At 37.8% G+C, this 288,358-nt stretch overlaps 1 protein-coding gene across 4 annotated transcripts; it reads left to right on the forward strand.

The window, feature by feature from the left end:
• The first annotated feature begins 68,233 nt into the window (after positions 1-68,233).
• Positions 68,234-183,455, forward strand: DSP (desmoplakin). Of its 4 annotated transcripts, none has more exons than XM_053714718.1 (24): positions 68,234-68,263; positions 124,301-124,397; positions 129,498-129,646; positions 131,512-131,680; positions 134,200-134,328; positions 135,782-135,832; positions 137,757-137,918; positions 139,286-139,390; positions 140,085-140,180; positions 140,481-140,606; positions 144,732-144,884; positions 146,014-146,168; positions 154,596-154,722; positions 154,878-155,121; positions 157,138-157,370; positions 157,469-157,635; positions 159,656-159,794; positions 160,670-160,863; positions 167,575-167,737; positions 169,923-170,006; positions 170,106-170,213; positions 172,923-173,021; positions 174,659-176,953; positions 179,703-183,455. In XM_053714718.1, exons 1-24 carry the CDS (start codon positions 68,253-68,255, stop codon positions 182,895-182,897), a joined length of 8,451 nt encoding a protein of 2,816 aa, XP_053570693.1. In that variant the 5' UTR covers positions 68,234-68,252; the 3' UTR covers positions 182,898-183,455. The 4 variants fall into 4 exon arrangements, with proteins under 4 accessions (XP_053570693.1, XP_053570694.1, XP_053570695.1 ...); XM_053714719.1 differs by lacking the exon at positions 68,234-68,263 and adding an exon at positions 70,536-71,021 and having other exon boundaries at positions 174,659-175,624; XM_053714720.1 differs by lacking the exon at positions 68,234-68,263 and adding an exon at positions 70,538-71,021 and having other exon boundaries at positions 174,659-175,156.
• The last annotated feature ends 104,903 nt before the right edge of the window (positions 183,456-288,358 follow it).

Genomic DNA, 288,358 nt, shown 5'->3' on the forward strand with positions numbered 1-288,358 from the left:
AGCAAATTAAATAATAGAAGTAAATTGAAAAAAAAATTAAAATTGCATTCTCTGGCCTCTAGTTATCAAGCCGTCAACCTCAAATACACTGGAATTCCGCAGCGTATTTGTGGCGAGGCTGATTCGCCTAAGTTATCAAGCCCTACAGACTGGCAAAAGTAGAATATAGTGACTTAAGCTTCGATCCGCCGGACTCAGTCCGACACAGATCAATTCTTATGTCACTCCAGATGTTCCGCACACAAGTTAGGCACAATCTGACTACTTTTGAAAGTTATCAAATGACTAGCAGGTACGCTCGACACTTTTCAGGCCCTGCGTAACTGGTTTTCAATCCGCCGCCCTGGAGGCGGCGGATCCCATAGGAATCAATGGGAGTCTGACCATAGCGAAAGTTCATGTTCGCTGCTAACCGACATCCCATTGATTCCTATGGGAGATGTCTGCACCTATCACCCTAACATGTACCCCGAGTCTAAACACCCCTAATCTGTCCCCCTACACCGCCGCACCTAAATAAATGTATTACCCCTAAACCACCGCTCCCGGAGCCCACCGCCACTCTAATAAACTTATTAACCCCTAAACTGCCGCTCCCGGAGCCCACCGCCACTCTAATAAACGTATTAACCCCTAATAATAAATATGTTAACCCCTAAACCGCCACTCCCGGACCCCGCCGCCACCTACATAATACCTACTAACCCCTATCCTGCCCCCCTGTACTGCCGCCACCTATAATAAATTTATTAACCCCTATCCTGCCCCCCCTATTCCGCCGCCATCTATATTAAACTAATTAACCCCTAAACCTAAGTCTAACACTAACCCTAACACCTCCCTAACTTAAATATTATTTTAATAAATCTAAATAAAATGTACTCTTATTAACTAAATTAATCCTAATTAAAACTAAATACTTACCTGTAAAATAAATCCTAAGATAGCTACAATGGAATTAATAATTACATTGTAGCTATCTTAGGATTTATATTTATTTTACAGGCAACTTTGTATTTATTTTAACTAGGTACAATAGTTATTAAATAGTTATTAACTATTTAATAACCACCTAGCTAAAATAAATCCAAAATTACCTGTAAAATAAATCCTAAAATAAGTTACAATTAAACATAACACTACACTATCATTAAATTAAATAAATTAAATTAATTAACTACAAGTAGCTACAATTAAATACAATTAAATAAACTAACTAAAGTACAAAAAAAAAGAAACACTAAATTACAGAAAATAAAAAAAGATTACAAGAATTTTAAACTAATTACACCTAATCTAAGCCCCCTAATAAAATAAAAAAAAACAAAATAATAAAAGTCCCTACCCTATACTACATTACAAAGTAACCAGCTCTTTTACCAGCCCTTAAAAGGGCTTTTTGCGGGGCATGCCCCAAAGTAATCAGCTCTTTTGCCTGTAAAAAAAAATACAACCCCCCCAACATTAAAACCCACCACCCACATACCCCTACTCTAACCCAAACCCCCCTTAAATAAACCTAACACTACCCCCCTGAAGATCTCCCTACCTTGAGTCGTGTTCACCCAGCCGGGCCTAAGTCATCATCCAAGGGGCGCTGAAGATGTCTTCCATCCGATAGAAGTCTTCATCCAAGGGGCGCTGAAGAGGTCTTCCATCCGATAGAAGTCTTCATCCAGGCAGCGTCTTCAATCTTCATCCATCAGGAGCAGAGCGGAGCCATCTTCAAAGCAGCCGATGCGGAGCCATCCTTCTTCACCGGCGCCTACTCGCCGAATGAATATTCCTTTAAGTGACGTCATCCAAGATGGCGTCCCTCGAATTCCGATTGGCTTATAGGATTCTATCTGCCAATTGGAATTAAGGTAGTAAAAATCTGATTGGCTGATCCAATCAGCCAATCAGATTGAGCTTGCATTCTATTGGCTGTTCCGATCAGCCAATAGAATGCGAGCTCAATCTGATTGGCTGATTGGATCAGCCAATTGTTTTGAACTTCAATCTGATTGGCTGATTGAATCAGCCAATCAGATTTTTCCTACCTTAAAGGGCCACTGTAAGTAAATATTTTCTATGCCTGTTACTAACTAACTACCCCAAATACGCTTTTTATCAATAACATTTCATTAACATATCTCTACCGTATATCAGAAATCTTGTCTGCAAATGTAATTGTTTTCCAAACCCACTCCGTGGGTATCCTTTGCTCTGTACCAATCCGTTTACAATACCTAGGTTTCAAAATGGCGCTTTAAACACAAAGTTATTGGTTTAAGTATTTTGAACATGCAGTGCTGAAAATAGTGGGCAGGATAACGTGACATCATCGGCGAATAAAAGATATAACTTTTAGAACGTTATGAAACTTCGTTTTGGAGAAAATATAGGTCAGTAGGTTTTAATTAATGTTTATTAACTTTAATATGTTAGTTGTTTAGCTTAAAAATTATAACAGAAAGTAATCCTTTAATTCCGATTGGCTAATAGAATCCTATCAGCCAATCGGAATTCGAGGGACGCCATCTTGGATGACGTCACTTAAAGGAATATTCATTCGGCGAGTAGGCGTCAGTGAAGAAGGATGGCTCTACATTGACTGCTTTGAAGATGGCTCCGCTCCGCTCCGGATGGATGAAGATTGAAGACGCCGCCTGGATGAAGACTTCTATCGGATGGAAGACATCTTCAGCGCCCCTTGGATGACGACTTCGGTCCGGCTGGGTGAACACGACTCAAGGTAGGGAGATCTTCAGGGGGGTAGTGTTAGGTTTATTTAAGGGGGGTTTGGGTGGGTTAGAGTAGGGGTATGTGGGTGGTGGGTTTTAATGTTGGAGGGGGGTTGTATTTTTTTTTTACAAGCAAAAGAGCTGATTACTTTGGGGCATGCCCCGCAAAAAGCCCTTTTAAGGGCTGGTAAAAGAGCTGGTTACTTTGTAATGTAGTATAGGGTAGGGACTTTTATTATTTTGAGGGTTTTATATTTTATTAGGGGGCTTAGATTAGGTGTAATTAGTTTAAAATTCTTGTAATCTTTTTTATTTTCTGTAATTTAGTGTTTCTTTTTTTGTACTTTAGTTAGTTTATTTAATTGTATTTAATTGTAGCTACTTGTAGTTAATTAATTTAATTTATTTAATGATAGTGTAGTGTTAGGTTTAATTGTAACTTAGGTTAGGATTTATTTTACAGGTCATTTTGGATTTATTTTAGCTAGGTGGTTATTAAATAGTTAATAACTATTTAATAACTATTGTACCTAGTTAAAATAAATACAAAGTTGCCTGTAAAATAAATATAAATCCTAAGATAGCTACAATGTAATTATTAATTACATTGTAGCTATCTTAGGGTTTATTTTACAGGTAAGTATTTAGTTTTAAATAGGAATAATTTATTTAATGATAGTGTAGTGTTAGGTGTAATTGTAACTTAGGTTAGTTTTTATTTTACAGGTAAATTTGTCTTTATTTTATCTAGGTAGCTATTAAATAGTTATTAACTATTTAATAGCTATTGTACCTAGTTAAAATAAATGTAAATTTGCCTGTAAAATAAAAATAAATCCTTAAATAGCTACAATATAATTATTAGTTATATTGTAGCTATATTAGGGTTTATTTTATAGGTAAGTATTTAGTTTTAAATAGGATTAATTTAGTTAATAAGAGTAATTTTTATTTAGATTTATTAAAATAATATTTAAGTTAGGGGGGTGTTAGGGTTAATGTTAGACTTAGGTTTAGGGGTTAATTAGTTTAATATAGATGGCGGCGGTATAGGGGGGGCAGGAAAGGGGTTAATAAATTTATTATAGGTGGCGACGGTGTAGGGGGGGGCAGATTAGGGGTTAATAAGTTTAATATAGTTGGCGGCGGGGTCCGGGAGCGGCGGTTTAGGGGGTTAAACAATTTATTTAGTTGCGGCGGGGTATGGGATCCGCAGGATAGGGGTTAATCAATTTATTATAGGTGGCGGCGGTATAGGGGGCAGGATAGGGTTTAATAGGTATTATGTAGGTAGCGGCGGGGTCCGGGAGCGGCGGTTTAGGGGTTAATAAGTTTATTAGAGTGGCGGTGGGCTACGGGAGCGGCAGTTTAGGGGTTAACATGTTTAATATAGTTGCGGCGGGGTCTAGGAGCGGTGGTTTAGGGGTTAATAACTTTATTTAGTTGCGGGGGGCTCCGGGGGCGCTGGTATAGGGGGTAGAACAGTATAGTATAGTGTGAGTGCTTAGTGACAGGGGTATCAATAATGCTGTGAAAAAGCCGAAGAGCAGCGAGATCGGATGAGTGATAACTATCACAGTCCACTGCTCATCGCCCCGTACTTGGTACGCGGCTTTTTGATAGCTTTTTTGATAACTTTGGCGAGCGTATTCAGGTCCGCGGCGGCGATGTGAGGCGAGCTTAGGCGGGCGTATTGGGGCCGGCAAAGGCAGGTAGGTATGGAGCTTGATAACTTGAGGCCTCTATCTGAATCATCAAAAGAATTGTGAGCTAACCCAACACCACATTAGACCTAAATCGCGAACTCCTATGCGCGTTACGCATATTTTACATTCCTATGTGCTTCACATAGAAAATAATGTAATTTTTATTATTAAATCTATATTTATATATACATATATATATATATATATATATATATATATATATATATATATATATATATATATATATATATATATATATATCTGATAATGTTAATGTAAAATATATATCTATACAGATATAGGTATATATGTTATATATATATATATATATATATATATATAAACAGTATATATATATATATATATATATATATATATATATATATATATATATATATATATATATATATATATATATATATATATATATATATATATATATATATACAGGGCTCAAAATTTTCACTGGCCCACTAGTCATTGGCGAGAGGAAATTTAACAGTGATAAGTGGATGCTGAATCAATATTCACTCACTGTCCAAAGTCTGGTGGTATGTTGTAAGTAACAAAGTTGTATTTGCAAAATGTACACTTTTATTTCAGCACTGACAACACACACATTTTGGGTTATGTACTAAAAATATTATCTAATGAGATTTTATATATCCATGAAAGGGGAAGGATATATTATTGTTTAGACTGTTACTTCCGGAAGGGTAAACAGGTGCAGAGATAGAGATTGGAGGGTAAAAAGAGAGACTGAATACAGGATATAGTGATAATAATATATTATATTTTTCAATATTATATATAAAAATATATCTGCTATGACCTTCCATGGCTGTCAGCATTCTCTGCATTCTCTCAGTTCAAGAACTTGCATTTTCTATCCACCTGTTGTGTCTTCCCCAGAACTCCTAGTTGATATTGCTAACTGCTATGCTATGCACTTATTTTTGTTCATTTGTTACTGTATGTAGCATTATGTAATTTGTTATGGTATAAAATAAAAACATTATTAAAAATGAATGCACAATAAGGTGTTTCACAATGGCTAAACATATGCATAGAGGGGGTGGATTAGTGTATGTGGGAAAGATCAGAAGTGGCGAGTAACATTTTGGCCTGGCTAGTAGCTTAGGACTTGAAATATATATATATATAATATGTATTTACAATACAAATCACATTATACTGTCAGTGAAGAGCATTAGAATGTTAAATATGTACAGTACATATACAGTAAAACACATAAATACATATGTACATAGCATCTACAGTATATACACTGTGTGCAGAATTATTAGGCAAATGAGTATTTTGACCACATCATCCTCTTTATGCATGTTGTCTTACTCCAAGCTGTATAGGCTCGAAAGCCTACTACCAATTAAGCATATTAGGTGATGTGCATCTCTGTAATGAGAAGGGGTGTGGTCTAATGACATCAACACCCTATATCAGGTGTGCATAATTATTAGGCAACTTCCTTTCCTTTGGCAAAATGGGTCAAAAGAAGGACTTGACAGGCTCAGAAAAGTCAAAAATAGTGAGATATATTGCAGAGGGATGCAGCACTCTTAAAATTGCAAAGCTTCTGAAGCGTGATCATCGAACAATCAAGCGTTTCATTCAAAATAGTCAACAGGGTCGCAAGAAGCGTGTGGAAAAACCAAGGCACAAAATAACTGCCCATGAACTGAGAAAAGTCAAGCGTGCAGCTGCCAAGATGCCACTTGCCACCAGTTTGGCCATATTTCAGAGCTGCAACATCACTGGAGTGCCCAAAAGCACAAGGTGTGCAATACTCAGAGACATGGCCAAGGTAAGAAAGGCTGAAAACGACCACCACTGAACAAAACACACAAGCTGAAACGTCAAGACTGGGCCAAGAAATATCTCAAGACTGATTTTTCTAAGGTTTTATGGACTGATGAAATGAGAGTGAGTCTTGATGGGCCAGATGGGATGGGCCCGTGGCTGGATTGGTAAAGGGCAGAGAGCTCCAGTCCGACTCAGACGCCAGCAAGGTGGAGGTGGAGTACTGGTTTGGGCTGGTATCAAAGATGAGCTTGTGGGGCCTTTTCGGGTTGAGGATGGAGTCAAGCTCAACTCCCAGTCCTACTGCCAGTTTCTGGAAGACACCTTCTTCAAGCAGTGGTACAGGAAGAAGTCTGCATCCTTCAAGAAAAACATGATTTTCATGCAGGACAATGCTCCATCACACGCGTCCAAGTACTCCACAGCGTGGCTGGCAAGAAAGGGTATAAAAGAAGAAAATTTAATGACATGGCCTCCTTGTTCACCTGATCTGAACCCCATTGAGAACCTGTGGTCCATCATCAAATGTGAGATTTACAAGGAGGGAAAACAGTACACCTCTCTGAACAGTGTCTGGGAGGCTGTGGTTGCTGCTGCACGCAATGTTGATGGTGAACAGATCAAAACACTGACAGAATCCATGGATGGCAGGCTTTTGAGTGTCCTTGCAAAGAAAGGTGGCTATATTGGTCACTGATTTGTTTTTGTTTTGTTTTTGAATGTCAGAAATGTATATTTGTGAATGTTGAGATGTTATATTGGTTTCACTGGTAAAAATAAATAATTGAAATGGGTATATATTTGTTTTTTGTTAAGTTGCCTAATAATTATGCACAGTAATAGTCACCTGCACACACAGATATCCCCCTAAAATAGCTATAACTAAAAACAAACTAAAAACTACTTCCAAAACTATTCAGCTTTGATATTAATGAGTTTTTTTGGGTTCATTGAGAACATGGTTGTTGTTCAATAATAAAATTAATCCTCAAAAATACAACTTGCCTAATAATTCTGCACTCCCTGTATATATATATATATATATACATACATGCACACATTTAGACATCTTTGTACATAAATGTTAAGGTTCTTTGCAGCCCTTTTACACCTTATACCATTTATCTTTGAGCCCTTATAAACTTTTAAATCATATTTTAAAAATATTTTTTATCAGATAGTGTTCATATAAGTGTAAGTGTATTATCCTTTACACAAGCTCTCAAGTCACGCTTACCCGACAAGCGTAAATCGCGATTGCGCTGAAACACTCGAAAAAAGTGTACTATTTCCAACACACGCAAAAAGCCGAAAAAAAGCTGATGTTGCTTGCACGCAAACTATAGCGCTCTACTCGTAATCTAACCCATAGTGTATTTATTTATTAAATCATTAATAATACTTTTTAATTAAAAAAAATTTTTTTAGATGCAACAAGGAACAAACACGTCAGTTTGCCTTACCTGTGCTCAAACACACAGGATTTGAGAACACAATATTTTACAGTTAGAGTTGGGCATTTATTGTTCTTCCCTATCAATTAATCATATTCTTTCATGGAAGTAGAAGATACGGTTTTAACTAAATGCAAAATGTTTAATTAAGGCAGAGATAAAGAGAGTTAAATTATAAGCTTGCTGCTATGACAAAAGAAAGAAATGCATGTAATGTTAGAAGCTCTGTGCAAAGTATTAAGAATCCGCCAATTATCTACTGATCCAGTTACCATTCATAACTTTAAGGATTAGAGATCATCTAAGGAGGAGCTCATCTTTAGATTGATACCACTGTTTTGGTGATCCCACTTTCTACAGCCCAAGGGGCATATTTATCAATGTGCGAGTGGACATGATACAAAGTAGCGTATCATGTCCACCGGACATCAATAAATACGCTGTCAGCATTTATCATTGCACTAGCCTTTAGACCGCTGCTTCATAACTTCTGTTTCCGGCGAGCCTTTAACAAGGTGCATCAAGCTCCATACGGAGTTTGAGAAATATGCCCCCTAGTCTGGACCATTGGAAATTTTAGACGGCGGCCTTCTTTTGGATTTCTCAACACCCCCCTCCCGGTGATCCAGATAGAGGAGTACCAGTTAGACTGCTATTTCTGATTTATAATGGATAGGCAGAAATTAGAAGAAATATTGTTAATATTATTTAAAGAACACATTTTCAGAAACTTTACCAGCTGATTGATGGATGTTTCGGCAAAGCTTCCGAATTGCATGGGCAGGAAAGTGTTGCATCCCCTGTTCTCCAACAGAGATTCTGTAGAGTTGCTTATAGAAAGTCCTCTAGTGTTGTGCCGTTTGACCAGGGCAATATACTGTATATGAGGAGACGGAGCTGGATAATGCTCCACTATGGAGAAAGAGTGATACCCTTTCTACAGCATCTATCAGACTGGATGGGAGATCTGTACAACCCTGGAAGATAGATATTGAAGCCACAGCATCGACTGCTGGAATTGAAGCAGACCAGGTGTGTGAGATCACCGGTGAGTGGGACTGTATGCCTGCTAAGTCCTGTTAAGTGTACTGAGATCTGACTGACACAGTAGCCAAAGAATGTGGCCCAGAAAAAAATAAATGGAGGTTATGGACCCTTCTTATGTCTTTCGATCTGAGCCTGGACCTTCAACATCACAAAGATTGGAAGATGCGGCAAGAGATATTTTTTCTCTCACACATATGTACACATCTCTAAATTGGGGCTCAGTTTTCTGATTAAATCAGCAGAAGGAACGGTTTGGTAGTGTGTTGTAATTTGGCACTTTAAGGTATAACGAGCCGCTGCCTATTATGGGATAGATTACGAGTGGTCACTAACTGCTGCACGTGAGTGATAAGGGCTATATTGCAGCTCTTTGCGCGCGTATTGGGGGTTGAGAGTAAACACTTTTGAGCACAATCGAAAATAAAGTGTATTGGGTTAGTGCGACTTCAGACCTCTGCTTAAAGAGACAGTAAAGTCAAAACTATACTTTCATGATTTGGATAGTGAATCCAATTTTAAACAATTTTCCAATGTACTTCTGTTATCAAATTAGCTTTTTACGTTGGTATCTTTTTTTGAAGAGTAAAATGAGCATTATTTTAAATAAATATTATGTTAATTTTGCTTTTTTTTGTGTTATGAGACGTTTTGTTTGCCCTTGTTTAGCATGACAGATTTTTTTATTGCTGGATTCTATTACGTTTTAAAACTAGACATTTTCTTATGAAGCGTGAACAGTTAGAAGTTGATCATTTTAAGTTTTGAACCTAATTAAAATATTAAAATTTATTTTTGAACAGCCAACATTGAACCAGAACAAATCTTGAACTTTAAATTAAGAACACAATTTTAGCCAATGTCACTGTTTAAAAACAAGTCTAGATTGTCTCTGTTATCTATAAACAACAAGACCTGGTGTATAACTTGTGTCCCTAGGCAATAGTAATGACAGAATATACCTGTTTTTCCAGCTTGTGCACAGTGATATCACCACTTGCATTTCTACCAAAAAAATCATTTTATTTACAAGAATCCAGCTCAGTAATAATTGAATAACCATATAATTTGTGTGTGTGAGTGTGTTCATGCTTATGTGTGTGTGTGTCTGTATGTGTTTGTGTGTGTGTATTGTGTATGCCTGTGTGTGTGTATGTATGTGTTTATGTCCATGTGTGTTTTTGTGTGTGTGCATATGTAAATGTGTGTGTGATCACGTTTGTACTGTATATGTGCGTGTGTGTATGTATGTGTGTGTGCTTGCGTATGTACTGTATATGTGTGTGTATTGTCTGTATTCAGATCTGTTAAGAATTTTTTGTTTATATGAAAAAAAGGGAATCTTTTAAATATAGTGTTTATTATCCCCAGATGAGTTCACATTTATATTGTATATCACATTTGAGAGCCATAAAACTAGACCAAACTGCCACCATCAGTGTGTCATTTGCTAAAAATTAATAAAGTTGAGACACTAAGCCCCCCTTTTCCCTAAAAGTGGATCCATTTGGTCTTAGCTTCAAGTGTCAGTAAATAGAATACAGTATTATTATTATTATCGGTTATTTGTAGAGCGCCAACAGATTCCGCAGCGCAGTAGGCCTTCAAAAAAAGCAGCATGTCCATTACTGCCAAATTTCAGCAATGCTATTCAACTTTCCTTAGACACCAATTATACAGAATTAGATATGTTGCTGTTAATTTTCATAAAAAAATACATTCCGAGAACTATATTAGATTACAGTCTCCATGTAACATATCTCAGCCTAATGTCACTATCCCTTTAAGACTTCCTTCCCTGACTGCTGGTTTTGGGCAGTATTTACATTCAGCTTGCCTGCCTGATTAATCATTCATGCACCTGATTCCCTCAGCCTCTTTTTAAGCCTTCTCAGGTATAATGTGCTTTGCATTAACTTTGAAGTTGTGATCCTGAACAACAGAGGTCTGTGACTGTTTCCTGCATGAATTTACCAACTATTTCAAGCTACAGCATTTTCTATTACCAATGCTTAAAATCATCAAATCGCATGTATCCAAATAATTTCATTCTGTTTCCTGGACTCTGCTACTTAACAATCTCTGAACTTTATTATAAATCACAAGTATGCTTTTGGTTATCATCACTCTCTAATTACAACAACAGCATCTTACTCAGAACTTTATAACTATTTCTCTGCTACAAGTTGTCATTGCTGAAATATCCTGCTGCAAATATGTTAACATATTCAGAACTCTGCATCTATGTGTTCAGTTAAAAGCTTTCATGTGATTCTCCAATATATGCACAAACAGTAATTAATGCCTAAACTTGAAGCTTGTTTATCACCTGTGCTTAATACTGACATACAGCTTTATATAATATTATGTACTGTGAACCTGCAACAAACCTTAGTTTGCATCTAAGTGTCAATCTTTTACCAGTTTACTCTGAAGCCTGAACATTCCACATTGCTATATTTTCCACTCATTGAATCCTGCAGCTACTCCTATTAACTAACTATAAGTCACAGTGAAGCCAGATTATTTTGTATACAAATGTTGCACTCTCCATTTATTCTACAATAACTTCTAGCAACTATGAATCACAGAATATCATCTATCCACGTCCAGGATACTCTTCCCTGGGTCAGGGGTCGGTGTCTTCAAATCCCTACCACTGCCCCGAGGGTCTGTGTCCTGAGCGCATGTACACCGGATCATAACACTCCAATACCTTTATTCTGATCCAACACACACAGTATAATCTTAAGTTATTTATTACGAATAAGTAAATGTTTGGTGCTGGAATAACTCATTGTATGATACAATTTCAACTCTGCTGTATAACAGACAATGACATTAACCTCTTACTGCAACTACCCCTTCCCGATTACATAAACCCCTTTACAGCAGCATGTCCCCCATTGGAAAGACCAGTCATATGAGGAATCGTTGGGTGCCACATCACCAGCTACCTCACTTATCCTATTATGCATATACCCACTAATGACACACTTCAGAGTTGCACCTTCCCGTAGTACCTTTGCTTGCCACCCCATCTAAGAACCAACTAATCCCATTTAATACATGGACTCCTTTCTGCAAAGTTTGCCCAACTCAAAGGAACTTAAAACCAAGGCACTCACTGATATAAAGCATACAGCTGGCAAGAAAAATCAGTGAGACCAACTTGTTTAAAATGCTTACAACACTTCACAAGGCTTGTTAGAGAGCTTCAGACATACCCCTGGAACTCCCCTGTTCAGCCCAGGGAATACCCCATCCCCCCCACTTTCTGAAGCTGTGTTTTATTTACAATAGGGAAAGTACCAAGTGCAATGTAATTTGTACAATGATACAGAAATATACAAAGTGTGATCCTAATTTGTTAAAGTAACAAAGAAACTTTCAAAACATAATCAGAATTTGTAAAATCACTACTAGAGCTAAATCTAAATGTATTAAAATAGAAAATAGAAAGTGCAATACAGTGCTATATTGTACTCAGCTTGTTTCTCTTCACATACCAAAATGATAGATCTCTCTCAGTGCTGAAGAGTTCCATCCTTTTTCTTTGAGTTCAGCCCCTGTGAAGTCTGCTGCACTACAATGTTTCTCCAGTTATATGCCTTGTTTGGGGGTGCTACCTTCTGGGAGAATGGAGGACACTTCAAATTCGGTCCCCAATTCCTTCCAGAAGGTAGCACCCCCAAACAAGTAGTATTAAGTAAAATTAAATTAATGTTACTTGTGTTTATTATTTCTAATTAAAGGTCTTCATAACTGCGTACCTGCTATGTAAAAATATAATGTAGTGCTACTGACTACTATAACATAAATATATATTAACATATACTGTATATCTATGTTATCACTAATAAACACAACAAGATAACATAAATACATTTTAATGTATCTGCAATATTTAAACCATTATGCATTATACATGTTGCATATTGAATTTCAATGCAAGGCCTGACTACATTATATCTACAATATTTGAAATAAAATGCATGGTCATGTATAATGCATATTAGTTTAAGTATTGGATATATAAATTAAAATGTAGATATTCTTGCTTGATGCATTTATTATTGTGAATATAAATAGATTTTTAAAATCGATTTTTATGTTATAAAAGACAGTTGCATTTTAATTATAGTATTACATAACTGCATGCCTGTTATGTAATAAAGAAATTGTAATACTAATGCCTTTTGTAACATGAATATACATTTTAAAATATATATTTATGTTTGAAATAAAAAACAAAACAAAAACATTCAATTCATGAACTCCTTTCTGCAAAGTCTGCCCAACTCAAAGGACCTCAAAACCAAGGGACTCACTGCCATGATCTGCATCATCTGCACCTCCCAACAAGACCCTTGGCACCCTAGGTCCATTTGCCTAAAGGATCCACCAATATCCCCAATCCACCCAAGTTGCCCCATGTGAAACATTTCAACTAAGGGAATCCCTCAAAAAAACAACAACAGTAGTGTGTTGATGAGTGAGAGGATGGTATCTTTGTTTTGGGGAGACAGTCAGGGTATATTTCTCATTAAAAAATGTATTTACTTACCAGTGGCTACTTTTTCAATATTTTGAGAGGTAGATTGATTGTTAATGTTTCATATCCAAGGATTTTTTACATCTTGATTTGAGCTCAATAAAATGCTTAGCGGTCTATGCTAGGAAAGATAACAAATAGGACCACATAGGCAGGAAAGATAACAAATTGGACCACATAGGCCCAATGATCCACAAAGTAGCACCAAACAGGCTCTTGATATAATTTGGAATCTAGGTAAAGCTAGAACATTGCCCTGTTCCCTGCTGTGTACATTTTAAACCTTTCTAAAAGCTCTCTCCTTATGTCTAAGATGTATAATTAATGAAAATATAACATAATTGAAATACACACTATATTTATTATTTATTTGCATTCTTTTTGTTGTAAAATGCCTTTGATATTGTGCCTTTTCTACTCACAGACAGCCTGGAGCTCAAATTGTTCATTTACTTTTCTTTTCCACTAACATTTATCACCCCTCCTGTTTCTTCAGGAAATATACTCTAAAGTGAATTGTTAGTGTTGATACTCATGACAGTTAAAGTAATTGTTTGCAATAGCAGAGAGGATACTGGGTGCAGATATTATTATAGAACAGAAATAAATTAAATAACAACATTTACCTTACTATACCTATAGACTGCAAGCTTTTAAAAATAATAATGTGTTCTATAAATGTAAGCATATGAATGCATATATTAATATTTGTATTCAATTATAGTAGTTGATTATAGTAAGAAAAACAATGCTAAACCACATTAAAGGGATACTAAACCCATTTTTTTTATTTAATTATTTAGATAGAGCATGCCTTTTTAAGTAACTTTCTTATTTACTCCTATTATCAATTTTTATTTGTTCTCTTGCTATGTTTATTTGAAAAGCAGGAATGTAAAGCTTAGGAGCCCATTTCTGGTTCAGCACCTGGGTAGCGCTTGCTGATTGATGGATAAATGTAACCACCAATAAGCTAGCGCTATCCAGGGTGCTGAACCAAAAATGGTCCGGCTTCTAAACATTACATTCCTGCTTTTCAAATTAATAAGAGAACAAATAAAAAATGATAATAGGAGTAAATTAGAAAGTTACTTAAAAATGCATGCTCTATCTGAATAATTAATATTTTTTTGTTTTTGTTTAGTACCCCTTTAAGAAGACAAGAGGGGTGGTCTTCCCCATCTCTTTCGCCTACTGCCAAACTGTAAACAGCAATGCACATTCATTTACCAGTTTTATACAGCATCAATCACTTAATGAAATGTATACAAGCACAAAATATTACTAAATTCCAATGATGGGGGGGGGGGGGGAGAGAAAAAACAAAAACACAGATTTGTTTTTAAATGTCCTGTACCTGGATTATTATTGAACAATTTTACTTATCTATGAAGATAGATGGTTGGAGTACAAAGATCAGGAAGTGTCTCCATATGATCAAACTGTGTAAAGGTATAAGTATATAGGGAGTGTCTGAGATAATAGAATCAAATGGCTTGTCTTTCCTGCCTTTACTATGAACATATCTTGTGTAGTGTATAGAGTGATGAGCTGTAACACTATGTATCTTATCTATAGCAGAACCAGTTTAGTGTAGGTTTTAGAATTTAGAAGTGTTTGCTATAAATGCTACTGTTCAGGGATGCACACAACCTCCACTAACCTATTCTCACTTGAGTTTCCTCTCCTTTTCACATTCTTATCTCTGAGGTTTGATTCTACTCTGTCTTCTTGTTGGTCACACGTGAAGTAACAGGTACTCACCTTGTCACAGTAACACTAACCTAGAAATGAAACCACCATATTCAGTGCTGAGACGGTAGAAGCTTGTTCCGTGCAGAAGAAACTACATGGCATCAGTGATCAAATAGAACAAAGAGCTACTGGAAAGTTGGAAACTGCCTTACAGAGATCTACATACTGACTGGGGAGGACACTTAGGAGACTCACTGAGAGCACCAGGGTTCATCATGAGGATTCTTACCACTTAGAACCCACAGCAAGGATTTTCACTATCAGGAAACAAGTTTGGCTTCACTATCACTTTAACACTGGATAATAACAATTGACTTTATTTTTTATTTGATTTTTCACCTATTTTTCACTTAATTTTTTCACCTTTTATATATATATTGTTTGCATTATTGCCATATTTTTTGTGCATTGTTTTTTGGAACGTATTGTTTTTGGAACACATAGGAGTTTGTTTGTGTTTTGGAACACTTAGGAGTCATACTAACGGTTGAATTTGACATTGACTTTTGTATTGGCATATTGATTTATCTCTGAGTTATTATTTTTAGTAGGGTTCCATTACACCTCAAATATGCACACGACCCCATTGTACAAGATGGTCTTAGTATCAGAGAATCACTTTTAAGAGTACCCGCTAATAGCAGCGGGGCATTTAGAGTTGAAGGTCTATTAGTAGCTTGGTAACCTTTACTTTAATCTTACCATTACACTAGTTTTACAAATCGCTTTTAAATTGTACATTGTGGAGACACAATTTTTATTAATCATCTGTATTAATCTTTTGTTATAGATTGTATGAATTTCATAACATGGCCAATCACAGAACACCATTCGTTATTTTCTCAAGCCAGCACTTCATCATTCTAAGTAGATATATACCCATTACCTGAGTGTGGTAAAATGTATAGCAAGATTCTTAGACACCTGGCGCTGATTGAGGCGCTCTGAACACAACCCTCCATTTAAGTTATAAAAGAAAGTTGCATTATAATTATAGTATTACATAACTGCATGTCTGTTATGTAATAAAGCAATTGTAATACTAATGCCTTTTGTAAAATGAATATACATTTTAAAATATATATTTATGTTTAAAATAAAAAAAATACAAGAAAAAATAAATAAATATTAATTTATATAAAATAGTTTAAAAAAATATGCATCATACATAAGTATGCATAATATTTAAAAAATTGTACATAAACGCACTATTAACCCCTAAGCTGCCCTAACCTAATCACCTAATCAATCCCCATACAGGTATGGGGGGGGGGTAGAAGATTAAGGACTAAATCACCACCTCCTAACGCAAACTAGAACTACACTAACACCTAACCCCCCAACCTAGAAAAAAATTACAAAATATTCTAATCTATAGTATCAAAAATAAAAAAAACACCATTATAGCTAACAGTAAACTACATGGCCAATAAAATAAAAAAAACACCCAAAATAAAAAAATTCCTAAATTCTCACACTAAAATTACTTACAATAGCCCTTAGGGCGAGATTACATATGTGGCGTAAGTTTCACCGCAAATGCTGAAACCCACGTCGCCCGTAAGTATACCTCGCAAATCGGGTGAACCAAATAACCTTACCTCCTAACATTACAACCCCCCTAACTAAAAATAAAATCTAATCTACCCATTGCCCCGAAAAGGGCATTTGTATGGGCATTGCCCTTAAAAGGGCATTCAGCTCTTTTTCAGCCCATAAAAAATAAAAAAGTCCTAATCTAAAAAACAAAAACACCCCAAAAAACAAAGTAAAATTAACCCCAAAATCGGTACTCACCATTGACGAAGTCCGGCGAAACATCTTCATCCCAACAGCAAAAGAAGTTCATCCAGACGGTTCCATCTTCATCCATCGCTGGTCTATCATCTATCTTCATGGCGGAGGCGCAGAGGGGGAGCGGTCGGCGGAGGTTATCGGCGACACTGAGGTCCTCCTCATACGATCTTCCACCGCACACTGAAGATTGAATGCAAGGTACCCCTTTTATATATGATTTGAATTTTTCAGTCAATATGATAAGAGGAGCTTACATCCTATTGGCTGATATGATCAAATTCAAATCAGCCAATAGGCTGTAAGTGACTCTCAGATTGCGGAGTGGAGGCGGCGGAAGAGGCAGTGGAAGTCTGCCTCCACCACCACAAAGATAGGCCTACAGCGCCTGAAGCAGGGATGTTGATGAAGATTGCTGAGCAGAGTTGGCAGAACAGGCCACTGAAGTCCCCCACTGCCGCAGCAAAGATGGGCCCCCGGCACCTGGAGCCAGGATAATCAGGGCCCAATGCCAGATCAACAGGGGCCGGATTCCCCATCAACTGTGAGTACCACTTTTTGGGGTTAGTTAGGGTTAGGGTGTTTTTTTATTTATAAGAATAGGGATTTTTATTTTCTATCCTAGGTTTTTTTAGTTAGTTTTTGTTATTTTAGGGGCTTACTTGTAATGTAATTGGGAGGTTTTGTATTTCACTTTTTTTTCTAAAAGAGCTGATCACTTTAGTGCACTGCCCTACAAAAGGCCCTTTTAAGGGCTATTGTAATTTATTTTAGTGTTAAGGTTGTTGTTTTTTGGGGTGGGTTTTTATTTTATGGGGCATGTTAGGTATAATTGTGGGGTTTTTATTTTGGATACTGTAGTTAAAGGACCAGTCAACACACTAGATTTGAATAATCAACAAATGCAAGATAACAAGACAATGCAATAGCACTTAGTCTGAGCTTCAAATATCTATTTCTACTCCCCCTGTACCATGTGACAGCCATCAGCCAATCACAAATGCATACACGTACCATGTGACAGCCATCGGCCAATCACAAATGCATACACGAAATATGCTTGATGTAAATGTTTGTAATTGTCTGTTTTGTTATGGAAAAGTTATCTTTTGTAGAAACAAACGAAGGGCTGGTTGTGCGCCATATTTGTTAAGCAAAACAATTACGAGAGAAGGGAGCCCTGTTCCAAAGATCTTACAATCTACAGCACTACTGTTTTTATGTTCCTAACATCCCTATGTATTGATTTTTCTAGAATCTTATGTACTGTGTTTCTATGAAAAAATAGCTCCATCAAGAAGATTAAGCTGACAATTATGAACCCTTACTCACATACAATATGCCCTAACTAACTAGGAATCATTATATAATAATGACATTTCTGTCAGAGTAACTGTGTTAGTCATTTAATTGTTTCTTATTTAGGAATATCAGTTCAGACTTATTGCAGAAACTAAGAGGTTATAGGTTTTGGCATAAAAAAGGGCTATAGCAGAAGTTTCTGAGACGCTTACGTGTTTCTCTCTGACAATCTGTTGGCTCAGCTGTAGTTTAGTATAACTCTTTTATCACAGACAATGCAAGTGCTGTTCTCTTAAAATAACAAAACATTGAGTCAAAACTGAATCCTAAAAAAAATCCACAAAAAATGTGGGTGTTTTAGTAATGGGAAATGATGCCCAAATAATTAAACGACATTATTATTATTATTATTATTATTATTATTATTATTAATAATGATAATAAATACATTATTACTAATGCAAATAAGGTAAAATTGCAAATTTAAATGTATTAAAAAAATTGAAGATACTGATTCATTTAATGGCAGGGGCAGACTGAGCAGTTGGGCAATAGGACCTGATCCAAGAGCCCAGCATGTAAGGGGGCTCCTAATATGCTGCTTATGTTCACAGTCACAGTTGGTTAAATGAGCTAGTACTGCAGTGACTCTGAGGGAGTGGGCAGCAGCAGGCAGGCAAATTATGGGACCACACACACAGTGAGTGCCTACAGCCGCCTCCCCCAGTTCAACAATTAGCAAGACCAATACAGCGCTGATAGCTGTGCTAGTGGTTGTGAGCTGGGATGGGCAGCAGATAATCAGGAGCTAGTGCAGCGCTAGCAGTAACTAAGCAATTAAGAGTGGGTGACCCATCCCTGGATAGCGGGTCTGTTACTCTGGGAGCCCTATAGTAAGGGTTCTGGAGGGTGGGGGGCTCTTGAAGGAGGGTCAGTGGCTCTGGAAGCCCTGGAGTATTGGGTCCCTGTCCCTTGATGTTAGAGGCCCTGTCCCTGGAGGTTGGGTCCCTGGTAGGGGTGAGGCAGGCAGGAGGTGGGTTGAGGGAGTGGCATAGGATGCAGGGTACGGCATAGAGGGCAGGGTGAGGCTTCCCTAATTTTAGCCCGAAAATCTGCCCCTGTTTACTTGCCTGCTTTCTAAAAATAAAAAAGAGCTGATAAACAGGCGGCCTGGTACACATTGTGATATATCTAAGCATTCTATATAAAATTCTAAGATAACAAGTTAATTACACTTGTTTAAATATAATGCATTTATAAAGAACATTTTTAATGACCAGTTTGGTCTCCCTTAAAACTAACATCATTTGTACACTTTATCCTAATGCTCATTGGTTCATAGAAACATTAGCAAGAATTACAATACAGCTGCATTTAAATTAAAAAAAAATTTGACTTCACATGTCCCTTTAATACAAAGAAGAAATCTGAAAGTCAAGGAGCTGCAACATTAATTAATGTTAGTTTTGTGATCCGGACAGCCAGCATATTCAAGGTCTCCTACAATAACAACTATAGCAGACAATGAAACCAAATATTTTACTAAGTAAACAAAATATCCCGGTGGAAGGCAGTGAATATGTATTCCTGTTTTGTTCCAATGATAATATTATGTTGTTCTGAACTAAAGCATTGAATCCTTTATAGTGCCATTCTCCACTACAGTAAAAATAGCTGTTCAGGATTTGATTAAAGTTATGGTAAACCCAAGCGTATAACAAACACTAGGATTTACCATCACTAAAAATAAAGATTAGCTTCACGCATAATTTCGTAAAAAACTATGTTAAGCTCACCCTATCTGTAAGGAAAGTAGGGGCAATATTACATATAAGGCGTAGGTTTCAGCACAACTGCTGAAACCCATGTCGCCCGTAAGTTCAAATCGCACATCGGGTGAATCACATATATATAGCGCCGACAAATAATATACTGCCGTAAGTCGGATAAACCGGCGAGGTACAGAAATGTGCGGAAATAGACATTTCTGGAGTCGCCAGTGAATTCCGACAGTATATGATCTGCTGGCGCCTAAATAAAAAAGCAAAAAAAAAATAGAATCGCCCGTAAAAGTCTTACCCCCCACTCAAAAATGAAGCTGACATGTCAAAACCCCTATATCTGCCATCCCCCCACATCGCAACTACTAATAAAATGTCTTAACCTCTAAACCGCCATCCCCCCACAACTCAATCTACCCATTTAAACTATTAACCCCTAATCCGATAACCCCCACATCGCAAAGTACCTAATAAATGTATTAACCCCCTAATCTGCCATCCCCCACATCGCAAAGTACCTAATAAATGTATTAACCCCAAATCCGCCATCCCCCACATCACAAACTACCTAATAAATGTATTAACCCCTAATCCACCATTCCCCCACAATGCAATCTACCTATTAACACTAGTAACCGCTAAATCTGCCAACCCCTACAACACAATCTACCTATTAACATTATTAACCTCAAATCCGCCAACCCCCCACAACCCAATCAATCTATTAACACTATTAACCCCTAATGCGTCAACCATCCACAGCGCAATCTATCTTATTAACCTATTAGCCCCTAAACATCAATCCACCCACAACCCATCACTAAGCCCCCTAACCTAACATCCCCTAAATTAACCCCAATTACATAAAATAAAAAAAGACTATCGCCCTAAAAAATGAATTAAAAATTACCAAAATAAAAAAATCCTAACTTAACATTACAATAAAAAATTCTGACATTACATTAAAACAAAAAACTAAGATTAAATTAAAATAAAAAAATCTAATATTACAAAAAATTAAAAAATCTAAGATTACAGAAAAAAAACAGAAATTATCCAAAATAAAGAAATGTAAACCTAATCTAATATCCCTATAAACAAAAAAAGGCACCCCAAAATAAAAACACTAAACTACCAATAGTCCTTAAAAGGGCCTTTTGTATGGCATTGCCCTGAGGAAATCAGCTCTTTTACATAAAAAATACAAACCCCTAACCGTAAAACCCCCCACCCACCCAAAAAAAAAGACCTAACTCTAAAAAAATCTAATCTACCCATTGCCCCTAAAGGGACATTTGTATGGGCATTGCCCTTAAAAGGGCAGTCAGCTCTTTTGCTGCCCATTAAAAAATAAAAAAGCCCTAATCTAAAAAAAAAGCACCCCAAAAAAAAAAAAAAACTAACACTAACCCCAAAAAATTTTCTCACCATTTCTGAAGTCCGGATATCCATCTTCTTCCAGGCAGAGCAAAGTCTTCATCCAGATGGCAAAGATCTTCTTCCAGGGCGGCACCATCTTTCATCCTTATCCCGGTGAGGCGGAGCGGAGCAGGAATGGCGGCTGCACAGACATTCGACATGGAGGTGTCAGGGTTTTTTCCCTGCCTTGTTTGCCATGTGCTGCTGGCAGCCAATTTACTCACCTCTCTTGCTGACTCTGGTGCATACTGTGTGATGCTGCTCATTTCCTGCACTTCCTTTTATAGCCAGACTGGTGTACATCATCCGTGTGAGAAAGGATGCAGTCTCAGAATTGTGATGTCATCAATTATTATTTAAAGGGCCTCTGTTCAGTATGCTTTGCCCTTGCGTTGTCTCAGACCTGTTTGTGAGAGCTCCTGTGTATTACCTGGCTGTCTGACGTCCCTCCTGGTTCCTGATCTCTTGCTTGTTCCTGACTCTGCTGTTCTCCTTGTTCCTGATTCCGGCTCGTCTGACTACTCGCTTTGGCTCCTGACTCGGCTCGTCTGACTACCAGCTCTGGTTTTGATTCCTGGCTTGTTATTTGACTTGTGGACTTTTTTTATTTATTTTTCCTATTAATAAAGGTGCGATTATTTTTGCACTTCTCGTCTCAGTCTGATTCCTGGCACCCTGACATTACGCAAGGGCCATGAATCCTGATGGTGCTAATAATCCACCTTTACCTGCCATAATTTCCAGAAAGGATGAACAGGATCACCGCTTGGATCAATTTTCACTAGCCCTGCAAACCCTGCTGACTCGCACTGCACATTTGGACCAAAGTGTCCCGCGTTATGGCTGCTCCTGTTTCCGCTGCTGCACCTAGTCCTACTAGGAGCATGTCCGGTTCTGCACCTCTACCTCAGTGATATGGAGGCGATCCTAATCAGTGCAGAGGGTTTTTGAACCAGGTGGGCATTTACTTTGAGATGTTACCTCAGGCGTTTCCCTCTGACAGAGCTAAGGTGGGATTTCTCATCTCATTACTCTCTGACACAGCTCTTGCCTGGGCTAATCCCTTGTGGGAGACTAATAAACCTGTGATTTCAAATTACCCTGAATTTGTGGCCTCCTTTCGAAGGGTATTTGATGTTCTGGCTCGCTCCTCCTCTGCTGCTAAACGACTCATGTCCATTCAGCAAGGTACAAGATCTGTGTCATATTCCTGTAGCTTTAAGAACTAAGACCAACCCAGTCCTTCACCTCCCTTTAAAGGTGTGTTCAGTACACCTGTGCTTTGCTTGATAATTGAAGTTTGTAGTTCCCACTCTGCTTCAAGCTCTAAAGCTAAAATCTACAGATCCTGCTTTTATACCTGTTAAAGGAAATCCTTGTTGTCATTTCTCCAGCTTCTAAACCTAAGAAGCATTTCCTGCTGCTTTACACTTCAAGGAACAGTCTTTGGCAGCAACTCTTGCAAGTCTGTGTTAACTCTGCAGTCTGATTTTCCAGCCAGCTCCATTACTGAGTGTTTACCTCTACCAGGAAATAAGAACATCTTCCCTGCTGTGATCCATTTTGACTCAGTGCCAACTTCGCTCTCTGCAGTTCTAAACTCACTCGCAAGTATCATTAATTTTATATACAATTGTCTCTAGCTGTATATATTCTTATCCAAAGTTCTGCTGACATACAAACTGTTAAAGTGCTCACAACTGGTTAAATTTGGCTCTCTCCTTCTCTCTGCATCACACACTCTGCCTGCTGTAACCTGATACCTCTTGATATATGGACACTGCAGACTGCAAATCAGTTTCTCATTTCTAAGCTTAACTATAAAGAGACTTTGCTATAAAATTCTGCTTTTCTCAGACAATACCAATAAGCTGCTTGTTTGCTGCCTTCTATCTTAAAAGAACACAACTCTTTACAACTGTGTAAAATATACAAAGGCTTCATTTCATCTGTTTTATTCACTTTATTTTGATTTTGTAAAGTGTTATAAAAAGAACTTGTACTAAGTAAACCAGCTATCTCCCTTGGTAATAACCTTTTGTATAAGCCTGTTTTACTTAAGGTTCTCTGGGAATAGCCACATTATACAAGCTTATAACAGAATTATCAAGCCATAAAGAAATTTACTAACATATATACATTATAGTTTAAAGCTTGTATATAAAAAAATCATGGATCCTGCCTCAATGGCAATTGAAATAGCTTCCTTAAACCAGAAAGTTGAAATTTTAGCACAAGGTTTGACTGAAGTTAAAGATGAAAACCACACCCTGAAGAGGTTAATGAATGATTTATTTTCAAGGAAAGAGGCTGATCACCCTGAACCACAGGTTAACCCTCCACACATTTTTTTCTGGTGAAAGAACACGCTTTCGTGAATTCAGAAATGCATGCATGCTGATGTTTTCCATGAAGCCCAGGACATATTATACTGACAAGATCAAGGTTTGTACTACCATCTCTTATCTAACTGGAGATCCCCGTTCGTGGGCTGTTAAGTTTTATGAAACTGATGATCCTATTTTGAATTCTATCAGTGAATTTTTTAAGGAGATGGCTGTCTTATATGAGGATTGCAACACCCAGTTAACCGCAGAAACAAAGTTGCGCACCCTGAAGCAAGGCAAACGTCCAGTTGAGGACTATGTGGCAGATTTTCAGCTCTGGGCTACAGATTCACAGTGGAATACTGTAAGTCTAAAAAACCAATTCCGTTTAGGTCTCTCTGAACATCTTAAGGATGAGATCTCTCGCATTGAACCTCCAGACACCATGGAATCCCTCATAAAGATATGCATAGCCATGGACAGACGATACAGAGAGAGGAGAGCTGAAAAACAACACCCAGAAACTTACCTCAAAAGGTTTACACCCTCTCTTTCTGAAAAGACCTCCACAGCCCCTGTGCCCATGGAAATTGGGGCCATCCGAGGACCATTATCCCAAGAAGAGAAACAGAGAAGGAGGATTTCAAACCTCTGTATGTACTGTGGGAATAAAGAACACAGTGTCTCTTCCTGCCCTATTCTGAACCGGCAAAAAAGGGGTAAGATTCTTATAGTTAACCCAAATACTGATAACATTCATGAATCACAATTAACTTTCACATTGTCTTTACAGTGGGACCAGCATCTTCTCAAGACTGAGGCGCTGATAGATTCTGGAGCTTATGGAAGCTTCATTGACAAAACCCTTGTAGATACTAATAAAATACCTTGTGTGCAAAAGCAAACCCCTATCTATGTGAAGGTTATTGATGGCTCTACTTATTTAAAAGGCCCAATCACACACCATACTGTTCCTTTACTTGTCTCTTGTAACATGGGTCATACAGAATACATTACGTTTTATATCATTCCTAGCTCACTACACCCCTTAATATTGGGTTATCCTTGGTTAAGAAAACACAACCCTCAAATAGACTGGAGCAGTAACACAGTAACTTTCTCTTCCCCATACTGTTCTGCTACCTGTTTTCCCTGTGTGGAAATCAAAACTCTACACCCTCATATACCATTGCAGTATTCAGACTTTTCAGATGTATTCGACCTTAAGGAAGCCGAAAATCTACCTCCACACAGACCTTATGATTGCCCCATTGATACTAAACCTGGGTCTATCATACCGTTCGGCCGAATTTTTCCACTCTCTCAAAAAGAATTAAAATTTCTCAGAGAGTACCTAGACGATAATCTAAGGAAAGGTTTTATTTCTACCTCAACCTCTCCTGCAGCAGCGGGCATATTCTTTGTCACAAATAAAGATGGGACCTTACGCCCAATCATTGACTACAGAGCATTAAACTCTATTACGATTAAAAATAGGTATCCACTTCCTTTAATACCTGAATTACTTGAACGGTTAACAGATGCAACCATCTTTACCAAACTAGATTTGAAGGGAGCATACAATTTAATCAGGATAAAAAGCGGTGACGAATGGAAAACAGCATTTAGAACCCGTTATGGTCTCTTTCAATATAATGTTATGCCATTCGGCTTAACTAATGCTCCGGCCACATTTCAATTTTTCATAAACGATATTTTCAAAGACTTAATGGATGTGTGTGTTGTAATATATCTAGACGATATTTTGATATACTCCAAAAATCTAACTGATCATGTAAAACATGTAAGATGGGTTTTGTCTAGATTAAGAGAACATCAGATATACGCCAAGGCTGAGAAATGTGTATTCCATGTAAAGACAATAAAATTTTTGGGTTACATAATTTCCCCTAACGGTGTAAACATGGATCCAGAGAAGGTTACATACATACTCAAATGGCCTGTACCTACCTCTGTGAAATCACTTCAGAGGTTTCTAGGCTTCTCTAATTTTTATAGGAGATTCATCAAAGGATTTTCATCCATTGTCCAACCTCTAACTAAGTTAACCGGTAAGAATCAACTCGTTTGGACTGTAGAAGCCCAACAAGCTTTTGAGCACTTAAAAGAATGTTTTACTTCAGCTCCTATCCTACAGCTTCCTAATCCAGAATTTCAATTTGTGTTAGAGGTTGATGCTTCCACTGTTGGTATTGGTGCTATTCTCTCCCAACAACAAACCGATACTTCAGTCCTACATCCTGTAGCCTTTTACTCTCGACTCCTGTCTATAGCTGAAAGGAATTACTCCGTTGGGGACCTGGAACTTCTAGCTATCAAATGTGCCCTGGAACACTGGAGACACCTACTGGAAGGGACACTCAAACCTTTTACAGTTCTTACAGATCATAAGAATTTACAATATCTTAGAAAAAACAAGACCTTGTCATCAAGACAAGTCCGATGGTCTTTATTCCTGGACCGATTTAACTTTCAGATCACATATAGACCAGGTTCAAGGAACATCCAAGCTGATGCTCTTTCCCGTTCTTTCATTAAACATAATGAAAAGGAAGAACAACAAACAGTTATACCGTCGACCAAGTTTATAGCTGTAACTTCTAGCCTACAAAAAGACATTTTATTAGCTTTACTAAAAGATTCTACCATTCCATCATGCTGCGTAAAGGACACCACTTCAGGTTTATACTTCTACAACAATTTGTTATACGTTCCTCCTTCTGTAAGGAAGGAGATCCTACATCTACATCATACGAACCCTATGTCCGGTCATCCTGGAATCACTAAAACCCAGGATTTATTAACAAGGAATTACTGGTGGCCTGATTTAAGACAAGATATAGTTACCTTTGTGTCAGATTGTCATGTATGTGCAGCTTGCAAAAAAGAACACCACAGACCTTTTGGTTTACTAAAACCATTACCTATACCTGAAGTCCCTTGGACCATGATTGGAATGGACTTCATAGTCGAATTACCACCATCTAATTCATTCACAACCATATTAGTGGTTATAGATCATCTTACTAAACTCTCTCATTTCATACCTCTTAAGAGAATTCCAAACGCTATCACAACAGCTAAAACATTCTTTGATCACATTGTGAAACTCCATGGTTTACCGACCTCTATAGTCACTGATCGAGGGACTCAGTTCACATCCAGGTTTTGGAAGGCACCATGTAAATTGTTAAGAATCTCCTCTAGAATGACAACAGCATTTCATCCCCAATCTAATGGCCTTACTGAAAGACTGAATCAGACTTTGGAGCAATACTTAAGGTGTTATATCTCACAGAACCAGGATGACTGGGTTGAATGGTTACCGCTTGCAGAGTTCGCATACAACAACTCCATCAACTCTTCTACTAAAGTCTCACCCTTCTTTGCCACTTATGGTTACCATCCAACCACTGTACCCAACTTCATCTCCACCTCAAAATCATCTTATGCTCTGGATTATGTCTCTAATTTGAAACAAACTTTGACTTCCCTAAAGATTCACTTAGAGAAATCTAAATGTACCCAAAAGAGTTATTTTGATAAAAAACATCTAACTCCACCTCAATACTCAGTTGGCGATAGAGTTTGGCTCTCAACAAAAAACCTCAAATTAAAGGTACCAAGCAAAAAACTGGCTAACCAGTTCATAGGTCCGTTCAAGATAAAGAGAATGATCAACTCTAATGCAGCGATTCTTGATCTACCTGTATCTTACAGGATACACCCATCCTTCCATGTTTCTCTACTTAAACCCTATCAAGGATCTGATGTTAATATTCCTCAAGTCATCGAGGACTCTCCTCAGCTGATAGAAGATCAAACGGAATTCGAAGTGGAATCAATTCTGGATTTGCGCCGCCGGGGTAGAACAATTGAGTATCTAGTACATTGGAAAGGGTATGGTCATGAGGAGGATTCTTGGATACCCCTTAGGGACTTACATGCTCCCCAATTGCTCACATCCTTCCATCGTCTACATCCTGACAAACCAGGTTTGGAGCCGGGAAGGGGGCGCCCCTGCAAGGGGGGATCTGTCATATTCCTGTAGCTTTAAGAACTAAGACCAACCCACTCCTTCACCTCCCTTTAAAGGTGTGTTCAGTACACCTGTGCTTTGCTTGATAATTGAAGTTTGTAGTTCCCACTCTGCTTCAAGCTCTAAAGCTAAAATCTACAGATCCTGCTTTTATACCTGTTAAAGGAAATCCTTGTTGTCATTTCTCCAGCTTCTAAACCTAAGAAGCATTTCCTGCTGCTTTACACTTCAAGGAACAGTCTTTGGCAGCAACTCTTGCCAAGTCCTGTGTTAACTCTGCAGTCTGATTTTCCAGCCAGCTCCATTACTGAGTGTTTACCTCTACCAGGAAATAAGAACATCTTCCCTGCTGTGATCCATTTTGACTCAGTTGCCAACTTCGCTCTCTGCAGTTCTAAACTCACTCGCAAGTATCATTAATTTTATATACAATTGTCTCTAGCTGTATATATTCTTATCCAAAGTTCTGCTGACATACAAACTGTTAAAGTGCTCACAACTGGTTAAATCTGGCTCTCTCCTTCTCTCTGCATCACACACTCTGCCTGCTGTAACCTGATACCTCTTGATATATGGACACTGCAGACTGCAAATCAGTTTCTCATTTCTAAGCTTAACTATAAAGAGACTTTGCTATAAAATTCTGCTTTTCTCAGACATTACCAATAAGCTGCTTGTTTGCTGCCTTCTATCTTAAAAGAACACAACTCTTTACAACTGTGTAAAATATACAAAGGCTTCATTTCATCTGTTTTATTCACTTTATTTTGATTTTGTAAAGTGTTATAAAAAGAACTTGTACTAAGTAAACCAGCTATCTCCCTTGGTAATAACCTTTTGTATAAGCCTGTTTTACTTAAGGTTCTCTGGGAATAGCCACATTATACAAGCTTATAACAATCTGTTGCTCGGTATGCTATTGAGTTCCGTACACTTGCCGCAGAGGTAGGTTGGAACAATGAAGCCCTTGTTGTCACCTTCTTTCATGGGCTCTCTGATGCGATTAAAGACGAAGTTGCTGCCAGAGATTTACCAGAAGATCTCGAGACATTGGTGTCTTTTTTGATCCTAATTGACATCAGACTAAATGAGAGGTCCTCTTTCAAGGAGCGCTTGTGGAAGCCTCCTGTTCCGTTGTCTCCTACGTGTTCGTTCCCACCCATGCCTCCCTCTCCTCCTATGCCTCCTGGTCCTGAGTTACCAGGTACTGCTGAGCCGATGCAGTTAGGATTCACGTGTCTCTCCGCAGCGGAGAGGGCCTTTAGGAGGAGGGAGAGGTTCTGCCTCTATTATGGGTTACAGGGCCACCTTTTGAAGTATTGTCCTATACGGCTGGGAAACGCTCACACCTAAGGTCCTGTTGGGGGCAGACCTTGGGTGGTTTTTCCCTCGTCCCTGGAACCACTAAAGAAGAAACCTTTGGTCATGGTTGTCCTTTCCTGGGTGGACTCATCCATAGTCACCCAGGCTCTTGTTGACTCAGTGCTGTGGGCTATTTCATTGACAGCGCATTTGTATCAAAGCACTCCATTCCTGTTTTGCCTTGGTCTGTTCCACTTGCTATTGAGGCCATTGATGGCAGGCCCCTTCAGCCAGCACTCGTTACTCATGAAACTGCTCCGTTATCCATGGCTGTTGGGGTTCTCCATTTTGAAACCCTCCAGTTCCAGGTGATAAACTCTTCTCCGCATTTTACAGTTATTCTGGGTTATCCCTGGCTCCAAAAGCACAATCCCAGTCTCAACTGGCACAGGTCCGAAATGTTGTCGTGGTCTCCGCAATGTAGTTCCACTTGTCTTCGGAAACCAGTTACAGTCTTGTGCACTTCTTCGGTATCTCAATTGCCAGAGAAGTACTGAGAGTTCCTAGACGTTTTTGACAAGATACGTGCCGGTAGGTTGCCTCCTCACCGGTCTTACGATTGTGCCATAGACCTGCAACCCAGATCCATTCCTCCTAGGAATGGAGAATTGTGGAGAATTGTGCTATGGAGGAGTATGTTGCCAATGCTCTGTTGCGGGGGATCATCCGCAAATCCTGCTCTCCTGCAGGGGCTGGCTTCTTCTTTGTGAAGAAAAAGGGTGGCGAGTTAAGACCATGGGGCCTAGTTATCAAGCCGTCAACCTCAAATACGCTGGATTTGATTAAAGTTATGGTAAACCCAAGCGTATAACAAACACTAGGATTTACCATCACTAAAAATAAAGATTAGCTTCAGGCATAATTTCGTAAAAAGCTATGTTAAGCTCACCCTATCTGTAAGGAAAGTAGGGGCAATATTACATATATGGCGTAGGTTTCAGCACAACTGCTGAAACCCATGTCGCCCGTAAGTTCAAATCGCACATCGGGTGAATCACATATATACAGCGCCGACAAATAATATACTGCCGTAAGTCGGATAAACCGGCGAGGTACAGAAATGTGCGGAAATAGACATTTCTGGAGTCGCCAGTGAATTTCGACAGTATATGATCTGCTGGCGCCTAAATAAAAAGCAAAAAAAAATAGAATCGCCCGTAAAAGTCTTACCCCCCACTCAAAAATGAAGCTGACATGTCAAAACCCCTATATCTGCCATCCTCCCACATCGCAACTACTAATAAAATGTCTTAACCTCTAAACCGCCATCCCCCCACAACTCAATCTACCCATTTAAACTATTAACCCCTAATCCGATAACCCCCACATCGCAAAGTACCTAATAAATGTATTAACCCCTAATCAGCCATCCCCAACATCGCAAAGTACCTAAAAAATGTATTAACCCCTAATCCGCCATCCCCCACATCACAAACTACCTAATAAATGTATTAACCCCTAATCCACCATTCCCCCACAACACAATCTACCTATTAACACTAGTAACCGCTAAATCTGCCAACCCCCCACAACCAAATCAATCTATTAACACTATTAACCCCTAATGTGTCAACCATCCACAACGCAATCTATCTTATTAACCTATTAGCCCCTAAACATCAATCCACCCACAACCCATCACTAAGCCCCCTAACCTAACATCCCCTAAATTAACCCCAATTACATAAAATAAAAAAAGACTATCGCCCTAAAAAATGAATTAAAAATTACCAAAATAAAAAAATCCTAACTTAACATTACAATAAAAAATTCTGACATTACATTAAAACAAAAAACTAAGATTAAATTAAAATAAAAAAATCTAATATTACAAAAAATTAAAAAATCTAAGATTACAGAAAAAAAAACGAAATTATCCAAAATAAAGAAATGTAAACCTAATCTAATATCCCTATAAACAAAAAAAGGCACCCCAAAATAAAAACACTAAACTACCAATAGTCCTTAAAAGGGCCTTTTGTATGGCATTGCCCTGAGGAAATCAGCTCTTTTACATAAAAAATACAAACCCCTAACCGTAAAACCCCCCACCCACCCAAAAAAAAAAGACCTAACTCTAAAAAAATCTAATCTACCCATTGCCCCTAAAGGGACATTTGTATGGGCATTGCCCTTAAAAGGGCAGTCAGCTCTTTTGCTGCCCATTAAAAAATAAAAAAGCCCTAATCTAAAAAAAAAGCACCCCAAAAAAAAAAAAACTAACACTAACCCCAAAAAATTTTCTCACCATTTCTGAAGTCCGGATATCCATCTTCTTCCAGGCAGAGCAAAGTCTTCATCCAGATGGCAAAGATCTTCTTCCAGGGCGGCACCATCTTTCATCCTTATCCCGGTGAGGCGGAGCGGAGCAGGAATGGCGGCCGCACAGACATTCGACATGGAGGTGTCAGGGTTTTTTCACTGCCTTGTTTGCCATGTGCTGCTGGCAGCCATTTTACTCACCTCTCTTGCTGACTCTGGTGCATACTGTGTGATGCTGCTCATTTCCTGCACTTCCTTTTATAGCCAGACTGGTGTACATCATCCGTGTGAGAAAGGATGCAGTCTCAGAATTGTGATGTCATCAATTATTATTTAAAGGGCCTCTGTTCAGTATGCTTTGCCCTTGCGTTGTCTCAGACCTGTTTGTGAGAGCTCCTGTGTATTACCTGGCTGTCTGACGTCCCTCCTGGTTCCTGATCTCTTGCTTGTTCCTGACTCTGCTGTTCTCCTTGTTCCTGATTCCGGCTCGTCTGACTACTCGCTTTGGCTCCTGACTCGGCTCGTCTGACTACCAGCTCTGGTTTTGATTCCTGGCTTGTTATTTGACTTGTGGACTTTTTATTTATTTTTCCTATTAATAAAGGTGCGATTATTTTTGCACTTCTCGTCTCAGTCTGATTCCTGGCACCCTGACATTACGCAAGGGCCATGAATCCTGATGGTGCTAATAATCCACCTTTACCTGCCATAATTTCCAGAAAGGATGAACAGGATCACCACTTGGATCAATTTTCACTAGCCCTGCAAACCCTGCTGACTCGCACTGCACATTTGGACCAAAGTGTCCCGCAAGTTATGGCTGCTCCTGTTTCCGCTGCTGCACCTAGTCCTACTAGGAGCATGTCCGGTTCTACACCTCTACCTCAGTGATATGGAGGCGATCCTAATCAGTGCAGAGGGTTTTTGAACCAGGTGGGCATTTACTTTGAGATGTTACCTCAGGCGTTTCCCTCTGACAGAGCTAAGGTGGGATTTCTCATCTCATTACTCTCTGACACAGCTCTTGCCTGGGCTAATCCCTTGTGGGAGACTAATAAACCTGTGATTTCAAATTACCCTGAATTTGTGGCCTCCTTTCGAAGGGTATTTGATGTTCCAGCTAGCTCCTCCTCTGCTGCTAAACGACTCATGTCCATTCAGCAAGGTACAAGATCTGTTGCTCGGTATGCTATTGAGTTCCGTACACTTGCCGCAGAGGTAGGTTGGAACAATGAAGCCCTTGTTGTCACCTTCTTTCATGGGCTCTCTGATGCAATTAAAGACAAAGTTGCTGCCAGAGATTTACCAGAAGATCTCGAGACATTGGTGTCTTTTTTGATCCTAATTGACATCAGACTAAATGAGAGGTCCTCTTTCAAGGAGCGCTTGTGGAAGCCTCCTGTTCCGTTGTCTCCTACGTGTTCGTTCGCACCCATGCCTCCCTCTCCTCCTATGCCTCCTGGTCCTGAGTTACCAGGTACTGCTGAGCCGATGCAGTTAGGATTCACGTGTCTCTCCGCAGCGGAGAGGGCCTTTAGGAGGAGGGAGGGGTTCTGCCTCTATTATGGGTTACAGGGCCACCTTTTGAAGTATTGTCCTATACGGCTGGGAAACGCTCACACCTAAGGTCCTGTTGGGGGCAGACCTTGGGTGGTTTTTCCTCGTCCCTGGAACCACTAAAGAAGAAACCTTTGGTCATGGTTGTCCTTTCCTGGGTGGACTCCTCCATAGTCACCCAGGCTCTTGTTGACTCAGTGCTGTGGGCTATTTCATTGACAGCGCATTTGTATCAAAGCACTCCATTCCTGTTTTGCCTTGGTCCGTTCCACTTGCTATTGAGGCCATTGATGGCAGGCCCCTTCAGCCAGCACTCATTACTCATGAATGAATGTATTTCCACTTGTCTTCGGAAACCAGTTACAGTCTTGTGCACTTCTTCGGTATCTCAATTGCCAGAGAAGTACTGAGAGTTCCTAGACGTTTTTGACAAGGTACGTGCCGGTAGGTTGCCTCCTCACCGGTCTTACGATTGTGCCATAGACCTGCAACCCAGATCCATTCCTCCTAGGAATGGAGAATTGTGGAGAATTGTGCTATGGAGGAGTATGTTGCCAATGCTCTGTTGCAGGGGATCATCCGCAAATCCTGCTCTCCTGCAGGGGCTGGCTTCTTCTTTGTGAAGAAAAAGGGTGGCGAGTTAAGACCATGGGGCCTAGTTATCAAGCCGTCAACCTCAAATACGCTGGAATTCCGCAGCGTATTTGTGGCGAGGCTGATTTGCCTTAGTTATCAAAGGCTAGAGACCAGCAAAAGTAGAATTTTGTGACATAAACTTCGATCCGCCGGACTCAGTCCAACACAGATCGATTCTTACGTCACTCCAGATGTTCCACACACAAGTACGGCACAATCTGACTACTTTTGCTAGTTATCAAAAAACTAGCAGGTACGCTCGGCACTTTTCCGGCCCAGTGTACCTGGTTTTCAAACCGCCACCCTGGAGGCGGCGGATCCCATAGGAATCAATGGGAGTCTGACCATAGCGAAAGTACAAGTTCGCTGCTGCCAGACATCCCATTGATTCCTATGGGAGATGTCTACACCTAACACCCTAACATGTACCCCGAGTCTAAACACCCCTAATCTGTCCCCCGCTACACTGCTGCAACAAAATAAATGTATTACCCCCTAAACCGCCGCTCCCAGAGCCCACTGCAAGCTACTCTATACATATTAACCCCTAAACCGCCGCTCCCAGAGCACACCGCAAGCTACTCTATACATATTAACCCCTAAACCGCCGCTCCCGGAGCCCACCGCAACTATAATATATGTATTAACCCCTAAACTGCCGCTCCCGGAGCCCACCGCAAGCTACTCTATACATATTAACCCCTAAACCGCCGCTCCCGGAGCCCACCGCAAGCTACTCTATACATATTAACCCCTAAAATCGCCGCTCCCTGACCCCGCCGCAACTATAATAAATGTATTAACCCCTAAACCGCCGCTCCCGGAGCCCACCACCACCTACATTATACCTAGTAACCCCTATCCTGCCCCCCCTATACCGCCACCCTCTATAATAAAGTTATTAACCCCTATCCTGCCGATCCCGCACCTCACCGCAACTAAATAAATAGTTTAACCCCTAAACTGCCGCTCCCGGACCCTGCCGCAAACTATATTAAATTTATTAACCTCTAATCTGCCCCCCCTACACCGTCACCACCTATAATACATTTATTAACCCCTATCCTGCCCCCCCCACTACACCGCCGCCACTGTAATAAATTTATTAACCCCTAAACCTAAGTCTAACACTAACCCTAACACCCCCCTAACTTAAATATTAATTAAATAAATCTAAATAATATTTCTATTATGAACTAAATTAATCCTATTTAAAACTAAATACTTACCTTTAAAATAAACCCTAATATAGCTACAATATAAATAATAATTATATTGTAGCTATCTTAGGATTTATTTTTATTTTACAGGCAAATTTCAATTTATTTTAACTAGGTACAATAGCTATTAAATAGTTATTAACTATTTAATAGCTTACCAAGCTAAAATAAAGAGAAATTAACCTGTAAAATAAAAACTAACCTAAGTTACAATTACACCTAACACTACACTATACTTAAATAAATTATTCCTATTTAAAACTAAATACTTACCTGTAAAATAAACCCTAAGATAGCTACAATATAATTAATAATTACATTGTAGCTATCTTAGGATTTATATTTATTTTACAGGTAACTTTGTATTTATTTTAGCTAGTTAGAATAGTTATTAAATAGTTATTAACTATTTAATAACTACCTAGCTAAAAGAAATACAAAATTACCTGTAAAATAAATCCTAACCTAAGTTACAATTAAACCTACCACTACACTATCATTAAATTAATTAAATAAATTAACTACAAATAACTACAATTAACTACAAAAAATAAAAAAAATAAGTTACAAACATTTTAAAAATATTACAACAATTTTAAGCTACTTACACCTAATCTAAGCTCTCTAATAAAATAACAAACCCCCCAAAATAAAAAAAATGCCCTACCCTATTCTAAATTAAAAAAGTTCAAAGCTCTTTTACCTTACCAGCCCTTAAAATGGCCTTTTGTGGGGCATGCCCCAAAGAATTCAGCTCTTTTGCCTGTAAAAGAAAAATACAACCCCCCCAACATTAAAACCCACCACCCACATACCCCTAATCTAACCCAAACCCCCTTAAAATAACCTAACACTAATCCCCTGAAGATCATCCTACCTTGAGTCGTCTTCACTCAGCCGAGCAGCGATGGAACCGAAGAGGAGACCCGGAGCGGCAGAAGTTATCCTCCAAGCGGCGCTGAAGAAATCTTCCATCCGATGAAGTGATCCTCCAAGCGGCGCTGAAGAAGTCTTCCATCCGGGCGATGTCATCTTCCAAGAGGCGCTGAAGAAGTCTTCTATCCGGGCGATGTCATCTTCCAAGCGGGGTCTTCAATCTTCAATCTTCATCCCGCCGACGCGGAACATCCTTCTTTACCGACGGACTACCAACGAATAAAGGCTCCTTTAAGGGACGTCATCCAAGATGGCGTCCCTTCAATTCCAATTGGCTGATAGGATTCTATCAGCCAATCGGAATTAAGGTAGGAAAAATCTGATTGGCTGATTGAATCAGCCAATCAGATTCAAGTTCAATCCGATTGGCTGATCCAATCAGCCAATCAGATTGCGCTTGCATTCTATTGGCTGATCGGAACTTGAATCTGATTGGCTGATTCAATCAGCCAATCAGACTTTTCCTACCTTAATTCCGATTGGCTGATAGAATCCTATCAGCCAATCGGAATTGAAGGGACGCCATCTTGGATGACTTCCCTTAAAGGAGCCTTCATTCATCGGTAGTCCGTCGATAAAGAAGGATGTTCCGCGTCGGCGGGATGAAGATTGAAGACCCCGCTTGGAAGATGACATCGCCCGGATAGAAGACTTCTTCAGCGCCTCTTGGAAGATGACATCGCCCGGATGGAATACTTCTTCAGCGCCAACTGGAGGATCACTTCATCGGATGGAAGATTTCTTCAGCGCCCCTTGGATGATCACTTCTGCCGCTCCGGATCTCCTCTTCGGTTCCATCGCTGCTCGGCTGAGTGAAGACGACTAAAGGTAGGATGATCTTCAGGGGATTAGTATTAGGTTATTTTAAGGGGGGTTTGGGTTAGATTAGGGGTATGTGGGTGGTGGGTTTTAATGTTGGGGGGTTGTATTTTTCTTTTACAGGCAAAAGAGCTGAATTCTTTGGGGCATGCCCCCACAAAAGGCCCTTTTAAGGAATGGTAAGGTATAAGAGCATTGAAATTTTTTAATTTAGAATAGGGTAGGGCATTTTTTTATTTTGGGGGGCTTTGTTATTTTATTAGGGGGCTTAGATTAGGTGTAATTAACTTAAAATTGTTGTAATATTTTTAAAATGTTTGTAATTTATTTTTTTTATTTTTTGTAACTTAGCTTTTTTTTTGTACTTTAGTTAGTTTATGTAATTGTATTTAATTGTAGTTATTTGTAGTTAATTTATTTAATTCATTTAATGATAGTGTAGTGTTAGGTGTAATTGTAACATAGGTTAGTTTTTATTTTACAGGTAAATTTCTCTTTATTTTATCTAGGTAAGCTATTAAATAGTTAATAACTATTTAATAGCTATTGTACCTAGTTAAAATAAATTGAAAGATGCCTGTAAAATAAAAATAAATCCTAAGATAGCTACAATATAATTATTATTTATATTGTAGCTATATTAGGGTTTATTTTAAAGGTAAGTATTTAGTTTTAAATAGGATTAATTTAGTTCATAATAGAAATATTATTTAGATTTATTTAATTAATATTTAAGTTAGGGGGGTGTTAGGGTTAGTGTTAGACTTAGGTTTAGGGGTTAATAATTTTATTACAGTGGCGGCGGTGTAGTGGGGGGGCAGGATAGGGGTTAATAAATTTATTATAGGTGGCGACGGTGTAGGGGGAGCAGCGGTTTAGGGGTTAATACATTTATAAGAGTTGCGGCGGGGTCTAGGAGCGGCAGATTAGGGGTTAATACATTTATAAGAGTTGCGGCGGGGTCTAGTAGCGGCGGTTTAGGGGTTAGTAACTTTATTTAGTTGCGGGAGGCTCCGGGGGCGCCGGTATAGGGGGTAGAACAGTATAGTATAGTGTGGGTGCTTAGTGACAGGCTAGCAAGAAAGCTGTAAAAAAGCCGAAGAGCAGCGAGATCGGATGAGTGATAACTCTCACAGTCCACTGCTCATCGCCCCGTACTTGGTGCTCTGATTTTTGACAGCTTTTTTGATAACTTAGGTGAATTTTTGCAGGTCTGCGGCGGCGATGTGAGGCGAGCTTAGGCGGGCGTATTGGGCCGGCGAAGGCAGGAAAAGTAGACACGTTGATAACTACCCCCCCATGCATCGATTATAGGGGTTTTAATTGTCTTACCATTAAGAATGCTTACCCTATTCCGCTCATTGCGGAACTCTTTGACTGCCTCAAGGGAGCTACGGTCTTTACTAAACTTGATTTGAGAGGAGCGTACAATCTTGTTAGGGTCAAGGAGGGCCACGAATGGAAAACAGCATTTAACACCAGGAGCAGGCATTATGAGTATCTTGTAATGCCCTTTGGTCTATGCAATGCTCCTGCTGTTTTCCAGGAATTTATTAATGATGTCCTACGAGATATGTTGCAACAGTGTGTTGTAGTGTACTTAGACGACATCCTCATACACACACCCACACTTCGGGCTCATCGTTCTGATGTTACACGGGTTCTTCAGAGACTACATGAGAATGGCCTGTTTTGTAAACTCGAGAAATGTTCCATCAGACTCAAGTAACCTTCCTAGGTTATGTTATCTCAGTTGCAGGGTTCTCCATGGATCCTGACAAGTTATCTGCAGTTCTGCAGTGGCCTCGTCCAGTTGGTCTTCGGTCTATTCAACATTTTTTGGGGTTCGCCAATTACTATAGAAGGTTTATTAAAAACTTTTCTTCCTTGGTCAAACCTATCACAGACATGACCAGTAAAGAGAATGATTCACTCCATTAGTCAACTACTGCCATTAAGGCCTTTGATAGTCTTAAGACTGCCTTTGCTGCCGCTCCAGTTCTGGCTCATTCTAACCCTGTCCTGCCTTTTGTTCTTGAGGTTGATGCGTCTGAGACTGGAGTAGGTTCCCTCTTGTCTCAACGTCCTACGCCTGACGTTTCCTTTCATCCGTGTGGTTTCTTCTCTAAGAAATTGTCTCCAGCGGAGTGCAATTATGAAATTGGCGACAAGGAATTACTGGCCATAATTTTGGCACTCAAGGAATGGAGGCATCTTTTTGAGGGTACTAGCGTACCAGTGCTCATTCTTACTGACCACAAGAATTTAACTTATCTATCTGAATCAAAACGTTTGTCGCCCCGACAGGCCAGATGGGCGCTATTTTTGTCTCAGTTTAATTATGTGGTCTCCTACCTGCCTGGTAGTAAGAATGTTAGGGCTGGTGCCCTCTCTCGACAATTTTCGCCTCTGTCCAAGGAGGAGTCTGTACCTACTCCAGTTATACCTCCTGACCATATTTTGGCTACCATACATACTAATTTGACTTCTCCCTTGGGGAGGAGATCCTGGCTGCACAAACCAATGCACCTGCTGAGAAACCTAGTGGTAAGTGTTTTGTTCCTGAGAATCTTCGAACTAAACTTTTGCACACTTACCACTATCCTAAAGCCGCAGGTCACCCAGGCAAGAACCAAATGATTTGGTCTGTCACTTGACAATTCTGGTGGCCAGCTCTTCGTTCTGATGTTGCTGCGTATGTTGCCTCCTGCTCAGTTTGTGCACAGAATAAGACACCTTGACGTCTTCCTGTGGGTCTTCTTCAACCTATTGCTAATGGTGAGCGTCCTTGGACACATCTTTCCATGGACTTCATTGTCAAGCTCCCTGTTTCCAATGGCAATACTGTTATCCTTATGGTGGTTGACCGTTTTTCTAAAATGTCACATTGCATTCCCTTGAAGAAGTTGCTTACCGCTCAGGAGCTTGCTTCAATTTTTGCCCAGGAGGTCTTCTGTTTGCATTGGTTACCCAAGGAGATAGTGTCGGACCGGGGTAGCCAGTTTGTCTCCAGATTTTGGCGTTTCTTTTGTGCTCAAATGGGGATCCAGCTTTCCTTCTCCTCAGCATATCACCCTCAATCCAATGGGGCTGCAGAAAGGTCTAATCAAGCTCTGGAACAGTTCCTCCATTGCTATGTCTCAGATCATCACAATAATTGGTCTGAACTGTTACCTTGGGCAGAGTTTGCTTGTAATAGTGCTATTAATGCTTCCTCTTAGGGTCCTCTTCATGCTATCATCGGCCACACACTGAAGATTGAATGCAAGGTACCCGTTTTATATTGGGGTACCTTGCATTCCTATTGGCTATTTTAAATCAGCCAATAGGATGAGAGCTGCTAAAATCCTATTGGCTGATTTAAACATTTATATTTGGTTTGATGCCCCTTTAATTCTAAGAATAAAATTGAGAGTCAGTTGTTCTTTTTTTATGAAACATCAATACGCCAAATAAGTTTAACCCCTTAGTGACCACAGCACTTCCAGAGCTTGAAAACCCAGAGGACGTGTCAGGCATGTCCTTGGTCATTAACTGATACTTTTTGTAGGATGTGTTTGGCACGTCCTTGGTCGTTAAGGGGTTAAAATAATTAAAAAATGATGTTCTATTATTATACAAAATTCAGATATTCCAGAAATAAAGGGTGGGGATTTTTACATGGTGTCTAACATATTATTGGATAGATTTTGTGACACCACATTTAGGGATAGATTACGAATGGAGTGCAAACATTTGCACTCGAGTGATAAGGGGTTTACGCTCATCAGGCTTACCATTTGTATTACGAGTTGAAAGTAAAGGCTATCGCTTGAGTGCAATCATGATTTATGCTAGAATGATTACCGCAAATTCAGAGCTCTGATTAACTGTTTTGCGAAACATAAAAGTTTCACAAAACACATCAAAGATACATTACAAAGTATAGTTACATTCATGATAATACTATCTAATAAAAATTATTCACAAAAAAATATTGCACCCAAAAGTTATAAAGGTTTAAGCATATGAGGTCTGAGGTGTTATGGGAAAAAAAGGCAGCCAAAGGGCTTTAACATTGAGATACATACATGTACATTTCTAAAGATGTATTGGTATATATGTAAATATATATGTCTATAAATGTATACATATGTAATTATGTATTTACATGTACAGTCATGGCCAAAAATATCGGCAGAATTTCTGTCAGATAATGTACCACTTTGCCCATAAAATTGTTGCAATTACAAATGTTTAGGCATTCTCATGTTTATTTATTTTGTTTGTATTGGTATGACACAAAAAAGTGAAGAAAAAAAAAAGGCAAATCGGACAAATTCCACGCAAAACTCCAAATATGGACGACAAAATTATTGGCACCCTCAATTTAATATTTGGTAGCACATTCCTTAGAAAAAAATTACTGAAATCAATCACTTTCTGATGCCGAATTATCAAATGTCTGTCGGACCTGATCCGACAGTGCGGATCAGGTCCGACAGACATCGCTGAATGCGGAGAGCAATACGCTCTCTGTATTCAGCATTGCACCAGCAGCTCACAAGAACTGCTGGTGAAACGCCGCCCCCTGCAGATTCGCGGCCAATGGGCTGCCAACAGGGAGGTGTCAATCAACCCGATCGTACTCGATCGGGTTGAACTGTGGCAATTCCTGTCCGCCTGCTCAGAGCAGGCCGACAGGGTTATGGAGCAGCGGTCTTTAGACCCCTACTTCATAACTGCTGTTTCTGGTGAGTCTGAAGACTCGCCAGAAACACGGGCTCTCAAGCTCCATTCGGAGCTTGATAAATGGGCCTCTCTGTCACCATCAATGAGTTTCTTACACATCTCTACTGGAATTTTGGACCACTGTTCTTTCGCCAACTGCTCCAGGTCTCTCAGATTGGAAGGGTTCCTTTTCCCAACTGCTGTTTTGAGATCTCTCCACAGGTGCTCTATGGGATTGAGATCTGGACTCATTGCCGGACAGTTCAGTACTCTCCTGCACTTTGTCTTAAACCATTTTTGCGTGCTTTTTGACGTGTGCTATGTCCTGCTGTAAGACCCATGACCTCTGACAGAGACCCAACTTTCTGATACTGGGCCCTACATTGCATTGGAAGAGTTCAGATTTTATAATGCCATACACACAGTCAAGACATTCAGTGCATGAAGCAGCAAAGCAACCCCAAAACATCAGTGAACCTCCACCATGTTTGACTGTAGGGAGTTTAGAAATACCCAATGTTTACATGTTCTTTGCATTTTTTGCAAGTTATAGGGCAATAAATACAAGTAGCACTTTGCTATTCCCAAACCACTTTTTTTCAAAATTAGCGCTAGTTACATTAGAACACTGATATCTTTCAGGAATCCCTGAATATCCCTTGACATCTATATATTTTTTTTAGAAGATATCCAAAAGTATTGATCTAGGCCCATTTTGGTATATTTCATGTCACTATTTCACAGCCAAATGCGATCATATAAAAAATCGTTCACTTTTTCAGAAACTTTTTCACAAACTTTAGGTTTCTCACTGAAATTATTTACAAACAGCTTGTGCAATTATGGCACAAATAGTTGTAAATGCTTCTCTGGGATTCCCTTTCTTCAAAAATAGCAGACATATATGGCTTTGGCGTTGATTTTTGGTAATTAGAAGGCCGCTAAATGCCGCTGTGCATCACACGTGTATTATGTCTAGCAGTGAAGGGGTTAATTAGGTAGCTTGTAGGGAGCTTGCAGGGTTAATTGTAGCTTTAGTGTAGGGATCAGCCTCCCACCTGACACATCGAACCCCCTGATCCCTCCCAAACAGCTTTATTCCCTCCCCCACCCCACAATTTATTTTTTATGTTTTTCTAAAAACAAACATAATTCTGCTTTGTTAAAAAGAAAAAGAGAAGAGGCGCCAAATGGTGTGTATCGTTTGAACTACAGAAGGCCAAGCCCCCACATGAATCTTACTTACAAGATTTCCAGCACTTGAGAAGTGCCACATATGCCTTCTGAACTATTTGCAGCCGTCCAGCTAGCTGAATTGAGGCCAATGTTGCTTCAGTATTAAGCTGTGCAAGACAAAATCACAAAAGTGCCACAATAGTGTGTATCAGTGAGAACACTAACAAATGCGCAAATATTGAAATGTATTCACGAGATGTAGGGCACTTGAGAAGTGCCACAAAGACCTTCTGGGCACTTATCAGCTGTCCAGATCACTGTGTTCACAGGTAATCCTCTGGGCTAAAGCGTTAGATTTACAATGGCTCCAAAAAGCAATTTGGAATTCAACCTCCAATCACTTCTAAGCATGCTCTCTAACACCGGATGAACTCTTCCTTGTGTGCAAACACACAGTGTGTTTATGTTTGATTGAAGAGAAAATTGAAAGGTTTCAGTGCTATCCTATGTATGTCCCCTTAGGCTCCACTCTGCAGATCTGCTTCAGACCACAACTCTGTCAGGACACAGGCTTTTTATGTTTCTGTGTCAGCAGTGGGGTCCTCCTGGGTTTCCTACCATAGTGTCCCGATTCATTCAGATGGCGACGTATAAGGCAAGCTGACACATTTGTACCCTGTGCCTGAAGGTCAGCTTGAATTTCGTCTGGAAGTTGATCGTGGTTCTTTATCCACCATTCGAACAATCCTTTGTTGATCAATTTTTCTCTTTCGTCCACGTCCAGGCAGATTAGCTAAAGTGCCATGGGCTGTAAACTTCTTGACAATGTTGTGCACAGTGGACACAGGAGCATAAGGATCTCTGGAAATGGACTTTGAGATTGTACATGCTTCCCACAATTTTTGTTCTCAAAACCTCAGACTATTCTTTGCAGCTCTTTCTCTTCTCCATGCTTAGTGTGACACATGGAGAAACACAACAGAAAAGTTAAGTCAATTTTTCTCTGTGATTTCTATATTGTCAGCACCTGTTAATGGATACAGGTGAGTTTAATTACAAATTACAGGAGCATCACAAACTTGGAATGCAATTATTTCTTACAATTTTAAGAAGGTGTCAATAATTTTGTCCCGTCCATTTTTGGAGTTTTGCGTGGAATGTGTCAGATTTGGCTTTTTTTTCTCCACTTTTTTGTGTCATACCAATACAAACAAAAGAAATAAACACGAGAATGCCTAAACATTTGTAATTGCAACAATTTTCTGGGCGAAGTGGTACATTATCTGACAGAAATGCAGGGGTGCCATTATTTTTGGCCATGACTATATATATATATATATTTACAGACATATATACACATATAAATATATAAATACATATGTACACATATATAGACAGTATATACTGTATATGTGCATTAGAGCCCTTTTCCGTCAAATAGAAATAAACAAATAAAAGCATATTTATGCAATATTCATTTTTAATAAAGGTTTTAATTATGTATTTGCTGTAAATATTTCACATCCCAATGTTCTGCACATAGCAGAATATGTTCTATGTATTTTTAAATAGATATTCCGATAAATATATCTGTAAATATCTATAACTAAATACAATTTCCATGATTTTCATTTATAAATAATTGGGTGTTTAGATCAGAAATTTCATTTTGATCTATCAAATAACTGAAGGGCACAGTAATATTTCAGTAGTGAAATGAGATTTATTGGATTAACAGAAAATGTGCAATATGCAACAAAACAAAATTAGACAGGTGCATAAATTTGGGCACCCCAAAATAAATATTGCATCAATATTTAGTAGAGCCTCCTTTAGCAGAAATAATAGCCTCTAGACACTTCCTATAGCCTGTAATGAGTGTCTGGATTCTGGATGAAGGTATTTTGGACCATTACTCCTTGCAAAACATCTCCAGTTCAGTTAGGTTTGATGGTTGCCGAGCATGGACAGCCAGCTTCAAATCACCCCACAGATTTTCAATGATATATTTAGGTCTGGGGACTGGGATGCCATTCCCGAACACTGCACTTGTAAATGCCAGAGTAGATTTTGAGCAGTGTTTTGGGTCGTTGTCTTGTTGAAATATCCAGCCATGGCGTAACTTTAACTTTGTGACTGATTCCTCAACATTATTCTCAAGTATCTGCTGATATTGAGTGGAATCCATGCGACCCTCAACAAGATTCTCAGTACCGGCACTGCCCCAAAGCATGATGGAACATCCACCAAATTTTAGTGTGGGTAGCAAGTGTTTGTCTTGGAAAGCTGTGTTCTTTTGCCGACATGCATAACGCCCCTTGTTATGACCAAATAACTCAATCTTTGTTTCATCAGTTCACAGCACCTTCTTCCAAAATGAAGCTGGCTTGTCCAAATGTGCGTTTGCATACCTCAAGAGACTCTGTTTGAGGCATATGTGCAGAAAAGGCTTCTTCTGCATCACTTTCCCATACAGCTTCTTTGGAGGCCTTTGCCTCTCAGATATTTGACTTAGTCTGCCACTCTGGATTTAAAAAGAACTGTGCCTGTGGTCTTCCATTTCCTCACTATGTTCCTCACAGTGGACACTGACAGCTTCAATCTCTGCGATAGCTTTTTGTAGCCTTCCCCTAAACCATAATGTTGAACAATTTTTGTTTTCAGGTCATTTTATAGTTGTTTTGAGGCCTCCATGTTGCCACTCTTCAGAGGAGAGTCAAAGAGAACAACAACTTGCAATTGGCCACCTTAAATACCTTTTCTCATGATTGGATGCACCTGTCTATGACGTTCAAGGCTTAATGGGCTCACCAAACCAATTGTGTGTTCCAATTAATCAGTGCTAGGTAGTTACAGGTATTCAAATCAACAAAATGACAAGGGTGCACAAATGTATGCACCTGTCTGTCAGGGTTTTTTCCCTGTTGTGTTTGCCATGTGCTGCTTGCAGCCATTTTACTCACCTCTTTTCCTGACTATGGTGCATTGTGGGGGATGCTGCTCACTTCCTGCACTTCCTTTTATGGCCAGACTGGTGTGCATCATCCATGTGAGACAGGATGCAGTCTCAGAATTGTGATGTCATCACTTATTATTTAAAGGGCCTCTGTTCAGTATGCTTTGCCTTTGCGTTGTCTCAGACCTGTTTGTGAGAGTTCCTGTGTATTACCTGGCTGCCTGACGTCCTTCCTGATTCCTGATCCCTGGCTTGTTCCTGACACTGCTGTTTTCCTTATTCCTGATTCCGGCTCGTCTGACTATTCGCTTTGGCTTCTGACTCGGCTCGTCTGACTACCAGCTCTGGTTTTGACTCCTGGCTTGTTATTTGACTTGTGGACTTTTTATTATTTTTTGTTATTAATAAAGGTGTGATTATTTTTGCACTTCTCGTCTCAGTCTGATTCCTGGCACCCTGACATTACGCAAAGGCCATGAATCCTGATGGTGCTAATAATCCACCTTTACCTGCCATCATTTCCAGGATGGATGAACAGGATCACCGCTTGGATCAATTTGCACTAGCCCTGCAAACCCTGCTGACTCGCACTGCACATTTGGACCAAAGTGTCCCGCAAGTTATGGCTGCTCCTGTTTCCACTGCTGCACCTATGCCTACCAGGAGCATGTCCGGTTCTGCACCTCTACCTCAGCAATATGGAGGCGATACTATTCAGTGCAGAGGGTTTTTGACCCAGGTGGGAATTTACTTTGAGATGTCACCTCAGGCGTTTCCCTCTGACAGAGCTAAGGTGGGATTTCTCATCTTGTTACTCTCTGACACAGCTCTTGCCTGGGCTAATCCCTTGTGGGAGACTAATAAACCTGTGATTTCAAATTACTCTGAATTTGTGGCCTCCTTTCGAAGGGTATTTGATGTTCCGGCTCGCTCCTCCTCTGCTGCTAAACGACTCATGTCCATTCAGCAAGGTACACGATCTGTTGCTCAGTATGCTATTGAGTTCCGTACGCTTGCCGCAGAGGTAGGTTGGAACAATGAAGCCCTTGTTGCCGCCTTCTTTCATGGGCTCTCTGATGCGATTAAAGACGAAGTTGCTGCCAGAGATTTACCAGAGGATCTCGAGGCATTGGTGTCTTTCTTGATCCTAATTGACATCAGACTCAGAGAGAGACCCTCTTTCAAGGAGAGCTTGCAGAAGCCTCCTGTTCCATTGTCTCCTATGTGTTCGTTCCCACCCATGCCTCCCTCTCCTCCCATGCCTCCTGGTCCCAAGTCACCAGGTACTGCTGAGCCGATGCAGCTGGGATTCATGTGTCTCTCCGCAGTGGAGAGTGCCTTTAGGAGGAGGGAGGGGCTCTGCCTCTATTGTGGGTTACAGGGTCACCTTTTGAAGTCTTGATCTACACGGCCGGGAAACGCTCACACCTAAGGTCCTGTCGGGGGCAGACCTTGGGTGGTTTATCCTTGTCCCCGGAACCACTTAAGGAGAAACCTTTGGTCATGGTTGTCCTTTCCTGGGTGGACTCCTCCATAGTCACTCAGGCTCTTGTTGACTCTGGTGCTGCGGGCTATTTCATTGACAGTGCTTTTGTATCAAAGGACTCCATTCCTGTTTTCCCTCGGTCTGTACCGCTTGCTATTGAGTCCATTGATGGCTGGCCCCTTCAGCCTGCACTCGTTACTCACGAAACTGCTCCGTTGTCCATGGCTGTTGGGGGATCTCCATTTTGAAACCCTCCAGTTCCCGGTGATAAACTCTCGGCATTTTCTGGTTGTTCTGGGTTATCCCTGGCTCCAAAAGCACAATCCTAGTCTCGGCTGGCACAGGTCCGAAATGTTGTCGTGGTCCCCGCAATGTATTTCCACTTGTCTTCGGAAACCAGTTAAAGTCTTGTGCACTTCTTCGGTATCTCAATTGCCAGAGGAGTACTGAGAATTCCTAGACATGTTTGACAAGGTGCGTGCCGGTATGTTGCCTCCTCACAGGTCTTACGATTGTGCCATAGAACTGCAACCCGGAGCCATTCCTCCTTGGGGCCGGGTGTACCCTCTGTCTGTTGCAGAGAATTGTGCTATGGAGGAGTATGTTGCCGATGCTCTGTCGCGGGGGATCATCTGCAAATCCTGCTCTCCTGCAGGGGCTGGCTTCTTCTTTGTGAAGAAAAAGGGTGGCGAGTTAAGACCATGTATCGATTACAGGGGTCTTAATCGTCTTACCATTAAGAATGCTTAGCCTATTCCGCTTATTACGGGACTCTTTGACCACCTCAAAGGAGCTACGGTCTTTACTAAACTTGATTTGAGAGGAGCGTACAATCTCGTTAGGATTAAGGAGGGCCACAAATGGAAAACAGCATTTAACACCAGGAGCGGGCATTATGAGTATCTTGTAATGCCCTTTGTCCTATGTAATGCTCCTGCTGTTTTTCAGGAATTTATTAATGATGTCCTACGAGATATGTTGCAACAGTGTGTTGTGGTGTACTTAGACGACATCCTCATACACTCACCCACACTTGAGGCTCATCGTTCTGATGTTACACGGGTTCTTCAGAGACTACGTGAGAACGGCCTGTTTTGTAAACTCGAGAAATGTGAGTTCCACCAGACTCAAGTAACCTTCCTAGGTTATGTTATCTCCATTGCAGGGTTCTCCATGGATCCTGACAAGTTATCTGCAGTTCTGCAGTGGCCTCGCCCAGTTGGTCTTCGGTCTATTCAATGTTTTTTGGGGTTCGCCAATTACTATAGAAAGTTTATTAAAAACTTTTCTTCCTTGGTCAAACCTATCACAGACATGACCCGTAAAGAGAATGATCCACTCCATTGGTCTCCTACTGCCATTAAGGCCTTTGATAGTCTTAAGACTGCCTTTGCTGGCGCTCCAGTTCTGGCTCATCCTAACCCTGTCCTGCCTTTCATTCTTGAGTTTGATGCGTCTGAGACTAGAGTAGGTGCCCTCTTGTCTCAACGTCCCACGCCTGATGGTTCCTTGCATCCGTGTGGTTTCTCCTCTAAGAAATTGTCTCCAGCGGAGTGCAATTATGAAATTGGCAACAGGGAATTACTGGCCATAATTTTGGCACTTAAGGAATTGAGGCATCTTCTCGAGGGTACTAGCATGCCAGTGCTCATTGTTACTGACCACAAGAATTTAACTTATCTATCTGAAGAAAAACGTTTGTCGCCCCGACAGGCCAGATGGGCGCTATTTTTGTCTCAGTTTAATTATATGGTCTCCTATCTGCCTGGTAGTAAGAATGTTAGGGCTGATGCCCTCTCTCGACAATTTTCGCCTCTGTCCAAGAAGGAGTCTGTACCTACTCCTGTTATACCTCTTGACCATATTTTGGCTACCATACGTACTAATTTGACTTCTCCCTTGGGGGAGGAGATCCTGGCTGCACAAACCAATGTACCTCCTGAGAAACCTAGTGGTAAGTGTTTTGTTCCTGAGAATCTTCTAACTAAACTTTTGCACACTTACCACTATCCTAAAGCCGCAGGTCACCCAGGCAAGAACCAAATTATTTGGTCTGTCACTCGACAATTCTGGTGGCCAGGTCTTCGTTCTGATGTTGCTGCGTATGTTGCCTCCTGCTCAGTTTGTGCACAGAATAAGACTCCTCGACGTATTCCTGTGGGTCTTCTTCAACCTATTGCTAATGGTGAGCCTCCTTGGACCCATATTTCCATGGACTTCATTGTCGAGCTCCCTGTTTCCAATGGCAATACTGTTATCCTTATGGTGGTTGACCGTTTCTCTAAAATGTCACATTGCATTCCCTTGATGAAGCTGCCTACCGCTCAGGAGCTTGCTTCAATTTTTGCCCGGGAGGTCTTCGGTTTACATGGGTTACCCAAGGAGATAGTGTCGGACTGGGCTAGCCAGTTTGTCTACAGATTTTGGCGTTCCATTTGTGCTCAAATGGGGATCCAGCTTTCCTTCTCCTCAGCATATCACCCTCAATCCAATGGGGCTGCGGAACGGTCTAATCAAGCTCTGGAACTGTTCCTCCATTGCTATGTCTCAGATCACCACAATAATTGGTCTGAACTATTACCTTGGGCAGAGTTTGCTCGTAATAGTGCTATTAATGCTTCCTCCAAGTTATCCCCTTTCATAGCGAATTATAGGTTTCAACCATCCTTGTTGCCCGATTCATTCATGTCTCAGGGTATTCCGGCTTTGGAGGAGCATCTCCAGCAACTCCGTTCCACGTGGGTGCAGATTCAGGATTGCCTTCATCGTTCTATGCAGTGCTAAAAGTTCCAGGCTGATCGTAGGCGTCTGCCCGCACCTTCCTACCAGGTTGGTGAGAGAGTTTGGCTGTCCTCCCGCAACTTGAACCTTCGTGTGCCTTCCAATAAATTGGCTCCCCGTTATGTTGGTCCTTTTTGAATACTCCGACAGGTTAATCCTGTGGCCTACGCTCTTGACCTTCCTCCTGCTATGCGCATCTCCAATGTTTTTTATGTCTCCCTCTTGAAACCATTGGTTTGTAATTGGTTTACCACTGTGTTGCCTCGTCCCCATCCTATCTTTGTTGACTAACCATGAGGAAGTATGAGGTCAGCAGCATTTATTGACTCTCGTATGTCCAGGGGGCCCGTGTAGCAGTATTTGGTTCACTGGAGGGGCTAGCGGTCCTGAAAGAGCATTCTTGGGTTCCTTCCTCTGATGTTTCATGCTCCCGCTCTCCTCCGTGGCCTTTCATGCCCGTTTCTCCAATAAGCCTTTTGTCTCTCCCGTGGGGGAGGGGTCATTGAGGGGAGGGTACTGTCATGGTTTTTTTCCCTGTTGTGTTTAGCCATGTGCTGCTGGTAGCCATTTTACTCACCTCTTCTTCCTGACTATGGTGCATTGTGTGGGGATGATGCTCACTTCCCCTGCACTTCCTTTTATGCCAGACTGGTGTGCATCATCCATGTGAGACAGGATGCAGTCTCAGAATTGTGATGTCATCACTTATTATTTAAAGGGGCCTCTGTTCAGTATGCTTTGCCTTTGCGTTTGTCTCAGACCTGTTTGTGAGAGTTCCTGTGTATTACCTGGCTGCCTGACGTCCTTCCTGATTCCTGATCCCTGGCTTGTTCCTGACACTGCTGTTTTCCTTATTCCTGATTCCGGCTCGTCTGACTATTCGCTTTGGCTTCTGACTCGGCTCGTCTGACTACCAGCTTTGGTTTTGACTCCTGGCTTGTTATTTGACTTGTGGACTTTTTATTATTTTTTGTTATTAATAAAGGTGTGATTATTTTTGCACTTCTCGTCTCAGTCTGATTCCTGGCACCATGACAGTGTCTAATTTCATTTGGATGCATATTGCACGTTTTCTGTTAATCCAATAAACCTAATTTCACTACTTTAATATTACTGTGTCCTTCACTTATTTGATAGATCAAAATGAAATTGCTGATCCAAACACCCAATTATTTATAAATGAAAATCATGGAAATTGTCAGGGGTGTCTAAACTTTTGCATACAACTGTATATAATCATGTATATATTTAAATAGATATATATTTTACCAAAATACCATCAGATATACATAGAAATATGTATTTATGAATAAATAGAACATATTATGCTATGTGCAGAACATTGGAAAGTGAAATATTCATATTTTTATGTTGGGTTAGCGCAAATGAGAATATGTGATTGTGTTTGCGCCAGAGTGTGGTGTTAATGTTTTTTTCTAGTTTTCTTTTCTCCATTGACTTCTATAGGGGAATAAGTGAATGCACATGCGATATTATGAGTTTTTTTGCGTTAGTCAGGTTAGCGCGAGAGCAAAAACCGTTTACTTTCAACTCGCAAGCGCAACCCGACGAGTGCAAAAATCTTACTTCTAGCTCTGCTCAAGTGGAAGCGTTAATTTTCACTTCACTCATAATCTGGCCCTTAGTAAGAAAACATTTCAAGGTAGTAAAACAGATATAGTGGAAAGTAAAAGACAACTCTTTAATGGATTAAATTCAATTACTATCTGGGGAAAATGAATCCAGATGGTTGGGATTATACTGGCTGTTTTATTTAACTTTCTAGAATATGTCTTAGTCTCCCCCTCTCTACTCAGAGATGCAAAAAGTTAAAATTGAGAAAATTGTACTATCAGCTCCTGCACCTATTTAATTATCCTTAGTATTGCATGCATATAGATGTGTAAATATGTGTATGTATATGCATATATATGTGTATAGATGTATGTGCATATGTGTTTAAGTATTAATGTGCTTTACTGTATATGTACTGTACATATTTAACATTCCAATGTTCTTCACTTACAGAAAAATTGACTTTGTATTTCTTTTTGTATTAAATAGTTTTTATTAAGTTTTTACAACAATAACATATAAAATTTATTCTTGCATCAGGAATAACAAATAACCATTGAATCCAGTGTTTACATATACATCTTAAGATGAAGACAAAGATAGACGTGCGCAGAATTTGAAAAACAACCATGGAAATCTAGACATCTGTGCACCAATCAACTATACTCATTACAATCGTTACATTTTTATGCATACTACAATGAAATGAAAAATGCTTTACCTTTGTTCCCATATGAATAATATATCAGCAATAAAGTCTTGTTTTCCCAAGAAAGTATAATGGATTTTTTCCAGGGCTAGGACATGAGTTACCTCCCTCTCCCACATCATGAAATCAGGTGTTTGGCATTTTTTCCAGAATCTTGGTATCAGGCGTTTAGCGCAATTAAGCATGCACTGTAGAAGCTTTTTCCTATATATACATGGGATGCTTGGAGTGTTATTTAGTAATACCATGGCGGGGGATAGAGTGACTGAGAAGCCCAAGATAGTGGTTATACTTTTAGCTATGCATTCCCAGTAGTTTTGCAAGAGGGGACAGGACCACCAAATGTGGGATAGAGTGCCTCTACCTCCGCAACGCCTCCAACATAGGGGAGAGGAATTGGGAAATATGTTATGCAGACGATGTGGGGTCAAATACCACCTAGAGAGCAGTTTGTAATTCATTTCCACAATAGCTAGTGACAGTGATGACTTTTTAGTCTCAGAGAATATTCGGCTCCACTGAGTGTCTGTTATATTGATGTCCAACTCTTTTTCCCATTTGGCAATAAAAGATGGCCGTTTGGTGGGGAAAGAACCTCTAAGTAATCTGTAAATTATGGAGATATGAGATCTAGATATAGAGGGGGTACCACAAAGCGTCTCAAAGGGGGTGAGTGGTCTGGTGAGTGCAGATTTATGAGGGCTGGAAATGATGGCATGCCGCACCTGGAGATATGGGAACCAGAGGTGGAATGGGGGCCCCAGCAGTTGTGAGATCTCCGCCTGGGGACGAACTAGCCCTTTGCTTAAAATCATGTGTACTGGGACATTAGAAGGGGAGTCAGCTATATGCGGAGTGGGTATGCTACCTGCCTGCAAAAGGACATTGTTATTTAAGAGGGGTGTAAGCGGGGATATTTGGCTTGATAGTCTTTTGTCAACAGTCAAAACTTTATCCCATGTCCGTAGCGTAGCAGCAACAAAGTAATTGACTTTGTATTTCTATATATCTCTATATAACTATACCAATATATCAATTCCTATAGATATATAGGTATAGATATCTATTTTACATTAACATTATCAGATATATATAGAAATATGTATTTAATAATAAAAAGTACAAAAAAATTCTTTGTGAAGAACATAGGAATTTAAAATATGCGTTAAAACGCATCAGGGTTCAAGATTTAGGTCTAATGTGGTAGGGTTAGCGCGCATGAAGAATTGCTAACTTCAATGCATGTTATTGAAATTCTACATATAAAATTAAAAAAAAATAATAGAAATTATTACAAATTATTATACATACTAAAAAAATATAGATACATTATATGGATTATTTAGAATATTTTGTAGATATCATTAGATATTGTACCATTTACCTTTTAATCTTGCTTCAATAATATATTCAGAATAAAGGGTCAAATTTATTCAGAATAAAGGGTCAAAATAAACTTTTATGATTCAGAAAGAGCATGCAGATTTAAGACACTTTCCAATTTACTTCCATTATATATTGCACAGTCTTTTTAAATATCCAATTTCTGGGGAACCACATCCTACAAGACTCACAGGGTATACGTACACTAGTCTGTGATTGGCTGATGTCTGTCACATGATACAGGGGCCATAAAATAGGAGAATAAATACATTTGTCAGAAAAAAATCTACTGCTCATTTGAAATTCAGAGTAGGTGTTAAACCATTGTCTTTCTATTATGAACTTGCTAATTATGCAATTCTACTGTATTGAGTGGTCCTTTCAACGGGTTTCAATATTTCAGTAAATACTGTTTGACTCCCATTTTTCCAACATGAAATAATATTTTTCTTTCTTTTTTCCAAGATTATCAAACATTGTTTAAGAAGGTCGGAAGGGAAGATTTTAAGATTTTTAGAGTTACATTTTTTTGTTCTCTCTGTGACAGTCAGTGGGACAGCCCCTGACTAATCATGTTTGTGGTTTTCTTGACAGTCATTAGAACTGTCCTTAATTGATTATGCACGTGGTTTCATTACCTTTTCTTTTTTTCTAAAGGTAATTTTAAATAAAGGAATAATACTAATTGTTAAGCTTGTAGAGTGTTAGCTCCAGGTGATTCATTTACAAGTACAACTACGGGTAAGAGTTACAAAACAAATTTTTATGCCAATTATCATACTACTGTTTGGGTGGTGTATTTCAAATTTTGTCAGGCCCAGTATGTAGTTTAAACTTCAAGAGAGTTCAGGGGCAGGGCTAGATAGCATCTTAATGATGTGGACAAATTTGCCAGTGGACAAATATTTCGACCTTGTTCAGTGTACCAATTGGCCTGCTTTGAAAGCCCACATCATTGACATTGTCAATAAACCACCAAGAAAAGGCAATAGGCAGAAATTGCTGACCAAGCGTTAGTTTTTTTTGGATATTATAGCTTAGGACAAAAAACCCATGGAGGTGAAATAAGATTAATATATCTCTTATTTTGTGGATAATTAATTAGTTTATCTATATTAAGGTACCCCATATGTGTTTTGTTATATTTGAACAGTACACATGTTTACATATTATAGTATCATTGTTCATATGTTTGTGGATTTGCATAACCAAATTTATATTGGTCATGCATGTAGAACATAATAAGGTTTTTCCAAAATACAACCCAGATTACAAGTTTTGAGGTATGGTGTGGTACGGCTATACCGCTGAAAAATGGCCATTGCGCATGGAATGGCAAGTCTCCTGTATTACAAGTCGCGGCAGTATAGCTATACCTCAAGCGTTTTAGCCTGTAACACAACGATCCATTTCCATAGCGCCGTATTACAGGTTGTGCATTCCGGCTAAAATGCTTGCGTTATGGTCTATACCGCCGCAATCCATTCCGTGATCTGAGACAAGTAGTTATGGATTTTGCGAAACAAGAATGTTTCACAAAACTCATAACTAAAATGTTACAAAGTACACTAACACCCATAAACTACCTATTAACCCCTAAACCACCATCCTCCCACATCACAAATACTATATTAAACTTATTAACTGTCAGGGTGCCAGGAATCAGACTGAGACGAGAAGTGCAAAAATAATCACACCTTTATTAATAGCAAAAAATAATAAAAAGTCCACAAGTCAAATAACAAGCCAGGAGTCAAAACCAGAGCTGGAAGTCAGATGAGCCAAGTCAGGAGCCAAAGTGAATAGTCAGACGAGCCGAATCAGGAGCCAAAGCTAGTAGTCAGACGAACTGGAATCAGGAACAAGGAAAACAGCAGAGTCAGGAACAAGCCAGGGATCAGGAATCAGGAAGGACGACAGACAGCCAGGTAATACACAGGAACTCTCACAAACAGGTCTGAGACAACGCAAAGGCAAAGCATACTGAACAGAGGCCCTTTAAATGATAAGTGATGACATCACAATTCTGAGACTGCATCCTGTCTCACACGGATGATGCACACCGGTCTGGCCATAAAAGGAAGTGCAGGAAATAAGCAGCATCCCCCACAATGCACCATAGTCAGCAAGAGAGGTGAGTAAAATGGCTGCCAGCAGCACATGGCAAACAAAACAGGGAAAAAACAATGACATTAACCCCTAATCCGCCGCCCATCCACATAGCCAACACTATATAAAGCTAATAACCCCTAAACCGCCAGCCCCCACATCTCTACTAATAAATTAAACCTATAAACCCCCAAACCGTCAGCCCCAACATCGCAAATCACTAAATTAAACTATTAACCCCTAAACCTAACACCCCCTAACTTCAAATTTAATTTACAATATTACTATCTTAAAATAAATAAAAACTTACCTGTGAAATAAAAATAAACTAAGATGAAACAATAAATAAACTTAACATAACTATTTTAATAAAATTAAATAAACTACAAATAAAAAAAACTAAATTACAAGATTAAAATAACAACACTACGAAAAAAAAATAACATTTTTTTTAGAAAAACCTAACGCTACTATTGCCCTAAGTTAAAGAGCTCTTATACCTTAAAAAAATTACTAAGTCCCCCCTAAAAGTAAAACAACCAACCACCCAAAATAAAAAACCTAACTCTAAAAAATCTTAAACTACCCATTGCCCCTAAAGTGGCATTTGTATGGACATTGTCCTTAAAAGGGCATTCAGCAATTTTACTGCCCATTAAAATAAAAAAATCCCTAATCTAAAAAAAAAAAACACCCAAAAAAATATCTGAACAAGCAGCAGCGCAATTGTAGATTGTCTCAGATTGTCTCACAAGCCATGTCTGTTTGGCACCAGCAGTTCTCCGTGGTTACCAAGCGACACTTAAAATATGTGTTTAACACCTTTGCTGAGACTTTTAGGGTCATTAGTCCTATATTCACATGTTATTAATTAGTGCATGTCATTTTTTGTACTATAATAGTCCTTTAAAGTACTGACATACGGCTAGATTACGAGTTTTGCGGTAAGAGCGGTTCGGTAATAACTTGCACGTTATTGTCAACGCTCACTTCAATAACAGCGTTGGTATTACAGGTTTTCATAAACTTGGCGTTAACAGGCAAGAAGTGAGCGTAGAACAAAATTGTGCTCCATACCGCACTCCAATACCAGTTCTGCTGAAAGCTGCATTGAGCTGGTTTTATGTGCTCGTGCACGATTTCTCCATAGACATCAATGGGGAGAGCCGGCTAAACACCTGCAAAAAAGCAGTGTTAAGCTCCGTAATGCAGCCCCATTGATTCCTATGGGGAAACTAAATTTATGTTTACACCTAACACCCTAACATGAACCCCGAGTCTAAACACCCCTAATCTTACATTTATTAACCCCTAATCTGCCGCCCCCGACATCGCCGACACCTACATTATACTTATTAACCCCTAATCTGCCGCTCCCGACATCGCCCCCACTATAATAAACATATAAACCCCTAAACCGCCGCACTCCCGCATCGCAAACACTAGTTAAATATTATTAACCCCTAATCTGCCGCCCCTAACATCGCCGCCACCTACCTTCATTTATTAACCCCTAATCTGCCGCCCCAACTTCGCCGCCACTATACTAAATTTATTAACCCCTAAACCTAAGTCTAACCCTAACACCCCTTACTTAAATATAATTAAAATAAATCTAAATAAAAATTGCTATTTTTACTTAAATAATTCCTATTTAAAACTAAATACTTACCTATAAAATAAACCCTAAGATAGCTACAATATAACTAATAGTTACATTGTATCTAGCTTAGGGTTTATTTTTATTTTACAGGCAAGTTTGTATTTATTTTAACTAGGTAGAATAGTTACTAAATAGTTATTAACTATTTACTAACAACCTAGCTAAAATAAATACATATTTACCTGTAAAATAAAACCTAACCTGAGTTACACTAACACCTAACCTTACACTAAAATTTAATAAATTACCTAAATTAAATACAATGACCTAAATTACAAAAAAAACAAAACACTAAATTACACAAAATAAAAAAAGACATTATCAGATATTTAAACTAATTACACCTAATCTAATAGCCCTATCAAAATAAAAAAGCCCCCCCCCAAAAAAAAAAAACCTAGTCTAAACTAAACTACCAATAGCCCCAAAGAAATCAGTTCTTTTACCTGCAAAAAATAATCAATCAGCCAATAGGATTGAGCTCGCATTCTATTGGCTGATTGGAACAGCCAATAGAATGCAAGCTCAATCCTATTGGCTGATTGGATCAGCAAATAGGATTGAAGCTCAATCCTATTGTCTGATTGCATCAGCCAATAGGATTTTTTCACCTTTAATTCTGATTGGCTGATAGAGTTCTATCAGCCAATCGGAATTCAAGGGACGCCATCTTGGATGACGTCACTTAAAGGAACCTTCATTCGGGAAGAAGACTTCGATTGAAGAGGATGCTCCGCTTCGGATGTCTTGAAGATGGACCCGCTCCACGCCGGATGGATTAAGATAGAAGATGCTGTCTGGATGAAGACTTCTGCCCGTCTAGAGGACCACTTCTGCCGGCTTAGATAAAGACTCCTCCCGGCTTCGTTGAGGCCTTCTTGCCGCTTCGCTAAGGACTTCTCCCGGCTTTGTTGAGGATGGATGTCCGGTCTTCAAAACTGTAAGTGGATCTTCAGGGGTATAGTGTTAGTTTTTTTTTAAGGGTTTATTGGGTGGGTTTTAGTTTTAAATTAGGGTTTGGGCAATTGAAAAAGAGCTAAATGCCCTTTTAAGGGCAATGCCCATCCAAATGCCCTTTTCAGGGCAATGGGGAGCTTAGGTTTTTTAGTTAGGATTTTATTTGGGGGGTTGGTTGTGTGGGTGGTGGGTTTTACTGTTGGGGGTGTTTGTATTTTTTTTACAGGTAAAAGAGCTGATTTCTTTGTGGCAATGCCCCGCAAAAGGCCCTTTTAAGGGCTATTGGTAGTTTAGCTTAGGCTAGGTTTTTTTTCTTATTTTGGGGGGGCTTTTTTTATTTTGATAGGGCTATTAGATTAGGTGTAATAAGTTTAAATACCTGATAATGTCTTTTTTTATTTTGTGTAATTTAGTGTTTGTTTTATTTTGTAATTTAGGTAATTGTATTTAATTTAGGTAATTTATTTAATTGTAGTGTAAGGTTAGGTGTTAGTGTAACTCAGGTGAGGTTTTATTTTACAGGTAAATTTGTATTTATTTTAGCTAGGTAGTTAGTAAATAGTTAATAACTATTTAGTAACTATTTTACCTAGTTAAAATAAATACAAACTTGCCTGTAAAATAAAAATAAACCCTAAGCTAGATACAATGTAACTATTAGTTATATTGTAGCTAGCTTAGGTTTTATTTTATAGGTAAGTATTTAGTTTTAAATAGGAATAGACTTAGGTTTAGGGGTTAATAAATTTAGTATAGTGGCGGCGACGCTGGGGGCGGCAGATTATGGGTTAATAAATTAAGGTAGGTGGCGGCGATGTTAGGGGCGGCAGATTAGGGGTTAATAATATTTAACTAGTGTTTGCGATGCGGGAGTGCGGCGGTTTAAGGGTTAATGTGTTTATTATAGTGGTGGCGATGTCGGGAGGGGCAGATTAGGGGTTAATAATTTTATTTAGTGTTTGCAATGCGGGAGGGCCTCGGTTTAGGGGTTATTAGGTAGTTTATGGGTGTAGTGTACTTTTTAACACTTTAGTTATTAGTTTTATGCTACAGCTTTGTAACGTAAAACTCATAACTACTGACTTTAGATTGCATTATGATTCTTGCGAGATAGGCTGTACCGCTCACTTTTTGGCCTCCCAGAAAAAGCTTGTAATACCGGCGCTATGGAAGTCCCATTGAAAAAAAGTCTTTACGCAAATTGCGTAAATTAATTTGCGTTACGGCCAAAAAAGTGTGCGGTGCCCCTAAACCTGCAAGACTCGTAATACCAGAGGTAGTGAAAAGGCAGCGTTATGAGCCTTAACGCTGCTTTTTCACCCATACTGCAAAACTCGTAATCTAGCCGATTGTTTGGAGATCTAAATAATGTAAATGTTACATTTAATTTAAATTAAACACAAAAATCATTCACATTTAACATCTGTTACAACAAATTTGCCCTCTGGGGCCCGTCACATCTTCTTAAAAATATAAAAAAAACATCCAATACTTTCCTAATTCTCAATTAATCTTAGAATCTCCGTTTTTGTTGGTGTGAGTCAGTCTTCACATCTTTGTCCATTAAATGAAACACTTTAGTTAGATTAAGAAAAACAGTCCTCATTTTAGGCCTAAAAAGATGAAGTCAAATAAAAAAATAAAGAGTCAATGAAAATAAAAATGTATCTTTTGTAATTCAGATACAGTATGTACTTTTAAGAGACTTTTCAGTTCACTTAATTTATCAGATTTACTTTGTTATCTTGGTATCCTTTGTTGAAAACAGGTGCAGCAATGCACTACTGGGAGCTAGCTGGTGATTGGTGGCTACACACATATGCCTCTTGCCATTGGCACACCAGATGTGGTCAGCTAGGTTCCAGTAGTACATTGCTGCTCTGGCGCCGACTTTATCTATGTGTTTATAAGCAGGCAATAGTGCAATAATAACATGCTGTAATGCATTAGGACATTTTCTTTCTGCACAAGGTCATAGAATGATGCTTACTTTGTTGGCAACTTGTTGAAGATCTGAACAGCTTTCATTATTTTAAAACAATCTGACTTTTTATTGGTTGACTTTTTGTTTTGTAATTCCAATTTATTGGTACTATTTTACTCCTCCCATATGATACTCCCACTTACATACGCTTAGATGTTAAATCTGAAGCATGAATATCAGGTGTTCCTAGGATGTTGATTGGATATTTTTCATTTGGTTAAAAGATGAATGGTAATTCCCATGGGGAATGGTCCCAAGTGAGCCCAACAGTAAGACAACTTATTTTTTAGTGATGTTCCTTTTTCTTATTGTGCTTTAGGAATTACCTAGTGCTTCTAAGGATTAATCTGGCTCTTCTGTTTATGATCTCTCTTGCCTAGATTTGGAGTTTGGCGTTAGCCGTGAAAACCAGCGTTAGAGGCTCCTAACGCTGGATTTAGGCTACCGCCGGTATTTGGAGTCACTCAAAATAGGGTCTAACGCTCACTTTCCAGCCGCGACTTTTCCATACCGCATATCCCCTTACGTAAATTGCGTATCCTATCTTTTCAATGGGATTTTTCTAACTCCGGTATTTAGAGTTGTTTCTGAAGTGAGCGTTAGACATCTAACGACAAAACTCCAGCCGCAGGAAAAAAGTCAGTAGTTAAGAGCTTTCTGGCTAACGCCGGTTTATAAAGCTCTTAACTACTGTGCTCTAAATACACTAACACCCATAAACTACCTACGTACCCCTAAACCGAGGTCCCCCCACATCGCCGACACTCGAAAAAAATTTTTTAACCCCTAATCTGCCGACCGCCACCTACGTTATCCTTATGTACCCCTAATCTGCTGCCCCTAGCACCGCCGACCCCTATATTATATTTATTAACCCCTAATCTGCCCCCCTCAACGTCGCCTCCACCTGCCTACACTTATTAACCCCTAATCTGCCGACCGCAAAGCGCCGCCACCTACGTTATCCTTATGTACCCCTAATCTGCTGCCCCTAACACCGCCGAACCCTATATTATATTTATTAACCCCTAATCTGCCCCCCTCAACGTCGCCTCCACCTGCCTACACTTATTAACCCCTAATCTGCCGAGCAGACCTGAGCGCTACTATAATAAAGTTATTAACCCCTAATCCGCCTCACTAACCCTATCATAAATAGTATTAACCCCTAATCTGCCCTCCCTAACATCACCGACACCTAACTTCAATTATTAACCCCTAATCTGCCGAACGAATCTCGCCGCTATTCTAATAAATGTATTAACCCCTAAAGCTAAGTCTAACCCTAATACTAACACCCCCTAAGTTAAATATAATTTAAATCTAACGAAATTAATTAACTCTTATTAAATTAATTATTCCTATTTAAAGCTAAATACTTACCTGTAAAATAAATCCTAATATAGCTACAATATAAATTATAATTATATTATAGCTATTTTAGGATTAATATTTATTTTACAGGTAACTTTGTATTTATTTTAACCAGGTACAATAGCTATTAAATAGTTAAGAACTATTTAATAGCTAAAATAGTTAAAATAATTACAAATTTAACTGTAAAAGAAATCCTAACCTAAGTTACAAATAAACCTAACACTAGACTATCAATAAATTAATTAAATAAACTACCTACAATTACCTACAATTAACCTAACACTACACTATCAATAAATTAATTAAATACAATTGCTACAAAGAAATACAATTAAATAAACTAGCTAAAGTACAAAAAATAAAAAAGAACTAAGTTACAAAAAATAAAAAAATATTTACAAACATAAGAAAAATATTACAACAATTTTAAACTAATTACACCTACTCTAAGACCCCTAATAAAATAACAAAGCCCCCCAAAATAAAAAAATGCCCTACCCTATTCTAAATTACTAAAGTCCAAAGCTCTTTTACCTTACCAGCCCTGAACAGGGCCCTTTGCGGGGCATGCCCCAAGAAATACAGCTCTTTTGCCTGTAAAAAAAAAACATACAGTACCCAAGCCCCCCAACATTACAACCCACCACCCACATACCCCTAATCTAACCCAAACCCCCCTTAAATAAACCTAACACTAAGCCCCTGAAGATCATCCTACCTTGTCTTCACCATACCAGGTTCACTGATCGGTCCAGAAGATCTCCTCCGATGTCCTGATCCAAGCCCAAGCGGGGGGCTGAAGAGGTCCATGATCCGGCTGAAGTCTTCATCCAAGCGGGGCAGAAGAGTTCTTCCATCCGATTGAAGTCTTCATCCAAGCGGCATCCATCCGGAGCGAAGCGGCAGCATCCTGAAGACCTCCACCGCGGAACATCCATCCTGGCCGACGACTGAACGACGAATGACGGTTCCTTTAAATGACGTCATCCAAGATGGCGTCCCTCGAATTCTGATTGGCTGATAGGATTCTATCAGCCAATCGGAATTAAGGTAGGAATATTCTGATTGGCTGATGGAATCAGCCAATCAGAATCAAGTTCAATCCGATTGGCTGATCCGATCAGCCAATCAGATTGAGCTCGCATTCTATTGGCTGTTCCGATCAGCCAATAGAATGCAAGCTCAATCTGATTGGCTGATTGGATCAGCCAATCGGATTGAACTTGATTCTGATTGGCTGATTCCATCAGCCAATCAGAATATTCCTACCTTAATTCCGATCAGAATCCTATCAGCCAATCGGAATTCGAGGGACGCCATCTTGGATGACGTCATTTAAAGGAACCGTCATTCGTCGTTCAGTCGTCGGCCAGGATGGATGTTCCGCTGTGGAGGTCTTCAGGATGCTGCCGCTTCGCTCCGGATGGATGCCGCTTGGATGAAGACTTCAATCGGATGGAAGAACTCTTCTGCCCCGCTTGGATGAAGACTTCAGCCGGATCATGGACCTCTTCAGCCCCCCGCTTGGGCTTGGATCAGGACATCGGAGGAGCTCTTCTGGACCGATCGGTGAACCTGGTATGGTGAAGACAAGGTAGGATGATCTTCAGGGGCTTAGTGTTAGGTTTAATTTAAGGGGGGTTTGGGTTAGATTAGGGGTATGTGGGTGGTGGGTTGTAATGTTGGGGGGCTTGGGTATTGTATGTTTTTTTTACAGGCAAAAGAGCTGTATTTCTTGGGGCATGCCCCGCAAAGGGCCCTGTTCAGGGCTGGTAAGGTAAAAGAGCTTTGAACTTTAGTAATTTAGAATAGGGTAGGGCATTTTTTTATTTTGGGGGGCTTTGTTATTTTATTAGGGGGCTTAGAGTAGGTGTAATTAGTTTAAAATTGTTGTAATATTTTTCTTATGTTTGTAAATATTTTTTAATTTTTTTAACTTAGTTCTTTTTTATTTTTTGTACTTTAGCTAGTTTATTTAATTGTATTTATTTGTAGCAATTGTATTTAATTAATTTATTGATAGTGTAGTGTTAGGTTAATTGTAGGTAATTGTAGGTAGTTTATTTAATTAATTTATTGATAGTCTAGTGTTAGGTTTATTTGTAACTTAGGTTAGGATTTCTTTTACAGGTAAATTTGTAATTATTTTAACTATTTTAGCTATTAAATAGTTCTTAACTATTTAATAGCTATTGTACCTGTTTAAAATAAATACAAAGTTACCTGTAAAATAAATATTAATCCTAAAATAGCTATAATATAATTATAATTTATATTGTCTGTAGTGGGGAAACAGGAAGGCGCCAATAGGGTGATAACGTATAGACCCAGACAGGTGAGTATAAGGAGAGAAAAGGTACTCACAAGCAGGGCGGCACTTGAACGTGCCTAACCAAGCGGGCCGGGACCACAGCGTCGCCCGGGAGACTCACAACGGCAACAACACCAATCCTCGAGCCGGACCAAGTTCCGTGTGGCCAATCAGGAACGCTGGATGATGACACACCTCCCTCTTCGTATGCCGATACTGAACACAGGCATAGAGGGTAGGAGACAGGAACAAACTGTGTAAGGCTCTCCCGAATACCGAGAGCTTGATTCACACAAGCCAACAAGCTTAGCGTGAAATTTCCTTTCCTCTATCTATATGAGGTGACCTTTTGTCAGACGCAGCTTATTGTACTCCTGTATTCAGAAGCTCATCTCTGCAGAAGAAAGGTGACTTTGCAGACAGGGTGTGTTAATCGCTTCCTTAGCATTTATAATGTAGCTATATTAGGATTTATTTTACAGGTAAGTATTTAGCTTTAAATAGGAATAATTTATTTAATAAGAGTTAATTAATTTCGTTAGATTTAAATTATATTTAACTTAGGGGGGTGTTAGTGTTAGGGTTAGACTTAGCTTTAGGGGTTAATACATTTATTAGAATAGCGGCGAGATTCGGTCGGCAGATTAGGGGTTAATAATTGAAGTTAGGTGTCGGCGATGTTAGGGAGGGCAGATTAGGGGTTAATACTATTTATGATAGGGTTAGTGAGGCGGATTAGGGGTTAATAACTTTATTATAGTAGCGATCAGGTCCGCTCGGCAGATTAGGGGTTAATAAGTGTAGGCAGGTGGAGGCGACGTTGTGGGGGGCAGATTAGGGGTTAATAAATATAATATAGGGGTCGGCGATGTTAGGGCAGCAGATTAGGGGTACATAGGGATAATGTAAGTAGCGGCGGTTTACGGAGCGGCAGATTAGGGGTTAATAATAATATGCAGGGGTCAGCGATAGCGGGGACGGCAGAATAGGGGTTAATAAGTGTAAGGTTAGGGGTGTTTAGACTTGGGGTACATGTTAGAGTGTTAGGTGCAGACGTAGGAAGTGTTACCGCATAGCAAACAATGGGGCTGCGTTAGGAGCTGAACGCGGCTTTTTTGCAGGTGTTAGTTTTTTTTTCAGCTCAAACAGCTCCATTGTTTCCTATGGGGGAATCGTGCACGAGCACGTTTTTGAGGCTGGCCGCGTCCGTAAGCAACTCTGGTATCGAGAGTTGAAGCTGCGTTAAAAATGCTCTACGCTCCTTTTTTGGAGCCTAACGCAACCTTTATGTGGACTCTCGATACCAGAGTTATTTTTATGGTGCGGCCAGAAAAAAGCCGGCGTTAGTTTTTCGGGTCGTTACCGACAAAACTCCAAATCTAGGCCTCTGTTTTTATGACATTAAACATAGACTTTTTATATTTAGTTTCCTTTATATGTGTAGAGCTTTTTTATTTTCATCTCTAATTGATCTTTGCAGGACAGACTTATCCTAAGCAAGATTCATTCACCTGCCTTTGCTTCTGACTCCTGGTAACAAGGGGTCACACTGTGGAGTCCAGATATCGGATGTCTGATCTATTAAAGTGGTTTAATGAGGATTTAATAACAGCCAGTGGTCATTTGCCAGATCCTGTTCCATAATGAATTAGTATGTCTAAATACACAGTTAAATATGCTGCCCATAATAATTGAGAATAATCATGTTTATAATAAAAAGAAATAAAAGAAAAAATGAATCAATGCTGAATTAATATAATTTACGTACCACTCTGAATACCGAAAACATAGACATTAACCATGTTTAACATAATATATAACAAACCAAATATCCAGCACCTGAAAGTAACAAGGTGTGCAAGCTTCAGGAATACTGCACTGTACTTCACACAATATAAAGTCACAAGGAAGAAGCAGCACCAACCAGTAGTTTCCAACAGATTTATTCGTGCAGTATGCACAGTGTGAACAGCCAGACCAACAAACAGCAATGTTTCGGACTTAGTCCTCATGCATGATTAAGGACTAAGTCCGAAACGTTGCTGTTTGTTGGTCTGGCTGTTCACACTGTGCATACTGCACGAATAAATCTGTTGGAAACTACTGGTTGGTGCTGCTTCTTCCTTGTGACTTAACATAATATATAGTTAGACCCATAAACTGGTAAGTCTGATTATGACAGAGCATAGCATCATCCCTGGACAAAACAACCTAGCATGCAAGTGCCAAACCCCATCTAATAAAACAATCTATTCACCAGCATTATCGCTCTGCTGTTTCTGAAACTTTATAAAGTGACTTGGATAATTGCACTATATAGTGCGTATAAAAGTAGCAAACAGAAGAAGTTTACTTTCGTAAAGGTGGGAACAAATAAAAAATAAGTACATATTAAAGCTCCCCTTTGTGTGGTGACTAATGGGAAACGGTTGTGATAAATAGTATCAGGGACTAAGATAGTTAAACTACAACCTACAGTACAAATGGATGGTTGCAACAGACACTGCTGTCAGCCTGTGTGAAGGTAAAGAATATAACAATATAGCTCTTGTACACAGTGATCATAATTCCACCTTAACAGGAGTGCTTATGGAAATATGCTTCCAACAGTGCTGTGCTTGTGATTGTAACATCCTTTAGTTTAATCTCTCAGTACATTAGTAGTTTGCATAAGTGCAAAGAGATCCACTATAATTATTATTTTGATAACTTTACAGAGAGATACAGGGGTCTTTTTTTGTATTTTGTATTGTTTTTATTTGAGTCAAACAAAGAAGTAATATCACTAATGGCAGTTAAAATATATTGTATAACCATGTGTGAACAATCCAATATGTAGTTATATTTTAATAGCAGAGCTAATGGTGATGCAGCCATGCAGGTGCAGCAGGGCCCAGAGATTAGCGGCCCATATACCTTCATTTGTTGCTTTGTGTCTGGTATTAAATTAGACAGTCAGCTCTTTTATCCAGCTGTCAAAAAAATATCTGGCTTTTCTACATCCTACCCTGTTGCACTGCTTTGAAGGACCAGTGAGTTGGTAACCTGGAGGGCCAAAGGTCTAATGTGGCAGAGAGGGATCTGATGTGGATGAGAACATTTTTGGGATCAAAGGCCTAATGTGGTAGAAAACATTGACAGAGACAGGGTTCTTCTGATGTGGATGAGAAGGTTTTTGGGGTCAGAGGTCTAATGTGGTAGAAAGTGTTGATAGAGAAAGGGGTCTGATGTGGTTTGGAGGATCTACTGGGTATGCGGTTGGATATGGCAAACATGGTATGTAGGGATAAGTGTCTGATGGGACATAGAGGGTCTTCAGTGCATTTGGGAGTCTGATGTGGGTGGTCTGTTCTGAGGCTCTAGTGAGGCTGAGAGGATCTTCAAGACTTAGTTGAGAGGGTTTACAGGGTCTAGGGGTCTGATGTGGCTGAGATGGTCTGCAAGGTCTAGGGGTCTCTTATGACTGATATGGTTTGCAGAGTCTAGGGGTCTGATGTGGCTAAAATGGTCTGCATGGTCTGATGTGGCTGAGATGCTCTGCAGGGTCTAGGGGTCTGATGTGGCTGAGATGGTCTGCAGGGTCTATGGGTCTGATGGGCATGGAGTGTTTTGTTTTCAGGGCCTGGAGTGGTCTGATGTAACTGAGATGATCTGCATGGAGGCTTATGTGGCTGAGAGGATCTTCAGGTCTTATAAGTCTGATGCTACTGAGATGATCTACTAAGCATTGTGGTCTAAATCAGTAAAAAAAAAAAAAAAGGTCAGGGCTCAAGTGGAAATTTATTGTAAAGGATATGATGTAGCTGAAATGGGTTCCAGAGCCATTGGTCTTGGGAGAGACTGCAGGACAATTGTTCTGATCTAAAGTCTGATCATAACCCAATTAGCTATTCACTTCCCTAACTGCTTGTTTCTTTCTTTTTTTGTGTATGACAGCTCTAGAATGACATCAACTATAACAAACTATTCTCTTTTTTATTCTTTAAATAAGAAAATCAGAAGCTAACATATTTTAATTCTGGTTCTTGTCCATTGTTGGGGAATTGTCTTGTAATCAGGCTGACCACATGAACAGCTCTTGTAGTGAAGTATGAGCAGCACCTCTTTCCTCCACAGTTACCTGTTCTGTTAACTGTCTAATGTACAATTTGGTCTCCAGCCTCCCTATTGTAACTTATGTTTCCACATATTACTATTATTTAACATTGAGAATTACATTTTGAGGGAGCAGTTTTTTCTGTGCAAATGTCAATTATTTATTAGTTCTCTCATTGATTATTTTTAGTTAGTATTGTCATAAAAAAACTGAACACGCAGCATAGCTTAGTGCTGTCAATGACTTGCCTTTCTGCAGTTCCTAAATTTACAGCTTAGTTCAAGCAAATTACTAAAATACCTTCTAAAGGTTTTAAAAAAAAAAATAACAAGAAATGGATAAGGGTGATCATGCTGGTATTTACTGGCTTGTAATACGGAAGCTGGACTCATTGTGACAGTAAGAGGAAGAAGATTGGATACAAGGTCCTTCTTAAGCTGATCATGTTCACAAGGTAAGTTTCTCAAAATGGGCAGCATACACCTGACTTTATTCTGCAGAATAAGTATGTGGCTGAATGAAGTTCCATTGAACACAAAAGTTATCACTTCTTTTGTACAAAGCAACTATGTGGTTAATTGGGCAGTGTATTTTCTTATGCCGTACTTGCTAACCATTGAGTTTCCATATTGAAACTGCTCATGAAGGATACTCATGGTTTGTGACAATAGGCTGAACTTCTATGGACTACCAAAATGAAATCTCAATAAATTTAAAGGGACACTAAACTTTTCATTTGGTGCATCTATAAGATAAATGTTTGAAATGAAGGATCAAGTTTTGGGATAAATAAAATCTGTTTGTAAAGTGTTATCATTGTCTACCAGAATAGCTGTGGGAGGTGTCATAATCAACATGCACTTCAGGTTAATTTAAAAGTCAAAATAATTAATTGTATCAGCTTCTTTTGTGCATAAAATATTTCAACATTTTTAAATAGTTTGCTTATCTATAACCTAAATACATGTTTAGTGCTTACTGGTTTAAAAAATATGTAAACTACATGTAATAAAGCATAATGTCATTGTTGCACACTACAAAAAGATCTAAAACAACTTGTCAGTTCTCAATAGCTACAGTAAATAGAAGAAGCTTGCAGACTGGTATGCCACACTGCACAAATTAATTGTGAAAATTTTTTTTGCTCACATGCCTTTGAGATCTTTAACATACCAGTTGCTGGGAAAACACACTACACCAGGGGTGCCCAATAGGTAGACCGGGATCTACCAGTAGATCCCGAAGGTGCTGCTGGTAGATGTGATCAAAATGATGTGGTCAAGTTACGCGATCACAACACTGGGGCATGAGTAGAGTATGGTTGCTAGGGATACTGCTTTATCTACCGCAGTGTGTGAAGGGGCAGGTCATTAAACAGTCTGATGATCAGACATGAAAAGTGCTACAGGATTAGATCTTGAGGGACATCGATTTGAACCAATGAATGTAGATTTTTGAACTACAACACAATTGACCTATCAAAAGTATGCTTGAGTGAGTACTCTCCCAATGGATATGGCAATATAGTATAGTTAGGAAGTTAAGCGTAAATAGATAGAAAAAGTAAAGGTGGAGGCTGCCGTGCTATGCTAAAGGAGCAAGTCTGATTGTCGCCTGGCAAATGATTGTGTTGACCAGGTAAGGAATGGTCTGCATGGCGCGCTATTGACATTTTTTTTTGTGTAAGCCTCACTGGGTCATATCAGGCCAAGCCCGCGACGCAAAGTAAAGGGGGTCAGTGGCAGTAATTTTTAATGCATTGTTTTGTAACATGGCACAAGGGGTTGCTCCTGTTAACCCGAATTAAAGCCAGTGCTACTTTTGTAGTCAGGATTAATCTGTTGTATCTTTATGCTTTTGAACATCCATGCGTTGCTAAATCATGCAACCTTAAAGGAATATGAAACACACATTATTATTTTTTTTTCATGATTCAGATATAGAACATGCAATTTTAGACAACTTTCTATTTTTCTCCTATTATCAATTTTTCTTTATTCTCTTGGTATCTTTATTTGGAAAATCAGGAATGTAAGCTTAGGGGCTGGCCCATTTTTAGTGAGTAGATGGAGATTTGAAAAGTAGATCCCAACACAAAAATAGTGTGGGCACCCCTGCACTACACGTTACTGTCAAACAACTCTTACCCTGACATAAATGGAGCAGAAAGGTAAAATCCAGTACATACCAGCATAAATAAATGCAACAATGAGAGCAGTCAGTTTAATAATTGGTGTGTTTTCTATGCAGATATACTAGAATATTTATAGGACAGTTCAAAGCCCATATCAAATAACCATAGAAAAGGAAAGTGAAAGTATTTAATTATAAGGATTAAGGACTGTATAAAGTACTGTAAATGTGATCAGAATTTCTGGGAATTTGTTTTATTATTTTGGTTTCTAGCTGAGGTATTCTGTCACAAATCATACAATGCAGAGTTTTGCAAGGATTCAGGACTAGGCTGCTGGTATTATACTTCTACATGTATAAAAGTTAAGTATATACTTTTTATGGTAACAGGTTATAATGCACGAAGACCATATACTGCAATGTGTTTGTAACTGGTCTAAAAGACACAACTCCCTGCTCAGAAGCTGAATGAAGCTGTCATTTGTACAAGTCAGAGGGTGGGGCTGGGAGTGAGACACAGCTCAGGGTGTCACCAGCTCATCAGCAATCTGCAGAAAACAAAAACAGTGAAACAAAGGTGTGACTGCCTCTGGCTTCCCTCGGAAAAAGGCTGGATGAGACCTGCCACCTCCTGCTCCTCCCCCAGTCTCTGGCTACAGGCTGTTCCTGCACTCCAGCACTCAGCCCAGCTGCAGAGAGCAGGAGGAAGAAGCGCAGAGTGCCCTGTATAGGGGGCTGCATTCTGATCATCACCCCTAACCGAGTCCTTGGGCTTTTTGTCACACCTGGGAGCACCTTGGACTGGGTTGTCCTGTATAAGCCCCCACTTATTGCACTTACCTGGTGTTGAATGCTCAGCTGCTTGAGCTAAAAACCATGAGTATTAACGGATCCAATTTAAGGCTCAACACACTGGGCAGAATTGCCAGAGCTGATTCTGGCCAGGATCTGAGTGGCAGGTACGAAATGAACAACCACAAGATGGTAATAGGAGGCGGTGGAGCAGGAGGCTTGGTGCAACAACAGAAGACATACTATGTACAGCAGAACTACAGCGACCACACCGGGGACAGCTATGGGTGAGTTACCTGGTACAGGTGGACACAGTGCCACCCTGGGCAGGGAATGTTATCCCACTGCTACTGTAATCTTACTACCTAATATATATATATATATATATATATATATATATATATATATATATATATATATATATATATATATATATATATATATATAATATATGCGGTCTCATTATCACCCACTGACAGAGCTCTATACAAATAACTTGTTTAGCGACCCTTAAAATGATTCTGCAAATGTGATCAGTTTAAATGATACCTATTCCTGACGTAGATAATAATACGGAAGTGAGTTCAGGAAAGTTTTGGAATAACCCCTGTCCTATCTAGTTGATACACTTGATTGACTCTCATAGTTGCTGCTTGTAGTTTACTTACCTTTTTGTTCATTATAATTAAGCAATATACTTTCACAGAAATGAGTGCAGCTTATTTAATTACATTATTATATATGTAATTAGACTGAGGGGCTAGTATCCCCACAGTCACAATCTTTCATAAAGACATTTATCCTTACTTTGTATTATACAGTATGTCCTGAATTCCCAGTAGATGACAACAATAGCACATAGAAACATTTTTTCCTGATATTTTGATTAGAGTGTGATTCAAAATCAACCCCCCCCCTAAATCCTCAAACTTTGTATTTAACCCACTAATTCTTGTAGTGCTGATTTTACTTTCTCAAGTCTCTATCACCTCATCTCCTTCAATGATTTGCATAAACATGCATGCAACTGCCATTTATCAGTCTGCTTACTGAATGAAATTGTGTTAATAAAAACACCCAGAACATGCAGACTATTACTTATTAATTACACATCTTCCTACATTTGCCCCTTGTGATTTAGTCATATTTTTGTACTTTATTAGCATTGTTAGAAAAATAAAGCTATTGCTATCAAATTCCATAATAAACCTCCAGCCCCCATAAGGTAGGTGGAAGTAACAGGTCAGATACCAGGGATCAGCAGCCTTTTGTCTAAAGGGGCAGGCATTGCATTTTTTTCCTGTGAAGATATTGTGTGTAGGGATTTGGCAAGTTTTTGGAATTAACTTGCCTTTTCCTAGGAGATATGAAGCATGGTCTGAGTTAGGTGCCAACAGATATGATTCACTGCTTCTTCTACAAAATACATAAGCTTTTTCATATCTTGTCATCACACACTGTAGGGCTTCTGTAAGCTATTGTGATACAGAACTACCAATATGATAGAAAGTTATGTAGTAGTGAATAACAGCAAATTAACTGTACTGTTAATGCTTTACTGCAACCGTTTCTATAAAACTGCCATTGTTTTGTCTGTGATATGATCCAAGCTTTCATATAATGAATGGTGCATAATACACCTTTGGCTCAGACAAATCAGCTGCAGAAAGTAATAGTTCACAAGAAAGTTTTTCTATGCTTTGTTCACACTGTAAAACATAAAGGTATGTGATTAAAAAGGAACCCTTTGGAATTTGACCGTCCAGTGCTTGGGGGTGGGGTGGGGCAATGAGTCTGTTGTTTATTCCCAAGCACTGCCCTATTCAACTTTTTTTTTGTAATTTTAGTTTACAGTTTGGTACTATACTAAAGGTTAGTTGGTTGACTTTCTGTGCACACACAATCTTCAGTGTTTATTTTTGAATCTAAGGCACACAAGTTCCAATCTAGATTTTTTTTTTTGTGTGTGATTATCTTAGCTTCTAGTTGTTTAACTGCACATTCCAGGACTGCTCCCATTCTTGTCAGAACTTAACAAAAGAATCCGTCTCGGGACACAAATAGTGCACAATAAATCTAAAATATTTGAGTTTTCCCACCCACAGTCGGTTCAGTTTTAGAATGAGTTTCTTGTGAGATGTGTTGCATTATTGTTGTTATATGAATCTTGGTGGTCTCACTCCTTTATATATACATATTTTAACCTGAGTGTGAATTCATTTAGATGCTGTAGGCTATAATGGATTTTAATATAACTTTGTGGTGGTGGTCTGTGCTGTAATTGGATATAAGTCACTTTAGTTGATCAAAATTAAAGGGAAATTATCATAATCCAAAATACTCAAATTACAGGGACATTAGTTTGGAAAAAAATGCAAATATTTCCTTTAACAATAAAATGAGTATCTAAGATAGTGGTGACCACACCCTCATCAGTATTGGTTGATAGGAACAATAATTCATAATGACATTTTTTTTATTTGTATTACACAATTTTTCTTATTTTAATACATTATGCTTTTTTGATGGAACAACAAAAAAAAGAATATACACAATGTGTCTTTAAAAAGCTTTGCATAGAAAGAACGCTCACTTAATGCTTGAAATCCCAGTGTTTTCTTATTTACATAACACACCCACTTGCTGATTCAGATGAGCACAACACATCCACTGTATTTACAGATATCATATACAGCACAATGCAAGTAGAAACAATAGAGATAAAACCAGACAACATGGCTGTATTGTGCATGATTTATTTATTTTATTATCTCAAAAATCATACTGCTTACCAGAACAAATTGACACTGGTATCTGATATAATCTGGGTATGAGCAGTTTTTCCTATTTACATGGTTTCATCAGTTATTATTTAAAGGGACACTGAACCCAAATTTTTTCTTTCGTGATTCAGATAGAGCATGCAATTTTAAGATTTATGCAATTTGTATTGTGTTTGTACCATGTTGGTTTTGCAGCATTTTTGCAGGTATTGCTTGACATTTGCATTATGATGTTCTGTATTGGTAATTACATTTGTTTGCAATGTGACATGTAATGAGTCAGGGAGCCAATTGCACTATAGCCCACCATCTGGGTATGTATATGTCACACGGCCCATGTTGACATGCAGACACAATTCATATGTACATTCTAGTTTTGCAAAACTTTCACAGCATTGCCCAAATACACAGTCTCTTGATTGACACATTCTTTGATATAGAGCATAACAAATCCTGGGAGCGAACCACAGGTCCTAGAATTTTACGATTTTTAAAAAAAATGTACTCTACGTATACCTACAGTGGTCTCCAGAGAAAATGTTACCAGCCCGATGGCATTAGGAAGTAACCGGGTGGGGTAATACTTTGCAATATTATATTTTCTGTCTTTATATATGTTACACAGTACACATATGTGCCTAGTTTAATATATTTTGATTTAATGGTACTTTGTGCAATAAACATTATATTTAGCTTGGCTTCAATTGTAGCCAGTAGGTCAGTAGAATCAGCTGGGTTGTGTGACCATGAGAGCACTAAGATCCCTTGCCAGGATTTTAAAAACATGTGTAGTTGTTTCCTCAGTGTTTTATTGGCGCTATATTTTATTATACAACTATATGTCTTTGTCATTCACTCACGCAGTGTTCAGCTATCTACCAGTAGTGCATTCTTGATTCTTCAACAAAGGATCCTAGGAGAATTAAGAAACTTTGACAATAGAAGTAAATTGGAAAGTTAATTAAAGTTGTATGCTCTGTCTGAATCATGAAGGAAAATTTGGGTGCTATGTCCCTTTAAAAAAGAAAAAAGTAGATTTCTGTAAAAAAAAGGGACATGAAACAATTTTTTTCATTCATGATTCAGACAGAGCATACAATTAAAAAAAAACTTTCCAGTTTAGTTATATTTTCAAATTGGTGTCATTTTCTTGGTCTCCTTTGTTGAAGGAGCACAAATGCACTACTGGGAAAGATCTAGACATATCAGGTGATCCAAATGCAAGATATGTGCAGCCACCAATCAGCAGTTAGCTCCCAATAGTGCAATCCTGCACCTGAGCCTACCTATGTATGCTTTTCAACAAAGGATATCAAGGGAACAAAGCAAATCAGAAAATAGAAGTAAATTGGTCTTTTTTTAAAAAAAAATTGCATTCTCTGTCTGATTCATTAAAGCTTAATTTTGACTTTACTGTCCCTTTAATCATCACAACTTTAGAAGAGAGTGAGATAAAAAGATGCCAGTACAACTACATTGCAATGTAATATGTGCACCAATTAGATCACGTTGGTAATGGTTTTGTAACCTGTTTATCACAACCTACTTTGATTTGGTTTAAGTACAACTGAGTTTTATTTCAGGCTCAGTGATACACTGAATGCATTATATTTTAGATTGGCAGATTGGTATTAGTTGTGGGCTGATTTAAAAATACAGCAGTTGACTTTTTGATAAGGTTTTTTTTTGGCAGATCTGAATATTGTTTTCATCGTGCAGAAATGTGTTTTTGACCACATTGATGAGCAAGTGTTGCTTATTCATCTGGTCAGTCACACACACAATGATGTACGTTGCTGTGCGTTTTTATTCTGTGTCTCTCCTGGTAATCTAATATTATTTTTATAAAGTAGCGTGGTAGGTTAGATGGTGTCTATCTGCTAGCACTCAGATCCCATGCCCCTAATATATAGTAATGTTGTGTATAGTATATTTATAGCTATTCTCTGAAAATGAAAATAATTTGTTTTGTTAAGTGTTTAATAAAGTTTTGTTTCTCCAAATACAAATCTTGAGTTGTTAGGTGCCCTAAAGTTATTCTATAAGTCATAAATAGTGAATCGAGAGGCTTGAAATGCTCCTTCATAAGATTTCTATTGATTTTTATATATTAGTAAACAAATGAAAGACTGGTGCTCGTTCTGTATCCCTCATTTGTTAAAAATTATTTCTGTGCCTATGTTGATCATTTAATTTTATAACCTTGTATGTCTTTTTTAAAAGTGTGTATGTTAAAATAGGACATGGGCCAGGTCTTCCGGTAGACATTTGGAGCTATTTGGTATTGAGGTATTGCTTCTGTTAAGTGATTGATATTTTGGTCAAATTGCTATTTTATCTGGGGTACTATTTTGTGTTGGACAACTTTGTAATTGCATGAGTGCATTATTGCAGAAACTGATAAATACCTTATTGCACATCTTAAAGGGACATAAAAGGGCATATATATATGATTAAATGACCACACATTTGATCATATATATATGTGTAAACTTCCACAAAGAGGTTAAACACACAGTTCAAGTCAGCACTAGACCAGCAATGCACTTCCCATCTTGAGCTAAACACAGCTGGTGATTGGCGGCTATGCACACATGCCTTCTTTATTGGCTAAGTTCCCATGTTAAGCTGTAGATCAGTAGTGCATTGCTGTTGGAGCTGGTTTTATAGGGATATGGAATAAATGGTAAAAATATTTGTGTTAAAACAAAGTAAAAAAGAAAAAAAATGGCAACTTACTTGCAAAATGTAGCCACTGCCCTCAGGAAAATAAGAGAGCTGACGTTGACAATGTAGGAAAGTGTTTAAGCAGAGCGCTGGTTTATAAACAGGATACCACACAACTTACAAGTAAGAAAAGATCCTTCTATCTTTTCAAAAATGTAGTAAGAATTATGGTGATAGTAAGTGCGCTAAAAGAAAGCTAAAGGTATCCAATATTATCCGGTATTAAAAAGATATGTATAAAAGTGGAAAGTGTGATAAATGTGTATAATTCACAGTCAAAAATAAAAAAGGGGGTGTGAGGGGAAAAAAAGGGGTCTATGCAAAAAAAATGACAGTGTCCGCAAAAAATAAGTGATATTGTATCTTGGGAAGAACTAATATAATCTTCTAATCATGATGTGCTAAAAATTCAAAATATGTAACAATAAGTGATGTGTCTATATATTGGTGTAATAATATCAAACTTTAGATAGTGTATGTGGGAAAAAAAACAATACGTTAAATTGTAACGAAAAAACTATAATATCCAAAAAATTATAATATCCAAAAAATTATGCAGCCTAAATCATATATCAAAAATATTTATTTATACACACTCACAAGCAAATAGAAGGGGACGTCTCCCCTAATAAAAAAGTAATAAAAACAGATTTAAGCAAGTAGAAATTCAATTCTAAAAAAGCAGACTTTGCTGAGAAAATGTGTTAAAAAATCCACAATATTGTGCAGAGAGAGACAGTTCCTTATAGCATCCGAACCTTTCGTTGTTGCTTTATAGGTAGATTTTACTGACCAAGTTCAGGATTTAGAAAAAGTGTAGGCTCCTTATAGTACTATACAGTCATTCAACTTTATTGGACTTATTGCTTTAGGATACTTTCTACTTACTTCACCACCCGTGTGGCAACGATATCACCTGTACAGCTCCAAGTATCCAAACTGAGTCAGTGCGCCGCGTGTATCTCGGCGTCTGACGTCATCGGCAAACTTCAGCCGCTGTCACCGTAATAGTTGGCTTTTCTGGATATTATAATCCTAGGTGGTTTTGGAGATAATCACTTCTTGTATTTCCAACAGAGATAGTTCCCTGCACTTAGTGCTAATTGCACGCAGGAAAAAGATGGATGTTGAGAAATGTAAATAGCCCGGGTTAAAGTTGAAAAAATCCTTAAATATAGAATGTCCTCATTCAAGTAGTAATGTCAGATAACACAGCCACTCAGATCAACGCGTTTCGCTCGCCAGGGAGCTTTTTCAAGATAGATGTGACTGGTCTGGTGTGTCCTTATAAAGGTGTCAGAAAACCCTCATTGGTAGTTTTTTCATTGAAATTTAAGGTGGAATCATAGGAATACTATGTATCTGTATATGTCCCATCTGATTAAGGTGGAATAGTCTCTTCATGCTCATTCTCAGCTTAAAAAGGAATTTCTTTTTTTAGCTTAATATCTTGTTTACTGAAAAGGCTACTATATAAGTACTGCTGCAATATTCATATTATTCTAAAAAGAATAACATTCATAAAACGTAATATTCATAAAAAATTTTATATTCATAAAATTTATATTCATAAAATTTATCTGATATTTAAAAATAATAATCAATCTTCATAAAATACATAAAATTCATAAAATATTTTTATAACATATATTAATAAAAATGGCCCTAAAACTTGTGACAGGAGAAATCTATATGTACATCCTACAATACTGAAAATTCCAAAAGGGATTTTATCGATTTGATTATGGCCATAAGACTTAAGCAGTATAAAAGTTACAATTTAAAATCACCATTAGTCCAACAAAAAGGGGGAGAGATCTAATTCTGAGTTTAAACCTCTTGGGTACAGAGTATCGTATTTGTAAATTAGCTCTGCTTCTTTTATCAGTAATTTCTTCTCTATACTGCCACCTCTCCAATGATTGTGTACTTTTTGTACACCCCAATATTTTAAATCTTTAGTGTTACCTTTATGGACTGATTTAAAGTGTTTGTATAGATGAGTATCATCTCTACCATTTTTTATATTGCCAATATGCTCTCTTATTCGGTCCCTAATCATTCTTTTGGTTTCCCCAAAGTAAAAAAGGTTGCAAGTGCACTTAAGAACATAAATTATATTTTTATTGGTACATCTTATGGTATCTTTAATTATGAGGGGTTTCTCTGTATTACTAAATCTAATATTTTTTAATTTGTTACTGTGGCCACATGCCTTACATGAGTAGCATGGAAAAAAACCATTAATACTTTTCCCAGTTAAATCTTTTTGTTTTAGTATATTTTTCTTTTTTGTTTTAAGTTCACTAGGTGCCAAAATTGTTTTAAGGTTCGCTGCCTTTTTGAAAATAAATTTGGGGTTGTCAATGATTTTCGTCCCTAACAGATCATCTTCTTTTATTAAGTGCCAATGTTTTTTTATTATCCTTTTGATGACATTCAGGTCAGCACTATAATCTGTTATAAAAGGGACCATGATCTTATTACTGGTCTCTTTTTGTTTCTCTTTATAGGTCAGAAGGGACTCTCTGTCTGTGTTCTTGGCTCTCTCTATGGCTTTATCTGTAATATCATCTTTATAACCTCTCACCTTGAATCTTTCTAATAGGATTTCAGATTGCTGTTCGAAATCTGTCATCCTAGAGCAGTTCTTTCTAATACGTAAGAATTGTCCTACTGGGATGTTTTTCTTCCATGCATCTAGATGGCAACTTTTTGCATGTATATAATTACTGCAGTCGACCTTCTTAAAATGGGTCTTAGTTTCAATTTTATTTTCTGCTTTAAGTATTTCTAGATCTAAGAACACCACAGAGTCTGTACTGTAATTATATGTAAAGTTCAGTCCCCAGGTATTATTATTCATTTCATCAAACATATTTTTAAGTTCAATTTCAGTACCTTTCCAGACTATTAGAAGGTCATCTATGTACCTTTTGTAGAGCACAAGGTTTGCACCATAGCCGCCAGAGTTGAAGAATTGAGTTTCCCAGGCACCCATAAAAAGATTTTCCAGTTTTCCCAGTATGGAAGACATTTTTGATTTTAGAGATAAAATTTTTCTTGATATGAAGGATGATAATACTCCAATACCTAATATATGTACATCTGACAAAATATCAGATTTGATGCAAAATTTGGAATATAATATGACCAAAGAACTTAAGCAGAAAATGGAACTGGTCTTTTTGAATAGATATACCTCTAAAGATATTATTCCAAGAGGCCTGCGCCTAAATAAAAATTGTACCTTTCCCCTTTCAGATACACTACAGAATGAATGGTCTGAAACCCTAAAAAAAGCATCCAACACTTTGATAGATATCTTAAAGAGATCTAGGAAAGAGACCTTAGTAAATATTGAAAATAATATCTTAGAAATTAAAGAGAAATTAAAAGATAAAAAAAGCAGTAATGAATTCAAAGAAAGACAAAAAGTTATAATGGACAAATTAGCTAATCTTAATAAAGAACTTTTGAGAACAAAATGGGGAAAGATGGAAAGAGATATAAACGATAATACACAAACAAATAGGGGTGAAAACTCAAATAAAAACCCCCCAATTTCTAATGAACATAGAAGGGAAAGTAATCATGAAAATAGATCATTAGGTTATTCACAAACACAACGTAATGAGAATAGGAATCGTAACACATATAATGATAATTACCATTATGAGAGAAATTATAATACCAATTCTAATACCTATTATGACAGACCGAGAGTCCCTAGATACCAAAATAGGGATCACTTTTATTCAGAATTCCAGCATAACTCCTTTAGACGGAACTCAGATAGACAATTTCAGAATAGACAAAATTACTGGGAATATCCCAGAAGAACAAATAGATGGGTAAACAGACAAGATGATCAATGGAGAATCCCTACACAAAATCGGTTCGATACCTTTAGAGATCAAAGGCCTAATGAGGAAACACATAAAAATGATGAACAGGTTTTTTTAGAGAGAAGCCCTCTCAAAGAGGGCCACTCACGAGATATATCAAGACAGGAAAACGAGTCCAGTCTAAGGAGAAAAAGAAACTTAGAGGAAAGAGAGGAAGAGGAGTTTCTAAACGAGGCAAAAAGATGGAGATAATGAGCAGAACTCAGGGCATTTTTAATCTTAGTAGTATAAAATTGAAGGAAGATGAGGAAAGGGTCCTTAGTTTAGGTCTGTCATTTGCACCAACAAAGAGACTAGACAAATTTAACACCCATATTCATATTAAAAAATTTGTACGCAATCTTACTATTAAAAGATTTTTTCTCAAAAACCCTATTGAAAGGCAAATAAGTAACGATATTTCAGATAGTATTCAACATACAGACTTTAAAATAAAATCTAAATTTAACCCCACACATGCTAAGGGTAATTACCTTGACACTTTTGAAAAATTAGTTTGTAAGGATATACAGAAATACAACCCCAAGAAACTTAAAAATTACAATTTAAGCATTAAAGATAAAGAAATTATCGAGAACCTTCAAAAAAACAGTGGGGTGACCATTAAACCTGCCGATAAGGGCGGAGGAATTGTCCTGATGGACACTACTAATTATATCAAAGAAGCAAATAGACTTCTAAATGACACCAAGACTTATAAAAAATTAGATTTTGATCCTACAAAAAAATTCAATAGGATATTAGACAAATTACTTAAGGAAGGCAGTAAATCTGGCATTTTGAATGATAAAGAACTTGAATTTTTGACACCCAAATTTCCTCGTATCCCCATCTTTTATTTCCTGCCGAAGATCCACAAATGTTTGGTCAACCCTCCAGGTAGACCAATCATTTCTGGGATAGAATCTTTATCAGCGAATTTATCTAGATATGTGGACAATTTTCTCCAAAAACATGTTAAAAATCTTAACTCATACCTTAAAGATTCCACACAAGTCTTAAATGAACTTAAATCCATACTTTGGGAGGAAGGGATGATCCTAGCAACGTGTGATGTCACATCTTTATACACGGTAATTGATCATTCCAAGGGAATTAAAGCGGTTGAAATGTTTCTAAAATCTGATCTAAATATGTCAGATCAACATAGGGCTTTTATTTTAAAAAGTATTAAATACATACTTGACAATAACTACTTTTCCTTTAACAACAAATTTTACCTACAGATAGAGGGTACGGCAATGGGCACAAGGTTTGCACCTAGCTACGCCAATCTTTTTATGGGTGCCTGGGAAACTCAATTCTTCAACTCTGGCGGCTATGGTGCAAACCTTGTGCTCTACAAAAGGTACATAGATGACCTTCTAATAGTCTGGAAAGGTACTGAAATTGAACTTAAAAATATGTTTGATGAAATGAATAATAATACCTGGGGACTGAACTTTACATATAATTACAGTACAGACTCTGTGGTGTTCTTAGATCTAGAAATACTTAAAGCAGAAAATAAAATTGAAACTAAGACCCATTTTAAGAAGGTCGACTGCAGTAATTATATACATGCAAAAAGTTGCCATCTAGATGCATGGAAGAAAAACATCCCAGTAGGACAATTCTTACGTATTAGAAAGAACTGCTCTAGGATGACAGATTTCGAACAGCAATCTGAAATCCTATTAGAAAGATTCAAGGTGAGAGGTTATAAAGATGATATTACAGATAAAGCCATAGAGAGAGCCAAGAACACAGACAGAGAGTCCCTTCTGACCTATAAAGAGAAACAAAAAGAGACCAGTAATAAGATCATGGTCCCTTTTATAACAGATTATAGTGCTGACCTGAATGTCATCAAAAGGATAATAAAAAAACATTGGCACTTAATAAAAGAAGATGATCTGTTAGGGACGAAAATCATTGACAACCCCAAATTTATTTTCAAAAAGGCAGCGAACCTTAAAACAATTTTGGCACCTAGTGAACTTAAAACAAAAAAGAAAAATATACTAAAACAAAAAGATTTAACTGGGAAAAGTATTAATGGTTTTTTTCCATGCTACTCATGTAAGGCATGTGGCCACAGTAACAAATTAAAAAATATTAGATTTAGTAATACAGAGAAACCCCTCATAATTAAAGATACCATAAGATGTACCAATAAAAATATAATTTATGTTCTTAAGTGCACTTGCAACCTTTTTTACTTTGGGGAAACCAAAAGAATGATTAGGGACCGAATAAGAGAGCATATTGGCAATATAAAAAATGGTAGAGATGATACTCATCTATACAAACACTTTAAATCAGTCCATAAAGGTAACACTAAAGATTTAAAATATTGGGGTGTACAAAAAGTACACAATCATTGGAGAGGTGGCAGTATAGAGAAGAAATTACTGATAAAAGAAGCAGAGCTAATTTACAAATACGATACTCTGTACCCAAGAGGTTTAAACTCAGAATTAGATCTCTCCCCCTTTTTGTTGGACTAATGGTGATTTTAAATTGTAACTTTTATACTGCTTAAGTCTTATGGCCATAATCAAATCGATAAAATCCCTTTTGGAATTTTCAGTATTGTAGGATGTACATATAGATTTCTCCTGTCACAAGTTTTAGGGCCATTTTTATTAATATATGTTATAAAAATATTTTATGAATTTTATGTATTTTATGAAGATTGATTATTATTTTTAAATATCAGATAAATTTTATGAATATAAATTTTATGAATATAAAATTTTTTATGAATATTACGTTTTATGAATGTTATTCTTTTTAGAATAATATGAATATTGCAGCAGTACTTATATAGTAGCCTTTTCAGTAAACAAGATATTAAGCTAAAAAAAGAAATTCCTTTTTAAGCTGAGAATGAGCATGAAGAGACTATTCCACCTTAATCAGATGGGACATATACAGATACATAGTATTCCTATGATTCCACCTTAAATTTCAATGAAAAAACTACCAATGAGGGTTTTCTGACACCTTTATAAGGACACACCAGACCAGTCACATCTATCTTGAAAAAGCTCCCTGGCGAGCGAAACGCGTTGATCTGAGTGGCTGTGTTATCTGACATTACTACTTGAATGAGGACATTCTATATTTAAGGATTTTTTCAACTTTAACCCGGGCTATTTACATTTCTCAACATCCATCTTTTTCCTGCGTGCAATTAGCACTAAGTGCAGGGAACTATCTCTGTTGGAAATACAAGAAGTGATTATCTCCAAAACCACCTAGGATTATAATATCCAGAAAAGCCAACTATTACGGTGACAGCGGCTGAAGTTTGCCGATGACGTCAGACGCCGAGATACACGCGGCGCACTGACTCAGTTTGGATACTTGGAGCTGTACAGGTGATATCGTTGCCACACGGGTGGTGAAGTAAGTAGAAAGTATCCTAAAGCAATAAGTCCAATAAAGTTGAATGACTGTATAGTACTATAAGGAGCCTACACTTTTTCTAAATCCTGAACTTGGTCAGTAAAATCTACCTATAAAGCAACAACGAAAGGTTCGGATGCTATAAGGAACTGTCTCTCTCTGCACAATATTGTGGATTTTTTAACACATTTTCTCAGCAAAGTCTGCTTTTTTAGAATTGAATTTCTACTTGCTTAAATCTGTTTTTATTACTTTTTTATTAGGGGAGACGTCCCCTTCTATTTGCTTGTGAGTGTGTATAAATAAATATTTTTGATATATGATTTAGGCTGCATAATTTTTTGGATATTATAATTTTTTGGATATTATAGTTTTTTCGTTACAATTTAACGTATTGTTTTTTTTTCCCACATACACTATCTAAAGTTTGATATTATTACACCAATATATAGACACATCACTTATTGTTACATATTTTGAATTTTTAGCACATCATGATTAGAAGATTATATTAGTTCTTCCCAAGATACAATATCACTTATTTTTTGCGGACACTGTCATTTTTTTTGCATAGACCCCTTTTTTTCCCCTCACACCCCCTTTTTTATTTTTGACTGTGAATTATACACATTTATCACACTTTCCACTTTTATACATATCTTTTTAATACCGGATAATATTGGATACCTTTAGCTTTCTTTTAGCGCACTTACTATCACCATAATTCTTACTACATTTTTGAAAAGATAGAAGGATCTTTTCTTACTTGTAAGTTGTGTGGTATCCTGTTTATAAACCAGCGCTCTGCTTAAACACTTTTCTAATATTGTCTTTTTTCCTTCTAAAGCAGTAGCAGCAGGTTTTCCAGTTTTCCCAGTATGGAAGACATTTTTGATTTTAGAGATAAAATTTTTCTTGATATGAAGGATGATAATACTCCAATACCTAATATATGTACATCTGACAAAATATCAGATTTGATGCAAAATTTGGAATATAATATGACCAAAGAACTTAAGCAGAAAATGGAACTGGTCTTTTTGAATAGATATACCTCTAAAGATATTATTCCAAGAGGCCTGCGCCTAAATAAAAATTGTACCTTTCCCCTTTCAGATACACTACAGAATGAATGGTCTGAAACCCTAAAAAAAGCATCCAACACTTTGATAGATATCTTAAAGAGATCTAGGAAAGAGACCTTAGTAAATATTGAAAATAATATCTTAGAAATTAAAGAGAAATTAAAAGATAAAAAAAGCAGTAATGAATTCAAAGAAAGACAAAAAGTTATAATGGACAAATTAGCTAATCTTAATAAAGAACTTTTGAGAACAAAATGGGGAAAGATGGAAAGAGATATAAACGATAATACACAAACAAATAGGGGTGAAAACTCAAATAAAAACCCCCCAATTTCTAATGAACATAGAAGGGAAAGTAATCATGAAAATAGATCATTAGGTTATTCACAAACACAACGTAATGAGAATAGGAATCGTAACACATATAATGATAATTACCATTATGAGAGAAATTATAATACCAATTCTAATACCTATTATGACAGACCGAGAGTCCCTAGATACCAAAATAGGGATCACTTTTATTCAGAATTCCAGCATAACTCCTTTAGACGGAACTCAGATAGACAATTTCAGAATAGACAAAATTACTGGGAATATCCCAGAAGAACAAATAGATGGGTAAACAGACAAGATGATCAATGGAGAATCCCTACACAAAATCGGTTCGATACCTTTAGAGATCAAAGGCCTAATGAGGAAACACATAAAAATGATGAACAGGTTTTTTTAGAGAGAAGCCCTCTCAAAGAGGGCCACTCACGAGATATATCAAGACAGGAAAACGAGTCCAGTCTAAGGAGAAAAAGAAACTTAGAGGAAAGAGAGGAAGAGGAGTTTCTAAACGAGGCAAAAAGATGGAGATAATGAGCAGAACTCAGGGCATTTTTAATCTTAGTAGTATAAAATTGAAGGAAGATGAGGAAAGGGTCCTTAGTTTAGGTCTGTCATTTGCACCAACAAAGAGACTAGACAAATTTAACACCCATATTCATATTAAAAAATTTGTACGCAATCTTACTATTAAAAGATTTTTTCTCAAAAACCCTATTGAAAGGCAAATAAGTAACGATATTTCAGATAGTATTCAACATACAGACTTTAAAATAAAATCTAAATTTAACCCCACACATGCTAAGGGTAATTACCTTGACACTTTTGAAAAATTAGTTTGTAAGGATATACAGAAATACAACCCCAAGAAACTTAAAAATTACAATTTAAGCATTAAAGATAAAGAAATTATCGAGAACCTTCAAAAAAACAGTGGGGTGACCATTAAACCTGCCGATAAGGGCGGAGGAATTGTCCTGATGGACACTACTAATTATATCAAAGAAGCAAATAGACTTCTAAATGACACCAAGACTTATAAAAAATTAGATTTTGATCCTACAAAAAAATTCAATAGGATATTAGACAAATTACTTAAGGAAGGCAGTAAATCTGGCATTTTGAATGATAAAGAACTTGAATTTTTGACACCCAAATTTCCTCGTATCCCCATCTTTTATTTCCTGCCGAAGATCCACAAATGTTTGGTCAACCCTCCAGGTAGACCAATCATTTCTGGGATAGAATCTTTATCAGCGAATTTATCTAGATATGTGGACAATTTTCTCCAAAAACATGTTAAAAATCTTAACTCATACCTTAAAGATTCCACACAAGTCTTAAATGAACTTAAATCCATACTTTGGGAGGAAGGGATGATCCTAGCAACGTGTGATGTCACATCTTTATACACGGTAATTGATCATTCCAAGGGAATTAAAGCGGTTGAAATGTTTCTAAAATCTGATCTAAATATGTCAGATCAACATAGGGCTTTTATTTTAAAAAGTATTAAATACATACTTGACAATAACTACTTTTCCTTTAACAACAAATTTTACCTACAGATAGAGGGTACGGCAATGGGCACAAGGTTTGCACCTAGCTACGCCAATCTTTTTATGGGTGCCTGGGAAACTCAATTCTTCAACTCTGGCGGCTATGGTGCAAACCTTGTGCTCTACAAAAGGTACATAGATGACCTTCTAATAGTCTGGAAAGGTACTGAAATTGAACTTAAAAATATGTTTGATGAAATGAATAATAATACCTGGGGACTGAACTTTACATATAATTACAGTACAGACTCTGTGGTGTTCTTAGATCTAGAAATACTTAAAGCAGAAAATAAAATTGAAACTAAGACCCATTTTAAGAAGGTCGACTGCAGTAATTATATACATGCAAAAAGTTGCCATCTAGATGCATGGAAGAAAAACATCCCAGTAGGACAATTCTTACGTATTAGAAAGAACTGCTCTAGGATGACAGATTTCGAACAGCAATCTGAAATCCTATTAGAAAGATTCAAGGTGAGAGGTTATAAAGATGATATTACAGATAAAGCCATAGAGAGAGCCAAGAACACAGACAGAGAGTCCCTTCTGACCTATAAAGAGAAACAAAAAGAGACCAGTAATAAGATCATGGTCCCTTTTATAACAGATTATAGTGCTGACCTGAATGTCATCAAAAGGATAATAAAAAAACATTGGCACTTAATAAAAGAAGATGATCTGTTAGGGACGAAAATCATTGACAACCCCAAATTTATTTTCAAAAAGGCAGCGAACCTTAAAACAATTTTGGCACCTAGTGAACTTAAAACAAAAAAGAAAAATATACTAAAACAAAAAGATTTAACTGGGAAAAGTATTAATGGTTTTTTTCCATGCTACTCATGTAAGGCATGTGGCCACAGTAACAAATTAAAAAATATTAGATTTAGTAATACAGAGAAACCCCTCATAATTAAAGATACCATAAGATGTACCAATAAAAATATAATTTATGTTCTTAAGTGCACTTGCAACCTTTTTTACTTTGGGGAAACCAAAAGAATGATTAGGGACCGAATAAGAGAGCATATTGGCAATATAAAAAATGGTAGAGATGATACTCATCTATACAAACACTTTAAATCAGTCCATAAAGGTAACACTAAAGATTTAAAATATTGGGGTGTACAAAAAGTACACAATCATTGGAGAGGTGGCAGTATAGAGAAGAAATTACTGATAAAAGAAGCAGAGCTAATTTACAAATACGATACTCTGTACCCAAGAGGTTTAAACTCAGAATTAGATCTCTCCCCCTTTTTGTTGGACTAATGGTGATTTTAAATTGTAACTTTTATACTGCTTAAGTCTTATGGCCATAATCAAATCGATAAAATCCCTTTTGGAATTTTCAGTATTGTAGGATGTACATATAGATTTCTCCTGTCACAAGTTTTAGGGCCATTTTTATTAATATATGTTATAAAAATATTTTATGAATTTTATGTATTTTATGAAGATTGATTATTATTTTTAAATATCAGATAAATTTTATGAATATAAATTTTATGAATATAAAATTTTTTATGAATATTACGTTTTATGAATGTTATTCTTTTTAGAATAATATGAATATTGCAGCAGTACTTATATAGTAGCCTTTTCAGTAAACAAGATATTAAGCTAAAAAAAGAAATTCCTTTTTAAGCTGAGAATGAGCATGAAGAGACTATTCCACCTTAATCAGATGGGACATATACAGATACATAGTATTCCTATGATTCCACCTTAAATTTCAATGAAAAAACTACCAATGAGGGTTTTCTGACACCTTTATAAGGACACACCAGACCAGTCACATCTATCTTGAAAAAGCTCCCTGGCGAGCGAAACGCGTTGATCTGAGTGGCTGTGTTATCTGACATTACTACTTGAATGAGGACATTCTATATTTAAGGATTTTTTCAACTTTAACCCGGGCTATTTACATTTCTCAACATCCATCTTTTTCCTGCGTGCAATTAGCACTAAGTGCAGGGAACTATCTCTGTTGGAAATACAAGAAGTGATTATCTCCAAAACCACCTAGGATTATAATATCCAGAAAAGCCAACTATTACGGTGACAGCGGCTGAAGTTTGCCGATGACGTCAGACGCCGAGATACACGCGGCGCACTGACTCAGTTTGGATACTTGGAGCTGTACAGGTGATATCGTTGCCACACGGGTGGTGAAGTAAGTAGAAAGTATCCTAAAGCAATAAGTCCAATAAAGTTGAATGACTGTATAGTACTATAAGGAGCCTACACTTTTTCTAAATCCTGAACTTGGTCAGTAAAATCTACCTATAAAGCAACAACGAAAGGTTCGGATGCTATAAGGAACTGTCTCTCTCTGCACAATATTGTGGATTTTTTAACACATTTTCTCAGCAAAGTCTGCTTTTTTAGAATTGAATTTCTACTTGCTTAAATCTGTTTTTATTACTTTTTTATTAGGGGAGACGTCCCCTTCTATTTGCTTGTGAGTGTGTATAAATAAATATTTTTGATATATGATTTAGGCTGCATAATTTTTTGGATATTATAATTTTTTGGATATTATAGTTTTTTCGTTACAATTTAACGTATTGTTTTTTTTCCCACATACACTATCTAAAGTTTGATATTATTACACCAATATATAGACACATCACTTATTGTTACATATTTTGAATTTTTAGCACATCATGATTAGAAGATTATATTAGTTCTTCCCAAGATACAATATCACTTATTTTTTGCGGACACTGTCATTTTTTTTGCATAGACCCCTTTTTTTCCCCTCACACCCCCTTTTTTTATTTTTGACTGTGAATTATACACATTTATCACACTTTCCACTTTTATACATATCTTTTTAATACCGGATAATATTGGATACCTTTAGCTTTCTTTTAGCGCACTTACTATCACCATAATTCGTTGACAATGTAGGTTGCATTCTGCCTCTTCTGAGTATGAGCAAATCTGACTCTCTATTAATCTAGTATTCACTGAATAGTAAATCAGCTCATACTACTCTACAAGTTTTATGACACCAAGCAAAATAGCCTACCCATAGAGACCCCAGTCCCCTTATAAGGATGTGACAGAAAGTAATGGACCCTGCACACATGAAGTTTAAAAAATTAAATAAAAGGTAAAATAGTTTTAAAATGTTAAATAATACATATTGCAATGATTTCTGTTAAGTATAACCCACTTCTTAGTTTTTTTTTTATTTTATTACGCCAATGAAACTCACTGTTTTATATCCCGTTAACTGTGTTTTATTAATCCCTTTGTGAGGATTGTTCATACAATAGTGCAATAATAAAATGACCTAGCACATCAGACATTTTAGGAGAAGCTGAAGAGGTGCTGCTGGTATTTGAACCTGCAAAACTAAAGTGGGAACGCTCTTGTAATTGGATGAGCAACCAACATGGAGTCATCTCACTTTATTAGTTTATTATGTAAACTAACATTCTAATCACAACAAAATCAAATGGCTCGATCTAAAAATCAGTAATAAAAGCAACAAACCAATAAACTTTCTCATTTAATATAATCAGATTTGTGCCAACCAGTGTATTCTTGCAAAATGTCTCATGACCAGAATCAGACAGGTGAAGAGTTTGTAACTAATTGTGAAATTGTGTGTAGCAAGAAAAATAATTAAAATGAAAGCAGCATTACACATCAAAAATGTAATTCTCCATAAAATCTTTAATTATGCAAATGGTAATAAAACATCTTTGCTTTGATCACATTTACTATAATTTAAAGGGATACTCAAGTCAGAATTAAACTTCTATGATTCAGATAGAGCATTGTTTTGAAAACGTGGTTCTCACGTACCCCCAACAGGGCTGGTTTTCATTATAGCTGAACTAGTGCATAGGTGAAGTAATCAGCTGATCGGTAACCATGGTTACTAACCTGCTCTCACCCATCAGCTGATTATTTCAGCTATAATGAAAATCAGGCCAGTTGAGGGTACACGAGGACCGCCTTTGGGAAACACTGAGATAGAGCATGCTATTTTAAAGGGACATGAAACCCACATTTTTTCTTTCATGATTTAGAAAGAGAATGCAATTTTAAACATCTTTCTAATTTACTTCTATTATCTAATTTGTTTTATTCTCTTGATATTCTTTGCTGAAAAGCATATCTAGATATGCTCAATAGCTGCTGATTGGTTGCTGCACATAGAAGCCTCGTGTGATTGGCTCACCCATGTGCATTGCTTTTTCTTTATCTAAGGATATCTAAAAAATTAAGCAAAATAAATAATAGAAGTAAATTGTAATGTTGTTTAAATTTGTATTCTCTACCTGAATCATGAAAGAAAGATTTTGGGTTTAGTGGCCCTTTAAACCTCTTTCTAATTTAATTCCGTTAACAAAATGTGCACAGTCTTTTTATATTTACACTTTTTGAGTTGCCAACTCCTACTGAGCATTGGCAAGAATTCGCAGAGTATACAAATATGCATTTGTGATTGGCTGATGGATGTCACATGATATGGGGGAATGGAAATAGACATAAAATTGACATTTGTCAGAAAAAAAATCTACTATTCATTTGAAGTTCAGACTAAGTGGTATTGTATTGTCTTTTAATCATGCATTTGTCGATTATGCAATTCTTTAAACAACTTTTCAATTCACTACCATTATCTAAATCTGCACACTCTTTTTATATTCACATTTTCTAAAGGCAGCAGCTCCTACTTAGCATGTGCAAGAATTCACAGAATATACATATATGCATTTTGTGATTGGTTGATGGCTGTCACATGATGCAGGGGGAGGAAAAACTATCTTTGATATTTGTCAGAAAACAAATCTACTGATTTGAAATTCAAAGTAATGCTTTTGCATTTTTTATGCATTTATTGATTATACAATTCTACTGTGTTTAGCTGTATTTTAAGTCATAGTGGATTATGTGATATACTACACAGTAATTGTGCATTTGTTGATTTATATCTGACCACAGATAAGATAGAAAGATAAATATTTGTACCAGACAATCATGTAGTTTTCATCTTGTGAGCTTGCTTTTTGAATGTGATTTTTGTGAAGTTTGTAATGAACTTAGTATATTAATCCCAATGTTTGGCATTCCTAATGATATAGAATGGAGTTGTCATTGAGGTGCTTTATATTTAGGACTGATGTGTATATTTGTAAAATTGATGCCTGAGGGCATTGTATGACATATACAGTATGTTGTGATGCTAATGTAAATGATTTTACTAGCTGTATTTTCTGTGGGAAGAGTAGGTGTCTATGAGTGTGCAGTATTTGAAAGACAAACTGTACTGTAACATTTGTTTCCCTCTAATAGGTTTTTTCCCTGATCTGTTTGCCATGTGCTGCTGGCAGCCATTTTACTCACCTCTCTTCCTGACTCTGGTGCATACTGTGTGATGCTGCTCATTTCCTGCACTTCCTTTTATGGCCAGACTGGTGTACACATCAGTGTGAGACAGGATGCAGTCTCAGAATTGTGATGTCATTACTTATTATTTAAAGGGCCTCTGTTCAGTATGCTTTGCCCTTGCGTTGTCTCAGACCTGTTTGTGAGAGCTCCTGTGTATTACCTGGCTGTCTGACATCCCTCCTGGTTTCTGATACCTGGATTGTTCCTGACTCTGCTGTTCTCCTTGTTCCTGATTCCGGCTCGTCTGACTATTCGCTTTGGCTCCTGGCTTGTGGACTTTTTATTATTTTTTGCTATTAATAAAGGTGTGATTATTTTTGCACTTCTTGTCTCAGTCTGATTCCTGGCTCCCTGACACCAGCATATTAAAGGCATTAAACTGCTGGGTACAACTATAGTAGCACGGATACTGCTCAGTGCTTACCAGGCTTTTGTTTTTATTCCTGTGTCTGTAGATTTCTTTAAAGTCGCTCTCTTATTTTAACCCATTACAAAATTCAGTTGGTAAAGCTCTGCATCTTTATACTGGGTGCCACCATCTTGTAATTCCGCAGATCAGTGATGTTACCAGATTTTTGACAACTGTACTTTGTACTTTGGGTAACTTGCAATATAGAAAATTGAAGGTATACTTTTTTCCTTTTAACAGTTTAAAAGTTACATAACACATATAAAAAAAATTCCATCAGTAATAATATAGACAATGCAGTCACTGCAAAAACATACAGCTTAGGGAACATCCCTGCCCCTCCCACTTTTTTGCAGCTCTGTTATATTTTACAATAGAGAAAATACAAAGTGCAATGTAATTTGTAAAAGATACACAGAAACATGCAAAGTATGAACCTAAAGAAACACAGAAACTGAAAAATGCAATCAGAATTTGTAAAATCACTGCTGGATTTAAATCTAAATGTATTAAAATATATAACAGAAAGTGCAACGTTTAAATGATAATTCTGAAAGGACACACTCGGAAGTGTAAAGTAATATACAATGCAAAGAACAAAGTGGAAGTGTAACAAAACTCTCATATCATGCAGTGCTATATCACACTGCGCTTCTCTCTCCACATACAGAAATGCAGAGAATACCCCTTATAGAAGTATAGCAAACTTTGCCTGTCTATAATCTTGTGAGAGATCTTGCAGTGCTGGAGAGTTTCCGCACTTTTTTCTTTTACCATTAAGTGAATTTAGCCCTTGTGAAGTCTGCACTACATATAATCAAGCCCCAATAGTGTGGGAAAAAATGTAAACGCCAAGATGGCACCGCCCAGTGTGAAGACGCAGTGCTTTAAGGGACATTATACACTCATTTTTTCTTTGCATAAATGTTTTGTGTATGAACTATTAATATAGCCCATAAAAGTAGTTTTTTTAAAAAAATGTATTAGTTTTGCTTATTTTTAGAAACATTGCTCTGATTTTCAGACTCCTAACCAAGCCCCAAAGTTTTAGAATACCGACAGATACCTATCCAGCTTGCTCCTGTTTGTGTAAGGGTCTTTTCATATGCAAAAGAAGGGGGTGTCTTATTTACCACTTTCAGTGGGCTTTCCAACTGCCTTTTCAACAGAGCTAAACTGAGAGCTTCTAAGTAAGTTTTTACACAGTTTTACTACTGGATTTTTATATCAGTATCTGTGCATCTTATTCTTTATAGTAGTGTCTATTACATGCAGTTATATAAAAATGTGTGTATACTGTCCCGTTAACTAACCAGATAGCTATAAAGGGTTAAATAAAAATACTGTTTTGAATAAGGCTGTTTAGGCTGCAGACACAAGAGGAAAAAAACAAGAGCAGGTTGAGCAGTAACCATGCAACTGTAGTTATACCCAGCAGTTTAATGTATAGGATATTGTTCATTTATGTTTATTTTGTATTTGAGATAGCTGATTTTGCACACTGAAAAAAATCACTCACTGTTTTTTAAAGAAATGCCTTTTTAAATTCGACTAAGCTTACAGGAAGTGATAATTCTTCTCTCTTTCTATTTCTATACACACAAAAGCCAATACATACATACTGCTTTTTCACTATGTGTTGTAGTTTCATTGAGCAAAACCAGCTATTTATATTGTAAGAATAAACCCAAAGGAGCAATTTCTAATATATTAAAATGGACATTGCACTCCAAAATGTTCTCCCCTTTAATCTGTTTCGATGGTCTATAAATAACTGATAATAATAATAGTAATAATAATAATTATAGTCATTTTACAGCTGGAGTGTAATTGTTTGCAAACAGCTACTTTACCTTTATTTGTTATTTGGAAGAGCTACTTTTGCCTGTTGTGTCCCCTTCTACACTGAAAATAAGAATAACAGATGTTTTCTCTGTAGAAAAATCTATGCCAATAAGAAACAATAGCACTCTTATTAAAGGGACATTGAAACCCATGTTTTTTATTTCATGATACAGAATAGAAGATGCAATTTTTAAACACTTTCTACTTTACTTCTTATTATCAAATTTTCTTTGTTCTCTTGGTATATTTTACTGAAAAGCAGTGACATAAGCTCAGGAGCTGTGCACATATATGGAAGTCAGCAGTTTTGAAAAGAGCACTAAAAAGCTAGCACTATATCCTGCCCTATAGTGCGTCCAGTTACAAAGTATTTATGAATTTATCTTATTTGGCAATTGCTTAAGTGTTAATTACCACTGTGTAACCTCTGCCCATTTAATTGAACCCACTATTGACTGTTACCTATATATGATTTAGATCATCCACTATTGCAGATACCTCAAATAGAAAGAAAGCTGAAGCAGTTTCTATACCTATATTCACAGCTTTGTAAACAGATGTTTATCAATTAAAATGAAATGAGATCATCATAAGAGGAATACTCATATTCATGTTAATAGTGCAATAGTGGACTATCTTAACCAGCGGTGATAAACTTTGGCACTGATGCTCAGACACTTTAAGCTGGCTGAGCATCATGGGAAATGTTGTTTCATAACCTCTGGAGTGCCAAAGCTGATCACTGATGCTTAGACACTTTAAGCTGGCTGAGCATCATGGGAAATGTAGTTTCATAACCTCTGGAGTGCCAAAGCTGAGGTATAGGTTATACAGCAATTAAACAGCAGAGGTTACACAGTGGTAATTTGATACTTAAGTAATTGCTAAATAATATAAATTCATAAATACTGCTGCAGATTAAATGTATACTGCAGATAGAATCTCATAACAATCATATAAATACAGCAGTAATACAACATGGATATAGTGTATCCAAGTGATTACCTTTTAATGCTGTGTAAGAATTAAACAATTATAGTATACCTGCTTTCCTATTAAGGGCAGTAAAATATTAATATTAATTAAAATAGCACTGTATAGAAGGTGAAGTACACATGTATTTGCCATTTTGTTTATAGATGACAAAGTTTGCCATAAGTGCTCATTTAGTGAAAGCAGACTTTATGGTGACTACCAGGTAAACGTCCTTTGCATATAAGATATGTGCGATAATACAGTATAACCACTGCAGTTCTTTTAGATTGTTTACCCCATTTTTTACATTTGTTTCCAATAAAGTTTGTTTTTAGTTCTTTAAACTGAAATTGTAAATAATCTACCTAGTGTCTAGATACACAGTACCTCATGCTCAAAACATATAAAAATACTACTAATAGATATTTATATATGCAACAATATGTTTTTGATTATAAAGTATATTATGATTGTAAAGTTGATTATGAAGTATATATAATGAGCTGGTACTTATATGATTTAAAAAGCAGTTGCCTCTGGTTTCAACTTACAGCTTTACTTGGAGACTCAGCCCATTGTTATTGGCACGTCCTAGGTCATGGTTTTAAAGCGAAAAAAATCAACCCTTTTCAGACACAGAAATATATATGAAGGAACAATCTCTATACACTGTAATACTCTGCAGTAGGTATAACAGGTTATATTTAAACATAATGGAGAAAAACATTTTTAAATACATTTTTCCCTTTAGTAATATGCAGCTGGTATAGCTTTGGGAACACTGGTATTACATTTTATCATCAGAGGTTGGTTTTAGCTTTAAAGGGATATTAAACCCATTTTTTTCTTTCATGTTTCAGATAAAGCATGTCATTTTAATAACTTTCCAATTTAGATCTAGTAATCTAATTTGTATCCTTGCTAAAAAGTATAGCTAGGTAGGCCTCAGAAGCTGCTGATTGGTGGCTGCACATATATCCATCTTTTCATTGGCTTTCAGCTAACTCCAAGTAGTGCTTTGCTGCTCCTTAATTAAAGAATAACAAGATAATTAAACAAATTATATAATAGAAGTCAATTGGAAAGTTGTTTAAAATTGCATGATATTTCTGAATCATGAAAGAAAAATGTTGGGTTTCATGCCCCATTAACTTAATTTTTTTTCCACCCAATATATTTCAACTTATTTAATTGCTGTTTTTCATTATGAAAAAAAAAAAAAAGTTTACTGTCTACTGCATTATTATTTTTTTGGGCACAGTAGATTTACTCTACCACACCTTGAAAATATGCCGCACCCTATGTGAGATATGAAGCTCATAAAATAAACTTTATTGCATTGATTAAATGACAAAAGCAACATAACGACTAAAGCAGAAACCGCTGATCAAAATACATAAAGTTTAATAAAACATAGTAAACAGGCAAATATATCTTCCAATATGCACTAATCCTGTAAGTTTATTATGCACTATTCATTTATTGGTTTTGATTCTTGAGCTGTTTCTTTTATTATTACAACTGCATGTGACAGATCAGGTTTTGCCAGGGATATTGCAGTTATTTTTCAGGTAACATTGAAGCCATAATTCCTGTATGAATGGCCTTTGTGATCAGTCTGTAAAGAGGAATTTGATATTTTACGGTTCAGTACCATAAGAAGTCCTGTTCTTTGGCACTTTTCATGTGCTCCTCAGTATGTGCATAGCTCTCCTCCCAATAGTCCTCATAAATAACTATGCACAGCCACATCATATTACTTTAATAACTACAAATTAATTCTGACAACGTTAGCCAGCAGTGCAGAACATTAAGGGTGCGCTGCTAATGTCTCATCTTTAACCATGTCACTGTAAAGACTTTTACCCCTCCCATGCTGAAGCAGCTTCTAGACTAATATTGTTTGCATTTATGTCAATGAGCTTTTCTATGTGTTACCATAAATCAAATATACATATAAAGTGCCTCAGCACAAGTTATAGTAAGAAAAAGACCCTCTTCCTTAAAGGGACAGTCAACACAAAAAAATATTGTTTAAAAGATAGATAAATGCCTTTACTACCCATTCCCCAGCTTTGCACAAAAAACATAGTTATATTAACATACTGTATTACCTTTACACCTCTAAATTTCTGTCTGTTTCTAAGTCCCTAAAGACAGCCCCATGATCACATGCTTTTGTATTTTCTTTTCACATCAGGGGAAGCTAGCTCAAGACTTTGCCAGCCACTTCACTTACAAAATCGACTCCATCAGAAACGAAATCATCTCTCAACATAATTCCATTCTCTCACCCCCTCAAATGCTCTCAATCAACCACAACCCACATAACCTTAAACTTAGCTCATTCTGCCCTGTTACTGAGGAAGAAGTTTCGGCACTTATACTGCGCTCTCACCTCACTACCTGTCCCCTTGACCTTATCCCCTCACAGCTACTCCCCTCCCTCTCTGCTACCATTACCCCTATACTCACACACATTTTCAACCTCTCCTTCAGCACCGGTATATTTCCCTCATCTCTGAAACATGCACTAGTCACACCTATCCTCAAAAAACCTTCCCTTGATCCTACCTCCCCATCCAACTACCGCCCTATTTCCCTCCTCCCTCTTGCCTCAAAGCTTCTTGAAAAACTAGTTTATGCACGCCCATCCCATTTCCTTACATTAAACTCCCCCCTTGACCCACTGCAATCTGGATTTCGTCCCCATCACTCCACAGAGACAGCAATTGTTAAGGTTACCAACGACCTACTTACAGCAAAATCAAAAGGCCACTTTTCTCTGCTTATCCTCCTTGATCTGTCCGCAGCCTTTGACACTGTTGACCACCCTCTTTTGCTCCAAACCCTACAATCCTTCGGCATCTGTGACACAGCCCACTCGTGGCTCTCTTCCTACCTGTCAAACCGTACCTTTAGTGTAGCCTTCTCTGGGGCCTCCTCTGCCCCGTCACTACTTTCTGTCGGAGTACCGCAAGGCTCTGTCCTCGGTTCCCTTCTCAATCTACAGGTCATCACTAGGTTTCCTAATAAAATCCCATGGTTTCCAATATCATTTGTATGCCGACGACACCCAAATCTACTTCTCTTCACCTGACCTATCTCCTTCCTTGCTAACCCGTGTCACTAACTGTCTTTCTCACATCTCTTCCTGGATGTCCTCTCACTACCTCAAGCTAAATCTCTCCAAAACTGAGCTCCTTATTTTCCCCCCTTCTTCCAAAATCTACACCCCGAATCTCTCTATAACTGTCGACAACTCCATCATTACCCCTACCCCACATGCCCGATGTCTTGGGGTCAAATTTGACTCAGATCTTTCTTTCACTCCTCACATTCAGTCCTTGGCTAAAGCCTGCCGCTTCCACCTTAAAAAATCTCTAAAATTAGACACTTTCTTACACAAGACACAACTAAGATTTTAATCCACTCTCTCATCCTTTCCCGCCTCGATTACTGCAACTCTATCCTCTCTGGTCTCCTCACCTGCCACCTAGCTCCTTTAAAATCCATAATGAATGCCTCTGCCAGGCTCATCTTACTTACAGGTCACTCTTCATCTGCTGCACCTCTCTGCCAATCCCTTCACTGGCTTCCTCTTGCCTCCAGGATTAAACACAAAATTCTCACTCTGACATACAAAGCCCTCAACTGCACTGCTCCCCCCTATATCTCAGACCTTGTCTCCAGATACTCTCCTCCCATCCCCTTCGATCTGCTCCGACCTCCTACTCTCCTCCTCTCTTGTTACCTCATCACACTCCTGTTTACAGGACTTCTCCAGACTGGCTCCCCATCTTGTGAAACTCTCTGCCTCGCTCCACAAGACTCTTCCCTAGTTTTGAAGCTTCAAGCGCTCCCTAAAGGACTCTACTGTTCAGGGATGCATACATCCTACGCTAACCTTTCTTTATACCAGTTCCTCTCCTCCATCGCTATCCCCTGAACCCCCTTAGCATGTAAGCCTAAGAGTCCAGCTTTTTACAGATCACTTTCTTAAGAGCTGACTACAACAGTGCAACTCTACCCATTTGATCCATATAATTGTTTTGTTGTACTCTGCATTTGTTTATAGCACTGTGGAATCTGTAGATAACATTGTGCTGACGCCCATGGATTCTAACAACACAGCCCTAATTGGCTCAAAGGGACATTCCAGCCAAAATTGGAATCCACATGGATGTATTACAATTTTTGTAATATACACGTATTCGCAAAAATGCTTCTAATAAAAGCTATAGTTGTTTGAAAAGTGTAAATACAGTATATACAGTAAATACAGTATATTTTTATAATCAACAGGTGCACTATAAAAAGAAAAATGCAATAGCAGTTAGTCTGAACTTCAAATGAGTAGTACATTTTTTTCTGACAAATTTCAAAGTTCTGTCTATTTCCACTCCCACTGCATCATGTGACAGTGATCAGCCAATCACAAGTCAATCTTAAGCACCTCATTTTGTTATTAAAGTTTCACAGTGTCCTCCATATAATTATACAACAGATCCATCGAAGGGATCAAGGTCTTTATGAAACAATTAAGGTCACTTTATGAAAACTAATGAATAGTCAGAAAAACAGCTGTTGTAGAAATAAAGAAACTATTTTGTTTTAGAACGTAATAACCATATACAAATAGAAAAACAGGGTGAACGTTCCTGAATATGCGGTAGTATTTTGTTCAAAGCTTGTAGACATTTTGGTAGGTAGTGCATAAACACAAGAAAATTTACCTAGTTTAGGGTCCGAAGAGCATCCTCGTGGACTGTCAATGGAAAGGGAAAAAAAAAGGGGGGGGGGAAGGGGGCAAGGAAAGCTGAAAGGTGGAGGTAGGCACCCACTATTAGAGAATCTCCCACTCTACCTGGGCTATATATCTGTGTTGTGAATGTTTCAGTCTCTACTGTTGTATTGCGGATCATTTCTCTGGAACTCATCCCATGGGCACCAAACTGAGTTGTAGAAATCAGAGCGGCCCTCAACTCTCAGGTGCACCAGCATTTTAAACAAAGCACTTGCTCAGAGAGCCTAAGGTGCTTGTACCATCTGGTAATAACTCAATTTGTTAATTTCTGACGTGTTACAAGCCCCACTGGTGCTCTCTGCAGCTGCAGCATTTAAAATATTTTTTACTAGAAGCATTTTTGCCAATGCATGCATATTACAAATATGTTCCTATTCAAAGACTTAATTCATTTATGTGCATTTAAATTTTGACCGGAATGTCCCTTTAAATGCAAGTCAATAGATAAAGTCATGTGATCAGGGGCAGTCAAAAGATGCTTAGAAACAAGGTAATCACAGAGGTAAAACGTATTAATATAACCATGTTTTCTGTGCAAAACTGAGGAATGAGTAATAAAGGGATTATCTATCTTTTAAAACAATTTGTTTTTATTAGTTGACTGTCCCTTTAAGTTTAAAAAATAATAAATAAATAAATAAAAATTATACAAACACACGCAAACCATGTCCTTTCAAATGACATATCAAATGGCAAAAGCTGCTACTTTTTATTTTTAAAGAGTAATTTTCTATGTTGTACCATATGTTTTACTGTAAACGTGTTGTAGTGAATCTCTATTTTGTTCTGGTTTACATTAGCAAAACATAAAAAAATTAGATTTCAGTACCTGATTTTTTTCAAATAAAAATGAATGTTTTTTAGTTTGCTAAAATGAAAAAAATAAGAATATTAAAATGATTTTAAACAATGAAAATTCTGTTTTTCAGAAAGAAGGGAAGTGAACCCATTTAGATTGAGTATGCTTGTTCCTCTGGCTACGCTCGCTTAGCACCTTAACCAAATAAAAAAATCAATATGTAAATAAAATATTCACACTAATATATCCTCCTTCAGTAGGTTTTACAGAAATTTAACTTTACATTCACCCATGTTTCTATTTAAAGGGACAGTAACATCAAAACTAAACTTTCATAATTCAGAGCATGCAGTTTTAAACAACTTTCCAATTTACTTCTATTATCAAATTTGCTTCATTCTCTTGGTATCCTTTGTTGAAAGTATACCTAGTTAGGCTCGGAAGAAGCAGTATATTACTGTGCGCAAGCTGTTGATTGGTGGCTGCACATATATGACTTTTGTAATTTGCTTACCTGATATGCTCAGCTAGCTCCCAGTAATGCACTGTTGCTTCTTCACCAAGGGATAGCAAGAAGAATGAAACAAATTTGATAGCATAAGTAAATTGAATAGTTTTTTTTTAAAATGTCCCTTTAAGGATCATAAATTTTGCACTTGCTCAGCCAAGCAACAAAACAACATATGGTTAGCAGTGTCCAAGTACTTGAAACCTTTAATATTATTGTTATTATTATAATAATTATTTTTATTAATACTATTACTACTACTACTACTACTATTATTATTATTACTATTGTTACTATTATTATCATTATTATATCAGCAAATTCTGAAGAGCTATGCAAGGAAAGGAAAAGGAAAGTGATAGTCTGAGACAGACAGGTTACAGAGCTGTTCTCCCTGGAGAGCTTAGACTTTCAGAATAAGCATCCTAAGTAAATATTTATCTGGTTAGGGAGGAATGGGCACATTTACACCCCCTTAGTTTCATAAGGGTCTTGTGTCCCATATTTTGGAGCGAGAGAGTGGCTTTCCCACCCTTATTTGAAATATGTTTTAGCTGATTGCTAATTGCCACAGTGGTCACCTGACAGCTAGCTGTGTCCCTTGCTGCAATTAATTTTTAGCGCAGGACTAGGGGGAATTTCCAGATTGTGTTGTTTTTAATATCACACTGTTTATTTTAGTCTGAACTTCACGTTCATAGTCATGATACACCTTAGCAGCTATTGTTAACAATTTATCGGCTAGATTTAGAGTTCTGCGGCCAAAGGGGTGCGTTAGCTACGCATGCTTTTTTTTCCCCTGCACCTTTTAAATACCGCTGGTATTTAGAGTTCACAGAAGGGCTGCGTTAGGCTCCAAAAAAGGGAGCGTAGAGCATATTTACCGCCACTGCAACTCTAAATACCGGCGTTAGAAAGATCCCATTGAAAAGATAGGATACGCAAATGGCGTAGGGGGGATCTGCGGTATGGAAAAGTCGTGGCTGCAAATGTGAGCGTTAGACCCTTTCCTGACTGACTCCAAATACCAGCGGGCGGTAAAAACCAGCGTTAGGAGCCTCTAACGCTGATTTTGACGCCTACCGCCGAACTCTAAATCTAGGCCTAAGTTTGGCTTGGATTTTTTTTACTTAGCAAACATTTAATGATTTCCCCTAAACAAACAACACTATTTTCTTCAATTATAAAGGTACATAAAAGGGCAAAAAACAAATTGCTCTAATGTGTTAAGAGCATTTCATTACTGCATTATTGCTTGCAGAAAAATATGTGTTTAACCCCTGCAAGGGGAGTGCATTGCTTCTCTTGATTTGACTTTAAAGTGAGTGCAAATTTGAACAAACAAGTGCCTAGTTTTTAACCCTTTGAGTGCTAATGACGCCTCTCTCATCGCAGCGTTTCCCACTCTGGTGCTAACGACGGCTCAGAGCCATCACAAGCACTCTCCCACCTTGAGGGAGATCTGGGGACTCCCACCCGCTCCTACCCTGGCGATCGTGCCTGTATAGTGACAGACATCGCTGGGGCTAACAGTTTTGCGTGGTGACGTCCTGCACAATGACATGATGATGTCACCGTGCAACTTTATTAACAAAATGACAATGTTAAGTATAGGAAAAGGGGCATGCTGCTTAGAAGCCTGTATCTCAGGCATCTAAGCAACTACAGAGCCCCAAGATCCACATTTGGAAAGGTAATCGCCTAACCTTCTCAACAGTGTAAGTCTTAGGGATCTGAAAAAAAAAAGTAAAAAAAAACATTTAAAAAATAAAAAATTAACTTAAAACTGCTTAGCACCCAGGTGGGAAAGTGCTTAGCACTCAAAGGGTTAAAAATACTATTAAAAACAGGGGCACTTTCATTCATTAAAATTTACGTTGAAGCATTTAAAAAAAAAAATTTTTAATTTTTTCTTTAGGAAACCCAGACCGGCGATCCTCCGCCCTCAGCTCCTCTGTACTTAGCACCGCAATGACGACATCTGCTTCATCCAATTGTTTTGAGCACCCCAAGGTGTCCAGCTCGTGAGGCAACACAATGATTGGAGGAAGCCGGTTTCGTCATCGATATGATAAGTACAGCTGAAGCTGCGGGCGGGGGATCGCTGGTCTGGGTTTCTAAAGAAAAAGGTAAGTATTAAAAAAAAACGCTTCAATGTAAATTTTAATGAATTAAAGTGCCCCTGTTTTTAACCGCATTTTTAAAAACTGGGCCCTTATTCATTCAAATTTACATTCACTTTAACTGTTGGGACCTAGCTAACACACCTGATGAGCCAATTACAAGATATATGTGGCATATGTGTGTAGCACCAATCAGCAGCTAGCTCCCAGTAGTACATTGCTGCTCCTGAGCCTACCTAGGTATGCTTTTGAACAAAGGATACCAGAAGAATGAAGTAAAATTGATAATATTAGTAAAATGAAAAGTCTCTTAAAATTGCATGCTCTATCTGGACTATGAAAGTTTAATTTGGACTTTTATGTCCCTTTATGCATATACTCATCAATTCTTCTGTATGTCTTAGTAACTCCCACTATTGCTAGAGCAAGTTCATGTACAGCATGCCAAATATACATACTTATTCAAATGGGCTGATTATTCTCTTGCTTCTCTTGTCTAGAGGAGAATGGTATTATTATAGAGCAGGCATCCTCAAGCTTGGCCCTCTAGAGGTTTTGGTTCCAAAAGATAGCACTTTGAGGATGTCTGTTATAGAGGATCAGATTTTGTTTTCTGTTAATTACACCTCATAAATAACCATCGTTAGCCTCTCAGTATGTGGCAGAGATCAGCAAAAAACGGCATTCCTTTTGTGTTTCCGCCTTTGCCAGAGCTCTGGATCTCTGGAATAATTTAAGCTGACATGTCCCTTTCAACTTGTGTGATGCGTACGGAGGCATTTCTTTTTTCACTATAGTTGTACTTTTCATCCAGTAACTGATGGGCAATATCAGTTGTGCACAAACACGCATGTCCCTTTTCCCTTTATTTAAAAGTGTTTAAGGTTGACTTGATTTAGAATACATATGATCCAATTTCTATTGGTTATATTGAGACCCATTAATGAAAACTGTTCAAGGTTGTTCAACTATTTATCAAGCCTGGCAGTAGGGGTGGGCGAATGTGCTGAAAATGTAATTTGTTTGGTAGAATCTAATGTTATTTCGGTTTTTGAATGTTACTTTCATTTTCAAATGGAATATCCATAATTGAAATTTTAATTTAACAAATACTATTCAGAAGTTCAATAGTTCATCTGGTAGGGAATTTAGCAAACTGATACATAATAGATACAAATATATAAATTTAAATGTTTCTATTTTGGATATTGCATAATTGGAATATTACATTTAGAGAGCATTATACATTAAACAAATGTTAGAACGTTGCACAAACATTTGAAACAAACAAACACATGTTAAAATTTGTTTCATTTTTTCGAATGTTGCAAAACATTTGCCCATCCCTACTGGCAGCTTTGAAAAAAACACTTGATAGCGAACATTCACTTGCATATCTGGTGATGTCACAGAAAGTGACCTCATAGTAACCATAAATTATAATCTGGTTGCTCCCTATTTTATTTTATATTTGAGTTTCAGCGGAACATTACTTTTACTGGGTTATTCTTCTAACACATGTATTGTGGCCTTCTGTGACAGAAACAGTGCACTGTCACAGTGTGAAAATACTTCACTAACCAGCACTACTGAAGTTAAAAAAGAGAGCTACAGGCACAGCAGGAAGAATAAAATAATGCTGAGTGGAAACCCTGCTACTGCATTTGTACCCAGCCGTTTTTAATGTTTCAATACTGTTTTATTAGTAAGTGAACTTAGGTTTACTTATTAATGGGACTAGCGCGGCTGATTCGGCGACCTGCAGTATCCACCAAGGCCAAGCAGTGCTCTGGAGCTCAATCACTCTCTCTAACAAACTAGGGCATGTCACTGTTTTTCACTTTAAAGGGATAGTCTAGTAAAAATTGAACTGTCATGATTCGGATAGAGCAGGCAATTTTAAGCAATTTTCTAATTTACTCCTATTATAATTTTTTCTTTGTTCTCTTGGTATCTTTATTTAAAATAGCAAGAATGTAAGCTTAGGAGCCAGACCATTTTTTTGTTCTGCACCTGGGTAGTGCTTGCTAATTGGTGTTTAAATGTAGCCATCAATCAGCAAGCGCTACCCAGGTGCTGAACCAAAAATAGCCTGCTCCTAAGCTTACATTCCTGCTTTTTTAAATGAAGATACAAAAAGAACAAAGAAAATTGATAATAGGAGTAAATGAGAAAGTTGCTTAAAATCTGAATCATGAAAGTTTAATTTTGACTAGACTATCCCTTTAATGATCCTTTAATTAGATTATTTTTTGTAAGGGTATATTTATTTCATTTACATTTTAGTCTATTTAATGTGACAGAGCCAGATTAGAGATTAGATAAAACAAATGTGTGTTTACCAGGAATAGCAGAATTGCTTGCTCTCTCACTCTTTTTTTCAGTCATGCTCTCTCTTTGTCCTGCCCATTACTACCTAACTCTTTGCCGTGCTGTGTTTTCTGATCACAAATTTGTTAGCTCCTGCAAGCATTACTCAGGGAGGCACTGATCCTGACTGGCTATAGAAAATTAAATTTTGTGCTACCTATAGTTTAGGATAAAATGGATTTATAAGCTTATAAGTTCCTAGGGATATGATTTTATATGTATGTGTTTGTGGGCTTATTTCTCCTTATCGCATAAGAGTACACACCATAAACAGGTAGATGCTGAGGGAATGAATAATAGGGCAGTCACTTCTATAGGTTCCAGTTACAGCATTCATACACAAGATTAAACCACTCTTGATTTTGTATAAATATTGTGCTTGTCCCGCACTCCCTTATAGAGGCCAGAAAGCAAATTCTGTAACCTGCAAGTGCTACAAATGTGAGTGTTCAGGCAGTTTGCACCATTTTGAAAACCTAGGTTACAGGGCGTGGTACAAAGACCTGTGATTCATTTTATTTTATATCTGTATCACTATTCACATAGTAAAAGATTTCTTATTGTGAATTTCTAATAGCTCAGCTTAATTGTTTCTTTCAAATGAAGTTTCCTCACAGGTTGAGACCAAAATGAAGCATCCCTGCCCATGTTGACAAGTTTTGACTCGTTCCTGACAAGCAATGGTTTTGTTGAATTCATAGACATTGTGAGGAATTATTTAACAGGGAACACTGCCCAATGTATTCAGTCAGGTAGAGAATGGAGCTCAGTAATCTTACACTAGATATAAATTACATGAACTGTAATCGTATACCTTTTTTTTGTATAAAAAAACAAATAGAAAAAAAAACTTTCAACTTCAGTGTAATTTTATATTTAGTAAAAAGGGCAATTATTTGATGTAATGAGTCTACTACTCCTATTTTACTTATAATTAATCTTTATATTCTCGGTAATGCTGCCATATCAAATCTATTTGGCTTTGCTTTGAAGCTGACATGCACTCTACCATAAAGCTTCACGGTTTTTACCATACTTGAATGCTGTTATCTGGCAGGATTTCTTCCTAAACTCTGCTTTACAGGCTATCTAGCTGTGATATTGAACCTTGGCGGTTGCAGACCAAACTCTCATGGCCGCAGCGCAAGCCTAGATTTTGTCAGTGCACCACCTGTAATATCCAATCAACTCTCTTGATCTAAGGTAAGGTTATAGATAAAACTTTGGATACCAGAAAAGGCAGCATCGGAGAGATTACTAGAGTATGTTCCTCACCTCACTCCAATGTGGTTTTCAGCATTGTTGCACCGGTAATATTGCTGCAGGCGTATTGTTGTTATTGTGACATAATGGCTGTTGGTGCAACTTTCCTGTTGAAAACTTGGAATCTATAAACTTTACACACAGGCTTCAGATACTAATTATTATTATTAACATTTATTGTTATTCCGTAGCGCTGGGTACAGAGATAGGTGTATACAATGACAAGGGTTTGTGGTAAGATACAAACACATAACAGACTAAATCTAGTACAGAAGAAAGAGGGCCCTGCACCGAAGAGCTTACAGCTTAAAGGGATATGAAACTCACATTTTTTCTTTGGTGGTTACATTTAGCCACCAATCAGCAAGCGCTACCCAGGGTGCTGAACTAAAAATGAGCCAGCTCCTAAGCTTACATTCCTGCCTTTTCAAATAAAGATACCAAGAGAACGAAGACAAATTGATAATAGGAGTGAATTAGAAAGTTGCTTAAAATTGCATTCTCTACATGAATCATGAAAGAAAACATTGGGTTTCATATAACTTTAATTGATTTAGTTAAAGGGACACTGAACCCAAACTTTTTCTTTCATGATTCAGATAGAGCATGCAATTTTAAGCAACTTTCTAATTTACTCCTATTATCAATGTTTCTTTGTTCTCTTGCTATCTTTATATAAAAAAGAAGGCATCTAAGCTTTTTTTCTTGGTTCAGAACTCTGGACAACAGTTTTTGATTGGTGGATGAATTTATCCACCAATCAGCAAGGACAACCTAGGTTGTTCACCAAAAATGGGCCGGCATCTAAACTTACATTCTTGCATTTCAAATAAAGATACCAAGAGAATAAGGAACATTTGATAATAGAAGTAAATTACAAAGTTGATTAAAATTTCATGTTCTATCTGAATCACAAAAGAAAAAAATTGGGTTCAGTGTCCCTTTAATTTTTTTCTCCAAATTAATACATTTGGACTTCCCCATCCAAATTAAACACATTTAGTATGGCTTGATTTTCAAGAGCCTTGTAATATAAATTTGAGTCCATAGTCATAACTTTTGGGGGCTTTCTGTACATAAATGTATAGGTTTTTCCTAAATAATTTATGATAGGTGTACTTTATTTAAGAAAATAATGCTAGCTGAAAAGTGTTCATAAATTTAATTCTGAAATTAAAATAAAAGGTTCATCGAAACCAAGAGAATTTTACCTTGAAGACCACATAGACTATAACATTTTCACTATTTAACAGATTATAGCAAACATGCACACAAGTTTGTCATTTTCAAATGTAACAGTATAGAAAATGGCAAAACAAACTTGATCTGAAATGACTCATTACAGCATATTTACATGATGTTAAGACAATCCAAATGCACAGTTGTCATGAAAACCTCATGATTTTAGAATGTCAGGGGTTAATTTTCTCTCTTTTCTTATTGGGTCTTGTATTTCTATGTCTGCTATTATACAACTATAAGAAAAAAAAGACAAGGTTTTTGGGAAGAATGGTTTGTATTAGGTACATCTGGTTGAACACGATGCAGGGGGCAATTCAGTCTTCTTGCTACAGTGATCTTTATGGGCAAAAATCCCAACACAGAATGAAAGAAGATAGTGTTCTCTATCAAGACAGAGAGCTGAGGTAAATTAGAGTTGAAACTTAAGACATGTTTTCATCACTTTTATGTTACTTAATAACAAAATATGACAGTCATATCATGGTTGCTATCAAAATAATCCTCATGATGTCACAATGGGATTGCTTATAAGTGCATGTCCACTGTATATGCATAACTAAAGTTATAAGGTATCCTATAACTTCAGCCAGAACTTAAAATTTGGTTTATGGCCTGCCATAAAGTAGCGGTGGCTACCTTCCTTGCCCACTCTGGAAGGGGCCTGCTCAGCAAAACGGACCTCAGAAAAATTTTTTTTATGGTGAATTGAATAGAGACTAGTAATGACAACATTGTGCTTTTGTTTTTTTAGATAGATTTTTGTCAAATTGTGTTTTGGGATTTTTAATCTGTTAGTCTGGGCTTTTTTCTTAGGATGTCTGGTATAATAAGTTAAGGTGGCGCAAACAGAGATGATATAGTGTGGCATTAAAGGGGAGTTTTGGTATTTTTCTGGGTCTAGTACAGACATTAGAAAGTTTGTTAAAGGGCCATTATAATCATTTTCTAACACAGGGTTAATAAAAAGTTCAATACAGGCATAACATTTAATCAATATAAACCTATTAAATAAAATGTAAGGGTTTAAAGATATTGTTATTACAAATATTTATTGATTCCTCTGCCAACTGAAGTTGACAATGCCACATCCAATTATACTGTTAGTCTCACGACCGACATGTAGGTCAAAACCTGTGCATTGCAGCATTTAAGCAGCTGCTCTCACTGTATACTATGAAGGGCAGGCTGTAGCAATGTCAATCAAAAGTTGATCTTGCCCCTCTGTGCTCATTCACGAATGAGCCAATCAGAAATGGTTACTATAGCAACCTTTGAAGTGTCCTGAGAGCTGATAATGCTCTGCATAAAAAGAGTTTCACTGAGCTAAAACTTTTAAAGCGTCTTGTTTTTGAGCTTGCAAGAGTCTTTTCATTTTTTGCATTTGCATCTCCATTCACGGATATACTTTTAATTTACATTGTGCTCTACTGGGATTATAGTTTCAGGCTTCATTCTCTTTTTCTTGGTTTTGGATTATTGCAGGCATACATTTCAACACTGTGCTATTGATATTACAGTATTTATAAGAGCAAATATATTGAATCAAATATTTTAAACTAAGACTATAATTTATATTGTTATACCATTCCACTATATATTTTATACTGTTACATATATATTTCCCATCATAAAATAAATGACTCTTTACGTAAATATACGTTTATTTACATATAATAGTTTTCTAGGCTAAAATATTATTATGCATTCTGATGGTATAATATATAAAAATAAACTTTACATGAGGGGGTCATAAATTTGATGTAGTATTTTTATTCATGATAACAATAAGTAACCAGCTATAGCAGATTGCTGAAACTGACACGCTAGCAGAGATGGTGTAAACGTTGCTACGGGCAACCAGTTCCTCTGCTAGTGTGTCAGTCGGTGTTCACTGTGTTCCATAAATAGCGTGCTGTTGCGTGCGCCGCTCCCGTGTCTGATCAGCAAGCCAATGCTGATTGGACTCAGGAAAAGAAGAAAAAATGCCCATTTCTGGTGCGTTTTGGAAAAGCTTGTTGTGGTACTATTTTACTGACTTTGAAGTAAGATTTATTAAGTTAAAAATACTAATTTAACCCCCCTCCCAAAGTAAATGTATTAAAAATAACATCTAATTTAATTATATATAGGGTTGGGTAGTTTATTATGAACCTTTAACCTTTGCACCCACAGAACTAAGCCACAGGCTTGCCTGGAGTGGCTAGACTGTGTCAAACTGGTTAAGGTGGAAATGGTTGGTTAACCATTTCTGTGACACCCTGGTGACTGTTGCAGGGTAAGTTAACCCCTGTACGTCACAACAATCATTAGGACACAAAGAACAGGCAAGCCAAATGTGGCCTTGGAAAGAAAGGAAAAGTTCAGTAGAATCAAATGTCTGTGAAGCTGATTGACTTTTTACAGCGCCTAGACTGCTAAAATGGAGCCTCAGCTAAATCCTACTTGAAATACAGGTGTTTCAACATCATCTGTTTAGAGCAGATTGCCTGAAGCTGAAAAACAATTTCAAATAATATTTAAGAATTATGGACTTGTCCTGGTGAAGGTATGCAGAAAATAGACATTCTGGGCAAGTCTGCCTTCTTTGAAATATCTTGGTCTTAATGCTGCATATTTGTAAGCTACAGCAATGATGAGCACGTGGGTGTCATGGTCTAAGGTTGCTTTGCTGATAACGTAGTTGTGGTCATTAAATTACATTAGGTTTATAGCTAGTTGGGCAGTTATTCATTTGTTAAAGGGACATTGTACACCAGATTTTTCTTTGAATCAATGTTTTGTAGATGATCCATTTATATAGGCTATCTGGTGGTGTTTTTGTAAAAAAAATATAGTTTTGCTTATTTTTAATAACATTGGGATGATTTTCAGACTCACAACCAAGCCCCAAAGTTTTAGATGTATACAGACTCCTGGTTGTGTAATAAGTCATTTCATATGCAGGGGAGGGGGTGCTTTCTTAGCCCCTTTCATTGGGTGTCCCAGTCTAACCTCATAAACAGTGCTAAACTGAGAGCTTCTAAGTAAGTTTTTAAAAGGTTTTATATTGGATTTTTATATCAGTATCTGTGCATATTCTTCTTTACAGTATAGTCTATTACATGCAGTTGTATAAAATGTGGTGTATACTATCACTATCAAATTATGAAGGAACTATCTGCTGAAGAAAGAATGTTAATGTAGTGACTGGACATGCCCAGTGTCTAGACCTCAGTCCCACCACACTTGTATTAGACAAACTGGGCTGAAAGGTAACCTAGAAGTACCCACAAGTGCTCTCTATCTTTGGGAATTATTTGATGGCTGGTTTCCTGCTCAGTGTTCTAACTGATGGCATTATGTTCTTTATTCTGTTAATGGGAAATATGCAACAGTGCATTTTAAACGTGATTAAAAACATTTGGTTTGCATTATACTTGCTTTTTTATTTATTTTTTTCCCCCTTAAAACTTGTCAAAAGTGATAGCTTTGATCTTGCATGTGACATACTGGCAGTACGTGTTAAAGGAGAACGGTGGATTTCAACTTTGAATTATACCCCTTTAAAGCAGCAAAACTATTTTAAGAGCTAGGTATCTGTGTACCCAAAAATGTAGGGGAGCAAGAAGTAAAATTCTAATATATGTGCCTTCCAAGACTTTTTATTTTGAGGAAGCCAAGGTATGGACACAATTTTAATGTTTTAAAAGTGATGGAAACAATATTTTAGATGGACTGTAATTCATCCATTCTAACAACGATGTCATAACTTACTTTTTAATTTAGCCATGAGATTCTATTACCCCATGCTCCATCTACCCACTTCAAAAGTATTTTTTTTTTTATTTGAGACAGAGCTGATGGTTTTGACTGTTTAACAATCGTCTCCCTAGCTACATCGTTGGCTAACAAAAATAATTGATTTTGAAGTGGGTGGCCGGGGCGTGGGGTTATAGAATTTAATTGCTATATTAAAAAGTAAGTTATAGCTTATCTGTATTAGAATGGATGAATTAAAGTCCATCTTAAATATCGTTTCCAGTACGCATCTGATTATACAAATTTAAAATAGTCCAACAGAGTTGGGTCCCGACATCATAGAGGGAGTCACAGATGAAAGTTGGGCTACAGAGATACCTTACACCCGCTGTCCTCTCTAAATGGTACAAATTAAAGGTTCTCTGCCCTAGATGTTCAGCTACAGGAGCTGACCTATACCATTGTTTATGGAGCTGCCCAACGATTCGTCAATACTGGGGGAAAATCATATTTTGGATGATGGTAGTTCTGAAGTTGGACTACAAAATATCTCCGATTGAGATTTTTTTCTTGGTAAAATTCCAGGGTATACCTAAGAATTATAGTCTAATAAACACCATTATATTAGCAGCACGTAACCTTATCTTTAAAGCATGGAAAGCATCCTCTGCACCTACAATGGCCCAATTCAAAAGGGCTTTGACGGATCAATTCATAATAGAACAGATCAATATACCATACCCACAAGATAAATACTTAGCGGTATTTTTTAAAAAGTGGGAAATATTTGTAAGATCTCTGCCCCTAATACACCAAAAAAAAATTAATCAAACCAATCAGAAACTCGGAGTTTATCCAGATGAATATTTGGGCGGGTCACTTCCCAGGTGAATGGCTAGAGGACTCCGAGTGAGGGGTCGGGGGGAGGTGGGGGTTGGGAGGGGGGGATAGGGGTTTTTTTTGTGTTTTTTTTTTTTTGTTTGTCTGTTGTCGTAGTGTTTGTGAAGGGGGGGGGTGAAAAGATAAAAATGCAACTAAGATAAAGATAAGATTAGCTACCTGACAAAAGTCTACACGGTTATACTATGCACTTTTTAGCCGATATATGAATGCTTGCTCTAATAAGTTTGTCAGATTTGTATTTATGCACGGACACTTTAGTCCTCTTACTCTGGTTTACACTGTTTTTATTTAACTATGTACGTATGCTCTATATTTAGTATGGCACTTGTATTTGCTTTTATTTGCTAACCGTCAATGTAACAAATATCTTTGTCTTTGTTATAAATAAAGTTTAAAAAAAAAAAAAAATTGGGAATTTACATTTTGTCTTGTGTTTGCTTTCATTTTCATATATTTATAGAAATGTATACAATGTAAAAAAATATATGAAATAAACCTGTTTTGGTATGAAAATATAAATATACAACAACTAGTGTATTCTTTAGTGTATTGTTACATTTTTTTATTGAACATAAGTTTCAATGTATTCAGTTTACAGGTTATAAAAGATTGTAGTGATTTTCAGACTCAAAAGTAATGTAGACCCAATGTAGTGCACATCACTGAATTTTCCATATTAACATGGGGTTTGTGCTATTACAAACATGGGATAATTTGACACACTATTTGATGTCCATTCTCCAGATAACACTATGAATAAGCACTTTCACATTATAAAATAATAAAATTGTATATGTCACATTGTTGTCATCACAAAATCTCTAAGATCAGCAACAGTTTTACATTTTGTCAGTAAATGATGTTGGTGCTGTGTGTGCAGGCTGCTTGCGACTTTAAAATAATCAAAATGCTGCTGCTGTTTTATTTTCATTCTGAAAACAAAGTATATTGGTGAAATTGGTTTGTCCATAATTTGATGATAACTCTAGCTCAACATTTAAGTAAAGACAACCTGTTTGGGGACATAATCAAATAAGAAAATGTGTGCAAACTATGAAATATTTTTTAAACTGATTACAGATCTATAGTGTAGGAAAATAAAGGAATGCAGAATTCTCTCTCATATCGGCTGTTACTGCTTTATAATTAACTATGTAAATATATCATTTCTATTATGTGTTTTGGAGAGTTATTTGGGCAAAGTCAAAATTATTTGTATTTCTTTATACTCATGAAATTTGTTTTAAAGAGGTAGAAACATGCGGAAAAAAACATGCTATTTTTTTATCAATCTGTTAAGTAATTATTATGTTTGTCTGATCCCCGTTGCATTGATTATTGTTTATTTGTAAAGCACTGTCCTATACGGTAGTTCAGAGTCCATACACAAGCGGGTACACAATACATGACAATTATATACTTATACAAACACACACACACAAAACAAACAGACCCTGCTCAATAGATCTTATAATCTATACGCAGACATAAAATAACAATGACAATGTTAGTATTTTATTATGTGTTTTTCCATTGCATTCAATAGACAGAAACCAATATGAAAAGAAATTGATCAGCCAATTGGCACCACAACACAGACCTGGCAAATCTACAAATTGGAATAACCGGGGGAGGGGTAATGGACACAATTAGCTGTTAGTTAAAACAAATTTAGTTAATATAATTTGCAAAATACTTTGAAAGCACACCACAATATCAGTGTAACTTGTCAGAATGTACAGACAACCAGATGGTTTCTGGAACAAATATTCTTATGTTCAGCATCACCTTCCTTATCTTTTTTAGGTAAATAGTCTGAGAGAGATGATGTAATACATACTAACTCATCTGAAGCACGGCAAAGACTGTGTAATGCTTTGGTCTTGTATGGCAGGCTCTAGAATGACCTAATTTCATGTTATTTGTGATCCAGTTAATGATGGCACCAATAAAGATGGTGTACAAGGAAATGCCTCCAGTTACTAGACAGCACATTACTTGTAGTATAAGACTGAGGTCAGAAATCATATGAAAATAGCAACAGTAAATTATCTGGAGTAGAGCTCACTAAAGAAAATACCCAGGGGGTTGGCTTAAAGGGACACAAAACCCATTCCCCCATGATTCAGATAGAGCATGCAATTTCAAGCAACTTTATAATTTACTCCAATTATAATTTTTTTCTCGGTTGTCTTGCTATCTTTATTGAAAAAGCCACGGGAGCCAGCCCATTTTTAGTTCAGCAAGCGATACCTGGTGATAAACCAAAAATGGTCCGGCTCCTCTGCTTACATTCCTGATTTTTTTTATAAAGATAACAAAGAGAAATGTATAATAGGAGTAAATTAGAAAGTTTCTTAAAATTGCTTGCTCTATCTGAATCATGAAAGAAAAAAACTTGAGTTTTGTTTCCCTTTAATCTGTGAATCAGCGGTTAATTAAGTTACCAATTGTAAACATTATTATATTTAAATACTACTATTTAGCTAAGTGGAATTTAAAATGTCCCTTTTAGTCAGTGGCACTGTAAATGACCATTTAGAGGATTTTCACCATATAAATATCAGATGAAAGTAAATATAGTCTATTTAATAAGGCGGGATCTGTACATCTCCCTGGCTCGCTTTGATTTGGAGGAGTGTCTTAATGACTGTTGAACCAACCCATAATTAGTAAGGGTGGGAAAATATTTACTCTACACACAATGTGTGATGAGGCCAGCACCATTATTTTCATATAAAGAGATATTAAACAAAAAGAAAAGAAAAAAAGGTGTTACATTAAAGATGTTTAATTTAAAATGAACTGGCAGTGCATGTGTTTTAGCTGTCTGTCCCTACAGATGATTTATACACTGACTGATAAGGACAACTCACACAGATCTGTTGAACAGTGCGATAAAACAAAACAACAACAAAACTTTAAAGGGACATTAAACCCAAATTTTTTCTTTCATGATTCAGACAGAGAATACAATTTTAAACGACATTCCAATTTACTTCTATTATTTAATTTGCTTCATTCTTCAGATATCCTTTGTTGAAGAAATAGCAATGATCATGGGTGAACCAATCACACGAGGCATCTATGTGCATCCATCAATCAGCAGCTACTGAGCCTATCTAGATATGCTTTTAAACAAAGGATATCAAGAAAATGAAGCAAATTAGATAATAGAAGTAAAATGGAAAGTTGTTAAAAATCATAAAAGAAAAAAAATTGGGTTTCATGTCTCTTTAAGGACCATTAAATACATTATAATTGCATAATCAAGAAGACAATACAGTAGCACTTACTCTGAATTTTATAGGAGAAGTAAAAAAAATCCTTTCATGATTCAGATAGAGCATTCAATTTTAAACAACTTTCCAATTTACTTCTTTTATCAGATTTTCTTTGTTTTCTTGTTATCCTTTTGTTGAAAAGTATAAATGTAAGCTCAGGAGTGTGCAGCACTATATGGCAGCACTTTTGCAACAATGGTATACATTAGCAAGCGCAGTAGATGGCAGCACTATTTCCTGTCATCATGTACTGCTTCCGGCATGTGCACATGACCTACCTCTCCAACTAAAAATAACATGAGAACAAAGCATATTTGATAATAGAAGTAAATTGGAAACTTTTTTAAAATTGTATTCTCTATCTGAATAATATAAGAAAAATGTTGGGTTTTATGTCCCTTTAAAGGGACACTGAACCCAACTTTTTTTTCTTTCTTGATTCAGATAGAGTATGCAATTTTAAACAACTTTATAATTTACTCCTATTATCAATTTTTCTTCGTTCTTTTGCTTTCTTTTTTGAAAAAGAAGGCATCTAAGCTATTTTTTGGTTCAGACCATGGAAAGCACTTGTTTATTGGTCGGTGAATTTACCTACCAATCAGCAAGAACAACACAGTGTGTTCACCAAAAATGGGCCGGCATCTAAATTTACATTCTTGCATTTCAAATAAAGATACCAAGAGAATGAAAAGAATTTGATAATAGGAGTAAATTAGAAAGTTGCTTAAATTTGCATGCTCTATCTGAATCACAATAGAAAAAATTTGGGTTCAGTGTCCCTTTAAGTTTTAAATAAAAAATAAACAAGGAAAATGACATTAATGTCTATATAAATGTTACTGCTGACTTAATATACAAAGCACATATACTGACAAGTTGTCATCCTCCTATTAAATAGTGCCCGTAATGCTAATCTGCATAAACACTGAACGCTCAGCATTTTAAATAATTACAGTAAACTGCAAACACACAAAATAAAACCATAAACTGTGCATTTACAGTTTCTCGGGAACCCTAGAGCCGTTTAGTACCCTGTTAAAATTTTATGGATTACCAATAAAGTATTTCTTTTTTCCTGCACTACAGCTATTGGTTTATTGAGTCAACGGAACAGGTAATACATTTTGTTTGTGCATCAGCAGTAAATACATATCTGTGCATAGTGATTACAAATACTTTTATTTATGCTGAGTTTTAGTCACTTTGCAACCAGAGATATGTATTTACTGAATTGTCTAATATAAATTACTTTATGTTATGATAACCGCATATTGCAGCACAGGCAGTGCATTACGTGCTTTGCACTTTATGTTTTACTCATTTTAATTTACCTTGAACCAGTCTGGTATGCAGAAGTCAAACCCGGGAAGCTACACAGACACAGTAGGAGTAGGCCCCAGGCAGCTGCATGCAGGGCTGGCATTGGCTGTGGAGACAGATAGCTGAGGTAGAAGACTCTTTGACAGTGGTGACCAGCACTGAATATTCTGCTGTCTGACGCCACCTGTTGCTGCTACAGAACCTCTGCAGCTCCATCTTCCTGATCAGCCCATAGAGAGGCCAGCAGTGCACACTGTGGGTGGGCGAGAAGGACAAATTGGAGAGGGAGGAATAAAGGATTCTGGGACATTGATAAAAGATTCTATTACATTAGTCTTACCTCCCAATTCAGGGGTTATCCTGGTCATTGGGTGGCAACCTTAATCATTCTCCCCTCATACTTACCTTGATTTCATTCCTCACATTATTCCCATTCTTCCATCTCAGTGTTGTTTTGTAACTGCACATCTAATAAAACCTTGCAACTGGACACTGTAGTAAATATATCAATGGAGTCCTACGAAGGGCTGTTGGGACCACACTGAGCTAATGTAAAATTAAAGGGACAGTCAAGTCCAAAAAAAAATAAATAGGGCATGTCATTTTAAACAACTTTCCAATTTACTTTTATCATCAATTTTGCTTTGTTTAGCTAAACCTAGGAAGGCTCATATGATAATTTCTAAGCCCTTGAAGGCCGCCTCTAATCACATGCTTTTGTATTTGCTTTTCACAACAGGGGAGAGGAGAGCTAGTTCATGTAAACCATACAGATAACATTGTGATCACGCCCATGGATTGTGGCAGACACTGCACTAATTGGCTAAAATGAAAGTCAATTGATAATAAATAAAATATCATGTGATCAGGGGGCTGTCAGAAGATGCTTAGATACAAGTTAATCACAGAGCTAAAAAGTATATTAATATAACAGTGTTGGCTGTGCAAAACTGGGGAATGGGTACTAAAGGGATTATCTATCTTAAAACAACAAAAATTCTGGTGTTGACTGTCCCTTTAATATAGTACAGGACTCACAATGGCTTTGAAGCTTAGACTGTCAAGTGGAGAAGTACATGGATTTAAAAAAAAAAAAGTTTAGCATTAAATAATTTTTAAAAATAAATGATTTTTAAGAATAAAAACACTGAATAAATAATTTGAAAATAGTCAGCACCAAAAAGCATTTCACTAGAAATGCTTGTGTAATACTGCCCCCTGCACATTCGCAGCCAATGCGATCGGGCGGATTGCTGTCCGCCGACTCAGAGGTGGCGGACGAGTTAAAGGGATATGAAACCCAAAATTTTGCTTTCATGATTCAGATAGAGCAGGAAATTTTAAGCAACTTTCTAATTTACCCCTATTAACATTTTTCTCCATTCTCTTGGAATGCTTTGTTGAATGAGCAGCAATGCACTTCTGGTTAGTGACTGAACACATGCGTGAGCCAATGACAATCGGTATATATATGCATCCACCAATCAGCAACTGGAACCTAGGTTCTTTGCTGCTCCTGATCTTTCATAGATAAATCTTTCAGGAAAGGATAACAAGAGAAGAAAGCAAATTAAATAATAGAGGTAAATTGGAAAGTTGTTTAAAATTGTATTCTCTATCAGAATAATGAAATAAATTTTTTAGGTTTCATGTCCCTTTAAGGAGCGGTGGTCTTAAGACTGCTGCTTCTTAACTCCTGTTTTCCGCGAGCCTGAAGGCTTGCACGGAAAAAGATGCATTAAGATGCATACGGGGTATGATAAATCGGCCCCTTATTTTGAATTTAATATGAGTAGTCGATTTTTTTTCTGAAAAATTTCCTTCCCCCTTTATCATGTGACAACCATCAGCCAATCACCAAATACATATACGTATACACTGTAAATTCTTGTTTTTTTTTAAGTCATGAAAGTTTAATTTTGACTTTAGTGTTCCTTTAACTTGCAGGTTGACAGACAATATTGTCTTTTTCTTATTTCTGTCACTTTAGTACCTTTCACTTTATTATACTTGTAATTGATCTTTAAGCCTTTTTCTTGTTGTGACATATAATCAATTAAAAAAAAAATTAAATCAATTTGTCATTATTATCCTTTAAATAATTTGAATTTAAGAAAAATTGCTGTATTATAATTAGATATATATTTTTTATATAAAAAGTAGATTAAAATGAATTATTTATACAGAAATAATGTGCCAAACTACCAAGATGGGGGGAGGGGCATTGATATTTTGTACACTACATGGTCTACAATCACTATGACCTAGATTTGGAGTTTGGCGTTAGCCGTGAAAACCAGCGTTAGAGGCTCCTAACGCTGGTTTTAGGCTACCGCCGGTATTTAGAGTCACTCGAAATAGGGTCTAACGCTCACTTTTCAGCCGCGACTTTTCCATACCGCAGATCCCCTTACGTCAATTGCGTATCCTATCTTTTCAATGGGATTTTTCTAACTCCGGTATTTAGAGTCGTTTCTGAAGTGAGCGTTAGACATCTAACGACAAAACTCCAGCCGCAGGAAAAAAGTCAGTAGTTAAGAGTTTTCTGGGCTAACGCCGGTTTCTAAAGCTCTTAACTACTGTACTCTAAAGTACACTAACACCCATAAACTACCTATGTACCCCTAAACCGAGGTCCCCCCACATCGCCGACACTCGAATAAATTTTTTTAACCCCTAATCTGCCGACCGCCACCTACGTTATACTTATGCACCCCTAATCTGCTCCCCCTAACACCGCCGACCCCTGTATTATATTTATTAACCCCTAATCTGCCCCCCTCAACGTCGCCTCTATCTGCCTACACTTATTAACCCCTAATCTGCCGACCGCAAAGCGCCGCCACCTACGTTATCCTTATGTACCCCTAATCTGCTGCCCCTAACACTGCCGACCCCTATATTATATTTATTAACCCCTAACCTGCCCCCCACAACGTCGCCGCCAGCTACCTACAATAATTAACCCCTAATCTGCCGAGCGGACCTGAGCGCTACTATAATAAAGTTTATAACCCCTAATCCGCCTCACTAACCCTATAATAAATAGTATTAACCCCTAATCTGCCCTCCCTAACATCGCCGACACCTAACTTCAATTATTAACCCCTAATCTGCCGACCGGAGCTCACCGCTATTCTAATAAATGTATTAACCCCTAAAGCTAAGTCTAACCCTAACACTAACACCCCCCTAAATTAAATATAATTTTATTCTAACGAAATTAATTAACTCTTATTAAATAAATTATTCCTATTTAAAGCTAAATACTTACCTGTAAAATAAACCCTAATATAGCTACAATATAAATTATAATTACATTGTAGCTATTTTAGGATTAATATTTATTTTACAGGCAACTTTGTATTTATTTTAACCAGGTACAATAGCTATTAAATAGTTAAGAACTATTTAATAGTTACCTAGTTAAAATAATTACAAAATTACCTGTAAAATAAATCCTAACCTAAGTTACAATTAAACCTAACACTATACTATCATTAAATTAATTAAATAAAATACCTACAATTACCTACAATTAAACCTAACACTACACTATCAATACATTAATTAAATACAATACCTACAAAAAAATACATTTAAATAAACTAACTAAAGTACAAAAAATAAAAAAGAACTAAGTTACAAAAAATAAAAAAATATTTACAAACATAAGAAAAATATTACAACAATTTTAAACTAATTACACCTACTCTAAGCCCCCTAATAAAATAACAAAGACCCCCAAAATAAAAAAATGCCCTACCCTATTCTAAATTACTAAAGTTCAAAGCTCTTTTACCTTACCAGCCCTGAACAGGGCCCTTTGCAGGGCATGCCCCAAAAAGTTCAGCTCTGTTTCCTGTAAAAAAAACCATACAATACCCCCCCCCCAACATTACAACCCACCACCCACATACCCCTAATCTAACCCAAACCCCCCTTAAATAAACCTAACACTAAGCCCCTGAAGATCATCCTACCTTGTCTTCACCTCACCAGGTATCACCGATCCGTCCTGGCTCCAAAATCTTCATCCAACCCAAGCGAGGGCTAGACATCCATCATCCGGTGGCTGAAGAGGTCCAGAAGAGGCTCCAAAGTCTTCATCCTATCCGGGAAGAAGAGTAGATCCGGACCGGCAACCATCATCTTCCAAGCGGCATCTTCTATCTTCATCCGATGAGGACCGGCTCCATCCTGAAGACCTCCGACGCGGACCCATCTTCATCCGGCGACGTCCAACTGAAGAATGACGGTTCCTTTAAGGGACGTCATCCAAGATGGCGTCCCTCAAATTCCGATTGGCTGATAGGATTCTGTTCCGATCAGCCAATAGAATGCGAATGCGAGCTCAATCTGATTGGCTGATTGGATCAGCCAATCGGATTGATCTTGATTCTGATTGGCTGATTCCATCAGCCAATCAGAATATTCCTACCTTAATTCCGATTGGCTGATAGAATCCTATCAGCCAATCGGAATTCGAGGGACGCCATCTTGGATGACGTCCCTTAAAGGAACCGTCATTCTTCAGTTGGACGTCGCCGGAAAAAGATGGGTCCGCGGTGGAGGTCTTCAGGATGGAGCCGGTCGTCATCGGATGAAGATTGAAGATGCCGCTTGGTTCAAGATGGTTGCCGGTCCGGATCGCCTCTTCTTCCCGGATAGGATGAAGACTTTGGAGCCTCTTCTGGACCTCTTCAGCCACCGGATGATGGATCGCCAACCCCCGCTTGGGTTGGATGAAGATTTTGGAGCCAGGACGGATCGGTGATACCTGGTGAGGTGAAGACAAGGTAGGATGATCTTCAGGGGCTTAGTGTTAGGTTTATTTAAGGGGGGTTTGGGTTAGATTAGGGGTATGTGGGTGGTGGGTTGTAATGTTGGGGGGGGGGTATTGTATGTTTTTTTTTACAGGCAAAAGAGCTGAACTTATTGGGGCATGCCCCGCAAAGGGCCCTGTTCAGGGCTGGTAAGGTAAAAGAGCTTTTAACTTTAGTAATTTAGAATAGGGTAGGGCATTTTTTATTTTGGGGGTCTTTATTATTTTATTAGGGGGCTTAGAGTAGGTGTAATTAGTTTAAAATTGTTGTAATATTTTTCTTATGTTTGTAAATATTTTTTTATTTTTTGTAACTTAGTTCTTTTTTATTTTTTGTACTTTAGCTAGTTTATTTAATTGTATTTATTTGTAGGAATTGTATTTAATTAATTTATTGATAGTGTAGTGTTAGGTTAATTGTAGGTAGTTTATTTAATTAATTTATTGATAGTGTAGTGTTAGGTTTAATTGTAACTTAGGTTAGTATTTATTTTACAGGTAATTTTGTAATTATTTTAACTATTTTAGCTATTAAATAGTTCTTAACTATTAAATAGCTATTGTACCTGGTTAAAATAAATACAAAGTTGCCTGTAAAATAAATATAAATCCTAAAATAGCTACAATATAATTATTATTTATATTGTAGCTATATTAGGATTTATTTTACAGGTAAGTATTTAGCTTTAAATAGGAATAATTTATTTAATAAGAGTTAATTAATTTCGTTAGATTAAAATTATATTTAACTTAGGGGGGTGTTAGTGTTAGGGTTAGACTTAGCTTTAGGGGTTAATACATTTATTAGAATAGCGGTGAGCTCCGGTCGGCAGATTAGGGGTTAATGTTTGAAGTTAGGTGTCGGCGATGTTAGGGAGGGCAGATTAGGGGTTAATACTATTTAATATAGGGTTAGTGAGGCGGATTAGGGGTTAATAACTTTATTATAGTAGCGCTCAGGTCCGCTCGGCAGATTAGGGGTTAATTATTGTAGGTAGCTGGCTGCGACGTTGTGGGGGGCAGGTTAGGGGTTAATAAATATAATATAGGGGTCGGCGGTGTTAGGGGCAGCAGATTAGGGGTACATAAGGATAATGTAAGTAGCGGCGGTTTACGGAGCGGCAGATTAGGGGTTAAAAATAAAATGCAGGTGTCAGCGATAGCGGGGGCAGCAGATTAGGGGTTAATAAGTGTAAGGTTAGGGTTGTTTAGACTCGGGGTACATGTTAGGGTGTTAAGTGCAGACGTAGGAAGTGTTTCCCCATAGCAAACAATGGGGCTGCGTTAAGAGCTGAACGCGGCTTTTTTGCAGGTGTTAGGTTTTTTTCAGCTCAAACAGCCCCATTGTTTCCTATGGGGGAATCGTGCATGAGCACGTTTTTGAGGCTGGCCGCTTGCGTAAGCAACTCTGGTATTGAGAGTTGAAGCTGCGTTAAAAATGCTCTACGCTCCTTTTTTGGAGCCTAACGCAGCCTTTATGTGGACTCTCAATACCAGAGTTATTTTTATGGTGCGGCCAGAAAAAAGCCGGCGTTAGTTTTTCGGGTTGTTACCGACAAAACTCCAAATCTAGCCGTATGTAAATTAACAAGTCACATATAGGTTAGGAATCTGATTAAATGTTTTGTAGCTCACAATGTAACACAGAGCTAAAATAATAGCTTGTGGGTCTTTACTAAAAGGAATATAAATAAGTGAAATATCCATTTTATTCATAACTATTTATCACCTGTGTCACACTTTGGATTTATATTATTTATTTATCTCCAGTACAACTGACTAAACAAAAACGTATTACTAAATTATTTTTTTCATTTAATTCAAATGTATCTATTAATATAATGCTTTAAAATTGATATAAATGAATCTATATATCTGTTGCAATGCATTCTAAGAATCTAAAAGAAACGACCTGTATAAATGAAAAATGGTTTGTTCTGTATATACAGGCAATCTGGTACAATGTCAAGACGTCCGAATACCGTTCAGGATATGCTCCAGAATATTGGAGAGAACTTGATGCATGCGGAACTCATTGCACAGCCTGTAAGTATCCAATCTTTATTTAAAAATATTAAACAAAAATGATACAATATGACCATAAGGATTATAACATCCAAATTCTTAAAACATAGAAACCTAGATTATCATTTAAATGTGTTTTGCTGATGAGTTCTAAATTCAATTAATATAAAAAAAAATTTAATGCATATAAAAAAAACAGAATGACCATACGTTTTACCTGTCTAAAGTATAAGGAAACTTTATCTCAGGAAATCTTGATTTCATTGGGGTCTATTTAACAAGGGCCAAATGGCCCATGTTCTCCTTGTTTCCGTGCGAGTCTTCAGGAGTTAAGAAGCAGCGGTCTTAAGACCGCTGCTCCTTAACTCATACGCCGCCTCTGAGGCCTCTATAGCGGGCGTATAGCAATCCGCCCGATCATGTACGATTGGGCTGATTGACATCCCCTGCTAGCGGCCGATTAGCCGAGAATCCGCAGGGGGCGGCATTGCACCAGCAGTTCACCAGAACTGCTAGTGCAATGATAGATCATGTCTGTCCGCACAATGATAAATGGACCCCATTGGGTTACTATGTCCCCACCTCAACAAGTAGAAGGATATTGCTATTATAAAACAAACCTTTGTGGGGAGAAATGGATAACAGTATTTAGCATAAAAAGGTGGCTTATAGCAGATAAGACCCAAAAGTCATAGACAAGCCTCTAGAAGCCAGACAAGTAAAAAAAAAAAAAGTTCAGTATTATTCCTCAGAGTAGCTTTTCATATCCCATGTATTTTTATTGTATTGGATTCGATCTATTGTGCTAAATTGCCAACGTATCATTCATTTCCAGTTTAGGGTTGGGATCTGTCCGGGAATAACTCGGACAGTTCGGGTTTCCATTTGTGTGTCCAGGATTTTAAGCAGAGTCTGGCCCACACATGCAAATGTCCGGGTTTGATAGGAAACAGCCACAGCCAAAAAGGTGACCTTGTGCATTTGCAACACACTGCACATGCCTACAGTTATTTCTCTCTTACGTGTTTGTCTTTGTGTGGGAGTGTGTCTGTGTGTAAGTGTCTTTGTGTGAGAGAGTGTATGTGTCTTTGTGTTTGTCAGTGTCTTTCTGTGTGTACAATTCTGTGTGTGAAGGAGTGAGTGTTTTTGTGTGTGGGAGTAATTGTGTGTGTGTGAGAGAGAATGTGTGTGACAGTGTGTGTGTGTTAGTGTGTGAAAGAGAGAGTGTGTAAGAGAGTGCTAGTCTTTGTGTGTGTGAGATAATAAATGTGTGAGAGAGAGATTATGTGTGTGAGTGTGTGTTAGTGTGATATAGTGTGTGTGTGTGTTATTGTGTGAGAGAAAGTGTGTGTTAGTCTTTGTGTGTGTGTGTGTTTGTGAGAGACAATGAGTGTGCGTGTGAGAGAGAGTATGTGTGTGACAGTATGAATATATATCTCACACACACACTCTATGTGCAATTTTGTGTTTATGTGCTATTTATATATAGTGTGTACTCTGTAAAAAAAAAAAAAAAGAGTGCTGTTTGGGTTTGGCTTGAACTAAAAGTGGCAACCCTATTTGGAGTTTACAAACTAATATTTTAAGTCAAGATCAACAAACAAATCTCTCTTTAGGAAAAAAAATTCTTAGCTAATAATTTGCTTCTAAACCTTTTAGGAATAAAAAATAACACACAGCTCATGGGTTAGAAGTTTGTTAGCAAAGTGCTACATTCCTCTTAATCCTATAGATTTCGCCCATTAATTATTTCTAGCTTCAGAAAGGGTGCAGTAAAGAGTGAAGGCAGTGCTGGTTTATTTTTTAGTTGCTATAGAAATATTTAATGATTTACTAACAAGCATTTACAAAGATAAAAGTATATTGCCTTTTTCCTCTGTGTTCATGATTTTTATTACACTAGACTTTACAAAGTGCAGTTACAATCTACAGAAACTTCACAGGGATACTCCTAATATTCACTGACCACTGATTAATTTGTTTCCGTATATATATATATTTGCCCTTAATGGGAAACAAAGGTAGAAATATTGACTTTGCATTTATTATTTTATAACAAGAAACTGTTCATTATAATTCTATTTAAAATGTTGCATTAATATGTTCTAATTTAAAGTTTAACCTAGAGCTCGATAAATCCTAAAAGGAAGGACTCTAAGGTTACTGGAATTTAACCCAGGCTCATCATTTATTTTATTTATTTATTTTACTTATACCTTTATAAAAAGCCTTGACTGCCAGGTAGAAATAACTGTTTTAATTCCCCCCGCCTAGTTTCCAGGTGAGCACTGATTAGTCCTTAAAGGGACAGTCTACACCAGAATTGTTATTGTTTTAAAAGATAGATAATCCCCTGTTTACCCATTCCCTAGTTTTGCATAACCAACACAGTTATATTTATATATATTTTTTACCTCTGTGATTATCTTGTATCTAAGCCTCTGCAGACTGCCCCTTTATTTGTTCTTTTGACAGACTTGCAGTTTAGCCAATCAGTGATGGCTCCCAGATAACTTCACGTGCATGAGCACAGTGTTATCTATATGAAAAACATGAACTAACACCCTCTAGTGGTGAAAAACCTGTTAAAATGCATTCTTAAGAGGCGGCCTTCAAGGTCTAAGAAATTAGCATATGAACCTCCTAAGTTAAGCTTTCAACTAAGAATACCAAGAGAACAAAGAAAAATTGGTGATAAAAGTAAATTGGAAAATTGTTTAAAATTACATGCCCTATCTGAATCATGAAAGTTTTTTTTGGACTAGACTGTCCCTTTAAACCTTCAGTATATAATTCATGCTTGGTATAATTTTTACATCCAGTATTTTAAAGTAAGAAGTTTATATTAGTGCCAAAAAGAATAATTGCGGCTCTCCTTAAATTTAATAAGTGTGGTACTCCATAAATAAATACTATTTTTTTATATATACAAAAGTTTCCTCCCTTAAAGGGACAGTAAGAGATTCAGATAGTGGATACAACAACTTTCCAATTTATTTCTGATATCCAATTTGCCTAATTGCCTTTGGATCCTTTGTGGATATGCATAACTAGGTAGGCTTATGGGCAGCATTGCACTACTGAGAGCTAGCTGCTTACTGGTGGCTGCACATATATGCCTTTTGTTTTTGGCTCAGCAGAGCACTGCTAATCCTCCAACAAAGGATACAAAGAGCTAATTTGATAACAGAAGCTAATTGGAAAGTTCTTCCAAGCTGCATGTTCTGTAGGATTCATAAAATAAAAAACGATGTGTTCCGTGTCCCTTTAACTGTCATAACACTTTCTTTTGCTTTTTAGGTAATATTGACTTACAGCTTATAATGATCTCATAATGATCTAATATTGCAATCCTATTAAAAGCTGCACTTATTTAGAGGGCGTGCAATTTATAATGAGGAAATGTATTAAATAGTAGACTAATATTTTTCTATGCCTTATAAGTAGGCTGGCCATATTGCCACTTTAAGAAGGAACACATATGAAAAATACATATGTGAGGGTTCTTATACAAAACCATTTCTTTAAACAGCCCTGACATATGTATTTTTTATATGTGTCCCTTTTTAAAGCGGCAATATGGTCAGCCGACTTATAAGAATTAAATGGGCCTAGTGGTAAATGAAATAGATTTATTTCTGCCAGGAAACATTCTGATTAAACAGCAAGACAAAACCTAAGGAGGCAGAAGTAAATTGTTAAATAAATATGAAACCCAAAAATGATTTCACTATTCAGATAGAACATTTTAAACAACTTTCTAATTTATGTTCTTCGTTCTCTTGGTATCTTTTCTTAAAAAGCAGAGATGTAAGCTCAGGAGCGTGCATGTGCTGGAGCACTTTATGGCAGCAGGTTTGCATGAATGTTATCCATATGCACGAGCTCTAGATGGCAGCACTATTTCCTGATATGTGGTTGTGGTGCTCCAGACAATTAGTTATTTCTTCAACAAAGAATGCCATGGGCACAAAGAAAATTTGATAACAGAAGTAAATTGGATTTTTTTATTAATTGTGTGATCTGTCTGAATCATAAAATAAAATATTTTGGTTCCATCTTCCTTTTAGTAGACCAAGGTTACTTACCCAGAAGTCTGGGGACAACAGCATTGACCTCAGTTTCTTTACACACTGTGTCCATTTAAGCACTGGCTTTGTGAATCAGAAAAACAAACAGAGGTTTCAACTAGGGGGTTTTCTACAGAGCAGTGTATCTATCTCCTGTTAATTCAGAATATACCCTCATGTCTACAGAAATAAATCACAGACTAATCAGAATCTGATGCGGCCAAACAAGTAAATATAGATAGGATCTGTTAAAGTGAAGGTCAATTTTGATGAATTAGTGCCCGGTTTTTAATAATCCTATTAAAAACAAGGGTACTTTAATTCATCAAAGTGACATTTCACTTCTTTTCTTCAAAAACTTACCTTTTAATCCTGGCAGCCGCTCCAACACTTCCTCTGCCCGTCGCAAGCCGTCTTCTCGGGTCCAAAATGACAAATCCGGCTTCCTCCAATCACGGTGTTGCATCAGGCCAAGATTCCCCCGGGGGGGAAGCCTTAATTGGAGGAAGCCGGGTTCGTCATTTCTGACGTCTGCAGAGGCTGGAGCGACTGCCAGGATTAAAAGGTAAGTTTTTGATGTGTTAGAATATTTTCTTATAGCACTATTGCTTTCATATAGCTATGTGTTTAACCCTTACAAAGGGGCTTTATAGTAGCAATGCACTTCTGCTCCAGAGCTTAACACAACTGGTAATTGCACATATGCCCTCTTCATTGGCTCACTAGATGTGTTCAGCCATGGGCCTTTGTTGTTTTTGGGCTGACTAACTATTTTTTCACCCCCTTTTGCATACATATACCTAATAATGCATTGTCTTATTGCATTTTTATACAATTTTATTGAAAAATAGCTTGTTTTTTTTACTTTTCACTCTATATATACCTCAGAGGTCTAATTAAACCAGTACCTGCACACAAGATCAGATGGCAGATACATTTAATATAATATTATGCATATGCTCATATATTTGGGTGAATTTGTAATGTTTCAACATTCATGTATTACAACTTCAGATACAGTTTTTGTTTTATTATGTTTTTTTCACCCCAGGAGTTAAAATTTGGAGATGGAAGTCAGCTGGTTCGTAACAGGGAATTGGATGAATGTCTTGGAGTGGCCAATGAGCAAATGGAAATGGTTGATGGATTGATCAGGGAGATGAGGAACATGGGTCAGCCATATGAAACCTATCAAAGAAGGTACAGTATGATTTTATGTTCTAAAGCTGACAAATCACAACTGGAAAAACTATGCAAATAAGTTTATTAAAGTTTGTGTAACTATGAACCCATAAATAGTTTGCATTATGCATTTTACATATTTTTATTTGGCCACCCCACAAAAGAGTTAAAACTCACTGAAAACATTGCATGGAAGTTAATGTGTGTTTTTTTAACCATGTTATAAAGATATTCCAATTAATAAGTGCTGCCTTTTACATTAAATATGTTGCTATAACAGCAAAATCTGGTTAAATACAGAAAAAGCAAACAAATCTATAAAAAACAGAAGTATCAAAGGCTTATCAGTAAGTTTCCACAAGAATTTTTAAAGACCTTTTATCTAAAAATGCCAGATATTTTAGTATTGCTGATGATGATAATAACTGCCTAATATATCTGAATACATGTTTTTCTCATAACCAAAACTATTCATTTATTACCTCTGTACAATAAAAATTTCATATAAAATTGATTAATTGTGCAATTAAAAAATGTTAAGCCACTAAGCAGTTAATTGCAGTCATAAATGAACGTTTCAGATTTAAAGTGAGATTTAATTTCCTTCCCCACCTAATTTAAAAAACAAAAAAAAAGTTCTGGCTTATTGTTTATTAGCATGCGGACTGACCATGCGACAGAACTTTAACATGGAAAAAACATTTGAAACCGCCAATAAATGCCACTTGAAACAGGCAAAAGGTGAAGCAGTCCAAGATGTAGAGCACAAAAAACATACTCCAGAAAAGTGTTTTCTGATTGACTAGAATACCAGAATTTAAGTATTTGTTTATTATGAGTGTATTGTGAAGCATACATTTGAAAATTATAAAATAAACATCTTCTCATGTGGTTTTTCAAGCAATTTAGAAGAAATTTGAATGTGAAAACCCTTTGAAAGCTCATGTAATGTACTTTACAAGGGAATATACTTAATAAGGGCTAAAGGAAAATGTTCTAATGTGGTATGGTATTATTATTGTGCATATAACTACTTGTTAACACCTGCAGAGGGTAACATTGCTAAAAATCTGGCCTGTTAGTGGGTCCTGAAGACTGGAGTTGGGAAAGTCCTGTGCTAAAAAGCTAATAAGACGATAAAGTATGGCTATTTTTATCTTATGTTTACTATATCACTTGTGTCTATGAAATAAATCTTTTTATATAATCACTTTGAACATTAAAGCCTAGTGCTGCATTAACCCCATTTCCATAGATTAATATTGTTCCATAATGTAAAATTCATACTCTGATAAAGCCTAGAAGGAAATTGTATGTTTTATATTGTATCTTACAACTCATGTGTTTAAATCTGGATCATTTTAAGATGCACATTGAAGGCACTTTCATAGGTTGTTTTATAGTAATATGTTTGAGGGCACATACACGCTTGATTAAGAATTCAGTTTGCAGGCAATAAATTACAATTGCACATCTGGGCTTGATTTCACTTTAAAATAGACCCTGAAAACTGACCACAGTATACTAAATTGCCATTGGATGTAGATCCTGACTGGCCAAATTAAATAAAATGAATTTGATCAACTTGAGGCAGTGAGCTGCAGGCTGCCTTTGAGGGAATATTACAAGTCAAGTTGCAGATTTTCTCTCTTGTACCACCACCCCAGATGACTTATTGTCATTTTATTTATACAATTGGATAATGGTAATGGGGTTTAAGACTGCATGAGAGAATAAGTGGACAGTTAGACAAAATTATTCTGAAACAGAATGCGTAATGATTCAAAAACATGTTCTCTGTCACTTCCAAAAGTGACAGAATATGACTCACTCCTATGTCTTATTTTTATATTTAACAACATTTATTCTGCTTTTTTCTTAAGATTGCTGCAACTTCAAGACCAGATGCGCGCTTTGTACAAAGCCATACATGGCCCACGCTTGCGCAAAGGTTCCAAAGGAGGCGGATTTTCTTCCCAGAGTGGCTCCGGGTGGGATGAGATGACAAAACGCATCACCACAGAAACTTTGACTCAAATCAGGCAACAGAGGGTAATGTCACGTAACAAATTGGTTTTATACAGTTTTACACATCTGTAGTGTTCAGAAATGTGTTATTTATTTATTTTTCCCAGAATTAAAGGTACATAAGTCTATAATGATTGAGCAGTGAATTTGTTTTTGATCACCTTACAATCTTTTCTAAAAGCTAAGAAAGCCATATTCAATAATTTGTTAAAGGGTTTATTTTAGTTTGTGATGCATATTAGTAATCCTGTCTCCATAATATATATTTTTAACCTTTAAAATCATACTACCATAATCCACCAAAAGTTACTTGATGTGTATTAAAAGCAATACTTCTTTCTGCCACAAGCATTGCCCAAGGGGTTAAATGTTCTGAGAGAAATATCTCTCTTAATAATATTAACCCATGTAAATTATCCAGCATTGGGTAAAGGACAGGTTAAATTTAGAAACTATTTGCATATTCCGGATTTTTGCTATCAATCCTTTTAAACAGAAATAGAGCCTTTGTTTTTTGATTTACCTATGAAAACTGTATATATTTTTAAAGTAGACAACCCAAGGTATTGATCTAGGACCATTTTAGTATATTTGATGTCACTATTTGGCCGCCCCATACGATAAAAAAATAAAAATAATCATTAACTTTTTCGCAAACTTTGGATTTCTCACAGAAATTATTTACACACAACTACTGCAGTCATAAGACACATGCTTGTAAAAGCTTCACTTGGATCCCATTTGTTCAGAAGTAGCAGACATGCCTGGCTTTGCCATTGCTTTTTGGCAATTAGAAGGCTGCTAATTGCATCTGTGCACCACACTTCTGAAATTACAGGCAGGGAAAGGGTCAATCAGGTATCTTCAAAGGTTAATATTTGCTCTGAGCCCCCCTTATTCCTCCCAAACATCTATCCCCCCAACTAGTCTTCTATATTTCTGTAGTGTAGACCCCCCTCCATAATAGTTTTTTTTTCCGTAGTGTGGGGTCCCATCCCTCCCTCTCCCTTCATAATAACGTTTCTGTAGTCTAGGGAACACTTCCCCTCGAAACCAACAAATGTTAGAGAGAGTGACATAGACAGTGTCACTATCTGCAATGATCGGCCATCTGCCTTTATATAGTTAAGGAACTCGATCAGTGCTCCCTTACCATATGAAGGCAGATGCCTTCTGCCCCAGCTGCGGTCTCCGATATCTAAGCTGATAGGGGGGACTGCAGCAAGCGCCTTTGTGTTGGATATAGGTACTACTAGGGTTGCCACCCGTCCCTTAAAATACAGAACACTTATAAGTTACACATGCTGCAGGGTGCTGTCCAGAAACACAATACATGTTCCTCCCTGCACACCCTGCAGCATGTGTAACTCATGTGTCCAGGAAAACATGGCTGAGGTGGCCACCCTAGGTACTACGTCAACACAGTATGCTGGGCAAAGTGCTGTGTAACGTAGAACCTACGTCCATTTGACACAAGGGGTTAATACCCATTTTAATACAGTGCTTTTGATGGGATGGCTGTATTAGAGACAATACATTCCTCCTACCTTTATATGTTGTCTTAAAAGTACCTCTTGCTTTTGTGTAAACTTGTTCCACGCTCCCTAGAAAGGCCACAAAGCAAAATCTGTACCCTAGGTTTTTAAAATGCTGCAAATTTTCTATATCAGCTATTTGATTTTTAGCATTTTCAGGATACAGTATTTTTGGCCTATCTAGGGAGTGGGGACAAACATTCCCCCCCCCCCACAAAATAAATAGGCATTTAATGTCATAGCTCAGCTCTGCTAACACTCTTGCATTCACTAGATCTGAAAAGATAATCTCATCACCCTTTCTTTTTATAAGAAAGTGAACATTTTAATGATCCTGTGTCAGTTCCCATAGTATCTTGAAGCAGTGTTAAAGTATTAGTAGTTTGGCACCTAGCCAAGGTATGTGAGTCAGCGGGACCTGTCTAGTCTGCCTTTTCATGAAGTTTGAAAGATAAAAGTTCTCTGAGGACTTGTGCGTGTTTGTGTAAAATGGTTTCCATTCTTGAAACACTGCCCGTATCCCCCAGGTACAGGTGTGTCTCATGACTGCAGCAATTACACCTCTACATTATACATTGCTGTAAACTAACTCCACCTAAATGATTTGCCACTCTATAAGTTTTTTTCATTCAAACTGTTGCCACCCTGCTTCCCCACCTGAAAACTCCCTGACTGACAAGGGAATCATATAATATGTATTTTATTAAGGTTAAGACATGACAATAATAATAATAAAAAACACTCAGTAAATTCAGACAGTTTAAACTATAAAAGAAGGCAGATAGGCCACTGAGGGATTATATCACTTGTGCAAGTGGCCTGTTAATTCCAAAATGCTTCAGTTACTCCCCATGTAATGCACAATTTGTGCTTCTGATAAATAGTGCAGTGTGGGTTAGAACTTCACAAATTATCTACAAGTAAAATGCTGTCCTTTATGATATTTTTATTTCAAATTATGTAACCCACAGAGATTACATTCTTGCTATATTTTTCATCTTTTTGCAGCGTCAGATTGAGATTGTAGACTGGGGTTTTGATGCTTCCTCAGTAGAACAACAGATTGCCAACCACAGGAAGTTTCACAATGCCATTGCAGACTATCGCTGGGAGCTGGACAAGATAAAAGCAGATCTGGTAATCTGTCATCTGGTGTGAATAAATGTGCATTTATTTGATTAGAGGCTTATGGTAGCCCCTATGTTCACATCAATGTTATATAACTATACCAAAGGCCCTAATTTATGTAAAGATAACCCCTTCTTTTGACTATAGAGGTTAAAAAACACACACACACACAATTGTTTACAACCTTGTTTGTTAAAGGGACAGTCTACACCAGAATTTTTATTGTTTTGAAAGATAGATAATCCCTTTTATCACCCATTCCCTAGTTTTGTATAACCAACACAGTTATATTAATATGATTTTTACTTCTGTGAAAACTTGTATCTATGCCTCTACAGATTGCCCCCTTATTTCAGTTCTTTTGACAGACTTGCATTTTAGCTAATCATTGCTGACTCCTAGGTAACTCCATGTGCATGAGCACAGTATTGTCTATATGACACACATGAACTAACACCCTCTAGTGGGGAAAAACAGTCAAAATGCATTCATAAAAGGGGCGGCCTTCAAGGTGTAAGAAATTTGCATATGAGCCTCCTAGGTTTAGATTTCAACTAAGAATACCAAGAGAACAAAGCAAAATTGGTGATAAAAGTAAATTGGAAAGTTGTTTAAAATTACATGCCCTATTTAAATCATAATTTTTTTTATTTTGGACTAGACAGTCCCTTAAAATGTTTAAAGAAAATATAAATGTATTCACACTTTATCTTGCAGGTTCTAATAGTCATACATTTTATATTTGGCCCTTAAAGGGATAGTCTAGTCAAAATTAAACTTTCATGATTCAGATAAAGCATGCAATTTTAAGCAACTTTCTAATTTACTCCTATTATCAAATTCTCTTTGTTCTCTTGGTATCTTTATTTGAAAAAGCAAGAATGTAAGCTTAGGAGTCGGCCCATTTTGAGCACCTGGGTAGCGCTTGCCGATTGATGTCTAAATGTAGCCACCAATCAGCAAGAGCTACCCAGGTGCTGAACCAAAAATGGGCTATTTCCTGAGCTTATATTTTTGCTTTTTTAAATAATGTTACCAAGAGAACAAAGAAAAATTGACAATAGGAGTAAATTAGAAAGTTGCTTAAAATATCATGCTCTATCTGAATCATGAAAGTTTAATTTTGACTAGACTATCCCTTTAAGACTTTTGCATTATAGACCTGCGACCCCCATGTGTGAGGAAGCTGGTCATCACTGATATCAATCGTATGATGTGGTCTTAATCTCTTTATTTAATACACCACCATCCAAATATATAGATATGTTAGTTATGACCAGACTTATATTTACTGATGCGCTATTGCTGATTGTACCCTAGTTTTTTGTTGTTGTACTACCTATTACATTAGGGAATCCATTATTGAGCTCATATGTACATTTTATATTAGGGTGTACAAAACAGATATTCTTAGTGCCTGTGTCGTACACGTATTAACATTATACCTTGTTTTATATTTTAGAGAGAAAAGGGTGCTATTTATCAACTAGAAGAAGAGTATGACGGTTTATTGGTAAGTTCTCAAAATGCATAATTACATTTATTGCACCATAAATATTCAATCTCTACTTTAAATTTCCAATAATACATAAAGCAGCATTTTGATAAAGCAGGATCCAGCAGCAGGTATATTAGGTACAAGCAGTGCTAGCATTAATACAGAGACAGGACAATGCAAGGGAAAACACAGGTTCAGATGACTCAGGTTTGTAGTTAAAAACAAGCTAAGCTAGGCCCTTACAGGCACAGCACATATTCAGTGATCCAGTTGGATAGCACAGGTAAGGAACCAGTACTTTGCCAAGAACATAGGTTCTAAAAGTCAACAAAAAGAACCACTAACCTAACATTAGGCAGCACGCATTAGGCCCTAGAGATTAGCACACAGTTGAGAGCTTGGCCCAACCCCTACACTGTACTATATGATACTGAGAATTCCTGCACAAAAACATGCTCTTGAGTCATGTGACTTAATACAAACATGCAGTGTCTTTGCAAAGTATTGTCATCTCAAGCAATAATCATCTCAGGGCAATAAGAAATGACAAGAGGATAGTTAGGAAGTGTCATATAAAGTGGTTATTTACTTCCATTGATTTGTATTGTTGGGTTCCTTAGTATGAAAGGATATGGTCATTATTAGGTTAATAGTTTAAGCACCCATAGTAATTGGGATATCTTTTTACTAATCCTTCCTCATCCTGCTAGTTCACAGTGATAACACTACTAGCACGTCCTGTGCCGCCATTATAAACATATCGCTTTTGAGGAAGAGGCTATTAGTGTCACCACATAGCCTCTAATTTGCCAGGCAGCCAAGTTTAGGGCACTAATAATATTAAGCAAAGTAAATTGTAATGTAACAACCAGTATACTTATCTTCTGCCCTTCTACATAAAGATGGCCCTAGGTAGCTGCCTACTTTTTATAATGACAAATCCACTAAAGGCCTCACAGTTATGTCAGGATAGATAGTACATTGAAACAGGAATGATTGAAGAACCAGTTAAGAGCCCCCATAGGTTGTGCATGTGATCACAACCAAAGTAAAGTTGTGTCACAAATCTGTACTTGTGTATGTAATGCAAAAAGTCACTTTTAGCTTTGCTAACTTTTAAACTATTTATATATTTAAAACTAAAATAGATTTACTTACTTTTTGGCACTAGAAGCCATTTAGTTCTATCTTCAGTAATTTTAACTATATATATATATATATATATATATATATATATATATATATATATATATATATATATATATATATATATATATATATATATATATAAGCAAAGATAATGCACTCTCAGACTTTTCACAAATAAGTGTCAAATTTATTAGATGACGTTTCAAATCTACATAAGACCTTTCATCAGATCAAACAGTTTGATCTGATGAAAGGTCTTATGTAGATCTGAAACGTCATCTAATAAATTTGACACTTATTTGTGAAAAGCCTGAGAGTGCATCATCTTTACTTCTATTCATCTCAATGCTGCACCCAGGTGGCTGACCCAGGAGGGAGGATTCATTTTTTTCTACAGTGTATATATATATATATATATATATATATATATATATATATATATATATATATATATATAAAAGGAAGGAATGGAAATAAGCACTCACTGGTCTTCAAACAGCAGTATCAACCAAAATATTTATTGCGTGCTGTTTTTATTGCTGTCCTTAATTTTAACTATATATATATACATACACACACACATATATATATATGTATATATACAGTTAAAACTACTGGATGGAGATATATAGTAATGCTCTTTATAGTTTGTAAATATATAGAAAATTACTAAAATAATGTTATTCCATGTTGTAGTGTCTTTAAAAGTCGAGATATAATCTTATAATCATACATTTGCCACTGTAATAAATGAATGTGTTTTCATATTAAACTGTTCTCCTGTATGTAGAAAGCATCTTTTGAAAGAATGGACCAGTTGCGCCAGCTACAGTCCATCATCCAGGCAACATCCAAAGAAATAATGTGGATCAATGACAGAGAAGAGGAGGAGCTTGTTTATGATTGGAGCGACCGGAATACGGACATCGCTAAAAAGCAGGAGTCTTTCTCTGTAAGTAGTGACTCAATCACTTGTTCATTTATATGTTTTTCACTAGTGACTGCCAAAATACCAAAGCTGGAAATTACAGTGTGTATGTGTTAGGTGTATTATTATTATTATTATTATTATCGGTTATTTGTAGAGCGCCAACAGATTCCGCAGCGCTAATTATTGCTCAATGTGCTGCCATGTAACACGGTCATTCTACAAAGTGTGTTAAGTCAAAGTAAAAGAGAAATGTTATGTGTCCAGACAGTATCCGACTGTCATATACTTTATCTGAATATCAACATACTCCCCAAAATAGATTCAAATCTGAAGATGACTCCCAGACGAAATTATGAGGAATAAAACCTAACTTTTATTGGAAGTCCATATAAAAAGTAATGTAGTCAAAGGTCAGCATAAAGTCAGCAAAGCATAGAAACAGAACCTACGTGTTTCATGCGGCATCATGCACTACGTCAGGGTTAGTGCATGAAAAAAAGTGTTAGGTGTTTGTTTTTTTATTTTCGCCCTCCATTGAATCTATGGGGAGAAGTTAGCGGTTTCGTGATATCCAAAGTCCTGAAGCAAACATTTTACTTTTAACTTGTAATATGTGCACTAGCCTTTACATAAACTGTTTTTCAAGTATGTTTCCTAGGTATTGTAGATATAATTATTATTTTTTTCGCATTGCTAGCGGTTTACATTTGAGACGCAAGATATCATGTGTTGGGCACCTCACACACAACTATAGATATTAAATAGATATGAAACCCCAAATTTGTCTTTCTTAAATCAGACAGAGCATACAATTGTAAACAACTTTCCAAAAAACTTCTATTAGCAAATTTGTTTCATTCTCTTGGGGTTTGTTGAAAGAGCAGTAATGCACTACTGGAGCTGAACACACTGGGTGAGCCAATGACAAGAGACATACATTGTATGTGCAGCCACCAATTAGCAGCTATATCCCAGTAGTATCTTGCTGCTCCTTACCTGGGTATGCTTTTGAACAAAGCATACCCCAAGTATCAGTCAGATGTAAACATGACTAAATGTGCTTCAGTTTATTTTGTTACTGTAGCTATCATTACATACCAATTACTCCTTGCGTTGCTCTTTAGATATGTGAACCCAAACAAACATGAATAACACATATTTTGTGACACCTCCTCTACTCCTGAGTCCTGAGTCCTGACACAGTTTTGGCTAGTTTATTTGTGTAGTTACTATCACCATACTGTAGGTGTCACACTGACTATTTACTTAGCTGAATCCATTTCAGGGTTAATGCTGGAGTGTTGTGTCCTTTGAAGATTGTTTATGCATCAAACTAAAAAATATGGATTTTTTTATACTACTTATGGTACATTTCTCTTTATATCTAGAAACTAATGAGTCAGTTGGAAGTTAAAGAAAAAGAACTTAACAAGGTTAAACAGGAGAGTGACCAGCTGATACTTAATCAACACCCTGCCGCTGACAAAATTGAGGTAGATCTTTTTTTTTTTTTTAAACATGTGGAAAATGATTTTACTGTTAGGAACAAAAGTCAGCACATAAACTACAAATATTTCTTATAGAACATCTATCTGTCTGTCTGTGTTACTATACTATAAAATAAAATCATTTTTTATAAACTGTTATAATAAGGTTTTTAAAAGAACAAAAACACATAAGCAATATGTAAAAGCTATTAAGACGCAACACAAAAATGTCTTTATAAATTCATAATAGAAGTCATCTAGGGTAATGTATACATCTTTAGCCGGTATCCCCTCCAGCATTGGGAAAGCTTGCAAAGGGACAACATGAGAAACCTATCATGCTAGCTAACCCTGGTGTATATTTTTATAATGATACAGTAAAATCCAGAGTTAACATATTTGAAAGTATTCTGTACTGTATTTAGTGTGTAAAATGGGTAGATTTAGGTATATGTAAACAAATGTCAGTCTTCAAAAGAAGACCCTTAAATGCTATTTTTTTGTTAAATTCTACAGATAATAAATATTTTAGGATGAAGCGAGGCATTTGGATACTAATAAGGAATTTGAAATGGTTGACTTAAATAGTTTGTACTGCTTCTCAAGGCTCTTAACCTGACATTTACTTTGGCACTGTTGCTACTGTATTATACCAAGCTGTTGTGTGAAGGCTGAACGCTGTTATTTATGCTTTATACAGGCTTACATGGACACACTACAGACTCAGTGGAGCTGGATTCTGCAGATAACCAAATGCATTGACGTTCATCTGAAAGAAAATGCTGCATACTTCCAAGTGAGTTGTTAAATGTATCACCCTTATGCTACAGAACACTGCCTATCGCCAGTAGATGTTTGTGTTAAATGAAATCATTTCCAGTATACTAAAAGAGAAAATCTTAACTATTTGTGTACCAAAAATAATTTATACTAAAGAGCTATAAGTCTCTGGTACAGTGTTAGGCTTTCATGGTTAAGATAGAGCATACAACTCAATGAGACTTTCCATTTACTATTATCTTATTTTGTTACTTTGTAGCTCTTTCATGCTCCTCCGCTTCGTTGGGCATCTAATCATTTGTTTATTTCTGTTTAGTTCTTTGAAGAGGCTCGAAGCACTGAAAATTATTTAATAGGTCTTCAGGATACTATTAGAAAGAAATACCCATGTGACAAAAGCATGGCACTGCAGCGTATCTTGGACCTGATTAAAGACATTGAGGTAGGTTATTATCATATAGTTGTACTATTCAGCACTATATATGAGTGGAAGAGGGAGCTGTCTCAGAGATCTTATATGCACATATATTGTTGTCAGTCTATACTATAGAATCCAAAGAACACCAGCGAGTCATACAAAAAGCGCTAAAATCAAATGTTTATTCAAAAATCTCACAGGGTAAAATCCAAGTAAAAACAAAAGTACTCAGCTTATCTTTACACGTCTTACGCATTTCGGCCCACAGGCCTTATTCATAGACATAGTAAAACATACTAGCTGCCATCTTTAAATACACTATCACCTAATTGGCTCAAGATAATGCTGAGATGCTATTTTATACAAGCTTAATTACACAGGTTGGATCAACATTGGCTGTTTAACCCTTTACTGACCAGAATATGTCTCTCACTGCTTTCTGCATATTAGATAGGAACAGGTACTAACATTTATGTTATGTGATAATTTGGCTTAGGAAGGCCATGTTATAGTATTGTCTACTGCAGTATAGAGGTGGCCACAAAGATAATAATTATTAAAAATAAAAATTTAAATTGGTGATAATAGCTAATGTTAGTATATACAGTCATGTTAGAGGGGCCCTATGCGTTAATGAATTGGATATACATCCTAACAAATTATAGTTGTTGATATAGTTGTGTGCGTCGCAAGCCATGGGGAGTAAAATCTTTGGAAACAACAATGTCACAACGGATTTTAAACACTGAGCCATGCCCATCAATTTCATTTCCAGAAATTGATCACATCCCCCTCAATGTTCAATCCCAATGGCCTCTTCTTTGCAGCTGGAAAATCCAGAACGCTTCCCTATATAGAAGCCGACTTTTCCTATCACCTCCTCTTTGCTTAGGATGCACAATCTCAATCACTTGCCAACTCAAGGAAGAGACATCTTGCCAAGTCTGAATATTCAATATTGTTTTTTATGTCATTCAAGTGTTCTCTAACACGTGTTCTTGCCTCCCTAGTAGTGCAGCCTGTGTATTGAAGTTCACATACTTCACATTCTATTAGATAAACCACATAGGTATTACGGCAGGTGCTACAACTCTCATGTTGATAAACCCTTTGTGTATTCCTGGATTGAAAAGTAGATCTTACACATGCGTGAGAACAAGCAATACAATTGTCAAAGTTACACTTATAATGACCCTTCACTGTTAGCCAGATGCTCGTGTGTGTTCCCACTTTTCGCAATTGGCTAGGAGACAGAAGGTGTATCTCCTTGTAGATACTAAATTGCATCCATTATATACGTAGTCCTTCAGACTATCCTCAGCCTTTACTATAGGCAAATGTTTCTTGATGATACCACAAATTTCATCAAATTGGGGGCTGAAGGTAATCGAAAAGACTGGTCTAGCAGAATCAAACCTATTCTGCTTACGTACGCCACAATCACCAATTAGGGAGTTTCTGTCCATGCGGGTTACCTCGAGAAAGGCTCGGTTAATATTCTTAGATGGATATCCTCTTTATAACAATGACTGCTTAAATTTTTCACTTTCTGCAAGAAAATCCGAATTGTCTGTGCAGTTGCGTTTAATGCGCATAAACTGCCCTTTTGCCACACCAAACCCAGTATGCCTTGGGTGGCTACTTCTGCCATGTAAAATTGTGTTAGACATATTCGGTTTTCTATACAGAGTGCTTTTAATCATATGTTTAACAGAGTCTCCCTCAGGAACTATATCCAAATATGGAATCTTAGTTGTCTCGAATTGGTAGGTAAACTGTAAACCTACACCATTGGTATTCAGGAAATCAACATATTGGGGCCTATTTATCAAGGGTCTTGCGGACCTGATCCGACAGTGTGGATCAGGTCCGCAAGACCTCGCTGAATGCGGAGAGCAATACGCTCTCCGTATTCAGCATTGCACCAGCAGCTCACAAGAGCTGCTGGTGCAACGCCGCCCCCTGCAGACTCGCCAATGGGCTGCCAGCAGGGGGTGTCAATCAACCCGATAGTACTAGATCGGGTTGAATTCCGGCGATTCCTGTCCGACTGCTCAGAGCAGGTGGACAGGGTTATGGAGGGTTATGGAGCAGCGGTCTTTCATAACTGCTCATAACTGCTGTTTCTGGCGAGTCTGAAGACTCGCCAGAAACACGGGCCCACAAGCTCCGTTCGGAGCTTGATAAATGGGCCCCATTGAATCGCCTCCTCCTCTGTACCTTTCCAGATAAGGAGGAGGTCATCAATATAACGCTTATACATTTTGATCTTACCTCTGTAGGGGCTAGGATCTCCAAAGATCTATACTATAGGGCTAAAATTTGCCTAGCTGTATTTTTTTATTTGCCAGAATCTCTGATAGTGCAGTGTAGGACCATATATTTATAACAAATATAAAAGGAGATATACAGTATACTCTCTGCAGTGCTATTTCTGTTGAAAGAACAAGCTTACACTGTGACAGATGATTAAAGCAACATTAAACACTTTGAGATGGCAATATAAAATGATAAATTGTATATATAAAACAACTCTGCAATATACTTTCATTATTTATTTTGTCCTCTTTGCCTGTAATTCCATTCTGAAATTGTGAGCTTTTCAGTTCCTGTTAGAAATGGAAGTGCAGAACACTGTTAAATCCAGCACAACCATTGGCTGCACACTCTAATGACCTATGTATAACTGTCCCTAATTGGCCACAGCAGAGAAGGTAACACAAGTTACAACATGGCAGCTCCCAGTGTTTTATAGACACTAAAACTTTACACTTATTTTGTCACTTTTTATACAACTAATGAAACTTTAAAAAATACATCTACATGTTAGTCATGGACTAATCTTTTTTTTTAATGCATCATTCTATCTAGCATGCATTTAGTGTTTAATGTCCCTTTAAAGAAACATACAAACAGCCAACAACAAGCACAGGCTGCTGTATCCTTAGTTTAAAATACTGTATGTACTTAATCTCCACAACATTGCTAATCCTTGACATATTTTGGGCAGTGAAGTTGGATGATAAAGATTTTGTCTAAACAGTGACTTCGTACCACAATGCCTGGGCACCCTTTGTCACGGTCCTAGCTGAGTGTGTCACACATAGAATTGGTGCTTAGGGTGAAAAGATTCTATATGGCTCATAATATCATTGTCAGCACAATAGAGACAAATGCAGTCTCTTTTAAAATGTATCTGCTTGATATATCTTTTATGACCCTCACTAATTCCATTTTAAATTGGCTGATATGGAAATTTGGATCTCAGTTTACAAACTTAACATATGTTACAATTGAGTCACTGTTCATAAAGGAATATAAAACCTGTAAAATCACGTATTAAAAAAGATTTTGTACTTGTTAAATACAGTACTAACCCTTGTATAAACAGGTTCTTTGCTATGCTGGTGATTTCTGCTGCCCTCTAAAATGCATAATACATTGTTTTAATGTGTAACTGATTAAATTGTGCACTTAAAGGGACAGTCTAGTCATTATTATTATTCATATAGGGCATGCAATTTTAAACAATTTTCCAATTTTGCTTTGTTCTCTTGGTATTCTTAGTTTAAAGATAAATCTAGGAGGTTCATATGCTAATTTCTAAGCCCTTGAAGGCCGCCTCTTAGCTCATTTTGATAGTTTTTCACCACTAGAGGGTGTTAGTTCATGTGTGTCATATAGATAAAACTGTGCTCACACACGTGGAGTTCCTAGGAGCCAGCACTGATTGGCTAAAATGCAAGTCTGTCAAAAGAACTGAAATAAGGGTCAGTTTGCAGAGGCTTAGATACAAGATAATCACAGAGGTAAAAAGTATATTAATATAACTGTTTTGGTTATGCAAAACTAGGAAATGGGTAATAAAGGGATTATCTATCTTTTAAAACAATAAATATTCTGGTGTAGACTGTCCCTTTAATGTAATACTTTATCTTGAATTTTGTTCAAAACTTAATAGTTTACAGTTTTGAGTATTAGAGTGTTTCATATATATATTTTAAGTTAGGATAATAGTATTATAAAAAAGTACATACCAAACATCAGGAATCAGTGTCCTGACTATATTATTGCATAACAGTGGTAAAATTATTTTCGTGTAACATATATAAAATATGGAATAACATTTTGTGTAATTTTGTTTTGCAGAAAGAAAGAGACAAAATTAATGAATATAAAAGGCAGGTTCAAAACCTGGTAAATAAATCTAAGAAAATAGTACAACTCAAGCCACGTAACCCAGACTACAGGAGAGAAAAACCTATTGTCCTTAAAGCTCTCTGCGATTACAAGCAAGACCAGGTACTCTACACATTGCCCTCATTATTTGGAAATATGAAGCAAGTGTTCCTGTTCTGTGTGTGTGTGTATATATATATATATATATATATATATATACACCTTAAGCATTGTCTTTATTTGTAACTAGCATTGGATTTTAAAGTGGCTCATGCCTGAATTACCTTCCTAAGTACCTAAAGTTTTTACAAGGAATTAAAAGACACATGGAGCCGATTTATTATCTGCCAGACCTCATGCTGTCGGCATTTAACATTGCACAAGCAGTTCTAGTGAACTGCTTGTGCTATGCTGCCCCCAGCAGATTTGCGTCCAATCCACCGCTAGCAGGGTGTGTCAATCAACCCGATCGTATAGGATTGGGTTGATTGCTCAGAGGCGGCGGATCCAGTTAAGGAGCAGTGGTCTTAAGACCTCTGCTTCTTAACTGCTGTTTCTGGTGAGCCTGGAGGCTCGCATGGAAATAGGGGGATCAGGTGCCATTCGGCCCTTGATAATTCGGCCCAATAGTTTGATGTTGGCTGTCTACTGAAATCACAAATCCTATCTCACAGTTTAAGGCATTCTTGTTAACTGTTTGTCATATACATTTTATTCTTCAGTTTTGAGCTACAGCCATTCATACATACATGTACTGTATAATATGAAAAGGAAAAATGTATTGATTCATTCACTTAAAGAATGTTGTTTGTTTCCTGAACAAATGTTTTTAATGAATCAGTCTTCTGAAATAGGATACACTTATTTTAGCTAACATACATAAATAGACATTATTTAAATACTGTACAAGCTCTATAATGTAATTTTTCAAAATTAAAAAGGAATTTAATTGTTCTAGTAGGGACAATAATGTTTTTTTAAAAAACAAATAACATTAATCTATACTAAAAATACTTCAATCACAATAAACTCTCACTGAAACAGGTAAAGTATTTAAATTTTTTTAAAAAATGTAAATGACAAAACCTGCCTTTCAGATGTTATTGAAGGTATGAAGGTTACCTTTAGTTTAGAGCTGATCGTTATTCAGCTGATGCAGATGTGTTCTAAAAACACATCTTTTTTTTTTTCTTCTCGTAGCTTTATTTGGTAAACTTGCAATAAACGCTGGTATTTATACTTCTATTTACAGAAAGTAATACATAAAGGAGATGAATGTATTCTGAAGAACAATTCCCAGCGCAGCAAGTGGAATGTGACTGGTCCTGGTGGTCTGGATATGGTCGTACCTTCCGTCAGCTTGATTATTCCACCACCAAACCCTGGGGCAGTTGAGCTATCTGCTAAGTATGTTTTAGCGATACTATAATTATTAATAATAATATTACATTACAGAGGAAGAATATATTCTGAAACAGTTTTATAGTAAAATATCTATTTAATAATTTTTACTCTGTTGTAATTTCATGTATCCAGGGTATATATCCAGTAAGATTTAAATTTATTCAAATGTTTCACTCTTTCCTTAGATTTATTCAGGGTTTACAATTTTTAATATTATTTAGCCCAATTTGGCCAAAAGAAATATAAAGTTTAACCCCTTAATGACCACAGCACTTTTCCATTTTCTGTCCGTTTGGGACCAAGGCTATTTTTACATTTCTGCGGTGTTTGTGTTTAGCTGTAATTTTCTTCTTACTCATTTACTGTACCCACACATATTATATACCGTTTTTCTCGCCATTAAATGGACTTTCTAAAGATACCATTATTTTCATCATATCTTATAATTTACTATAAAAAAAATGATAAAATATGAGGAAAAATGGAAAAAAACACACTTTTTCTAACTTTGACCCCCAAAATCTGTTACATATCTAAAACCACCAAAAAACACCCATGCTAAATAGTTTCTAAATTTTGTCCTGAGTTTAGAAATACCCAATGTTTACATGTTCTTTGCTTTTTTTGCAAGTTATAGGGCCATAAATACAAGTAGCACTTTGCTATTTCCAAACCACTTTTTTTCCAAAATTAGCGCTAGTTACATTAGAACACTGATATCTGTCAGGAATCCCTGAATAGCCATTGACATGTATATATTTTTTTTTTGTAGACATCCCAAAGTATTGATCTAGGCCCATTTTGGTATATTTCATACCACCATTTCACCGCCAAATGCGATCAAATACAAAAAATTGTTCACTTTTTCACACATTTTTTCACAAACTTTCGATTTCTCACTGAAATTATTTACAAACAACTTGTGCAATTATGGCATAAATGGTTGTAAATTCTTCTCTGGGATCCCCTTTGTTCAGAAATAGCAAACATATATGGCTTTGGCGTTGCTTTTTGGTAATTAGAAGGCCGCTAAATGCCACTGCGCACCACAAGTGTATTATGCCCAGCAGTTAAGGGGTTAATTAGGGAGCTTTTAGGGAGCTTGTAGGGTTAATTTTAGCTTTAGTGTAGTGTAGTAGACAACCCCAAGTATTGATCTCGGCCCATTTTGGTATATTTTATGCCACCATTTCACCGCCAAATGGGATCAAATTAAAAAAAACATAACATTTTTCACAATTTTAGGTTTCTTACTGAAATCATTTACAAACAGCTTGTGCAATTATGGCACAAATCGTTGTAAATGCTTGTCTGGGATCCCCTTTGTTCAGAAATAGCAGACATATATCACTTTGGAGTTGCTTTCTGGTAATTAGAAGGCCGCTAAATCCTGCTGCGCCTCACACGTGTATTATGGCTAGCAGTGAAGGGTTTAATTAGGGAGTTTGTAGGGAGCTTGCAGGGTTAATTTTAGCTTTAGTGTAGAGATCAGACTCCCATCTGACACATCCCACCCCCTGATCCCTCCCAAACAGCTCCCTTCCCTCCCCCACCCCACAATTGTCCCCGCCATCTTAAGTACTGGCAGAAAGTCTGCCAGTACTAAAATAAAAGGGTTTAAAAAAAAAAAAAAAAAAATTGTTAGCATATTTACATATGCTACTGTGTAGGATCCCCCCCTTAGCCCCCAACCTCCCTGATCCCCCCCCAAAACCGCTCTCTAACCCTCCCCTCTGCCTTATTGGGGGCCATCTTGGGTACTGGCAGCTGTCTGCCAGTACCCAGTTTGCAATAAAAAGTGCTTTTTTTTTAATTGTTTTTATTTTTCTGTAGTGTAGCTACCCCCCCCCCCCCCCCCACACAGACAAACCCCCACCACTTTGCTGATCATTTTTTGTGTGACTTTTTTACATTTTTTTTAACATTTTTTATTTTAGCATTTTCTGTAGTGTAGCGGTTCCCACCCGCTCCCTCCCCGTGCACGTGCCCGCCCCCACCCTCCCGTGCACACGCGCGCGCCCGTGCGCGCCCCCAGCCACCCCCGCCCACGATCCCGCCCCCCTTCACATCGTCAGGGCCATCGATGGCAGCCACCCGCCTCCCGGTCCGGCTCCCACCCACCAACGCTGTAAGCCACCGATCTCCGGTGCAGAGAGGGCCACAGAGTGGCTCTCTCTGCACCGGATGGCTTACAAAGGTTATTGCAGGATGCCTCCATATCGAGGCATCACTGCAATAACCGGAAAGCATCTGGAAGCGAGCAGGATCGCTTCCAGCTGCTTTCCACACTGAGGACGTGCAGGGTACGTTCTCAGGCGTTAACTGCCTTTTTTCTGAGGACGTACCCTGCACGTCCTCAGTCGTTAAGGGGTTAAACACACTATGATGCAATTGTGAACTTTTTACGACATTTTGTTTAGCTTTACAAAAATTTCTCCTTTCAACTTTCTCTTCACGTCACTTCTTTTTCCTAAAAATGCATGACTAGATTACAGAAATCTCTTTTGTTTTTGTAGAGCCATTTTAGTTTCATGTTTTAAGAAACATCGTTTTATGCACTTTTCCCATGTCTAAAATTTACATTTTATTAATTTATCATTTTCTTTTAAACTTGCTTTAGATAATTGTTTTTTTTAAAGAAAGCCTTTTATTTCTATCTATAAAAATGTCTTTATTTAAGTACCATCTTTTCAGTAAAATAGCTATTATATTTTAAGGCATGAAGTTTAACTGTTTAAAGGGACACACAAGTCAAAATGAAACTTTCATGATTCAGATAGAGCATGCGATTTTAAAATACTTTCCAATTTACTTCCATTAACAAAATGTGCAGTCTTTTTATATTTACACTTTTTCAGCCATCAGCTCCTACTGAGCATGTGCAAGAATTCACTGAATATATGTATATGCATTTGTGATTGGCTGATGGCTGTCACATGATACGGGGGGTTGGAAATAGAGATACCTTTGAAAGTAGCACTTGAGGTTCAGACTAAGGAGCCGATCTATTAATGTGCGAGCGGACATGATACAATGTAGCGTATCATGTCCACCGCACATCAATAAATGCCGACAGCATACGCTGTCTGCATTTGTCAGTTCACAAGCATTTGTCATTTCAATGCCGCCCCCTGCCGATTCGTGGCCATTCGGGCCGCTAGGGGTGTCAATCAGCCCAATGGTATAGTTTCGGGCAGATTGATGTCCGCAGCCTCAGAGCAGGCAGACCAGTTATGGAGCAGCGGTCTTTAGACTGCTGCTTCATAACTGCTGTTTCCGGCGAGCAATCTTGTGATTGGCTAAATAGATATTTTCAGCTTCCTGTCAGTAGTTCAATGCTGTCCCTTCAGCAATGGATAACAAGAGAATTAAGAAAATTTGATAATATAATTAAATTGGAAAGTTGTTTAAAATTGTATGTTCTATCTGAATCATAAAAGAAAATGTTGGGGTTTACTATCCCTTTAACCCCTTAATGACAACTGACGTACCAGGTACGTCCTGCAAAAACTTGCAGTTAGTGACAATGGACGTACCTGGTACGTCAGTTGTCTTAGAGAGTGCTGGAAGCGATCGCAATCGCTTCCAGCAGCTCTCAGGGTATTGCAGTGATGCCTCGATATTGACGCATCCTGCAATACCCTTTAGAAAGCATCCGATGCAGAGAGAGCCACTCTGTGGCCCTCTCTGCACCGGTAGCGATGCGGCCGTTCATTGGTGGGTGGGAGCTTACAGGGAGGAGGGTGGGCGGCCCATCGCTACCCGGCATCCGGTTCCTTTAAGTGCATTGTGCACGCCGGATGCCGGGAGCGTGCGGGGGGCTGCGTGCACGCGCGCGCGTGCGTGTGTGCGCGCGCGCACAGCAATCACTGGCACTGCCACCAATGAATTTTGGTAAGAGGGAGGGGGGCAGAATTTTTTTAATAAATTATCAGGATCAGGATCTGGATCTGGTGGGTGGGGGGGGGGGGGGTTGGGGCAGCTACACTACAGAAAAAATAAAAATAAAACATGCAAAAACACTTTATTTTTTGGGGAAAACTGGGTCCTGGCAGACACCAAGATGGTGGCAATTAGGTAGGTGGGGAGGGTTAGAGAGGTGTTTGGGGGGGATCAGGGAGGTTGGGGGTTAAGGCAGGGGTCCATCACAGCTGAATAATTAAAAAAAAAAAAACAAACAAAAAAAAACCACCTTTTATTTTAGTACTGGCAGACTTTCTGCCAGTACTTAAGATGGCGGGGACAATTGTGGGTTGGGGGAGGGAAGAGAGCTGTCTGGGAGGGATCAGGGGGTGGGATGTGTCAGGTGGGAGGCTAATCTCTACACTAAAGCTAAAATTAACCCTGCAAGCTCTCTACAAGCTACCTAATTAACCCCTTCACTGCTGGGCTTAATACAAGTGTGGTGCGCAGCAGCATTTAGCGGCCTCCTAATTGCCAAAAAGCAACGCCAAAGCCATATATGTCTGCTATTTATGAACAAAGGAGATCCCAGAGAAGCATTTACAACCATTTGTGCCATAATTGCACAAGCTGTTTGTAAATAATTTAAGTGAGAAACCTAAAATTGTGAAAAATGTCACTTTTTTTTTTATTTGCTCGCATTTGGCGGTGAAATGGTGGCATGAAATATACCAAAATGGGCCTAGATCAATACTTTGGGTTGTCTGCTACACTACACTAAAGCTAAAATTAACCCTTCAAGGTCCCTACAAGATCCCTAATTAACCCCTTCACTGCTGGGCATAATACACTTGTGGTGCGCAGCTGCATTTAGCGGCCTTCTAATTACCAAAAAGCAACGCCAAAGCCATATATGTCTGCTATTTCTGAACAAAGGGGATCCCAGAGAAGCATTTACAACCATTTGTGCCATAATTGCACAAACTGTTTGTAAATAATTTCAGTGAGAAACCTAAAGTTTGTGACAAAATTTGTGAAAAAGTGAACAATTTTTTTTATTTGCTCGCATTTGGCAGTGAAATGGTGGCATGAAATATACCAAAATGGGCATAAATCAATACTTTGGGTTGTCTTCTAAAAAAAAATATATACATGTCAAGGGATATTCAGGGATTCCGGACAGATATCAGTGTTCCAATGTAACTAGCGCTAATTTTGAAAAAAAGTGGTTTGGAAATAGCAAAGTTCTACTTGTACTTATTGCCCTATAACTTGCAAAAAAAAGCAAACAACATGTAACCATTGGGTATTTCTAAACTCAGGACAAAATTTAGAAACTATTTAGCATGGGTGTTTTTTGGTGGTTGTAGATGTGTAACAGATTTTGGAGGTCAAAGTTAGAAAAAGTGTGTTTTTTTCCATTTTTTCCTCATATTTTATATATTTTTTATATTAAATTATAAGATGTGATGAAAAAAATGGTATCTTTAGAAAAGTCCATTTAATGGCGAGAAAAACGGTATATAATATGTGTGGGTACAGTAAATGAGTAAGAGGAAAATTACAGCTAAACACAAACACTGCAGAAATGTAAAAATAGCCATTGTCATTAAGGGTAAGAAAACTGAAAAATGGTCCGGTCATTAAGAGGTTAAAGGGACATAATACTCATATGCTAAATCACTTGAAACTGATGCAGTATAACTGTAAAAAGCTGACAGGAAAATATCACCTGAGCATCTCTATGTAAAAAAGGAAGATATTTTACCTCACAATCTCCTCAGCTCAGCAGAGTAAGTTCTGTGTAAAAAGTTATACTCAGCTGCTGCCCAGCTGAAGGTAAAAAAAATAAATGAAGAAATGAACAACAGCCAATCAGCATCAGCATGAACTCTTTTACTGTGATCACATGAGATTTCATAGTAAACTTCCTTAAACTAAATAGGGAAATAACATGAGAGTGCACAAGGCTCAATCCCTTAGCTGTCCCGGGACAGGCATACTGATTTGCTGTTTAGAAGTCCTTTACAATGGGATGTGGCTACTGAGGAACTTTTGAGGTAAAATATCTTTCTTTTTTACATAGAGATGTTCAGGTGATATTTTCTAGTCAGCTTTTTACAGCTATGCTGCATCTCTTTAAGTGTTTAAACATTTGGGTATCATGGCCCTTTAAGCAAATCTACTGTATTTACTGGTCCTTTAAGAAAATTAGTTTTCATAGCCACTTATTTTTTGCTGGCAATATTTTTAAAAGTTTTACCTTATCTTTTGGTCTTTATTGTTTAAACTTAATTTCACAATAGGGCCTAACAACCCTCAGACCCAGTTTAACTCTATAACTGTTTCATAAAGGTACTTAACTAAAGGTATATAAAACTACACAAAAAGCCTTTATCAATTATAATATTTGGCTATATATTTGCTTAAAAAAAATCAGAATTTCTATTTTTTTCAGAAAGTGTTGATCTTTTTACAGATCCTTAGCAGGTTCTTGAGCATATAGTTGTAGCTAAAAAACAAAAATGGGAAAAAAAGAATTCCCCATATCTTCTGAACATTTAGATAACAAATATATATGTATCTTAACCTCAAGACTACAAAATAAATTAGAAATAATAAGAAGTAATAAACTACAGGTTCTAGCAAACAATGCAAAAGCTTAATCACCCTAAAATCTTAAAGGGATATTAAACAGTGTTCCTTTAGTAAAAACAATTATGTTAAATCAAAGTGAACATGGAAAGAAACAAATTGTGTAAAAAAACAGCAAATAATTTACTTGTTTTCTTGCAGAATTAGCACTTAAATGACCACTCAATGCAGTAGAATTGCATAATTAACATGTGCATAATAAAAAAGACAATGAATTAACAGCTACCCTAAATTTCATATAAGTAGAAGAATTTTTTTCTGACAAATTTATTTTTCTCCCATTTTCCGGCCCCCTGTATCATATGACAGACATCAGCCAATCACAGACTAGTATATGTATACCCTGTGAGCTTGTGCACATGCTCAGTAGGATCTTGTGCCCCAGAAAGTGTGTATATAAAAAGACTGTGCAAATTTTTTTATTGGAAGTAAATTAGAAAGTGTCTTAAAACTGCATGCTCTTTTTTAATCATAAAAGTTTATTTTGACTTGAGTGTCCCTTTAAAAATTCTCAGTGTAGCCACTGCCCTCAGGGAAATACGAGAGCTGACATTTTGGCAACTTAGGTTGCATTTTGCCTTTGTGCATGAGCAAATCTGACTACCTGTTCATCTAGTATTCAGGCTCGCCGGAAACAGCAGTTATGACGCAGCAATCTTAAGACCGCTGCTCCTTAACTGGTCCCCCTGCTCTGAGCGGTCAACCCGATTGGGTTGATTGACACCCCCTGCTAGCGGCCAATAGGCTGTGAATCTGCAGGGGGCGATATTGGACAAGCAGTTCCCCAGAACTGCTTGTGCAATGTTAAATGCTGACAGCGTATGCTGTCAGCATTCAGCGATGTCTGGCGGACATGATCGCTGCAGTGTATCATGTCCGTCCGACAGATGGTAAATCGGCCTCTAAATCAGCTCAAGTTACTCTAGAAGTTTTTTTACATTAAGCTAGATAAGCCTTCCTGTAGAGACCCCCAGCCTCCTTGTAGGGCTGTGACAGGATGTAATAGCCATTGCACAAATAAAGTTTAAAACAAGAAATAAAAGGTCAAATATAATACATATTGCAATGTTTTCTATTTTAAGCCACTGCTTAGTGTTTTTTCTTATTACAACAATAAACCACCAGACTGTTTGCCATACATTTAATTATATTCTTCCAAATTCCAAGAAGTTGTTTATAAGGACAATTTATAGTGGTTGAGGATGAAACCTGTTCAACTTTTTAAAAGTGTTATTTGTAGTCTAATTAGTCAACAGCTAGTTCTAACATTTGGTTGATAAAATGTATTTTGTTAGCTTCTATTATCAATTGTACCTTTTTTTTCCCTTGGTATCTTTTGATGCAACTAAGCATACTGAAGTAGGCTCTGGAGTGTGCAGGTGCCTTGAGCACTAAATGTATAACATTGTTGCAAATACTGAACAAGACACGTGCATTCTCCTAGGCCTACCTCAGTACCCTCTCCTGGAAAGGACCTAACATTTCTAAAACACCAATTCTAATGGTGCTGGATTGGAGAATCCATTCTGTAAAATGGACCCCTTTTCATAATTGATTTTCTTTATAAGAAAATAGCATCATAACTAACATTTTCAGTGCATTCACTGCAGTCTCCCTTTGTATCATATACTATGTATGATCATTGGTCTCATGTACTATTTGCACTGCTATTTACCATTTACAAGTGCGTGCTTAAAAGGTGTTTCTTTTTTCTTTGATACCATTAACTTTGTTTATGCACCAAGCACCCCCACTTGTCTCAATTGGTTTGTATGAATGAGACAATTTGGGTCTGAATTGATACTGATATAGGACTATTTGCTTGCACTCTCTGTATTATATTATGTATAAGTACATTTCATTTCCTTGCAGGATTGAGCAGTACTATGAGGCTATTTTGGCTCTATGGAGTCAGCTATATATCAACATGAAAAGTCTGGTGTCCTGGCACTATTGCATGCTTGACATTGAGAAGATTCGGGCAATGACACTTGCTAAGGTAATTAAAATACTAAAAACGTGCACATGCACACAGTACTTTGCTACCAGATTTAAATATAATTGCTAGCAATATTATTATATATTACAGTTTGTTGGCAATTAGTATTTTACGTTGTAATATACTGAATATCATTTGGTTTGATGTTGTTGCAGCTTAAGACCATGCGCCATGAGGATTATCAGAAAGTTGTCACAGACCTGGAAATGCATTATCAAGAGTTCTTGAGGAACAGTCAAGGATCAGACATGTTTGGCGATGACGACAAAAGAAAAATGCAGTCTCAGTTCTCTGAAGCTCAGAAGCATTACCAAACCTTGGTGGTGCAGCTTCCAAGCCGTCAGACCACAGTCAAAGAGCACACAATTGTGCAGCAAAGGCCTCCTCCGATAATCCATGGTGTGTTTATTATTTGCATTGTCAATTAAAAAAAAGCAAATTCCATGTCTTCCATTATCAGCATAGAATTTGCTTCTTGAAGAGGGAGGGTTCTTCTTTGAAGAGATAAAATGCTCTGGATCTATGGTGGCCTTCAGTCTTAGATTAGAAAAACCTCTGAAAAGATTAGACACCCATCATATATATCTATGTCTGTAGATTTATATGTCCGCTGCTTTACACAGTGCAGGAGCCAGGACCACGCTGCATTAAATTGAACATCTCTATTGAGCGCTCTGTGAGTAAACAGTAAGCCAGTGATGCATTTAAAAAAAAAATAATACTAAAGAGGAACGCTATAAAAAAAACTTTTGGGTGCATAAATCTTTACTTTTACATTATTTTGCACAACCTTGTGTAAATAAAAAAAGATGTTACCTTAATAAATTGGAACAAGATTTCTACAAGTTTAATTGGATTGAGAAAAACAGGAGTATGTACCTATACATCATGGTCGGCCTTTTATTTTACCCGCAAATTCCTGAGCATTGAGAAGAACATATTTACAATTAGTTAAAGAAAGGCCCATATTCATATTTAATAAAATGTTATACTGTGTATTTACTGTAAATAATTCACATTCCAATGTTCTTCACATAGGTGAATATGTTCTATGTATTTTTAAATAGATATTTTTATATATATATATATATATATATATATATATATATATATATATATATCTATCTGTATATATTTATACCTATATGTAATCATCTAAATATATAGGTATAGATATATATTGCACCAAAATACCCTCAGAAATATGTATTTATGAATAAATAGAACAAATTCTGCTATGTGAAGAACATTGGAATGTGAAATATTCATGCCAGGTTAACGAATTTGAGAATATGTGATTGGGTTTACGTGCAATTAAGGTGTTAGGTTTTTTTTTCTCCACTTTTTTTGCTCCATTGACTTCTATAGGGGAGAACTTTAATGCTTTTGTTTTTTTTTCCGTTTGTCGGGTTAGCGAGTAAAAACTTATAACTTTCAACTTGTAATATGAGCACTACCTGGCACACGGATAAAGTTTACTTCTAGCAGAGTTAGCGAACAAAAGGTAGTGTTAAAGGGACATAATACTCATATGCTAAATCACTTGAAACTGATGCAGTATAACTGTAAAAAGCTGACAGGAAAATATCACCTGAGCATCTCTATGTAAAAAAGGAAGATATTTTACCTCACAATCTCCTCAGCTCAGCAGAGTAAGTTCTGTGTAAAAAGTTATACTCAGCTGCTCCCAGCTGCAGGTAAAAAAATAAAAAAAAATGAAGAAATGAACAGCAGCCAATCAGCATCAGCAGTGCTGAGGTCATGAACTTTTACTGTGATCTCATGAGATTTGACTTGACTCTCATGAGATTTCATTGTAAATTTCCTTTACCTGATTGGTGAAATAAGATGAGAGTGCACGATGCTCATCCCTTCAGATGTCCCAGGACAGACACACTAAAATGCTGCTTAGAAATCCTTTACAACGGGAGGTGGCTACTGAGGAACTTTTGAGGTAAAATATCTTTCTTTTTTACATAGAGATGTTCAGGAGATATTTTCTAGTCAGCTTTTTACAGCTATGCTGCATCACTTTCAAGTGTTTAAACATTTGGGTATTATGGCCCTTTAAATACCACTCTACTCGTAACTGACCCTTTGTTTAGTAACTTTCTACTCCAGTATTCCATGACACACTCTCTCTCTCTCAATATAATTTCTATAGTGAATCAGTTAATCCGTTTCCCATTAAAGAAAAAAGGCAGATTAATAGATGGTTCTGAAATATTTTACTTTCGGAAAGATGAAGTGTTTAGTGTAGTATAAAAGAAAAAAACAAATGTTTTGATGTGCAGTACATTCATTTGTCGAATTTCAGTTATTTGACAGCTGGATATTGTGTGTATTTGTGAGTATATATATAATGTATTCTGTTTAAATCAGCTCAGTGTATCTTTGTTTTTTATTTGTTAATAGTTGAGAAGACAGATGTTACTAGTTTGGGTACAACATCCTCGTCTATAGTACAAGTGGATAGCAGCAAAGAAATAGATCGGGAAAGGGAGAAGCAGGAGAGCTGGTTGCTGCTGGAACTCCAGAAGATCCGTCGACAGCTAGAGGGATACGAAACAAGATTGGTGCAAAGAAACATCTATAGTGTTGACCAAGAAACTTTCAGGGATTTTGGAAATCGAATAAATGATGTTGAGGTAGATGACAGATATAAGCCTTTCTTTCAGTATTGGTGTTGTTGTTCTAGACATCACAGTGCATTAAATTGTTTTTGTATGTTCTTTGTTTGGAACAGAGCACAAAAGGAGAGGCGCAATCAATTGCTATGCAGATCAGCAAGATAAAAGAAATGATTTTGAACCTAAAGGGCTCAGATAAGTCTTCGTACTTGCAGTCTGAGCTCAATATGCTCTACAAGAAACTGGAAAGTCTTAATGGTTTCTCCTCTGGCCATTTAGAAAGGTATTGTACAAATTCTAACTATATAGCTAATAATTCAGTATAAGTCATAAGGGTTAAAGGGACAGTCTACTCAAACATTTTTATTGTTTAAATAGTGTTTTGCATAACTAACACTGTTATATTAATACTCTTTTTACCTCTGTTATTACTGTGTATCTAAGCCTCTGCAAACTGCCCACTTATCTCAGTTGTTTTGACAGACTTGTAAATTAGCTAATCAGTACTGGCTCATAAATAACTCCATGGGAGTGAGCACAATGTTATCTTTATGGCAAACATGAACTAGAACTATCTAACTGTGAGAAACTGTCAAAATGCTCTGAGATAGGAGGATGTCTTCATTGGTTCAGAAACCAGTTTGAGCCCTACCTAGGTTTAGCTTTCAACAAAGAATACCAGGAGAACATAGCAAATTTGATGATAAAAGTAAATTGGAATTTTTTAAAAAATTGCATGCGCTATCTTACTCATGAAAGTTTAATTTTGATTTGGCTATCCCTTTAAGAAGTAGCAAAGCCGTGCTGGATGTATCGTTTAATAAAGATGGAAGTTTGCATGCTGCCCACTTTGGTTACAAATATCACCCTATTATTAGATGTTTATATGCTTTTCTTAATCTCTGGGATCTTTGTAGTGAGTGCACTTGAATGTTAGGACATTATTGGACAAAAGTTGGATGAAAGACATTGGGTATCTTAAATTCTTAGTTCTTCTGGGAAAAACTTGTTCGATCCATGTATCACAAGATTGTAACCAAAATGATTAATTATTCTATAAATAATGTTGGGAAAGATATGTTGCTAGGTTAGCTGTGATAAGTCTGCAATGTGCTTTATAGCATCTGAGGCTTAGAAAAGCCTCAATTTTCAGAGTTAAATTACAGGAAAAGGGAGCAAAAAAAAGCTGTTTTGTTATGCAAAACGAAATCTTTTATATTACAATCTCAAGGTGTTTACTGTTCTTTTAATATTGTAATATATGTACATATTTTATTATGCACAGTAAAAATGATGTATACTTTTTCATTTATTGCCTCCCTTTTCTTTTTTTTTTATAATATTTTTTATTGAAAGGTTAATAAAGATACAAAATATTCATGGCATTGTAAAACATAGTACTTTGTTAGATACATTGCTGGGACTTGGCCACGTCACCAGGCTGTTTACAGTGGTTTTTAGAATGTCCAGAACAAAACATCTCAGCCTGGTGTCACATTGAGTCTGTTATACCGTCCCGCTAGCTCAAGAAGTGTGGCAACCGTTAGCAATGAAGCCAAAAGAGAATAGAAAAAAGGAAGAAAAAGTGGTACAAATGGCATAAATTACATACTTATATCTCAGAATATCTATGAAGCGATATATAAGCACAGGTTCGACCTCTCAACCCGATATACAATATCACTCATCAATTAGAATTCTACACTTGCGTGTTATTTCCTCCCTTTTCATGTAATTTAACTCTTTAAATTGAGGATTTTTCCCAAATCTGAGAATTGGAAGTGCACACTGCAGACTTCACATGCATATCTTATTTCAAATCTGCCCCTAATTGGCCTCAGTAAGGGAATTAGATAAGATACTACAAAACAATGCAGGTTTTGCTAACAAAATTTGCTTCCCAAATAAGGGAAGTCGCGGGTGGGGGGTTATCATTGAACAATAATTATAGCAAACAAGCATTCACACTGGGCTGGTATGCTCATTTATTGCATCACTGCCCACCCTTCTGATGACATTCCTATCCCTTTAAGTATAACATAACCCACTTCTCTAGAGTATTTAGCCTTTCCATTCTGCACAAAAATTCTCTGTAATTTCATCTCTCCTTTTTTATTATTATTATTATTTTTTAACCAATTGCTTTACTTAACTGTCTTTTTAATTTGGCACTCAGTATATTTCAGTTTTCACGAATATAATATTTGCAAATGTTGCTATGTTGTCATCTCATCCGTAATGTAGAACAAGTCATAAGGACGGATTTTATTCTCATATTAATTGTGTTCCATTTCTGCCTTAAGGATTCAGTCACTTAGGGCCCTGCTTCAGAGCATCCTTCAAACAGAAGACTTGATCAAAGTGTATGAAGCTCGGCTTACAGAGGAAGAGACCATTTCTCTTGACCCAGCAAAAGTTGAAGCTTACAGAAGTTCTCTAAAAGTAAGGTTATAAAATGCATTTCTTTAATTCCTGTAGGTTTTTATTTAATGCAACAGTATATTGCCTACTACTATTCAATGCTAAGATTGCTAAACCATCTCCATTTAAAGACATAGGGGCCGATTTATCAAAGTGCGGGCGGACATGATCCGCTGTAGCCCCACATCAATAAATGCCGACAGCATACGCTGTCGGCATTTATCATTGCACAAGCATTTCTAGTGAAATGCTTGTGCAATGCCACCCCCTGCAGATTGGCTGGAGGTGGTCTTAAGACCGCTGCTTCTTAACATATGTTTCCGGTGAGACTGGCGGCTCAAGATGAAACTGTTAAATCGGCCCCATTGAGAAGTGATGCACTAAGTCCTTTTAAGGAGCTAGGAAATGATGCGCTATGTTTAATGAATCGTTTCCATTCCACTTAGCTGTGCATAAAACTGCTTGTCTAAAATAAAAATAAATTATTCATACTCCCTTATTGTTTGGGCTGGCTCCCTAATAAAATAGCTTTGACCACCCACTCTGCTTAACAGCATAATGGAGTGCTTTTTGTGAAAAGATATATATATATATATATATATATATATATATATATATATATATATATATATATATATATATATATATATATATATATAAGTTCATTATAAGTGATCATAATGTTGGATTTGCCATTTAATATAAGACTAAGGGTCCATTCTTTAAAACCCAATTTTTTTTTTCTTTCATGATTTTGACAGAGCATGTTATTTTAAACAATTTTCCAATTTACTTCTATTATCTAATTTGCTTCATTCTCTTGATATAATGTGTTGAAAAGCATTCCTAAATAAATTTATATTAAGCTTTCTTTAATTTCTGTTTATAACTTCTAGAAAACGAGAGCAGAGCTAGATCAGAAAAAGTCCCTGCTGAAAACTATGGAAACGGAACTGAAAAATACATTCCAAGTCAATGACCACGTCACCCAAACGTATCCCTTTTGTGAAGTGGACATCTCAAAATTCAGAGATAAATCCAACCAGCTGACGGATCGCTGGCAAAGGCTTGAAAAAGAGACTGATGACAGGTAACCTAGGCTTGGAGATACTGCTGCCATGTTGCTTATTATTTACTGTTCCATATCAAAGAAATATCCAAATATTCATCTTCTAATGCATTTTAGTTATTATTTTAGAGACACTAAAGTCAAAGTAAAATTTTCACAATTCAGATACAGCATGCCATTTTCCAATTTACTTCTATTATCTAAATAGCTTTGTTCTCTTGGTATTCTTTGATGAAAAACATGTATAGGTATGCACTTTTGGGAGCTAGTAGCTGATTGGTGGCTGCACATATTTATCTCATGTTATTGGTTCACCCGATGTGTTCAGCTAGCTCCCAGTAATACAGTGATGCACCTTCAACAAAGGATACCAAGAGAATGAAGCACATGTTATAATAGAAGTAAATTGGAAAGTTGTTTAGAATTGTATGCTCTGTCTCAATCATAAAAAAAAATGAGTAGTCCCTTTAAAGAGGAGTTTTGTTCTATAACATCAAACAAATGATGCATTTTCCTTGTTAAAACAAATTCTTTGGTAAGCAAGAGTTAAATTAGTTTGAAAGATTGGCCCATGCTGCCGATTGAGTTATGCGACTCTATGGTATAGTTATCCGTTCTTGTTACAGAACTTTAGTTTTATCCCCTATTTCTCCTCCCAATACTATTTGTACTTTTTATGTATTTAAATAAAGCTTAGGGCGCAGGAAACACGTAAGTTCAGGTGTCTGTTTTGTCCATGAGTATGACTATGTTCTACTAATAAACTCTGGACTTAACTGCATATATCCTCAGTGTCTGCACTATGCCTTGTTCATGTTGTTGAATTAAACACACAAGTAAAGACTCACTTAGGAGCCACAAGCATTGCAGCTCCTGAGCAGGACATCGCCAGCAAACCAATCAGAAGCAGCAGATGCATTAAGCTACAATGTTTGTGATGCATGAGCGGGCTTTAGCTATGTACTTAATCTTTTTTGTGGACACATAGGGTTAGATTATTAGTGGTGTGCTAACTCTTGCGCACAAGCAAAAAGGAGTATATCGCGGGAGTTGGGAGTAGCGTGCGTATTACAAGTTTAAAGTAAACCCGTTCGCTTGAGCGCAATTGTATTTAAAGAGCAAATTCAGAGCTCTGGTCAATTGTTATGCTTCACAAAATAGTGGGAAAAAACATATAAAAATAATACATTAGAAAGTACAGTTAACCTTAGAATAACATTATCTAATAAAAATATTTTAAAATATTGCATTAAAAAGTCATAAGGGCTCAAAGAAAATGAGGTCTCATGTGTTAGAAGAAAAAGAACTGCAAAGGGCTTTAACAGGGAAATACATACATACACATGTCTAAATATGTACATGTGTGTATACATATATATATATATACACAGGGGGTATATATATATCAGGGACGTGCATTCATAGGAGGCAGGGAAGGCAGTGCCTCCCCTGGCCAATGTGGGAATTACAGCCTTTTTTATAAATAATAAAAAAAAAAAAAAATCGGTTTTTTTTTTCCAATTTTTTTTCCAGCTGAAAAGGTGACCCCCATACCCCCCCACCCCTCCACCAAATTCAGTATTTTATTGAAATGTATTGTTTTTTAAAAAAAAACCGTAATATTAAGTAATACATTCATATTGCGCAAGAAGGTAGAGGCCAGCTATCCTTCCATTGCGCAATATGAATGTAATACTGTGTTGTGTTATGGGCCGCTTTAGAGACTGCCACCCAGTGGGTAGTAAGAGCTAATGCAGCAGTCTCTATTGCGGCCCATAACAGCTCCCACCGGAGGCTTGACTCTTCAAGCCTTGGGAGCCCTCAGTGACAGTCAGCCCTGCATGCCCGCCCCTCAGCCAATCAGACATGACTATGTCTCTCTGGGCTGAGTTGTTGCCGGGCGGGAAATTGTTGCGTCTGGGTGGTCAGGTGACACAAGTGTTGTCAGTGCTGCTGCGGCCGTCAGTATAATCAGAGAGAAAAGAAGTCAAGAAGAAAAGTGCAGTGCAGCCAGTGAGTGTTACTTAGTGCACTGTCTAATCGACGGCGTGACCGACCCGTGTGTGAGACTGTCAGTCTCAGTCAGAGGCAGAGCTCAGTTCCTTGTCAGACAGACTAGTCCATCTCAGCCTCAGTCAGGAGTAAGGACAGGACTCAGGAGCGTACTGTCTACTAGCCTAGCCAGAGGTAGGTGATGCGGTCAGACAGAGGAGTCAGTGCTTTAACTGTTATTATTAGACAATGACATCACAATACACACACTAATGTCTAATACAGTTAGGAATTGTGAATGTTGTCAAACTTGTCAATGTGTCATGTGATGATGATATTATGATCACATTGACAAGTTTGACAACATTCACAATTGCTAACTGTATTAGACATTGCATGGTGTGGGTTGGGTATAATAATAATAATTAATTATACTGCGAATGTGCATGCCTTGTTCAGTGACCTGACCAGTCACCAGTCTCACTGTGGGAATTTGAGAAGATCATCTGCCGCACGCACTGGGCAGCTCTGGGCTCCTCAACTAAGTTTACAGATCGTGCTGCTGCTTCCCTCCTCCCCCCTCTCAGCAGCTGTCAGAAATCCCCCCAAAAAAAGAGTAACGCTTTGACTGCCAGAGAGAGAGCTGATAAGCGTCTGTTCAGGCAGCCAAAGTTAAATCAAACAAACTTAGTTAATGTAATTAGCCTTGTGTAATTTGCTGCAAAGGTCAGGGTTTACCTTTACATTGTCTGCTCTGCTGATGTAAAAGTAAACCCTGACCTTTGCAGCAAATTACACAAGGCTAATTACATTAACTAAGTTTGTTTGATTTAACTTTGGCTGCCTGAACAGACGCTTATCAGCTCTCTCTCTGGCAGTCAAATCGTTACTCTTTTTTTGGGGGGATTTCTGACAGCTGCTGAGAGGGGGGAGGAGGGAATCAGCAGCACGATCTGTAAACTTAGTTGAAGAGCCCAGAGCTGCCCAGTGCGGCAGATGATCTTCTCACAATGTGACAATGAGAAGCAGCAGGTCAGCCAAAGCAGTCTCAAATTCCCAATCACAATAATCCCCCAGCCAGCCTCAATCCACACTTTGTATAGTGTTAAGTGCACTGCTCACAATGCTGCAGATCAAGGTGCTTAACTTTAAATGCTTACAGTGCTCTGCCCCTCCAGCCCCCAATGACCTCACTGCAGCCAGCACACAGGAGAGAAAAGTTAGGGGATAACTGTTCCTCCAAATAAATGTAATGCTGTAATTCCATTGAATAGCAGTATATATGTATATATATATATATATATATATATATATATATACACACACACAGTATATATATAATCTTCTCTTTTACTACTATGCAGATGTGGTTCCTGACCAAGGCATTTATATTTGTACATATATATATATATATATATATATATATATATATATATATATATAGTAAAGCAAGATAGCGTCAGCACTTATTCATACAAAATTCCATTTTATTGAGGCAACAGACAAAGTTAAAAACAGCGACGTTTCGAGTCAACACAGACCCTTAGTCATGCAATGACAATGACTTGCATGACTAAGGGTCTGTGTTGACTCGAAACGTCGCTGTTTTTAACTTTGTCTGTTGCCTCAATAAAATGGAATTTTGTATGAATAAGTGCTGACGCTATCTTGCTTTACTATATTCACATATGTGGGCTGGCAGACCCCACTCAGCGGACGTGCACTACTTTAATCCTGGAAAAGGTTGCTGAAAAAATGCTGAAATAATAGCATTAAGAAAGGTGCTGGACTTACCTGTTAAAGTTGTTTTATATATATATATATATATATATATATATATATATATATATATATATATATATATATATATATACACAGAAAAATGTGATTGTATAACAGGTGAATACATGTTTTTTGAATCCCTTTATCTTTTTCCCATGTCTCCCATCATTTTTGTTCATGTCTCTCTCTTTGCCCTCCATCTGTTTTTCACTATTCAAATCTTTCTCTCTTCTCTCTCATTCCCTTCTTTATCACTTTGACACTTTTCCTGTTTCCCACTTTAATCCTGTCACCTCTTAGTTTTTGATCCCTCAAACTCACCTCAGCCGGATGTGTTTTATGGCTACTGAATGTCTCTTGTGTCGCTATGTGTTTTTTTTATATCAAGATTTGAGAAAAAAGTTTAGGAAACCAGATACTTTTGGTGGAGTATGTGAGTGTGAGTAAGTGAATGAATGTATGTGAGTATGTATGTGTGTATGCATGTATGTGAAGCCCCAAGACAGTAGTAGTAATCATTTTAAAAATATTGAGTTAATATCAGTCTAATTTCAGGTTCTGTATTATCTGTATAAACTAGGATTATTTGTGGTGTCCTGCTATACAGATGCCGGAGGGTTAGTATTTTAATCTTTACTTGCTTATTTTGTTCATGTGCTATAAAGGTATTCTTCCACCAAGGATGTGCTTGAGAAGAGGATAAGGGAGATAAGGAGCTTGATGATTTAACCTACATAAAGAAAATATTATGGCTAAATTATAATACTAGTACTGGTACTTTAACTATGTGTTTACCCCCTTTGTGGGTGGAGCTGAGGGGTGGGGCTTTATTTCAAGGGGTGAGGTCTTGCGCCCCACCATCTTGAAAATTCACCAGCCGCCAATGATTATATATATATATATATATATATATATATATATATATTTACACACTATACTACGTGTGTGTTTCTCTGGAGTATCATAGCCATTGCCTCCCCAGTCTCTGACCTCACCGCACGTCACTGATATATATATATATATATATATATATATATATATATATTATATATATACATATATATATATATGTACAGGGTGTATATATATATCTATACTATAATTGCGTTTGTAACGTGTCCGTCGCCAGTTGCGCACACATCCTCAAAGGAATGTTGACTGCGCGAGGCAGCCAAAAGAATCCCTAATCTTAAAAACAAAAAGAAACCTCAGAAATAAATAAAAATCCAAAGACTAAGCCCCAAATAGGTACTCACCGTTCCTGAAGTCCGACGGAGAAGGTCTTCTCCCAGGCGGGTCCATCATCTTCTATCTTCATCCGGAGCGAAGGTGCGGAGCTGGCTTCCCTGATGCATGGATCCTCATCGGCAGTCTTCAGCGGGAGCGGTCCTCGGCGACCGACTGGAGGCTCCTCTTCATGTGATCATCCGTCACACACTGAAGATTGAATGCAAGGTACCCCATATTTATTGAGGTACCTTGCATTCATTCCGGATGAAGATAGAAGATGATGAGCCGCCTGGAAGAAGACCTTCTCCGCCGTACTTCAGGAACAGTGAGTACCTAGTTGGGGCTTAGTCTTAGGCTTTTTTTATTTTTGTGTGTTTTTTTTTTTTTTTTTTTTTTTTAGATTAGGGTTGTTTTGGCTGGGAAAGAGCTGATTGCCCTTTAAGGGCAGTAAAAGAGCTGAATGTCCTTTTAAGGGCAATGCCCATACAAATACCCTTTAGGGGCAATGGGTAGTTTAGGGTGTTTTTAGTGTTAGGTTTTATTATTTTGGCGGGTTTAATTGTTATTTTTTGTAAGTGAAAGAGCTGTTTAACCTTGAGCAATGCCCTACAAAAGGCCCTTTTAAGGGCTATTGGTGGTTTAGTTTAGATTAGATTAGGGAGTGTTTTTTTTTTTTTTTTTTTTTTTTTTTTTTATAGCAGTATTAGTTTAGGTTTAAATTTTTTATTTTAGATAGCTTTGTTTATTTTTTTTCTGTAATTTTACTTTTTTTTTATTTTTTGTAACTTTAGCTTGGGGGTTTGTATTTTTTAAACATAGACTGCTCTCTGGGCAGGCTTATCGCCTTGTGTGTATGTGTATATATATGTGTGTGTGTATTTATAAACAAATAGAACATATTCTGGTATGTGAAGAACATTGGAATGTGAAATATTCATATTTTCATGTTAGCGCACTGTAGAAAATGCGATCGTGTTTGTGCAAGAGTAAAGGTGTTAGGTTTTTTTCTACTCTTCACACTTCATTGAAGTCTAAGGGGGAATACATTAATGTGGTCACAAAATTCAAACGGGTTAGCTCTTGTGCAAAAACGTTTTACTTTTCCACTTGTAATATGCGTGTTAACTGATGCGCACAAAAAGCCTCCTTCTAGTGGAGTTAATGCGCAAGCTCAATGTACCGCTCCACTCGTTAGGTAGAGCATAGTAAGTTTGTTTCAGTTTAACTTGGACAGGTCATTTTTTTCAGTAGAAAATTACCTTTAATTGTTCATTTAAATACATTTGGATAGTATGTTGTTTTTTTATTTAATGTCCACATGAAAGGGCAATAATAGTGAAGAAATTACATGCTCCCCACAAAGGGGTTAAACACACAGTAGAAGTACTGATCCAATCAGTGGTGCTAGTTACAACTCTGGACCAGCAATGCTCTGCAGATCCTGAGAGGTACTTTTACTGTTTGTTTAATCCCTTTGCTGGTTTAAACACATAGTAGTGCAGGGTCACTAGTCTTAACATTGCATGCTCTAACTAATTTGACCATGTTGTTTTTCCACTGTTGTGGCCCTTAATAAAATCTTTCTCTCTCTGCCTAAAAAATGCAGCTTACAATACAGTTTCTTGTGTCCGAAGCATTAAGAAAAAAAAGTGATCTTTCCATATATGCTGTAGTAATCATTTTCACAAACCTGGCAAGGGAGTCATTTTATTCCTTTATATTTTACAGATCATGGGAACTGGAGAAACAAGGCAAGCAACTGAGAAATTATAGAGACATGTACCAGAATGTGAGCAAGTGGATCAGTGATACCAAACACAAACAAGACATCATTGAATCAGCCAAACTTTCAGACGCAAATACCATTGCAAGATACATAACTGACCAAAAGGTACACATATACATAGTTAGTCTTATGATTTGTATACTTCATGTTAACTGGATTTTATCTGATTTCCAGCAATGTAAAATTCTACCATGGCTATGCTAGTTTTGCAAATCCGCCATATTCTGTCGCTTGTTTACAATGCAGTTACATAATAAAAACACTTGCAATCTTAGACTAAAGGGTTATAGAAGTTTATATTTATTTTCTTTGATGTATTGCCTATGATTCATTTTTATTGGTGTGATATATATTAAGTTGCTTAGAAATAATTTATTTACATTTATTTTGTAATTGAAATAGCTGCTTGTGTTTGTTGGAACTGCACCAATACTGCTTGCTATACAACAACTATTTAAGCAAGAAACAGCAACAGAAATTAAACTCATAGGGGGTGGGAGAGAACCCAGCCCATTTGAAAGGGTGTTCCTGCAACTGCTTAGAATGCAATGACCTGTTTGTCTGAGTAAATTGACCCTTTAAGCATTAGAATGATTTTACTGTTAGGAAATCTGTGCCAAATACAGCACAGAAGAAGATGTGTATATTTATGTGGGTGAGACAAGAACAAGTAAAGATTTAAGAAAAATGTTGGATATTACGGGGTCACATATTTTCTTTGTTAAGAGTTGACATAGGGATAATTAGTCTCCCTGATGCACAGAGACCCGGAGTGACCATGCATTTTGTTTTTAATTGTGCTCATGATTTGGCAAAGCATGTTCACAATTTATTTAACCCCTTTGCTACTGGGACATTTAGAGAAGGACTTGCCCAAAATACTGGAGAATGTTTAGCATTTTTGCTATTTACTACATTTAAACAAAAATAGAGCCTTGTTTTTTTTTATTTACCTGTCAAAACTATATATTTTTTTTAAATAGACAACACAGGGTATTGATCTAGGCCAAATTTTGTATATTTCATGCCACCATTTCACCGCCAAATGTGATCATATAAAAAAATTGCTAACTTTTTCTCAAACTTTCACTAAAATTATTTACATATGGCTTGTGCATTCATGGCACAAATGGTTGTTAAAGCTTCTCTGGTATCTCCTTTGTTCAAAAATAGCAGACATACATGGCTTGCCATTTCTTTTTGGTAATTAGAATGCTGCTAATTGCAAATGCGTATCACTCTTTTCTATTATGTTCAACAGTGAAAGGGGTTAATCAGGTCGATTATAAGGTTAATTTTAGCTTTAATGAAGAAATTACCCTCCCACCTGACTTTTTCCACCCCCTGATCCCTACCTGATCTCTCCCAAACAACTCTCTTCCCTCCCTTACCCCCTCAGGGACTGGCAGACAGTCTTCCAGTATGCAGTTAAGTTTCTTTTTATTTCTTTTTCTTTTTTCTGCAGTGTAGTGATCCTCCTCACCCCTCCCACCTCCCTGATACTCCCAAATAGCTCTCTAACCCTCCCCCTCCCACTACTTGTGGCCATCTATAAAATACCAATATATTATTATTATTATTTTAATTTATTTATTTTCTGTAGTGTAGGGCCATCCCACTGCCTCCCCTTCCCTCCTCCTTCCCCCTCCACTGCTGGACCGTCCACCCCCCTCCCTGATTCCCTCCCGTTGGCAACAGCAGATGATTGTTACAGATGGTGACACACACAGTATCACTGTCTGTAATGATCTGGCTAGTGTCACCGTCTGTAACGATATGGCATCTGCCTTCATATAGAACCGATCACGCTCCTGTTCCATATAAAGACAGATGCCATAAGTTCAGGATCTCCAGCTCTCGGCTGTAACTTAACAGCCGAGACTGGTGAAGCTTCCTGCAGCTCTGATCAATATATACGTCATGCAGTGCGATAAGCAAAGTACCATCTGATGTGTGTGTGTGTATATATATATATTATATATATATATATATGTCATATTGGGTTAAGGGGTTAAGCTTCCCCCTTTTTTTTTCTAAATCGTGCCCATATTTTGTTAAAACGTGGACACAATTTCATTAATAGTCGACTTGATCGTGAGCATAGTTAAATAAAATGTGCTTGTGAACAAATAAAGCTCACACACGCTTTCACAAATTAAACACACAAAGTACTACAATGTGTGCGCGTTAATGAAAGTAACAATAATGCCATGTGCATTCTGAAAGCATTTGTTGGATTGAATGTATGGTAGTTTATTTTGTTATAAAATTGATTTTTTTATTTTTGCAGAATCTGAATTCAGAAATTCAAGGTAAAAGAGACAATGTGGAAGAAGTCCTAAAGACAGCTGACCAATGTGCTTCAGGCATTAAGGTACAATACTTACTACACCATTTATTCTTGGGAATAAACTATGTAGAAAGAGGTAAATATTCTGTACGGTAATTAATGTTTTACTCAATTGTATTTTAGGATTATGAGCTCCAACTGGCTTCTTACAGCTCAGGCCTGGAAACCTTACTGAATATCCCAATAAAAAGGACCATGGTCCAGTCACCTTCAGTAATCATAATGCAAGAGGTAACTTAGCAATAAGGACGTTGAGATGTGTTTGTTTTGTGTGAGTTTTGAGGAAAACCATTAAATGACACCAAGATTATTGATCTTTTGTATTATTTAATATTCAATGACAAAAACAATTTAAATTCTCACTCTAAGGCACACAGGCTGGGATATGCCTGGATTCAATTGTTAAATTGGTGGAAATGTTAAAACTTAACTGTCCCGCTTATCCAACTGATTCAATATTCTTTCAAAATAATGAGACCATTGCTGAAACATTGTAGCCTTATTCTAATTGCCATTGCATGAAGCATCTGCTTGAATTTAGGAATAATAATGTGAGTTAAATGATGTTGCCAAATGTATGACATAGAGTTTAAGCAAGCACTAACTAGGGATGGGCGAATGTGTAAATTTCCGAATTTGAATGTTAGAACGAATGTTATTACCGAAAATCGAATTATAAATCTGAATGTTGATACGAACGAATATTCTTAAAAATTCTATAATCGAATGCTATATACAGTTTTTGAATGTCACTTTCGAATTAGAATGTTTATAATTAGATCGAATGTCCACATTCGAAATTTCAAATTTAACATTTTATTTAACAAATACTATTCAGAAGTTCAATAGTTCATGTGGTAGGCAATCTAGTAAATTGATACATAATAGATACAAATATATCAATTTGAATGTTTCTATTTTGATCGAATATTGCATAAATTCGAATATTACATTTAAAGAAAGCATTAGAAATACTATTACAAACATATAAATTAGAATTTTTCAAATTTTAATATTGCATAATTTGAATATTACATTTAAAGAAAGCATTAGAAATACTATTACAAATATATAAATTTGAATTTTTTGAAACGAATATTTTCGAATATTGTTGTAAAATTCAAAACCGAACATTCGAAAATTGAATGTTAGAATGTAATGTAAACATTTGAAATTCGATTTGAACGAACAAATGTGTTAAAATCGTTTCATTTTTCGAATGTTACGAAACATTCGCCCATCCCTAGCAATAACCCATTTATTTGTTGAATTTGATATTCTCTTTGGCGTTTTAATGTTCATGCAATATTTATTAGAAGCATTTGTTGCAATATTCCTCTTTTAAGTGTGCATGCGGCCCACTTCTGATACATCTGTAGGTCGTATGCACCTGAGTTTCCTGTCTGCACATACAGTGCTATCAGTGATGTCACCTAGAGAATTTTAAAAGCCAGTGTTATGTTCCTTTTTAAATACATGTAACAAATGTTATAAATAGGAGGTCAAGTGGACTTGAACTGAGAACATTGTAAACACAAGTTGGGTACCTTATCTTTGATAGGCTTAGGATATTGCAGTAGGAACAAATACATATAAATGTATTCAATGGGATTTAAAACCTAGATGCTGGCAGTGAAAGTCAAGTGTCTTCTGTGTCTGTACCATAATAATTATTTGTCATTTGTCATTTCTGTATCTCTTTTTCATTTCACTATTAATATAGTTAGGCAATTTATCTTTAGGTTCATTTTAAAGTTTTATATGCAAATGGCATTCAACAGGATTGTTTTGTCCATATTATTAAACCTCCAAAAATAAAATTCCATGTACCCTAATATAAACTAAGTGCAAACATTATATTAGGGTAACATATTTAGTATGTTAATAAAAATTAGGCTAATGTCGATGTGTAAACATTTGCTACTTTAGATATGATCTATTGTGCATAATTGTATTTACAGTGGAGATTTTTCCGCCTCACTTTGAGGTGGCAGTAAACTTGGCACAAAATGATGTTCATATAAGCGTTTTATTTATATTACATAATATCATGAATATGTTATAATATTCAAATAAAACTATTATCTTTTTATGTTACCCCAGTGACCACTAAATAGTTTATTATTTCAGATTTCAGGGTATGATTGACCCCCTGGGAAGATTCCTTTTCCCTGTCTATGATTTGGGCTCATGATATCTACTGCTTGCTTCCCTGTGTGTGTGTGGGGGGGGCGCTGAAGAAATAATATGTGCATGTGTGAGATATCTACTTGGGTAGGCTAGTTTCAGGAGTGCATGTGATATCAGTTCAATGGTGCGGTCAGTCCAATTGACAAAACTGTGGGGCGTGGGAGGAGAGTGTTTTGTAAGGTCATTTCTAGGGTTAATATTTGAGTGAAGCACAGCAGTGATTATTACTGCACGCAATGCTCTAATCTAAACAATCTATGTTTAATGTGTCTTTACTATATATTGATACTATTTTAGAAAAATAAAATAATTTCTCAAGCATATTCTGAGGCGCTCGGTATAAAACAAAAGGGGGTACAAATTAAATAGAACTTCTATGCAGACACTTTAAATGCAGACACTTTAAACGTTACGAGAGACTTGACAGTACAAACTGATTTAGGAGGACTCCTCCTCCAAAGAGCTTGCAGTTTAGAGATATATGTACAAATCCCTTATATAGTAGATATGCAACTAGATGAAGTATATCAAGCGCTACCTACCCGTTTGAGATTGTGTTCTGATATAAATATAAAATCTTTGTATTAAAATTTAATGATCAGATTGTGTTAAAAAGTTTCATTTCACACTGAATTCTCTTTGTAAATGTTCAGCTGTTTCATATGTTTCATATTGCAGTTTATTAAACTAACCCATGACAACCTTGCCATGTTTTATTTGTCTCATTTTAATTCCATTTTCTCTTTATAGTCTGCTGACCTTCAAGCACGTTACATTGAACTTCTTACCAAAGGAACAGATTCTTACAGACTTCTGAATGAATGTTCAAAGAACATTGAAGATATAAAGGTAATGATGCCTTGCATATGATTTTATCTATGCCATACAAGAGAAGTTTTCCATCAAAATATTATGTATAATAAAACAACTTTGCACTATACTTTTATTATTTATTTTGTCCCCTTTTCCTGTAACTAAGTCTGGAATCTGGATTTTCCAGTCTTGAAGACTGAAAGAGCTCAAAGCAGGTTCACAAGCATAACCTTGCCACATATCAGTCTCTAATTTACAGCGTTTAATTCATTTCTGATGAAGCCAAACAATGGAGACTTAGTTAAAGGGACAGTCAACACCAGAATTTTTGTTGTTTTAAAAGATAGATAATGCTTTTATTACCCATTCCCCAGTTTTGCATAACCAACACAGTTATAATAATACACTTTTTACCTCTGTGATTTAACTTGTATCTAAACATCTTCTGACAGCCCCCTGATCACATGACATTTTATTTATTATCTTTTGACTTTGATTTTAGCCAATTAGGGCAGTGTCTGCCACAATCCACGGGCGTGCTCACAATGTTATCTATAGGGTTTACCTGAACTAGCTCTCCCCTGCTGTGAAAAGCAAATACAAAAGCATGTGATTAGAGGCGGCCTTCAAAGGTTTAGAAATTATCATATGAGCCTTCCTAGGTCTAGCTTTCAACTAAGAATACCAAAAGAACAAAGCAAAATTGGTGATAAAAGTAAATTGGAAAGTTGTTTAAAATTACATGCCCTATTTGAAACATGAACGTTTTTTTTTTACTTGACTGTCCCTTTAAAGTTAACACAATACCAATAGCAAGCCCTGTCTTCTCCCGGTGCAATTATTAAAAATAAGAAAAGTTGTGGGTGTAGTTTGACAATTGAAAAAGAATTGCAGCAAACAAGGTGTAAACCTGTTCTAATAACGCACCTTTGATAAGGACTAAAACATTGTTAAACGTTTATAAGGCCTGTCCCCTTTTTAGGCAAGCTGCCTTTATAAATTTACAACCTCCTTTAATTAAGCCCCCGCCCCCAAACTATTCTTAAGTGGTACTGTATATTTGTTTGTAGCCTTAGTTAACATTCCTTATCTGTTAACAAAACTGCTCTTTTATTCTTTGATTGTGTAAATACTGCAATTTTAACAAAGACGGTTTAGTTCAGTGTTCATTATCATTAACATTTGTATCTAAAGCTACTTATGGGGGTCAATTTATTATTGTCGAATTAGGCCAATTCACCCTGTTTCTGTGCAAGCCTTTAAGCTTGCCGGAAACAGGAATTAAGAAGCAGCGGTCTATAGACCACTGCTCCTTAACTCATACGCCACCTCTGAGGCTGCGTATAGCAATCCACCCGATCCTATACGATCGGGCTGATTGACACCCCCTGCTAGCGGCCGATTGGCCGCGAATCTGCAGGGGGCGGTATTGCACAAGCAGTTCACTAGAACTGCTTGTTCAATGCTGAATACGAACAGCGTATGCTGTCCGCATTCAGCGATGTCTGATGGCTGTAGCGTATCATGTCCGCCAGACTTTAATAAATTGACCTCATGAAATCAGGGCACAGATCAGCTGATAATTTGCAAGATAGTATGTTACATGTAAAAGGAAATTAGTTTTTTTTCTCCAGATTTAAAATGTTTATTTGCTTTTTCTTTTTTCTTTGTAGATGAAAAATACTAGAATTGAATTACTGGAGGAAGAACTTCGGCTTTGCAGGGATGCAAATTCTGACAGCTCCCATAAGAATAAATTCCTTGATCAAAACCTACAAAAATATCAGAATGAATGTTCAGAGTATAAAACAAAGCTACTTTTACTAGAAGACTTGAAGAGAAAATCAGAAATGGATGGCAACACTGCTAAACAGAACCTGGAAAAATGTTATAGTCAAATAACAGAGCTTAATGAAAAGATTACAAGGCTCACTTATGAGATAGATGATGAGAAAAGGAGGAGGAAGGCAATAGAGGATAGGTGTGAACTACAAAAGAATGAGTTTGACCAGTTTCATAAAAAGAGGCAGTCTGATCTGGATACTATCAACCGGCAAAAAATAGAAACTGAAAAGATAACCAAGGAGAAGGAGTATGAAATAGAAAAACTGAAGATCCTACTTAAGGACGAGAGCCAGCGGAAACGGGAATATGAAAATGAGCTATCAAAGGTAAGGAAGCAGTATAGTGATGAAATCAGTAGTTTGAGGAGCAAGTATGAATCTGAAATAACCATTACGAAGACCACAATTCAGCAAATAAGTGCTCAAAAAGAAGAGGATACCCATGATCTTAAATCACAACTGGAAAAACTTGCAAGAGAAAACAGAGACTTGACTCAAGAAATTACCAGACTTAATGACAACATTGTAAAGACAAATGAACAAAGGAGAAGAGCAGAAGAAGACGCTCTTCAGCAAAAAGCCTCAGGTTCTGAGCTGTCGCAGAAAAAGCAACATTTAGAAATAGAATTGCAGAAGCTAATACATGTTCATTCTGAAGATACGTCAAGGTACAAGTTGTCACTGGAAGATGCTGCTCGGACCATACAGGAAAGGAACATTGAGATTGACAAGTTAAAGTACCAACTTCAAGAGGAGGCAGCACGTCAGAGACAATACGAAAATGAGCTTGTTAAGGTAAGAAACAGTTATGATGAACAGCTTATAACTTTAAGGAGCAAGTATGAGACAGAAATTAATATCACAAAAACCACCATCCATGAGATAACTGTTAAGAAAGATGATGACATTAATAATATGCATACTCAGTTGGAAAATTTATCAAGAGAAAAGAGAGACTTACTGACTGAAGTCAATAGACTGAAAACCTCAATAACACAAATGACAAATAACCTCAGAAAAACAGAAGATGATGCACACCAGCAGAAATCCTATAGCTCAGAATTATCTCAGAAAAGACAGCAGCTGGAGATTGAACTTAAACAAATAAACATCCTTAGAAATGAAGACGAGCAGAGGCACAAAAAGTCTTTGGAGGATGCTGCTAAAACTATTCAGGACCGTAATAAGGAAATTGAAAGACTAAAAAAACTCATAGATGTTGAAACAGATCAAAGAAAAAAACTTGAAGGTGAGCACGTTAAATTGCAGAGAACCCAGTTTGACCTGCAGAAAGCCAACAGCAGTGCAACAGACACCATAAATAAGTTAAAGATTCAAGAACAAGAATTAATAAGACTTAAAGCAGACTATGAAAAACTATCACTGGAAAAACAAGGGAAAGAGAATGAAATAGGTAGACTACAAACCAGCCTTAAAGACATGCAGAGGGATAAAAATAAGCTTGATGAGGAAATAAACAGACAAAAAAGAATTGCAACAGATGAGCATGCTACTAATAAGAAATTGGAAGAAGAGTTAGAAGCTTTAAGAAGAACCAGCAATGAACAAATGAAAAAGATTACACAACTTACACAACAAATCGAACAAATTACTATAGTAAAAAAACAGAACGAAGATGACTTGAGGCAGCAGAGGGAGTCTTTAGACAATCAACTTAGAGAAAAGCAAAGGAAAGTTGATGAGTTGAATAATCTTGTAGTTGAGGTGGAAAGCTTACGTCGACAGCTGCATGTAGAGCAAGAAAACTTGAGGCAGGCTCATGGCAGAAATGAACATCTGCAGAAGACTATTGAAGAGAGAAACAAGAGCCTTAATGAGAGTAAAATAGAGATAGAAAGGCTTCAGTCCATCACAGAAAACCTGACTAAAGAGCATCTCAGGTTAGAAGAAGAGCTGAGATATTTGAGGCTAGAATACGATGAAGTAAAGAAGAGCAAAGATGAGGTAGATGGTGAAAAAATGGCAACTATAACGGAATTAAAGAACCAGCTGCAAACAAGCAACAAACGATCTCTGGAACTCCAGGGCGTGATTAATGATTTACAGAAAGAGAGGCAAAATTTGAAACTGGAGATTGAAAAATTCCAAAAGCAAGCAATAGAGGTATTCCGTCGTATGTCAAAGTAATTTTACGTTATATACAGGGGACAGTGATAAATATTTGTATATTTAGCTATGTATTAGTTATTGTCTAAATATAATCCTACCAACATTTAGGGGGAGAAGACAAAAAAAAAGTTCAATGTTAATATGATGTGTATTTTATTGCATTTTATATTTTGATATTTACCAATATATTCAATGTTTAAATAGTTTTAATATACAATACGTAATTATACTGTAAATACTCAATACATAGGGCAAGATTACAAGTGGCACGCTATTGTTAGCGCTGGAAGCAATATGCAATATTACTACCGCAATAACTTAAGCATATATTAGTTGAAAGAAAACAAAATGTATGCTCATTAGGTTTAGAGCGAGTGAAGATTTAGTGTAAAGTGTAAGGGTTAAAAAAATGTGCACCAAACACATCAAAATACATTAAAATAAAGTGTTACACTCATAAATACAGTTTTTGATAAAAATGATTCATATAAATATTAATTACAAATGTTAAATGTATATGGTATTTGAAAAGGTTTTTGACTGGAAAGGGCTATAATGTGTGTATGTATGTATATATATATATATATATATATATATATATATATATATATATTCTGGAACAGAAGAGGGAAGGGCGCACAGCAAAGGAGTCCTCTCTGGTGTAGTATGTTAGGTAAACTGAATGTATAATAGAAAACAATGCCAAATGGACACTCATGTTTTTCCACCTCAACTCCTATGAGGTATGGATATGGCACTGGGGTGCATTAAGCCTCTATGGATTGCAGCCTTGTTCTCCTTATTTTCCCAGCAAACATTCTTCTCTCTAGATCCAATCCTCACCTCCCCAACAGAAGCTTAACCGTTTTGGAAGAGAGTCTAAAAATCTATGCAGTGGGTCTGTATACACCCTCAGCCCAGGAATGGAGATATGGGCATAAAACGGCTTGTTCACAGACACAAGTTATTAAGCATAAAAGTGAAACAAATATTAAAAGCCCACATAAAAATACCGTTACCAGTATATACAACAAACGAGCATTTGTTTAAAAACTCTCCACAAGTTAATAAGAGGAGATAGAGATGGGCCGTAGCACTAATACCGTATCTAGGCTACTGAGGGGGCGTGGCTTGATGCATTTTGCGATGCTATTGGTCGCTTCATCAGAGGTAACTCTGTGTTTTATATGTGTGTGTATTTGTGTGTATATATATATATGTATGTATATATATATATATATATATGTGTGTGTGTATATATGTGTGTTTTTATATATACATGAGTATTTATGTGTTTATATGTGTGTATATATGTATATACATATATACACAAATAAACACATATATACACATGTATAGACATATATACAGTATATACACTTTGGAGACCTTTCCAGTCAAATACATCAAAACTTAAAATCATATTAGTCAATTTCAATATTTTATTATTTGTTTTACTGTGTGTTTAATGTAAATGTTTTACATTCCAATGTTCTTTACAAGTAATAAAATGTTCTTAGTATTTTTAAACATATATATATATATATATATATATATATATATATATATATATATATATATATATATATATATATATATATATATATATATATATATATATATATATATATATATGTGTATAGATATATATTTTTAAAAAAATTATCATATATATAGTAATATATATTTAAAAAAAAAAGAACATTTTCTTCTATGTGAAGAACATTAGCATGTAAAATATTCATAACTACCTTTGGGTTTAGCGCTGTAGGTCTTACCTGGTGTCGGGTTAGTGCAAGATCATTAAGAGTTATGGTTTTTATCAGTGCACTTCATTAAAGACTATGGGGAGAAGACATTAGTGCAGTCACGATATGAAAAGTCAGGTTTTGCTATTGGGCTAATTTTTTACTTTACAACGTGCAATACAATCGCTAACCCACCCGTGTTAAAAGTTTACTTTGCGTTCAGTTAGCGAGCAAGCAGAAAAATCCAATAGAGTGCCACTTGTAATCTGGCCCATACATAGGTCATTATAAATGCTACTATTTTTAATAGACATCAGGATAAAAAAGCCATACATTTTAACATACTAAATACTATACTTATTTAGTTTTATCTGATTTATATAAAATATAAAAGTCACCTTACACATTAGTAAAATGTTAAATAACATGTTTTTCACAGTCATGTGTAACTCTAAATTGTTATTCTTTCTAATCTTTCTAATCAACCTCAGTCTATCTACTGGTCGATAACCTGCTTTTGTGTGTTCATGTATAAGTGTTTAATTAAAATAATTTTCATTGTTTTAATCTTGAAAATTCTGTTAAATTGTGTTATGTCTCCGCTCATTTCTGAAATATATCATTAACTTTTTTGTGTAAACCTTTTTATGTAATGTATCTGTTGTCTTTGTACTTACTAGATAACACTAGAATAAATAAAAAACAGTTACATTCAAAGTATTATTTTCTTTTCCATACATCACATTTTCTATTTATGTAATTTTAGAGTGAGGTTACATGTAAATGATCAAAATATTCTCTTTTTTTTTATTAACTAATTGTGTAAAATCAGTCTTTAAGATTAATATATAAAGTATGTAACCATGGTAGCAAAAGATGACACAAATATAATACGCTATCAAATAGAATGATGAAAATTGTAAAAATGTGACCTGGGGTGAGTTTAGTTACTGTTTGTGTTACATTAAACAATGTTCTTTTTTTTTCTAATATAGGCAAATAATAAGATACAAGACGGCAGTAGCAAATGTACCGAAATTATGCAAGAAAGAGAGAGCCTTTTAATGAAAATAAAACTTTTGGAGCAAGATAAAGCAAGGTTGCAGAGATTAGAGGAGGAGCTGAGTCGAGCAAAGGCAGCATTAGAGTCTGAGAGTTTTAAGAAGCAACGCCTGGAAGAAGAGAAACAGCAGATAAGAAATGACTTCACTCAGTGGAAGAGCCAATATACCCGAAAGGAAGAAGATGTAAAGCGATTTGAAATTGATTGGCAGAGATGTGAGAAAGATAATGCTAGTTTAAAGACTGAAATTGAAAGACTTCAATTAGAGATCAGGTCAATTGAAGAAAGGTACAGACGTAAGCTGGAGGAAACAAATAGAACCAACCAATCTGAGTTAGAATCTCAGAGATTAGCACTGCAAAGAGAGCTGGAAAGTCTTAAGAGACGTCCCATAGGCTCCAGCCAGCAAACTCAGACTGATGAAGACCTGTCCATTGATCCTTCTAAATTTATGTTTGATGGACTCAGAAAAAAGATTACAGCACACCAGCTTCTTGAATGCCAAATCATAAGCAAGGCCACTTTTGAAAAACTGATAAAGAGACAAAAATCAATAGATGAAGTTGCTGCAGAAATTGAACCCTATCTGAAAGGTGCTGGGGCAATAGCAGGAGTTTCTGCTACTCCTAAAGAGAAGTATTCTCTTGTAGATGCCAAAAGGAAGAAGCTCATTTCACCAGAAAGTACAGTAATGCTTTTGGAGGCTCAAGCAGCTACAGGAGGAATAATAGACATACAACGTAATGAGAAGTTAACAGTAGACAATGCTATTGCTAGAGACCTCATTGATTTCCAAGACAGAGAGGCAATTTATACAGCAGAGAAAGCAGTTACTGGCTATAAAGATCCATTCTCAGGAAAAATATTTGCTGTGGCAGATGCTATGAATAAAAATTTGATCACTAGAGAAGTTGGAATTCGCCTTCTTGAAGCTCAGTTGGCAGCAGGGGGTATTGTTGACCCAGTAAATAGTATTTTCCTGCCTATAGATGTTGCACTTTCTCGTGGATTAATTGACAGAGACCTGTACAGAATCTTAAATAATCCTAAAGATGATGCCAAGAATTACCTTGACCCAATTAGTAAAAAAAATGTAAGCTATATGCAACTTCGAGAAAAATGTAGAATTGAACCTCACTCTGGTTTGCTTCTGTTGCCAGTAATGAAGAAAAGTCTATCTTTCCAGGGTATTCGACAACAAGTTACTGTAAATGAGCTAGTGGAGTCTGGTATTCTGCGTGCTACTACAGTAGATCAGCTAGAAACAGGGCAGATCTCTGTAGAAGAAGTCAGTGAGCGAATAAAAGATTTTCTGCAAGGATCCAGTTGCATTGCAGGCATATACAATGAGGCCACAAAAGAAAAATTAGGAATCTATGATGCAATGAAGAAAGGCTTGCTAAGGCCTGGGACTACACTTGAGCTACTAGAAGCTCAAGCAGCCACCGGATTTATAGTTGATCCTGTAAATAATCTGAGACTTCCAGTGGATGAAGCATACAGAAGAGGTCTTGTTGGGATTGAGTTCAAGGAAAAAATGCTATCTGCAGAGAAAGCCGTTACCGGGTACAAAGATCCAGAAACAGGAAACATAATTTCATTGTTTCAGGCTATGAATAAGGAGCTTATAGAGAAAGGACATGGTATTCGTTTGCTGGAAGCTCAGATTGCCACTGGCGGAATTATTGACCCCAAAGCAAGTCATCGATTGCCAGTAGACGTAGCTTATAAACGTGGGTTTTTCAACAAAGAGTTAAACGACATTCTTTCTGATCCAAATGACGATACTAAAGGCTTTTTTGATCCAAATACAGAAGAAAACCTAACCTATTTACAGCTAAAGGAAAGGTGCATCGTGGATGAAAAAACTAACCTTTGCTTGTTGCCACTTAGAGAAAAGAAAAAGTTAGTGACTACGTCCCAAAAAAACACTCTTAGAAAGCGCAGAGTAGTCATAGTTGACCCAGACACAAATAGAGAGATGACAGTGCTAGAAGCATATAACAAAGGCCTTATAGATTACAACACCTATATTGACCTTTCTGAGCAGGAATGTGAATGGGAGGAAATTACAATCACAGGATCAGATGGCTCAACAAGAGTGGTTCTTGTTGATCGAAAAACAGGAAACCAGTTTGATGTTCAAGAATCAATAGATGTAGGTGTAATCAGCAAATCTGATTTTGAAAAATATCGTTCTGGTACTCTTAGCCTTACTGAATTTGCAGATATGATATCCAACAAAAATTTAAGTGATGACGTGTTAATTTCTTCAAGACTTGAATCCTCCTCATCCTCATTATCTTCTCCCAGATTTCGAAGCAGCTCATGGTCAAAAAGTGGCTCATTTTCAGACACATTAGAGGAAATAACTCCTATTGCAGCAATATTTGATACTGAAAACTTAGAAAAAATCTCAATCACAGAAGGAATCAAGCGTGGAATTGTTGATACCATTACTGGCCAGCGCTTGCTAGAAGCCCAAGCTTGCACTGGAGGAATCATCAGCCCTACAACAGGGAAAAGAGTCTCACTCCAAGATGCTGTTACCCAAGGCATTATAGATCCTGACATGTCAGCTAGGTTAAAGCAAGCTCAGAAAGCCTATTTTGGTTTTGAAGGAGTAAGAGGAAATAAAAAAATATCAGCAGCTGAGGCAATGAAGGTTAATTGGCTGCCCTATGAAGCTGGGCAACGTTTTCTTGAGTTTCAGTACATAACGGGAGGCCTCATTGATCCAGAAACACAGGCAAGAGTAACTACAGAGGAGGCAATTAGAAAAACCATGATTGATGGTCGTGTAGCACAAAAGCTACGAGACATAAGCAGCTATCCAAAAATTTTAACCTGTCCTAAAACAAAACTAAAAATATCATACAAAGAAGCAATTGACCGTTCAATGATCGAAGACACAACAAGTCTGCGTATGCTTGAAGCTTCTTCAGTTTCGTCAAAAGGCATAAGCAGCCCATACAATGTATCCTCAGCACCTGGATCACGCTCTGGTTCTCGTCCTAGTTCACGGAGTGGATCCAGAAGGGGAAGTTTTGATGCAACATCCAACTCTTCATCCTCAGGATACAGTTATTCTTTCCAAACAATTAGTAGCTCTTCAGTAGGAATCTAGTTGGTAGTGGGTTTGACTTTTCATGTTTTCTTGCAGAAAATACTGAGTTTGGCTTACAAATTAAAGCCTCTAGAAGAAAATACAAGCTTTTATAATTTTCCACTTTTGAAAATATGTAAAATGTACACTGGTGAACAGTTAAACCTTTCAATGATGGGGTTTTATACTGTTCTGCAGGACCTTTCAAATTTGAATTGGTTCTGGATATGAGTTTATGTATTTAGCAGTGTTTAAGGGTTTTCTGTTTTTACTGTAGTTAACATTTGTTTTACCTTTGCTATAAATACCATTCCACTACTTTATTAAAATGTTTTACCTAGCAAATTTCTTTTGTAAAATCTAATTTTTAGACAATAATCACTCAATGCAGATTCTGCAGTTTAACCTGTTTCATGCCATTTATTTACCATGCCACCTATTCATCATATTAACTTTGTAATTTTCATTCAGTCCTATTAGCTTTACATTTTATGGTACATTGGGCGGTTACATATGTTTTTTTATTCATGTGCTTGATTATTTTTGCTATGCTGACAATAAAGTATGAAACATTTCAAATTCTTGTAGTGTGTAAATGTTATTTACATATACAGCTCTTCAAATTGTAAGGCTACATAGAACTTGTGGTAAGCGTTATAAATAGTTTTGCAACTTTAAGATCAAGACAACTTTGGAAAACCTACAAATAATAAACTAAACTAGAGGCTTGTACAAAGATTTTCATTAACTATATCTTTAAAGAATATGAATAATATATTTTATAAATATTTCCTAGTTAAGAATATTGCAGGTATATGAGTCTTTGCAGTAACAGATTATGTAAGGCTGTAGCTGAGCGGTTGTGCACGGTTGGAATCCATTAGCTTCAAATCATTCCAGGTATTTTGAAGCCCTCCATTAAGACGTGATAGATTTAAAAAAAATTTATTTCTGGGTAAACAAAAAATATTATCAAAATACAATCATTCCATTAAACACTAAAATATGCTAAATATTGAGCCTAATTCCAATTCTTCAGAATTCTGTGCGAAAACGTATGACAACCTGAGTGAGTTTGGGCTTCCTTTTAAACCATTCCATTTTACTAGAAGAGTCAACATTTAAATAATTAAAACTGTGTTAATCAGTAAATGAATGAATAGCAAAATGTAAATTCGTGAAAAACAAGCCATAATGCTGGTTCTTCCAGAAGATTTTTGTAAAGATTTCCATAGACCTTCAAGGAAGCAAAATATATTTTGATGATTATAATTTAGTTCTTCACAAGTTTCATAGTTGTAAAAATGTGATTTAAGCAAAATTTTGAACTTTTATTAAAGAATTTTTTTTTTTATCAAAAGAACAGTAAACACTTTGGCCTTGATCATAATCTATTGGTTGTGGCTTTTTTGGGCCCAAAAAGGAAACCACAGTAGTACTTTTTCATTGATTCCCACACTCACAAATGGGTTGTCGGATCTTTGAGAAAAGTTCTTTTTTTTTTTAATGAGGCTGAAAAGTTCTCAGTAATCACAATACATTTCCGAGTCACTTTTTAACACCTTTTTTAGGCTTTTCAAATTCAACACCGCTAGGCACTTGAAAGGGCATTTTGGACATCTTTAACACTATTTCACAGCTATTTGCAAACAGTCTATTATCTTGCTCATGTTTACAACACTCTGAAATGACCACAGGAGACATTCTAGAGGTTTGTCAACTTACCTGGTATCGTTTCATCCCCATTGGCTGTATATATTGGATAGGGCACATATATACATATGTATAGGTACATATAGGTACATATACATACTGTATGTATATGTGTTGACTATGTAATACCCTGTACAGCTAAGGGGATCTACAGGAAAGGTAAATTTAATTTTCATTTTTAATATTTGATTAAGTCACACTCATCTTGATTATCAATAACCGCACTGGCGTTATTAAAATTATTTTTTAATAACTCCATGTATTTTTATTCATGTGTCAGAGCAAACAATTTTAAACAACTGTCCAATTTACTTCTATTATCCAATCAGTTTTGTTCTTTTTGTATCCTTTGTTGAAAAGCTACTTAGGTAGGCTCAGGAGCTGGGAATGACCTTTTGTTTTGTCTCATCAATGTGTTCAGCTAGCTACCAATAGAGCATTGTTGCTCCTGCAATAAGGGATGATACCAATAGAATGAAGCAAAAATGATTATAGAAGTAATTTGGAAAGTTGTTTAAAATTGTATGGTCTATGTGAATCATGGGAAAAAAATGTTGAGTTTCCTTTCCCTTTAATCTAAACTTTTGTAAGAACCTAATGTAATTTGTTTCCATCTGCACCACTTCTAAACCATCTGAATGTATCTTTTGGTTTGACTGTGCACTACTTTTCTGTTGCAATAAGGATGCTTTAAACTTTGACAAGTATTCTTTTTTTTTCTTTTTTTTTTTAAATCAATTTTTTATTGAGGTTATAAGCAATATTACATATAATGTTCATCCCATGACAATAAGAATAAAGCAATGCAATATATATCATTTACCCAGAAATATAGGAAAGTAATAGAAATACAACGACTCTGGGCATGGGTTCTGAACATCTCAAAAGAAGTATGAATACAATAACAATGTAATACACAATTATATCTGGTTTCACACTGACTGTATTGTAGCTAAGGGAATTTACAACATGCATTCAATAGATGCAAGTAACATTGTGAGATAAGCGCGACAAGTAAGTCGGTGATGGATAGTGGAACCTCATTTTTATAGTATTTAGATAGAGAATATAGTTCCCACCTTGTCATAAAGAACGTCATAGAATTATTTGTTCTAGTGAAGTTGGGACAAGTGTGGATTAGAATCTGTCCACTTTTGGGCCAATTTAGCGAGAAGGGGGGAAAGGAAGTTCAGTGGGCAAGAGCCGCTCTAATTGAAGTGGGGGGAGGGAACGAGACCCGAGGGGGGGGGGTGGAGCCAGAATTTTAATAACTCTGTACACATGGTGGCAGGAATATATAGCTTGGTGTGTATCTACTACAGTACAGATATAATCCTTTAACCCTCTGTTTTGAAAGAACAAGCTAATCTCAGTTATTATTAGAACTGTGAGCTAGGAACTAAATCTAATGTAGTCTGTTAGCTCTTTGCAGCAAATACGTAAGCCTATTGCAAAAAAAATCACACAAGCCTTATAATAAGTCTAACATAGCCAATGCAATTATCTGACAATCAGTGTCCTATTGTATATGGTTTTTAAATAAACTAATATATAAGAGGGAGAAGAACCTCACACTATAAATATTGTAAAGCTGGACTATCAATCCAACCTATATTTACAGCTCTAGTGTAGAAGCTAAAGTATAGAGTAGTTGTATGCTAGTAAATCTCACTATACATATGCACATGAAACCTGTAGATGGGCCACAAACCTAAAGCTCAAGTCTATCGCCTTTATGAAAGCTAGTGATAACTGGAAACCGAAATGCATGGTGAAGAAATAGGAATTAGCCTACAAAATGTATGTGTAAGCACTTAAATACCTCTGCATATTAAACAGTAGTACATATATCTATAAGTAAGTGTATACTATAGTTGGTCTATACTAAAGCTAGGAATAGAAGTAGCTGCAGTATAATTATATGAGGAGAAACCTTTGTTGTATTGTATAGATCTTCACTATTTCTTTATATACACCAATATATACTGGCTCTCTGTATCTTCCTGTCTCGGCCGCCGACAGTTCGATGACCCATAGTTCCTCCTCAGCAGACCCTAGCTCTGAAAGTGATCAAATATTACATGTTCCACCTACGTTAAAAGTATAGCATACATACATAATACATAAAAAATAAAGATGAATAGCTGTGAGGTATATAGATCATACATATAGATCTCATACAACATACATACTGCCAGTTACTACATACATACATTGAACCAATATAGTGAATTTATCTTATAACATATAACATAACATATGTCCAGTACCTTGTAACTAAAGCCTACATGTTTATATAAATAAAAAAAAAATTATATGCTAATCTGTGCTTTCCAAGCTGACACAGCCAGCAGCATCTATTAATACATGTATGGAGAAACTGCGGCAGATAGAAAGCATGTCCTTGAAATTAAAACAGGCTTGAACATATAGGGTAATCGCAGGGTATATACTAGAATAATACTGACTTGTATCTGTTAACAAGTTGTACTGGATCTAAGTTAAGGAATATGTCATGGCTTATAGATGCTGGCAGCGTGATAATATACCCTGCCCCTTTAAGGACACACAGACCATCCCTATGTGTTAATAATATATACAGACATGTCACATATGGTATAACAGAGAAAGAATCAGTGTGTAGGTTATTATAAAGTTAACTAACAGAGTGCAAAACTAATAAACATAAAGTAAACTGTATAACCTATATAGGTACGCTTGTGGAGTATATGTGTACATACATAGACACCACTCCATGGAGCCGTACTATACCAATGTGGAGGAGTAAGAGAAAAGTGTACTAGGGGCACACATAGAATGGCTTCTCAGTAATGGCATATATGTACTGAACATGTATACAGGCGTATGGCTACATAAAATATCCAATGAACTTGTGGTATAAATGAACAGCTAGTGACAGTACCAGCCTGCTCCAAAGTATGTCAGGTACAGAGTGTAGCACAATGGTCAGTTCCACAAGATATTCGCTAATGATACCTCTCCAGAATCTCATGTCAAAGCTACCCAACGCCTATTTTTGTAGTGGCCGTAGGTATGTCTCTTAACACTTGTACTTGTCCGCCTGGGTCAAATGGGTCCTCCCTCCGGCCAGAAGGGGCTGCATAAAACATTAGTCGGGTGCTCAGCCACCAGCTCAACCCTTCCATCTCAAGAAAAAGGTCATTGCGTCAGCCCAGCCCCACAGCCGGAGCTGAGTGTGTATAGCTTTGCGGGAATGGCTTCCGGTAGATTTTAGCTGTTGTCAATGGTGCTTGTAGTGCTGCGGGTCCCTGCAGCTTCTCTGGCTCTGTTGAAATGTTTTCGGTGTGTGCGGTAGGTTGCGCCGTATCATCTAAACACATATTTGCTCCTGAGACCTCATGTAGCTCATGTTCTCCCTGCTCCACTTGCTTGTTCCGCCCGACATCCGATGGGCCGTAGGTGAGGCAAAGGTCAGCTGATGGGAGAAGGGGTGAACCAGCAGTAGTTTGCAGAGCGGCCGAACAAGCCATATAGTGCTGGTCTAGGCGGGTGGACATATCCTTCATGATAGAAATGATTAGCCTCAGGGTGCCTGTCTGGCACACTGCGTCGTGGGAGCCCTCCATGTTGTTACAGCAGGCTACGTAATTTATGTTTTTATTTTGCTTCGCTGTACAGGTCACAATTTTTCCGATTCTGTCCGAGCCCATATTAGTGGTAAAGAATCCTGTATTTGCGCTAATTACATAGCAGAGCTTCTAGGGCCTTTCATGTGATTGCGTGTGTCAATAATAGATCCTTTTATCATAGCCTCATACCATAGTCCCATGTGTGAGTGCGCAGAGGATAGATTACGGTACTGTTTTTAAAAATTGCTGCAGAACTGTTTATCTGTTATAAGGTCTGCTCGGAAACAGCATCTCTTTCCTCTGTTGTCCTTTGGCTCAGGATTTACCTGCGTCGCACAGTAGGCCTAGCGAGTCTCCTCACCATCTTTAGCGTAACTTCACCAACTGTGGGTGCAACCACTCAGGAGTTATATCAATATGATCACAGCATATTCCTGTGTCCGGTTCTCGCTATTATGGCTTGATTTGTACCCGGTGTCTATTGATAATGTATTCAAGAAGAGTCTGTAGCTACGGAGCTTCACTATTTCGCGGCCATACTGGATGATGGCTGGCTCCGCCCCCCGACAAGTATTCTTTTTAACACTATTTAGAACTATTGTTTGTTAGAGAGCACTGTTTCCATTTTGGTGTGAACTAAAAACAAAATGGCAACTACAAGTTTAATGCAAATGATTTATATATTTTTTACTGGATATTAACACTTCTTAAACTGTAAATTGTGAACTTGCTGCCTTAAAAGGACATAAAACCCAAAACGTTTCTTTCATGATTCAGATAGAATATACAATTTTAACCAAGTTTTCAATTTACTTTTTTGAAGGAGCAGCAATGCACTACTGGTAGCTAGCTTAAAGGGACACTGAACCCAAAATTTTTCTTTCGTGGTTCAGATAGAGCGTGCAATTTTAAACAACTTTCTAATTTACTCCTATTATCAAAGTTTCTTCTTTCTCTTGCTATCTTTATATGAAAAAGAAGGCATCTAAGCTTTTTTTCTTGGTTCAGCACTCTGGACAGCAGTTTTTGATTGGTGGATGAATTTATCCACCAATCAGCAAGGACTACCTAGGTTGTTCACCAAAAATGGGCCGGCATCTAAACTTACATTCCTGCATTTCAAATAAAGATACCAAGAGAATAAAGAACATTTGATAATAGGAATAAATTAGAAAGTTGCTTAAAATGTCATGCTCTATCTGAATCACAAAAGAAAAAATTTGGGTACATTGTCCCTTTAATGCATCAGGCGAGCCAAAGGCAAGAAGTGCAGCCATCAATCACCAGCTAGCTCACAGTAGTGCATTGCTGCTCCTAAGCCTACCTAGCTATGATTTTTAACAAAGGATACCAAGAGAATGAAGCAAATTACATACTAGAACTAAATTGGCAAGTTGTTTAACATTGCATGCTCTATCTGAATCATGAAAGAAAAATGTTGGGTTCTATATCCCTTTAAGTGACATCCTTTTAAAACACAATTTTAATAATGGCCAGTACTGTTACTGATAATCACAATGTGACTTTAAATTAAATATTAATAATGAAAATTCAAAACACACCATCTGTAGATGTTGGTGTCCTGGAGGGACTATAGAAGTGTGCCCATCATGCCAAGATGCTTATAGCTTTCATATGGTTAATAAGTGTTAAGGATGTATTCTGCTGACAAAAGGTTAATGTGACACATGCAAATGGGTGTTTTCTTTGCAGAGTGAACAAAGGGGGCTACATAAATAGAGTATTACTGTAACCTTAAGAGGTGTAAATGGGTTATTGCATCAGTCGGTTTTGGGTGACCTCCCAGTTTCTATTTTGAAAAGAGGTACTTAAAACACAAAAAGTCATTTTCAAAAGATTTTCGGTTGAAAACTCATTTGCAACGGCAGGGTTTTAACAAATAAAATTATATAGCATTTTGATCACTCAAGAAACTTGCTGACCAATTCGGTCGGAAAGCAAAAATCCTTTTCAGGACCAAATTGCTGATTTTAATTGAGGTCTTAGATGCTTAATTATATGTAGGAGGAAATAATTATAATATCCATTCATATGTATTGTCCCCTTTCCTCTAATTTAAATCTGAAAATTGTGGGCTTTCTAATTCTTAATAAAAGTACAAACTTCACGTTTAACATTGCTACATTCCACACTGTTATTGGTTGCACATGCTGGAACTGTCCCTAATTTTCCCCAGCAGAGAAGGAAACCTTGATTATAACAATGCCAACTGCTTTATGGCCACTAAAACTTTACACTTATTTTTTGTAAAAACAACTAATAGAATTTAAAAATACATCTGCCTATTATTCTACTGCTAATATTTGCTTTGAATGCATTATTCTATTTAGTATTTATTTAGTGTTAAATGTCCCTTTAACATGTGAACTGTGCATGCAAACAAATAATAAGATTGAAATATACCCATGCATACAGAAAAAATGGATTTTCAAGAGGGCAAGGTTGTAGAATTTGAAAAATCCAAAATTCCTGCAAAACATGATCCGATGGATTGGAATACCTTTGTCAAACTGTACCCATTTAATGAAAACATATATTTAATGGATTTGAATGGTCTAAAACTCTGAGAAACCTCTTTGAAGTACACATTATGTTTGATGGCCAATCTATTGGTTTTCCTGGGCTTATCTTTGGGAAGCCAACAAATATTAAACATATCTTCTGCTTTACAATTGTGGTGTCCTAAGTGGGTTTATTTTAATCTCTCAATGAACATATATCTTGCGTCGCATCACAAGAGCAACAAGAACAAATCTTAAAAGCAAAATTTGTGTGCCAACGCTATGGGTCACTTCACAAAACCCTACATATAACTTATTACTAAAAATATTGACAAATAAGAATACTATTTTGGCCTACTTGCCTAAATTTGGTTACCTAGTAAAAATGAAGATGCATTTTATGATCAGCTTTATTATTAATTAATCGAAATTTGCAATATCTCCTCTGACTCTTACCATTATGTGGAATTGACTACACTCAATCTCAATTCCCAGAACTCCCAACCACCCTACATTTTCAAGGAGAGTACAAGATGTTTTGGTTTTTAAATTCTAGAAATTGCTGTATTTTTATAGGTCAGAAAGTTAAATTTATGTAAATTAAACAAATCAACATACTGCACAGAAATGTAGCTAACGTGATATAGAACACGTTTTCTAAAGTAGCTCAGATTACAAGAGTTGCCATTACATATGAACAAGTTAAACATCCATTTTGGGTGGGTGCCCCTAGAATCATCTTTAATAAATAATTAAACTACTTTATTTCTACCAGAAAAAAATGAACCAACCTTCTATTACTATAAAAATGACTTTCATTGGCTATTGTTAACCATAACCCTTTTCTATACTGCATCTGATTAACAAGCCCTTTCACTTATTAGTTATACAACAGTATCAAAAGCCATTCTGTTGTGTCCACAATAATGCACAAATTACCAGTTTTCCCCAAATATCTATCTTTCGCCCATAATCATAGTTATATAAAACATATAGGACAGTCTACACCGAAATTGTTGTTGTTTAAAAAGATAATCACCCATTCCCCCAGATTTGCATAACCAACACTTTTTACCTCTATAATTAAGTTGTATCTAAGCCTCTGCAAACTGCCCCCTTATCTCAGTTCTTTTGACAGAGATGCATTTTAGCCAATCAGTGCTGACTCATAAATAATTCCATGGGAGTGAGCACAATGTTACCTATATGACAAACATGATCTGGCAGTGTCTGTGAAAAAAACTTTCAAAATGCACTGATATAAGAGGCAGCCACTTAGAAATTTGCATATGAGCCTACATAGGTTTAGCTTTCAACAAAGAACATCAAGAAACAAAGCAAATTAGATTATAAAAGTGAATTGGAAAGTTGTTTAAAATTGCATACCCTATCTGAATCATGAAAGTTTAATTTTGACTTGACTGTCCCTTTAACCAAGGCAATGAAGCCTAACCATGCAGGTATAAAGGGCAAAACATGTTGAGCACCAGATCAAAATGAACATGTCTATGTATTATAGAACTACAAGAAAATACATATTTTCTTTCTTTTTTTCATTATCCACTTCTTTCTTTTCCTGCTGTTCAATTATTCTTATTACATTTCTACAAAAAGTTTTAAACCAAATTGCTGAATGAACTGCCTGTGTGAGACCTGCAAGCAGAAGATATGTGATAGCAGCTTTTGCCACTGTAGAGTTTCTGGAGTTAGTAACCTGGTACACTGTGCTTTTAATGCAGTTCCTCCCCAGGTAGTGGCCAAGAGCATGACGTGCAATAAAGACTGCCAGAAGGTATAGTATGGGAAGAGGGAAGGAATCAATAACAGCTGCACTGGTGGATGTAGAGGACTAAGACGTTCCTCCCCTATTGCAGAGACCTAGGGGGCTTGATACACCCTTCTCCATGAATGGTAAGACATTGGTCCCAATCTTGTGCAACAACCAGAAACCTATGATGGAACTTCCACTTTTTAAAGGACTTTGGACACTTTACTTCCACATGCAATGTAGAGGGGTAAAGAGGGTAATTTCATAGGGTTTTGAGAGTCCATGATCCATTACTCCTGGGATTAACTTCCTAACCACTAGGAGGAGGCAAAGATTCCCAAACCTTTCAAGAACACCCCTCCCATCTCACTGGTATGCCAGTCTAAATGTTTGCACTCCAGGAGGTGGGTGAAGAAATTAGGTACTCCTGAATTTCTCTTGAGGCCCAATTTTCCCCCTCAGAGAACTGCTGTTCAGAGTCAGAGGGGAGATTGGAGTATGTGGCAGTGACACAATTATTCTTGGTGTAGGATTTTGTCACAAGCCTCCTATTGGGGTGTTAGTATACTCCTGTGTTATATCCTTTGCTGTAATGTGCTACCCACTGGACACAGTAATTTCTGCAGCTGGAACTAAGTATTTAAAGGGACAGTCTACACTAAAATTGGTATTGTTTAAAAAGAGAGATACTGCCTTTACTAACCATTCTTCAGCTTTAGACAACGAACATTGTTAGATTTATATACTTTATAACTTTTAAACCTCTACATTTCTGCCTGTTTCTAAGCCACTATAGACAGCCTCTTATCACATTCTTTTGTATTTGATTTTCACAAAAGGAGACTGCTAGTTCATGTGGCCACATAGATAACATTGTGTTCACGCACAAGGAGTTATTTAAGATTTAGCACAACACAGTACTAAATGCAAGTCAAAAGATAATAAATTATAAGTCATGTGATCAGGGGGCTGTCAGAAGATGCTTAGATACAAGGTAATCACAGAGGTAAAAAGTATATTACTATAACTGTGTTGGTTATGCAAAACTGGGGAATGGATAATAAAAGGATTATCTATCTTTTAAAACAATAACAATTCTATTGTAGACCATCCCTTTAAGTATAGTTTTCTTGGCACTCTCATAGCCCCCAGGTTATTAGCAGGTACATTTTGTAATGTTCATCATAGCCAAGGGACTTCAATGTAGCACGTTATTATAGTCATTAATGGTTAATGGCTGCCTACAGTTAATACAATTTGTTAGGCATTTGGGACCCTTGTTTGATGCACTCAGCTCTTTGGCTTATGAATAATTTTATTTGTACGCAATGTTTCTTTAGCACAAAACTAGTCAGGGAGTTTGCAAGCTGTGTACTATTTTTTAACTATGTTTAAATAAAGGTCAAATTTTATTTTACCTATCTTAGCCCTTTTTTTACCTTCCTCCTTTACTTAAGTGCTGCTGTACACAATGTTTTTTTTTCAAAGGAAATTCCTTGTATACTTTCTTGGACAGAGAACAATTGTTGTTCAATTTAACCTATTCACATCCCAGGGGTCAGGAATTAGGAAGCAGATTATCTGAGTCATCAATCTCTTCATCCTGGGGAATGGTCTCTACATCAGGAAGTTTTCAATCAGATAATAATAGATTGATGAAGTCTCCCAGAGGTAGACTTAATCACTTCTCATTTGAACAAATCTGAATGCACATGCCTACTACAAACACACTCCTATAAGTCTACCTAAGTTTACTTTTCAACAAAGGATACCAAGAGAATTAAGCAAATTTGATTACATAGATATATAAAGTTTTTTAATTGCATGGTATATATAAGCTATGAAAGTGTTATTTAAACTTAAATGTCCCTTTAAGGAGAAAGATGAGTTCCAAATCTTATATCCCCTACAACTAAACCACAGCACATTTGCCATTTAGAGGGATATAAAACCCAAAACTTTTGTTTGATGGTTTAGGTACAGCATACATATTTAAAGAACATTCTAATTTACTTCAATTATCTAACTTGCTTCATTAGTTTGGTATCCTTTATTGAAAAGCATAACTAGGTAGGCTCTGGAGTTTCGAGCTAGCTGCAGATTGATAGTTGCACATATTTGCCTGTTGTCAATGGTTAACCGATGTGTTCAGCTAGCTCCCAGCAGTTATTCCTTCAATAAACGATACAACGAGAATTAAACAAAATCGATTATAGAAGTAAATTGGAAAGTTGTTTAAAATTGTATGCTCTATCTGAATTATGCAAGAACATTTTTGGGCTTTATGTCTTTATTTTCTTTTGTGATCCTCGCCTCACTTTAAAATAAGTTTCTGAAAAGTAACTATGAAAATTTGCATCATCCCTTTATGTTGCAAATTAGATAAAACATACAGGTCTTCCTTAAAAGCAAGTGTGGTGGTAAATTATTAATTAAAAACATTGGACATGGAAGTAAATGCCTCAGTAAGGCCTAGATTTGGAGTTCGGCGGTAGCCGTCAAAACCAGCGTTAGAGGCTCCTAACGCTGGTTTTGGCCGCACGCTGGTATTTGGAGTCAGTGATTAAAGGGTCTAACGCTCACTTTACAGCCGCGACTTTTCCATACCGCAGATCCCCCTACGCCATTTGCGTAGCCTATCTTTTCAATGGGATCTTTCTAACGCCGGTATTTAGAGTCGTTTCTGAAGTGAGCGTTAGAGCTCTAACGACAAAATTCCAGCCGCCTGAAAATAGCAGGAGTTAAGAGCTTTCTGGCTAACGCCGGTTTATAAAGCTCTTAACTACTGTACCCTAAAGTACACTAACACCCATAAACTACCTATGTACCCCTAAACCGAGGTCCCCCCACACCGCCGCCACTCGATTAAAATTTTTAACCCCTAATCTGCCGACCGCCACCTATGTTATATTTATGTACCCCTAATCTGCTGCCCCTAACCCCGCCGACCCCTGTATTATATTTATTCACCCCTAACCTGCCCCCCACAACGTCGCCGCCAGCTACTTACAATAATTAACCCCTAATCTTCCGACCGCAAATCGCCGCCACCTACGTTATCCCTATGTACCCCTAATCTGCTGCCCCTAACATCGCCGACCCCTATATTATATTTATTAACCCCTAATCTGCCCCCCTCAACGTCGCCGACACCTGCCTACACTTATTAACCCCTAATCTGCCGAGCGGACCTGAGCGCTACTATAATAAAGATATTAACCCCTAACCCGCCTCACTAACCCTATCATAAATAGTATTAACCCCTAATCTGCCCTCCCTAACATCGCCGACACCTACCTTCAATTATTAACCCCTAAACTTCCGATCGGAGCTCACCGCTATTCTAATAAATGGATTAACCCCTAAAGCTAAGTCTAACCCTAACACTAACACCCCCCTAAGTTAAATATAATTTACATCTAACGAAATTAATTAACTCTTATTAAATAACTTATTCCTATTTAAAGCTAAATACTTACCTGTAAAATAAATCCTAATATAGCTACAATATAAATTATAATTATATTATAGCTATTTTAGGATTAATATTTATTTTACAGGCAACTTTGTAATTATTTTAACCAGGTACAATAGCTATTAAATAGTTAAGAACTATTTAATAGTTACCTAGTTAAAATAATAACAAATTTACCTGTAAAATAAATCCTAACCTAAGTTATAATTAAACCTAACACTACCCTATCAATAAAATAATTAAATAAACTACCTACAATTACCTACAATTAACCTAACACTACACTATCAATAAATTAATTAAACACAATTGCTACAAATAAATACAATTAAATAAACTAGCTAAAGTACAAAAAATAAAAAAAGAACTAAGTTACAGAAAATAAAAAAATATTTACAAACATAATAAAAATATTACAACAATTTTAAACTAATTACACCTACTCTAAGCCCCCTAATAAAATAACAAAGCCCCCCAAAATAAAAAATTCCCTACCCTATTCTAAATTAAAAAAGTTACAAGCTCTTTTACCTTACCAGCCCTGAACAGGGCCCTTTGCGGGGCATGCCCCAAGAATTTCAGCTCTTTTGCCTGTAAAAAAAAACATACAATACCCCCCCCCAACATTACAACCCACCACCCACATACCCCTAATCTAACCCAAACCCCCCATAAAAAAACCTAACACAAAGCCCCTGAAGATCTTCCTACCTTGTCTTCACCATCCAGGTATCACCGATCCGTCCTGGCTCCAAGATCTTCATCCAACCCAAGCGGGGGTTGGCGATCCATAATCCGGTGCTCCAAAGTCTTCCTCCTATCCGGCAAGAAGAGGACATCCGGACCGGCAAACATCTTCTCCAAGCGGCATCTTCGATCTTCTTCCATCCGGTGCGGAGCGGGTCCATCTTGAAGCAGGCGACGCGGATCCATCCTCTTCTTCCGATGTCTCCCGACTAATGACGGTTCCTTTAAGGGACGTCATCCAAGATGGCGTCCCTCGAATTCCGATTGGCTGATAGGATTCTATCAGCCAATCGGAATTAAGGTAGGAATTTTCTGATTGGCTGATGGAATCAGCCAATCAGAATCAAGTTCAATCCGATTGGCTGATCCAATCAGCCAATCAGATTGAGCTTGCATTCTATTGGCTGTTCCGATCAGCCAATAGAATGCGAGCTCAATCTGATTGGCTGATGGGATCGGCCAATCGGATTGAACTTGATTCTGATTGGCTGATTCCATCAGCCAATCAGAAAATTCCTACCTTAATTCCGATTGGCTGATAGAATCCTATCAGCCAATCGGAATTCGAGGGACGCCATCTTGGATGACGTCCCTTAAAGGAACCGTCATTAGTCGGGAGACATCGGAAGAAGAGGATGGATCCGCGTCGCCTGCTTCAAGATGGACCCGCTCCGCACCGGATGGAAGAAGATCGAAGATGCCGCTTGGAGAAGATGTTTGCCGGTCCGGATGTCCTCTTCTTACCAGGAAGACTTTGGAGCACCGGATTATGGATCGCCAACCCCCGCTTGGGTTGGATGAAGATCTTGGAGCCAGGACGGATCGGTGATACCTGGATGGTGAAGACAAGGTAGGAAGATCTTCAGGGGCTTAGTGTTAGGTTTATTTAAGGGGGGTTTGGGTTAGATTAGGGGTATGTGGGTGGTGGGTTGTAATGTTGGGGGGGGGGTATTGTATGTTTTTTTTTACAGGCAAAAGAGATGAAATTCTTGGGGCATGCCCCGCAAAGGGCCCTGTTCAGGGCTGGTAAGGTAAAAGAGCTTGTAACTTTTTTAATTTAGAATAGGGTAGGGAATTTTTTATTTTGGGGGGCTTTGTTATTTTATTAGGGGGCTTAGAGTAGGTGTAATTAGTTTAAAATTGTTGTAATATTTTTATTATGTTTGTAAACATTTTTTTATTTTCTGTAACTTAGTTCTTTTTTTATTTTTTGTACTTTAGCTAGTTTATTTAATTGTATTTATTTGTAGCAATTGTGTTTAATTAATTTATTGATAGTGTAGTGTTAGGTTAATTGTAGGTAATTGTAGGTAGTTTATTTAATTATTTTATTGATAGGGTAGTGTTAGGTTTAATTATAACTTAGGTTAGGATTTATTTTACAGGTAAATTTGTTATTATTTTAACTAGGTAACTATTAAATAGTTCTTAACTATTTAATAGCTATTGTACCTGGTTAAAATAAATACAAAGTTGCCTGTAAAATAAATATTAATCCTAAAATAGCTATAATATAATTATAATTTATATTGTAGCTATATTAGGATTTATTTTACAGGTAAGTATTTAGCTTTAAATAGGAATAAGTTATTTAATAAGAGTTAATTTATTTTGTTAGATAAAAATTATATTTAACTTAGGGGGGTGTTAGTGTTAGGGTTAGACTTAGCTTTAGGGGTTAATCCATTTATTAGAATAGCGGTGAGCTCCGATCGGAAGTTTAGGGGTTAATAATTGAAGGTAGGTGTCGGCGATGTTAGGGAGGGCAGATTAGGGGTTAATACTATTTATGATAGGGTTAGTGAGGCGGATTAGGGGTTAATAACTTTATTATAGTAGCGCTCAGGTCCGCTCGGCAGATTAGGGGTTAATAAGTGTAGGCAGGTGTCGGCGACGTTGTGGGGGGCAGATTAGGGGTTAATAAATATAATATAGGGGGCGGCGGTGTTAGGGGTAGCAGATTAGGGGTACATAGGGATAACGTAGGTGGCGGCGTTTTACGGAGCGGCAGATTAGGGGTTAATAATAATATGCAGGGGTCAGCGATAGCGGGGGCGGCAGATTAGGGGTTAATAAGTGTAAGGGTAGGGGTGTTTAGACTCGGGGTACATGTTAGGGTGTTAGGTGCAGACGTAGGAAGTGTTTCCCCTTAGGAAACAATGGGGCTGCGTTAGGAGCTGAACGCTGCTTTTTTGCAGGTGTTAGGTTTTTTTTCAGCTCAAACAGTCCCATTGTTTCCTATGGGAGAATCGTGCACGAGCACGTTTTTGAGGCCGGCCGCGTCCGTAAGCAACTCTGGTATCGAGAGTTGCATTTGCGGTAAAAATGCTCTACGCTCCTTTTTTGGAGCCTAACGCAGCATTTGTTTTAACTCTCGATACCAGAGTTAAATTTATGGTGCGGCCAGAAAAAAGCCCGCGGAGCGTTAACAGCCCTTTTACCGCCGAACTCCAAATCTAGGCCTAAATGTTTCTCCTTCAGTTAAAATAACATCTAGGGGAAAGAACAAACTCAAACAGAAGCAGACCTAGCCCTTCTGCTACTAAAGATGAACATTAAAACATAGAAGAAAAAGCAAATATTCAAAATATGCTTCAGTCACTTATTATCCTTTGATGAAGGAGCAGCAAAGCACTACTGGGAATTAGCTGAAAGCCAATAAAAAGATGCATATGTGTGCAGCCACCAATCAGCAGCTTCTGAACCTACCTAGATATACTTTTCAGCAAAATATACAAACAGACTTAAACAAATTAGATAACAGTATTACATTGGAAAGTTATTTAAAATGACATGCAATTTCAAACAGCTTTCCAATTCTATTATCTAAATTGTTTTGTTCTTTTTGTTTCCTTTGTTAAAAAGTGTACATAAGTAGGCTCAGGAGCAGCATTGCACTTTTCAGAGTTAGGTGGTGATTGGTAGCTGCACTTATCTGCCTCTTGTCATTGGCTCACCCGATGTGTTCAGCTAACTTCCAGTAGTGCATAACTGCTCCGTCAACAAAGGATATCAAGAGAATTAAGCAAATTTGATTTAGAAGAACTTTAATAAAATGCTATTTCAATATGCTCTGTCTGAATCATAAAATAAAATGTGGTTCCATGTATTGTTCAACCCCCCCCCCCCCCATGATGTCTTTATAATTACTTGCTAACTTGTACAAGATGCATAGGCCTCTATTTAACAAGGTCTGGCAGACCTGATCCGACAGTGCGGATCAGGTCTGCAAGACCTCGCTGACTATGGAGAGCAGTACGCTCTCCGTATTCAGCATTGCACCAGCAGCTTACAAGAGTCGCCAGCAGGGGGTGTCAATCAACCAGATCGTACTCGATTGGGTTGATTTCCGGCGGTGTCTGTCCGCCTGCTCAGAGCAGGCGGACAGGTTATGGAGCAGCGGTCTTTGTGACCGCTGCTTCATAACTGCTGTTTCTGGCGAGTCTGAAGACTTGCCAGAAACACGGTCGTCAAGCTCCTTTCGGAGCTTGATAGATAGGCCCTATAGTATTTAGTGTGGGGAAAATGACTAATTTAGGTTTATTCTTGCTATTGAAATATCTGGTTTTGTTAACTCACAACTCCACCTAAGTACTGTCCTTTGTGTATAGAAAGTAAAGTAAGATTAGGAGATCTGCACTTTCTGAAGACTCGGCCCACTTAACTGGACGTGCTCTTGCGAACAGTAGGTTGTGGTTTTAATGAGTAAAACCAGCTACTTCAAATACAAAAAATAAACCAAATGGAGCAATTGCTCATTTGTTTAAAACTTTGCGGCGGGTCATTGTAAACTCATTTACGGAAAGTAATTTTACAGTGTCCTTTTAAACTGCACCTAGATGTGACAATATGTGTATATAAACATAAAGATAGATAAGGTAGATTAAAGGGACAGTAAACACCAGAATTCTTGTTGTTTAAAAAGGTAGATAATCCCTTTATTACCCATTCCCCAATTTTGCATAACCAACACAGTTATAATAATATACTTTTTACCTCTGTGATTACCTTGTATCTATGCCTCTGCAAACTGCCCCCTTATTTCAGTTCTTTTGACAGACTTGCATTTTTAGCCAATCAGTGCTGACTTCTAGGAGATTCACATGCCTGAGCTCAATGTTATCTATATAAAACACATGAACTAACGCACTCTAGTGTCTAGTGTCAAAATTCTTTTAGATTAGAGGCAGTTTTCAAGGTCTAAGAAATTAGCATACAGTATGAACCTCCTAGATTTAGCTTTCATTTAAGAATACCAAGAGAACAAAGCAAAATTGGTAATAAAACTAAATTGGAAAGTTGTTTAAAATTACATGCCCTATTTAAATAATGAAAGTTTTGTTTTACTTTACTGTCCTTTTAAGAATCTAAAAAAAATGGAAATCTGAAAAAAGTAAAGCAGCAAATTTTTACTGAAATTAGCTCAACTACCCACCAAAAAAGAAGAAACTTTAAAAACTATTACTTCAAAATAAGGGGCAAAACATATTTATATAACTGGGGTTTCCATCTAAAGAGGAGGCGAGTCCATGGCTTCATTCATTACTTGTGAGAATTAAGAACCTGGCCACCAGGAGGAGGCAAAGACACCCCAGCCAAAGGCTTAAATACCTCCCCCACTTCCCTCATCCCCCAGTCATTCTTTGTCTTTCGTCACAGGAGGTTGGCAGAGAAGTGTCGGAAGATTCAGAGAAGTCTCTTAGGGAGGGTAGTTCTCTTCGGAATGGGACTGGAGTTTTAAGTAGTCCTGTCAGCCTCTCAGTGAGACCTTGGGTGAAAGTTAGAGTCCGGAGATGCAGGGAGAGTCTTTCTGCAAAACCATCCCGACTCATTTTAACAGCTCCATAAGCAATCAGCGTCCATGTCAGGAGCGATGCTACCACACTGTCACATTTGAGAGGCTGTGTTCAAGTTTCATGGCATAGATTCTGGTAAGATCGTTTAATTTTTTTATACACATAATGATAACACAGAAGACAGGGTCACAGTGTGATACCTTTTATCTTTATAGAATCAAGGGTTAATATTTTTGGTAGGGGGATTATTGAACAGGGGGGTTCTGTACATAATATTGTTTATTGTGTCATTGCTGCGATATGTGTGAGATGAGGCTCTGACAATGGGTGGACTCCGACGTGTTGGAGGGTACTCCCTCTTTAACAAAGTCTCATACCTGTGTTTATTGCAAATTAGGCTCTGGTAGATCCGCCTGCTCAACTATGTTCCACATGCCTTGATAAAGTTACGACATCTAGAAATAATAGGATGTCTAGAACTACTGAGCCGTCCACCTCTGAGGGTTCCCCGATCCGTGAGGTGCATTCCCTACATTCATCTCGACCATTTATCCTATGGGAGAGATCCGTTGGCCACCAGAATTTGCAGATCAACTAAGGTTATTAGTGCCTTACCACGTTCTGCTAAACGCAAGCGTAAGGTAAAATAGGGCGATCCGACCCATGGGGTCATATTCTCCAATGGATATTTTGGAAAGATTATCCACTGACAAGAATGACTCCAACTCTTTGGAGGACGTTCCTTCTGGGTTGGAGTCTATTTCATCTAAGGCTCCGATTGCGGAGGAGCCTGACTTTAGGTTTAGGATGGAAAATTTGCGCTTTTTGCTGAAGCAAGTGCTTGCTACTCTCGAGGTTCCGGAACCAAAACTACCGGAGGAACCTTTGATTCCTAAGCTTGATAATGTATATGAGGACAGGGTAATGCCTCAGACCTTCCCGGTTCCTGTTAAGATGGCTAACATTATCAAGAATGAATGGGAGAGATTAGGTTCTTCCTTTTCCCCCTTCTTTTTCCTTTAAAAAGCTCTTCCCCATCCCGGGCTCTCAGCTCGAGCTATGGGAGGCTGTCCCTAAGGTGGATGGTGCCATCTCTACGCTTGCGAAGCGGACGATGATTCCTCTTGAGGATAGTTTGTCGTTTAAAGAGACCATAGATAAAAAGTTAGAAAACATGCTAAGAAAAATGTTTCAACACACGGGGTTTGTTTTTCAGCTGGCAGCGGTGGTAGCTGCGGTAGCCGGAGCTGCGACATATTGGTGCGAATCTCTGTCAGACTTGGTTGAGAGGAAGATTCCCCCCGACAAGATAGAGGATAGAATTAAGGCCTTGAGGATCACTAATTCTTTTATTTGTGATGCCAATATGCACATCATTCGACTGAATGCTAAGGTATCAGGTTTTTCCGTACTAGCCCGCAGGGCTCTGTGGCTAAAGTCGTGGTCTGCGGACATAACCTCTAAGTCTAAACTGATATCCCATCCCTTTTAGGGAAAGATCTTGTTCGGTCCAGGATTGGACTTGATCATATCCACGGTTAAAGGAGGCAAGGGCGCTTTCCTACCGCAGGATAAGAAGGTTAAGCCTAAGGGATCTACTTTTTGTCCCTTTCATGCGAACAAGGCCCAACGCCAGCAGTCCACCACGAAAGCAAATCAGTCCAAGGGCACTTGGAAGCCAGCTCAGTCTTGAAATAATTCCAAGCAGAACAAGAAGCCCAGCGACACAAAGTCGGCATGAAGGGGCGGCCCCCGACCAGTCACCGGACCAAGTAGGGGGCAGATTATCTCTCTTCTCAGGATGCTCAGGACCCTTGGGTTCTGGAGGTTATCGCCCAGGGATACAGAATAGGGTTCAGATCTCATCTGTCTTCCAGACCAGAAAAGAGAGACGCCTTTCTAGAATGTGTGAGGGATCTCTCTTCTCTCTGAGTTATTGTACCAGTACCCCCATCAGAAAGGGGTTTAGGGTACTATTCAAACCTTTTCGTGGTCACAAAGAAGGAGGGCAGATTCTGCCCAATTCTAGACCTAAAATGTTTAAACAAATTTCTGGATGTTCCATTGTTCAAAATGGAAATGATAAGATCTATTCTGCCCCTAGTACAAGAGTGGCAGTTCATGACGACAATAGAATTGAAGGATGCCTACCTTCATGTGCCAATCCACAGGGATCACTTCAGGTTCTGAGGTTTGCATTTCTGAACCAACATTTCCAGTTTGTGGCCCTGAGAGTCTTCACAAAGGTTCTGGGGGTACTACTTGCAGTAGCCAGATCCAGGGGCATTGCTGTGGTGCTCTATCTGGATGACATCCTAGTCCAGGCGCCGTCATTCAGTCTTGCAGAGGATCACTCAAGGGCCTTCTTCTTTTGCTCCAATCTCATGGTTAAAAGATAAACTCAGGAAAGAGCTCCCTGATTCCCAGCAACAGGGTGGAGTTCCTGGGAACGATAATAGATTCTATATCTGTGAGGATATTTCTCACAGATCCGCGATGCAGGAAAATTGCGTCCACCTGTCTTGCCCTTCAGTCCTCTTCATGTCCCTATGTGGCTCAGAGTATGGAGGTGATTGGGCTCATGGGGTCCAGCATCAATGTTGTTCCGTTCGCCAGGTTCCATCTAAGACCTTTTCAGTTGTGCATGTTGAGACAGTGAAACGGCAATCATACAGACCTATCCCAACAGATATATCTGGACAATCAGATGAGAGACTCTCTCTCTTGGTGGATCCATCCGGAACAACTGTCCAAAAGTAAAGCCTTCCTGAGACCGTCCTGGGAGATTGTGACCACGGACACGAGTCTGGCAGGATGGGGAGCTGTTTGGGGTGCTAGGCTCAGGGAAAGTAGTCTCAAGATGAGTCTCTCCTCTTGATCAATATTCTGGAACTTCTAGCAATCTTCAATGCTCTGAAGGCGTAGCCTCCTCTGGGGTCATTCAGCTCCATCAGGTTCCAGACAGACAACATTACCTGGGTGGCTTACATCAACCATCAGGGGGGAGGAGAAGCTCCCTAGCAATGAGGGAGTTTTCTCAGATATTGGAATGGGCAGAGTCCCACAGCTGTTCGCTCTCAGCAATCCACATCTGGGAAGCGGATTTTCTCAGCAGGCAATCCTTCCATCTGGGGCAATGGTCACTCCATCCTGAGGTGTTTGCAGAGATTTGTCAGAGATGGGGATGCTAGAGATAGATCTCATGTCATCCAGACTCAATTGCAAGCTACCTAGATACGGGTCGCGTTCCAGGGATCACCAGGCAGAGCTGATAGATGCCTTAGCGGTGCCTTGGGGGTTCAACCTAGTTTACATTTTTCCACCGTTGCCCGCATCAAGCAGGAGCAAACTTCAGCTATTCTGATTGCTCTGTCGTGGCTCTGGAGGTTGTGGTTTGCGGATCTGGTGGGGATGTCATCTTCTCCTCCATGGAGGTTACCCTGTTGCAGGGATCTGTTGGTACAGGGTCCCTTTCAACATCAAAATCTAGATTCTCTGAGGCTGACTGCGTGGAGATTGAACGCTTAGTCTTGGCTAAGAGAGGTGTTTCTGAGAGAGTGATTGATACTCTCGTTCAGGCCAGGAAGCCGGTCACTCGTCGCATCTATCATAAGGTGTGGAAGACTTACTTGTCCTGGTGTGAGAAGCATGATATCCTTGGCACAAGGTGAAGGTGTCCAGGATTCTGTCCTTTCTCCAGGATGGACTGGAGAAGGGGCTTGCCACCAGTTTCTTGAAGGGGCAGATTTCGGCATTATCTGTTTTGTTACACAAGAGGCTTGCTAAGCTTCCGGATATTCAGTCTTTTGTTCAGGCCCTGTCTAGAATCAGGCCTGTTTTTAGACAGTCTGCTCCTCCTTGGAGCTTGAACTTGGCTTTGAGGGTGTTGCAGAGGGTTCCATTTGAACCTATGCACTCTATTGACATTGATTCTTTCCTGGAAATTTCTCTTTCTGTTTGCTATTGCATCGGCTCACAGAGTCTCTGAGCTGGCGGCCTTGCAATTTGAGCCTCCTTATTTGGTTTTTCACGCTGATAAGGCTATTCTTCGCACTGGTTTGGGATTTCTTCCCAAAGTTGTGTCTAACCGTAACATCAATCAGGAAATAGTAGTTCCTTCTTTGTGTCCTAATCCTTCTTCTCCTAAGGAGAGGTTACTTCATTATTTCGACATTTTTCGAGCCTTCAAGTTTTAACTTTAGACTACAAAGGTTTCAGACAATCTACATCTCTTTTTGTGGTGTATGCAGGGAAGCGCAAGGGGCAGAAAGCCTCTTCAACTTCTTTGTCCTTTTGGTTGAGGAGCATGATTCGTTTGGCCTATGAGACAGCGGGACATAAACCTCCTCAGAGGATCACGGCTCATTCAACTAGAGCTGTGGCTTCGTCTTGGGCCTTAAGAATGAGGCCTCTATGGAGCAGATTTGTAAGGCGGCTAGCTGGACCTCCTTACATACCTTTACAAAGTTTTACAAATTTGACGTTTTTGCTTCGGTGGAAGCAGTTTTTGGGAGAAAGATTTTACAGTCTATGGTGCCCTCAGATTAGGGTCTGCCTTCTTTTTGCCCTCCCGTTTTTCATTCAGTGTTCTCTAGAGCTTGGGTATTTGCTCCCACAAGTAATGAATGAAGCCGTGGACTCTCCTCCCCTTTAGATGGAAAACATAAATTATGCTTACCTGATAAAAAAATTTTTTATTGAGGAAGATAAAATAAAAACATAACATAATTGCTGCATATGCAGACAGTATAAGACAAATGGTAACAATATAAAAGGTCATTGTAATATATGACATTGTAAGATATTCTGAATGTAATAGAGCACATATAACAGGGTAATGTGGAATCAACCTCATTTTTTATAACTCTAGAGAATAAATTAACCATCCATAAATCCAAAAAAGTACAAAACATAATATAAAATGTAAGATGCAATATATTCAATATATAATACAATAATATAAACTCCCCTAGTAATAAATAGAATCCGCAGTAGAGCCTTCCAACCAATATATCAAGGTACTTACGGCCTCTGTTACAGACTCAGTGGTCCCAAAAAAGGCCCCTGATAGATACTGTAGGAAGAAAGACTTAGTAGGTACTATTTGAGCAGACCTACTGGTCTGAGTAAAATAGATGGATTCCGTATTATGGTGTTATGTGAAATAGAAAGAAATACTAAGGGAGTGATGGAAAGTGCGGTATAGACAAGAGAAACCGCAAATTTAGTTCCCCTAGGTCTAGGGGACTTATTATGGGGGGGGGGGTGGTAGGTGGTAGGTTGAGTACAATGAATAGAATATATAGCATAGGAGGCTTTTAAAATGTAGGGTATCAACTATATGTGGATAAGACAATCCTCAGACATAGAAATATAGTATAATAGTCAGTGAGCTATATGTGTAGGGCTAATAGATGTGACAGATATATTACATATGTTGATATCTAAAAATTTCACTGATTACTATGAGAACACCAATTGAAAGCTAGGATTATACATAGACTGTAAACCTTCTCAATACTCTTAATAAGATAAATAGGATAGAGGATTAATACCTGTAACTGCTAACTTAGTGGAGCTGTACAACGTGACAGAAGATCGCATATTCATAACACATTTTAGGCCCATCAGGGTTTGCGTATATATAGAGACACATCACACACTTTAGATAAATATCAAGGCTAATAGAATGAAGTCAGGTAGGGAAGTTCCAGCAATACACTTGGGGTATTATGTATGTCAGGTCAACTATTCTATAAGTGAACATTTAATACCTTTTGGGCTTAATTATTTGTTTAAAAGTTGCTCAGGGGGATATAATAACCAGATAAACATCAAATGCAAAAGGTATAGAAACCCAATAGAAGAATGTCAGAATGGGTCCAGCCCACTTTAGTAATATAATAAACTCCAACAATAAGTTAGTTATAGTGAATAGGTTAACAAACCCCCTGAAATGTTTATGGCAGAACAGCTGCGTCTGTGAAAACCTGTATGAATCTCTAGCGGTTGCGGGTTAAGTAATATAGTAATAAAGAACATTTTCCAAACATAACCAATATGGGGACCTGAATTATCATAACTAAAAATAAGGTATAAGAGTAGCCTAGAAACAAAAAGGAACTCAAGTATAATACTGTATTGCACTCATACCAGCAGATTGGAAAGAACCAATCTCAGCCTCAGTCATCCTGGTCTTCATGTATAGAGGACATATAGCAGAAATAGTCCAGAACATTTGAAACAGGAACTATACATGTCCCTTATGGCTTAAAACATTTTAAACAGACCGTAGCTATTGCAGTATGTATATAGTTACAACTTCTGCACAATAAGGCTGATTCATCCTATACCTATCTTCTGGTATGCCACTTTAAGCCTGGAACACCACTCCTGCAACCTGCACAAAAATGAGCAAAGGTAAATATGACAAGAGAGCTGTGCCAAAAGTTCCATATTAATCTGCAAGAGAGACCAGCAGCTCTTAGATGCAACCATTGTAGGTTTCAGATGCCCGGACCATAGTCCATTGATGTCCCACAATAGTAAACCACCGGTATCCCAAGTGAGGGTTTGAGTAACGATGCGGGGAAATGCTTGGTGCTGTATAACAGTTGAAGAGGAGTTCAGGATTTGTTTCCGTGTATTACCATCTTTCCATTTGCAATTTCGCAGCTGTAGTAAAGCTGAAGAGGAATTCAAGATTTGCTTCCGCATGTTGCCATCCTTCCATGCATAATTTCGTGTTGGGGTCTCAGTGAGGATATGTTTCACAATCTCCTGTGGCTGTAATAAAACTGAGCTAGTAGTGTTAACTATGCGTGCCTGGGTTAGAGTATTGCATCTTTCCTCATCACATTCTATGCTCTTAGCCAAGGTGTCCTCCAACCGCAGACGCAGACTCCGCTCATCAGGCTTCGTATCCTTCATAAAAAGAAAAGGAATTTGTTATAGATACAAACACTCTACTCTAGGCTATTCCCAAAAGGTAAGTATACCTCCAAACTACAAACCATGGAATATGAAAGGAACAAGAGGGTATGGGAATGCACTAAAAAAGCATAAGAGATGTAGGCAAAACGAGTATGGAATATAAAGAGCTCGCAGATATTGTCTGAGAATATGTAACCTAGTATATAAATAGGGATAATAACACAATATACTTATAATAAAACTAAATATATTTTACAAAATACAGTTGATAGATGCCGGCATCGCAATAACACAATTAAAACATTTTAAAAACATTAGAATAACAATAAAGGTTAAGTACATAACAGAAATATCGCTACTAGTTAGCACATATGTGCCAGTGAAAAATTGATTAAGGCAACTAAGTTGCGTATATTGTTACTGTCCAAGTAAAATGTTACACTTAAATAAGTGTTCACAAACCGTCCAAACACAATCTGGTGTAAAGATCTAAGAACTTAGCTTGTGTGTGAATTCAGGGTCCCTCAACGATAGTTGATGTTTGACAGTAGATGTTGGGACCAAGGTATTATTGATAGCTTTAGTGAACCTCAAGATCCTATTTGTCAGTTCCAGTAAGGAGGTCAAAGTTTTCAAATCTATATGTAAACACTCCGGGTTTAACTGGTAATAACAATAGCTTGTAGTGGATTTTTAGCTGCAATATCTTGTGGTGGATTCAATAACATGCATATAGTAGATCATGGGTGGGAATTACGCATATAGAGACCACATGACAATGTGTAAGTGACTCAATGCACCTCACCTACTACCATATTAGTAAACAGGTTCTGTGAACGCTGAGGTTTCAACTGGCGGCAGCGTTTTACTTTTGATAAAAAATCTGTGTGTCGGGTTCAGCTGGCAGCAGCGTCAGCTAATAATAAGTTCTGTGTAGCATACAAACAAGGTGTAGTAGATCACGGGTGGGAATTACGCATCAAGAGACCACTCTAAATATATAAGTAGCTCTATGCACCTCACCTACTACTGTGATATTTGAGCAAGTCCTGCGTGCGTTGACAGTTCAGCTGATGGCAGCGTTTGTAGTTGTGGTGAAATCTGTATGATGAATTCAGCTGGCGGCAGCGTCGGTGTATGCTGGAAACTTTGTAGCAAACAAATGATAGTAGATCATGGGTGGGAATTACGCATCTGGAGACCACTTAGTTAATGTTAGTGGCTCTATGCACCTCACCTACTACTATAGTGTCGAAAAAGGAATGAGCAAAACTTTTTTTTTTTGCTCATTCCTTTTTCGACACTATAGTAGTAGGTGAGGTGCATAGAGCTACTAACATTAACTAAGTGGTCTCCAGATGCGTAATTCCCACCCATGATCTACTATCATTTGTTTGCTACAAAGTTTCCAGCATACACCGACGCTGCCGCTAGCTGAACTCACCACAACTACAAACGCTGCCGTCAGCTGAACTGTCAGCGCATGCAGGACTTGCTCAAATATCACAGTAGTAGGTGAGGTGCATAGAGCTACTTATATATTTAGAGTGGTCTCTTGATGCGTAATTCTCACCCGTGATCTACTACACCTTGTTTGTATGCTACACAGAACTTATTATTAGCTGACCCTGCTGCCAGCTGAACCCGACACACAGATTTTTCATCAAAAGTAAAACGCTGCCGCCAGTTGAAACCTCAACGTTCACAGAACCTGTTTACTAATATGGTAGTAGGTGAGGTGCATTGAGTCACTTACACATTGTCGAGTGGTCTCTATATGCGTAATTCCCACCCATGATCTACTATATGCATGTTATTGAATCCACCACAAGCTATTGCAGCTAATAAATCCACTACAAGCTATTGTTATTTCCAGTTAAACCCGGAGTGTTTACATATAGATTTGAAAACTTTGACCTCCTTACTGGAACTGACAAATAGGATCTTGAGGTTCACCAAAGCTATCAATAATACCTCGGTCCCAACATCTACTGTCAATTCTGAATTCACACACAAGCTAAGTTCTTAGCTCTTTACACCAGATTATGTTTGGACGGTTTGTGAGCACTTATTTAAGTGTAAAATTTTACTTGGACGGTAACAATATACGCAACTTAGTTGCCTTAATCAATTTTTCACTGGCACATTGGTGATAACTAGTAGCGGTATTTCTGTTATGTACTTAACCTTTATTGTTATCTAATGTTTTTAAAATGTTTTAATTGTGTTATTACAATGCCGGCATCTATCAACTGTATTTTGTAAAATATATTTAGTTTTATTATAAGTATATTGTGTTATTATCCCTATTTATATACTAGGTTACATATTCTCAGACAATATCTGCAAGCTCTTTATATTCCATACTCGTTTTGCCTACATCTTTTATGCTTTGTTAGCACATTCCCATACCCTCTTGTTCCTTTCATATTCCATGGTTCGTATCCTTCATAGCTGTGCCGGAACTTGTTGAGACAGGCAGTGAGCGCCGGGGCCCCAGGACGTCACATGTCCTATACTCCATCTCAACAAGTTCCGGTTGGGTACGGTGGTGGAGAGAGTGATCACTGCTATGTTTGGGAGCCTTATATAACAAATTTTCCAGGGCAGCGTGATGCCTGTCGAGTAGACCCCTCAGAGCCTCCATGAATCCGGAGGAGATTGCTAAAGGAGACATTTTGTAATATTACGCCATAGGTATATGGAGCAAATAGTCCATAGATTTTTCCCCCAAAGGTCTGAGAAAGAACAAAATGTGTGCAGCTAGATCTTCCTTAATCATTAATTGCTTAAGCAGGATGGCCCAGAAGATAGAACTTCAGTGCTTACCGCGTGGCGACAGTTGCTTTACATACATCCTCCAGATAGGCTTTCCTTCGCTCTCATTCTCCCCTATAGATGTATAAGAGGTGATGAAATTTAATAAAGAGAGTCAGGGGTCAGGGCTTGTAAAATTAAAGTATTTCCATCTTTTTAGTCCATTAAGCAGGAGCTCTGCTCATACACGTCTGCTCTCCTCGGCGGTTGGCTCCACCCCCTTACCTGATCATTGTGGGGAGGAGAGTCCATGGCTCCCGCCCGTGGCTCCGGTGGGCAGGCCTAAATTTAGTTTTTGTTCTTCTGGTACCATTTATACCCTGATATTTCTCCTACTATTCCTTGTTCCCTCGGCAAAATGACTGGGGGATGAGGGACTGGGGTGTCTTTGCCTCCTCCAGGTGGCCAGGTTCTTAATTCCCACAAGTAATGAATGAAGTTGTGGACTCTCCTCCCCACGATGGAAATAAAATGATCAGGTAAGCATAATTTATGTTTTTCCTGTGAGAGTGTAAAAAAAGGATGGCAAATTGATTACTATGAAAACACTAGAAAACACATCTAAGTTTTATAAAATAAAATTTTAGCAATAGATATCCTTAGTGATATACAACAATTATTGCTTACTAGTCCTAAAGCCCGTTCACACGGGCCATTTTTTGCAGTACAGCGGTCCCACCATTTACGCTCTCTCCCTCCCCCTCTCTTTTGCTCTCTCCCCCTCTCTTTTTTGTGCTTTCTCCCCCTCTCTTTCTCCCCCTCTCTTTTGTGCTCTCTCTCGCTGCACCTCTCTTTTGCTCTCTCTACCCCCTCTCTTTGACTCTATCGCCCCCCCTCTTTTGCTCTCTCTCCCCTATATTTTTTTCTTCCCCCTCTCTTTTGGCTCCCTCTCTCCCCCTCTCTTTTGCGCTCTCTCTCTCCCCTTCTCTTTTGCACTCTCTCTCCCTCTCTTTTGCACTCTCTCCTTCCCCCTCTGTTTTGTGCTCTCTCTCTCCCCCCCTCTCATTTACACTCTCTCTCTTCCCCCTCCCTTTTGTGCTCTCTCTCTCCCCCCTCTCTTTTGCTCTGTCTCTCTCCCCATCCCTCTCTTTTGCTCTTTCTCCCCCTCTCTTTTGCGCTCTCTCTCCCACCTCTTTTTTGCACTCTCTCTCTCCCCCTCTCTTTTGCCTGCTCTCTCTCTCCCTCTCTTTTGTGCTCTCTCCCCCCTCTCTTTTATGCTCTCTCCCACCTCTCTTTTTGCGTGCTCTCTCTCCCCCTCTCTTTTGCGTTCTCTCTCTCCCCCCTCTCTTTTGTGCTCTCTCTCTCCACCCTCTCTTTTGCTCTCTCTCTCCCCCCTCTCTTTTGCACTCTCTCCCCCCCACTCTTTTGCGCTCTCTCTCTCCCCCTCTCTTTTGCACTCTATCTCACACTTCTCTTTTGCGCTCTCTCTCCCCCCTCTCTTTTGCGCTCTCTCCCCCCCTCTCTTTTGCACTCTCTCCCACCTCTCTTTGGCTCTCTCTCTCATCCCTCTCTTTTGCACTCTCTCTCCCCCCTCTCTTTTGCACTTTCTCCCACCTCTCTTTTGCTCTCTCCATCCTTCTCTTTTGCGCTCTATCTCCCCCCTCTATTCTGCGCTCTCCCTCCCCCTCTCTTTTGCGCTCTCTCTCCCCCCTGTCTTTTGCACTTTCTCCCACCTCTCTTTTGCTCTCTCTCCATCCTTCTCTTTTGCTCTCTCTCCCCCTCTTTTGCTCTCTCTCCCCTCTCTCTTTCCCCCTCTTATTTTCTCTTTTCCCCTCTATTTTGCTCTCTCTGCATCCCTCTCTTTTGCTCTCTCTCCCCCTCTCTTTTGCTCATTCTCTTTCCCCCTCTTATTTTCTCTCTCCCCCTCTCTTTTGCTCTCTCTCTCTTCCCTCTATTTTGCTAATTCCCCTCTATTGTGCTCTCTCTCCCCCCTCTCATGCTCTTTCCCATTTATTTTGTTATCTCCCCCTCTCTTTCTATCTCTCTCCCCTTCTCTTTCTATCTCTCTCACTTCTATCCCTCTCGTGCACGCGACCGGCCACGCCCACTTTTGCCCGCACCGGCTGTTCGGGTAGGGACTCTAAGGCCAGGTGTGTTTGTCCTCGCGCACAGTCTCTACTGCGCATGACAGCTTCGGACAAACACACTTGGCCTTTTATTATATACAATTAGACAAGGATTCTAGGTCAGTCCATTACTACTGTATAATGGACTAAATCATATATTATTGTTGGCAGGCTGGTGCTGTACACAGGGAGAGACAAATAACACAGAAAAAGCAGTGGATAACTGGAAAGTGTGTACTTAAAAAGCACTCAACAACATTTATAGGTAATCTAAACCAATCTAGTTTGTCTTAATGTGTATATCAGGATAGGAGAGTGGGAAGGCAGGGTTAAAACTTAACTTTTATTGATACTAAATATAAAATATATAATGAAACAATAAAAACACAGTGTTGTGTCACTCTTGATACCTGAAGTATATGCTCAGTAATGGTATGCAGTAATGGCTGTGATCACCATGAAGTGTGCTAAATCAACAAAATTGTATAGGTAGCTACTGCAATAGGTAGTAAAAGTGGGGAGTATGGTAATACGCTCCCACAGTATAGGCGGTAGTACTATTATTATAAACATTGAGGCTCCTAGGGTAACTAACTGTGCACCTAGTGGGACAGTAACCCACTAGTTTCCACCTGATACATTGCAACACAAATGAACACTTCTAACACTGTAAGATTAAATGGAATTTACAAAACCAATGGTATTGGGTAAGGTTCTGTAACAGATAAACTTTATTTATGTCAGAAAGGCTAATTAAGTATAGCCTTCTAAGTTGAAAGGCTTACTACTGCAATATTCAGTGAAATAAGGAGTATGAAAAACAGTTAACTCCCACAATATAGTGGTATTGGTATTATAAACTGGGGTGCTCCTAAAGTATAGCAGACAGTGCACTTTAATAAAACAGTAACAGTACACCACCAGTATCCACCGCAATGTATAGTAACATAAATTGATACTTAGTAATATTAAAGACTAAATTACCAATAATGGTGTACCAAATTGTACATAAAGTAATCACCAGTCCTGATATTAAAATATATCTTAAAGCCTACTGACAATTAATATAGTAATTGTTTGTTGTAGTGTTACTGTGAGAAAGATATGAATTATTCAGTGGTGGCTGGTGAATTTTTAGGATGGTGGTGCACAAGACCCCGCCCCTTTGAGAAAGCCACGGCCCTTTGGAAAACCCACCCATTTGAACCAGCAGTGTTTTTGGTCATTGTCTTGTTGAAATATCCAGCCTCTGGGCTAACTTCAACTTTGTGACTGATTCCTCAACATTATTCTCAAGTATCTGCTGATATTGAGTGGAATCCATGCGACCCTCAACAAGATTCCCAGTACCGGCACTGGCCACACAACCCCACACTGCATGATGAAACATCCACCTCTTTTTTGCACTCTCTCTCTCCCCCTCTCTTTTGCCTGCTCTCTCTCTCCCTCTCTTTTGTGCTCTCTCCCCCCTCTCTTTTATGCTCTCTCCCACCTCTCTTTTTGCGTGCTCTCTCTCCCCCTCTCTTTTGCGTTCTCTCTCTCCCCCCTCTCTTTTGCGCTCTCTCTCTCCACCCTCTCTTTTGCTCTCTCTCTCCCCCCTCTCTTTTGCACTCTCTCCCCCCCCACTCTTTTGCGCACTCTCTCTCCCCCTCTCTTTTGCACTCTATCTCACACTTCTCTTTTGCGCTCTCTCTCCCCCCTATCTTTTGCGCTCTCTCCCCCCCTCTCTTTTGCACTCTCTCCCACCTCTCTTTGGCTCTCTCTCTCATCCCTCTCTTTTGCACTCTCTCTCCCCCCTCTCTTTTGCTCTCTCCATCCTTCTCTTTTGCGCTCTATCTCCCCCCTCTATTCTGCGCTCTCCCTCCCCCTCTCTTTTGCGCTCTCTCTCCCCCCTCTCTTTTGCACTTTCTCCCACCTCTCTTTTGCTCTCTCTCCATCCTTCTCTTTTGCTCTCTCTCCCCCTCTTTTGCTCTCTCTCCCCTCTCTCTTTCCCCCTCTTATTTTCTCTTTTCCCCTCTATTTTGCTCTCTCTGCATCCCTCTCTTTTGCTCTCTCTCCCCCTCTCTTTTGCTCATTCTCTTTCCCCCTCTTATTTTCTCTCTCCCCCTCTCTTTTGCTCTCTCTCTCTTCCCTCTATTTTGCTAATTCCCCTCTATTGTGCTCTCTCTCCCCCCTCTCATGCTCTTTCCCATTTATTTTGTTCTCTCCCCCTCTCTTTCTATCTCTCTCCCCTTCTCTTTCTATCTCTCTCACTTCTATCCCTCTCGTGCACGCGACCGGCCACGCCCACTTTTGCCCGCACCGGCTGTTCGGGTAGGGACTCTAAGGCCAGGTGTGTTTGTCCTCGCGCACAGTCTCTACTGCGCATGACAGCTTCGGACAAACACACTTGGCCTTTTATTATATACAATTAGACAAGGATTCTAGGTCAGTCCATTACTACTGTATAATGGACTAAATCATATATTATTGTTGGCAGGCTGGTGCTGTACACAGGGAGAGACAAATAACACAGAAAAAGCAGTGGATAACTGGAAAGTGTGTACTTAAAAAGCACTCAACAACATTTATAGGTAATCTAAACCAATCTAGTTTGTCTTAATGTGTATATCAGGATAGGAGAGTGGGAAGGCAGGGTTAAAACTTAACTTTTATTGATGCTAAATATAAAATATATAATGAAACAATAAAAACACAGTGTTGTGTCACTCTTGATACCTGAAGTATATGCTCAGTAATGGTATGCAGTAATGGCTGTGATCACCATGAAGTGTGCTAAATCAACAAAATTGTATAGGTAGCTACTGCAATAGGTAGTAAAAGTGGGGAGTATGGTAATACGCTTCCACAGTATAGGCGGTAGTACTATTATTATAAACATTGAGGCTCCTAGGGTAACTAACTGTGCACCTAGTGGGACAGTACCCCACTAGTTTCCACCTGATACATTGCAACACAAATGAACACTTCTAACACTGTAAGATTAAATGGAATTTACAAAACCAATGGTATTGGGTAAGGTTCTGTAACAGATAAACTTTATTTATGTCAGAAAGGCTAATTAAGTATAGCCTTCTAAGTTGAAAGGCTTACTACTGCAATATTCAGTGAAATAAGGAGTATGAAAAACAGTTAACTCCCACAATATAGTGGTATTGGTATTATAAACTGGGGTGCTCCTAAAGTATAGCAGACAGTGCACTTTAATAAAACAGTAACAGTACACCACCAGTATCCACCGCAATGTATAGTAACATAAATTGATACTTAGTAATATTAAAGACTAAATTACCAATAATGGTGTACCAAATTGTACATAAAGTAATCACCAGTTCTGATATTAAAATATATCTTAAAGCCTACTGACAATTAATATAGTAATTGTTTGTTGTAGTGTTACTGTGAGAAAGATATGAATTATTCAGTGGTGGCTGGTGAATTTTTAGGATGGTGGTGCACAAGACCCCGCCCCTTTGAGAAAGCCACGACCCTTTGGAAAACCCACCCATTTGAACCAGCAGTGTTTTTGGTCATTGTCTTGTTGAAATATCCAGCCTCTGGGCTAACTTCAACTTTGTGACTGATTCCTCAACATTATTCTCAAGTATCTGCTGATATTGAGTGGAATCCATGCGACCCTCAACAAGATTCCCAGTACCGGCACTGGCCACACAACCCCACACTGCATGATGAAACATCCACCTCTTTTTTGCACTCTCTCTCTCCCCCTCTCTTTTGCCTGCTCTCTCTCTCCCTCTCTTTTGTGCTCTCTCCCCCCTCTCTTTTATGCTCTCTCCCACCTCTCTTTTTGCGTGCTCTCTCTCCCCCTCTCTTTTGCGTTCTCTCTCTCCCCCCTCTCTTTTGCGCTCTCTCTCTCCACCCTCTCTTTTGCTCTCTCTCTCCCCCCTCTCTTTTGCACTCTCTCCCCCCCCACTCTTTTGCGCACTCTCTCTCCCCCTCTCTTTTGCACTCTATCTCACACTTCTCTTTTGCGCTCTCTCTCCCCCCTATCTTTTGCGCTCTCTCCCCCCCTCTCTTTTGCACTCTCTCCCACCTCTCTTTGGCTCTCTCTCTCATCCCTCTCTTTTGCACTCTCTCTCCCCCCTCTCTTTTGCTCTCTCCATCCTTCTCTTTTGCGCTCTATCTCCCCCCTCTATTCTGCGCTCTCCCTCCCCCTCTCTTTTGCGCTCTCTCTCCCCCCTCTCTTTTGCACTTTCTCCCACCTCTCTTTTGCTCTCTCTCCATCCTTCTCTTTTGCTCTCTCTCCCCCTCTTTTGCTCTCTCTCCCCTCTCTCTTTCCCCCTCTTATTTTCTCTTTTCCCCTCTATTTTGCTCTCTCTGCATCCCTCTCTTTTGCTCTCTCTCCCCCTCTCTTTTGCTCATTCTCTTTCCCCCTCTTATTTTCTCTCTCCCCCTCTTTTTTGCTCTCTCTCTCTCTTCCCTCTATTTTGCTAATTCCCCTCTATTGTGCTCTCTCTCCCCCCTCTCATGCTCTTTCCCATTTATTTTGTTCTCTCCCCCTCTCTTTCTATCTCTCTCCCCTTCTCTTTCTATCTCTCTCACTTCTATCCCTCTCGTGCACGCGACCAGCCACGCCCACTTTTGCCCGCACCGGCTGTTCGGGTAGGGACTCTAAGGCCAGGTGTGTTTGTCCTCGCGCACAGTCTCTACTGCGCATGACAGCTTCGGACAAACACACTTGGCCTTTTATTATATACAATTAGACAAGGATTCTAGGTCAGTCCATTACTACTGTATAATGGACTAAATCATATATTATTGTTGGCAGGCTGGTGCTGTACACAGGGAGAGACAAATAACACAGAAAAAGCAGTGGATAACTGGAAAGTGTGTACTTAAAAAGCACTCAACAACATTTATAGGTAATCTAAACCAATCTAGTTTGTCTTAATGTGTATATCAGGATAGGAGAGTGGGAAGGCAGGGTTAAAACTTAACTTTTATTGATACTAAATATAAAATATATAATGAAACAATAAAAACACAGTGTTGTGTCACTCTTGATACCTGAAGTATATGCTCAGTAATGGTATGCAGTAATGGCTGTGATCACCATGAAGTGTGCTAAATCAACAAAATTGTATAGGTAGCTACTGCAATAGGTAGTAAAAGTGGGGAGTATGGTAATACGCTCCCACAGTATAGGCGGTAGTACTATTATTATAAACATTGAGGCTCCTAGGGTAACTAACTGTGCACCTAGTGGGACAGTACCCCACTAGTTTCCACCTGATACATTGCAACACAAATGAACACTTCTAACACTGTAAGATTAAATGGAATTTACAAAACCAATGGTATTGGGTAAGGTTCTGTAACAGATAAACTTTATTTATGTCAGAAAGGCTAATTAAGTATAGCCTTCTAAGTTGAAAGGCTTACTACTGCAATATTCAGTGAAATAAGGAGTATGAAAAACAGTTAACTCCCACAATATAGTGGTATTGGTATTATAAACTGGGGTGCTCCTAAAGTATAGCAGACAGTGCACTTTAATAAAACAGTAACAGTACACCACCAGTATCCACCGCAATGTATAGTAACATAAATTGATACTTAGTAATATTAAAGACTAAATTACCAATAATGGTGTACCAAATTGTACATAAAGTAATCACCAGTTCTGATATTAAAATATATCTTAAAGCCTACTGACAATTAATATAGTAATTGTTTGTTGTAGTGTTACTGTGAGAAAGATATGAATTATTCAGTGGTGGCTGGTGAATTTTTAGGATGGTGGTACACAAGACCCCGCCCCTTTGAGAAAGCCACGACCCTTTGGAAAACCCACCCATTTGAACCAGCAGTGTTTTTGGTCATTGTCTTGTTGAAATATCCAGCCTCTGGGCTAACTTCAACTTTGTGACTGATTCCTCAACATTATTCTCAAGTATCTGCTGATATTGAGTGGAATCCATGCGACCCTCAACAAGATTCCCAGTACCGGCACTGGCCACACAACCCCACACTGCATGATGAAACATCCACCAAATTTTACTGTGTGGGTAGCAAGCAAGTGTTTGTCTTTGAATACTGTGTTCTTTTGACGCCATGCATAACACCCCTTGTTATGACCAAATAACTCAATCTTGGTTTCATGAGTCCACAGCACCTTTTTCAAAAAGGAAGCTGGCTTATCCAAATGTGCGTTTGCATACTTCAAGCGAATCTGTTTGTGATATGTGTGCAGAAAAGGCTTGTACCACATCATTCTCCCATACAGCTTCTCCTTGTACAAAGTGCGCTGAATTGTTTAACGCTGCACAGTGACACCATCTGCAGCAAGATGATGTTGTAGGTCTTTGGAGGTCGTCTGTGGGCTGTTTTTGACTGTTCTCACCATCCTTTGCCTTTGCCTCTCTGATATTTTACTTGGCCTGCCAGTTCTGGCCTTAACAAGAACTGTGCCTGTGGTCTTCCATATCCTCACCATGCTCACTATGTTCCTCACAGTGGACACTGACAGCTTAAATCTATGCAATAGCTTTTTGTAGCCTTCCTCTAAACCATGATGTTGAACAATCTTTGTTTTTAGGTCATTTGAGAGTTGTTTTGAGGTCCCCATGTTGCCACTCTTCAGAGGAGAGTCATAGAGAACAACTTGCAATTGGCCACCTTAAACCCTTTTCTCATGATTGGATACACCTGTCTATGAAGTTGAAGGCTTAATGGGCTCACCAAACCAATTTTGTGTTCCAATTAATCAGTGTAAGGTAGTAACAGGTATTCAAATCAACAAAATAACAAGGGTGCCCAAATGTATGCACCTGTCTAATTTTGTTTTGATGCATATTGCACATTTTCTGTTAATCTAATAAACCTCATTTCACTACTGAATTTTTACTGTGTCCTTCATTTATTTGATAGATCAAAATGAAATTACTGATCCAAACAGCCAATTATTTATAACTGAAAATTATGGAAATTGTCAGGGGTGCCTAAACTTTTGCATACAACTGTATATGATTTCATGCACTCAAACTGTATTAAAGTAATGTACTCAGATATGAAATACTGTATATTTCTATTAAATGTAATATCAATTATATATAAATACAATGCTCCAATACAGCTCACAGGCAGGATATCTAAAAAATATACAAAGGAAACATTTGTTAAAGTTTAAGCTTCAAAAGATTCTTTACTTCATCGCTTAATGAGATTACATCTCTACGAACAAGATAACCATGTTACCTCTGGGGTGACAGAGAAACAATTCTGTACTTTAGTTCAGATATGCTCAGAATCTTCAGGAAAGTAAGTATTTATCACTTGTATGATATACAAATGATGGGACTAACAATACTTTTGATGGTCTGAATCCACATATACGTCTGGAAAGGTTTTCTAGCTCAGATGCAAGCATATAGAAGACAACATTTCATATGAAATGACTTGTACCTAATTTTCATATAGTTTAATATATATCCTATACTTTATTAAGGAATGACTTCAAATATGGAATATATTTATATTAAAGTGGGATAATAAGCAAATATAAATATCGTTACAATAAATTAATCACTACAGAATTCCAATTAAATGCAATGTAATATCAGAATATGGAATGATTAATCAATTGAATTAAAATAGTTAATAGTATAGCTGATTATTAGTATCATACTAAGTATTAAATTACAATCCTTTTAAGTCTCTCAATATTTAATGAATCATCGCGTTCATCATGTCCTCGAAGTGCAAGCTCAAATGCGCCGGAAAATAGAATACAATTAATAATTTTGTAACGAACATAACGATTAGTGGTTACTTGATCATTGTGTTTTTTAACATTCAAACAATATGCACTGACAAGTTGTTGGTGAATATCAACCCTTCATAGCAAATTAAACTCTAATGGGGAGTATACATTTGATTGGTAGCAATTATTTTTATTTTTTTGAGTTAAATGTGATAAATCGATGACACCATAACTCACCCAACTTGAATCACCACTTTGTTTTTCAAACAGGAGACAATAAAAACAAGATCCTGTTTGCAAAATGACTATTAAGTTAATCTCTTAAGATATTATCAGTAGGAAGTATATATATATATATATATATATATATATATATATATATATATATATATATATATATATATATATATATATATATATATAAAATAATGTATATTATAATATTTAATATTATGACCAGGTCTAATATTTAAATATACAAGAATCCATACTCTTCAGTATACCCATGTCTAGTCTTAAAATATACATGCTCAGTTAAATTATATAATAACATATATATTAACCAAATGATTAATTAAAGCTGAGAAATAATAAGTATATTGAATGTACATTTATGAAAATATATATATTCCTGGATTTAAAGAACCTTTCACTTTATAGAGAAACAAAACCACATTTCAATAATTGTTGCCCCAGCCCCCAGTGTTCGATATTAGGCGATGCAGCCAAAGGGTATTTGGTTGTCAGGAGAGCTACATTTTCAGTAGCCAATGAGAGCTAACTGTGTACACAGACTATTTCCTGGAATGATTTAGAAATGAAGGTGGAGTTTGTCACAGACAAAAACACTATGCAAAGAAGGGAAGACACACCAAAAAAAACACACTTTGGTTTTTTGGGCCTGACTGAACAACTCTCTGTTGGAAAGAGAGATATACCTCTGTCTTTGTTATACCCTGTTTGCAAAATATTGATACCTGGTTTAACGTATGAGTGACTTTTGAAAAACTCTGATTGGAAACGCTGAAACTCAGATATATTGGTATCTGGTATTAATGTATTAGCAGTTTAATGTCTTTATATTTTTAATAATGTTATAATCTAATAATTTATAGCAATGTTATTCTTTATTGCAAGAGTTAAATTTAAGCTGTATTTAAAGGTGTAATGTATAGTTATAATTGATAATTCATAGACCTGTGTAGTCCATAAATAATGATATTAGTGCTAAGTAAATATATTATTAAGAGGAAAGGATAGGATTTAGTATTTTCATTTTCATTACGTTAAACCAAAGCTACTGTGATATATTTTAAAAATTGCATATATTATAGTGGTTATATGTAATGTATTTAATTTGATATTAAGTGGTATATGTTGAATTGATCGTCGACATTGTGTGAAATCTCTGGTTTATTATTTGAAGTACTATAAGACTATTTTAGGCCAAATAGTGAATTATATCTTTCTGGAAATTCCATTAGGCTTATTGAATTTGAACTAAGACTCTTAGTATAATCTAAGGATTTATTTGCTAATTTTGCTATTAACTTACGGCTAGATTTAGAGTTTTGTCGGTAACGACCCGCGTAGCTAACGCTGGCTTTTTTCTGGCCGAACCTTTAAAATAACTCTGGTATTGAGAGTCCACAGAATGGCTGCGTTAGGCTCCAAAAAAGGAGCGTAGAGCATATTTAACGCCACTGCAACTCTCGATACCAGAGTTGCTTACGGAAGCGGCCAGCTTCAAAAACGTGCTCGTGCACGATTCCCCCATAGAAAACAATGGGGCTGTTTGAGCTGAAAAAAAACCTAACACCTGCAAAAAAGCTGCGTTCAGCTCCTAACGCAGCCCCATTGTTTGCTATGGGGAAACACTTCCTACGTCTGCACCTAACACTCTAACATGTACCCCGAGTCTAAACACCCCTAACCTTACATTTATTAACCCCTATTCTGCTGCCCCCGCTATCGCTGACCCCTGCATATTATTATTAACCCCTAATCTGCCGCTCCGTAAACCGCCGCTACTTACATTATCCCTATGTACCCCTAATCTGCTGTCCCTAACACCGCCGACCCCTATATTATATTTATTAACCCCTAATCTGCTGCCCACAACATCGCCTCCACCTGCCTACACTTATTAACCCCTAATCTGCCGACCGCACCGCACCGCTATTATAATAAAGTTATTAACCCCTAATCCGCCTCACTAACCCTATAATAAATAGTATTAATCCCTAATCTGCCCTCCCTAACATCGCCGACACCTAACTTCAAACATTAACCCCTAATCTGCCGACTGCAGCTCACCTCTATTCTAATAAAATTCTAACCCTAACACTAACACCCCCCTAAATTAAATATAATTTAAATCTAACGAAATTAATTAACTCTTATTAAATAAATTATTCCTATTTAAAGCTAAATACTTACCTGTAAAATAAATCCTAATATAGCTACAATATAAATTATAATTATATTATAGCTATTTAGGATTAATATTTATTTTACAGGTAACTTTGTATTTATTTTAACCAGGTACAATAGCTATTAAATAGTTAAGAACAATTTAATAGCTAAAATAGTTAAAATAATTTCAAAATTACCTGTAAAATAAATCCTAACCTAAGCTGATCGGAACAGCCAATAGAATGCGAGCTCAATCTGATTGGCTGATCGGATCAGCCAATCGGATTGAACTTGATTCTGATTGGCTAATTCCATCAGCCAATCAGAATTGTCCTACCTTAATTCCGATTGGCTGATAGAATCCTATCAGCCAATCGCAATTCGAGGGACGCCATCTTGGATGACGTCCCTTAAAGGAACCGTCATTCGTCGGGAAGTCGTCGTCGGAAGAAGATGGGTCCGCGGTGGAGGTCTTCAAGATGGAGCCGGTCCTCATCGGATGAAGATAGAAGATACCGCTTGGAAGATGATGGTTGCCGGTCCGGATCTACTCTTCTTCCCAGATAGGATGAAGACTTTGGAGCCTCTTCTGGACTTCTTCAGCCGTCGGATGATGGATATCTAGCCCCCGCTTGGGCTTAGATGAATATTTTGGAGCCAGGACCGATCGGTGATACCCGGTGAAGATAAGGTAGGAAGATCTTCAGGGGCTTAGTGTTAGGTTTATTTAAGGGGGGTTTGGGTTAGATTAGGGGTATGTGGGTGGTGGGTTGTAATGTTGGGGGGGGTAGTGTATGTTTTTTTTTTACAGGCAAAAGAGTTGAATTCTTTGGGGCATGCCCCGCAAAGGGCCCTGTTCAGGGCTGGTAAGGTAAAAGAGCTTTGAACTTTTGTAATTTAGAATAGGGTAGGGCATTTTTTTATTTTGGGGGGCTTTGTTATTTTATTAGGGGGCTTAGAGTAGGTGTAATTAGTTTAAAATTGTTGTAATATTTTTCTTATGTTTGTAAATATTTTTTTATTTTTTGTAACTTAGTTCTTTTTTATTTTTTGTACTTTAGTTAGTTTATTTCATTGTAGTTATTTGTAGGTATTGTATTTAATTAATTTATTGATAGTGTAGTGTTGGGTTTAATTGTAGATAATTGTAGGTATTGTATTTAATTAATTTATTGATAGTGTAGTGTTAGGTTTAATTGTAGGTAATTGTAGGTATTGTATTTAATTAATTTATTGATAGTGTAGTGTTAGGTTTAATTGTAACTTACGTAAGGATTTATTTTACAGGTAATTTTGTAATTATTTTAACTATTTTAGCTATTAAATAGTTCTTAACTATTTAATAGCTATTGTACCTGGTTAAAATAAATACAAAGTTGCCTGTAAAATAAATATAAATCCTAAAATAGCTATAATATAATTATGATTTATATTGTAGCTATATTAGGGTTTATTTTACAGGTAAGTATTTAGTTTTAAATAGGAATAATTTATTTAATAAGAGTTAATTTATTTCGTTAGATTTAAATTATATTTAACTTAGGGGGGTGTTAGTGTTAGGGTTAGACTTAGCTTCAGGGGTTAATACATTTATTAGAATAGCAGCGAGATTCGGTCGGCAGATTAGGGGTTAATAATTGAAGTTAGGTGTCGGCGATGTTAGGGAGGGCAGATTAGGGGTTAATAAATATAATATAGGGGTCAGCGGTGTTAGGGGCAGCAGATTAGGGGTACATAGCTATAATGTAGGTGGCGGCTCTTTGCGGTCGGCAGATTAGGGGTTAATTATTGTAGGTAGGTGGCGGCGACGTTGTGGGGGGCAAGTTAGGGGTTAATAAATATAATATAGGGGTCGGCGATGTTAGGGCAGCAGATTAGGGGTACATAGCTATAATGTAGCTGGCGGCGGCGTGCGGACGGCAGATTAGAGGTTAATAAGTGTAGGTAGCTGGCGGCGACGTTGTGGGGGGCAGATTTGGGGTTAATAAATATAATATAGGGGTCAGCGGTGTTAGGGGCAGCAGATTAGGGGTACATAAGGATAACGTAGGTGGCGGTCGGCAGATTAGGGGTTAAAAAAAATTAATCGATTGTCGGCGATGTGGGGGGCCTCGGTTTAGGGGTACATAGGTAGTTTATGGGTGTTAGTGTACTTTAGGGCACAGTAGTTAAGAGCTTTATGAACCGGCGTTAGCCCAGAAAGCTCTTAACTACTGACTTTTTTCTGCGGCTGGAGTTTTGTCGTTAGATTTCTAACGCTCACTTCAGCCACGACTCTAAATACCGGAGTTAGAAAGATCCCATTGAAAAGATAGGATACGCAATTGACGTAAGGGGATCTGCGGTATGGAAAAGTCGCGGCTGAAAAGTGAGCGTTAGACCCTTTTTTGACTGACTCCAAATACCGGCGGTAGCCTAAAACCAGCGTTAGGAGCCTCTAACGCTGGTTTTCACGGCTACCGCCAAACTCCAAATCTAGACCTAAGTAATCCATATTTTGGAATCTACTGTATTAATTGGAGATATTGCTGATGATAATTTTATGATTGTTATTAATTATTAATAAATATAATAATATAATTGGTGGAAACATTAAGATAAATACACCAACATTTTACTTTCTACAAAAGAAGATTATTTCTATTACACTAGTGCTTAATAATTTACTTCAAAGGTAAACATTAACACAATGTTGATAACTCAAGTACAAGTTTTATAAATTAAGTCAATCCGCCTGTCTTTTTTTGAGGCAAATAAATCAATAACATTTTCGTTTAATTTAGGAATGTAATTTATCAATTGTTTTTCAATTGTGAGCATGGCTAGAGCGGTCAGTCTTTCCTCAGTCATGGTGCTCCTTAGAAATGTCTTAACTCGTTTTAAAGTTGAGAAACATATCTCAGCCTCAGCAGTTGTCATGGGAATAGATGAAATAATTTGCAACAGTATGTAGGTCTCTAAGTACTGTCCAAGTTATTTTCTATTACAAACTGTAGAAGACTAATGGCACCATTCATATTTCTGAAATCTGGTCTTCTGTAAATTACTCCTAGTTCAGTTTTCAGGCGATCTTTCGGTAATATGTGATAAACAGCTGATGTTTGGTCAAGAAGCTGATTTGGAAAAATTTTCTCGTAATCCGCAAATTTTTCATCTTGGAGGAGAGAAACAGCCGAGTAGTGAGTTATAAAAAATCTATCTTTTACTTGATTCGTGATAACATCGCCTATCTCTTTAGCTGCCACAGTCTGAGTAATGTGAATATTTTCTCTCTTCCTTTTCCTTGATGTTTCCTCTGTTTCTGATATCGTCATGGTCACTGTGTCCATTCTATTCCTTTCGTTTTCCATTGTCTGCTGGAAAGTGTTTACATGTTTTCGAATAAGTGCCGCATGTGTTAGTGTTTTCTGAAGTTGGTTGTATAACACATCTACATGTGGCATAATATTGTGAAAAACTGTAAGCCAAAACACAATTACAGAGTCTTGTAACATACGCCGAATAGCCCCTGCTTGATTTATTGCTATTTCTTTTTTCGATGTTGACTCAATTAACTGTTCCCTGTTTTCAAACACTGTATTGATGGGTCGACTCTTGAAATTCCACCTGGTGGCTGAACCATGAGGTATCCTTCTTCTAACAGTTTCATCTAGAATAGCTATCCTTTGTGGCGAGTTACTAAAAAAGTTAGTAATGTCACTTAGGTTTGAAAAAAATACTCAAACTTGTTGATTCTGACTGCTTACTTGGCTGACAATTAAATTGAGCTGATGTGCATAGCAATGCACAAAATGTGCATTCTTGTAGGTACGTTTAATTATAGCTTGAACACCTGCATGCTGACCACTCATCATGCTTGCACCATCGTAACTCTGGGATATCAGTTTCTCTGAGTTGTCTAGAACTTTTTCCAAAGTAGCTTGAATAGATGTAGCTATAGATTCTGCATCATGTCCAGCTGGATTAGTGAATTCCCAGAATCTCTCAACCGGTTGTCCGTTACCTATAATGTATCGAAAAACAACAACCAATTGGAAGGCAGATGAAACATCAGTAGTTTCATCTGCTATCACTGCTACAAAACTTGCATTTGAGATTTCCTTCTTTATTTGTTTCTGGCAAACAGTAAGCATACAGTCTAATAAATTGGTTTGAATTTCTTTTGACGTTCCTTTAAAAACAGTTGCACTAGCGAGATGTTCTTTTAGAGATGCATCACGTTCTACTGAGAAGTTTATTACACCTTGGAAAATGCCTGGATTTAATGAATCATCGCGTTCGTCATGTCCTCGAAGTGCAAGCTCAAATGCGCCGCAAAATAAAATACAATTAATTATTTTTGAAAGAACAAAACGATTTTTCGTTACTTGCTCATTATGTTTTTTAATATTCAAACGATATGCATTGTCAAGTTGTTGCCGAATATCAACCCTTCCTAGCAAATTAAACTCTAATGTGGAGTTTAAATGTGATTGGGAGAAATTATGTTTATTTGTTTTTTGACTTAAATGTGATAAATTGGCGACACCATAACTCACCCAGCTTGAATCCCCACTTTGTTTTGCAAACAGGAGACAATAAAAACAAAAGAGCCTGTTAGATAATTCACAGCCACAAATCCATGGATATTTATCATATACCTCAGGTTTGAATTCTCTTTTGTAATCTCTAGTGTTACATTTTGTCATCTGGATAAGGTTAAGCCTAGGTGTTGGCCTGAGCATTTTAATTTCAATTTTTCTTTCCATGGGCAACGTTGAAAAATGTAATTGCTTTAGCTCAGACACACTGGTTTTACTAAGTGCCATCTTAACTGTTAGTTTACACACAAAGAACAGTCCTTTTCTGTTATAAAATATATAACTTGCAGGTAAGTAGCTCTGCAGCTGTTATAAAATATAGAACTAGAAGTAATAGGTAAGTAATTTTGTGGTTGTTATCTAATTTATAACTTGTAGGTAAGTAGCTCTGCAGCTGTTATAAAATATAGAACTAGAAGTAATAGATAAGTAGTTTTGCGGTTGTTATCTAATTTATAACTTGTAGGTAAGTAGCTCTGCAGCTGTTAGAAAATATACAACTAGAACTAATAGGTAAGTAGTTGTGCGGTTGTTATCTAATATATAACTTGTATGTAAGTAGCTCTGCAGCTGTTAGAAAATATACAACTAGTAGGCAAGTAGTTTTGCAGTGCCGGTTGTTATAAAATATATTGCAGCTATTAGAAAATATAAACTAGAACTAATAGGTAAGTCATTTTGCGGGTGTTATCTAATATATAACTTGTAGGTAAGTAGCTCTGCAGCTGTTAGAAAATATACAACTAGTAGTCAAGTAGTTTTGTGGTGCCGGTTGATATAAAATATATTGCAGCTGTTAGAAAATATCAACTAGAACTAATAGGTAATATCTTATAATAATTATAATAATATAGCTCACTAGAGATAAAATATAAAATGTTAAATATGCAGGTTTTAAGGCCTAATTTTAGTATTAAATGGTAAGGTTAGGGAACCTAAGGGGGTTTGTGACATTGAAGTCAAGTGTAGAATTATACACTAGTTATATCAAAAAGCAAATATATTTATTTTTACACTTTTATTTAACAAATATGCTTGAAACAGACGTTACCAGGGGGGGAAAGAAATATCCACGGTTAAGCAACCTCTGGACTAATTGTAAGCTTAAAGAATCTAGAGATCCCCACCGGTAATTAGACAAGTAAAATAGGGATGTATATATAGAAGGCTAAAAAAGAATGGGATAAGTCACTTCCATACTTCAAATAAATAATAGCCAAATTCTATAGCATCCACGTTTAAAAATAAGGGCTAGTGGACTGGGTGTTGCGTGTCAAATCAGTAAGTCATACAGGGTAGGGAAGTTAGCATAAAAGTGATTCCATACACACAGGGTAGGTATTTAGGACAAGCATACAAATGTACAAGCTGTGCGCTCAAAGGCGTCCTCCTGCCTGCATACTGCTCTGATTGAACAGAGTCAGCCGATTTCTGGCTAAAATCCCTATCAGATAGAGCTAGTTTACATACACACAAGTCATTCTCATATGCGCTCTGGATGTATTATATTCAATACAAAATGTCACCATAAATATCTCTCAGTTACGTTCAAACCGATACATTCAATTCAACATTAAAGGTTACTATGTAGCTTATAGCGTAATGGCATATAGAGCTTAGCAGAAATGTAGCTGTTCGTAACTAGGCAATTAAGCTTATTCTTAGATGACAGTTAAATTTTATAACCAACCCTCCTATAGTAGCAGTTGGAGTGAGAAAACTATAGCAATATAAGTATAAGGTTACAGCGGTATAAAGTTAGAGAATTTTCAAAAAACCGCTATTGCTGTTTTAGGTATGTGACTAGCTCGCACGCTTGTTCCACCCAAGGCCACGCCCACCGACGCATTTCCGTCACAGAACGTGACTTCGTCAGGGCATAGGGCCAGCCCAGCATTCGGTACAAGAATTTATAGTAGTCAGTTGTCATGGCAACCTAAAAAGTATTGGAAACGGAGGAGTAAAACTCCGCTATGGCCTCATTCTGTCATTTAACTTTTAATTTGTATTAGTTATGTGTACTGCCTTTAATTCATTGCGCATTTCAAAGTAAATATTGGAACAAAAAGGGAACATAACAATTCATCATTTTATTGACGCTCACCACTCTTGTGTGGAGATATATTGTGCATCATTATGTGCAAGTATTGTGGGGGAAAGTTGTATTCCCTAGTGATTGTATTGGGATAGTTTTATAGGGAGAGATATATATAATGCCTATACAGCATATTGTATTCTATTTTTATATATAGAATACCTAGGTCAAATATGCTGATAATTGGTGTAATATTTAAAGAGTGGAAGAGGTTTATACATAAAATATCTTATTGTGGGTTAACTATAGTTACTTGTAGTAGCATATCTGTGAGGTCAAAATGAGTCGCTATTATCACCTATATAGTTTAAGGAAAAAACCTATCAAGTCACTGCCTGTTAGAGAGGCAGTTTCATTTTTTATATATAAAATAGGTTATATAGGATATGAGATTAGCATTGTATGTAAACTTTATTATAAGTTTCGTTAGAATCATTTAATTTAAATTAAGTTCAATATTGTTAAAACACTATTCTCTTGCTTTACTTCATCTTGGGGAAGTGAGCTAATTTAATTCAAGACCCTAGACAGGGATAGTGTGTAATTAATAATCTTGAATCCACAATAAGATGTATTTCATGAACCATTATCTATAGAAAGCATTTGTATGAAATTGCTTCATTTAATCCCCTAGGTGAGGTGGATTTCAGTTCGTGAATCCATCTACACTCTTTCTGTAGTAGCATTTTGTTAATATCGCCCCTTCTCCCTTTTAGTTTTATTTGTTCGATTGCACAAAAATAGATTTCATATTTGTGTCCCTGATGTTCATTGTTCATGTGTTGTGCTACAGGAACATTTCTGTTCCATTTGATGTCACCTATGTGTTCTAGCACTCTCGTGCGTAACTCTCTTGAGGTCTCACCCACATAGATTTTCGGGCATTTGCACATCGCAATATATATGACTTGTTTAGATCTGCAATTTAAAAAATCTTTGATTTCATATTGTTTGTCAGTGTCAGGGTGTATGAAGGTTTTTGTGGGGGTCATGTTCTTACAGGCTTGGCATCTTCCACATTTGAAAAAGCCTTTGGTTTCTCTCAACCATGTTCTTGGTATGTCTTTTGATTAATGGCTCTCCATAAGTATGTCTTTAAGATTTTTGGACCTTCTATATGTAATATTGGGTTTTTCAGATATTACTTCTTTAAGGTCTTCGTCTTCCTGAATGACATGCCAATGTCTTTGGATGATATTTTTTATACAGACATTTTTATCATCGTATGTTCCAATGATTCTTATAGGTTGTTGTTCATTTACTGGTTGTGCAATGGCTTGGTAATTAGTTTCTAGTAGTGTAGTTCTATTTAGTGATTTAGCTCTTTGATATGCCTTTTTGAGGCATCTGCCTGGATATCCCCTTTCTTTAAACCTTCTTTGTAGCTCCCTTGCTTCTCTCTCAAAGTCTAGTTCTGTGCTGCAGTTTCGTCTGGCTCTTAGGTATTGGCCAAAAGGAATGCCCATTTTCAATTTTTTAGGGTGATAGCTCTCCCATTTGAGGAGACTGTTAGTAGCTGTCTCTTTTCTAAATAGTTTTGTGTTCAGCGTGCCATCATTCTCTTTTCTAATCTCTAGATCAAGAAATGAAATTTTGTTTGAGTCTATATTTGAAGTGTACCTCATTCCATCTTTGTTCTTATTCAGCCAGATCATGAAATTTTCAAAGTCATTTTTGGTGCCTGTCCATAAGATTAGAACATCATCAATGTATCTAATATATAAGTCCATATATTGCATATATGGGTTTGTATCTTCATTAAGTATACTTTTATTCTCAATCCACCCAAGGAACAGATTGGCATACGTTGGAGCACAGCAGGTGCCCATTGCTGTGCCCCTTTTCTGTAAATAGATTTTCTTATTGAATAAGAAATAGTTATGTCTCAGCACATAGTCTAATAAATCAATGATGAAATCATCCTCATCGTTTTGAATTGGATTTACTGTTCTCAAAAAGAAACTTACAGCTTCTAAGCCTAAATTGTGAGATATATTTCAACGTCTATGCTGGCCAGCATAGTATTATCACTGACTATCACGTCGGCTAAACATTTTAAGACATCTTTAGTATCTTGCACGTAAGATGTAAGGGTGTGTACAAAGTGTCTTAGTTTTTTGTCTAGAAAAATGCTTGCATTTTCAGTGATACAGCCATTTCCGGAGACTATGGGTCTACCGGGTGGATTTGTCATATTCTTGTGAACCTTTGGAAGGCTATAGAAGGTGGCTATTCTCGGGAACATATTCAACATAAACTGATGTTCAGCTTTTGTGATAACCCTTTCTTGTAGACCTCTATCCAAAAGGGATCTCAGCTCCCCTTTAAAAGCATCAGTTGGATCTCGTATCAGGACTTTGTAATTATCTGTGTTACTCAAAATGTCTGTACAAATTTGTTCATATTGAGAATTGCTCATAAGGACCATATAAATTCCAAATAGATAAGCTCAAAGAAGAACTTAGTGAGATCAAAAATAGGAAACTACAAAGAGATTGGTCTGATCACCAAAAAGGGAATATTTATAAAGGCAATCAAAAACGTAGTAACTTTAGAAGAACACAAGAATCTAGACTTACTAATAATAAAAATACTACCTCTGATAACTCCACTACAGATTCAGAACCCTCTGATGAGGAACTAACACAAACACCTACAACTAGTGTCGCCTTAACAGAACCATCAATTACACGTATTTTTTTAGAGAAAGACCTCTTTCCACCAAAGAGAGCTACAAGAACGAGGCAACCAAACAAATCAAAATCCACCAAAAAACAGAAATAGCGAGGGATAATTTACAAATTATCAATCTAACTGAAACTCAATTAGAAAAGGAACACCACACACTACTATCAAAGGGACTTACATTTGTACCCACCCCACATCATGACACATTCAATTGGATCAAGGACATACATTTGTTCACTAGAAAACTTGCACTACATAAGTTTCACAAAAATGCTAATACAAATTCCTTGATTGATATGGGCATAGAACAAGAGGACCATGAAATGGTCAATTTAATGCTATCATTACTGAATGAAAACACAGATACACCTGATACAAGGAAAGCAAGTGTAGTGAAACCTAAAAGTAATTTCATGCCAGCAATTTCCAAATATCCATCTATTGATAAATTTGTCTCCCTAGTTACAACAGAAATAGAGGAGATAAATAAAAGGAGCAAAGTACAGAAGAACTTGAGCTACAAAGAACGTAAAGCTCTCCAGAAATTACAAAATAATAAGGCAATTACCATTAAAAATGCAGATAAGGGGGGTAATATGGTCCTTATGAGCAATTCTCAATATGAACAAATTTGTACAGACATTTTGAGTAACACAGATAATTACAAAGTCCTGATACGAGATCCAACTGATGCTTTTAAAGGGGAGCTGAGATCCCTTTTGGATAGAGGTCTACAAGAAAGGGTTATCACAAAAGCTGAACATCAGTTTATGTTGAATATGTTCCCGAGAATAGCCACCTTCTATAGCCTTCCAAAGGTTCACAAGAATATGACAAATCCACCCGGTAGACCCATAGTCTCCGGAAATGGCTGTATCACTGAAAATGCAAGCATTTTTCTAGACAAAAAACTAAGACACTTTGTACACACCCTTACATCTTACGTGCAAGATACTAAAGATGTCTTAAAATGTTTAGCCGACGTGATAGTCAGTGATAATACTATGCTGGCCAGCATAGACGTTGAAAGTCTATACTCTAATATATCTCACAATTTAGGCTTAGAAGCTGTAAGTTTCTTTTTGAGAACAGTAAATCCAATTCAAAACGATGAGGATGATTTCATCATTGATTTATTAGACTATGTGCTGAGACATAACTATTTCTTATTCAATAAGAAAATCTATTTACAGAAAAGGGGCACAGCAATGGGCACCTGCTGTGCTCCAACGTATGCCAATCTGTTCCTTGGGTGGATTGAGAATAAAAGTATACTTAATGAAGATACAAACCCATATATGCAATATATGGACTTATATATTAGATACATTGATGATGTTCTAATCTTATGGACAGGCACCAAAAATGACTTTGAAAATTTCATGATCTGGCTGAATAAGAACAAAGATGGAATGAGGTACACTTCAAATATAGACTCAAACAAAATTTCATTTCTTGATCTAGAGATTAGAAAAGAGAATGATGGCACGCTGAACACAAAACTATTTAGAAAAGAGACAGCTACTAACAGTCTCCTCAAATGGGAGAGCTATCACCCTAAAAAATTGAAAATGGGCATTCCTTTTGGCCAATACCTAAGAGCCAGACGAAACTGCAGCACAGAACTAGACTTTGAGAGAGAAGCAAGGGAGCTACAAAGAAGGTTTAAAGAAAGGGGATATCCAGGCAGATGCCTCAAAAAGGCATATCAAAGAGCTAAATCACTAAATAGAACTACACTACTAGAAACTAATTACCAAGCCATTGCACAACCAGTAAATGAACAACAACCTATAAGAATCATTGGAACATGCGATGATAAAAATGTCTGTATAAAAAATATCATCCAAAGACATTGGCATGTCATTCAGGAAGACGAAGACCTTAAAGAAGTAATATCTGAAAAACCCAATATTACATATAGAAGGTCCAAAAATCTTAAAGACATACTTATGGAGAGCCATTACTCAAAAGACATACCAAGAAAATAGTTGAGAGAAACCAAAGGCTTTTACAAATGTGGAAGATGCCAAGCCTGTAAGAACATGACCCCCACAAAAACCTTCATACACCCTGACACTGACAAACAATATGAAATCAAAGATTTTTTAAATTGCAGATCTAAACAAGTCATATATATTGCGATGTGCAAATGCCCGAAAATCTATGTGGGTGAGACCTCAAGAGAGTTACGCACGAGAGTGCTAGAACACATAGGTGACATCAAATGGAACAGAAATGTTCCTGTAGCACAACACATGAACAATGAACATCAGGGACACAAATATGAAATCTATTTTTGTGCAATCGAACAAATAAAACTAAAAGGGAGAAGGGGCGATATTAACAAAATGCTACTACAGAAAGAGTGTAGATGGATTCACGAACTGAAATCCACCTCACCTAGGGGATTAAATGAAGCAATTTCATACAAATGCTTTCTATAGATAATGGTTCATGAAATACATCTTATTGTGGATTCAAGATTATTAATTACACACTATCCCTGTCTAGGGTCTTGAATTAAATTAGCTCACTTCCCCAAGATGAAGTAAAGCAAGAGAATAGTGTTTTAACAATATTGAACTTAATTTAAATTAAATGATTCTAACGAAACTTATAATAAAGTTTACATACAATGCTAATCTCATATCCTATATAACCTATTTTATATATAAAAAATGAAACTGCCTCTCTAACAGGCAGTGACTTGATAGGTTTTTTCCTTAAACTATATAGGTGATAATAGCGACTCATTTTTTTTTTTTTTTTTTTAAATATTCTTTTTATTGAAGACAAAGAAAAAGCAATAAGGTTACATGCATATTATCACGAAGCCATATAAACATGAGAGTATACAGGAATGTAAAATTATACAGAAGCTAGATCTGTAGGAATGTTTATAATACACAAACTTGCCATTGAAATGTATTCAGAATTCTCAAAGTAAGTCAAATATAAACATTAGTTATGGCATATATTTCACAATATGTAAATAGCGAATGGTCTTCATGTGTCTTCCTTATTTTTTTATAACACAGTAAAACAAGTTTCTGTAATAGAAAAGTAGTATGATAAAGTTGAAAATATTAAACCTAAAACTTGTAACTCAATTTGTAAGTGAAGCTTAACAGTTTCGCTTGACTAAATGGGAGAAGTAGAGTCAATTCTATGGTAGAGTGAAAAGCTGCACATAGAAACATGGAAAATAGAAGGGGTAGGTCGCGGTACTGGTTAGAAAGACCGCATAGAGAGGCCTCCTTATCTAGGAGGTACATTAGAGAATAGTCTAGAGATGGGGGGGGAGGTGGTCATTTGAATGTAATTGGTAATATAGACTAAAAACTGTGGCAAGGGGATAATTGTTAATAATAATGATTAACAGAGGAGTAGCTCAACGTATAGGGAGATTTAAAGTAATATACAGACATTTGATACCTGTCTAAATGGGGAAGGAGCTAATTCTTGTCAGATTGTCTTTATATCTAAGATAGTGGAATCTAGTAAACAAAAAACATTGGCATATAGTGTAATAAGGGAGAATATGGCTAAAAGTGACAATACAGGTCCAGCCTGCACTAAAAGGCATTGAGGCAAATTAGAGAGGTGGGGGGGAACAGTAGCTTGAGCCAGGTAAGCAGATAACTAAATCAGGTGGGTTCCATAGAGTGGTTAGAGTAAAGGGATCCCCTGGGGAGCTGTACGATTAATATGCAAGTTGTCTGTGACACTAAATATAGACTGCGCTAGACTATGGAGGAATCCAGGATATTGTTATTGTGGAGCCAAATTAAATAACGCTACTGGATTTAGTGCTGGGAGTCAATCTAACGGAGCTCTTAATGGAGAGTGAATCTTGTTAAAGGGATTGAAGGTTATACCAATTATTCTGAGAATTTGGTGCAGTGTCTGAGAAAGAGGAAGTATGATTGTATACAGACAGCAAATTCAACAGCTGAAGGCAAGAGCGTAGCTGCAGCAACATTACTTCTGTGAGAGTGCGGGATAGGGGCATAAATCAGATTATATAGTAATAAGATATCTAAACTTCCCTGCTAATTGGATATGGGCCCTATACCCAACAACAGGTTAGTGTGCTAGAAGGTGTAGGTCTACCTCACCTTAGGACGTAAGTGAGTTGCCCCATTCTTGGGTATACAATATGTAAACAGCTGTCATATTTTCATTAAATTTCCAGCGTTCAGAGCTTGTATGGTATAAAAACTAAACCCTCCAGCTAGACATAGCAAAGATAAATTAAACATGGAGAACTTGGGCCACCTTGGTCCTAACACTTATATACTAGAATGAGCTAAATAAAGAATATTAGAACTAATCCTGTGACACTGCACATAAATTATTACATACTGTGTTCTGCCTTCTTCATCACCTATAGGCATAAAAGAAACCAAGAAAACAAAAAAAAACTCAGCATATAGAATAGCCCTTCTGCAGGTCATTGCAAACTGCTCCTTTTGCTCAGAAGGCTAAATCATAGAATTTGCAGTTTAAATGTCCATTTGTGGTACAGTTCCTCTGGAGATATAAGAAAATGTTCAAATAATTGGATTGACTCTGGACATCAACTGAATATGAGCCCCAACTCAAAGGGTGAACAACAAAGTTCTAATTGTGACGCAGAGCCGGGCTTTATAGATAATAAAAAATAGACTGGTCCAGAGATAAAGAGGCAATTATGTTTTCAACCGCTTAGCCAATGCCCATTTTAAGGCCTCCCTGCGCCCAAGACGTTAAGTGACCATGACACCATGCAGCTCCCTGTGACCAGGAGGAGTGAGGCAGGTAACGCTGTCTCCTTGTGAGAGAAAACTGTTGCGTTGCTGCAATGTGAGGCGATATTTGAGAGTGTTCATAATGCTTAACTTTACCATGTAAAGGCCCTTGCCGGATGTGGGGAGGTAGTGGTCGCGGGCCTTGTGGAAATGGCTCTGACACTGGCCAAGGAGATCCCTTCGTCACAGTGCTGCGGTCTGCCCCCTCTAATAATGTATAGGCACGGTCAACATTGTTTGGGGATCGCAGGTTCTCATTGAAAGGAGTTACTGCTATGCAGAGTTCTGCTGTCTTGCGTGTCCCTTCCAGGGAGATCCGTTCTTGATGCGGAGGGGATGTCAGATTTTGCGATCCCTGGTCTTTCCCTGTCACCGGGGCTTCATGACAAGTGCGCGAGTGAGTAGCGTGGGCTACTAGCGCTGTGACTATCTGTCGGGGCTCCATTATAACTTGGCATCCAAAAACGCTTCCACAACTGTCTAAAAGGGCATGCATCTGCCACAAAATGTGCTCCGCATCCTCCATATTCAGATAGGACAGTAGATCCTTAAGTTAGAGATCAGAAGTGAAAGCCTTTAGCTCCTATGAAGGCCGTAAGATGGCTGCCTCAGATCGCGTGTTCAGTGCTGAGCGCACTCAGGTTATGGAAGTCCGTTTTTGTAAACTTACACACACCAAGAATCATTGCTGAGAGCAGCTGCAGTTTCTGGTCTTCCCTAATGAGCATAAGAGAAAATATAAGGTCACAGACGGCCGCAAAGCTTAATTTTTTTATGTGTTTGTTCAGAGCTGTGGAGATATGCGACCGTCTTGCTTCAAAGTTGGCTCCGCCCCCCAATAGCGACTCATTTTGACCTCACAGATATGCTACTACAAGTAACTATAGTTAACCCACAATAAGATATTTTATGTATAAACCTCTTCCACTCTTTAAATATTACACCAATTATCAGCATATTTGACCTAGGTATTCTATATATAAAAATAGAATACAATATGCTGTATAGGCATTATATATATCTCTCCCTATAAAACTATCCCAATACAATCACTAGGGAATACAACTTTCCCCCACAATACTTGCACATAATGATGCACAATATATCTCCACACAAGAGTGGTGAGCGTCAATAAAATGATGAATTGTTATGTTCCCTTTTTGTTCCAATATTTACTTTGAAATGCGCAATGAATTAAAGGCAGTACACATAACTAATACAAATTAAAAGTTAAATGACAGAATGAGGCCATAGCGGAGTTTTACACCTCCGTTTCCAATACTTTATAGGTTGCCATGACAATTGACTACTATAAATTCTTGTACCGAATGCTGGGCTGGCCCTATGCCCTGACGAAGTCACGTTCTGTGACGGAAACGCATCGGTGGGCGTGGCCTTGGGTGGAACAAGCGTGCGAGCTAGTCACATACCTAAAACAGCAATAGCGGTTTTTTGAAAATTCTCTAACTTTATACCGCTGTAACCTTATACTTATATTGCTATAGTTTTCTCACTCCAACTGCTACTATAGGAGGGTTGGTTATAAAATTTAACTGTCATCTAAGAATAAGCTTAATTGCCTAGTTACGAACAGCTACATTTCTGCTAAGCTCTATATGCCATTACGCTATAAGCTACATAGTAACCTTTAATGTTGAATTGAATGTATCGGTTTGAACGTAACTGAGAGATATTTATGGTGACATTTTGTATTGAATATAATACATCCAGAGCGCATATGAGAATGACTTGTGTGTATGTAAACTAGCTCTATCTGATAGGGATTTTAGCCAGAAATCGGCTGACTCTGTTCAATCAGAGCTGTTTGAGCGCACAGCTTGTACATTTGTATGCTTGTCCTAAATACCTACCCTGTGTGTATGGAATCACTTTTATGCTAACTTCCCTACCCTGTATGACTTACTGATTTGACACGCAACACCCAGTCCACTAGCCCTTATTTTTAAACGTGGATGCTATAGAATTTGGCTATTATTTATTTGAAGTATGGAAGTGACTTATCCCATTCTTTTTTAGCCTTCTATATATACATCCCTATTTTACTTGTCTAATTACCGGTGGGGATCTCTAGATTCTTTAAGCTTACAATTAGTCCAGAGGTTGCTTAACCGTGGATATTTCTTTCCCCCCCTGGTAACGTCTGTTTCAAGCATATTTGTTAAATAAAAGTGTAAAAATAAATATATTTGCTTTTTAATTTTAGTATTAGCAGCAGCACAGCAGTTAACTGCTTTTTAAAAAAAAAAAAACTTTTACCTTTTTTTGCAAAACTTCTAATTGCAATCTGCTAATTAATTAATCTGCTAAAATACTTACATTTTTAATAGTAATCAGCTGCAACAGCCGTCAAAGATCAACTAGTATCAGCAGCAGCACAGCCGTTAACAGCTTTTTAAAAAAAAAAAAATAACTTTTAACTTGTTTTGCAAAACTTCTAATTGCAATCTGCTAATTAATTAATCTGCTAAAATACTAGTAAAATCTAAATGTCTCACAGTCTTCTGCTGGACTGCTGTTCAGGCAGCCTCTCTCAGTCAGAAAGAAACAAATTATCTCCGGGTTTCTAAAATCAATGCCTTACCGGTAATCTATTGTTCAAAAGGATGCTATATGTCCTCTTTCCTGCTGTTGTTTCTGTTGAGGGTCCTGGACCCTCTTATAAAAAGGCAGAAGGAGAAAGAAGTGTACTGGGTGTCCAATCAATGTTTTTTTCTATTTCACGTTTCCTAAAAATTATCTCCGGGTTTCTAAAATCAGTGCTTTACCTGTACTCTATTGTTCAAAAGGATGCCATATGTCCTCATTCCTGCTGCTGTTTTTGTTGAGGGTCCTGGACCCTCTTATAAAAAGGCCGAAGGAGAAAGAAGTGTACTGGGTGTCCAATCAATGTTTTTTTCTATTTCCCGGTTGCAACAAATTATCACCGGGTTTCTAAAATCAATGCCTTACCGGTAATCTATTGCTCAAAAGAATGTCATATGTCCTCTTTCCTGCTGTTGTTTCTGTTGAGGGTCCTGGACCCTCTTATAAAAAGGCCGAAGGAGAAAGAAGTGTACTGGGTGTCCAATCAATGTTTTTTTCTATTTCACGTTTCCTAAAAATTATCTCTGGGTTTCTAAAATCAATGCTGTACCTGTACTCTATTGTTCAAAAGGATGCCATATGTCCTCTTTCCTGCTGTTGTTTTTGTTGAGGGTCCGGGACCCTCTTATAAAAAGGCCGAAGGAGAACGACCTGTACTGTACTGGGTGTCCAAGCATGGTTTTTTTGTTCAATTGCACGGTTCGTAAAAAATATCTCCGTGTAACTAAAATCAATGCCATACCTGTACTCTATTGTTCAAAAGGATGGCATATGTGGAGTTTCATTCTGTTGTGGCTGTTGAGGGTCGTGGGCCATCGTATAAAACGTCTGAAGGAGAATGACCTGTACTGCCTTGCTGCTCCTTTTAGGCAGGCCAGCTCTTTGCATACATGCCCACAGACTCTGTAACAGATGCCTCTTTTAGGGAGAGGAGCAGCCATAATGCAGGGTCAGAACCTCTGCCTGCAACTGGTATACTCGATTTTGCGAAAGGAAGTAACCTTACCATGGTTCCCAGACCGCACGTCTTGTTGTTATATTTTGTTGAGGGTAATCATGATGGCCATGTAGACCACCCCCGAGAGGCCTTGAAGTAACAGGGATGAAAGCGCTAAGAATAGTACTAATTTAAACAAACGAGTTAGCCATGGGTCTTAGTCCAAGACCGCATGGCTTTTTTTTGGGTTGGGTGCAGCTAATCATGAAGGCCATATAGACCTCCCACCATTTGGTGTTGTATCAGGTATTAAACTAATAAGAACAGTACTACCAAAATACAGCCGATTAATAACAGGCTACCAAGAGCCAAGGTTTTATTGTTGTATTTTGTTAGGATAATCATGAAGGCCATGTAGACCACCCCCGAGAGGCCTGGAAGTAACAGGGATGAAAGTGCTAAGAATAGTACTACTTTAAACAAACGAGTTAGCCATGGGTCTTATTCCAAGACCACATGGCTTTTTTTTGGGTTTGGTGCGGCTAATCATGAAGGCCATATAGACCTCCCACCATTCGGTGTTGTATCAGGTATTAAACTAATAAGAACAGTACTACCAAAATACAGCCGATTAACGGGCTATCAAGAGCCAAGGTTTTATTGATGTATTTTGTTAGGATAATCATGATGGCCATGTAGACTACCCCCGAGAGGCCTGGAAGTAACAGGGATGAAAGTGCTAAGAATAGTACTACTTTAAACAAACGAGTTAGCCATGGGTCTTAGTCCAAGACCGCATGGCTTTTTTTTGGGTTGGGTGCGGCTAATCATGCAGGCCATATAGACCTCCCACCATTCGTTGTTGTAACAGGTATTAAACTAATAACAACAATACTACTTAACACAACCTAGTTACCATGGGTCCCAGAGCATATGTTTTATTATTATATTTTGTAAGGGTAATCATGCAGGCCATATAGACCTCCCACCATTCGGTGTTGTAACAGGTATTAAACTAATAACAACAGTACTACTTAACACAACCTAGTTACCATGGGTCCCAGAGCATATGTTTTATTATTATATTTTGTAAGGGTAATCATGCAGGCCATATAGACCTCCCCCGATAGGGTGAGTAACAGGTATTGAAATGCTAAGAACAGTACTACTTAACACAAACTTACCATGGGTCCCAGAGCATATGTCTTATTATTATATTTTGTTAGGGTAATCATGCAGGCCATATAGACCTCCACCGATAGGGTGAGTAACAGGTATTAAAATGCTAAGAATAGTACTACTTAACACAACCTAGTTACCATGGGTCCCAGACCGCATGTTTAATTATTATACTTTGTCAGGGTAATTATATATCTAACAAATCTATCTATTTATCTTCTGTCGATTCTATCTAACTATCAATCTATGTATATCTATCTATCTATCTATCCTATCTATCTATCTTCTGTCCGGACTGTTTTGAGACAGCCACTTGTGTTTTGGACAAATTTGAAGTAGGAGGACAGACCAATCACAGGGATTAAACTGTGAAGAATAGTAATACTTAAGAAAACCTAGTTATACCAGAACCACCATGGGTCCCAGACCACATGTTTTGTTATTATAGTTTGTCAGGGTAATCATGCAGGCCATATAGACCTCCCCCGATAGGGGGAGTAACAGGGATTAAAGTGCTTTGAAAAGTACTACTTAACACAACCTAGTTACCATGGGTCCCAGACCGCGTGTCTTGTTGTTATACTTTGTAAGGTAATAATGCAGGCCATATAGACCACCCCGATAGGAGGAGTTACAGGGATGAAAGTGCTAAGAATAGTACTACTTTACACAACCGAGTTACCATGGGTCCCAGACCGCATGTTTTATTATTATACTTTGTCAGGGTAGTTATATATTTAACAAATCGATCTATTTCTCTTCTATCGATTCTATCTAACTATCAATCTATGTATATCTATCTATCCTATCTATCTATCTTCTGTCCGGACGGTTTTAAGACAGCCACTTGTGTTTTGGACAAATTGGAAGTAGGAGGACAGACCAATCATCTTCTTCCATCTCCCGGTTCCAAAAATTAAGGCCATATAGATCTCCCCCGATAGGGGGAGTAACAGGTTGTAGTAAACTGCTAAGAATAGTACTAATTAACACACCATGGGCACAGACCGCATGTCTTATTGTTATACTCTGTCTGGGAAATTATATATATTTCAAATCTATCTATTTGTCTATCAAATCGATCTAACTATCAAACATATCTATCAAATGTAGATTGCATCTATTGATCGATGTAATTCGTATCTATAAAATGTATATTACATATTTTGGTTGATGTAATTCGTATCTATCAAATGTATATTACATCTTTGGATCGATAACATTCGTATCTATCAAAAGGATATTGCATCGATTGATCTATGTAATTTGTATCTATCAAATGTATATTGCATCTATTGAGCTATGTAATTTGTATCGATCATATGTATATTGCATCGATTGAGCTATGTAATCTATGTATCTATCTCGTGGTTGTGCAAATGGACTATTTGCGGATGTTTGCGGTGCGTTACACTTGGAGTTTGCTCTGTCACTGTGAAGCGGGCATAACCCTTACACTACCTGATAGATGTGACATCATAACTGATGTTTTAAAGCACGTTATTGCAAACAATTTGGGAATGGTGATTTAGGACCTTAATGGGTTAAAAGCAGACTCTGCATCAACTATGTAATTTTCCATGGGAGTTTTGCCAGGGATCCCCCTCCAGCATGCCACAGTCCCGGTGTTGGTCCCCTTGAAACAACTTTTCCATCACTATTGTGGCCAGAAAGAGTCCTTGTAGGTTTTAAAGTTCGCCTGCCTATTGAAGTCAATGGCGGTTCGAACGGAAATTTTTAAGTTTGCGACATCACTACCCAGCACCAGTAAGTTTGCAGCGTGAGGACATCTGCCATCAATGAGTATGCTTCTGGCCAGGGGCGCATCCATCTGATCTGTATTTATTTCAGATCGCCAGTTGTCTTTTCTTCATCCGGGTCAAGCAGCACAAACAGCTGCATCAGATGTGGCACCTTACAGTACATTGTTTAATGAGGGTCCCAGCACCAGTGAGTTTGCAGACCTATGCCGTGGGGTTTATATTCTAGGCCTTTACTAGAAGTCCTTCTTAAGAGCCTTTGCAGACTAATGATGCAGTAATGCTTACCATCCTTAAAGTTGGTTTAAAGCCTTTACTACGAGCTGCCAGTCATATAAAAATATGTAGAGGAAGCACATAAAGGCATTGGTGTGTCCTACAGTTATGGCTATAATACTTATAATGCTATAATATTTTTAAAGGACCAGTAAACACAGTAGATTTGCATAATCAACAAATGCAAGATAACAAGAAAATACAATCACATTTACTCTGAATTTCAAATGAGTAGTAGATTTTTTTCTAACAAATTTCAAAGTTATGTATATTTCCACTACCCCTGTACCATGTGATAGCAATCAGCCAATCACAAATGCATATACGTATAGTCTGTAAATTCTTGCACATGCTCAGAAGGAACGGTTGACTCAAAAAGTGTAAATATAAAAAACTGTGCACATTTTTTTAATGGAAGTAAATGCAAAGTTGTTTAAAATTACATGCTGTATCTGAATCATGAAAATTTAATTTGACCTGAGTGTCCCAATAAAATAATTATTTTAAAAATGAAAATATTTATTAAATTATATGTATTTTTAAATAAAGGCGTGAAGATAATATTGATCATTATTATGTACAGTTTGTATGCTATGTTTTGTCTCTCTCAGAGTACTGGTGCCCATAGGAAGCTACAACGTTTAAGCTATTACTTCTGTCATGTATCTGTATTATTTTACAATGTATGTAAATGTGACTTAGTATTTTTCAGTTACAATGAGCTCGCTTCCATTGAGTCGTTAAAAATGGAGCCGTAAGCTACCGAAGCGGACGACAGCTAAAGGTAATTTACGGCTCCATTTTAGTACCAGGTTTCCATTGAAAAGATTAGCGTGTTGCGCGCAGTCGCTCTTTTCGGCCGTACGTAAGTTTGCGTTGCCAACCGATGTCGGATTTGTCGAAAAGCGCGCCATAACAAGTGCATTGCCATGGTAACCCGACCTCTGTCTATAAGAATAACGGTTTGCGCCTGCGCTCTTTACCTGTGATCGCCTCTAGAGAGAAAGACACGGGAGCTAGTTGCGTTGGTAGGAGTTTTGGGTTTTTGAGAGTTGTTTGAGAGTTAGTGGAGAGTTTGATATTTGATTTTCATATATTCTTATTGTAGGCCTCATATAATATTAGGAACACACACACACATCCATACATTAGTTAATTAACACACATTAGTTTATACACACAAATACACACACACACACATACACACTTTTATTTGATACAAACACATTCACATATTTTTTTTCATTAACCCCCATATCCCCATCTTCCTTTATTACTCCTTTCATTAATCCCCTTATTCCACTTCCCATCCCCCCTTTGACTACCTTTCCCTTCCTCACTATATAACTTTTTTTTTAATATATATACATTTTTCACATCCTATTTATTTTTTACATCCCATATTTTTTGTTTCATTTGACTATATAGCTCACCCCTTTCTTCATTTGCATCCCTTATTATTTGTCTATAATTTTGTTCTAATCCTCCTTAGTTTTTCCTTTTTCATTTACATCCCTTTGTTTATTTTCACCCCCACATTTTATTTTTATTTTGAGGGATATAGAATAGAGATAGTTAGGGTCTAGATAGGTTAGGTAGTTAGTTTTGGGGCTATTTAATATAGGGTTTAGTTAGGTGACTTAGTGTAGTTAGGTAAGCTAGGGACTTTAGTGTTAGGTTAGAGTTAGGGAGGAAGGAGAAAGGGATGGATAGGCCTAGTGGAGTTGGGAAGGGGGTGGCTAGGGGGAGGGCAGTGGTGAGGGTGGATAGAGGGAGGGGGAGGGGGGAAGTAGGGAGTAGTATGGGCAGGAATAGGGGCCGAGGTTTGGGTGGAGGATTTGTCCTTCCTCAAACCCTGGCAGAGGAGGGAAGGAGAGAGGGTGGAAGAGGAATGGAGGTGGGAGGAGTGAGGAGGAGTCAGCCTCAGCTAGGCACAAAAAGAAAAGGGAAAGTGGGGCAGACTGTGGCAACTGGGGGTGGGGCTGGTGGTAGCCTGTCACAGCCTGCAGGGACAGAGGAGGTAGAGAGGGCTGGTCCCCAGTCACAGGAGGGAGAGTCTGTGTCTGCTGGCCCTTCAGGTGTGAAGGGCAGGCTTAGAGAGGAGAGGTACTCTGAGGAGGAGAAGGAGGCTCTTGTTGAGGCATACTTGGAGAGGGCAGCTCAGCTGGAGAACCCTAACCTGAGGCCGGCTGTCCGGAATAAGCTGTGGGAGGAGATTCGAGTGGCAGTCAGCTGCTTAGGACGTAATCGTTCTATTGCCAGCATTAAACACCGCTATCATGACTGCAGGAGGGAAACCAAAGCTAAGCTGGCACAGCAGGCCAAATATGCACGTGGGACAGGTGGTGGTCCTAGCAAGAGGATACACCTAAGGTCATGGGAGGAGATGATGGCCAATGTCATCTCAGATGAATCTGTTTACGGATGTAAGGGGACAATGGACACCTCTGTGCCACCTGAAGAGGTGTATGAAGGTGAATATTCAATATTAAATATAACCATATATGTGATGTATATATGTTGTATATCATAAATACCCATCTGTGTTTAGCTATGAATCTAAATTTACATAGTTGTATTTAATATGTTCAGCAAGCACTCTGTATTGTATATCTGCTCCGACAAGCAAGAATATTGATAATATAATATCCAAGAATATTAAGCATTTCATATAAATCATGTGTCATTGTCCTTAAAGGGACACTGTACCCAAAATATTTATTTTGTGATTCAGATACAGCATGCAATTTTAAGCAACTTTCTAATTTACTCCTATTATGAATTTCTCTTCATTCTCTTGCTATCTTTTCATGAAAAATAAGACATGTAAGCTTTTTTTCTAGGTTCAGAACTCTGGACAGCAGTTTTTGATTGGTGGATGCATTTATCCACCAATCAGCAAGGACAACCTAGGTTGTTCACCAAAAATGGGCCACCATCTAAACTTACATTCTTGCATTTCAAATAAAGATACCAAGAGAATAAAGAACATTTGAAAATAGGAGTAAATCCGAAAGTTGAATAAAATTGCATGCTCTATCTGAACAAAAGAAAATATTTGGGTACAGTGTCCCTTTAACAATGTTCCTTTAAGACACAGTCTATAAAGATTCCTCAGTTATGGTCATATATGCTTTGATTTTATCCCAAACACACTATATGTATGTATGTGTGTGTGTGTGTATGTGTGTGTATGTGTGTGTGTGTGTGTGTATGTGTGTGTATGTGTATGTGTGTGTGTATGTGTGTGTGTGTGTATGTGTGTGTGTGTGTGTGTGTGTATGTGTGTGTGTGTGTATGTGTGTGTGTGTGTGTGTGTGTATGTGTGTGTGTGTACATATATACACATAAATATGGAATATAATAGTCTGTATTGTTATGCTACAAAGTAATATATTCTATTAGATAGATAATGTAAACATACCGTATATTTATTTGTAGGTTCCGAACAGGAGGAGTATGAAGCTGCACCAACACCACAGCAGGATGTTCCTACATTCACTGAGGAGGATGAGGATATCTATGGTGACACTACCTCCTATATCAGCCTCTTAGAAGATGATATGCAGCAGCCTAGGGCATATGAGGTGGAGGATGTATCATGCCCTTCTCCATCTACTTCGGAGACAACATTTCATGTTTTGGGTTCTGAACCCCAGCAGACTCATCCTCCTCAACAATGGCAGTTCATGCATACTTCGCAGCAACAAATGGCACAGCCCCCACAGCTGCACCCACCGCAGCAGATGATGCACCCCCCACAACATCCTCCTCAGCAGCAGATGATGCACCCCCCACAACATCCTCCTCAGCAGCAGATGATGCACCCACCACAACATCCTCCTCAGCAACAGATGATGCACCCACCACGACATCATTATCCTCAGCAGCAGATGATGCACCCACCACAGCAGCATACAGATCTGCATCATCTGTACTATATGCCTCCCACTCCTATGGCACAACAGGAATCCACACCACCACCCACTGCACCCACCAATGTATTGCCAACAGTGCCATCACAGACAACCTCACAGTCACCAATACGGAGAGACAGCCCTGGAACCAGCCAATTATTAGTTCCTGAGACACCAAATGTACAACAGGGTCCGGCACAGTCCCAGCAGGATGATCTACTGAGGCTCATACATAGAGAGCTTAGGCTGTCCAGGCTCCAGCAGCAGCAGGATTTGAGAAGGATACAGAGCCAAATGGACATCCATAATGCCTCACTCGTCCGCCTGGCAGAGGCAGTGGAGAGGCTCGCGGATAGGCCCCAAACTCCATCCTCCCTTGCATCCTCTGTCATCTCCCTGCAGGACCCTGAATCGCGGTTATTAGCCTCACATTCAGCTGGTGGGCGTCGCACAAGACGCCACACTGCCCCCCTAAGTACCTCTCCTCCAAAGGCAAAATCCCGCCGCAAGAATTAATTAATATTCTTTTTTTTCAACCCAAGATATATCATATCTAATTTTTGCACTAAAGCACTTTTTTAAGTGCGATTTTCATCTCATAAATATGCATCCATTTTTCTAATCCAAATTTGAACATATATCTTAATATTATTCTAATAGCTGTTTATCTGCTAAAAATGAACAGCTTTATTCATTTTTATTTCACATGATGTCAATTAATATGCAGGTGTACATTGTTGATAAATTTATGTGTCCTTTTATTGAGGATATCATATTATGCCGTTTAAGAATACTTGGGGATACGTGTCTGAAATTTATACAGTATATGCTATCTAACATAAGTCAACGTGACATGTGTAAATGTTATGATTTATATTCCACAAGCATATGTTGTTTGCTCCTTCAGATGAAGCTAATAAGGGTTATACAGTTATAGAAGAGTTGAAAAGTAAATACTCCTTCCTGTTGATATGGCCAAATACCTTGCATTCATTCTTATAGTCCTATGTGGAATGTAATATCTGAAATATATACCTATCATGACTAATACCTATCATGACTAATGCACTCCTTTTTGTCAAGATTATTATTCAATATTTAGAATAATTAGATAAATGTATCTTTAGGATATTTATGCACTGATGTATATACAACATATATGTGATTGCCATGATATAGAGGTGATTAATACATTTTAATTGACATCATATGAACAGACACAGACTCTCCCTGGGACCAATGCACAATGCACTTTTAAAATGTTTCAATAACTCCATGTTAAAGACAATACTTCATATCTCTTGAAGTATGTAATATTAAGCACTTATGTATTTTGGTTAATAGTCTAAATATTGCAAATGTATTATCTGCTTTAGCAGACATGACATTACATATATTTTATAAATATTAGTACTATGACACATTATAACTTTAATGTGTCATCGTTTTGTATTGAATAAATATGATTTTCACATTGAAAATTACATTTGAATGAGGGTAAATCTGTAATAATAAAACTCATCTTCATGATAAACAACTTATTTCCTTTGAATTATTTTTCTATATGTATTGAGATTATATATAGCATCCCTGGGCAAAGGTTTCATTTTGAATAGGTAGATATTTTATTTATTTTTATAATATTTTACCAGGAAAGATACATTGAGATTTCTATGGTTTTCAAGTATGTCCTGGGTCCACAAAACATTGCATTGATACAATGGGTACAATAAAATAAAAAAAAATAATAATACACCATATATGCACAAAAATTTAACATAGAACCGGTAGGAAATATATAATCAACAATGACAGGTGCATTCTGTTTTGAGATATGTAGAGAGGGATCTCTTAAAGGATATTAGGCATGGGGAAGGTTTGAAAGTGTGCGGGAGGTCGTTCCATAATTGTGGTGCTTGCATATATTTTTATATGCACATACATATTGAAATTTCTATGACAACATGGGTGCAAATATTCCTATACATAGGACCAATAAATGTAGCATATATAATGTTATTTGTACATTGAAACACTCATAATATTTTTGTGATTTGCTATTTCAATGAGAAACAGGCCTCAAAAAGCTCTTTTTTCCTCCTTTACACCTAGTTGAGCTGGGGGTAATATTTCTCAATGTATCGACAGCCTCCGACAGTGTATTAACGGTTAGCGCTTTCAATGGAAACCTGGTATAATTTATCGATTAACGGCTTCTATTACTTTCTATGGGACGCGAAAATCTTTTCGGCAGCCGAAGTCCGGCAGCCGATATTGAGGTATAACGCGCCATTGGAAACAGTCGTTAAACGCTATTGCTTTCGACAGCATATTTAACGGTTTGCGAGTGCACGCAAACTGAATTACGACTCAATGGAAGCGAGGCCTAAGTTGGGTAATCATGGTAACACTACCTGTAGTAATTGAAGTTCATACCTGCAGCTCCCACCGGATGCCATTTGCATTGTGTTGGAGGTAGTCACTGTTCTTCATACCAGCGCATATACAGAGCTGTGGTTGTAAAGCACTAGATGTTCTATAATGTGCTAGATGTGAAATAAAGATATTAGATAAATAATATTTACATTTCAGTGATTACTGAAGCTCAGCAAGCTCAGTCTGGCAACTCTAGTAAAGTGAGCAGCAATTATTAGGGTGGTGGCTTTGTGTTGTCAGTTGGTTTTGTGACATAACTGCTGCATCACATAAGCCACTCCCCTAAGACTGTCACCATGACAACCAGGCATCACATTATACAATGAATGTCAGTTTAGCCTTTAGTTATGTTATTAGTGTAGCTTTAACATAAGAGGTTTAATTATGCATAATAAAACAACTTTGTAATATACTCATTATTTATTTTGCCCCTTTTCATGTTATTTAGCTCTGATAATTGTACATTGAGTTGGAACTGCATCCTGCTGTCTTGTTAGAGCTAACTCTGCATCAAATCTTTTCCTTATTGGCTTTAAAAGATAACAACTGCAAAACAATTCACTTTATACTAACTTAATGGCAATGATTAGCCTTGTTGTCTCCCTACTCAAACTTATTTGGCTCCTCCAAATAAGGCAAGTGTTGGGTGCGGTTTTTCTATTGAAAACCAATTGCAATAAGCAGGATTTTATTTTGTTAAACAAATGTTTACACTTCACTGATATGTTATTCTGTAGGATGGTAACAGAAATGTCTTGTAATTACCAGGTGTTTACTGTCCCTTTAAGTTCTAACAAAACTCCCATTATAAATACTGAGTTTCCAGTGCTTATATGTTGGGAATAGGTTATTAAAATTACATGAACTGCTTTGGTCTGGTAATATCTACAGAGCTTTGGCTGAGTCTCAGGATCATGTAATGTGATTACCTCTGGGGTTCCAGCGATACTAATTAGCATATGTAATTGTGTAGTGTAGCTAGGAAACTACAGGTGCTAGGTCTGTCATTATTTATTAGTAGATTCCCCAACTTTAGAAGCCTTTATGTCTGTATCAATTTTATATTAATTGTTTTATTTTTTTATGCAAAAGAGCTGTTAGCTTAAAGGGACATTAAACACTTTGAGATGGTAATATAAAATGATAAATTGTATATATAAAACAACTCTGCAATATACTTTCATTATTTATTTTGTCCTCTTTGCCTGTAATTCCTTTCTGAAATTGTGAGCTTTTCAGTTCCTGTTAGAAATGGAAATGCAGAACACTGTTAAATCCAGCACAACCATTGGCTGCACACTCTAATGACTTATGTATAACTGTCCCTAATTGGCCATAGCAGAGAAGGTAACACAAGTTACAACATGGCAGCTCCCAGTGTTTTATAGACACTAAAACTTTACACTTATTTTGTCACTTTTTAAACAACTAATGAAACTTTAAAGAATACATCTACATGTTAGTCATGGACTAATCTTTTCTTTGAATGCATCATTCTATCTAGCATGTATTTAGTGTTTAATGTCCCTTTAAGGGCAATGCCCTACAAAAATCCCTATTAAGGGCTATTGGTAGTTTATTTGTAGATTACGGTTTATTTTTATTTTGGGGTAGGTCATTTTTTTTTTAAAGTTATTAGAATAGGAATATTTGTTTTGGATAATTTAATTTGTTATTTTTGTAAGGGTAGGTTTTTTTTAAAAAAAATTGTAATTGTAGTTTTTTTTATTTTTGTAATGTTAGTTTCTTTATTTTGTAACATAGTTTTTTTTTGTAAATTCATTTTAAAGTAATGTTAGTTTTTTTTTAGTTTAAGCTTAGATTTTAATGTTCTTTTACAGGTAACTTTTCAATTTTTTTAAGGTAGTTAGTATATTTTTAATTTATGTGTATTTTAATTAGGGTTAAGTTAGGGGGTGTTAGGTTAGGGGGTTTAGTTATTAGTTTAATACTTTGCATTGTGGGGGATGGCGGCTTAGGGGTTAATAGTTTTTCTTAGTGTTTGCAATGTGTTGGAATGGTTGTTTAAGGGTTTAATAGTTTACTTAGATACTTTGTGTTGTGGGGGGATGGTGGTTTAGTAGTTAATATTTTTATTTAGTGTTTGCGATGTGGGGGATGGTGGTTTAGGAGTTAATAGTTTTATTTAGTGTTTGTGATGTTAGGGGTTAATAGATTATTTAGATACTTTGCATTGTGGAGGATGGCGGTTTAGGGGTTAATAGGTTTTTTTAGCGTTTGAGATGTGGGGGGATGGTGTTATAGGGCTTAACAATTTTATTTAGTGTTTGCGATGTGGGGGGAAGGTGGTTTAGGGGTTAATTGTTTAGTTTATGGGTGTAAGTGTACTAAGGTATTTTTGGTGTGTTTTGTGCAACTTTTTAGTTGTGGTAAACAGTTAACTACAGCTCTTCGACCGCAGAAAGGATTGCTGCGTTAAAGGCGATACCGGGCGCGCAGTCGCGATTTTTAATGACTTGTAATATCGGCAATATGATAATTGCGTGCACTAAGTAAGGTTGACAGATGTCCAGTATTGAACCGGACAGTCCAGTATTTTAGCAGGCTGTCCAGTAAAATCTGTACTAAAATACTGGAAACTTAAATGTCCAATATTTTTAAAGACCCCTGTCAGCTAAATGTAAAGGGTCTTCTAGGCCTTTTTGCATTTGAAATATGGCTCAAAAAGAAGTTAAACTATGCATATTTTATTATATGTGTTACAGGCAACCATGGGGGTGGTTAATCATTGCTGGGTGTGTACCTCTAGCAGCCAAGGGGGTCACATCACTGCTCTGTACATGTGTTACTGGCAACCAAGGGGATAAAATGACTGCTTAGTTGTGAAAAATATATGTGATATGTAGTGGGAATCAAGGGTGGGGTCTAAGGTTGAGCTTTTGTTGATACATTGTGAGAAACCAGCTACGTCCTGTATCAAATCACCTATAGGTTGTCCAGTATTTTTGTGAAGCACAGCTGGCAACCCTACATACAGACACTAGATACTAGCCCATATAGCTGGTATTTACCAGCTATGGGCTAGATTACGAATGGAGCAGTAGTTTGCACTCACATTCAAGTATTAAAACTGTTAGAAGTAATTTTTTGCGCTCAGAGATTATTATGAGTTGAAAGTAAAAAGTTTGCTCTCTTATCTTCGTAACGTCACGGTAAAAAAGGCTTTGAGAAGTTGTGAATGCAAAATTGCATTCTCTTATAGACTTCAACAGAGCTGAAAAAGTTGAAAAAATACCTAGCACCCACAAGTCGCACAAACACGATTGCGGTTATTTAAAAGCGTAACATAAAAAAATAATATTGCATCTTTCACAATCTAATTTTCTGCACAAAGCAGAATATGTTCTATTTATTCTTAAAGAGATATTTAAATATATATCCGATGGATATTTGCACAAATATATATTTATACACACACACACATTACATATATATATATATATAGGATTATCTATTTAAAAAATACATAGAACATATTCACCTTTGTGTAGAACATTGGAATGTGAGATATTTATAGTAAATACACAGTTAAACACTTATGAATATTGCATAGATATGTTTTTCATGTTTTCATCTACTTAACTGCAAATGGCTCCAATGTACTTATATATATATATATATATATATATATATATATATATATATATATATATATATATATACATATATATTTATGTATTTAAATGTCTGTACATACATAAATACACATATAAATACATATATACATCTTATTGGTTGATGCTTCTTTTTTAAGCACTTACCTGCTGGATGTAATGTACTACACCTTTAAGGGGTTGCTCTTTTCACTTTACCGCTCCCTTTAAATAGAGGGATTAAACAATTTCCAAACTGCTTGGAAATTTGAAACCTCATTGTTTCCTGCCCAGCGCTCAATTCAGTTCTAAGGAATAGATTCACTGTATTCCAAAAATCTCTGTGAATTTTGGAATACAGATTGCTAACCGTTTCCTGATTAAAACCTCCTGTTTGTTTGTGTGAATATTGGTAAGGAATAATAACTTTCTACAGGGAGTGCAGAATTATTAGGCAAGTTGTATTTTTGAGGATTAATTTTATTATTGAACAACAACCATGTTCTCAATGAACCCAAAAAACTCATTAATATCAAAGCTGAATATTTTTGGAAGTAGTTTTTAGTTTGTTTTTAGTTTTAGCTATTTTAGGGGGATATCTGTGTGTGCAGGTGACTATTACTGTGCATAATTATTAGGCAACTTAACAAATAACAAATATATACCCATTTCAATTATTTATTTTTACCAGTGAAACCAATATAACATCTCAACATTCACAAATATACATTTCTGACATTCAAAAGCAAAACAAAAACAAATCAGTGACCAATATAGCCACCTTTCTTTGCAAGGACACTCAAAAGCCTGCCATCCATGGATTCTGTCAGTGTTTTGATCTGTTCACCATCAACATTGCGTGCAGCAGCAACCACAGCCTCCCAGACACTGTTCAGAGAGGTGTACTGTTTTCCCTCCTTGTAAATCTCACATTTGATTATGGACCACAGGTTCTCAATGGGTTTCAGATCAGGTGAACAAGGAGGCCATGTCATTAGATTTTCTTCTTTTATACCCTTTCTTGCCAGCCACGCTGTGGAGTACTTGGACGTGTGTGATGGAGCATTGTCCTGCATGAAAATCATGTTTTTCTTGAAGCATGCAGACTTCTTCCTGTACCACTGCTTGAAGAAGGTGTCTTCCAGAAACTGGCAGTAGGACTGGGAGTTGAGCTTGACTCCATCCTCAACCCGAAAAGGCCCCACAAGCTCATCTTTGATGATACCAGCCCAAACCAGTACTCCACCTCCACCTTGCTGGCTTCTGAGTCGGACTGGAGCTCTCTGCCCTTTACCAATCCAGCCACGGGCCCATCCATCTGGCCCATCAAGACTCACTCTAATTTCATCAGTCCATAAAACCTTAGAAAAATCAGTCTTGAGATATTTCTTGGCCCAGTCTTGACGTTTCAGCTTGTGTGTCAAGTTCAGTGGTGGTCGTCTTTCAGCCTTTCTTACCTTGGCCATGTCTCTGAGTATTGCACACCTTGTGCTTTTGGGCACTCCAGTGATGTTGCAGCTCTGAAATATGGCCAAACTGGTGGCAAGTGGCATCTTGGCAGCTGCACGCTTGACTTTTCTCAGTTCATGGGCAGTTATTTTGCGCCTTGGTTTTTCCACACGCTTCTTGCGACCCTGTTGACTATTTTGAATGAAACGCTTGATTGTTCGATGATCACGCTTCAGAAGCTTTGCAATTTTAAGAGTGCTGCATCCCTCTGCAAGATATCTCACTATTTTTGACTTTTCTGAGCCTGTCAAGTCCTTCTTTTGACCCATTTTGCCAAAGGAAAGGAAGTTGCCTAATAATTATGCACACCTGATATAGGGTGTTGATGTCATTAGACCACACCCCTACTCATTACAGAGATGCACATCACCTAATATGCTTAATTGGTAGTAGGCTTTCGAGCCTATACAGCTTGGAGTAAGACAACATGCATAAAGAGGATGATGTGGTCAAAATACTAATTTGCCTAATAATTCTGCACTCCCTGTATTTCGGATTAATCCCTGTTTCGTCAGAGGTATACCAGATGTAACCTTCAGCGTAATCACGCAATCCTCACCAACAGCCAGACTGCTTAATCAGCTGTTACACCCAACCAGTTGCTCTCAGCTCACAACGCTGCTTCGTTTCACCTGAACCGGAACACTCTCAAACTCCAGCCTCTAATCCAGGGATTCATTTACCTCTTGGCAGTCGTCACAGTGAAGCCTCGTTTCCTGCAGACTGTAAAGGAGATTTCCCCATACTTCATATTCAAGGTATTTCCCTTGAGCTTAGTTCTCTCCTGCAGGATAATCAATATCTATCAAATGTCTTCTTGAAATTTCATTACCGTATTATCTGAACGTTACATTTATCTTACCATTTATCTTCTGTTAATTAGATTGATCTTTAATATATCACATAGTATGTATATACATATATTCAGAGAGGTATTAATAACCATAAGGTTAATGAGTACAAACCTTATGAATTCCTATCTTTGTAGATTAAAGGGCCATTAAACCGAAACATTTTCTTTCACGATTGAGATAGAGAATGCAATTTTAAACAACATTCCAATTTACTTCTATTATCTAATTTGCTGCAATCTTTGTATATACTTTGTTAAATAAATAGCAATGCACATTGGTGAGCCAATCACATGAGGCATCTATGTGCATCCACCAATCAGAAGCTACTGGGCCTCTCTAGATATGCTTTTCAGGAAAGAATATCAAGAAAATGAAGCAAATTAGATAATAGAAGTAAATTAGAAAGTTGTTTAAAATGGTATTCTCTATCTGAATCATGAAATAATAATGAAGTAAATTAGAAAGTTGTTTAAAATGGTATTCTCTATCTGAATCATGAAATAAAAAATGTGGGTTTAATGTCCCTTTAATTGCAAATTTAGAGCAATGGTAAATAAAGTTAGCTACTGTTGTGCTATACTTGCTACATTCTATATTACTTATCCTAATATCTTATAAGTTGGAAAGAATTTATCAAGCTCTATTTCTCTCTACATATAGATCCATTTAGAATAACCTTACAGGGGACACCTGTGATCTCTGATGAAGCGCATCTGAGCAAGCACAAAACGCGTCAGTTCTTCCCGCAGCTGACCTTCCACTGTGTGTGTGTAACACTTTTAAGCTTGAATAAATCACTTGATGCATTTGATACCTGGATTCCTCTCTTTTATCCTCTCCTTCTACATACACATACATACATATACATATTTAGACATGTGTATGTATGTATCTCTATGTTAAAGCCCTTTGCAGTCTTTAATTTTTTTTATCAGATAGTGTTATTATGAGTTTAACTGTACTTTTAAATGTTGATGTGTTTTGTGACTTCAGCAAAGTATATCAAGGGAATTAAGCACATTTGATAATAAGAGTAAATTGGAAAATCGTTTAAAATTGCCTGTAATGTTCTATCTGAATCCTGAAAGAACGAAAATGGGTGTCATATCCCTTTAGTAGGTCCCATAAGATGTAACCTGTAGTGTATTGCAAACAACATTAAATAATAAATGCTCTCACAAATTAGAACATTATCGGCTAGATTTAGAGTTTTGTCGGTAAAGACCCGCGTAGCTAACGCAGCTTTTTTTCCTACCGCTGCTTCCAAACAACGCTGGTATTTAGAGTTGTCTGAATGGCTGCGTTAGGCTCCAAAAAGGGAGCGTTGAGCCGAATTTACCACCACTTCAACCCTCAATACCAGCGTTGCTTATGGTAGCCGTAAGCTGGCAAAACGTGCTTGTGCACGATTCCCCCATAGGAAACAATGGGGCAGCTTGGGCTGAAAAAAAATCGAACACCTGCAAAAAAGCAGCGTTAAGCTCCCAACGCAGCCCCATTGTTTCCTATGGGGAAACACTTTCTAAGTCTGCACCTAACACCCTAACATGTACCCCGAATCTAAACACCCCTAACCTTACACTTATTAACCCCTAATCTGCCGACCCTGCTATCGCTGACACCTGCATTACACAATTAACCCCTAATCTGCCGCTCTGGACACCGCCGCCACCTACATTATCCCTATGAACCCCTAATCTGCTGCCCCCAACATCGCCGCCACCTACATAATATTTATTAACTCCTAATCTGCCCCCCCCCCAACGTCGCCGCCACCTAACTTCAAGTATTAACCCCTAATCTGCCGATCGGACCTCGCCTCTACTATAATAAATGTATTAACCCCTAAAGCTAAGTCTAACCCTAACCCTAACACCCCCCTAAATTAAATATAATTTTAATCTAACGAAATAAATTAACTCTTATTAACTAAAGTATTCCTATTTAAAACTAAATACCTGTAAAATAAACCCTAATATAGCTACAATATAACGAATAATTATATTGTAGCTATTTCAGGATTTATATTTATTTTACAGGCAACTTTGTATTTATTTTAACTAGGTACAATAGCTATTAAATAGTTATTAACTATTTAATAGCTACCTAGTTAAAATAATTACAAAATTACCTGTAAAATAAATCCTAACCTAAGTAACAATTAAACCTAACACTACACTATCATTAAATTAATTAAATAAATTAGCTACCAATACCTACAATTAAATACAATTAAATAAACTAAACTAAATTACAAAAAAAACAAAACACTAAATTACAGAAAATAAAAAAATATTACAAGAATTTTAAACTAATTACACCTAATCTAAGCCCCCTAATAAAATAATAAAAAAAAAATAATAATAAAAGTCCCTACCCTATTCTACATTACAAAGTAATCAGCTCTTTTACCAGCCCTTAAAAGGGCTTTTTGCAGGGCATGCCCCAAAGTAATCAGCTCTTTTGCCTGTAAAAAAAATACAACCCCCCCAACATTAAAACCCACCACCCACATACCAATACTCTAACACACCCAAACCCCCCTTAAATAAATCTAACACTACCCCCCTGAAGATCTCCCTACCTTGAGTCGTCTTCACCCAGCCGGGCCGAAGTCTTCATCCGATGGGGCAAAAGAGGACATCCAGACCAGCAGAAGTCTTCATCCTATCCGGGCAGAAGAGGACATCTGGACCGGCAGACATCTTCATCCAAGCGGCATCTTCTATCTTCATCCATCCAGAGGGGAGCGGAGCCATCTTCTTCCCAGCCGACGCGGATCCATCCTCTTCAACCGACGCCTACTCGCCGAATAAAGGTTCCTTTAAATGACGTCATCCAAGATGGCATCCCTCGAATTCCGATTGGCTGATAGGATTCTATCAGCCAATCGGAATTAAGGTAGGAAAAATCTGATTGGCTGATTCAATCAGCCAATCAGATTCAAGTTCAATCCGATTGGCTGATCTAATCAGCCAATCAGATTGAGCTTGCATTCTATTGGCTGATCCGATCAGGTGGCGGCGACGTTGGGGGGGGCATATTAGGGGTTAATAAATATTATGTAGGTATCGGCGATGTTAGGGGCAGCAGATTAGGGGTTCATAGGGATAATGTAGGTGGCAGCGATGTGCGGTCGGCAGATTAGGGGTTAAAAATATTTATTATAGTGGCGGCGATGTGGGGGGACCTCGGTTTAGGGGTACATAGGTAGTTTATGGGTGTTAGTGTACTTTAGAGCACTGTAGTTAAGAGCTTTATATACCGGCGTTAGCCCATAAAGCTATTAACTACAGCCTTTCCATGGGTGTTAGGAGTCTTGTCGGTAGAGGTGTAATGCTCACTTCAGCCAAGACTCTAAATACCGGCGTTAGGAAGATTCCATTGAAAAGATAGGATACGCAATTGGCGTAAGGGGATCTGCGATATGGAAAAGTCGTGACTTGAAAGTGAGCGGTACACCTTTACCTGGCCGACTCTAAATACCAGCGGGCGGCCAAAAGCAGCGTTAGGACCCCTTAACGCTGCTGTTGACGGCTAACGCAGAACTCTAAATCTAGGCGTATATATTTTTTATCAAGGCATAAAGAATTTACTAGACGTGCAAAAATTCATACTTTATTATTCAGTTTGTAAACAAATAATGTAGTTATCCCTTTTTTTGGCAACTACTTGGATCTGACACCAGATATTTGAAATTAAAAGTGCAATTTAAAATATCTAAATAGCTGATTTCTAAGTATTAATAGAGCTGTTTTTTTAAGTTCTCCGTATACTGTAATTAAGCCTTCTTGTTACAGTATTATGAGCTTGTTTACAGAAAGCTAGACCATTATGGCACTGACAAATGAGGCAAGTAGGTAACTCTGGAAATGGAGGCCTGCACTGAAATAAGCATGGACATAACTGCTAGGGGTTTTCGGGTGATCCAGTTGCTTCTCTCATTGACAAATATTCTTTGTGTCCTCATATATAAATATACAAACATATTTATTGCAGATATGTGCAGAACATCGGACCATTTAATAGTTTTAGGTAGGAACCCTTTTAATATGTCAAGGGCACTGGGAAATCAGGCAAAATCTCGAATCTTATGATATATGGAAGCCTTATTATTCTATAGTAGTTCTGCTTATATACAAACCCAGAACACAAAGAGTGGTGTCTTGCAGGGGAATAATATATTGTAATACTACAAATGTAAAGTTTTTTCTTCACTATAGACAGGTTGTGTCATAAACCGATCCGATCATTGCCGTGTCGCCACGGCTCCCGGATCTCTTTCTGTACTACCACGTCACGTTGCCTAGTAACGTGACGTGGCCTTCCTGTGTATGCCCCCACACGTCAATGGGCTTTAACTCTTCAGGCGGGACTTCTCTCCGGTGCCAGTTTGTCGCGAATAGTTTCCTGCTTCCTGTTACCTCTGGGTCCATGAGTGTATGCTCCTCTACCTGACTTAAAAGGATATTTTGACCATTGCCTGCCTGACTACTCTGCTGCCGAAATCCCTTAATCTGCTTTAAAGGACATTTGACCATTGCTTTGCCTGACCACTCTGCTGCCTCATCCTGAAACCTGCTTAAAGGGACATTGACCATTGGTTGCCTGACCACTCTGTTGCCTAATCCATAAACCTGCTTAAAAGGACACTGACCATTGCTTTGCCTGACCACTCTGCTGCCTCATCCTTAAACCTGCTTAAAGGGACATTGAACATTGCTTTGCCTGACCACTCTAATGGATCACCCTCTGCCTGCCTTAAATTGATATTGACCTCTGCTTTGCCTGACCACTCTAACGGATCACCCTCTGCCTGCTTTAAAGTGATATTGACCTCTGCTTTGCCTGACCACTCTCACGGATCACTCTCTGCCTGCCTTAAAGTGATACTGACCTCTGCTTTGCCTGACAACTCTAATGGTACACCCTCAATCTGCTTTTAGTTTCTGTACCTTATACTTCCTCATCTCATCTAGAGACTGTTCCATGACTCTGCATCATCTGTGAATACTTCGTTTTTCCTTTCCTGCATAATAACAGTTTTTTTCTTCCTGAGTGGGTCACGTCCTGGTTTCCTCTCAGTGTGCTAGCGTGTGTTTATGTTATCACTCTAGCAGTTGGGTCTAATCCTTCACTGATTCTATATGGCTGACAGAACAAATGGGCCATAATATGGACCCCGCTGAGTTATCCATGGCCATGGCCCACCAGGGACAATTGTTGGGATCCCATGCCACACATTTGCAATCCCTGGACATCAAACTGGATCTGGTGGCTCCAACACAATCCAATGCTACCTCACGGGCTTTGCCTCCTCCTTCACTTCTAACAACCCATCCTCAAGGGCAAATTGGCCCCAGGATAACTCTTCCAGACAAATATAACGGTAACCCCAAAGATTGTAGTTTTTTTTTAACCAATGCCGCCTTCATTTTCGCAACAGCGCTGCACTGTTCATTACACCTTCTTTAAGGATAACTTTCCTTATATCCTTGATGAAAAGAAATGCCCTGGCCTGGGTGTCCCCCTTCTTGGAAAAGAATGATCCTATACTTCAGGATGTGGATTTCTTCCTGTCTGTATTTTCGACTGTCTTTGACAAACCTGGAAGATCTTCAGCTGTGGAAGCCTCTCTTTTAGACCTATGTCAGGGAGCCCAATCTGTGGCACAGTATGCAATTGAATTCTGTATGCTTGCGGCTGTGACCTCTTGGAATTAGGGAGCTCTTAGAGCGGCTTTTCGTAAGCGTCTCTCTGAACGTCTCAAAGACGAGCTAGTATATCGGGATCTTCCAGAATCCCTAGAAGATCTAATCGATCTTTGTATCAGACTTGACACTAGGTATAGCGAATGACAATAAGAAAGAGAGAGAACTCACAAGCCTTTATCTCACTCTTCATTTCATCTAGCACCCCGTTTCTCCAACCCTGTGTCTTCAGCATCTACCTCTACCAATCAAATAGAACCTATGGAAGTTGGTACAATAAAGATAACAGAGACCAAATGCCAGAGAAGACGCTCACTTGGTCTATGCCTATACTGTGGCCCAAAGGGACACTTGTTGAGGGATTGTCCCATTAGACCTGTAAAAGCCAGGGCTTAACTCCAGATCGAGGGACTGAGTTAAGCCAAATCTAATTCTCCTCCCTCAACAACAAACTTTTTGTACCAGTAACTCTTCATCTTGGAGATCGTAAACGCTATACTCAAGGCCTCATTGATTCCGGTGCGTGAGGTGTGTTAATAGATTCTACCTTTGCAACCACACACAGAATACCTCTACGATTCAAAGGGCACTCTCTCAAGGTCTCCACTGTCAGTGGTGGTCCGCTGGGTTCTTGGCTCATTCAGTTTTCTTCCATGCCATTACTGTTTTCCATTGAGTTCTCCATTTTGAAACTATTAGTCTTGATGTCATTCCTACTCCCCCAATTTCCCATAATCTTGGGTCTCCCCTGGCTCCAGTTACACAACCCTACATTCTCTTGGGCTCAAGGCGAACTCATTTCTTGTGGTTCTTCATGTTTGATCAACTGTTTACATACTACCTTCAAATGACCAGTCACTATAGCACTCGTTACTGAAACCTCAAACTCCTTACCCATTTCCTACCTGGACTAACTTTATGTTTTTTTCCAAAAAAGAGGCGGAACGTCTTCCTCCTCATCCTCCCTTTGATTGTTCCATAGACTTGATCCCTGGAGCCCCTTTGCCCTGTGGCAAGACTTATCCTCTTTCCAGACCCGAAAATCTAGCCCTAGAAGACTATATCAAGGATAACCTGGCCAGAGGTATTATAAGACCGTCTTCTTCATTTGTGGGGGCTGGCTTCTTTTTTGTGGAAAAAAAAGGATGGAGGCCTTCTACCCTGTATAGACTTTAGAGGTCTAAATCAGACCACTGTAAAGAACAGTTATCCGTTACCACTAATCTCCGACTTGTTCACCTATCTGCAAGGATCCACTATATTTACCAAATTGGATCTTCGTGGCGCATACAACCTCATCCGTATGCGCAAGGGAGATGAATGGAAAACATCTTTTAATACCCGCTTTGGGCATTATGAATATCTGGTCATGCCTTTTGGGCTCTGCAATGCCCCCGCAGTGTTCCAACACTTTGTAAATGAGATTTTTCGGGATTATTTGAATATCTTTGTCATAATCTACCTTGACGATATCCTCATCTTTTCACAAAACTCTCAAGATCATGTATCCCATGTCAAGAAAGTACTTCAACGTCTTAGAGCTAATCATCTATTTGCCAAAATGGAAAAATGTTCTTTTCACCAGGACTCTATTCCCTTTCTAGGATATGTAATATCTAAAACTGGCTTTGAAATGGATCCTACTAAACTTAATGCTATACTAGAATGGCCTAGACCTGACTCCCTTAAAGCTCTCCAGTGTTTCCTAGGCTTCACCAGTTACTACAGGAAGTTCATCAAAGGTTTTGCCACTATTACGGCACCCTTTACTTCTCTGACTAAAAAGGGGCAAAACTGCAAAGAGTGCTCCCCAGATGCTATTCAGGCTTTTGATTCTCTATAAAAGGTGTTTTGCTTCTGCACCTATTCTTCATCATCCTAATCCTCAATACCAATTGATCCTGGAAGTGGATGCTTCCTCAGTGACTGCAGGAGCAGTCCTTTCTCAACGTATTCCTGAGTCTGGTAAGATTCATCCCGTTGGTTTCTTCTCCAAGAAGTTCACCTCTTCAGAATTAAATTATGACGTGGGCAACAAGGAATTGCTGGCCATCAAAATGGCCTTAGACAAATGGAGCCATTAGTTAGAGGGTACTATTCAACCCTTCTCAATCCTCACTGATCATAAGAATTTACTTTATCTCCAGACAGCCAAGCGTTTAAATTCTCGGCAAGCTCGATGGTCTTTGTATTTCTCTCGGTTCCACTATGTTTTATCCTACATTCCTGGCACAAAGAATATCAAGGCTGATGCTTTGTCAAGGCAGGTCCAATCTAATAATGCTCCAGAATCTGGAAATATTCTCCATCCTTATGAGATCATAGCTCAACTATCGGTCTCTACCTTACAAGAATTACAAGCTGCTAAAAAGGACCTTCCCTCCACCTGTAAACCCCCTGTTGGTCTGTTATTTGTTCCTGAGCACCTCCAATCTAAATTGTTATTATGGGCTCATGACAATCCCCTTTCCGGACATCCTGGTATCAGCAATACTATTTGGAACCTTAAGCAACATGTCTTGTGGCCCTCTTTAACTCGGGACATCAAAGATTACGTTTCTGCTTGCACTGTATGTGCATCCAACAAGATACCTCATCAATTACCTTCTGGTTTACTCCAACCTCTCCCTATTCCTCATCTGCCTTGGACTCATTTATCCATGGATTTCGTTACTGATCTCCCTCTATCAGCTGGAAACAACACTATTTGGGTTATTGTCGACAGATTCACCAAATCAGCCCATTTTGTGCCATTGTCTGGCTTACCCTCTGCTAAAACCCTTTCCAAACTGTTAATTCAGCATGCAGTGAGACTTCATGGTTTCCCACTTGATATCGTCTCTGACAGGGGGGTTCAGCTTGTTTCTCAGTTTTGGAGATCTCTTTGTAAACAATTTGGTACTTCCATCTCCTTGTCTACATCTCATCATCCCCAGTCCAATGGCCAAACTGAGAGGGTCAACCAGTGCTTGGAAACATATCTTAGGCATTATGTGGATCATCTCCACTCTAACTAGACCCACTATTTGCCTCTAGCTGAATTGGCTCACAATGTCAGATACAATACTTCTCTGAAAACCTCAGCCTTTAAAGCAGCTTATGGATTTCAACCCAGGACTTTCCCACTTTATACCTCTTCTTTGGAAATTCCCGCTGCTGATCTCTCTGTCCGCAGACTTTGTCGCCATTGGCGGAAAATCCGCCTTCTCCTCACCAAAGCTTCTAACCAACATAAATTCTATGCTGTTTGCAAACATAAGAAGGCCCCAAAGTATCGTCCTGGAGACAAGGTTTGGGTTTCTAGACGTCATCGTCATCTCAAGCAACCTTCTATTAAACTGGGACCCCACTATGTAGCACCTTTCCGGATCTTGAGTCAGGTTTGCTTTACTGCTTATCATATTGCACTTCCTAAGGCTCATCCAGTTTTTCTCTCTTCTTAAACCTGCCACGTTTAATAGATATTCCAGACCTAGAACCATTCCTCCACCTCGTTTAGTTCAAGGACAACCTGAGTTTGAAGTCAGTCACATCATTGATTCCAAACTTCGTGGCAAATTTTTATACTATCTCATCCACTGGAAAGGTTATCCTGTCGCGGAGCATTCTTGGGAACCAGCTCGTCAAGTTCATGCTCTTGCTTTGATTAAGGCTTTTCATAAGGCTCATCCCTCCAAACCTGGTCCTATCCCCCGGAGGGTTCATTGAGGAGGGGGTGCAGTCATGAACCAGATCCGACCATTGCTGTGTCGCTGTGGCTCCCGGATCTCTCTCTGTAGTACTGCATCACATTGCCTAGCAACATGAGGTGGCCTTCCTGTGTACGCCCCCTACACGTTTAAATCTTCAGGCGGGACTTCTCTCTGCTGCCCATTTGTTGCAAAGCATTTCCTGCTTCCTGTTACCTCTGGGTCCGTGAGTGTATGCTCTTCTACCTGTCTAAAAAGAATATTTTGACCATTGCCTGCCTGACTACTCTGCTGCAGAATCCCTTAATCTGCTTTAAATGACATTTGACCATTGCTTTGCCTGACCACTCTGCTGCCTCATCCTGAAACCTGCTTAAAGGGACATTGACCATTGCTAGCCTGACCTCTCTGCTGCCTAATCCTTAAACCTGCTTAAAGGGACATTGACCATTGTTTTGCCTGACCATTCTGCTGCCTCATCCTTAAACCTGCTTAAAGGGACATTGACCATTGCTTTGCCTGACCACTCTAACGGATCACCCTCTGCCTGCTTTAAAGTGATATTGACCTCTGCTTTGCCTGATCACTCTAACGGATTACCCTCTGCCTGCCTTAAAGTAATACTGACCTCTGCTTTGCCTGACAACTATAACGGTACACCCTCAATCTGCTTTTAGTTTCTGTACCTTATACTTCCTCATCTCTTCTAGCGACTGTTCCGTGACCCTGCATCATCTGTGAGTACTCAGTTTTTCCTTTCCTGCATAATAACTGTTTTTGTTTCGTTCCTGAGTGGGTCACGTCCTGGTTTCCTCTCAGTGTGCTAGCGTGTGTTTATAATGATAGTAGAGTACACCTAGCGCCTACTAAATAAGACCTCTGGCTTTGATAATTTGTCACCTAGTTGTCAAAATGAAAGAATGAAACTAATGAGGTATACCAAAGTGCCAACTATACGAAGGCTGGGTCTGGACTAAATACAATATTATCAAGCGATTATAATAAATGATTTATTAGGTACACAAATAAGTTAAAAACATGGATCCATGTATAAACAGTCAAATTTATACAACAATAATAGCTAAATGAATAGTTAAAACAAATAGTTATGTAACAGATATAGCATTTAAAATTATGCAAACATTGATCTTAAAAGTTGTATTTAAAAAATTCCAAATTTGGTGTATGGCTCACAGTAGAAACTTTAACTTTGTGTTTACCACATACAAATAGGTGAGATATATTAGTCAGTTATAATAAATATGTTATCTAACCAATAATGTACTCGATTTTATACAATGCTCCTAAAATATTGCCAGTTGTAACTTATGTATAAGGCTCTTAATAAGACCTTTGACTGTGTTTTTAACACATATGCATTGTCAAAAATTATGATAACAATGTACCAATGTGAAAAAATATGTTCCAAAAAAGGCGTGTAGAAAAAATATGGTCAAAAATATGTTGATCTTCAAAAAACGTGAATTACAAACAAAAATTTAGAAAAAAATAAAAAGCCAAAAATTCACAAAAACAATGTGATGTGTTCAAATAGTGACTTATAAATAATAAGCCAACCGTTAAAAAATAGTTCAACAGTGAAAATTTGATAGAAAAATAGTCCAACAGTTAAAAATAATAAGTAGTGTGTCTCTTTAAGAAAAAAAATAATCCTTAAAAGTGTGGTGAATCCTAAACAGCAGTAGTTATGGTGAATTTCCAAGTGTTTTATACTGAAATAACAGTGTCAGTACTTGCTAGCCGTTTTACAACCCAAAATTCTATCTTCTTGGCAAATGTTTTGTTATATTCCCTGGATAATCCTTCTGTAAAAGAAAGCTATGATGGTGTAGATTGTTTTTAGATCAATAGATAATGAAATTGTGCTTACCAGTCAACGCGTTTCGGTCACAAAGAGACCTTTATCAAGACTGGTTTTGTGGTGTTAGTAATGGTCTTTTTATACCAGACTGATTGCTGGCCATAAAATTGTAGAACCGGAAGTGTTTGTTAAGCACTTCCTGTTTTGCTAATATGTATTTAAAATCTATAGTTTATAGTTTAAAAATCTGTGATTAAAACATCCATTTAAAATATTTAAAATACATTTTAGATGGTATCCTTATTTTATTAAGCTCTGTCTGCATTTCATCAATTTTATTCATCGAAAATACGAAAATACATGTGTAAGAATCCAGTATTCCAAGTTTCGAAAAATATATATACAGACCCAGCCTTTTTAGTTATGGCTTCAAACCTGTTATTTTATTTCTGTATTAGCTCAATTATTCATCATGATCTAATAAGAAAGAAAGTTTATTGTCATCTTCAAGCCGTTTTTAAGCTGTTTCTATTGGGTATAATCTCTATAGGGGCTTGGTTTCTATTGGATGGGACAGAGGTGTGTATGATCGCCTCAATGTGATTGGATCGTAGTCGGAATGTTGTTAAACAATTTCCTTGTCTGTCATAATAAAGCCATTTTAGCGTATATGTTAAGGTATTGTTTCTAAATATTATTTCTAAATCCCATTTTTTGGTATGCTTGCTTAATCTAAGAGAATAAAAAGCGGAAAAAGGAAATATTCTATATAAGGACGGACTTGCTAGTCTCATCTATTACTTATTACACAATCTATACTGATCGTGTTAAAAAGTCTGAACAGAGAGAGAGTTTCCTATCAGCTGCAAGCCGTTTTTCGGCTATTTTTAAAAGAAGGACTTGCTAGTCTCATCTATTAATTATTACACAATCGATGCTGATCGTGTTACAAAGGGGGGTAGTTATCAACGTGTCAACTTTCCTGTCTTCGCCGGCCCAATACGCCCACCTAAGCTCGCCTACCATTGCCGCCGCGGACATGAAAAAATTTGCCTAAGTTATCAATAAATCTGTCAAAAAGCCGCGCACCAAGTACGGGGCGATGAGCAGCGGACTGTGAGAGTTATCACTCATCCGATCTCGCTGCTCTTCGGCTTTTTTACAGCTTTATTGCTAGCCTGTCACTAAGCACCCACACTAACTACACTGTTCTACCCCCTATACCGGCGCCCCTGGAGCCTCCCGCAACTAAATAAAGTTACTAACCCCTAAACCGCCGCTCCTAGACCCCGCCGCAACTCTTATAAATGTATTAACCCCTAAACCGCCGCTCCCGGACACCGCCGCAACCTACATACCTAGTAACCCCTATCCTGCCCCCCCTATACCGCCGCCCTCTATAATAAAGTTATTAACCCCTATTCTGCTGATCCCGCACCTCGCCGCAACTAAATAAATAGTTTAACCCCTAAACCGCTGCTCCCGGACCCTGCCGCAACCTATATTAAACTTATTAACCCCTAATCTGCCCCCCCTACACCAATGCCACCTATAATACATTTATTAACCCCTATCCTGCCCCCACTACACCGTCGCCACTGTAATAAATTTATTAACCCCTAAACCTAAGTCTAACACTAACCCTAACACCCCCTAACTTAAATATTAATTAAATAAATCTAAATAATATTTCTATTATTAACTAAATTAATCCTATTTAAAACGAAATACTTACCTTTAAAATAAACCCTAATATAGCTACAATATAAATAATAACTATATTGTAGCTATCTTAGGATTTATTTTTATTTTATAGGTAACTTTCTATTTATTTTAACTAGGTGCAATAGCTATTAAATAGTTATTAACTATTTAATAGCTACCTAGCTAAAATAAAGAGAAATTTACCTGTAAAATAAAAACTAACCTAAGTTGCAATTACACCTAACACTACACTATCATTAAATAAATTATTCCTATTTAAAACTAAATACTTACCTGTAAAATAAACCCTAAGGCCTAGATTTAGAGTTTGGCAGTAGCCGTCAAAACCAGCGTTAGAGGCTCCTAACGCTGGTTTTAGGCTACCGCCGGTATTTGGAGTCAGTCAGGAAAGGGTCTAACGCTCACTTTCCAGCCGCGACTTTTCCTTACCGCAGATCCCCTTACGTCAATTGCGTATCCTATCTTTTCAATGGGATCTTTCTAACTCCGGTATTTAGAGTCGTGTCTGAAGTGAGCGTTAGAATTCTAACGACAAAACTCCAGCCGCAGAAAAAAGTCAGTAGCTAAGAGCTTTCTGGGCTAACGCCGGTTTATAAAGCTCTTAACTACTGTGCTCTAAAGTACACTAACACCCATAAATTACCTATGTAACCCTAAACCAAGGCCCCCCCACATCGCCGCCACTCTATAATTTTTTTTTTAACCCCTAATCTTCCGCTCCGTACACTGCCGCCAACTACGTTATCCCTATGTACCCCTAATCTGCTGCCCCTAACACCGCCGACCCCTATATTATATTTATTAACCCCTAATCTGCCCCCCTCAACGTCGCCTCCACCTGCCTACACTTATTAACCCCTAATCTGCCGAGCGGACCGCACCGCTACTATAATAAAGTTATTAACCCCTAATCCGCCTCACTCCCACCTCAATAACCCTATAATAAATATTATTAACCCCTAATCTGCCCTCCCTAACATCGCCGACACCTAACTTCAAGTATTAACCCCTAATCTGCCGATCGGAGCTCACCGCTACTCTAATAAATTTTTTAACCCCTAAAGCTAATTTTAACCCTAACCCTAACACCCCCCCTAAGTTAAATATAATTTTATTCTAACGAAATAAATTAACTCTTATTAAATAAATTATTCCTATTTAAATCTAAATACTTACCTGTAAAATAAACCCTAATATAGCTACAACATAAATTATAATTATATTATAGCTATTTTAGGATTTATATTTATTTTACAGGAAACTTTGTATTTTTTTTACCAGGTACAATAGCTATTAAATAGTTAAGAACTATTTAATAGCTAAAATAGTTAAAATAATTACAAAATTACCTGTAAAATAAATCCTAACCTAAGTTACAATTAAACCTAACACTACACTATCAATAAATTAATTAAATAAACTACCTACAATTATCTACAATTAAACCTAACACTACACTAGCAATAAATAAATTAAATACAATTCCTACAAATAAATACAATTAAATAAACTAACTAAAGTACAAAAAATAAAAACAACTAAGTTACAAAAAATAAAAAAATATTTACAAACATTAGAAAAAAATTACAATTTTAAACTAATTACACCTACTCTAAGCCCCCTAATAAAATAACAAAGCCCCCCAAAATAAAAAAATGCCCTACCCTATTCTAAATTACAAAAGTTCAAAGCTCTTTTACCTTACCAGCCCTGAACAGGGCCCTTTGCGGGGCATGCCCCAAAGAATTCAGCTCTTTTGCCTGTAAAAAAAAACATACAATACCCCCCCCCAACATTACAACCCACCACCCACATACCCCTAATCTAACCCAAACCCCCCTTAAATAAACCTAAAACTAAGCCCCTGAAGATCTTCCTACCTTGTCTTCACCTCGCCGGGTATCACACCGATCCGTCCTGGCTCCAAAATCTTCATCCAAGCCCAAGCGGGGGCTAGAGATCCATCATCCGGCGGCTGAAGAGGTCCAGAAGAGGCTCCAAAGTCTTCATCCTATCCGGGAAGAAGAGGCGATCCGGACCGGCAACCATCTTGATCCAAGCGGCATCTTCTATCTTCATCCAATGAGGACCGGCTCCATCTTGAAGACCTCCACCGCGGACCCATCTTCTTCTTCCGACGACTTCCCGACGATTGACGGTTCCTTTAAGGGACGTCATCCAAGATGGCGTCCCTCGAATTCCGATTGGCTGATAGGATTCTATCAGCCAATCGGAATTAAGGTAAGAAAATTCTGATTGGCTGATGGAATCAGCCAATCAGAATCAAGTTCAATCCGATTGGCTGATTCAATCAGCCAATCAGATTGAGCTCGAATTCTATTGGCTGATCGGAACAGCCAATAGAATGCGAGCTCAATCTGATTTTCTGATTGAATCAGCCAATCGGATTGAACTTGATTCTGATTGGCTGATTCCATCAGCCAATCAGAATTTTCCTACCTTAATTCCGATTGGGTGATAGAATCCTATCAGCCAATCGGAATTCGAGGGACGCCATCTTGGATGACGTCCCTTAAAGGAACCGTCATTCGTCGGGAAGTCGTCGGAAGAAGAAGATGGGTCCGCGGTGGAGGTCTTCAAGATGGAGCCGGTCCTCATCGGATGAAGATAGAAGATGCCGCTTGGATCAAGATGGTTGCCGGTCCGGATCGCCTCTTCTTCCCGGATAGGATGAAGACTTTGGAGCCTCTTCTGGACCTCTTCAGCCGCCGGATGATGGATGTCTAGCCCCCGCTTGGGCTTGGATGAAGATTTTGGAGCCAATAGCTGATCGGAACAGCCAATAGAATGCAAGCTCAATCTGATTGAATCCTATCAGCCAATCGGAATTCGAGGGACGCCATCTTGGATGACGTCCCTTAAAGGAACCGTCATTCTTCAGTTGGACATCGTCGGAAGAAGATTGATCCGCGCTGGAGGTCTTCACGATGGAGCCGTTCCTCATCGGATGAAGATAGAAGATGCCGCTTGGATCAAGATGGTTGCCGGTCTGGATCGCCTCTTCTTCCCGGATAGGATGAAGACTTTGGAGCCTCTTCTGGACCTCTTCAGCCGCAGGATTATGGATCGCCAGCCCCCGCTTGGGTTGGATGAAGATTTTGGAGCCAGGACCGATCTGTGATACCCGGTGAGGTGAAGATAAGGTAGGAAGATCTTCAGGGGCTTAGTGTTAGGTTTATTTAAGGGGGGTTTGGGTTAGATTAGGGGTATGTGGGTGGTGGGTTGTAATGTTGGGGGGGGTATTGTATGTGTTTTTTTACAGGCAAAAGAGCTGAATTCTTTGGGGCATGCCCCGCAAAGGGCCCTGTTCAGGGCTGGTAAGGTAAAAGAGCTTTGAACTTTTTTAATTTAGAATAGGGTAGGGCATTTTTTTTATTTTGGGGGGCTTTGTTATTTTATTAGGGGGCTTAGAGTAGGTGTAATTAGTTTAAAATTGTAATATTTTTCTAATGTTTGTAAATATTTTTTTATTTTTTGTAACTTAGTTCTTTTTTATTTTTTGTACTTTAGTTAGTTTATTTAATTGTAGTTATTTGTAGGTATTGTATTTAATTAATGTATTGATAGTGTAGTGTTAGGTTTAATTGTAGGTAATTGTAGGTATTTTATTTAATTTATTTATTGATAGTGTAGTGTTAGGTTTAATTGTAACTTAGGTTAGGATTTATTTTACAGGTAATTTTGTAATTATTTTAACTATTTTAGCTATTAAATAGTTCTTAACTATTTAATAGCTATTGTACCTGGCTAAAATAAATACAAAGTTGCCTGTAAAATAAATATAAATCCTAAAATAGCTATAATATAATTATAATTTATATTGTAGCTATATTAGGGTTTATTTTACAGGTAAGTATATAGCTTTAAATAGGAATAATTTATTTAATAAGAGTTAATTTATTTCGTTAGATCTAAATTATATTTAATTTAGGGGGGTGTTAGGGTTAGGGTTAGACTTAGCTTTAGGGGTTAATCCATTTATTACAGTAGCGGCGAGATTCGGTCGGCAGATTAGGGGTTAATGCTTGAAGTTAGGTGTCGGCGATGTTAGGGAGGGCAGATTAGGGGTTAATACTATTTATTATAGGGTTATTGAGGCGGGAGTGAGGCGGATTAGGGGTTAATAACTTTATTATAGTAGTGGTGCGGTCCGCTCGGCAGATTAGGGGTTAATAAGTGTAGGCAGGTGGAGGCGATGTTGAGGGGGGCAGATTAGGGGTTAATAAATATAATATAGGGGTCGGCGGTGTTAGGGGCAGCAGATTAGGGGAACATAAGGATAACGTAGGTAGCGGCGCTTTGCGGTTGGCAGATTAGGGGTTAATTATTGTAGGTAGCTGGCGACGATGTTGTGGGGGGCAGGTTAGGGGTTAATAAATATAATATAGGGGTCGGCGGTGTTAGGGGCAGCAGATTAGGGGTACATAAGTATAACGTAGGTAGCGGCGCTTTGCGGTCGGCAGATTAGGGGTTAATTATTGTAGGTAGCTGGCGGCGACGTTGTGGGGGGCAGGTTAGGGGTTAATAAATATAATATAGGAGTCGGCGGTGTTAGGGGCAGCAGATTAGGGGTACATAAGTATAACGTAGGTGGCGGTCGGCAGATTAGGGGTTAAAAAAAATTTTATCGAGTGGCGGCGATGTGGGGGGACCTCGGTTTAGGGGTACATAGGTAGTTTATGGGTGTTAGTGTACTTTAGAGCACAGTAGTTAAGAGCTTTATAAACCGGCGTTAGCCCAGAAAGCTCTTAACTACTGACTTTTTTCTGCGGCTGGAGTTTTGTCGTTAGATTTCTAACGCTCACTTCAGACACGACTCTAAATAACGGAGTTAGAAAGATCCCATTGAAAATATAGGATACGCAATTGACGTAAGGGGATCTGCGGTATGGAAAAGTCGCGGCTGAAAAGTGAGCGTTAGACCCTTTAATGACTGACTCCAAATACCAGAGGGCGGTAAAAACCAGCGTTAGGAGCCTCTAACGCTGGTTTTGACGGCTACCGCCCAACTCTAAATCTAGGCCTAGGAAAATTATAGGAAAAATATTCCACATAAAGGCAGATGTATTGTGTCATATACAGGGAGTGCAGAATTATTAGGCAAATGAGTATTTTGACCACATCATCCTCTTTATGCATGTTGTCTTACTCCAAGCTGTATAGGCTCAAAAGCCTACTACCAATTAAGCATATTAGGTGATGTGCATCTCTGTAATGAGAAGGGGTGTGGTCTAATGACATCAACACCCTATATCAGGTGTGCATAATTATTAGGCAACTTCCTTTCCTTTGGCAAAATGGGTCAAAAGAAGGACTTGACAAGCTCAGAAAAGTCAAAAATAGTGAGATATCTTGCAGAGGGACGCAGCACTCTTAAAATTGCAAAGCTTCTGAAGCGTGATCATTGAACAATCAAGCGTTTCATTCAAAATAGTAAACAGGGTCGCAAGAAGCGTGTGGAAAAACCAAGGCGCAAAATAACTGCCCATGAACTGAGAAAAGTCAAGCGTGCAGCTGCCAAGATGCCACTTGCCACCAGTTTGGCCATATTTTAGAGCTGCAACATCACTGGAGTGCCCAAAAGCACAAGGTGTGCAATACTCAGAGACATGACCAAGGTAAGAAAGGCTGAAAGACGACCACCACTGAACAAGACACACAAGCTGAAACGTCAAGACTGGGCCAAGAAATATCTCAAGACTGATTTTTCTAAGGTTTTATGGACTGATGAAATGAGAGTGAGTCTTGATGGGCCAGATGGATGGGCCCGTGGCTGGATTGGTAAAGGGAAGAGAGCTCCAGTCCGACTCAGACGCCAGCAAGGTGGAGGTGGAGTACTGGTTTGGGCTGGTATCATCAAAGATGAGCTTGTGGGGCCTTTTCGGGTTGAGGATGGAGTCAAGCTCAACTCCCAGTCCTACTGCCAGTTTCTGGAAGACACCTTCTTCAAGCAGTGGTACAGGAAGAAGTCTGCATCCTTCAAGAAAAACATGATTTTCATGCAGGACAATGCTCCATCACACGCGTCCAAGTACTCCACAGCGTGGCTGGCAAGAAAGGGTATAAAAGAAGAAAATCTAATGACATGGCCTCCTTGTTCACCTGATCTGAACCCCATTGAGAACCTGTGGTCCATCATCAAATGTGAGATTTACAAGGAGGGAAAACAGTACACCTCTCTGAACAGTGTCTGGGAGGCTGTGGTTGCTGCTGCACGCAATGTTGATGGTGAACAGATCAAAACACTGACAGAATCCATGGATGGCAGGCTTTTGAGTGTCCTTGCAAAGAAAGGTGGCTATATTGGTCACTGATTTGTTTTTGTTTTGTTTTTGAATGTCAGAAATGTATATTTGTGAATGTTGAGATGTTATATTGGTTTCACTGGTAAAAATAAATAATTGAAATGGGTATATATTTGTTTTTTGTTAAGTTGCCTAATAATTATGCACAGTAATAGTCACCTGCACACACAGATATCCCCCTAAAATAGCTATAACTAAAAACAAACTAAAAACTACTTCCAAAACTATTCAGCTTTGATATTAATGAGTTTTTTGGGTTCATTGAGAACATGGTTGTTGTTCAATAATAAAATTAATCCTCAAAAATACAACTTGCCTAATAATTCTGCACTCCCTGTACTTATTACCCAATTCGAGCTCTATAATAATTATGATAAAAAGTGTGTGATAATGTTAACGATATTAGCTCTATATTATTCATATTAAAAGGACTATGAATTATATATCCCTTGCTATATTCCTAATGTTGTTATAATAATGTATTCTATATACTGGAAATTGCTATAATACTATGTCTATGCTAAAGTGTGAATCAATAGCCAGAATAAAGACAAATGTTTTTTTAAAAAACAATGTGAAGCCTCAATAGTGTCAAAACCAGATGCTGGGGTGGGAATTAAACAACCTTTATTTGTTTAACATAAATATCCAATCGAGTGGGAAAGTGACCTATGTACTAGTAGTATCTTATCTGGAGAAATATTAGCCCTAATTAATGCATTATATAATATTAGAGGAAATATCAGATAAATTATCCTCAAGTCTTTTTTTCAAATTCAAAATAGACACCTATCCTTACAAACTCCATGATGTGTGCCTATAACTTACCCTCATGATAAGTGTGAAAGAATCTTTGGGTTAACCTAGTTCACCCCAATCTTAGAAGAACTATCATATAAGTTATCCTCAAGTTTTCTTTTAAAATTTAAAATAGACACCTATCCTTACAAACTTTTCTTTTTAAATTATAACTGATTGAATTTGGTTTATAATTTATAGTTTATATATTATATAGCCAGAATATTATGTCTGAGTTTATATATATGAATAATTGAATTGCCATCTTCTTTAAATATGAATATCAAATATGTTTTAAATACTAGCCATATAGAAATCTTTCTAAATCACAAAGTTTATGGAGGGGTATGTAGCTAGTAATGCTAGAGTATTAGGAATAGAGCCATAATGTAACCAGAAAATGCCCATATATGGGTATACATTCATAAAAAATATGTCATATATACAGAGAGAGATGGCTATAGCAGGAGGTATTCATACACAGATAGGGGCAGTTGGTTCTTTTAGAAGATTATAATACTTGCTATCTTGTTTCGCAGCCCGTGTATTCATAAAAGCAAACTCAGTATTTTATTGTCTTTCGCCAGAAAAGGCACTTTTCATGGGATTAGTAAGATTAAACATATCCCCATAATTTCTCTGGTTTGCTTTTAAGATTTTTCCTTTATATCTCATTATAGTTAGTTTAGTTGAGGTTTATGAGGTGAGATAGATCCTCTTTATTGTTTAACCCTCTGGGATATAAGCAGTCTAAGTAAAAAATCCATTTGGATTCTGCCGTTAGTAACTTCTTTTCATAATTGCCTCCTCTCCAGTTTTTAGTTACTTTTTGAATCCCCATATATTTAAGTGTATTAGTATTCCCTTGGTGTTTCATAGAGAAATGTTTATACAGTGGGGTATCCATATTGCATTTTTCAATTTGCAGGATATGTTCACGTATCCTGTCTTGCAATGGCCTGGATGTCTGTCCTATGTATTGGAGGCCACACGGACATTGAAGTAAATAGACCACTCCCTTATCTTGGCAACGGATCAAGTTTCCAATTTTGTATTTTTCTCTGGTATTGTTGGAGTGAAATTCATCCGTTTTTACTCCACATTTGCATGTTTTGCAAGTGTGACAGGGGAAGAAGCCCTTGACCTTTCTCCCAAAGACATCTTGTATTCCTGGAGGATTTTTCTTCTGTATGCTCAGTGCCAATTTATTCTTTAAGTTATTCATTTTTCTATATACAAACTTTGGTACCTGAGGTAATTTTTCTCCCAGTATGTCATCGTCTTTAAGTAGTACCCAGTGTTTACGGAAGATCTTTTCTATGATCTTACTGTTTTCACTATACTCTGTAATTAAAGGGATGTTGAGAGTTTCTTCATCTTTGTTCCCCTTATTCCTCTCCTTATAGTTGGTAAGTGTTCTTCTTTCTATCTGTCTTACCTCATCAATTCTTTGGTCCAACATCTCTTCTTCATAACCCCTCTCCACAAATTTTTGTTTTATTATTTGCGCCTGTTCTTCCCATTTTGATGGATCGGAACAATTTTTTCTCATACGTAAAAGCTGTCCTTTTGGGATGTTATTCTTCCATGTGTTGTGATGGCAGCTTGTTTTGTGGACATAATTGTTACTGTCCACTTTTTAAAAATGTATAGATGTTTCTAATTTCCCTCCTTTCACTTCTATGTTCAGATCCAAGAATGTGAGTGTAGTATGGCTCCATTCATATGTGAATTTTAGATTGACCGTATTCTTATTCATCACTTCAAAGGTGTATTCCAAGTCTGCCTGTGACCCTTTCCAAACGATGATTATATCATCTATGTATCGGCGATAGAGGACCAGGTCCGCGCCGGCTGGGCAGGAGTCCCAAAATATTTCCTCCCATTTGCCTATATACAAATTAGCGTAGCTTGGCGCGAACCTGGTCCCCATCGCTGTCCTGCAGATTTGTCGGTAGAATTTGCCATCATGGCAGAAATAGTTGTGATTTAGAATATAGTGAATACTATCCAAAATGAATTCAACCTGTTTAGATGGAATTTCCGGCGTGTGTTTATGTTATCACTCTAGCAGTTGGGTCTAATCCTGGACTGATTCTATACGGCTGACAGGTTGTTTCACCCTCTTTGGGGCTCGTCAGTATGATGTAGGTGCTATGTTATTGGACTCAAGCATTGATTTTAGGTTTATGTCTATATGCCAGTTTTGCTGATAATCACATTAATTTTCGTAACCACACTTACAAAGGGTGAAATGAATGCTTGAGCAGAACAGCAGCACCAACCATAGACAGCCTGTTTGGCCCGTTTGCTGCAAACAACAAATATATTTATCTGTGCAAAATTGCAACACTTATAATTCAAAATCCATTTCAAAATAATGGGCAGCCCTTTAGCAAAGGGTGGAATGCTTGAGGACATCAGCATCAACCATTATGACTTGAGTTAGAAAGAGACCTAAAGTAGCAAAACAGGCTGCCTATGGTTGTTGTTGTGTTATTTAAGCTTAAAGTATTTTACAGTTTGCTACACTACCGGTTTAAACTGACAGGAGCATAAGGGGTGCCATATTAAAAATGCATTTTGAATTAGTAATACACTCTGTGGAATGATTTGTATATTCTATCTATTGTATATGTATTCCTTAAAGAACTAAAAATGGAGGGTTTATCTCACTTTATTAACAATACATTTATTTGGTACAATGGAAGTCCCTGCTCTAATGGATTTCCATGGGTGTAAGTGCAGACCCTATTCCAAGGAGCTTACAATCTAGTGTTTCAGTGCTTTGCTCAAAGAGCTTACAATCTTGTATTTAAGGAGAACTTGCCTCTGGGTACTTACAGTGTAGAGAAATAAAAGAAATCCCTAATGTAAGACTGTACTCAGCATGTGACATAACACTAGTCCCTCTGAAATCTTTAATCTTCCTGCCACTGCCATAGAGTATTCCAGTCTTCATTTTACTGCTTGCCATATATGAATCAGTCTATGCACATCTTGTGAGGATTTTTCCTCCAATGCAAGAAGATAGGTGCATGACACACTGTACCTTATAATGCAGTATTTTTTTCAGTTTCTAATTTGAGGTAGAAAATACAGGACCATCCCATGACGTATTAAATCTTGTGCTTTACTAGGAGTCTCCACTTCAACAAATCCAACAGTAGTACTTGTCCCACGGTGACTGTAGACATTCAAGTTTAGTGTCACAGATCTGGTAGTCCTTGTTCCAGGGTGCTGCAGTTCTCAGATAAAATTCTAAACCCGCTGTAAGGTGCTTATAACCTAGTAGTATTATTGGTGTCCCTACGTCAAGGCATTGCATTGAGGGCATACAGGTAAGTGCAAACCTTATTAATCATAATATTGTATTCTTTTCACCAATATTCTTTAACATTATTACATTATACAGATATGTGCAGTGAGAATAAATTTAAGCCATTCAATTTGATTTAATATCAGTTTATTAAAGGGACAGTAAACCTTAAAAATAATGTTATATAATTCTGCACATAGTGCAGAATTATATAACATTATTTAAGTGCTATAGTTCTAATAGCCTTTTTTCTCTTTAAATGTGTAAAAATGATGGCGCTTTTACAGACCCGCTCTCTGCTCTCTGCTGAGTGGGTCTGTAATATTTAGTCAGCGCATCGGGCCAGCTGTATAGTCACAGGACAGGAGCGAGCTGCACTTAGTGCTATGGCGCGGTCGGGCCGGGCTGTGACTATACAGCTGGCCCGATGCGCTGACTAAATATTACAGACCCGCTCAGCAGAGAGCAGAGAGCGGGTCTGTAAAAGCGCCTTAATTTTTACATATTTAAAGAGAAAAAAGGCTATTAGAACTATAGCACTTAAATAATGTTATATAATTCTGCACTATGTGCAGAATTATATAACATTATTTTTAAGGTTTACAGTCCCTTTAAAGTTATAGCAGTGTAAGTGTAATTATGCTTTATTGTTGGTGTTATGATTCAAGTTCTAGTGTCACAAAGATGATTTATATCTTATATCAATAAGCCTTGAAAAGTACAGAAAGCTTGAAACATACACAACCAAATTAAAGCTAAAGATTTTTATGAAATGTGAAAGTACAGGAAAAGCGTGACAGAATTGTGTGAAGTGATCGGAACTCACTGCACATGTGTGTAGGCTCTTGGAGCAAGATCTGTATTTACAATCTAGTGTGGTAATGAGATGTCTTGCTCAAAGAGCTTACAAACTTCTTAATCTCAGAAAATCTTACCTTAGATACTTACAATTTAGTAATATAAAAATCCTTGAAGGACATACTGCTGGCCAGATGCGCATCAGTCGGATCTGAATTTATTTCAGTTTAACAATTGTTTTTTCTTCATCTGGGTCAAGCAGGACAAATAGCTGCATCAAATGCTGCACCTAACAGTACAGTGTTTAATGAGGCTCACAGCACCAGTGAGTTTGCAGCATGAGGACATCTGCCATCAGTGAGTATACTGCTGGCCAGATGCGCATCAGTCTGAACTGAATTTATTTCAGATTGCCAGTTGTTTTTTCTTCATCCGGGTCAAGCAGAACAAACAGCTGCATCAGATGCTGCACCTAACAGCACAGTGTTTAATGAGGGTCCCAGCACCAGTTATTTTGCAGTGTATAAATTGCAGACCTATGCCGTGGGGTTTATATTCTAGGCCTTTACTAGAAGTCATTGCTTTAGAGCATTTGCTGACTAACTGTGCAGCAATTCTTACCATCCTTAAAACTGGTTTAAAGCCTTAACTGCCAGCTGCAAGTCTTATAAAGATATGTAGAATAAGCACAGAAAGGCATTGGTGTGTACTACAGTTATGGCTATAATACTTATAATACTATAATATGTTTTAAATAATTATTTTAAAAATTAAAATATTTATTAAATTATATGTATTTTTAAATAAAGGTGTGAAGATAATATTGATCATTATTATGTACAGTTTGTATGCTATGTTTTCTCTCAGAGTACTGGTGCCCATAGGAAGCTACAAAGATTAAGCTATTACTTCTGTCATTTATCTGTATTATTTTACAATGTATATAAATGTGACTTAGTATTATTCAGTTATTGAGTTGGGGTGATCATGGTAACACTACCTGTAGTAATTGTAGTTCATACCTGCAGCTCCCACCGGATGCCATTTGCATTGTGTTGGAGGTAGTCACTGTTTTTCATACCAGCACATATACAGAGCTGTGGTTGTAAAGCACTAGCTATACTGTAATGTGCTAGCTGTGAAATTAAGATATTAGATAACTAATATTTACATGTCAGTGATTACTGAAGCTCAGCAGGATCAGTCTGGCAACTTTAGTAAAGTGAGCAGCAGTTATAAGGTTGGTGGCTTTATGTTGTCAGTTGGTTTTGTGACATAACTGCTGCATCATATAAGCCACTCCCCTAAGACTGTCGACATGACAACCAGGCATCAGTTTAGCCTTTAGTTATGTTATTAGTGTAGCTTTAATATAAAAAGAGAGAGAGATGCACTCAGCTGAGACAGAACAAAAGCTAGAAAAACTTCTGTGCCTGTTCATTTTCAGTGCCACTCAGGGTGCATACTCTTTTAGCACACTATGCCCCTTCACAGAGAAAAAATATCCTGTAGCATATCAGTCTGACCCTGCCCAATGACAGTCCAGCACAGAAATACCAGGCAATTCTTCTCTGAACAAGAGAAACAACAACCCCAGACGATCGTTTCGGCCTTCTGTGGGCCCCATCAGTGAGGTGCAGTCGCATCTCTCTAAGGGCATGTGTGCAAGGAGTCCACGTCTGGTTTCCCCTTTTACTCTTAGGGAGACCCCAGAGCAATTTGCATAAATATAAAAAGAGAGAGAGATGCACTCAGCTGAGACAGAACAAAAGCTAGGAAAACTTCAGTGCCTGTTCATTTTCAGTGCCACTCAGGGTGGATACTCTTTTAGCACATTATGCCCCTTCACAGAGAAAAAATATCCTGTAGCATATCAGTCTGACCCTGGCCAATGACAGTCCAGCACGGAAATACCAGGCAATTCTTCTCTGAACAAGAGAAACAACAACCCCAGACGATCGTTTCGGCCTTCTGTGGACCTCGTCAGTGAGGTTCAGTCGCATCTCTTTAAGGGCATGCGTCCAAGGAGTCCATGTCTGGTTTCCCCTTTTCCTCTTAGGGAGACCCCAGAGCAATTTGCATAAATATAAAAAGAGAGAGAGATGCACTCAGCTGAGACAGAACAAAAACTAGAAAAACTTCTGTGCCTGTTCATTTTAGGGTGCCACTCAGGGCAGGCCCGGACTGACCATAGGGCATACTGGTGGGCCGCCGGGTACCTAAGCCCCGCCCACATTTTTTAAAGTGGTGGTATGTGTTATGCGCTATTACAAAGCGCATGTTGGAAACCAACAGCAGGGCAGTGCAGGCTGTGGGTGCAGGTGCGCTACAACACTGAGCACTATACAGACTAGAGCATGGGAATTTGTGCCTGCTGGGCTGGCTGCTGCTCTGTCACTGTGCGGCGGCGGGAGGAATTGTAGTTTAAAATAAGTTAAAGTTCCCCTCATCTAGCCTGCACTGACTTCAGCTATTAATTTGCAGATACGGTTAAGAGACCGGCACTTTTTGCTAATCTTTCTGGAAGTGAAAGCCCTGTGCCTCTCTTGCGTGCAAATTATGTGCAGGGGGGGTTGGGCTGGACTTTTCTCCTGAGGCGGCAAGGCTGTGGTGGAACATGTAAGATGAGCCACACTTCATCAAGACAACAGTAGATTCCACATCTCCCTTATCCCCACTTAACCGTAAGTTTATTTGTTTGTTATTTTAATTGCTTGTCAGCTACACCAAGCTCTGAGCTATAAAGTGTGGGGGCCAGGCTGACACTTCCTCTGGAATGGCTTGGCAGCATGGGGAAGCACTATTTAACTCCTTGGCTAGTGGCTACCAAAAAAGACTGCAGTTTATTTCTAAGCAGTGCAAAACAGGATGCAGCCTTTTTTGTTAGCCATGGCAGGGGTTAAATTGTGCTCTGCATTAGTTATCTTGTTGATCTCCACCCTGCAAGACAAGAGGTTATCTGGGAGGGAATTATCTGTGAATGGTTTTGTCTGTGAAAAGTTGATTATTACTGCACTTCAAGGAGCAATGATGTGAGTATGGGATATATATATATATATATATGTGTGTGTATAAAATATGTGTATAAAATGTGTGTGTGTGTATAAAATGTGTGTGTATAAAATGTGTGTGTTGTGTATGTACAATTGAAAATGTGTTAGCACTATTTCACTATTTGTTAAAAAAAATCATAATATAAAGTAATTCAGCCATTCACATTAAATTATTTTGCAGCCTTACAATAAATAACAAAGTTTTTTTAATATACTGCATTGTTTTTTTATTTTTTTAAATCATGTGTCTTTTATGCCAAACCTTTACAATATATATATAATTATTTTTTTTAATTAAATTTATTTAACTATGAGGCATTTCATAAGGGCTGAGTTGCAGTACTTCGGCCATTAAGTCCTCCCCTACAGGCAAGTGAATGTTGTTGTTTATTTCTTCTGACCAGTATTTCATAAACGATAGACTGTCTATGTCATTAAACCATGTCTGTGTCTGGATAGGATTTAATTTGTGTTACTAGTACTGTGTGAGATCCCTGCAACAGTGATCACTGCACATCCATGAAATCCACAAGTGCAGATATCATCCTCAGACTTAGACATCAGCTAGGGGTGATTGCCACACTCAGATTAGTTATTGATGATTGATTTCTATGTAAACTAATTTAGCTAAGTTAGCAGCACAGTGTCTTGAGCCAGCCCTCCGGTGGGACATGGCGTGGGTTGTTATTCTGGTGCTAGGCTGGAGGCAATCTGGGGACAGTCTACCAGCTGTGCAGCGTACTATCCCTGGCCCCAACCAAAGGCCTGGAAAGAATAGCTGCTAGTGCTTCCTGAATAGTGCCGTGCAGGTGAGAGTAATACTAAGTTATTATCAACACCTGTGTGTATTTACATAACACCACCTATAGGAAAATACCTGTGCGTACTGACGAAGTACCTGATACACCTACCAGTATTTACTGAGCTAGCACTCCATATAGTTCCTACCGGTGTGTACTCCCTAGCACCAGACATACATACCCACCTGTATGTAGTTGTGCTTACATCACTGGCCTATATCATCACACCTACTCATTGTACCTACAACACCCTATTTGTACAGCTATATACCCACTCAGTTATATGCCTACCTCAATTCCTTAAACAAATCAATGGTCATATGTGTCATGAGATGCAGGACATATGCAGGACACAGCAATGATGGTACAACTCTATTTTATTACAGAGCACAGAAACATACATCTAGTCAGGTTGATTTCACTAACTAACTGCGACATAGACTACCGGACCTAAGCCCCGCCCCCAACTAGTGACATCACATCCTGCTCTCATCACATCTTCCCCTTTTTCAAAGGCGAAGCATACATTTGAATATAACAAATAACAAGGTATACAGAGTATACAACAACATTTTTTTTTCCAAACAATATATAAACAAATAGGTTCAGAAAATATAAACACATAAATTACATCCTGACTTGGACATCGTGGTAGACTACCCTAGTCCACAGTGACCATGGGATTATTCTGCCCATACTTCCGGTCACTGTTCTAGCTAAAGTCAGTCCCTATATCGGGCCGGAAGTCTCACCACTCTTCCGCTTGATGTAACTTTGCATGAACTGTCCTCTGATACAGAAGATGGTGAATTAGAGTCCGCTGGAGGCAAAGATATATCCCCGCTGTGATCTTGCTGAGGGGAAGGCACCTCTCTTAGAACAGGGGATCCCACCGGCAGTGGTACTGAGGCATCCAGTTCCAGACTCTCTGGTACAGGCTGAAGATGTCTTTGGTTACGGCGTGTAACCGTCTCTCCCTCAGTAAGGACTGTATAAGACCTTGGTTCTGGAGAGCGGCCAACTACCGTAGCAGACGTCTTCCATTTCTTCTCATCATCCAGTTTAATTCTGACAGTTTGCCTCGCATTCAGTTCCTGTAAGGGCCTGACAGAATGTCTCCTGTTGTAGAAGAAACGATAACCCTTTTTGGCCTCTTCATCCCTCCTAAGGACTTCGTCCCGTGTTACAGGGCCAGGCGGCTTGAAGACACCCACTGAGGGTAAAGTGGTGCGAATCTGGCGTCCTAGCATCAGCTGTGCCAAGCTAAACCCGGTAGCTTGAATGGGCGTCGCCCTGTATGACAAGAGGGCCAGGTACGGCTCAGATTGCTTTAGAATGAATTTTGTTGTTTGAACTGCCCTTTCAGCCATTCCGTTGGCCTGCGGATAATGTGGACTTGACGTGGAATGTACAAAGTCATATTCCCTGCTGAAAGCACTGAACTCTGTAGAAGCGAACTGCATACCATTATCATTCACCAGCTCCATTGGAATACCCCACCGGGCGAACAAGCTCTTCAGGCGAATGATAACGGCTTGACTTGCGATATCATTCAGGGGTGCAATTTCCAAATACCTGGAGTAGTAGTCGATCACAACAAGGAACTTTTTTCCGTGCAGTTCACACAAATCAGCAGCTATTTTCTGCCACGGCCCCGCAGGCAGCGGAGTAGAAATCAAGGGCTCCCTTCTCTGAGTAGGCCGGCGTTCCCGGCAAAAGGCACATTTAGACACGTGATTTGCAATGTCGAGCTGATCCCAGGCCACCACACAGCTGTAGCTGCCCTTTCTCTGCACTTTGTAATGCCTAAGTGGCCATTGTGAATCCTGTTTAACATCTCCTTCCTCATGCTGACAGGAATTACAATTCGGTCTTGGAACAGCACCAACCCCTCCAGCTCTGTGAGCTGCGACCTCTCTGGCTGGTAAGCACTTAAAGACATCCAGGCTACCCGGCTCTCGGGCCAGCCTTCTTTTATGTACTTTATAACCTCTTGCAGATCTGTGTCCAAATATGTCTCTTTATTTCCTCCAGTTTCCTTGAAGAAATGGACTTAGAGGCCAGAACTGAATCAACATACACTTTCACATCAGATTCTGTGGAGGATTCTTCAGCAGCAGCCAGCGGGATCCTGGATAGTGTATTCGCCACAACCAGTTGTTTCCCCGGCACATGCACTGCCTGAACATTGAACCTGAGCAGCCTCATTAAAAGTCTCTGACATCTCAAGGGTGTTTTGTCAATGTCATAAGAGTTGATTAGAGGGACTAGCGGTTTGTGGTCAGTTTCCAGACTAAATTTCTCCAAACCCACTAGATAACGCTGAAAGCGCTCACAGGCCCAAACTGCAGCCAGGCACTCTTTCTCAATTTGAGCGTATTTTGACTCCGCAGCCGTCAGTGTGCAGGAACAGTAGGCGATGGGCTGTATTTTATTTTCATTTAACTGCAGGAGTGCAGCCCCCAACCCATAACTGCTTGCATCTGCACTAACCACAGTCTTTTTTGAAGGGTCGTAGAACCCCAGCACTGGGGCAGACCCCAGCAGGGACTTGGCCTGCAGAAAAGCTTTTTCTTGTGAAGGTCCCCAGACCCAGGCAATGTCTTTCTTAAGAAACTCTGTGATAGGGTGTAAAACTGTTGATAAATCTGGAAGAAACTTGCCCACGTAATTTACAAGGCCCAATATCTGTCTCAGCTCATGTACATCAGAAGGACTTTTCATCTGTTCAATAGCACAAATTTTCTCTGAGTCTGGCTTGATGCCATCCCCATTGATGATATGCCCAAAGTAACATAATTCAGTTTTCCTAAAATGACATTTTTCTTTATTCAGCTTCAGCCCAGACTCTTTGAAAGTCTGTAGCACACAACTTAAATGCTGATCATGCTCCTCCACTGTAGACCCATACACTAGAATGTCGACCATGACGACCGTTGTGCCCACGTGGTCACTCAGGAGAGAACTAATTTCCCTTTGAAAGATTTCAGGAGCGAAGGATATCCCAAAGGGGAGTCTGCAGAAGCAGAACCGACCTACCGGTGTGATAAAGGTAGTCAGTTTGCGGCACTTTGGATCCAGGGGGATCTGCCAAAAGCCGCTAGAAGCGTCTAATGTGGAAAAGAACTTCGCCCCAGCCAACTTTGGAGCTATATCTTCTAATGTCGGCAGCACAAATCTCTCTCTCTTCACTGCCTCATTCAACCTTTTCAGGTCCACACAGATGCGCACCTTTCCGTTTTTCTTTGCAACTGGAACAATGGGGGCACACCAATCAGTCGCTTCAACAACCTCTTCAATAACCCCCATAGACTTCATGCGCATAAGCTCTTTCTCCACTTGAGGCATGAGCGGGAACGGAATTCTACGGGGAGTAGAAATACTGTATGGGACTGCGTCACTTTTAAGTGCTATATGGACCGGTTTGCAATTCAGTAGGCCCAACTCGCCAAACATATCTTTGGAAATCTCATTCACTCTGGCCAGGAGGCCCAAGTCACAGGCTGCTTTTCTGCTCAATAAATTGTTAACACACTGGCCTCGGATCACATGCACCCACATGGTGAACTTCCTTTGCTTGTACTCACAGCTGGCAAGAAATTTCCCCACACAA

Source organism: Bombina bombina, chromosome 5 (assembly GCF_027579735.1).
Source record: "Bombina bombina isolate aBomBom1 chromosome 5, aBomBom1.pri, whole genome shotgun sequence".
In the NCBI taxonomy this organism is placed as follows: domain Eukaryota; kingdom Metazoa; phylum Chordata; class Amphibia; order Anura; family Bombinatoridae; genus Bombina; species Bombina bombina.

Bases quoted from the DNA above. Each gene is read 5' to 3' on its own strand.
- DSP (XM_053714717.1), top strand. From the start codon at position 70,819: ATGAGTATTAACGGATCCAATTTAAGGCTCAACACACTGGGCAGAATT. The intron at 160,864-167,574 runs GTAACCTAGGCT...TATATTTTACAG, and splicing joins GAAAAAGAGACTGATGACAG to ATCATGGGAACTGGAGAAAC. The intron at 167,738-169,922 runs GTACACATATAC...TTATTTTTGCAG, and splicing joins GATACATAACTGACCAAAAG to AATCTGAATTCAGAAATTCA.